General features: G+C 41.1%; 16 protein-coding genes and 1 long non-coding RNA gene across 27 annotated transcripts in view; 11 read left to right on the top strand and 6 right to left on the bottom strand.

The window, feature by feature from the left end:
• The window catches only part of LOC110948950 (phosphatidylinositol 4-phosphate 5-kinase type-1 gamma-like), a 15,862-nt gene extending 5,056 nt beyond the window's left edge, over positions 1-10,806 (bottom strand). For 2 of the 4 annotated variants that reach the window (XR_007944166.1, XM_022190730.2), the window contains exons 1-12: positions 10,431-10,805; positions 5,438-5,466; positions 5,170-5,259; positions 4,912-5,042; positions 4,698-4,815; positions 2,897-3,049; positions 2,107-2,406; positions 1,574-1,782; positions 1,407-1,490; positions 802-850; positions 525-609; positions 242-412 (exon numbers count right to left, since the gene is read on the bottom strand). Coding sequence is in view for 2 of the 4 variants with exons in the window: in XM_022190730.2 (XP_022046422.1) it covers positions 242-412; positions 525-609; positions 802-850; positions 1,407-1,490; positions 1,574-1,782; positions 2,107-2,406; positions 2,897-3,049; positions 4,698-4,815; positions 4,912-5,042; positions 5,170-5,259; positions 5,438-5,466; positions 10,431-10,518 (1,507 nt within the window). In the remaining 2 variants the exon portion in view is untranslated. Of the gene's footprint in view, positions 1-241; positions 413-524; positions 610-801; positions 851-1,406; positions 1,491-1,573; positions 1,783-2,106; positions 2,407-2,896; positions 3,050-4,697; positions 4,816-4,911; positions 5,043-5,169; positions 5,260-5,437; positions 5,467-10,430 lie in introns of all 4 variants that reach the window. The other 2 variants (XR_007944167.1, XM_022190729.2) reach the window with 2 other exon arrangements.
• Positions 10,807-25,185: 14,379 nt separating this feature from the next.
• Positions 25,186-30,298, bottom strand: LOC110948952 (phospholipid hydroperoxide glutathione peroxidase-like). Its single transcript, XM_022190733.2, has 7 exons — positions 30,162-30,298; positions 28,846-28,940; positions 28,597-28,741; positions 27,362-27,513; positions 26,056-26,080; positions 25,907-25,966; positions 25,186-25,689 (listed from the first exon to the last, which is right to left on the bottom strand). Exons 1-7 carry the CDS (start codon positions 30,225-30,227, stop codon positions 25,657-25,659), a joined length of 576 nt encoding a protein of 191 aa, XP_022046425.1. The 5' UTR covers positions 30,228-30,298; the 3' UTR covers positions 25,186-25,656.
• A 31,615-nt stretch (positions 30,299-61,913) lies between these two features.
• Positions 61,914-64,957, top strand: LOC110948939 (C2 calcium-dependent domain-containing protein 4C-like). The gene is given in 4 exon segments (XM_022190716.2): positions 61,914-62,379; positions 62,930-63,681; positions 63,809-64,013; positions 64,016-64,957. Coding segments are annotated over 3 exon segments (1,272 nt in total). The 5' UTR covers positions 61,914-62,379; positions 62,930-62,958; the 3' UTR covers positions 64,360-64,957.
• A 3,262-nt stretch (positions 64,958-68,219) lies between these two features.
• Positions 68,220-71,886, top strand: fem1a (fem-1 homolog a). Its single transcript, XM_022190743.2, has one exon. The coding sequence runs from the start codon at positions 68,413-68,415 to the stop codon at positions 70,264-70,266; it is 1,854 nt and encodes a 617-aa protein (XP_022046435.1). The 5' UTR covers positions 68,220-68,412; the 3' UTR covers positions 70,267-71,886.
• Positions 71,887-75,535: 3,649 nt separating this feature from the next.
• On the top strand, positions 75,536-145,853 carry LOC110948953 (receptor-type tyrosine-protein phosphatase S-like). The gene is made up of 36 exons (XM_051953599.1): positions 75,536-75,903; positions 89,913-90,130; positions 94,186-94,331; positions 95,544-95,685; positions 104,463-104,651; positions 111,467-111,577; positions 116,461-116,475; positions 117,888-118,157; positions 118,836-119,215; positions 120,483-120,684; positions 121,736-121,872; positions 122,137-122,281; positions 124,313-124,630; positions 124,755-124,945; positions 125,094-125,120; positions 125,376-125,493; positions 125,755-126,417; positions 127,165-127,259; positions 128,120-128,373; positions 128,667-128,754; positions 128,992-129,210; positions 130,091-130,248; positions 131,100-131,114; positions 131,343-131,458; positions 133,155-133,252; positions 133,530-133,653; positions 134,112-134,287; positions 134,445-134,564; positions 138,601-138,755; positions 139,367-139,652; positions 140,288-140,466; positions 140,862-140,988; positions 141,098-141,223; positions 141,937-142,091; positions 142,251-142,386; positions 143,144-145,853. The coding sequence occupies exons 2-36, from the start codon at positions 89,986-89,988 to the stop codon at positions 143,210-143,212; spliced, it is 5,895 nt and encodes a 1,964-aa protein (XP_051809559.1). The 5' UTR covers positions 75,536-75,903; positions 89,913-89,985; the 3' UTR covers positions 143,213-145,853.
• Positions 145,854-145,970: 117 nt separating this feature from the next.
• LOC110948955 (GRAM domain-containing protein 2B-like) lies at positions 145,971-158,250 on the top strand. 4 transcript variants are annotated; one of them, XM_051953597.1, is made up of 13 exons: positions 145,971-149,810; positions 150,560-150,694; positions 150,800-150,872; positions 151,160-151,232; positions 151,513-151,616; positions 152,043-152,132; positions 154,164-154,235; positions 154,317-154,379; positions 154,487-154,577; positions 154,760-154,816; positions 154,922-155,021; positions 156,408-156,518; positions 157,132-158,250. In XM_051953597.1, the coding sequence occupies exons 1-13, from the start codon at positions 149,641-149,643 to the stop codon at positions 157,145-157,147; spliced, it is 1,155 nt and encodes a 384-aa protein (XP_051809557.1). In that variant the 5' UTR covers positions 145,971-149,640; the 3' UTR covers positions 157,148-158,250. The 4 variants fall into 4 exon arrangements, with proteins under 4 accessions (XP_051809557.1, XP_022046436.1, XP_051809556.1 ...); XM_022190744.2 differs by having other exon boundaries at positions 150,557-150,694; positions 150,815-150,872; XM_051953596.1 differs by having other exon boundaries at positions 150,557-150,694.
• Positions 158,251-158,739: 489 nt separating this feature from the next.
• On the bottom strand, positions 158,740-169,395 carry LOC110948957 (alpha/beta hydrolase domain-containing protein 17A-like). Its single transcript, XM_022190746.2, is given in 7 exon segments — positions 158,740-162,495; positions 165,237-165,416; positions 167,104-167,298; positions 167,500-167,705; positions 167,707-167,985; positions 168,384-168,469; positions 169,203-169,395. Coding segments are annotated over 5 exon segments (1,083 nt in total). The 5' UTR covers positions 167,983-167,985; positions 168,384-168,469; positions 169,203-169,395; the 3' UTR covers positions 158,740-162,269.
• A 2,350-nt stretch (positions 169,396-171,745) lies between these two features.
• On the top strand, positions 171,746-204,602 carry LOC110948958 (semaphorin-6B-like). Its single transcript, XM_051953620.1, has 17 exons — positions 171,746-172,402; positions 186,223-186,346; positions 187,283-187,394; positions 189,501-189,561; positions 189,654-189,716; positions 192,343-192,441; positions 192,524-192,614; positions 192,860-192,979; positions 193,579-193,667; positions 193,755-193,972; positions 194,057-194,188; positions 194,462-194,611; positions 194,729-194,905; positions 196,344-196,484; positions 197,273-197,350; positions 199,156-199,217; positions 200,604-204,602. The coding sequence occupies exons 2-17, from the start codon at positions 186,226-186,228 to the stop codon at positions 201,587-201,589; spliced, it is 2,700 nt and encodes an 899-aa protein (XP_051809580.1). The 5' UTR covers positions 171,746-172,402; positions 186,223-186,225; the 3' UTR covers positions 201,590-204,602.
• Positions 204,603-205,114: 512 nt separating this feature from the next.
• gpr35b (G-protein coupled receptor 35 b) lies at positions 205,115-225,880 on the bottom strand. Of its 4 annotated transcripts, XM_022190749.2 has the most exons (3): positions 225,738-225,880; positions 225,304-225,461; positions 205,115-207,257 (listed from the first exon to the last, which is right to left on the bottom strand). In XM_022190749.2, exon 3 carries the CDS (start codon positions 207,240-207,242, stop codon positions 206,283-206,285), a length of 960 nt encoding a protein of 319 aa, XP_022046441.2. In that variant the 5' UTR covers positions 207,243-207,257; positions 225,304-225,461; positions 225,738-225,880; the 3' UTR covers positions 205,115-206,282. The 4 variants fall into 4 exon arrangements, with proteins under 4 accessions (XP_022046441.2, XP_051809584.1, XP_051809583.1 ...); XM_051953624.1 differs by lacking the exons at positions 225,304-225,461; positions 225,738-225,880 and adding an exon at positions 224,853-224,957; XM_051953623.1 differs by lacking the exons at positions 225,304-225,461; positions 225,738-225,880 and adding an exon at positions 208,798-208,964.
• LOC110948959 (nuclear receptor ROR-beta-like) lies at positions 218,072-233,222 on the top strand. Its single transcript, XM_022190748.2, has 10 exons — positions 218,072-218,513; positions 224,880-224,965; positions 225,056-225,197; positions 225,787-226,314; positions 227,324-227,445; positions 227,847-227,979; positions 228,523-228,630; positions 229,218-229,328; positions 230,474-230,586; positions 230,674-233,222. The coding sequence occupies exons 1-10, from the start codon at positions 218,507-218,509 to the stop codon at positions 230,833-230,835; spliced, it is 1,512 nt and encodes a 503-aa protein (XP_022046440.1). The 5' UTR covers positions 218,072-218,506; the 3' UTR covers positions 230,836-233,222.
• Positions 229,207-230,776, bottom strand: LOC110948961 (uncharacterized). Its single transcript, XR_002595558.2, has 3 exons — positions 230,649-230,776; positions 229,685-229,785; positions 229,207-229,343 (listed from the first exon to the last, which is right to left on the bottom strand). It is a non-coding gene; the product is annotated as an uncharacterized LOC110948961 (long non-coding RNA).
• An 878-nt stretch (positions 233,223-234,100) lies between the features above and the next one.
• On the top strand, positions 234,101-246,520 carry LOC110948962 (endophilin-A2-like). 2 transcript variants are annotated; one of them, XM_051953621.1, is made up of 8 exons: positions 234,101-234,298; positions 239,857-239,925; positions 240,068-240,284; positions 240,517-240,650; positions 240,831-240,989; positions 242,188-242,291; positions 242,722-242,855; positions 242,983-243,960. In XM_051953621.1, exons 1-8 carry the CDS (start codon positions 234,254-234,256, stop codon positions 243,090-243,092), a joined length of 972 nt encoding a protein of 323 aa, XP_051809581.1. In that variant the 5' UTR covers positions 234,101-234,253; the 3' UTR covers positions 243,093-243,960. The 2 variants fall into 2 exon arrangements, with proteins under 2 accessions (XP_051809581.1, XP_022046443.1); XM_022190751.2 differs by having other exon boundaries at positions 234,103-234,298; positions 243,825-246,520.
• A 225-nt stretch (positions 246,521-246,745) lies between these two features.
• Positions 246,746-252,033, top strand: stap2a (signal transducing adaptor family member 2a). The gene is made up of 11 exons (XM_022190752.2): positions 246,746-247,019; positions 247,849-247,920; positions 248,000-248,119; positions 248,195-248,251; positions 248,344-248,495; positions 248,579-248,710; positions 248,804-248,873; positions 250,008-250,110; positions 250,201-250,296; positions 250,373-250,501; positions 250,584-252,033. The coding sequence occupies exons 1-11, from the start codon at positions 246,912-246,914 to the stop codon at positions 250,637-250,639; spliced, it is 1,095 nt and encodes a 364-aa protein (XP_022046444.1). The 5' UTR covers positions 246,746-246,911; the 3' UTR covers positions 250,640-252,033.
• Positions 252,034-255,244: 3,211 nt separating this feature from the next.
• On the top strand, positions 255,245-262,898 carry sema4e (semaphorin 4e). Its single transcript, XM_022190754.2, has 15 exons — positions 255,245-255,666; positions 256,824-257,136; positions 257,285-257,430; positions 258,863-258,925; positions 259,018-259,116; positions 259,228-259,327; positions 259,417-259,527; positions 259,640-259,791; positions 259,950-260,128; positions 260,233-260,389; positions 260,554-260,776; positions 260,954-261,069; positions 261,202-261,359; positions 261,672-261,724; positions 261,857-262,898. Exons 2-15 carry the CDS (start codon positions 257,028-257,030, stop codon positions 262,531-262,533), a joined length of 2,343 nt encoding a protein of 780 aa, XP_022046446.2. The 5' UTR covers positions 255,245-255,666; positions 256,824-257,027; the 3' UTR covers positions 262,534-262,898.
• A 272-nt stretch (positions 262,899-263,170) lies between these two features.
• Positions 263,171-268,686, bottom strand: cactin. Its single transcript, XM_022190753.2, is given in 11 exon segments — positions 263,171-263,853; positions 264,001-264,365; positions 264,519-264,641; positions 264,787-264,979; positions 265,193-265,307; positions 266,146-266,308; positions 266,489-266,634; positions 266,822-266,917; positions 267,016-267,351; positions 267,354-267,633; positions 268,336-268,686. Coding segments are annotated over 11 exon segments (2,613 nt in total). The 5' UTR covers positions 268,641-268,686; the 3' UTR covers positions 263,171-263,362.
• A 619-nt stretch (positions 268,687-269,305) lies between these two features.
• Positions 269,306-274,413, top strand: cdc34b (cell division cycle 34 homolog (S. cerevisiae) b). The gene is made up of 5 exons (XM_022190755.2): positions 269,306-270,095; positions 270,913-270,999; positions 271,115-271,212; positions 272,279-272,413; positions 272,541-274,413. Exons 1-5 carry the CDS (start codon positions 269,910-269,912, stop codon positions 272,749-272,751), a joined length of 717 nt encoding a protein of 238 aa, XP_022046447.1. The 5' UTR covers positions 269,306-269,909; the 3' UTR covers positions 272,752-274,413.
• A 3,522-nt stretch (positions 274,414-277,935) lies between these two features.
• Positions 277,936-288,358, top strand: part of sirt6 (sirtuin 6) — a 15,217-nt gene continuing 4,794 nt past the window's right edge. Inside the window, exons 1-4 of the mRNA XM_051953551.1 lie at positions 277,936-278,128; positions 278,697-278,824; positions 286,457-286,639; positions 287,598-287,657. Coding sequence (XP_051809511.1) covers positions 278,063-278,128; positions 278,697-278,824; positions 286,457-286,639; positions 287,598-287,657 — 437 coding nt within the window. The 5' untranslated portion in view covers positions 277,936-278,062. The remainder of the gene's footprint in view (positions 278,129-278,696; positions 278,825-286,456; positions 286,640-287,597; positions 287,658-288,358) is intronic.

Raw genomic sequence — 288,358 nt, 5'->3', positions numbered from 1 at the left:
ACAGTTTCATTGAAGTAACATTAGCATGTCCGTGGACGTTTCCACACTAGCCTTGACCTGAGGGCAGCGAGCCTTGATAAACACTGATGAAAGCTGCATGGCCAAACAATCCCACACCACTGGGTTCAGGTGACATGAAATAAGAAAACGCTTTATGGACCCTGTGGGCAGCATTTTACTGTGTCTTATCACCTAATTACATGTCATGATTGTGTATCATTATGGACTACTCAAGCCATACCATTGTCCTCGAGCATGGGGAAGCTGCGAGCTCCTCTTAGGTTCTCCAAGTTGTCCAGGTCTTCTTGCCTATCTTCAGTGAGTGAAGGACGATGCCCAGTTGAGCTGGCTCCAGCACTGGACTTGGACAAGAGCACCCCTCGTCCTCTCTTAGACGGAGACGATCGCAGTGCTGTGAAACAGGGATGTGGTTTAGTTGTACTTATTCCCAATAAATGAGTTGAAAATGTTCATTTAGATTTCTTTTGCATTTCTTTGAATCTTCCAGACATATGTAAACTCACAGTTGCTCTTCCTGAAGACAATTGTGCTGCAGAACTTGTAGAACCTCTCAGCATAGAAACTCGGTCTATGAACCGACACTGTGTCCTGTGAAGGAATGAAGGCAGCAATAAAAAAAGAGACATAATCAAGATTGTTTTCGTTAGCTTTCATTTTTCTTAAATCTTGAAGGCTCTTTGCCAATTAGGCAAATTACACTGAAAAATGTGACACGGTTTGATACACTTTCTTTTGCTTGGATACAGACTATTACATAACAGTTATATGGAAGCTACTCACCCCATCATGGATGAGAGATTTCCAAGAGTGCTCCAATTTCTTAATCAGTCTGTCAGACAAGACAATTAAATTATTTATTCAGTCAGAGACTTGCTGTGGTTACCTGGCAACCCAGTGCTAAATCAGTGGCAACAATCCCCCTTGCAATGTTTTAAAAGACTGGAATTCATTTCACACGTCTGCATGTCATTATACTTTTAGTTACTGACAGACAATATGATATGTGTGGTACCAGTTTTACAGTTAGCCTCAACTTAAACACATTTTGACTTTGACGCCTCAGAGAAATGACATTTTTGCAATTTAATGTGTCAAACTGAAAATCAACCTTCATGTCGTTGCTCAGACTGGGTATGCAGAAGTGGTGTCAAGAAGAGTAGTTAAAACACCTACATATTATTATATTTGACACTTTGCATTTATTACCATAAAAATACGAGACCCAAGAAAACTGTCACCATTCAGTCTTAGAACTGCATTTCCCATAAATCCTTTTGCTTAGTAAAAGGAAGATGGTAAAACCTCTGCTCCTGCCTTAATGTTTTCTTTCTCCCTGCCTATTCCAACTGTACTTGAAAAAGTAACCACGTGGGTTGACTGCCTACCTGTAGGACTGCAGAATGTCAATGATTCCAATGAACAGCAGGAGGCGCTCTCCTTTACTTCCTACAGCTGGAATACCGCCCATACTAGAAAGAGAAGAAGAGTTACAACCCTGTGCGGATTTGATGTGGCAGTGATGAATGTCAAAGGTAAAGAAACGGCGTGTTACGTGTCGTCGTGGTCCAGCGTGTCCCTGCATGTGGAGCCTCCCTGTATGGACTCCATGGCGGTGGTGTACAAGGCTCTCTGCCCTGCAGGCTTCTTTTCATCTCCACCTCCTGCAGGTGAACCCTGTGACTGCTGCTCTCTCTCTGCTTGGGTCTTGTTGTGGATTCCAAGCAGTAAGCTGTAGTCCATGATCTTAAAACTCTCCAGAACCTGGCATGAAACACACACAATGTGTCAAAACATTTAACGCAAAGCTTAAAGGATTATTTAAGCTTTTTAAGTATGGATTTCATTTTATTGCCCCAAGCATGGTGAAAATTAGCATAAGCAGCTTCTAATTCCCTTTCTCTCCCTTCTTCTCTTTGTTTTTATTTCTCTAATTGTGCCTTAACTTGCCTCCTGCTTATTTATGAGTCTGCTGCTGAGCAGATACCGTGTGAGTAGTCGGCTTCATTAAAATAATATTAAATGCACAGTGTTATATTTCTTTTACAAATAACTGTTCATCCAGTTCCTCCTTGTTCTCTCTCTCACCAGACAGTCTCTTTGTAGGGTTTTGACCAAAGCACTGAACGTGTCCTGGTCCAGAGTGAGGCCTTCAGGGACATCATTCAGAAAGTCCAGGTCTTTAAAAGTGGGTTTGGACTTCTCCCTTTCCTTCTTGGACGCTCGTCTCTTGTATGTGGAGCCCTTCAAGTCGAACTTAAGGTGCATGCGAACAGAGCGCGGTAAGATATTGTTCATTACAACAATTCTGATGTTCTTGCCGCCACACTGGACGCAATAGAGGCCAAAGAATTTGGGCAGCAAAGTCCGGGGGTTCTGGTTCAAATTCTGGAGGCAGGAAAAGAGAACAGAATGTATTAGAGGTTAATTAGGAATGAAGTCTGTGTTCCAGCCCCAGTTGCATGCACCTGGCAGACAGCGTGACCCATCCTCAGGCCTCAGTCCACACCTGTGTGTCTCTGCTGTGTGCACACTTAACCTGTTAAGGATTACTTAGCATGGGTCTCTGCGCTTTCTCTCACAAAGCCACCTGTTACGTCACCACTGACTGGGGCCAGCCCCAGGTGGTTAGATAAAGAGGATAAAGATGACTAGAAGTTTCAGCTGCTGCTTTGCTCTTAAGCATGTGTCCCTGAAAACACCTCATGCCCACACAGCCAAAATACAAAATACTACAAAGCCTACAGCAAGGTTTCATTTTCCGAAACCTTACAGGTGCAGAATGGTATCGTTGGCCGTGTTTACAATTAATATGCATTACTGGCATAAAGTTGTATCTCAACTGATTCTAATGAGTGAAAAGTGTAGTTTTTCTTACCATGTAGTATCCAGGGAGCAATTTCTGTAGAAACTCAGCTTCCTTGTGTTGGACAGTTTTGATGATGAACTCATCATCACGGGTTACGTAGAATATGGATCCACTCGCTCCTGGATTCGTCAATTCAATCAGTGGCTCATTACATAGAGAATACTAGACAGTGACAGACAACAAACAGATTAGAATGTAGCATGGTATCCTGCCTCAGGTGTGGCAATCTAAACCACAATCTGAAAGGATTGTTTCAACGTCAAACAGAACTGAGCTCTGATTCATTTTGTTATGCTTGTGTTGCCTGTTTTGAATGAATAATCTTACAATTTCTGTAATTTCATGTTATGCTAGATGTTTGTTTCATGCTTGTTTGCAGTCATTCTCGATTTCTCACTTCTTTGGTCCATTGCTACAGACTCATACATCTACCCACTCACATGTCATGCTCATCAGCACCAAAAATGAAGCTTTGTTTTAGAAGTGCAAGCATGTAAAGACTGCTGACTTCATCACTGCAGTGAAGTTAACGCCATAACTGTGAAAATGTTGCATTTAACACTTCTTGACATTCCTTAATCCTGTGGTAAATCAAATTTAACTAAAGCTAACCATATTAAACTGCACATGTACCCAACATGAACTCCATTAGCATCAGCAGACTTCAATTTACACTAAATATCTGCTAGTGACGTGCAGCCATTAGAACCTTGTACGTAAATAGAGCTTTCAGCTGAGTGTCCATTGCTTGTAGTTTAACTGTCTGACAAAGTAATTCAATTTTCTACAGCTTAGTCAACAAAATGCAATTTACTAATACTCCAGCTCTCCCCCAGCAACACAAACACACACAGACACAAACACAAGCTACTCTGACTGTCTGCAGCCACTACATGGAATTTAAAAAAGAAAGCTTTAGTCTGCTAATCTCCCTCTGGCAAAGGTAGAACGTGAGCTTAAGTGGGTTGCTCAGTGCACTGCACATGTGGGTGTGCGTGAACCCTGGCATGCACAAAATGCAAAGGTGTGTGCAACAGTGTGCCATTGTGTGCTTGCGTGTGCACAGTTTTCCTTTTATGTGTGTGGATGCTTAATGATCATCCACAGAGCAGCAGAGATCTGAGCGTGTTTTTCTTTGATCACTCCACTGATCTGAGGCGAATGCTTGCAGAGAGAACTTCACACACGTCTGTATTTAGTGTACATCATGGTGCATCATACAGCACGATTACTATGGCATTATTACATTAAACTAAATAAAGCAAAATGTTTTTTAGATCTCTGAGCTTGTTTAATGAGGTTCATATTATCATCACGGTTTTTCTTTAATATTAATTTTTCAATCTACTATGAGAATATATAGAATACAGAATATATTAGATTAGTATTAAATGTAACTAAATTTGATTATAAGCTCTTTATTGTTATTGAATAATGACATTAAGACATTATTTTTGTCAACATAAAATATTTTTGGCATAGTTCTTTGTGTAAATACAAGAACAGGTTAATGAAATGACAAGTTATTATAACGCTGTTATTATCAAAGGAAAGAAAAATGGAAATAATATATTCTAATAGCTAATTTCTGATAACTGGTTGAGAAAATAAGCACATATTCTGCCCCCAACTGACGATAGCTATATGAATAATATTATAGTTTCTTGATTTTATGGGGCCCAGTATATTACAAGAAGATCCCCCAAAGCAAGGGACGGAAAGTTCAGCAAAAATTTTAAAAATCTTCTTTAGAGCTGATGCTAATGCACTGGGCTAACACTGACCAGATAACAAAGAGTAAGTATCTCACCAGGTAGTCATCTGGTCGGATCCCAAACAGCTCTCTGAAGTAGCGAAAGGCCACAGGGGCGTAGGTTTTAAACCTGAAGTCTGGGAAGTGGTGGGCTGGTGTGAGGTTGCTGCCTTCACTGTATGGAGTAAAGAAGCACTGAATGAGTACAAGAAGATGAAAGATTACATTGGACACTTCACACATGCGAGCACATCAACTCGTGCAAACACACCTGGGGAAGAAGATGCTTTCAACCACGTAGAAATCCTGCATGAGAACATCTCTCTCAGGCTTGGAGCTGAGATTACCGACAGTGTATCCAATACCCAACTGGATAGCCCCTTTCAAGGCAGAGGAGGTGGTCTGGAGGCGGAGAACAAAGAGAAGAATAACAGAGTAAGGTGTGGGTGGAGAATAGTGCATGAAACCATGCTGAGAAAGCCTAAAAAATGATTTTGAGACAAAAGACGAAGAAAGTAAAAAAGAAAACCTTCTTATATGTTGTTTCTCCAGAGGCATCGACCCTCCTGTGACCAATCTTCTTCTCATGAGCTTGGCCTGCTCCAAATGGGGACGGCATCTGCCACAGGGAAAGAAAAGGCACAAGCAAATGTAATGTAGGTACTGCATATTTTATTTACTTAGATAATGTCAAATTGAACCATGCAGCAAGCCAAGACAGACAAAAGAAGGGAATGGGAGGAAGAAAGTCACAGAGACAGGTGATGGATGGTGTCTACAGTGAAGTAGCCTCTCACCTCTGCTATTTGAGCCTTCCTGGCTGAATCTGTAGACAGAGACATAAGGAGACATGCAGGAGGAACAGGTTAAGAAGTGAGTACATTATTTAGCATGAGTTAGTGGTTTAGCAGGGTATGCTAGATTTAGCAATAGCAATAATGTGGTTTCTACCTCATAAGGCTACGGGTTCTAACTGAATGCTGAATGTAGCTCCAGCGCCTATGAAATGTATTCACCAACTCCTGGAAATTTCCATTTGTTATTGCTTTTCAGCACTAAATTATGGTCAATTTAATTGAAATATTATTATTATTATTTATTTATAGACATAAATTTACAGAAGAAGACTCTTTCGTGTCAATTGATTACAAATATAAAATAAGTGATGGCATAAGCATTCACTTTCTTCAATGAAACTCATCTAATTTATCACAAGTGCAGCCAACCGGTGTTGAAATGGAAATCATCTGAGTGCAGTGAATGTGTCTCAAATGATTTTAGTATAAAGACACCTGTATCTGGAAGCTCCACTGGTGAATCAGTACCTCTGGCTATAACTACAACATGCAGACACAAAAACATCCTAAGCAATTCTGTGAAAAGCTTAGTAGAAAGCACACATCAGAGGATGGATACAGGGACATTTTCAAGTCACTGAATATCCCCTATAGTGCAGTTAAATCCATCCTTAAGAAATGGAAGGAATATGACACATGCATAAATATACCTAGAACAGGCCAGCTCCAAAAGACTGAATGACCAAGCAAAAATGAGACAGAAAAGTAAGGGAAGTCACCAAGATACCTGTGACTCCTTTGCAGGAGTTAAAGATTCAGTAGCTAAGATAGGAGAGACTGTGCATATAACTGCTGTTATCTTTTCTACAACGCTCAGAACTTTATAGGAGAATGACAAACACAAAGCAACTGTTGAAAAGAGCTCATGGAAATTAAACTACAGACTTGCAAATGGTGTTGTTTTTAATAAAGTCTTGACCACGATTCCTTATTGAAAAGCAAGAAAAGTAGAAAACTTCCAACTGGGGGCGAATACTTTTTATAGGCACTGTATATAGATCATAAGTGCATGACACAGTATAATAAACAATTTAAACTTAAATCAAGGTGTACGTGTAAACTCTACAAACTTCATCCGTAGAGCTCCTTTGATCTAGTAGTAGACCTTGTGATTGTAAACATCCAGATTCTCATCCCCCTAGTTCAGTTCCCTTTCATTTTACATTTATTGCACCTTTAGCATCTAATAGATAATCTTGCAACTTTCCTTTACCTTCTTCTAAATAAATTGGTGGTTAACTCACCAGCAGAAGAGTTCAGGCACTACAGGTTACCAACCCTTTGATAATCCCAAAAGGAAAAAAAATTCTGCAAAACTGACCAAACCAAACTGACATTCAGTAGTCAGACGACCGCTGTGTGCAGCCAGTGTTTTCTATTCCTGGATCAGTGAGATTTGCTCGGAGAACGTTAAAAACTCTATTGGATTGACTTTCTCCTAATCTGAGTGCTGTCATTGGCAGAGGTCTACGGATCACAAGATCAACCAATCACACGCAAGGATTAGGAAGAATCTTTCCAACCGACATACAGCACACCACTGGACTGTGTCTGTTTAAGAGGATGAAGGAACAGGAAGGAAGTGATCGAAAAAAAAGGGACACTTCACAGAGCTTCACAGTACCGCAAACTACTCGGTTTTCAGCGTCATCATCACGCTAACTTTCAGTTGGTATGAGGATGAAGATTAGGAATGCGCTGCTGGCAGAGCTGAGATAATGAATCTTTAAGCCATGTTAAAGTACTCAGCACACACTGTGGCAGATGTTGCTGCCACTAAAGCATCACAAAGCACAATAACAGTTTATATACAACAAGATAATAACTTCTCTGACAGGTCAGTAAGTGCAAAAATTCTGAGAACAATATAAATGACAAGGTGCAGGCAAGCATACAGCATATTTGATCCTGATAACAGAAGCTTGGTATTGTCCTCTGGCTCTATGGACCATACAAGTACCCCTACTTTGACTTTTTTTTACTGCTTTACAAAGGCAACAACAGTAATAAGAGTCTGCACTGACCACAGCAGAGTTAGCAGCATGTGGAGGACAGAAATGTATGCACCAGCTCACGTGGCAATTCATAGTTTTTGACACATTTCATTCAAAACCACAAATGTGAACCTCACGATGGCAATGCAGAAAAAGGTACGAGATCATCACAAGATTCCTCCTCTCATAATGTCTTTACAAAATTTATTGACTATTCATTTAATAAAAGGTCAGATGTTTTAATTAGGACTAGGACTACATGATATTGCCAAAAACTGACAGTGTAATATTTAGTTTTTATGTAATATATATTGCGATATAACAATACAGGGATTTTCACCAGATGACTTCATTAATGCTATTTGGAAAGGAAGGAATGAATCATTTTTGAATGATTAGAATGCTTTTTAGTTGAGTACATCTCCATCAAAAATTTAACAAAACAAGTTATAAAGCTAATAAAGGCCATTTAGAACAATTGTCGTATGGTGTAAGACTGTCAAATGCATCCAAACTGTTCTTTGCTTTGGATGGCATTCAGTTCTGACTGTGCACTCATCATGCGGAGCTTTGTGGTGCTGGTATAAATCAGCAGACAAATTAATTGTTTTGCCTCATGTGGTGGCAACAATTGTAAGACACTGCTAACTGAGTACCTATTTTTTCCAACATCATCCTTTCTGTAACTGAAATATTTCCATACAACTGCCACTGCATTAATTTTTTGCACCCCACATCTTGCTTTTTAGTGTTTCTCTTCTGTCCTTTCCACATTTTGCTGTACATTTGGAACCTGCATGTCGACAAACTCAGTGTTGTATGATGAAGTTACAAAATAATCCCAGTGTATTCAAGAACCTTTAAATCAGAGGAAATTACTTTCTATCAGACAAATTTCTCTTGAAAATTAGAAAGTTGTTGCACAATGTGAGTTAAATTGCTTACTTTACATTTCCCTTACAATGATGCAACGGTTGGACATGCAAATATCGAGATGTTGATGCTGAAACTGCTCATGGGGTGGCCTGAATAACTGGCAGATATCACTGTTGTGTAGTTCCTAAAAAGCAGAAGGGATAAGATTTGTGTGCATGGAAAAAAAATCAAAGAGGAGATAAATTGTACTAAGATAAGGATGAAAAAACACCCACAAAATTCTGCATGCAACTACATAAACAAAAGTGAATATCCATCCGTCCATTATCTATACACCGTTTAATCCTCATTAGGGTCGCAGGGCTACACATAGAGGCAAACAAGCACATTCACACCTACGGACAATGTAAAAATCACAGATTAACCTCTGCACATTTTTGGAATGTGGGAGAAATCCGGTGAAAACCCACGCATGTGCAGGGAGAACATGCAAACTCCATGTAGATAGATCCTAGGCCCATGCCAGGAACTGGAGATCTTCTAGCTGCAAGGCGACAGTGCTAACCACCGAGCCGCTGTACAGCTCCAAAAGTGAACCGATGTTCCTAATTTCACAGGTTTCTTAGTTTGTCTGTGTTTGTAGATCATTTTGAGAAGTGACAGAACTAAATGGCATGTCTTTCTGTCTTTCTGCAGGCTGCCCACACCTGCAACCAGCAGATTAATACTGCAACAAAGCTGTCAGGCAGAACAATAGACAGGAGCATCCTCGGACAGGCAGACACACACAGAGTGTCTCTGTGGGATTAAGGTCAGGCCAGAATAATGTGTCATTGAGCTGCAAGCAACAAACAGGACAAACTCCTCATATCGTTTGTGATTAGTTGTGGGCTACCTGTGAGGGAATTTATTTTGTGTTAGGAGTTAAGACACGAAGGAAATGTACACTTACTGAAAGCTCACATCTTGTAAGGAATTTTCTGTCAGCGTTAAGAGAAATATGCCTTAAGGCCTGTGCATGTGTGTTATAGCAAAGAGGATTAGATCTCTCCTTTATCAGCTGAGAAAATGGCGGCCTGTTGCTGTGACATTAATGTGACACTAAACACAGGAGTAGATTTTGATGCCCAGAGGCTTTCTGCCTACAAGTATAATCTGCAGGACTTAATAATAATCATCCGTGCACAAACATCTACTGTAACCGTGTGTGTGTGTGTGTGTGAGCATGCACATGCAAAGACAACTTGCTGGAAATGCTAAACTAATGTGAATCACATCTGCTTTCTTTTCTGCAACATTTCCGCATAAATAGCATCAACATGTCATGCTTGCCACGTCGTGTTTGTAGCAACGACATCCACGGCGGTGGTTGGAATTGATACAAGGGATTAGTGTGTGATTTATGTTATAATTCCACATCAGATTACGTAAGGCACTCTTCAGATTTAGCCCTGAAGAGGACAAGAGAGATGGTAAGACTTATGGCGACACACAGAAGCAGAGGAGAGGAACAAAGTGACACCTGAGAGATCACCGGATGTTTACCAAGCGAAGATCAGTAGCCCTTATTGTCATGCAAAAGTGACTATAAATCCTGTGTATACATGTACACAAACAGCTCCACAGTCACTCAGGCTAAACAGTCATAATAATAATGATCCCAGCTCGTGTGCAGCAGGTCTAGTGGGACTGTGAGCACACATCTCTAATGTGGACCGACCTTGTATTTGTGCCAACCTGCAGTGAGCCACTGACATTTACAGCTGAGCACCACTGACTGGAATCCTGACACTGTTATCTAACCAAGCCATTTATTATTCATTCCCACAGCTTTGTTCCTCTAACCAGCTTATTTTTTCCGTGTCTTGGTGGAAAAATAAATGTCATCTAACCTTTAAAGTATGCTGCTTTAACATAGAGTGCAATTGCAGGGTAGGATGCTGCCCACTCAGGTCCAACTTCCTCTCCTCAGTGCAGCTCCTGCCACTAGCTGCTGGCTTTAAATAAGACCATAAAAATAACCACTGTTTTGTGGTTTGTTTTCTAGCGAAAGACATACGAACCGGTGTCCCCGAAGTCTAGCTGCAGACAGAGGCCGGCGGCCGCTGCCTCGCTCCCGTCATCCCCCGGTTCCGCAGTCCCTCCGTCCATGTCCAGGAAGGTTTCCTGACGACGACGCGCCGCTTCCTCACCGAGAACCAGATGCTGCGGAATGCGCTTGGAAACAACGTAGCGGTCCCGTCATTTCAGCCTCACTCGGTATTTGCTGCTACTACTGCGGACCTCATGATTCCACCGTGGACGGACGCTCAGATCCAGCGGTGCGGATCATCTCTGCCGCTGCTGTGCGTCACTTCATCTCACGCAAAGGCTGCTGTGTGCTGCTGCGCGCCGCCACAGCATCATCTGGTGAAGAAACTCAACACCGGAGAAACGCACGACAGAGACCTGTAGGGCGAGATATGCCCGAACATTTAGGTTTCTATTTAGTCACATCCCCGTTATTTATATGGAAGATATAAAATAACAGCTGCTGTTTTAATGTTCTTTCGAATAAGAAAATAGGATTGGAGTCACAGCTGGACGTAGTAAAATTTTAATATTGAGATCGAAACCCCATAGTTTTTTATGATGTGAGTTTATAATAAATAATATAAGTTATATAGTAATTAAACATAAAAAATAAAATACTAAAAATAATAAAATAGTAATATAAAATAATGTAGTAATTAAAAGCAATTAAAATCCCACAAAAATTAGATGAAAAACTAAACTTTATCTGATGTTTATAGACATATATTTTAATATTTTAACATAAATAAAAAATTGTATTTTTACATTCAAATATTTGGGATGACCCATCAAAAATATATTCTCTATATAATAGACCCATTATTTTTATTTTATTTTTCATTTCTACACATCATACTGTGTTTCATATTGTGCTAATAAAATGTATTCTCCCCCTAGCTTTCCCTTTTTATAGCCTTTCAACCTCAAACCATGTCATCCAAAATGTGAAAAATAACGTCATAGTTTAGTATGTTGCTCAAAATATGACAAAGAAGTCATAGTTTAGCATGTTCAAAATATTTTTTAAAACTCATAGCTCAGTATGCCATCAACAATATGACAAATACGTCATAATTTAGTGTGTTGTCCAAAACATTTAAAAAAAATCATAGTTTAGTATGTCGTCCAAAATAGAAAAAAAGTCATAGTTTAGTATGTCGTCCAAAATGTGAAAAAAACATCATAGTTCAGTATGTTGTCCAAAAATGTGGGAAAGAAACTTCATAATCTAGTATGTCGTCCAGCAAGTTGAATGAGGTGCCCAGGTAGCTCAACTGGATGTTAACGTGCCTTATAAACAAGACTGTGGTGGTGACACAGGTTCAAATCTGGCTCATGGCCATGTGTCCCAGGTTTTCCTTACTTGATTGTGTCCACATTGTAGCTAAAAATGTCACAGTTCAGTATTTTGCCCAAAATGTGAAAAAAATGTCATACATTAGTATGTCACCCAAAATGTGAAAAGAAGTCATAGTTTAGCATGTCGCCCAAAATGTGACAAAATGTCATAGTTTAGCATGTCGCCCAAATGTGACAAAAGTCATAGTTTAGTATGTCATCCAAAATGTGACTAAAGCGTCATAGTTTAGTATGTCGCCCAAAATGTGAAAAAAAGGTCATACATTAGTATATCGCCCAAAAAGTGAAAAAAGTCAGAGTTTAGTATGTTGTCCAAAATGTGAAAAAAAAGTCATAGTTTAGTATGTCGTCCAAAATGTCACAAAAACGTCAGAGTTTAGTATGTCGTACAAAATGTGACAAAACGTCAAACTTTAATATGTCGCCCAAAATGTGAAAAAAAGTCATTGTTTAGTATGTCGTCAAAATGTGACAAAAATGTCATAGTTTAGGATGTCGTCCAAAATGTGACAAAACGTCATAGTTTAGTATGTCGTCCAAAATGTGGGAAAGAAACTTCATAATCTAGTATGTCGTCCAGCAAGTTGAATGAGGTGCCCAGGCAGCTCAGCTGGATGTTAATGTGACTTATAAACAAGACTGTAGCGGTGACACAGGTTCAAACCCGGGTCACGGCCATGTGTCCCAGGTTTTCCTTGCTTCATTGAGTCCACATTGTAGCTCAGTATGTCATCCAAAATGTGAAAAAATGTCAGTTTAGCATGTCGCCCAAAATGTGAAAAAAAGTCATAGTTTAGTATGTCGCTCAAATGTGAAAAAAAGGTCATACATTAGTATATTGTGAAAAAGTCATAGTTTAGTATGTTGTCCAAAATGTGAAAAAAAAGTCATACTTTAGTATGTCATCCAAAATATGACAAAAACGTCATACTTTAATATGACGCCCAAAATGTGAAAAAAAAGTCATAGTTTAGTATGTCGTCCAAAATGTGACTAAAGCGTAATAGTTAACCAAGCCCAACGGGTATGTCGGCGGGGTTATTGCATTCGGTGTGGTATCTGGCTGGGTAAGTATGTATGTATGTATGTATGTATGTATGTATGTATGTGGCTATGTCCGGTCCGATATCTCTGCAACCGCTGAAGTCAGGATAATCAAACTTGGCACATAAGATCAGTCTAAGGTGCCCTGCTCAGTTGTGGAGTTACAGGTCCGCAGATCAAGTAGGGAGGGAGATACGTACAATGATAAAAATTGATACATATTGCCATCAGTTGTATAGGGAGGACAGGGTTTTCGCCAGCAGAGGGCGTGGTTCTGCCCTCTACTGAGGGCTCATCGAGTTTAGTATGTCGTCCAAAATGTGAAAAAAACGTCATACTTTAGTATGACGCCTCCCCTCCCTCTTTTAGAAGAGGGAGGGGTGGGAAGCACGGAAAAACACAACACACATTTGGATACATGTATGACAAGATATGTGACACAAACAAAGTATAAGCTAACATTGAAAACTGACTCATAGTTTACTCTTATGATGTACGGCTCTGACATTAAACATACTCCATATATAGCTAGCAGTAAAATTCAAACAGTATGTAAGTTAGCATAACAAGTATAGTGAGGGCGATGCAGAGTTGACTGGTGGAAAAGGGGAGCTGGAAGCAGAGAGCTGGAGGAAGGTCAGCAGCAGCATCCCACAGTGGACATGGTGAAGACTAGACCAGTTGGTGGAACATCGACCACAGATCTGAAGCATCCAGCTCTGGGACCAGGGACACTCGGAGAAATAGCACAGGGGGAAACACAGTGAATGTAATGCAATAACGGTATAACATATTAAATGTAAAGGTAGATAGAGAAGGGCTCAGTGTGTCAAGAAAAGTCCCCCAGCAGCCTAGGCCTATAGCAGCATGACTAGGGGCAGAACGAAGGGACGTCCAAGAGGGAGTCAGCTGTGCAAATGAAGACACAAGCCGAACCCCTGTGGGTCACCCAGTCAGCCTAACTATAAGATTTGTCAAAAAGGAACATTTTAAGCCTGGTCTTAAAATAGAGAGGGGTGTCTGCCTCCCGACCCAACTGGGAGCAGTTCCCAGGAGAGGCGCCTGATAACTGAAGGCTCTGCCCCCATTCTGACTTTTAGAAATTCTAGGACACACAAAAGTTAGTTTGTCGCCCAATATGTGAAAAAAAAAACTTCATTACTTTAGATGGTCGTCCCAGCAAGTTGCATCGGGTGCCCAGGTAGCTCAACTGGATGTGAGCGTGACTTATAAACAGAACTGTAGCGGTGACACAGGTTCGACCCGGCTTCATGGCAATGTGTTCCAGTTTCCCCTGCTCATTTGTGTCAACAGCATTGCAGCTTAGTATGCTGCCAAAATGTGAAAAAAAATTCATAGTTTCGTATGTCGTCCAAAATATGAACAAAACATTATACTTTAATATAACGCCCAAAATATGACAAAACATCATAGTTCAGTATGTCGTCCAAAATGTGACTAAAGCGCCATACTTTAGTATGTCGCCCAAAAGTGGGAAAAAAGTCATAGTTTTGTATGTCGTCCAAAATATGACAAAACGTCATGGTTTATAGTATCTCGCCCAAAATGAAAAAAAAAGGCCATAGTTTAGTATGTCGTCCAAAATGTGAAAAAAACGTCATGGTTTACTAGTCGTCCAAAATGAAAAAAAACGTCATAGTTTAGTATGTCGTACAAAATGTGGAAAAAGTCATGTTTAGTGTGTTCGCCTAAATAAAAAAACGTCATAGTTTAGTATGTTCGTCCAAAATGTGAAAAAAACGTCATTAGTTTAGTAATGTCGTCCAAAATGTGGAACGAAACTTCATAATCTAGTACGTCTCCAGGCAAGTTTGCATAGGGAGCCCAGGTAGCTACAAATGGACTCGTGGCAGTCGTGCACATTATAAACAGGACTGTAGCGGTGACCCAGGTTCGAGAACTCGGTTCCATGGCAATGGTGTTCCAGGTTTTTCCCGCTCTCTATTGTGTCCACCAACATATTGCAGCTCTCCTATGTCGCCCAAGATGCGAAAAAAAAAGGTATAGTTAAGTATGTGGATCCCAAAATGTGAAAAAGTCAACTGTCAGTATGTTGTTCGCAAATGTGACAAATAATGTCATACTTAAAAATGATGCCAAAATGTTAAAAAAAGGTCATAGTTTTAGTCTGTCAACCCAAAATAGTGACAAAAACGCTCGATACTTTCTAGTATGTCGTCCAAAATGTGAAAAAAAGTCATAGTTTAGCATGTCGCCCAAAAAGTGAAAAAAACGTCATAGTTTAGTATGTCATCCAAAATGAAAAAAAGGCCATAGTTTAGTATGTCGTCCAAAACGTGAAAAAAAGTCATAGTTTAGTATGTCGTCCAAAATGAAAAAAAACGTCATAGTTTAGTATGTCGTCCAAAATGAAAAAAAACGTCATAGTTTAGTATGTCGTCCAAAATGAAAAAAAAGTCATAGTTTAGTATGTCGTCCAAATGAAAAAAAACGTCATAGTTTAGTGTGTCGCCTAAAATGTGAAAAAAAGTCTTAGTTTAGTATGTTGTCCAAAATGTGAAAAAAAAAGTCATAGTTTAGCATGTCGCCCAAAAAGTGAAAAAAACGTCATAGTTTAATATGTCGTCCAAAATGTGAAAAAGGTCATAGTTTAGTATGTCATCCAAAATGTGAAAAAGAACGTCATAGTTTAGTATGTCATCCAAAATGAAAAAAAAAAGGCCATAGTTTAGTATGTCGTCCAAAATGAAAAAAAGTCATAGTTTAGTGTGTCGCCTAAAATGTGAAAAAAAGTCTTAGTTTAGTATGTTGTCCAAAATGTGAAAAAAAGTCATAGTTTAGTATGTTGTCCAAATTGTGGGAAAGAAACTTCATAATCTAGTATGGTCGTTCCAGCAAGTTGGCATCAGGTGCCCAGGGTTAAGCTCAACTGGATTGCTGAGCGTTGCACTTTAGTAAACAGGAACTGTGGCAGGGTGACACAGGTTCGACCCGGCCTCATAGCAATGGTGTTCCAGGGTTTTTCCCTGCTTCATTGTGTCCAACAACGATCGGTAGCTTAGTATGTCCGTCGGCAAGACTGGTGAAAAAAAATTGTCATAAGTTCAGTATGTTGCTCCAAAATGCTTGATAAAAAGCGTCATAGTTTAGTAGGTCGCGTATGAATTTAAAAAACGTCATAGTTGGTAGTATGTCGTGGCCAAGAAATGGGTTGGAAAAAACGTCATAGTTTAGTATGTCGTGGAAAAAAAAACGTCATAGTTTAGTGTGTCGCCAAAAATGTGAAAAAAAAGTCTCAGTTTAGTATGTTGTCCAAAATGTGAAAAAAGTCTCAGTTAAGTATGTTGTCCAAAATGTGGGAAAGAAACTTCATAATCTAGTATGTCGTCCAGCAAGTTGCATAGGCATAGGGTGCCCCGAGCTCAACTGGATGTGAGCGTGACTTATAAACAGGACTGTAGCGGTGACACAGGTTCGAAAACTCGGCTCACGGCAATGTGTTCCAGGTTTTCCCTGCTTCATTGTTGAACAACATCGTAGCTTAGTATGTTGCCCAAATGCGAAAAAAAAAGGTAATAGTTTAGTATGTCGTCCAAAATGTGAAAAGTCATAATTCAGTATGTTGTCCAATGTGACAAAATGTCATACTTTAAAATGATGCCCAAAATGTAAAAAAAAGTCATGTTTAGTCTGTCATCCAAATGTGACAAAAACGTCATACTTTAGTATGTCGCCCAAATGTGAAAGAAAAGAACGTCATAGTTTAGTATGTCGTCCAAAGATGTGGAAAAAAAACGTCATAGGTTTAATTATGTCGTCCCAAAATGTGGAAAAAAACGTCATTAGTTTATGTATGTCATTCCCAAAATGAAAAAAAACACATAGTTTAGTATGTGCGTCCAAAATGGTGGAAAAAAAACCCGTCATACTTTAGTATGTCGTCCAAAATGGTGGAAAAAAAGGTCAAGTTAGTATGTCGGCCTAAAATGTGAAAAAAGTCGTTAGTTTAGGTATGTTGTCCAAATGTGACAAAAATGTCATACTTTAAAATGGTGCCCAAAGATAATAAAAAAAAAGTTCATAGTTAGGTCCTGTCATGCCAAAATGTGACAAAAACCGTTCATACTTTAGGTATCGTTCGCCCAAATTGTGAAAAAAAAAGTCATACGTTTAGTTAGCTCGCCCTAAAATGTGAAAAAATCTTAGTTTAGTATGGTTGTCCAAAATGTGACAAAAATGTCCACTACTTTAAAAATGATGCCCCAAATGTATAAAAGGTCATAGTTTAGTCTGTCATCCAAAATGTGACAAAAACATCATAGTTTAGTATGTCGCCCAAAATGTGAAAAAAGTCATAGTTTAGTATGTCGCCTAAAATGTGAAAAAAATCTTAGTTTAGTATGTTGTCCAAAATGTGACAAAAATGTCATACTTTAAAATGATGCCCAAAATGTAAAAAAGGTCATAGTTTAGTCTGTCATTCCAAAATGTGACAAAAACGTCATACTTTAGTATGGTCGTCCAAAATGTGAAAAAAAGTCATAGTTTAGCATGTCGTCCAAAATGTGAAAAAAAAGGTCATAGTTTAGTATGTCGCCTAAAATGTGAAAAAAAACGTCATAGTTTAGCATGTCGCCCAAAAAGTGAAAAAAAACGTCATACTTTAGTATGTCGCCCAAAATGTGAAAAAAGTCATAGTTTAGCATGTCGCCCAAAATGTGAAAAAAACGTCATAGTTTAATATGTCGTCCAAAATGTGAAAAAAGGTCATAGTTTAGTATGTCGTCCAAAATGAAAAAAAAAGGCCATAGTTTAGTATGTCGTCCAAAAGTGAAAAAACGTCATAGTTTAGTATGTCGTCCAAATGTGAAAAAAACGTCATAGTTTAGTATGTCGTACAAAATGTGGAAAAAAAGTCATAGTTTAGTATGTCGTACAAATGTGGAAAAAAACGTCATAGTTTAGTATGTCGTCCAAAATGTTGAAAAAAACATCATAGTTTAGTATGTCGTACAAAATGTGGAAAAAAAACGTTCATAGTTTAGTATGTCGCCTAAAATGTGAAAAAAAAGTCATAGTTAGTATGTTGTCCAAATGTGACAAAATGTCATACTTTAAATGATGCCCAAAATGTAAAAATAAAGTCATAGTTTAGTCTGTCATCCAAAATGTGACAAAAACATCATAGTTTAGTATGTCGCCAAAATGGTGAAAAAAGTCATAGTTTAGTGGTGTCGCCCATAAAGTGAAAAAAACGTCATAGTTTAATATGTTGTCCAAAATGTGAAATAAAAGGTCATAGTTTAGTATGTCGCCTAAAATGTGGAAAGAAACTTCATAATCTAGTATTGTGGTCCAGAAGTTGAATAAGTGCTCCGGTAGCTTAACTGGATGTGAACGTGACTTATAAACAGGACTGTAGCGGTGACACAGGTTCGAACCTGGCTCACAGCCGTATGCTCCAGGTTTTCCCTGCTTCATTGTGTCAACAACATTGTAGCTTTAGTACGTTGTCCAAAATGTGAAAAAAAAAGTCATACTTTCAGTATGTTGTCCAAATATGACAAAAACATCATACTTTAATATAACGCCCAAAATATGACAAAACATTCATAGTTTAGTATGTCGTCCAAAATGTGACTAAAGCGCCATACTTTAGTATGTCGCCCAAAAAGTGGGAAAAACGTCATAGTTTAGTATGTCGTCTAAATGTGACAAAAACGTCATACTTTAAAATGATGCCCAAAATGTAAAAAAAGTCAGTTTAGTCTGTCATCCAAAATATGACAAACATCATTGTTTAGTATGTCCTCCAAAATGTGACTAAAGCGCCATACTTTAGTATGTCGCCCAAAAAAGTGGAAAAAGTCATAACTTTGGTTATGTCGCCAAAATATGACAAAACGTCATGGTTTATAGTATCTCGCCCAAAATGTGAAAAAAAGTCATAGTTTAGTATGTCGGCCCAAAATGTGAAAAAAAAACATCATTGTTTAGTATGCTGCCCAAAAAGTGAAAAAATGTCATAGTTTTATATGTCCCCAAAATGTGAAAAAAAAAGCGTCATAGTTTATATGTCGCCCAAAATGTGAAAAAACGTCATAGTTTAGTCTGTCATCACAAATGTGACAAAAAAAGGTCATACTTTAGTATGTCGCCCAAGAATGTGAAAAAAATCTTCGGTTAGTAGTTGTCCAAAATGTGACATAAAATGTCATAGTTTCGTTTGTCGTCCAAAATGTGGGAAAGAAACTCCATAATCTAGTATGTCGTCCAAGCAAGTTGAATAAGGTACCCAGGTAGCTCAACTGGATGTGAATGTGACTTTGTAAACAGGACTGTAGCGGTGACACAGGTTCGAACCTGGCTCACGGCCGTATGTTCCAGGTTTCCCTGCTTCATTGTTGTCAACAACAATTGCAGCTTAGTATGTTGCCCAAAATGTGAAAAAATTTCATAGTTTCGTACGTTGTCCAAAATGTGAAAAAAAGTCATACTTCAGTATGTCGTCCAAAATATGACAAAAACATCATAGTTTAGTATGTCGCCCAAAAAGTGGAAAAAAGTCGTCCAAAATTTGAAAAAAAAAGTCATACTTTGTATGTCGTCCAAAATATGACAAAACGTATGGTTATTGGTATTCTCGCCCAAAATGTGAAAAAAAAGGTCATAGTTTTAGTATGTCGCCCAAAATGTGGAAAAAAATATCTTGTTTAGTTATGTTGCCCCAAAAAGTGAAAAAAATGTCATAGTTTAATATGTCGCCCAAAATGTTGAAAAAAAACGTCATAGTTTAGTTGTCGTCCAAATGTGAAAAAACCGTCATAGTTTTAGTATGTCGTCGCAAATGAAAAAAAAAAGGCCATGTTTATCCGTCCCAAATGCTGGAAAAAAAACCATTGTTTAGTATGTTGCCCAAAAGTGAAAAAATGTCATAGGTTTAATATGTTCGCCCAAATGTGAAAAAAACGTCATAGTTTAGTATGTCGTCCCAAAATGAAAAAAAACCGTCATAGTTTATATGTCGTCCAAAAGTGTGAAAAAACATCAATAGTTTACCGTATGTCCGACAAAATGTGGAAAAAAACGTCATAGTGTGTCCCTAAATGTGAAAAAAAAGTTTAGTTTCTAGTATGTTGTCCAAAATGGTGAAAAAAGATGTCATAGTTTACGTATGTCCGTCGCCAAAATGTGGTGAAAGAAAATTTCATTAAATCTATGTTGTATGTCGTCCAGTCCGAGTTGCATAGGGTGGACCCCAGGTAGCTCAACCTGGATGTGAGCGTGGACTGTATAAACAGGACTGTAGCGGTGACACAGGTTCGAACGGGTGACATCTGGTTGTTTGTAGGCGTCACGGGCAATGTGCCTCCAGGGTATTCCCCTGCTGGTCATTGTGTCAACAACATTGTAGCTTAATATGTTGCCCAAAATGCGAAAAAAAGGGTCATAGTTTTGTATGTTGTCCAAAATGAAAAAAAAAGGCCATCGTTTAGTATGTCGTCCAAAATGTGAAAAAAACGTCATAGTTTAGTATGTCATCCAAAATGAAAAAAAACATCATAGGTTTAGTATGTCGTCCAAAATGTGAAAAAAACGTCATACTTTAGTATGTCGTCCAAAATGTGAAAAAAGGTCATAGTTTAGTATGTCGCCTAAAATGTGAAAAAAGTCTTAGTTTAGTATGTTGTCAAAATGTGACAAAATGTCATACTTTAAAATGGTGCCCAAAATGTAAAAAAAAGTCATAGTTTAGTCTGTCATCCAAAATGTGACAAAAACGTCATACTTTAGTATGTCGCCCAAAATGTGACAAAACGTCATAGTTTAGCATGTCGCCCAAAAGTGAAAAAAAACGTCATACTTTAGTATGTCGCCCAAATGTGAAAAAAGTCATAGTTTAGCATGTCGCCCAAAATGTGAAAAAAACGTCATAGTTTAATATGTCGTCCAAAATGTGAAAAAAGGTCATAGTTTAGTATGTCGTCCAAAATGTGAAAAAAAGTCATAGTTTAGTATGTTGTCCAAAATGTGACAAAAATGTCATACTTTAAAATGATGCCCAAAATGTAAATAAAGGTCATAGTTTAGTCTGTCATCCAAAATGTGACAAAAACATCATAGTTTAGTATGTCGCCCAAAATGTGAAAAAGTCATAGTTTAGTATGTCGCCTAAAATGTGAAAAAAAATCTTAGTTTAGTATGTTGTCCAAAATGTGACAAAAATGTCATACTTTAAAATGATGCCCAAAATGTAAAAAAAGGTCATAGTTTAGTCTGTCATCCAAAATGTGACAAAAACGTCATACTTTAGTATGTCGTCCAAAATGTGAAAAAAAGTCATAGTTTAGCATGTCGCCCAAAAGTGAAAAAACGTCATAGTTTAATATGTCATCCAAAATGTGAAAAAAGGTCATAGTTTAGTATGTCGCCTAAAATGTGAAAAAAACGTCATAGTTTAGCATGTCGCCCAAAAAGTGAAAAAAACGTCATACTTTAGTATGTCGCCCAAAATGTGAAAAAAAGTCATAGTTTAGCATGTCGTCCAAAATGTGAAAAAAGGTCATAGTTTAGTATGTCGTCCAAAATGAAAAAAAAAGGCCATAGTTTAGTATGTCGTCCAAAATGTGAAAAAAACGTCATAGTTTAGTATGTCGTCCAAAATGTGAAAAAAACGTCATAGTTTAGTATGTCGTACAAAATGTGGAAAAAAAGTCATAGTTTAGTATGTCGTACAAAATGTGGAAAAAAACGTCATAGTTTAGTATGTCGTCCAAAATGTGAAAAAAACATCATAGTTTAGTATGTCGTACAAAATGTGGAAAAAAAACGTCATAGTTTAGTATGTCGCCTAAAATGTGAAAAAAAAGTCATAGTTTAGTATGTTGTCCAAAATGTGACAAAAATGTCATACTTTAAAATGATGCCCAAAATGTAAAAATAAAGTCATAGTTTAGTCTGTCATCCAAAATGTGACAAAAACATCATAGTTTAGTATGTCGCCCAAAATGTGAAAAAAGTCATAGTTTAGTGTGTCGCCCATAAAGTGAAAAAAACGTCATAGTTTAATATGTTGTCCAAAATGTGAAATAAAAGGTCATAGTTTAGTATGTCGCCTAAAATGTGGGAAAGAAACTTCATAATCTAGTATGTGGTCCAGCAAGTTGAATAAGGTGCTCCGGTAGCTTAACTGGATGTGAACGTGACTTATAAACAGGACTGTAGCGGTGACACAGGTTCGAACCTGGCTCACAGCCGTATGCTCCAGGTTTTCCCTGCTTCATTGTGTCAACAACATTGTAGCTTAGTACGTTGTCCAAAATGTGAAGAAAAAAGGCATACTTCAGTATGTTGTCCAAAATATGACAAAACATCATACTTTAATATAACGCCCAAAATATGACAAAACATCATAGTTTAGTATGTCGTCCAAAATGTGACTAAAGCGCCATACTTTAGTATGTCGCCCAAAAAGTGGAAAAACGTCATAGTTTAGTATGTCGTCTAAATGTGACAAAAACGTCATACTTTAAAATGATGCCCAAAATGTAAAAAAAGTCAGTTTAGTCTGTCATCCAAAATATGACAAAACATCATTGTTTAGTATGTCCTCCAAATGTGACTAAAGCGCCATACTTTAGTATGTCGCCCAAAAAGTGGAAAAAAGTCATACTTTGGTATGTCGTCCAAAATATGACAAAACGTCATGGTTTATAGTATCTCGCCCAAAATGTGAAAAAAAGGTCATAGTTTAGTATGTCGCCCAAAATGTGGAAAAAAACATCATTGTTTAGTATGCTGCCCAAAAAGTGAAAAAAATGTCATAGTTTAATATGTCCCCCAAAATGTGAAAAAAAACGTCATAGTTTAGTATGTCGCCCAAAATGTGAAAAAAACGTCATAGTTTAGTCTGTCATCCAAAATGTGACAAAAAAAGGTCATACTTTAGTATGTCGCCCAAAATGTGAAAAAAATCTTCGTTTAGTATGTTGTCCAAAATGTGACAAAAATGTCATAGTTTCGTTTGTCGTCCAAAATGTGGGAAAGAAACTCCATAATCTAGTATGTCGTCCAGCAAGTTGAATAAGGTACCCAGGTAGCTCAACTGGATGTGAATGTGACTTGTAAACAGGACTGTAGCGGTGACACAGGTTCGAACCCGGCTCACGGCCGTATGTTCCAGGTTTTCCCTGCTTCATTGTGTCAACAACATTGCAGCTTAGTATGTTGCCCAAAATGTGAAAAAAATTTCATAGTTTCGTACGTTGTCCAAAATGTGAAAAAAAGTCATACTTCAGTATGTCGTCCAAAATATGACAAAAACATCATAGTTTAGTATGTCGCCCAAAAAGTGGAAAAAAGTCGTCCAAAATTTGAAAAAAAAAGTCATACTTTGGTATGTCGTCCAAAATATGACAAAACGTCATGGTTTATTGTATCTCGCCCAAAATGTGAAAAAAAGGTCATAGTTTAGTATGTCGCCCAAAATGTGGAAAAAAAATATCATTGTTTAGTATGTTGCCCAAAAAGTGAAAAAAATGTCATAGTTTAATATGTCGCCCAAATGTGAAAAAAAACGTCATAGTTTAGTATGTCGTCCAAAATGAAAAAAAAGGCCATAGTTTAGTATGTCGTCCAAAATGTGGAAAAAAAAATCATTGTTTAGTATGTTGCCCAAAAAGTGAAAAAAATGTCATAGTTTAATATGTCGCCCAAAATGTGAAAAAAAACGTCATAGTTTAGTATGTCGTCCAAAATGAAAAAAAACGTCATAGTTTAGTATGTCGTCCAAAATGTGAAAAAAACATCATAGTTTAGTATGTCGTACAAAATGTGGAAAAAAACGTCATAGTGTGTCGCCTAAAATGTGAAAAAAAAGTTTAGTTTAGTATGTTGTCCAAAATGTGAAAAAAAAGTCATAGTTTAGTATGTCGTCCAAAATGTGGGAAAGAAATTTCATAATCTAGTATGTCGTCCAGCAAGTTGCATAGGGTGCCCAGGTAGCTCAACTGGATGTGAGCGTGACTTATAAACAGGACTGTAGCGGTGACACAGGTTCGAACCCGGCTCACGGCAATGTGCTCCAGGTATTCCCTGCTTCATTGTGTCAACAACATTGTAGCTTAATATGTTGCCCAAAATGCGAAAAAAAGGTCATAGTTTCGTATGTTGTCCAAAATGAAAAAAAAAGGCCATCGTTTAGTATGTCGTCCAAAATGTGAAAAAAACGTCATAGTTGAGTGTGTCGCCTAAAATGTGAAACAAAAGTCTTAGTTTAGTATGTTGTCCAAAATGTGAAAAAAAAGTCATAGTTTAGTATGTCGTCCAAAATGTGGGAAAGAAACTTCATAATCTAGTACGTCGTCCAGCAAGTTGCATAGGGTGCCCAGGTAGCTCAACTGGATGTGAGCGTGACTTATAAACAGGACTGTAGCGGTGACACAGGTTCGAACCCGGCTCACGGCCACGTGTTCCAGGTTTTCCCTGCTTCATTGTGTCAACAACATTGTAGCTTCGTATGTCGCCCAAAATGTGAAAAAAAAATTTCATAGCTTCGTATGTCGTCCAAAATGTGACTAAAGCGTCATACTTTAATATAACGCCCAAAATATGACAAAACATCGTAGTTTAGTATGTCGCCCAAAATGTGACAAATAAATGGTTGTATTTATATAGTGCTTTCATCCAAAGCACTTTACATGATACATCACATTCACACACTGATGGCAGGAGCTGCCATGCAAGGCGCTAACCACTATTAGGGGGTTCGCAATTAGAGGTTAGGTGTCTTGCTCAGGGACACCTTGACGGGCCAGGGGATCGAACCACAACCCTCCGGTTGCAAGACGGCCACTCTACCTACTGAGCTATGCCGCCCCGACAAAAACGTCATTGTTTAGTATGTCACCCAAAATGTGAAAGAAAACGTCATAGCTTAGTATGTCGTCCAAAACATGAAAAAAGTCAGTTTGTCATCCAAAATGTGAAAAAAAACGTCAGTTTAGTATGTCGTCCAAATGTGACTTCTGAAATGCATTACTGATTTCACTGGAATTTTAATTTTTTAAAATTACTTCCTGTAGATGGCGTCCTCCTGTACAAATGCATTCTTGATATCTGCTGTTGAGATTCCTCATTGACCGCTGCAACATCTCAGCTGGGATACTGTGAATTTCATCCTGAATTCTCGGTTTTAACTCATCCAGAGTTCTTGGTCGAGTCGTGTACACTTTACTCTTGAGATAGCCCCAGGTAGATTTCAAGAATACGTTCGTACAGGAGGACGCCATCGACAGGAATAATAACCAATCAAATTTTACTATTGTCATATAGGTAAGTGAGAGGAAACTGACACATCTATGTCCACAACAGCATTTATTTTCCAGTTTCATCACACAAGTCGTCAGTGTCAGATACAATAATAGGCCTTTTGGCAAGTTAAGCACAAACAATGCTATCAGTAGTTTACAGAAATCAGTGAAAATTATGGCATTCTATGTTTCTGCGTAAAGCTGACTGACACGTGAGCAAGCTCAACATTCAGAAAGGATGACATGATATTTGTATAAGAAAAAGGAATGGCTGTTCAGAGTGAAGCATGACGTCAAGTGTCTCTACGTTAGATAACGAGTGAACGTCCTCTCATGTGGTCGTACAGGGTTTGGTGTGAGTGGGCTCTGGAGATAAGTTGCACGCCAAGATCATCAGGCCCTGCCCTTCCCACTGTTGGGTTTACAGACGGGCCGTCACTGGTCCAGGCACACACACACACACACCCTGAAGTCCATAAGAGAGGTCAGGATTCAAACGAAGACATGGGAGACAGTAGTATTACAGGTATGTATGCAGGTCCTTCTCCACCACCTGCAAAGACAGAAGTTCTTTAATTTCAGTAAAGTTTCAGACAACATAAATAAATAAATAAATATTTAAATGATTGACAGAATACTTGTTGCTCTACTCTTTCAATCTCGTTTTTACTATAGTGGTCTGTCACTCCATGTCAACATTACAAATTCATATCAAATAAGTGAAATGCATCGACATTACGACGTGCACAAAAATAGTGAGTGCGGCTTACACTGGGATCATCCGTTGGGCCGTATCTCTTCACCACCTGTCCCTCTCTATTGATAAGAAACTGTGGAGGAAATCAAAATATTACCTCAATATTTATTTCCCATACCATTGTAGCAAGAAAACAGCTGGAAAATGGTTCTAGCTAATTACCTTTGTGAAGTTCCATTTGATGTTGCTGTGGAAAGAGGACAGAAAATAAATGTATTACCAAACAACCCGCAGGCATTAGCAAGTACACTGCTGTTTCATTCATGGACTTGAATTTACAGGAATGGAATAGTGAGCAGTTTTCCGGGTGAGTGACTCATAAGACAACTTTCTCAACACACTCATTTGTAACGCTCACTTTTTTCAGCCGAAAAAGTGGCTAAACGCACTGCGCCTGTTTCAGACGTCAAGCAGTGGTGACCTTTTAAGCCTTTTAGGGGTAAATAATGGAAACTCAAAAGATACACAAAATCAAGATGACAAGAGGTCACCACAAATGCTGATTGTTTGGACATTTCCTGTTCAGTTCACAGGTGGATTATTAATGGTACCTACTTTACAGCACAGTAAAGTGCAGATGGCATTAATATTGCAGCATGTGAGTGCTGAAATGATTCAAATGCTGTAAAGCCGGTGAAACATTTTTCAAACTCAGCCAAAGCGAATGAAAAGCAAAGAGGAAGCAGGTAGTGGGATGAAGTAACAAAAACGCAACAGGATGTGTGTCACATGTCGTGTTCCCATTCCAGGCTAGAATGATGTCATAGCAGCCCACTGCTTCATCAGACTAGAACAGAGTGTCTCTGAACACAGTTGATCTCTCAGAAATGACTGCAAAGTGATTTGGCAATCTGTACATACTACAGTTTTAAAAGAAACTTAATTATTTGAAACCAACTGTGGAACAGCTTCTTTCCCAGAGCTGTGGCTGCCATCACACCCTCCACTCATTGCACCACCACCCAGACATTCCCCCCTTCCGGCTCATCTGTGCAATAAGAACTCTACTTCAACACTGGACCACTTTATCAGCACTGACCACTTTACTTTGATTCTTCTTTTTATTTTTTAATCTATTATTCTTTGCACTGCTGCTAATTGTCATGTTCTTCCAGACAAATTTCGTTGTACTTCTGCACAATGACAATAAAGTCTCTTTATATTTAAAGTCCTCATGAAGTGATGTGAAATCCTTTAACTACATTACTATTCTTGCAGGATGACATGAACAAATCTAAATGCACACTCAATACATACATACATATACAGCAGATTAATTCAGTTTCATCCCACACTTAATAGAATGTGAACAAATACTGTAAACAAAACTCATATATAGGATAGGGCATACTCAATTCAGGAAAAAAATTCTGTGTTCAGCTCAGTTTGGCTAAAGGCTGTGTTTTGTTTTATGTACGCATCATGAAACATTTTGTAAAGTAAACAGAAGAGTTGAACAATAACTCACTTTCCCAGGGTTCCTTTGCCTTTGGGCTGCGCCTTCATCCACTTCCACAGAGGGTGAGCATTGTCTCCATTCACCTCTATCTTACTGAAGAGATCGAACTCTGCATTGAAACCTTTGGCAAACTCTTTTATCTCTGCTTCTGTACCTGGCTCCTAGATCAAACAAAAGAAAAGTTTGAACATTTAGAATGTTAGCCTTTCATGGTATATACAACTCTGATGAATCTATAATATGTAAGACTCCAGCCAACATGCTCGTTAAAACAACAACAAATATTGATATGGCTGCCACCCTGCCAGATCAGTTCACTCAAAAAGAACAGTTAAAAAAAAAGAAAAAAGAAGTGAAAAATCTTGCATCATGGGTGAACTGATCTGAAAAAAAATCCTGAAAAAAGGGTGGACTACTGTAATGTTTAACAGCAAAATAACAGCAAATATCACATCCACTGAGTGTCACACCCAGCCAACAATATAATGTGAAATGTGAAATCCACACCACTACCTCATTCACTTTGCTATTTATATCCACACTGTTATTTATATGTATATTTGTAAATAGACTGTTCTGCACTATTTCTTCAGATTTCTTTGCACTGAAAAGGAGAAGCTTTCCAATTTCATTGTACACTGTACGATGACAATAAAGCACATTCTGTTCTATTCTAAACATCTGCAAAATAAAGCGATTTTTACCTAATCTGAATACAGCAAAACAGTGTAGTTTTCAGTTTTGGCCTGTCAAAAGTGTAATTACCTTTTTTTCTTTGATTTTAGTAGGGACTAGAATTTTACAAAACTGGGAAAGTTTGTGAATAAAATACACACAGTGGGATAGAGGTAAGGTTTGTGTGTTGTATTTAGGACAACACTGACAATAATTTTTTTTGGACAAAACACTAAGTTTGACTTCCACAGTAGAAATTATCCCAGATGTGGACTGGAAATCACTAAAGCATACCTGGTAAGAACATGCACTACTGAGGATTAAAATAAAGTTTTAGTGTCATGAACCTTCTTCTCTTTTCATTAACACTGTTAGTTAGGTTAGTGAGGATAAAGCGGTGTATAGAGAATGGATGGATGGATGTTTGTTAGGTGTGATTTCTACAGAGGAGATTGTAAATGCTTCAACTGGTGTTTTACAAAGAATGCAAATGAAGGTGTATCAACAAAATTTACTGTTAAATCTGGTACAGAGAGGCTTGAAATTGAAAAGGACTGTATCCACATTACCTGTCCTCCAAACTGGTTGCATGGGAAGCCCAGGATGCGTAAACCCTTCTCAGCATAGGTGGCGTGCATTCCCGCTAGCTGAGTGTAGTTTACTCTGGTCTTTCCTCATTTAGATGCTACATTTACAATGACACACACATAACCTCTGGCAGAGAAAAAAAAACAGAACAAAGATAAGGTGAAATGACTACTATCAATTGCTGAGTATTGATATTAACAGGTGATTAAAATGAAATGAAGATATTTTACCTGTATTTCTCAAGAGACACCTCATTCCCATCGATGTCCTTGGCAGAGAATTCATAGATGGACTTGGCACTTTGCCAGTCTCCCACCTGAGCACACTATAGAAATTGCATATTGGTGAGCGTGTGAATAAATAACAGGTGTTCATAAAGTTCATCAGGGCCAAAGTTCAAGAAAGGGCAAAAGGAAGCTTCAACTTAAGAACAGGATGAATCATGAAGGAGTGGGAAGGCGATGACGTGAACCACAGCTCTTAATGCTTTGGCCCAATTGTGTCATGACTATGTCCACACCCGTGAGTTTCCACACAGAACTGGTTTAGGCTGAAAACCTCACAACTAGGGCCAGAAAAATAAAACCAAGTCTATGAGGATTTAGGCGATTTAAAGCATGAGTTTACACAAGACAGCTTTGATAAGATAGTTGTGTAAGCTCCACTGCTTAGAAGACATTGTGCAATGTTTATGACACAAGGCAGGTTGAAAAGAGGCTGCAGGTGGTTTTGATGTAAACATGGCATGCTGCTCCTGGACATGAGGAGAGAAGTGAAGCATATGGAGAAGGATGAAGAATTTTATAGAAGTTATTGCATTCTGTGGCAATGTTAATTTGCTCTGAGATTGTTTGAACTCTCAGCATTATATAGAATAGGCCTACATGTGCACTAAAGTTCTCTCCTTTTGTTCATATTCTTGTTCTCTAGTGTGTAAAAATAATTTGGAATAATTCAGCAAACGTCTTGGTCAGATATATTCCCCACCACACTAATACCTGCATGTCTGTCTCATTCAAGAGAGAGAATAAAGCAGAAAAAAGCAAACATTTGGCAGTTAGTGTTAATGCTAAATCTAAACGGTAGCATTAATCGCATTGACTGGAAACAACGAAATAAAAGGATTACACATAAACCCAAGATCTCTGTGACGTTAATTTACTTAGCTCGTTTATTATCACCGCGGACTAGTAGCTCATTGAACCTTTACACCTGCTAACGAAACAAGTCCCATTATCTTCCAGAAAACTGAACGAATTTGATTAGCGGCAGCTGAATGCAGTTAAACCGTTAATTAAATTCTACCCTCAGACCTAACATACGCTCAAGTGCTGCTAATATACCCCGAGGAGGTTTCATACGTTGCTAGCATTAGCATCAACACCGGACCCATTTGTCTGTTGCACCGCAAATAAAAATAGACGTTCTAACTTTGACCTACATGTTGTCCAGCACGCAGACAACAGCGCCCAAATGAATATTTTTTTAACACCGTAAACATGAACCAGAAGTCTTGTATTATCCGTACTATCTTCTGTGTACTTACCATGCTTCGTATTACGCCTCTGCTGCCCACAAGACCTAACAACACTGCTGGTCTCAGCAGCCCCATGGCGGCCACGATGATCACGTGGTCTGTTCGCCCCTCCCACTGAGAGACACTTGCGCAGCCGCACCTGCATCTCAAACAAACTGATTATATCCTTTTATAGTTTTCGTAACACATAAAAAACATAGTACGTTGAGATTTTTGCATGTTTTTTTTTAAATTTACTACTTAATATCAAACATCCAGTCGTTTTTTGTGACCACTTGTGGCTGTTTTGGAGAACTTAATAGGAAACAATTGCTTTATTACAAATCTAGTTACAAATCAACGTTGTCATTCATTTGGAGTTTCTACAGTGCTTACTCATGTGAATAATTTATAGTATACAACAGAACTGAGTATGCCCTTATGCAATATTGCTTAAATGCCAAATGATTCAAAACTGAATCACCTCTTAATAAGTGTAACATGTCAAAGTTGACAGAGTATTTCCTCTTATGAACAATCAAAAACCAATACTTTAGAAAGATTAGAGTAAAAATACAATTTTCAAACCAGAAACTCAATACAACAAAAGAGAATACATCTGTGGTCACTGACACCCAAAGAAAACTTTTGATCATAGAAACGAAATTAAGTTTAACTGTGATTTCAAATCAGTCTGATGGAATGACCATGGTAATTAATACAATCAGTGAACCCCAATACCTGCAGCAGTAATCAGAAGGTACAGAGCAAGTCATAGCAATCAGAGTTGTAGACAGACATGCAAGTGCTTCAGACTTGTGACAGCATTTGTCAAAAGAAAATCACAGTTTCTGTGACAGCTCAGACAGTGTGAAGGATGCTGCATAACATCAACCTCTAAGGGGTGATTCAAAGAAGAAGAAAAACCTTGCTTGGGCTTTGGTATAAAACAGCAAAATTAAACTTTACAAAATACCATGAAAAGAGGCCTTGTGAGTATTGGGAGCACATTGTTTTGTCAGATGAGATCAAGATAAACTTGTTTGGCTCAGATGTGGTCTACTTCCAGTGAATGCATAGTCCCAGCAGTGAAGCACTGAGGTTGGAGTGTGATGAAATGGGCTTGCATGAGTGCAAAAGGTGTTTGGGAGGTGAAGGTTTATAGATGGTATCATGAATGTTTGTGGATATAACAAAACATTGGCTGACAAGATGACTCACAGACTACAGAAGTTTGGCAGAAAAAATACTGAACATAATAATGATCCAAAGCACACTGCCAAAACCACACAACTGTTTCTAAATAAAGAAAAAATGAAAACTATGACCTGGCCAAATATGTTGCCTGACTTGAATCCAGTATAAAACATTTGGGGTATTTTAAAAAGAAAGCAACACAACCCCTCCAAGAAAAAGAAAATGTCCAAGTATTTTGTGTCCTCAATGCTGAGAATTATTGTGTCGTCATCAAAAATAGTATTAAGTGTATTTCTTTTTTTTAAAAAAAGAAGAAGATTTGAATCTCTAAAATGGAAAGTGTGCTAACGTTTGTTGCATTGAGTTTCTGCAGGGGCCTGTATTTACACATAAAGATTTTTTTTAGATGTTAATTTATATATTACTGTACCATCATACAGTGTTAAACCATTTGACATTTAAGTGATCTTGTGTAAAAAAAAAAGTGATTATCTTACCTTCTCAGATATATTGTTTTCTTCAGAACTGGTAAATAATGTGTATTCTTTACAAAACTTAAAATTACATTTGTTTCTATACCTCAGCCTCACTAAACAAAAAAAGGAAAAATATTTATATGCAAATACCCATCCTTTCAACAATTTAACTGGTAGGAATGAGATGTCTGTTTTAGCTTTGATGTTCACTTCAGTAAGTGGACACTGAAGGTTTCTTTTTTTCACCAAACTCATGTAAATTGCATGACAGACCAAACACTTGCCTCCAAACTCGCATCATTATCTTCTCGTCAAATGTTCCACATGTGTCATTGTGGACAGTGGGTGCAACTCAACATCCACCTGCAGAACACATTTCTGAGTGGAGAGGAGTTTACTCTTTTCTACTGAAGAAGCAAACCTGTTACTTGTTATTTTTAATTAGCTATTTCAAATTCGGGTCAGTTCAGTATTCGGGTTTGACATTTAATTAAAGCCAATTTATTCTGATTTGTAAAATACGATAATAACAATGACAGACTTTCTGCCCTCTTATAGCAGCCTAATGAGGTGAATTTTCTGCTTACTCACCCGCTGGGGAGGGACCACGTGCTCAGGTGACTTGGGGAATGACATTTGACTTCTTGTCTAAACATGTTTGTGTAACGGAAAAGAGCCAGCTGCCTTGGAGACAGTGGAAAGCAACAGAGAGCAGGTGTATAGATACTCACATTTATTATTTATTAAAGGTATTTCTACATATATTCTGCAAATGAGCCGCAATCTTTCTTTTTGGTACTTCTGTTTTCTCCTACTGTCAGTAAAAAATTGCAAATTACAGAATTCATGTGTCAGAAAGTATAATGATAATATACTTACTGCAGGCCAAAGCCTTCTCATATCGACTTTGGCACAGATGAATCAAAATCAAATGTGACATTGACTGTTTCACCACCAGCAGAACATCAAATTACCAACTGTGTAGTTTAATTAACTGTCCAACAGATGGCACTATCTCATTGTAGAAAAGATTGATATCTCGAGTTCTTAACTTTTATGTCCATCAAAGCAAATATAAATTAATTAGAGAACAAACAAAACAAGACTGTGATTCATGAAAGAAAGAAAGATTTAGATTTTTTTTTTCAAAACAAATACATCATTATGTTTTTTTTCTGGATTAAAATTAGGCCAGTGTCTTATTCCTTTACACCCTTGTTCTGGGACATTGCTTTGAAATAGAATCTAGTGGCCTGACGTCAGACTGGTGCCACAATTAAAGTCCCCAAGAAACAGCATTCTGCTTCTTTAATTAGATTTATTCCCTGCTGAAACTGGGTACTGGAGTGGGACAAAAGACACAAAGGAATCACTCAAAAGTGTAAACCAAGAGGTAACCACTGAGAGGCCTATTCATTTATTGACTAGATTAAAAAAAAACATTCAGTACATTCAGTGTTAGGGCATGTTGAAGTGTCCAGAGGAGACAAATAAAAACAAACAAACAAACAAACAAAAAACTATATTTAATGGGAGCCTTAGAAAAGCTTTCAATGTTGCGCTCTTGTTTCCTTTTTTGACAGCTAATGGATTATCAACAGGATTGTAATGCAAAATACAACACACTGGATTTTGTCAAGGATAGAACTATAACATGCTGGATGTATTTCTATTGTTTTTCCTGATGCACACACGGTTAATGAACCTAGAAATGCTAGAAATGTGATCAAGGACAGACAAAATGGAACGTATTGTAGACACCAAAAAAAGCAATCACATAAAAGAAGAAAACATAAAAACAATTTAATGACATAAATCTGTCTCTATTACGCTGAAGGCACAGGTCAAGCAGAAGAAGTCCATCAACACTGAATGAGGTTTATAAAAGGGATTTTATGAACTGGCTGTCTTGATCATGGGATAATTACAGGGATTCTGCAGACAAACCTGCCATCAATATACTTGCATACTGGCATGCACCAAAAGTATCTTTGGGTGATGTGCAGATTTTGTCTTCTGAGGAAGAGATTTTTAATTAGAGTATGACAAAACATGGAAACGACCACATGTTTCCACCTGAAGCATCCAATTTGAAATCCATAATTAAACATCGCACATATAGCCAATTAAAACTTGGATCAAAGAGGCGCTTCTGCAAAAGACATCATTACAATCATAGTGTGTGTGTGTGTGTGGGGGGGGGGGGGTGTAGGGAGTACATGCTGTAATTAGTTGCTGCTCTGGCTGTTCTGTCAAAGTGTGTGAGCATAAAAAAATACAGTAGCACTCTGCCAGGCAGGTGATTTTTTTACACTAAATGGTGTTGAAATGAATGAATGTTTAATTACCTCACATGAACTGTGCAGTTCTTTACCCATTTGTAATAAAGTGTGAAAATGAGACACGTTATGTAAATTGCAACACGTGAAGCTGGACATAATCCTTGAATTAATGTTCTCACAGACGCACACAGAAACTCACAAATGCAGGTTTAATTAAAATTATGAGGAAAATGGCCACAAATTGGCAATTTAAAGTGCTGCATGACACACGTATGTCATCTTTGCAAATGAGCAAAACTGATTTGCTATTGCTTAAAGCCCGATGAAGAAAAGGGTTCTTTCTTTCTGTGTTTACTTTCCCACTGCTCAGGCTGTAATTTAATGAACTGCGACTATCTGAAGCAATATTCAGGAGCCATTCAGCAGCTGTTAAAGGTCAGATATTCAAACATCAGTTTATGCCTGGTGCAGGCATGTGTGTGGAAAAGCTGGATATGGCAGAATGGCATTACACTGAAGAGAAACCATTATTGTGCAAGACCACAGCACAGTTGTGTCGACTAAAGAGGCAAATAAACACAGCACACACAAAAAAATCAGGGTTGAAGTTTTTCATTCCATTCAGTTCTACATGACTTACCTCTGATCTATGTGCAGAAATAGTCATATGTCATGTTATAATGAATGAGATTTTTTCCAAACAGGCTTCATTGTGATTTGCTGTTGGTTTGTCAGCAAAGAGCTTCACTGGGTCATACAACCAACGTAGGCATTTAACCCTGGATAAGTGATGAGAAATCATATTTGTTAAAAAAAAAAAAGCAGGAGATAATGAATAGGGAAAGATAGAATGCACAGAAAAACAAACAAGTTTCATATTAAACGGGGAAAAAAAACAGTTGCCTAGAAACAACCTCTGCTAAACCTGACTCCCCACCCCCCACGACACACACACACACACACACACACACACACACACACACACTACTATGTGCACCGTGGGAGATAAGATCAGATGCTTCAAGAAAAGTTAGGGTTATTTCTTGCTGTTCCTAAGCAACAAGTTTGCTGTTTTCTTGCCTTCACCAGATCTCTGTCGGTTCCATTGGAGATTAACAGTCAAAGGCAGAAATTAAGTAGACCACAAAACTTTGGCAATTTGTCAAAAGTTTGCTTTTCTTCTGAGGGCAGGGTAAAAAACCACCATCACCTCGTTTGGCGCACTGGGAGTTTAAAAGAATACTGAGATGAGAGAGAGAAATCTTTTTCTTTCATTACAGATTAACTGTGACTTTATATTGTACCGATAATGATTACATGATTTGACATAAAATCTTTCGGTATTTACTATATTTAAAATTTGCCAGTTCACATGTTAAACATAGTAAGATACCTGCAGTAATGGCAATAAAAAACGTGTCATATGAGGAGCTCACTTTGCTGTCCAAGTGTTTTGAAAATCATATGATGGTACTAAAATTACTGTCCAGGTGGGCATATTACCTCCACAGCAAAAAATCAATTAGGATCATATTGAAAGGGTCCACTGATCCAAAGAACTATCTTCCCACATCCTCACATGCTTCAGAATGGGTAACAAAAACAACGTAGTGAAAATAAATGGCCATCTACATTTGCATTGGCAGAGAATCTTTTACATTTAACCCTCACACTCTGAGGGGTTTGGTTGGCAAGGCAACAGATTCTGCAGTCTGTTTCCCATGACTGCATCTCAATAGTCCAGATCAGCCTCCTTATCCCTCCATCTTCCTTGAGAGAACACAAGTAAGACCAGGCAGGCAAGCCATGTGTTGAAACGTTCGATGTTATTCTGACAGGCCATGGGCAGCCAGCTCGCTACATCCTACACCAATATCTCTAAAATCCCGACCTGCACTTTGCGCTGCCGCTGCCCAACCTGCCTATAACCATTTAACTTTTGAATAAATCTGAGCGTAGGTGGAAACCTCACTCTTACACATATCACGATCCTATTCACATTTCCAAATGTATTTTCTTCCTTAAAGCTTGTTTGAAGCAATCATTGGGGTGAACATCCATGTACTAACTGTAAGCTTCTCTTACAGAAGAAATGTGGTAAATGTGGCATTTTGATGATTTTGAATCTTTTCGGATTGGATGTTCTTTTATGGGTTGAGAAAACTATCCTACTTTTAAGCAAAATGTAAAATTCAGAAACCATTTAGATTATCTAGAAGATTCTTGTTGTAAAATTGTTTTTCTATCTTCTCAAAGTGATATTTTAGAGCTATATGACTGTCTATGACAACATACTTACACTATCATACTGCAATCGCCAATCAAATTTCATAAATGGTGCAAAAAAAAAAAAAAAACATTAAGACTCCTTCTATTGATTGCATGACATATAATGCCTTTTGCTTTTAATCACAAGAATGCTAAATGCCAGATACAAACACAGGGCAGTGCACTTGCTGGTGCACACTTGTGCCCACACAATGTTCTGGTGCTGTGATTCTTGTTCTCAGTTTGGGTAAATCCTGTTTCCAGCTACGATTTTAAAATTTTGGTTAGGATCACAGATTTTTGGAAGGATAAAATCAGAACAGTACTAAAGCTGTGCTACATAGCCGAATGATAATAAAAATACTCCTGCGACAGCTTGCGTGGAGTTGGAAGGTGACAGTAAAAAGCATTCGCCAACACAGTTTGTGGTACAATGACACAAGAACTGAAGTCTTCAGCTGCAACTGAAAGTGCTATGTCTGAAAGAAAGCAGGCACAGCTCATTAACCAATTAACTGGATCCCTGTTGTGAGGCAATGAGGTGGCAACAATGTGCTTGGCAGGCACTGCTGTTGAGTGGCAGAGTTTTGGACATTTGAATAAGAGGTGCAATATAAATGGAATCACATAACAGTCTGACCTGACCGATATGGCATTTTGTTGTCCTAAAGAGCTTGATCCAGAGTCTACTCTGCACATCAGTCCATTGGTCCTTGGCGTATATGTTGGTATTTGCAAAGTTAAGCCACTTTTTTTATTACTCATTCAGGCAGCATTTCCTTTTAATTTCTATATGCTGTGAAAGCCTCAAAGATGACTCATGATATCTGCTTGAGAGGTGTTGTCCATTGCAGTGAACATCAAGTCTATATTATCGTGTTTCAAAGTTCTGTTGTGGTTGTTATGCCAATTGATTTGAAAAGATTTGCTTACCCCATTATAATAAAGTAACCTTAATAAAGGTTAATGCAAACCTTCTGTTCTTTGTACTGTTAGACTAAAAATGCCATGAGCAGTACAGTCCTTTCAATGACAAAACTGTATTCCCACAGCCAGGAGGAGAGTCAGCACCTCCAAGTCTGGGACCATGGTTCTCTGCCAGATTGCTCCCTCTGGCTTTGGGGGTGAGCTGCTACAGCAAGTGAAGGAGTCTGAGTATCTCAGAATGCGAGATATTCAGAAGGACCAGTGGAGTATCAGTAATAATGTGGGTGCTGTACCAGACTTTCATGGTGAAGAGGGAGCTGAGCCAGAAGGCAAAACTTTCGATTTACCAGTTGGTCTGTGTTCCAACTCTTACCAAAAGTCATGAGATTCCAAAGGTTCCTTTTTAGGTTTATCAGGCATGCTCAACTTGGGGGAGAACCAGAACTTGCAGGAAAGATTCCATATCTCATCTGGCCTAGGAACACCTTGGATGTCCCTCAAAACTTTCCAGTTCCTGACCTGCACTTCTCACCACACTTTTAAACTATTGTTAATATTTGCACCTTCTCTCAACTCATACTGTATTTTCTCTTCACCCTTGGTTGATCTTTCTCTGTTATTCAGTTACCACAACCTCTGAAGCTTTCAAATTAACACGCTGGATCATGTGCGATGTGTACACAAATATGGAACTATTTCTTGGCTGGACGTAGTAAATTTCTAGTGTCTTGTTGTCACTGTAAGGTTGCCAGCAATCTGCAGCCAGCGACCACGGCTTGCAAGAAGTAGATACAGCATCTAAGCCCCTGTAAAATGACATGCTGTACTTTATTTGTATGAATTACACTAAAAAATGCATTGTGGTAGTTGGAGGGGCATCTGGAATAACCTGCTTAGCCTGCTGCCACTGCCTCAGAACACCAAATAAGTGGGGGAAAAAGACTGAGATGGATGGGTTCCCATTCAAATGTAAATACTGTGAGCCTTTCTAGAATGTTCCTATTTCATTTCTTGCGCAGAGTTTGATGAGGGCTACTCCATTCATCCACCGGCAAACTAACTGTACAGCCAGGAGTAGATTAACAAAGCATAATGATTGGAGGCAGGGAGAAACAGCCTGCCTGGCTTTCTCTTACGTTTTAAAAATAACCAAATGGTACTGTGTATTCTTAGCGAAATTCATACACAGTAATTATAGGAAGTAATTTTACAGGGGTTAGATGCTATATCTATTTCTTGGCAAACATTGGTCACTGGTTGCAGATTGCTGACAATCTTACAGTGACAACAAGACACTAGAAATTCACTACATCCAGCCAAGAAATAGTTCAGTATTTTATTTACATATCACACATAATCCAACGTGTTGATTAGAAAGCTTCTGAGGTGGTGGTGGGTGAAGAAAGTTGAAAAATCTCCTAAAATGTCAAACTTCTGCTGCAAATCTGTGTGAAAGTAGATGGACTTTAGAAAAAATAAAGTACCAGCTGTGAAGACATGGAGATTATAACAGATGGGTCAAAATGTAGGGAGAATCATAGTTCAAAAATAAGGAATGGGAGAAAGACATCAATTACAATATGTGATGAGCTGACCTATATTTGCAAAAGCAAAACTCAGTATTTCCCATCACACAGTATCATCAGGGACACAACTGATCCATCCAAATGGATTCTGCAACACCACGGTTACACCAAATGTACAGCCAAAGTCATAAAAACTGTCTTCAGAGACAAGAGGAACAAGAAGTCCTTCAACAGATGGGATGGTTCCCACAGACTTCCGATTTCTACATCATGGAGTCTGTCTGGGAAAACATTAGCACATAGAAGAGACTGAGACAGACACAAATTATCCAAGATGCTTGGAAAAAATACCTGCCAAGTGTCATCAAAAATTGTAAGTCTTCTGTAAAGAGTTGACCCTTTTTTTTAAAAAAAAAAGACAAAGACACAATATTTATTATCTTTTGCTCTCTGATAGGGTTGGAAAATTAGCATATAATCAGATTTGATAATTGCATATCATTAACCACTGAAGTGGTCTGATTTGAAAATGTTTCTTTGTCTGTAATGAAGAATGTTGAGCGCAATGTTGACAAAAATTGAACTTGAAAATGAAATGGAACAAACCATGCCAAACCGAAAAATCAAGCGGCTTAAGTTATTCAGGACGTGTTTTACATACAACAGGTACCGCATATCTATGAGCCAAGGTTGGATAGATTTTTACAGTGTCTATATCCATTTTTTTTTTACTGTTATGCACTGAAACCTAAAAACAGTTGACAGGGCAGGACTGTCAAATGTGTACCCATTCTTCTTTTCCTCACATGAAAGGTTCCTTTTTCTCATCTTGAGGTTTTGACAGAATTTCAAGCAGGTACCGACTGCGCTGTTATGGAACAAGTCAAATGAGCGAGCTTTCATTCTCATTACTGCAGAGACGAAGTCATTTTGGCTTGATTCTCATTATTGCTTTGAGCACAGGCAAAGACTTGGCCTGACACTAATTTTGGATCTCACCAGACTGACACATCATTGTACAAGCTCCTCTCTCACATGACACAAGTACGTCTGGAACAAGGTGTAACAGCTTGTTATGAAAAACTGACCTCAAGAAAATGATGATGCATGTGTCCCCTTAAAGTCAATGAATAGATGAATATGGCCACTCAGCTGAGGTTGAATGAGGCCGGAGAATGAGGACATGAGTCATGTCAGATAAACAATGAGTGAAGTGTCACAGTTGGAAATGCTGTTATGGATTCATGTTGTTTTAAACTATTAGGATGCGTGATGTGCTGCTGGCTATCACAGCACCACACCTCTGCTCAGGATGTGCTTTCTAAAGAAACACGAGTGTATCAGAAGCATCACACAGGGACGAGAAAGACACTTATGCTGTCCTGCCGCCCCACAGCAAGACTGACCTCTGCTGCTGTCTTTTAAAGAGATCTTTCACTTTAATGTCTATTGTATTTTGTGCACATCCCTTGTTTTTATCCTTTGTCTTCTTTGTCTTTTCCTCAGCATTCATCTTTTCTTTTGTCACTTCCTTTACCCTCCCCACTTTCTCTCTTTGTAGTCCACAACCTGCTGTGTTTCTTTCATATTAGCTGCTTTCTCACTGCAGTGGTCCTCCCTCACCTGCTCACAAGTCACACGTAAAAGTGCAAAAATACAAGAACAGAGAATAGCTTAATTAGCCTTTGTGCCAGAACTACCACCACGTTCCCAAGGTGTGCTTTCATGAGTGAATGTGCATGCTCTTCTTAAGCTGTCACATTGTTAAAATGCAATGTACCATTCTGATTCACACTTAATTTTCAATCACTTTGATGTATTTAAAAATGCATACTCTATAAACATGGTATGAGTCATGTATTTATTGCACTTCATTATTTCTATTGATATCCTTTACTAACAATGCAGATAAACATGATCTAACATTACTAAAGATATCAAATTCTTTTACTTCAAATGTGGTAAATGGATTTTATAAGTAGAACATTCTTTTTGTTCTTAATAATGTGATTCCTCAAAGACTCAGATAAGCCAGGAAAAAGTAGTACACTGGGATATTGGAGGAAAGTAATCTCAGTAAATTATGCCTCTATCCATCTTCTTTGCAATATTCTAAATCCTCTCCACATATTCAGACAGGCATTAACTTTGTAAAAATCAAATATAAAAGCCTTGGGGCCTTTTTAGCACACCTTTCAGAGGTATTCAGGATCCGTTATGCAGAGAATGTTTCTACATTATAATGGGAAGGAAAATACAGAAGAAGCTGTAAACTTGATATAAATAAACTGTTTGTTTAGATAACACATTGGGGAAAAAAACACATGTTGAGAAATGTCTTTTACAGGTGCAGAAAAAATAATCAGCTTCAATTAAAATCATGAAAACAGTGAACTGGACTGACAGTTGAATGCGACCATGCAGCATACGGGATTTAAGAAAATATACTTACAAATCATTAAATTGCACTGATCCGAAAGGTAGTGTCTACGGATACGGGTCCGTATCCGTAGCCCACAGGCTACGGGTACGGCACTTTCCATTTGCCAGACAGATACGGACCCGTACGCGAGTCTCGCGAGTCAAGAAGCTGCTAACCACTGCAAACTGTTGAAAGGTAAGCAAAGGTTAAGGTTAGGGTTAGTGTTAGGGTCAGGTTTAGGGTCCGTACCTGTCGTATCGATGCTACGGGTCCGTACAGCTAGCGTCTACCGGGAGTCACGTGACCAGATCTCGCTTATCTGATTGGCAAATGGCAAGTGCCGTATCCGTAGTCCACAGGCTACGGGTACGGGTCCGTACCTCTAGCAACAACCGATCCGAAATCATTTTGAGCTGCTACTGTAATTCACATTTGTTTTAAATATTTGAATGTAAAACAGCTGCTGTACACATTCCTTTACTTGAGAGTATCAAGAAGATATTAGATACAATATATACAGCATCGCAAAGACGCAGCAATCACACTGAGCTGATATAGCTGTATATATCTATTTATACTGTATATATATATATATATATATATATATATACACACACACTATATATACTATATATACTATATACTACATATGAAATTACAGAGATATTCCTGAGACTTGACATCAGCATTAGATTGCAATGTAAACTCGTGCTGAAGCTGTTAGAACCATACCGCCAGAGAGATGAGTAATTACACACTCCTGTGGCGATGAAGCATGACCAAGTGAGGAGGCATATATTTGCTATGCTATAAATAAAATTTGATTGAAGGGATAATTATTTGGCAGGGAGTACATGCATTAAGCAGGCATCCCACTGTACTGTAAGACTTGAAAATGCTTGAAGTGAACTGATCAAAATAAATTTGAATTTTACACCTCTCTTCTCCTTCTGTAACTGTCCAGAGCTCAGGTTATGTAAGAGTGGACAGAATAAAATCTTTGACAGGTGGACATGTGCAGTGGGTTTCAGCAGAGGTATTAGATACACCTGAAGGAAATGTTTTTCCCCCACCTTTTTTATCTCTCTTTCAGTGGAGTAGGCTGTATAAAACATGGCCTTTTTCCTGAATACATTGGCAACAGACAAAGGAAAGTGGTCCCCTCCTTTCTATGTGTGAAAAATAGCATGTACAGTATATATAAGCACATGTACAGACTAACTGCTAAGGGACCTGTGTGGGTAGTTGTCACTAATTAGGTTTCCTTCTTTATTGGTGTCTAACGTTGGTCATTTGTAAATAACACAGTAACAGGTCCTTTGAATCACACTCTTGACTTTACAAGCATTCTGAAACACTTAAATGAGTTCATTGTCATTGATACTGAACAATGGGAATGTGTAGTAAAGATTTCTGGCAGAGAATTACTTCAAACATCATCCATTAAAATGATAATACTAATGACGATGACATCCAAGTTTGCTGGCACCTCTATCCGGTACACTGGGGGGTGATTAGTCTCCAACTGTAATTGTGGGAGTGTTAACAATATAAATAGCTGCAGGCTCTGTGGTGCCTGTTATTGTCTCACCACCTTTCTGTAGGTCCTCCTCCACTTCAAACACCCTCACCATACGCTGCCAGCATGAACACCTTCACAGGGAATGACAACAGCAAGGACTCTGAACTTTTACATGTAAGATTGTTAACAGGACAGCAGGGACTATGCTTTCACATATGTAGGTCTGACAGTAGACCTAGTTTTAACTCACATATGACATTTCTGAAAAGACAATTAAATTGAGCATGAATGAGTCAGAGCAGATAACAAGCCAGAGAACCGAAAATACAATCTAACAATCTAACCTGGACAGATGGTAGGATTTATCGAGTATGCGTAGACTTTTCTTGATTTTTCTTGATTATTGCTCTATAAAGCCGCTTGCCTTTCTGTTGACACTTCAAGCTTATCATATACTATGACAGGTGTCATATTTCCGACAGTTACATCACACACACTGTAACAAGATGACTACTGTGTGTTTTGACAAGGCCTGTCAAGTTCATAGGCTTTTACCACGCTGGGTTTTTCCACATCAGCCACAACTAGAAATTCTTCTACAATGTTCCCCGGTGCTGAGATGATGACATGATGTTCAAATTTTACCAACAGACCAAACATTCATGCTTACTGTTTTTCAGGTTTTTTCTCTTCACTCTACATACAGGATCTTTAAAATAGTCCCCTCACTTGAAAGCATTCCCTTTTTATTGATTTTCAACACTAAATCATGGTCAGTATATAAATATTTTTTTGACAAGACAGTACCAGAAAAAGAGTATTTCATTGTCACCCAGACAATTTCATGCTTTCCATGAAAATTCACACTTTTATTCAAGTGCTAACGTAATTCCACAGGGGTTTTCTAATCATCAATGAGCCTTTCAACACGGTTAGCTAACACAATGGTATTTATATATCTGTATTTATCTAGCGCTTTACTATACCTGAAAGATACCCAAAGCATTACAAAACATTGTCACATTCACCCGTTCACAAACTTCTGATTCTCTTCACTGAACAGTAAAGTTTGTGGAGATCAGAAGGTAACATTAGTTTGATCGATGCCTTCAACTACTAGTAGACTTTATCTGGAAAGCAGTTTTCTGAAATGAATTCTTAGTAAATCTGTCCACAATCAAATCAAGAACATATGAAGAGGAAATTTTTGAAGAAACAACTTGATGTTTTCATTTTAGACTAGAAAAAGCTTTAAGACCTTTATCAGCTTTTGCTCTTTTTGATCGTCTCTTCTGTTTAATTTGATCTTCTAAAGTCTAACTGGTGTCTTTTTAAAGGTTTTGTCTTTAGTTTGATTCCTCTTAAATGTTTAGTTTTACTCTCTTCTCACCTTTTATTCTTTTCTAATGTCTGATTTGATAATGAAATGTTTTGTCTTTTTAATGTTTAATTGTTGTTTTTTCAAATGTTTTATCGGCTTGTTTGAAAAATGTCCTTTTCTTTCCCAATGTTTAATTTTTAGATTAAATCTTTAAGGCTTTTCATTTTAAATTTTTTATCACCTTTTAACATTTAATTTTCTTTTTAAATTCTTCATTGTATTTTCTGTTTAATTCCTGTTTAAAGTTTTATTGTCTTTAAGATTTAATTTTCTAATTAAACATTTAATTTTTTAATTAAATGTTTTGTCTTTTTAAAGGTTTAATAATCTAATGAAATGTTTTGTATTTTTAAATGTTTAATATTCTTCTTGTTTAATTGTATTTTTGAAATGTATAATTACGCAGAATATTTCATCTTTAATGTTTGATATTTTTGTTTAAAAATGTTTAATTTCATAATTACATGTTTTGTATCTTCTGTCTTTCTCATATCCCCTTCTTCAGGCCATAACAATTGCATAAGCATTCACTCCCTTCAAGTCAGTATTTAGTAGATGCACCTTTGGCTGCAAATACAGCACTGAGCCTGTGGGGATTGTTCTCAGTGAGCCTTGCATATCTAGACACTATAATTTTATCTGATTCTCTTTGCAAAACTGCTCAAGCTCTGTCACGTTAAACTGTGACTGTGAGTGAACAGCTCTTTTCAAATTCTCAGTTAGATCAAGGTCTTGGATTTCACTCAGCCTCTCCAGAAAATTCACTCTGGTATCTTAAACCATATCTGTGTAGTTTTGGCTGTATGCTTTCCCCTTTACCTCTATCATCATGACGCTACGACCACCATGCATCACAGCTGGGATGGTGTGTTTGTGATGATATACAGTGTTTGGCATCTTTACATGTTTTTATCAAACCAAATAACTTTCACTCAGTTGACTTCAGAGTCTTCCACGTGCCTTTTTGTGAACTCTAGTTGAAACATAGCTTTTTTTTTTTTTTTTTTTTTTTTTTTTTTTAGCTTTTCCAAAGAAGCTTTGGCTGGTAAAGAACAGAACCCTTGTTCTTTTTGTCACGTTCCTAAAACCGTTCCTGAATGATGCTTGTAATGTGGCAGGGTGTAATATTTAGCTGAAAGTAGCCATCAGGGTAACCCACTGCCAGAAAGAGGTGTTAGTGGGCTCCCAGGACCCAAATTTTCCCCTGCACAAGTCTAAAGCATCACAATACTACTGCTGGCTTGTCTTCTTTCCATAGTGCATCCTGTTGCCATCTCTCTCTAAAATACTTGAGCGAACTGTCTTCAACCAAGTCTCCGCTTTTGTCTCCCAAAACAACCTGTATGACCCAAATGGGGTTTTTTGTTGAGTTTAAATTGCTGTTAGATCTGTCTGCTGCAGTTAACCACCAAGTCCTCCTCCCCACACTCACTGAGCTTGGCATCTCAGGATCAGCCGTCTGCTGGTTCATGTCCTACCTCTCAGGAAAATACTTGAGAGCATCTTGGAGGGAAGAAGTGTCCAAACTGCACGGTATATTCACAGCGGTTCCTCAAGGGTCAGTGCTCGGTCCCCTCCTCTTCTCAATATACACAACTTGACTTAGTGCAAAAATCCACTCCAATGGTTTCTCATACTGCTATGCCAGGTGATACCCAGTTCTTCCTGTCGTTTCTCCTGGGCGACCACACTGTCTCTGCCCGGATCTTGTCATGCCTTGCAGATATCTCGGCATGAATGAGAACATGTCACCAGACTGAGCTTCTTATCATCCCAGGCAGTCCCCCCATACAACAAGAAATCAACATCCAGCTTGTATCAAACCAACTCAAACCCACAAAGTCTGCCAGAAACTTGGGTATCATGATCGATGACCAACTAACCTTCAAAGTTCATTAGGCCTCTGTTTCTTGGTCGTGTTGATTCGCCCTGTACAACATCCTGAAGATCAGACCCTTCCTGTCTAAACATGCAGCACAACACCTGGTACAGGCTCTTGCAAACTCACGTATCAACTATTGTAACTCCTTACTGGCAAGCCTCACCGTATGCATGGTCAAACCTCTGTAGATGATCCAGAATGCACCAGCACGTCTGGTTTTCAACCAGCCAAAAACAACACACGTCACCTCGCTGTTCAGATTGCTTCACTGGCTTCCACTTGCTAAAATTCAAAACTGTGGCACTTGCATTCAAAACTATAATGAAAACAGCTCCCTCATCCAGGTCTACACTGCCTCACACTCACTACGCTCGGCCAACAAAAGCAGCTTGATACAACCACCACAACAGGGCTGGTGGGTAGCTGGACTCCTCTTCTCTGTGGTTCCCCGGTGGTGGAACGAGTTACCAAACTCTGCTCGATCTGCAAAATCCCTGTCAGTCTTTTAGAAAAGACTGAAAACTCAGTGCTTCATGTTATAAGTCTGCACTTGACAGACTGAAAAAAATAATCCTATTAAGGTCGTTCTGCCAGTTGGCAGCGTGGTCCTATTATCACACTTGAACTTGTTTTATGGTACTTATCCAAGTTGCTTTCTCTTTACTAGATCCTTGCTTGTGTTGTATCTACAATCAGATGTCGCTTTGGATAAAAGCTTTGGAAAGTCTCTTTCCCAGGTAAGTGATGCACACACCTAGCCATTCACACGACGAGACTTCATCCATCGTTCCATGGGCCAGTCCTGATGCTCATGCTTATTATAGGTTCTTTCAGCCGTGGAGAGAGGTCGACATTGATACTCTGATCAGTCTGCAGCTATTCAGCCCTATACGCAACCTGTGATGCAGTGTTTGTTCTGACACCATTCTATGATAGCTAAAATTAAAGCTTTAGGCAATTTTTGCTACAGCTGCTCTTCAGTGGGGCCTGCCTTTGATCCAAAAGCCCATCAATAAGCCTAGAGTGGCCATAATCCTGTTGCAGGTTCACCAGTTGTTTTGTCTTGGACCAGATACACCTCACGAGATCTGCTATTTTGGAGATACTCTGACCCAGACATCTAGCCATCACAATTTGGCACTTGTCAGAGTTGGTTAGGTCCTCACACTGCCCTTTTTTCTGTCCAACATATCAACTTTTAAAAACTGACCGCTGACTTGTTGCCTAATATCTTCAACCCCCATTGTAATGGGTTGATCACTGTTATTCACTTGACTATTGTGTGGTGGCTGATGGATTTATATTCAAAAAGGAATCCTGGAAATATGAAACAGCTGGACTTCTTCACTGTGATCCCCACCTATGCATTATGAAGTGTTCTAGAAAGCAGCACTATACTTTTCCAGCTGCATTTACTTGATGAAAGAATGAGTCATCCACATGTTGCCCTTATAAAACTTTGGTGAAAGCATTGTCCACGATTCATTTCACTCTTTCTATTAATAGAGTACTTCATTCCTGCCATTTGCTTTTTCTCCCCCTGGGCTCTGAATTGATACTGAGGAGCCAATTCAGAGACAGCAGGAAGCTTTTTTTCTTCTGGAGAAAGTGTATTAAAAATAGCCTATATACATGGAAACGTATTTTCTCGTGAAAAAGAAAACAGCTAAACTGTGTAGAGCTACAGAGGGCTTTCCATCATCTCTTGATCAGTGACAGTGTGTTACTAGGGGCATTAAAGAACCCCACAACCCTAGTAACACTATTTTTATTTAACACTTTGTCAAGATTTTGTGTTATAACAGTTTGTGTTTTGTTTTGTCTGCTAAACCAGCTGAAAGAGAAGAGACTACTTAAGATAATTTGATTCCAGGAAAGAAACGAACATCATTCAGTAGCTTCTTGAAGTATTGGCATCTGTCGATTGTGGAGCTACTCTAGCTTCTCTTGAACCTGGGCCAATCAGGATATTTCATGATTCATTCATTGATTTATTTGTATTGGTGATGAACTCGGGCTGTTGTGTTCATCTTTGTATACAGTGCACCATTTGGTTGTTCCTTCTTTTCTCTCTGTCTGTTTGAGAGACACTGTTCATTGCCAGCATATTGTGTAAGGATTCATCATGCTGTCACTGTTGACAGATTTAACTTGTCACAGACTTGTCAAGATGCCAAGCAGTCACAAGCGAGGGAAAGAAAAACTCTTCCAAACACACGCACAATGTAAATGCAAGAGGAGGAGGTCCAAAGAAACCAAGTAACTGATGGAATTCAGAAATTCCTGATAAAAAAAAACCCCAAACAGCTAGACTCAAGTAAGAATCATTCTTGGTGATTTAAAAAGTGCTTTAAAATTCACATTCAATTAAAGGACACATTGTATTTTGTTTGTAAAGTAGATGTTTAGATAATTGAGTTGGCATGAGTAAAAGACTGCAGAAATTAGATTTACACTGTAATGTTTAGAAGAAATACAGCTTCAATTTCATAAACAACAGAACGGAAAACTCTTGAGCTGAAAGGAAAATGCAGATTTGAGCATCAGAGTGGAGCTATTAACTCAGCAGGTATTCCATCTCTGTATGTTTCACAAGCTGAGGTTCCCTGGTGGCCAAAGGTATAAAGAGCAAACCGTGGATCATAATGTCTCAGCTTCTTGTTGAGCTGGGGACCCACTGCATATTATTCCCTGCCTCTCAGGTATTTGGCATTGGCTTTCCAATTAAATAAAATATGCCTCCAAGGCAACTGGCATTTGGAGAATGCACTAACTGAAGAAAAAAGGAAAATGTATAATCATCTCAAACATTTTAAAATGCTTTATTCTGGTTTATTATGTAAAACATTAACAATGTGCACTGTTGTTTGCTTCATTTAAATTTGCATCAGTGCACTGATAGACTAAGAAGATGAGTTTAATGTGACAAAATGGTAGTGGAAAGAGTTGCTATTGAATGTGCTCACTGACATACATTTTTAAGTTTTATGTATTAAAATACTTTTTTTTTAAAAAAGAGAAGCTGTTGCAGAGAAGTAATCAATGCAGAGGGTGAATGTACATTTATCATTACCATGTACACTAGAGATCATTTCTCCCAAGTGCAAGAAACAGTCCACACATGTATTTTAAATACAGCAGATAACTTTGCATATTACAGTCCTCAATTTTATACCCTATACCATTTTCACATTAAGGGGAAAACGTGATCCATAGAAAACAAGTTGCAAATATGTGTCATGATCCTCAGTGAGTCCATTTGAATGTTTATGTCAGTGACCAGCAAATCTATGTAGAAAAAGAATGACACTTTAATGCATTAAATACCATAATTTGGTTAGTTGAGTTTCCATTTTGTGTGTAAAGGTGCCAGAGTGTTTCTCTTTTTTCTGTTTGTCTATTTTTTTTATATTTTCAATGGATGTTTGTCTGCTAGTTACTTTTTGCAGTTATATCCTGACATAAATCATCTACATTTCTACTTTCATTAAAGACCTACAGCCACTACAAGTAAGTGTACTGAAAGTTTTAGAAGCTTCGGTTCGTGTTCTTTTTTGCTTAAAGACTCAAATGACCTTTAAAGGTTCAGAATTTCTACTTCAGGTATGTTTAGTCTGCAATGAGCAATTCTACTACAAATGGCGTGATAAACTGTTGAAGTTGAGTGGATTTTAAATAGAGTCACTTTTGTAGCAAGACAATTGAGAATATCTCCTCTATGCATTGTCTGTCTTTATGCGATTGTACCAGTGTGATACATAATCACATCATATTGAATTGCTGTTAACCTTTTCTGTTGTTCTTGTGCCCGTCTCCTGCAGATTATTTCTCCCAACTGTTTTACAGATGGTAAAGGTCCACTCTTCAGTTTGAACATGTTCCATCTTGTACTGTCTTCACCCCCTCTCCATCTGTCTACGCTTTTTTTTTTTCCCGTTTGTCGTGTTTACTTGTTCTATGTACAGTCATGGTTTCTGGTCTGTTGGTCTGTATAAGTTATAATGCTCAAATGACTGCATCGTCACTGCTCTGAAGACCGACGCTAAGCAACACAGACTCGGCTCTCTCCTTAGCTGCCTTGTGCTTGATGTTTGTTTACCTTCGTGCCCAGAGGCCCCGAACCAGATGGGTCAGTTGTCTCTGAGCCATAAAGAGGATATTAGTGTAGCAGCGGAATGGTCCTTGTGCCAGCCACAACACTGTTATCTAGCAGTGTTTATTCTCTGCTCACTGACACAGTATCTTACAAAGTGCTAGTAGTATGGTTTCACAAATGAGATCTTCTGCATGTATGACAGAGTGAAAGTGATATTGTGATACATTTACACATACATAGCCAAACATTTACAGCCAGTTACTGTATCTTATTTAGATTATTAGTCGCAGCTCTTATAAGCAGTGCAGTTTGTACATATTTCATGTTAAGTAACAGTCATCATGATTTTCTTCATTTTGACAAACGTGCTAAATATTGTATTGCAACATTGGGATTTTGGATTCTTTCCAAGGTCAGTTTGATCCTCCTGTACACACATGACTCAACTCACTACCATCCTCTCATCTCAGCCTCAGCAGTGGCCATGACTCACACTAAAAGCTTTTGACTTTATTATAGGCTATTATCTTTTGTGCTGTTATTATATACAATTCAATATTCTATAATTATTGGCCATAATCATTGTAGTCAAAAGATAGGCACATTCAGGCGTCCCCTACTCTCAATGCGACTGAGAAAAATGAAGATGGAAACTTAAAATAGATTTTAGGCAACTTTTCTTTAAATACAGATCTATTGAAATACATTGAAAAATTGTGGATTAATGTATCAATAACAAGAAATAAAAGGGCAATAGAAATAGACAGACAAATTGAGAAAATGCCCAGGCCATAACAGAATTTACTGGCACAGCTAATAAAAAAAAATTATTGGATAAAAATAGAAAAACAAAGACTGTCCTCTTTTTTTTAGTTCATGGATTTTTTAAAAGTACTTTTCAGAAATTTCTGTCTACATTTATTTTCAATGCAACTTGTCAACATTTCAGCTATAGATGCTAATAGGCTGTATGTAGCAGATAGACGCAGGATCCTCTTCAGAGAGGTGATGCCACTGCAGAAGTGAATAAGCTCTAATCTTTATAGTGACCAGCAGGGGGCAGGTCCTCTGTCAGTATAGAAGTCTATGAAAAAATTACAGTACTTCTTAGAATTTATAATTTAATTTAGCAGAGGTATATCTGAGAGTAGATACAACAAAAGGCAGCACTAAAAACCTTTCCTAAAGGTCCTCACAGGACAACAGCACCCTGATCAGGATTTTGACCCAACAACCTCCTATCCCAATTCAGGTGTGTTAGTCACTAAGCTATCCAGCTACCCGGCTATTTGAATTAATATCTCATGAACATTTTACTAATGAATTTATGGTTTTGGTCACTAGCCACAAGACTTTTTGCTGTGATGGTAATTTTGTAAATTATGGTCCCATGTTGGGTGAAATAGACAATGAAGCAGAGCATTTGGCTTTAGGGCAGGGGTTACATTGTGATTGACATAATGCTACCATATCACAGTGTGTAATGTGCTCCAGTATTCAGTCAGGTCCACCATTTGCTTGTCAAGTCCAGTTTCAAAAGACCTTGACGGCAACAAAGTAATACTATGTCAAGACTTCAAAAAAAAGTAGCACATGCTATAGTTATACAAATAGCAGCTGATGTACCCTGGAACCTGTAGCCTTAAAATAGAGTTTTTTCATTGCCAAACTTAACCAAACTTATCTGTAGTCTACAGATCCAAACAATGTGGTTTCATGTGACTTCATGTTACTTTTCAGAATCCACACAGCTTCACAAAAAATGGCATACATTATTTTTCTCCTCAACCTATGAACTGACTAAGATGTGTACAATTACTTGCTTCATCATTGTACTTAAAATCAACCTGTATTGTTCGATGAGTGGTTGAAAGTCATAAGCTGGCTTTATGCAACATGTATCTATGTGCGCTATATTTATATAGATCACATGAATTTATACGTATTCTAAGTACGATTTGAATTTAAACCTGGAAATGAACACATAAAATGCCACTCAAGCAAAAAAACGTATTTTTTTCTAACTTCATTTCTCAGTGCAATGTGTTGTAGGACAAGTGCAGCACGGATATGGAAAATATAAATATAGTAGTATCTATAATAATATGATAATGTCCTAAAATATCTGCTGGGGCCACAGTAATGTAGAGGTAATAATCCGTATGACATTTCATTTGACATTTACTTTAAGTTTTCAGTACTGTTTCTCACAGAAGGGTTCAACCTCTGACATTGACTATACAAGTAATGAATTCCAAAATCAATAGGTTATTTTGCTCCTACTCTGACACATACTGTACAAAAAAAATGAGCTAAAAGGAAGAGATGGAGCTGCTATTTTCTCTGTGATGCGGGACCAATTTTTGCCAATCAAGCCAATGATAATGACAGCCAAATAACATCCGGTGGTGAATACACCCTAATGAAAGCAATGTTGCCAAAATCCGTAGGTGGACTTGTACATTTCAGCGATTGTACCTTGTGTCCTGTTTTTAGACTACATTTGTTCTACTATAATTGGCGAGTTCCTTTATTTTTCTTGGGGTTTTCATATGTCAGAAGAAGACAGGTAGTCTATAGAGGTCATTCCAGGTGAGCATATTGACATACGTACATCAAGACACTGCATCTTTAATATTTTAGAGCCTGGTTGTGCCATTTATTGAGGCAATTCATATTTATTAGAAGTAGAACAGATCAGAGACACTAGCAACACTGTTCATATATGCAAAGTAAGTCTGTATGTAGAATTTTTCTGCTACACTATCCTATCAAAAGTTCTTACTCAAAGGAAATTTTTAGGATTTCTCTCTATAATATTAGAAAATCTTGACCTTACTATGTTACATGTCCTGAGATGACCGACTTCATAATATGGCACCATATAAGTAAACCTGAATGTAACACTGGAAGGCTAAAATTCTGAAGAAAATGCCAACATGCTGAAATTTAGCAGGTATGTTTACCACATCCATCATCTCAGTTTTGTGTATTAGCATGTCAACATTTGCTTGCTGAGAATGATTAGTCCATCCATCCATTTTCAATTACTTTTTTGGGGGTTGGTATTCCAAACATTCCTGTGAGCATTAACATTTCCCTGGGGTATCTAAAGGCTTTCCCAGGCCGGATGAGGTATGTAATCCTTCTAGCGAGGACTTCTACTTGGACATCCCCAGAATACCTCCAAAGGAAGATACCCAGAAGTCATCCTAATCAGACTGCCCAACCTCCTCAGCTGGCTCTTTTCATTGTGAAGGAGTAGCAATTCTAAGCTAAGCTCTCTTTGAATGTCTGAGTTCCTCATCCTGTCTCTAAGGCCAACCCAAACACTTCTATGATGTTCCCAAACCTGTCCTGACCCACACTGGGCCTTGAGATCCATCAATTATCACAAATGGGATCGGAGACAAGGAGCAACTTTGGCGAATTCAAACACCTACGGGAAAAGAATATGCCGAGAATAAACACAGTTCTCGCTCTGGCTGTACAAGTGTAAAATAATGGCCCAAATGCTCTATACTCCCGTCATAACCCACACAGGGTTCCCAGTGGGACAAGGTTGTAGGTCTTCTTCAAGACCTTACAACTTGTAGGTCTGGACTGTCAAACTCCCATGACTCTCTCAATAACTCAGCAAGACAAAACCCACATTGCTCCTCCTGAATCCCAGATATTGTGGACAATGTTTTGCATGTATTTGGTACTGAACTAATTATCATACACTTTGAGACTTTCCATTTAAAACCAGAAATATGAACATCGTGTCGTAATGAATTCAGGCAATTAACATTGTCTGAATCATGATATTTTACAGCATTCATACTCTGGAATCTGTAGGTGTCGGTACCTAATTTAATGCAAATCCATCGTAAAGTTATTCTGATATTTCACATGATAAATGAAAACGTTCACCTGCTCGAGCTGCTAGATAAGAAGTCTGCCAGACTGCCTCTATGAACATATTCACAAAATTTCTTGGCATTTCAACCAAAAGGCATTAAGACATTTCAGTCCGTAGCAGTGAAAAATCCCCAATCCAAATCGGTGACACATTTTGCAAGAGTCAAAGTGATGGATGACACATTGCAGCAGGTACAACTAAAAATAAAAAAACAGCAACAGCAATTCACCAAAGAATGGTAGTGTGTAAGAACTGCTGAGAAGAATAATACACTTACAGTAGAAAATCCCATAACTGTTTCCACTGATTCTCTGGAACAGCTGATGGTCAGCTGAAGTGACGTACGTGGCTATGTGTGTCGATATAGATAGTTACTGCTCCTGAAGATAGCCCGAAGCACAGACTTAATTAGGGCAAGAAATGGTGTGTTCGATCCTGTAGGCTGTGTTGGAGAGGATAATCGGATAAGTGTGGAAGGCCTCATTATAGAGAGGAGCACACCAGCATTTGTCCAATTAAAACTGACAGAGTCACACTACACACCCTGCCTTTGTGTATGTGTGCATCTGTCTGCATGCACATGTGTTTATAGGATACAAATTGGGAGTTTTCTGTTATGTCATGTGTGAGAGAGATGTTTAAGAGAATATTACAAGAGGAAATGTGTGAAATTTTAGCATTATGTTGCGATTTTAAAAGTTTCCACAACCATAAACTGTTATTTACATCCAACAATGTGATGTGCAAAATGTGGATACACTAAATGAAAAGTTACAAATCATAAGTTGACATCACTCATCTTAGTTTACTTACTTAATTCTCATATGTTTAATGAAAACCCACTTTAAAAAACTGTCTCTGCTCTCTGTTCCTCTCAAGTAAAGTGGATGCTCAGTCCTCTCCAGTGCAAACTGCATTGAGCATGTATACCCAAACCATATTATCTACACCAGGCAATATTGCAAGTTTTGATGTTTTTGTGGCTTTAATAGGTAAAAAAGAACATACAGAAATATAAATACAGCTAAGTACATACAATACATTCATGAACGTGTGCTTACCTGGACATACCGTGAGGATGTGATGACTATTTTTGACTATTTTAATAGCTTTTAGATTAAGAGGATAGGCCCTTTTAATTTAGAAACAATTGTCTTTCCCTCTGGTGTTCCCCAAGATTGCACGGTTGCACCATTATCAGTACTGAAGTAAAATTTGCAAAGTCGTTTCTTTATTCCCATCTATGATTTTACTATCATTATTATCATCATTGCTATGTAACAAAAATGACAGGCTACCAGGGCTACTGGCTATGGTTTAGTTACAAAAAATTGCTGTAATAAGTTTAGGGTCAAAAGAAGAATTTCTTCATAGTTGACTGGTTGAGTATCTAAATGGATTGCCAGACCAGTGGTTGAATCATGCCCCTGATGTACGTACAAAATGTAATGGTTCATCACTAATCTATAATTGACCACAATCTGCTTTTTTTTAAAAAAGAAGAGCATGAATGGATCTCATATACATAATTAATTTGAGCTATCCCTCCTCACCAACCCAAGCAAAAAAAGTGGAAAAATAAATCTACTCTGAATCCTGTATGTATAATTCCTTATCATTGTTGGTATGTAACTGTTGTTGCTATTTAACTGTTTTGCTATTATCTATGGTTAATCCCACTAAGTTTCAATACTTGTCATGCATTGCCTATTATGTTTATAGATAATTAGTTTATTTTGAATTCCTTTTCTTTACTTAAAGGAAGTGAAAATTTTGAATTTAAGTAAAGGGGATGAGGGTGGGATAAAATAAGTTTTCTTCCTCCCACTCCCTTTCAGGCATCAGAACCTACTGTATGTAATACCTACTATAGCTTTTTAGGTGCTGTACGGAAATAACAATATATCTATGTATAAAATGCGGTTCTATTGTATATACTTGCCTGAAATGAAATAATAAATACAATACAATACAAAATCTTAGAAAATGTGTTTGTGATTGTTATTTATTGGATTGAATCATAAATAGAAAGAAGCTTTAAATAGTACAAATATATCCTAAAGCACCATTACAGTCTCTCATTTCACTTGCTTGTTGAGATAGAGGATTATTGTCTTTATTTGCCTTGAAAGCCTTCTTAACATTTTTGCAGCAGCAGTAGTAAAATTTAGATAGTTTCACTGAACTAAATAATCAAATGACTTGCAGAAAGTCTTTTGACAAGGGACAATCTTATTTTTCTTTTTTTAAACCCCACCCATAATGTTCATCAACCAACAGATTAGACTGTAGGTAAAACAGTTTACTTAAATCGAGCTTCTCTGGGAAGTTTTCCCCTATTGTTGCTTTTCCACAATGAATCATGTTCAATTTAATTTAGCTTTTTGACAAGAATGTACAAAAAAAGAGTATTTCATGATAAAATGAAAACAGATTTAGCAAAGGGATGTCAATTAAGTAAACAATATAAAATGGAAAATTAATGATTGCATTAGTGTTCACCCCCTTCAAGCCATATTTAGTAGATGCACCTTTGCCCACAATAACAACCTGTGTGGATAGGTCTAAATGAGCCTTGCACATCCAGACATTAACATTTCACTCTATTCTTCTTTGCAAAACTATTCAAGCTCTGTCAGGTTTCATAGGGATTGAGAATAAACAGCCCTTTTCAAGTCCAGCCACAGAATTCTCAATTGGATTGAAGTCTGGGAGCTGACCTGGCCAATCGAGAGCATTCACCTTGTTATCTTTCACCCAGTTCTGCGTAGCTCTGATTGTATAATTTGTGTGTTTCTCCCAAGTTGCGGTTCTCCTGCAGACCATATCAGTTTGTCCTCCACAACTTGTACTTTCCTGCATTCAATTTACCGTCTAGTTCTACCATCTACAATGCTTCGAGGGCCTGCTGGTGAGAAGTATTTCCACAGCATGATGTTGCCACCGCCATGCTTCAGGGTAAACATGATGGGTTAGCAGGGATGTTTAGCGTGTGGACTCAGTCAACATGTCTGATGGCAAAAGCTCAATATTAACTTCTTGCAGTTAACTTCAGAGTCTCCCACATGACTTTGGGTGAACTCTAGTCTAAATTTAGTTTGACCTTTTTCAACAGTTACTTTCTTTTTGTCATTTTCTCATGAAAATCAGACAACACTTGGTTTTTGCACAGTCTCAGTTGCTGAAACTTGTAACTCCTTCAGAGGAGTCGTATGTATCTTGGTGAACGTCCCAGTTCTTGCATGGCCAGCATACTCACCACACATGTCACCTATTGAGCATGTTTGGGATGCTCTGGATCGGCGTATACGACAGCGTGTACCAGTTCCTGCCAATATCCAGCAACTTCACACAGCCATTGAAGAGGAGTGGACCCCCCCACCCCCACCCCCACCCCCAATAAAACAGCACTGCACATTTCAGAGTGGCCTTTTATTGTGGGCGGTCAAAGGCACACCTGTGCACTAATCATGGTGTCTAATTAGCATCTTGATATGGCACACCTGTGAGGTGGGATGGATTATCTCAGCAAAGGAGAAGTGCTCACTATCACAGATTTAGACAGATTTGTGAACAATATTTGAAAGACAAAGTTTTAGATCTTTGAGTTCATCTCATAAAAAATGGGAGCAAAAACAAAAGTGTTGCATTTATATTTTTGTTGAGTGTAATTGAAACATACACAGGTGCCTTTAAAAGAACCAAGATACCGTACAGTATAAAATCTTTGCTAAGAGAAAGAAAGCTTGACCACATGTATTGTAAATGCAGCGGAGCATTTCAGGCTTGAACTGCAAGAAGAAACAGTATGAATATATTAGAATACAGAATCAAGAGTCAAATAACAAGGAGTCTACTTATAGCGTCTTTAACTGTGTATGAAAGAAAGCAGCAGCATTTTGATGATCCAGACACATAAAGCCATGTGCAGATACACAAAATGGGAATTTCTCTTTTTCTTAGCTGGCTTTGAAGATGAAATTATGTGCAGTGAACAGAAAGATATTAGAAAAAAATAACGAACGCAACAAATAGTACATGTACTGGTAACATCCAGCAAGATGTGGGGGACAGTAAATGTGATTTTTTTATAGCAGAAAGGGGCTAAGCTGATCCTGTAAGATGGCCACGCATTTATTGGCCATTTTAAAACCATGAACAACACTGACTGGTCCAAATGACACCTACGGGATGGCTGCTCATACCATGACAGATCCACCTCCATGTTTTACACCTGGCAAAAGACATTGTGAGTTGAGTACATTTTTTGGCTTTCTCCAAACAGGAACTGATCCAGTGAGAAAACAAAAGCATTAATTCAGGTAACGTTACTTTTACATTGATCACGTTTTTGTGTCTTTCCACCAGATAAACATGACTGTCGGGCTCTTTCTCACTAACTTGAGGCAACTACAACGCTTTTCTTTAAGGCTTCCAATTTGATATTTAGAAACCTGAAATTATACTATTACATCAATTGTCATTCACTATATATAATTATACCTCTGCAGCCACTTACAGCTATACACCAGAAAAGTTACAGTTTTTGACGTACATCAATGAACACATGAATCAGCTCAGAACTTCATTATTGTGAGTAGTTCCGAATAAATTTATATACATATATATATATATACATATATATATATATATATATATATGTATATATATATATATATATATATACAGTGCCTTGTGAAAGTATTCGGCCCCCTTGAACTTTTCAACCTTTCGCCACATTTCAGGCTTCAAACATAAAGATATAAAATTTTAATTTTTTGTCAAGAATCAACAACAATTGGGACACAATCGTGAAGTGGAATGAAATTTATTGGATATTTTAAACTTTTTTAACAAATAAAAAACTGAAAAGTGGGGTGTGCAATATTATTCGGCCCCTTTACTTTCAGTGCAGCAAATTCACTCCAGAAGTTCAGTGAGGATCTCTGAATGATCCAATGTTGTCCTAAATGACTGATGATGATACATAGAATCCACCTGTGTGTAATCAAGTCTCCGTATAAATGCACCTACTCTGTGATAGTCTCAGGGTTCTGTTTAAAGTGCAGAGAGCATCATGAAGACCAAGGAACACACCAGGCAGGTCCCAGATACTGTTGTGGAGAAGTTTAAAGCCGGATTTGGATACAAAAAGATTTCCCAAGCTTTAAACATCTCAAGGAGCACTGTGTAAGCAATCATATTGAAATGGAAGGAGTATCAGACCACTGTAAATCTACCAAGACCCCGCCGTCCCTCTAAACTTTCACCTCCAACAAGGAGAAGACTGATCAGAGATGCAGCCAAGAGGCCCATGATCACTCTGGATGAACTGCAGAGATCTACAGCTGAGGTGGGAGAGTCTGTCCATAGGACAACAATCAGTCGTACACTGCACAAATCTGGCCTTTATGGAAGAGTGGCAAGAAGAAAGTCATTTCTCAAAGATATCCATAAAAAGTCTCGTTTGAAGTTTGTCACAAGCCACCTGGGAGACACACCAAACATGTGGAAGAAGGTGCTCTGGTCATATGAAACCAAAATCCAACGCTCTCCATCCAACCTCACTGAGCTCCAGCTGTTTTGCAAGGAAGAATGGGCAAGAATTTCATTCTCTGGATGTGCAAAACTGATAGAGACATACCCCAAGCGACTTGCAGCTGTAATTGCAGCAAAAGGTGGCGCTACAAAGTATGAATGCAAGGGGGCCGAATAATATTGCACACCCCACTTTTCAGGTTTTTATTTGTTAAAAAAGTTTAAAATATCCAATAAATTTCATTTCACTTCACGATTGTGTCCCACTTGTTGTTGATTCTTGACAAAAAATTAAAATTTTATATCTTTATGTTTGAAGCCTGAAATGGGGCGAAAGGTTGAAAAGTTCAAGGGGGCCGAATACTTTCACAAGGCACTGTATATATATATATATATATATATATATATATATATATATATAGCTATTAAATTGCTCCATAAAGAGCTGTCAGGCTAAAAATCTGCAGCAAGTCTAAGCAGCTGTTGAAATACATACACCAATACAATCAAAGATAGGGGAAACAAAGAAAAGCTTTAAAAGTAGTAGTTGAGTAGTAGTACCACTAAGGCTACAACTAATGTAACTTTGATGAGTCTGCCTATTATTTTCCTCATTAAGTGATTAATCAATTGGTCTTCCAAATGATCAAAAAAAATTCTCAGGGAAAAAAATCTATGTAGTTTATATTTAGTTTGTGGTTATGTAAGACAAAGAAAAGCAAAAAGTCACACTCACAGTTAAGAAACTGTAAAAAGAAATGTTTTAGCTTTTATCTGAATAAAGGCTGAAGCAGCTAGCCCATCAAAATATCTATCTTTTGCTTTTCTTTATCATTTCAGCTACACGTTGTTTCATCTCTAAATATCAAATTACAGATACAATGGCATCTTTCATCTAAAGCAGCGACTTTTCAGTGGGGGCCTAAACACTTCATCTAAAGTGCCGTCTTCAGATCAGCAGGGAGACTGTTCCAGTTCGTGTCTAAACTACACAAGGCGGATTTACCACAGATCTTTGTCTGAGTTTTGGGTACAACAAGTAGGAGAGAGCCTGTAAATCTGAGGGCTCTGTGTGGGATATACACTGGCAGAATATCAAAGTAAGCAGCAAGTCCTTGCGGCAATTTATGGACAAACAGTGGGGTTTAAGAAAATATCCAAAAATTATCTGGAAGCAAGTACTTCAGATCAGACATAATGTGAGTTCTTTTCTTTGTTCCAGTACTGGAATTATAAATTATTTGAAGTCCTTTTAACTGAGAAATATTCTCCTGCTGCTTAAAAAAATGAGTGGCCATAAGTTAATTAGTTCAAAATCATTTTATGAATAGTAAAAGTATAAGATAGTTGAGTTAAACTGAAGTTGAAAAATAAGTTCAGCTAACTTAAGACATTAAGTTGAATCTACTAGCCACATAGAAAGTGATGAAAACTTGTTTTCGATTGGAAATTTCAAAGTTTAAAGAATTTCTTCCTCATGTAACTATAGTTAAACTCAGCTGATGAAGCTGTTTTTGACCATCATCAGTACAGAGAAAGCTGTGAGGCTGCTCCTGGTTACAGTGAGATAGATTAGAAGTCTACAGGTGTAGGGACTGAATTCAATACTAAACTTTTTAATGGTTAGAATAGTTTTGATTATTATGACAAGAAACAACCACAACTTAATTTAAAATGCATTTAAGATTTACAGCAAGTTTCCCTAATGTCTGTTTTGTCAGAATACAAAAAAAGAGTCTCTGTGGAGTTTTAACTCTTCAACAGAGAATCCAGGGAAATCCGTTTTTACGTTAGCTTTCTAATCAACTTAATTTAATGAGTTGAATGAACTCTCAGTGACTCATTCATTTAACTTACCATTTTAGGTTAAAAACATTTAGTAATATTTTTACACTCTAAAGTCGTTGGAAAATAAAATTTAACATTTTAAGTTGGGGGCTGCACAGTGGTCAGTGGTTAGCATTGTCACCTCACAGCTACAAGTTCGCATCCTCAGGCCTTTGTGTTGTTTTACAGTGTATAAGCTGAAGGGCTTCTTTGGTAAAGCAGAAAACAACGCATAATGATGGGCATTTAAACAGATTCATGATTTACCTGAGTTTAACACACCTCTGTTAGTTTGTGATTCAAATTAAGGTGCAGTTGATTGTTTTGTTGATGTTATTGTTATTCTTATTATGTTGTTGTTGTTGTTTTCACTTGTAGGGAAAAATCCTCTGTGCAAAGACATTAGAAAGCTGTGCTGCAGCATCAGTGGTAAATGAGTTCAGATGGTGGGTAGAAACACAGCATATTGCCGCTCCATTTAATCACCAGTTTGCCACGAGGAAGTCCAATTAAGGCGTCTGTTTGTTTGCATGTGGTAGGTCCCAGTGATATTGGCGCACAATCTGACGGTACATGAGAGAATAGCTCTCACGTGAACGGCAGATGCAATCAGTGACGTTTTCTCTGAAAAATCAATGAGGCAGTGAGACACGGAGAACCACATAATTTGCAACACTTTGTAAGTGATGAAGGAACGGCTTTTAAATGAGACTCCCCCCTCGTGCCTGCACAGTAGTGGGGGACTAGTTCCATGGTAAATATCACTGGGAGGTTTCACAACCTCCTCATTGGCTCAGAAGTCACAGACCCCATTATATAAAGCGAGAGTGCCTGATCCAGCAGCCCTCTCCCGCTGGTGAGCGTTGTGGATCACACTTGGACTTCTAACTGTGGGGAAAATACCTTTGGCGCACGGAGAGAGCGCTTGGAGAGGCTGCAGGGAAGCGCACGGTCAGCGCGGAGCAATTTATTGGAAGGAAAAGAGTTACACAGCCAACAGGTGGGTTTATTTAAATGCATTAATTGGGGCTTTGTTTGAGTGGAAAAGTTATTTAGACTCATCTTTGCTCATTTGTTTTTCAAATATTTCCTCGAGTAATTAAAATTCCAATTACTTCAACGATTTTTTAAATTAAAGAACAAAACGTGATTTGATAAAAACTCTGGATTTTTTTCTTCTAAACGGTTTAGAGGATATGTATAGGGTTGTTTTTTTATCTCATTATGTTTGCGCAATAATGTCACGTTTCATTAAACCTCTCTTCAGAGGTGCGTAGGCTACCTTTTACTGCCTGAATTGAAATGAACTGAAAAGAAAAGTGCATTATTCTGGTTTAAATATTTAATCTTCATCCCTCACTGAATTTGTGAAACATGGTTCAAGATGCTGCTTTTCTTTAAAAGACAACAGAGATTTAACTTGAGGTTTATGCCTTAGGAAATAACATTTAAACCTGAATAATAAGATGTAATTCTGCTGATTTTGTGTGTTTGTTGTCTTTAAATGTGTGCCTCCTCTTCACACATCACTTTTCTGTCTCTGCTAATAGAGAAGCTGAGCCGAGGCATCTGAGTGGGCATGTGGTTGCTGGAGAAGCTCCGCAGCTCCGTGGAGAGCAGTGGGACACAATCTCAGCCCCCGCAGACAACAGAGGCCATTGTTTATGCCAATGTACTCACTCCGGACAAGATCCCTGATTTCTTCATTCCACCCAAACTTATCTGCTGCCCACCAGAAGATACTCTAACCCCAGAACCCCAGCACTGCCCCACCCTGAGACCCTCCTCCTCTGACCATGCCATCTGCAGCCAGAGCCCCAGAGCTCGGAGCAGCAAGAACCCCTGCAGCCCTCGCCTCTTTTCACGTAATCTCCAGAAGCTGGCAAACCGTCACATCATTCAAATAGAGAGTGCTGATGAGCCAGGTGCTGGATCTGGTGACAAGGTCAGTGTAAATGTCAACACCAATGCTGACCCCCAGTCGCAGACTGCAATGTCTCTGCCCTATGTCCCCAAGGCTCAGACTTCGTATGGTTTTTCCACCCTGGTGGAGTCGCCTCACACCAGACGCAAAGAGAGCCTGTTCCACAGCGACCCCAACAGCCCTCTCACCTCCCCAAACTCCCAGAGGCGCTCCCAGGGGGGAACTCTGCTGGCTCCAGCTGACCCCAACCCTTATCGCTATTTCAGCGGTGGAGAGAGTGACACCTGCTCCTCAGCAGAGTCATCCCCTTTTAACTCCCCCCTCCTGTCCCGATCTGCCTCCCTTCTTCGCTCTATCACCCAAGAGACACAAGCAAAGGTAAGGACTTCTGTTTCTATCAGTATGCAGATCATAATACAACGTTATCAGTGAATTTGTGTACAAGGGTTTTCCTTGTTTGGTTCAGATCTGTCATGTTAACCTGTTGCTTTTCTCTTCTCTCCAGGTGTCTCGTGCCAAACGCTCTCTGGCTCGCCACAGTTCTCTCTCCACTGATGAATGCAGCTCAGCAGACAACAGCCCCAATATGCAGCGCCGCCGCATGCGCTGCCCTCCCTCTCCCGCCTTCCGCGGATGTAAAAGCAGTGGCCTGAAAGGTGCAGCATCAGACCTCCTGCAGCGCGAGCACACTGTCAACCTCCACAAGGGGGGACACTGAGGCTGAGCACCCACTACGACCCAGAGGCAGCCCGGCTGAGGGTCCGCGTGCTCGCAGCTGAGGCCCTTTATGATAGGCAGACAGACATTAAGAGCATCAACTGTTGCGTCGCACTCTACCTGAACCCTGGTAAGCAGCAGAAACAAAGGAGCACCATCATCAAGAACAGCCGTAATCCAGTATTCAACGAAGACTTTTTCTTTGACGCACTGCCCCAGGCGCAAGTAAAGAATCTGGCCATGAAGATAAAGGTAGTGAACAAGGGAACCAGCCTGAAGAGGGATGTGCTGCTCGGAGAAAGGGAGGTGCTGCTCAGTGAGCTGCTCGCGGGCCTCTAGGGAGCCCCTGTCAAGACTTTGGTGAAAGCAAGCATCTCCACATCTTGAGGCCTCTTTCTCCTCTGGCTACCTTTTCATCTCACTTCAAAGATCTGATGTAGACTGGACAGGAGGAAGCATACTGATGACAAGCAAAATGTATCGCACACACTGTCTTATGCACGTCAGTGGACAGACAAACAAAACAAAAAGCATCTGCGAGTTGCCATCACTAGTTTGTTAGTTCAGCTTAAACAAATGGAACCCACAATTATTTATGCGCTTACCAGTAAATGCACAGTGTGAACAGTGGAGTTGTGGGCCTTGTTTGTGCATTTCTCTGTTCAGTGTTAAAGTACAAACGGTGTAACCCTCTCTGATGAGCGTTGTGATGTGGCTCGGTATTATACTGTATCAGCAGTTTTTTCAATGGCAAGCTGTATTTTTGTAATGTTACATGTGAGTTTACGCACGTTACCGTGGAAATTAATAATGCCTCCGTATACTTGAAAGAATTTAAATTTGAGATTTGGATTTTAAGTGCAAGTGGATGTAATGTTATTATGACTGCTGTTACGTGATATGCTTTTGAACTTATAAATAAAAACACTAAGCTCGTCGTAGTGCTTTTTTTCCCCCATTAACCTGCACCCTTTTGTCTTCTAATAATGCCTCGTGATCAAGAGAAAGTCCTAGAAAGGATTATAAATCCTCCATTGCTCCCGCAAGCTTTCCATTTCTACAAACGGCTCTGAGGCTGGGTCCTTTGAGACAGGCGCAGGCTGGGTGTCATTTGTGAGGCTTTTAATCCAGTTTCTCTGCACGCAATATTGTCTCCGTGTGCATTCAAATTCCCTGTTTAATTTCAGAAGCATGTTTCCTATTCAAGCTGTCCTCTGGTGAGTTTCAAATAGTTATTAAAGATGGCATTTGGTAGGATAGTGCATCAATTGCTCTCCTGACACAAATGTTGGCACACATTGTCCTGCTCTGGAAATAATAACAGCTGTACAAGGTTATATCTTGATTTATGTGTTCAATATTTGGGTTAATAAATGGATGTGTATTTGTGCTGATGGAATAGGCTGCAAGGAAATGCAGAATTTACACTATAGTCTACATTAGCACATTTATCAGCCAAGAATACTGTCCAATAATGGATCTTAGGCCTCCTCTGCTGGTGAAACAGCACAATGGCATCCCAGTGAGCCCTAAAATATAATTAAAACTTCAAAACCATTTTTTGGGCATCTTTTCATGAAATGGCAGCCTGCCCTCTGTCCATACACATCGGGACCATTGCTCCTATGACCCTGAGAAGGAAAGAAAAATAGATTTCAGTATAAAATATAAACAGCCTTGAGATCACTGCGAGGCTGATGCCCAAGGGTTAGAAAGTACTGGAATAAGTCTCAACAAGCACCAGCATGAGAAGCATCCATCTGTGGCCCTAAAGAAGATTAATTTCCTACTGACTTGAGAGCAAAGAGATAAAACTGCTGAAGAAAATGTCAGTAATTATTTTTCCTCAGTAGATGTGGTAAAACTTTGGAATGAAAATTACTGCCGAGTAGAAATTTCACTTTAAAACTCTAAGAACCTCTGAGCTGAATAAAGTGCCAAGTAAAACATCAAGGATTAGTCTTAATCGACGTAATCAAATGCAGATGATGTGTTTTAGTTTGTAAAGTTAGTTTGGAAGCAAATTGTCTCAAACAGCGTAGTAATGGAGCCGGGGTTTTTTCACATGAGGGAGTTCTGTCTGTGCTGTGCTCTTATTGACTTAAAGTGGGCACAGCTCACTGGAAAATGTTTCCTCGCCTGTTGTCACGCATTTCTATTTACCAATTAGGATCTAGCAAAACTCTGAATCCAAATCTGATTCATCACGACTGACGAATCTGGTGGTGGGTTGTGTTTGCTTACATGATCAGAGCTCTCAATCAAATATGACAAAAGCACCGCCACTCAGTCCTAATTTAAAAAAAAATGAGTTGGGATTTGAGTGACATACCCTTAACGAATAAATATATACGAACACGAACTTGGATTGTTGCAGATTTAGTCATAAATTACTGATCTTATTAACTGGAAACCAAATTTTAAGGGCTTCAAAATCCTAACAGTAGTCTGTTGTCTCTAGTATTTCTATACCTCATCTAAATAGAAGTTTTTCATTTGTGTTAAATCTTATACATAAAAACAACAGTGCACAAAGAGTAAATTTTTTCGGAGGTGTTTTTGTCATTCCTTCTTCTACAGTAAGAAAAAACTGAAAATAGCTGCCATCCTGATCTCTGTGATCCTGAGGTGTCATGTCATTACAGCCGTATTCCAATCCCCTGAAGTGAAGTTCTCAGAATTTATAACATACTCATCCTTCACCCTCATTCTCACTTTCATCTGCAGCGATGCTCTGTGCAACGCTAAATTTATGCATATAAAAGAAAGAATGAAACAGATTTTTCATCTCGTGGAGCGGTACAGTAATGCCATGTACAGGTTCATGAACGTCAATATTTAACTCAATATTCTAGCTGTGGCCTTTATGTAGGAGGATGAAGTATTGTGACCTCTTCAACGCTGTTCATGTTAGTTATGTGGGTTTCCCGCTTAAATCCATATAATGCTTTAACATGTATTTATTCTGTGGCAGGACCTTAAAGATGTAATAGCCCACTGGGTGGTACTTGTAACATGGTAGCATAATGAAAAAATATTTCTTTGCATCAAACACAGGACAAAGCATAGAATGCAATCACCGAAACATTGTGTTATCCTCTCTGCATTTACAGAACAGTGTAGCAGAGAAAATGCTGCCAAACAGTATGAGTAACACTGTTACTGATGGAGAATGGCTTAGCCGCCTTGTTACTAACGTGACATGGCTGCAGCAGCCTCAACCAATTACTGATGCTGTTAGCAGTAGATGATGGCAAATGCTTGTTCACAGTGCAAGAGGCATGTGCAATTCAGGTTGCTGTCATTTCAATGTGTTATTTATAGCTTTATTCAGCCTGCATGATTTAGATTCACTGACACTCATAATTTGATTTCAGGGCTGATTTGTTGTTAGTTTTCATTTAATCTAATTCAATTTAATTATTCTGTGAATAAAAGTTATACAATGAGGATAGTACACATAGTCCCAGTTACACATTACAGACTCCAACATCTCATTTGTCTTTAGCTCTGTCTGCCAGTTTTCTAGTGAGTCCAGCGAAAGAATAAATGTGTTCACCAGCATTTGTCATGTGAATTTCTACATGAAGTTCATATATCTGCTACTACTATTATTATTATTATTATTATTATTATTATAAATGCTTTTAAAAACAGAGTTTAACTTGCGCTTTGACAGACAAGTCAAAAAGGAGAATATTCAGAAAGGGAATACTACAACAGGAAGTCAGTCAGGTCAAACAGAATGAAAAGGAAATGACCAAAGAAAGGCAAAATGTGGAGCAGTATATATAAACAAAGTAAATTAAATAAAAAAAGATAAATATAAAATTGTAGTTAAAAATGCAACAAAAACCAAGTAAGAAAAATAAAATAATCAAAGAACTAAAAAATGCATAGCACGATGAAGGGAAAAATGTTATATAGCAATATTATGAATGTCACTTACATTTTTTGTATCCATGGTGACAGGACTCAATTTACCTTTTAATTATTCCTCTTCCTGAAGGTGTATTTGGTTTGTGAACCGGGCATCAGCTGGTGCTCTCTGTCTGCTATAACAAACGAACCCATCAGCTGGTAGGCCTTTAAACACGCATGCATCATGGGACATGCCGTTCGTTATCGTTTAAACGCCTCCTGTTGTTGAGACGAGAAATTACAACAAAACTACATCACCCACAATGCCTCAGTGAAATCGTAAACATAGACCTGTCAAACAACACAAACGCCATCTTGACAGCACCCTCAAAATGGCAGAAAGATGTGCGCTGGAAACCGAGTCCAAACTAAGATTCCCGTACTCTGCTATTTAAAACCAGACTCTCCAGTTTTTCCGTAAACGAGTGGTAATGGGGTTGGAGCCCAGCGAGGCAGCACAGAGCCTGTAAAATGGATATAACCACGGCGGTTTTCAACGCAGCCAGAGATGGTAAGCTGAAACTTATCCAGAAGTTGCTGAGCAACAAAACTCCTGAGGAACTGGAGGCTTTAGCCGAAGAAAAGACCCAGGGAGGAACCCCTCTGCTCATAGCCTCCCGATACGGACACCTGGAGGTCGTAGATTACCTCCTTCAACACTGTAAAGCAAATGTTGAACTCGGGGGTTCGGTTAACTTTGACGGAGAGACCATCGAGGGGGCTCCGCCGTTGTGGGCGGCTTCGGCGGCCGGTCACCTCCCGGTGGTCAAGACGCTACTGAAACACGGTGCCTCAGTGAACAATGCAACACTAACTAACTCAACGCCGCTCCGAGCTGCCTGCTTCGACGGTCACCTGGAGATCGTCCGCTACCTGGTGGAGCACAGAGCCGACATGGAGGTCGCCAACCGCCACGGCCACACCTGCCTCATGATCTCCTGCTACAAGGGCCACAAGGAGATAGCCAAGTTTCTCCTGGACCGTGGTGCTGATGTTAACCGGAAAAGCGTGAAGGGAAACACCGCCCTTCACGACTGTGCTGAGTCGGGGAGTCTGGACATCATGAAGATGCTGCTGAAGTGCAACGCCCGCATGGAGAGAGATGGCTATGGGATGACCCCGCTGCTGGCTGCAAGTGTAACAGGTCACACCAACATAGTGGAGTATCTGGCCCACCAGCCTCGCACCTCCAGGGAGGAACGCATAGATGCACTTGAGCTCCTTGGGGCTACTTTTGTGGACAAAAAACGCGATCTGTTGGGCGCGATGAGGTACTGGAGAAGGGCCATGGAGCTGAGGCAGCCAGGGGACAAAGCTGGATCCCTGGCCAAACCTCCACCCGGTCCTCCAATCCCCGCCTACGGCTGTGCACAGGAGGTGAGCACTGCAGAGGAACTTGAAGCTTTGATCACAGACCCTGATGAGATGAGGATGCAAGCCTTGTTGGTTCGTGAGCGCATCCTTGGTCCGTCTCATCCAGACACCTCTTACTACATCCGCTATAGGGGAGCTGTGTATGCTGACTCAGGCAACTTTGAACGCTGCATCAGTCTGTGGAAATATGCTTTGGACATGCAGCAAAGCAACTTGGACCCTCTCAGTCCCATGACGGCTTCCAGTTTCCTGTCCTTTGCAGAGCTCTTCTCTTTTGTTCTTCAAGACCGGGCCAAAGGCACCCTGTCAACACGCGTCACCTTCCACGATCTGATGACTGTTCTGGGGAAAAGTGTGAGGGAGGTAGAGAGAGCAGTGGCACAAAGGGACAATCCTCCAGAAGCTCCTCAGTTCACCAAAGCTCTCTCCATCATCCTCCACCTCATCTTTCTATTGGAGAAGCTTGAGTGCAGCCCAGAACAAGAGCACCAAAAGAAGCACACAGTGTACCGTTTGCTCAAGCTGAACCCCCGAGGTCGGACTGGCTTCACTCCCCTCCACATGGCTGTAGACAAAGAAACCACATCTGTAGGCCGCTACCCCGTGGGCCGCTTCCCCTCCCAGGCGGTGGCAGCGCTGCTCCTGGAGTGTGGCGCGGATGTCGATTCACGTGACAGTGAGAACAACACGCCGCTGCACATCGCTGCTAGCAACGGCTGTCCAGAGATTATGGCACTTCTTATGAAGGCGGGGGCTCATTTTGATGCTACGAATGCACAGAGGAAGACGGCCTATGAGCTGTTGGATGAGCACAGCAGCGGACACCCGGCCCTCTACCCGCTGAACTACGTCACCCTTCAGTGCCTGGCAGCACGTGCAATTGAAAGGCACAGACTGCCCTACAGAGGACTGATCTCTGAGGAGATGGAGGCTTTCATTGAACTGCACTGACTTCCACTGCTGTTCCCCTGAAGAGGCACCACTGCACTACTCTTCCACATCTTCCCCAAACTTTACTATGACCTGCCACGAACATTTTGTCTTCGCCATTCTCCTCATCTTTGTCTCCTCTTGACTTCTGCGCCACTCCTGGCTGTACCAGCCTTGTGTCAGACCAAACCATAGCAATAAACGTCCAGCCTCTGGGCTTAAGTCTCTGGCTGAGATCTGGTCAGTTATCGCTTTACTCAAACAATAAGTCACATGGATTTTTAAAGTGGTTGTTGGTTTCTGTTGCTATTTAATGCTGGGTGAAACTTCAGATTCATAGAGGCTTTAACGCATTTCCTCCCACTAAGAAGGAGTTACACTATGATGGTGGCTGTGTGGGTTTTCTGGTGGCCGAAGTGTCTGAAAGATGGGTTTTAGTATTATTACTGCAAAGCATCTGATCAAAGTAGTCAGATAACATGCATGAAAATGAAGTGTGAATATGGTAGCTCATATGTTGTTTTGCATATTCATTCAGAGAGGAAGCATTTGAGCAAACTCAACCCCCGCGGGCATTTTTTGCCTGGTTCGATTTGTTCACGTATACCATCTGCTATGTTCCTTTGATGCTGGGAAGGTGTTGAAAATACTGTGCCAAATGTTCTGTTACAGGCTGTAAACTGGTGGCAAAATGAAAAGCAATTAACTTCTTAATTATAAGCTGAAGTAATAACACAAAGATGGGATACAAAAATCCCAGCTCCAGAAGATCAGTGAGTCAGGTTTCAGACTGGGACACTATTCATCAGCCTGCAGAGCCAATACTTGAAAGACTTACATGAGACCTGGGAGGAGTGGTGTCTCTTTGACTAAGTAAAACAAACAGCTAACATTGTTTGTCTTAACACTCCTCCACACAGATGTTGAATAACCTATGCAGATTATAATACTCCAATCAGAGGCAAACTGTTTAAAGTGAAAATTTACTGCATAAACAGATTTTACATGGTGTTATTCTGCAGTTTCTTACCTTAGCATGATAAAAGGACTGGGGCTGCTTCATTGACAATAAATGGGTATCTTCTGGATTTATGAACTAAGAATGTCTTCTTAAATTTCTTCCTATGTATGAATGAACAATTTCAATCTTTAGTCCAAAGTGAGCCTGCATCTCTCTTCCCTGTTTAATGACATTAACAACTTAGATATTTATTTCGGTGTCAAAGAAGCAGCTTCAGAGGTTTGGAGGGTAACGGCAGAGCCACGGTGCTGCTGTTTGTGTCCACGAGTCACAAATGAACTCTCCAGGATCATGTGTCAGTTCTGTTTTGGAGTGAATTTTCCTTTTCTCCTCAGATGCAGCTCACAGAGATGGAACAGATGGCTCTGTGGCCATCCCTGCATCTTAGGCTTACATTAAATAGTCTCTCTTTTGTTTGTGTTGTTTTATCATGAATGTTTTATTTGCCTGTGCTAAGCACCACCAAGTTGAATGCACACTGAGAGGCTCTACAAATCGTAGACACCTTACATTCAGGCTCTGAACAGTCGCTGCCTTTCTCTCTCTCAACTGATTCATTTAACTGATGATAACAAAAGTGTGTTGAAGATACTTGAATAAAATTCAGTATCGCAACAGAATGTGCGTGCTTGTGTGTGGGTCATCTCAGCTTTCATGTGTGTTTTCTGCAGCTGCATAATTTTTCTTGACATGGTCGGAAACTAGGCTCCAAAACGGAACAGTAATATTTCTTTCCATGCTCTGATTTATTACAGTTCTTCAGCTTGAGTGCTGTTGTTTACGATGGACAGCATTAAGAGCATCATTACACATATTTAGATTGAATTGAAATGGTTGCAATTGCAGGACATAAAACTCGTACTATTTCATTACGACTGCCAGGTGCATGAACTTATCTTATTTAGATGGTGGAACACGTATTATTCTGGAGTACACATTATTAAAAAATGATCAGTGACCACTTATTGCAGCTCTTATAGCAAACACAGGCTTTCAACTACTCATATAAACTTCAGGACACTAAAATAAAGCATAACAGAAACTTGATCTTTCTGAGTCCTGCACTCTTAAAGTATAAATAGAGTGCAATTAACGTCACTGCTGCAGGGCAGTGGTAGAGACAGGGCACTTACCCTGCTAATTTTAGGGATCTTTTGCCCTAGCTTCAACTCTGAAAATGGGAATACTGTAACGCTATACAGTCAGGCAGGTTGCAGGGTGACTGGCAGAGACAGCACACAGACAACAGAGACTGCTTTATTCTGACAGGAAACACATGCAATGTTATATCACTGGAATCTTAACTTAAAATCTTTATTATCTACTAACCTGCGCTTGTTACTGAGAATGTGACAGGTGTCATGCTGGCAGAGTTAACTCCAGCTGGTAAATGGTGGTTCCAGTTCATGTGACAACATGCATCCACCGTGCTTACGTGTCATTAAACCAGAAACTGAATACTGACTGTATATAAAGAGATGATGACCTAATCCAGGGGGTCTCCTATGGCAGATCTGACCTTTCACCTCTCTGTAGAGGTTAGTAATGGTTATTAATCACGGTGTGTGTGTCATTGCAAGTTGGGTGCATTTATATAAGGATATAAAAGAAGACTACAACTGTTAATATTGGGACACATTTAAGAGAACATCTCTTATGTGTTACTTAGGTGGAAATTAAGACATCCCACTACTTCCTACTTTTCCACAGAAATTGTCTTTATTTTCATGAAGTTCCACTTATTTTTAGGAGTTTGTCTTTTTTCTCACAAAGGCTACTATAGAAAAATGTCACACCTTTGCCAGGATTCATACTTTGTGTGTTCACACTTCAAACCTCCAGTAAATGCGACATCACATAATTATAACTTCCCACTAGATGTCACTAGCAACAAAGAAAATCAATCAGACGGGAAACCTTTGTCACTTTAAGACCAGGTGAAATGCTCAAAAATTGTAGCTTTCAGTTGTTGTCAGAAATGGTGGCAGTTGGTTAGTTTTCTTGTCTTTTTCCTACAGTAACAAGCAGTCTTTGTGTCAGTGAAGAAAGAGAGGATGAGTTATTGAAAATGGCTTTTAGCAAGAGGCCAAATATACATTTGTAATGTATCTGGATGAAAGGAAATCTTGTGAAGTCAGAGTTGTCGATGCTGAGTGTCTTTGCAGGGTGTTGGATGAGGGTCAGCAGAACAGCCAGAATAAAGCTTCCTTCATGTTGTCCTGAGGTGCCATGCCAACCTCCAACACCACACTCCGACACTTCCGAATTTGCCCTTGTGGCGGTTGTTTTGTCATGTTATGTGACCTAAATAAGACCAAATCTTAAAAAAAACAAAGAGCTGTGTTAGTTTGTGTGGGCTCATTTAGGTTTAAAGGCACAGGGCTTTGTTTTCATTTTCACTTTTAACTCATATTTTCAGGCAAAATACTGCATCGATGTGGGAAACAGTCCCGGAATAAGATTTTAAATGGTTCAAAATGCCCACATATGTGGCTACATTTTACCAGTATTCTACACACTCTCCATACTGCTGTAATTTAAAATGCATTATCTACAAGCATGAATGCTTACTAATTATATGAAAGCATTACATATTTTGTGCAACAATACTACTTAGTATATGCGATCATAACCTTATGATACTTATAACCTTTTATACTTGTAGCCTTTGATAACCTTGTTAAGCTGTTTGTGTCTGATGACCTCTCCAGACATCCCATATGGTAGAGAATGTACCAAAGGAAAGTACCATTTGTGGAAAATAGACATGTTACCTTTGATGGAACCTGCCTGGACAATATGTCTGAAATAATTCCATCTGAAGGTGCTAAAACCAATATAGCATTTCTAAGAAACAACACGATATGACATTTTGCATCTGTGTCTGCATCCCTTGTTCTGTGTCTTTGCTGAAGATGCTTTCACTTCCCTGGGTTTTTCCCCACATGTGTTACTACGGATGCACATAGACAATAATGCTAAAGAATGGTATAAAATAGCTGCTACTCTCCGTCTCTTCGTACTCTCCCATAGACTGCTCTGCACTCTGTGTGATTTGTACCTTTTGAAGCTTCAAATAAATCACAGACAACTTGTGATTCTCAATAGACTTATTTCTTCGACTTGAACAACTGATAAAGAATTTTCCACAAGACTGTAAGGTAAAGTTTTGATTTTATTTCTTTTAGCTGGAAATCTCCATCCAGACGTCCTTTGTTGTAGACTGCAGACAGTCATTGTGATGCTTTCTTTCTTATTGCTGAAAATATACAGCTTTATTCATTTTGTGCAACCTTTTCATTGGGTTGGTTTCCTCAATCTATTCCATATGCCACTTAGATTTTTTTTGCTAATATGATCTTCATTAAAAGACAAACTGAGAAAATATACTTCGATCAAATTACATGGAGGAGAAATAAAATGGCATTTAAAGGGACATTTTATTTACCTCATTGATGTGAATTCACTGATATAGAGGGTATAAAATATTACACCTCTGATGATATATAACATAACTCTACTACCAACTACATTAAAAAATAATCTTAACATTGAATAAACAACCTCTACAGAATGAACATTTCTAACCTTCATGTGGGTAGATTCACTACAGGAGCTGTTTGACTGCATTAGTTTCAACTAGATGTGCCTAATAAACTGAACGCTACCTCCAGCAGCATGAACAGCAAAGTTATTATCATCCATTGTCCTCAGATGTGATTGCATTATTTACCTCCTGTGGCATTATTAATATATCCTCATGATGTCCCTCCACCAGTTGTATTTTGAGAGTGTCCAGCTATAATTTAGTGTGGGAGTTCTGCTCTGTGGGAGCTGATATGGGACTCTGACTCTGTGTTCCTGCCAACAGCTATAATTAGACACTATATTATGGGAATCTACGGGGTTTCAAGGTGCTTATCTTCATTTTAGCCCCTCGGGGAACACACTGGGAGAAAAAAAAAAAGAAAAGAAAAAAGGAAAGTCAGTCACCAATGCACAAGAGCGACCTGCCTCAGCAGTCACCTCTTTTGCACCAGTCAGCGATCCAGGAAGAGGCTTGGATGAGGAGGTGCTGTGGGGTTGGATGTTGAGCGGAGAGAGGAGGGGGAGGTAATGGGGGTAATAGGGGTGATGGGGGATACGGTTGCTATTGGAGATCTTGCCTGCATCACGTCATGTGTACGAGGGGGGGAGGGGGAGAGCTCCGGTGTGTGTGTGTATGTGTGCGGGAGAGAGAGAGAGAGAGAGAGAGAGAGGAAGGGGGAGGAGAGGAGAGGCAGTGAAAGGAGGAGGGCATTAAGGAAAGAAGGCAGGGGAGTATCAATGACATCAACCAGCAGTATCTGAGGCCGCCCGACTAGCAATGCTCTCCCGACAAAAGGGCTGAGCAGCAGCCTGCGTTATCCGCTGCACTCCCGAGAGGTCGGTCGGCGGCGTTGGACGGCGGCCGGAGGTTGGGAACTGCCGGCGATGTGCGTGCATGCGTCCTCCTGCACAAAGGCAGACCTTTCTCCGAGTGCTGCTGCTGCCACTGGATTACATCCATCCTTGCTGTTTCCAAGGAAGCTTCCAGCTGCAAATCCACCCACATGAATCTCCCAGACAGTAAAGAAGACGGAGCACTTCCTACCAAGGTAACCAGCAGCAGCATCCCGCATCCTCTCACACTTCGCACCCCACCCACACCGCTTCATTTTGGGCACTTTTGTCGAATAGCTTCGGAAACTGAACCAGTGCCCAGACGGGGGTTTGGAATTTCATCGTTGTGTGTGTCCCAGGGGCGACGGTTTCCTTCTTTGCGTTGTGTCTCTTTCATCGCAGCATCACTTGAGACTTTGTTAGGTTAAAAAAAAAAATGACATAAGATAAAGAAGCAGCTCACCGCGGGGTTGTGCAGATCAGGCTGGTTGGCAACAGCGCTGTGAGTGCGCGTCTCCCTTCACCCCCCTCCTTATTGTTGGCTGGGCAGCGTGAGGGACCCGGGCAGACTGGCAAAGCCTTTGTTCCTCATCCACCTCGCATTTAAAGTGCTTTTTAAATGGCCTCTTCAGTGCACTTTGTAGGTATAACGAGCCTGATGTCCAGTTAGATTTTTTCAAGTATCAAAAACACACAACAAAATGCACACTGCTGAGTAAAATGATGGGGAAAAATAAATAAATGCATCCTATAGAATTTCAAAAGAGGACTCATGAAACTCTAAATCCTGCTGCCACTGTACTGTATGCCTCACTGATGCCACAGCTAGCTGAAATTTATGATAATGTCATTTCCAGCACTTTGTAAGAGGCTATCACACACACATCAGGAATCCATATGGGCTATTTTACTAATACCAGAAAGATTTTTTGCTATTGAAAGCACCAGGTGGCAAAGCGGATGGACTAATTTAGCAACACTGTTTTCTAGACAATAGAGTGGCTGCTGCATCTGCTGCTCTCGAACATTACTTAAAACAAGCCCATCTGCACATATAGGCAGAGCTTTTTCAGTCTGTAGACCTGTCATACGTCTATAATTATACGCAGAAGGATTTGCAGTTAACAAAGCCACTCACGCGCACGGGCACAGTGTAATTTAATGATACATCGATTCATCCTGACACATTTTCCGAGGGCTGTAGCTTGTTTGGAATTTAATCATGTAAACTGCAAATGCCTGTTTAAGTTTTTTATTTCTCTATTTTCCCCCTGTGTGGCCCTCTGTAAACTGGAAAATCGCACTGTCGTGGTGAATCCGAGGGAGGTCTTCCTCCTCAAACACAGATGGGAAATTTTCCCTGGGGCACTGTGCGTTTGCTGGTTATTGTTCCAGACCATTTCCACATCCCTAATTATTTTAATCAGTCATTTTTACGCATGGATTCCTCTCTTTAGTAGATCCTCTGATTTTTTTCCTGTCTTTCCAGCTTCACTCTCTGTCTAACAGAGCACACAAGGTACTCCACCTTCATGAGGGGGCCTGGGATCTAGATATTTGCGTTTTTATGACAGGGAAAAGTCATTATGTGGAAGCAGAATAATTTAACTGGCAAATTTCCTCTGTCTGTCAGTTGGAAACAGATCAAATATTCCCTTCTAAGAGTCAAGAGATGCGTGGCCCCACAGGTATTCATGCAGGCACTGTTAGGAGCCGTAGTTTATGAAATCAGTGATGGCATGTTCTCTTTAAATAGCTTTTCACAGGGTTCAACTATAGGCCTCAATGGTTTTCCGCTCCCTCCAAGCAGGCACCACTGTAAGATCCATCTAGACTTGAATATGCCAGATGACGTGTGCTCCCACTAGAGCAGCTTTGGTTTCACGTCAAAGGCCTCATTGAAGTCTTATTCCCAGATTCTCGCGGCAGCACAGCCCTAACTGCTCCGCTATCTTCTCTTTCTTCCCTGGTGGTACATGTTATGCCCATGCCTGGATTTTGTCAGGATCTCCGTGCACACTCTCCATTAGCTTCGCTTTGCACCAGTCAGCTGGAAGGCAGGAGCACATCAAGGCGTGCAACTTTGATGCTGCGAGCGTAGCCACCTGTATTACAAGCAGACAGAAACTTTGTTGTTGTCTAGACATTGATATTAATTGACCTTTTCAAAGGCTTCCAAACAGTAAGCTTTTGTCTGCTCTGCTTCCCTTCTTTTATATTCAGAGGCTGCTGAAAACAATGTATATGCTGCATGCAGAATGAAGCCTTCAAGGCCAGGCAGTGGGAATGAGATTATCAGTGCAAATGCTTTTCGATTATTAAAATATGTCTTGTTTGATATACCAGTTTTCATAAAAATCACATTTGCCTCTTCAAGCTAATTTACAGTCATTTGTATTGATTTTATAAAATATCTGGGCATTAAACCTAAAGCTTAGGATACCCCTTGTCCTGAAAGCCCCAAGGAGAAGTAGACCTTTTAATGGGTGAAAAAGGAGGAAAGCTAAGGAAGCCCAACAAGACTTGAAAAACATGTATTTTTAGATCTTATTGCCATAATAGAGATACATTATCTCTATTATGGCTGGGCATTAAATCAGCATTATGATCATACCACATGAGTGCTTTACAACATTATAGTCAAATGAGGAATTCTGAGCTAATTTTATACATAAATGTTGAAACGAGGTAGTTAAGTTTTGTAACGGGGAACACATTTAATGGCCCTTAGCATCCAGTTGAATGTATTCTGTGGGACTATACAAGCATTAGTTGCCTAATGATGTATACAGGCTTTAAAGCGGCACTCTTATGGTATTGTCATATTGATTTAAACCTTATTGACCAGCCATCACATTGCTGATATGAGAACACACGGCGAGCAGTCACATGGGAACACACACACAGTCTATTAAATGCAATCACATACTGTGTGACACAGTGTTACTCTGCGTGGAATTAATCACCACATATCACGATGCAGCGAGTAACATATGTGAACATCAAGGAGTGTTTCTTGCGTTAGACAAACATTTGCATGTGAACTTGCAGTTTGTTTGAATGTGATAATGTAGAGTTTTGTTTTTTTTGGGGGGGAAACACCATATGATCATATTATCTTGATGCAAATTTGAATTATTCAACTCAATTATTATTCAATTCATTTAAATATATTAGTGTCATTAAAGTTGCAGTCAGCTGAACGGTCTTTTTATTCCGAAAAAATGCAACTTGCTCATAATAAATAAATAAATAAACTGTAAGCAGTATGTATACAATTCTGAATCATTTTTAGGGAGTGTAATTCTACCTACCTTTTATACTAGTTTTGTCCAGTATTGCAGGATCTTATTACTGATGCCCTCCTGGGCTGAACATTATTTATAATAACTGCATAGATGATATGTAGACCTGCATAGATGAAATGTAGATAAGTCAATTACATGACCACAAAGAAGTTTAATGAATCTATTATACCTGGTGGAATCTGTGCTACAGCCTTGTAGCACAAAGACGTTTCTTTGTGTTGTTTTTGTTTTGTGGGGGATCTCTCTCGAGAGCCAGCCCCATAATTATCCCTTTTCAACCACGAGGTCATTTGCAATTATGTGTGTGTGTGTGTGTGCGTGTTGGTGCTGTGTTTGTGTGCGCTTATGAGTGAAGGCTAAGAGATAGGTTGTGACTTGACTGATGCCCTTCTCCAGATGAATCAGAGATTCTGATGTGTCAGCAGGGATGAATAATGCACACTGCTCCACTACCTCTCTCCTCTTCCTCTCTTCTCCACCTCTTGTCTTCAGTCGTTCGCCTCTCTTTTCATCACAACTGCCACATCTGAAGACATCTTCACCTTCCTCTGCTCCCCTCCCCCTTCTGCTCTCTTCCTTTATGCAAAAGAAGACTGCCGCTGCTGTAGCTGCTGCTGCTGCTGTCTCGCTGTCCTCTGGTCAACCCTGCTTCTCTGCTTCAACATCTCATTCGTCTCATCAACTTTTACAGAAGTCTAGCTTATGGACAACTTCTGCGCGTTGCAACGACGAGACACGCATTGTCTGAGCCCCTCTCTCTGCCCACGATTGTGCTGAAAATGGCCAAATGTGTTGATGTGCACAGCTCATTATCCAATCATGGGAGGAGGAAGCGCAGCCATTGACGCGAGTTGACAGTTACATCCCTGACTGACAGGAGTCATTAGGAGGGTTGGGCTGACTGACAAGATGGCTGATAAAGCAGAAGGCAAACTGACTAATCAGAACTTGGAGAAAGGGGGAGCACCGTCCACTTTGAAGTGTACATTTACCCTACAATATAATGTTCAAACAGCAGAATATTCTATTTACCTTGCCTCAAGCATTTGACAAGTCATCAGGAGAATTTTCTCGTCCTGGTGTGTGCATGGACAATGCAGGAGAGGTTGGGATGAATTAATCGGGCCTGGAATGATGCCAAAATAATACTGAGATCATAAAATAATACGACTATACTTGGGTTTGCTTTATTTGGGGAAGCCATTTAAATGCTAATGCCGGCAGCAAAACTGTAGAACTATCGTGTACAGTAATACCTTCACTAGCCAAGTCTTATCAGGGCCATTAAATCATTATGACAAGATATTATTGGGTTAGCTGGGGCTTCATAACCATGTTAGTGTATGTTAAATTTGTAGCATAGCAATGTCAGTCAACGACTATTGGATGGAAACCCAGAAAATTTAATGCAGACTTTCATGGTACCCAAAGGATGAGCCCTTGAGCCACCATAAGGTTCACATTTGTGGTCCTGGTGAAATGTTTCATAAACTGTTAGACTGCCATTTTATCCATGTTACCCTTAGGATGACATTTGAATGACTTTGGTGATCCTCATTGATTAAACCCAAAAAAAATCAATCTCTGTATGGTAACGTTACACATTTTTTTCCCATTAAAATAGTCCCATCATACCTTAATATTGACTTAGACGTAACTCAACACTGTTGCTTCCTGTTAAATGTGCAGATGTATTTAGTTTTTGCTTCTCTTCCCATCTACCCCTCCCAAACTTGCTACAGCTCAAGCACACCAGCTCACCTGAAAGACTGCTTAAACACTGTAAATGTAGTCTGCTCTACATAATGCCAAGCTGTAAAATTGGATTAGTTCAGCCATACATCAGAATTTAATTTTGAAAAAGAATAATGTTCTGTGCCTTTACAAGTTGATGGTATTAGCTGCTTAGATTTATTTCATATTGAAGTCTAAGTGATTTTGAGATGGTCACTGCAGATTCAAGGTGGAAATGCTCAACTTGCTAATTCTCTCTCAAAATGTGTATTCTAGCCTATAAACCAGCAGATAGACATGTCAACGAGGTAAAAAGAGCTTGATTTGGCTGTTTATGGAGCAATATTATTAGGTACGAATGTTAACTTGACTAACACTTTGGTTTTAACCAAATACCTGGTAAACTCTACTTGATCTCAACAAGATTCAGCTGTACTATTTTTATGACTAATTAGCAGAATAAGATGGTACACTCAACAAAGACTACATCAGAATCAGCAGGGTGTTACTTGTTAGAAAGTTCATGCTTACATTCAGCTCAAAGCACTGCTGGTAAATACAACCTCATTAGCAGTTAGCATGGCTGTGAACTTCAGAAGGTATTCATGTGAACAATTCTACATGACAATGCAGGCAATGTTTGGAAAATTTCCCAACAAATAAACCTGGTGTCTGCATGTGTAACGTATCCCAAAAAAAGTGTGTCCAATTGTAGTCAGCTCTACAAATCCAAGAAAAGAAAAAGTTCTGGCATGTTTCCACATGCCAGTGAAATAACATCTTGCATCAGTGAAACAGTTTTGCTACTTTAAAGGCCTTTACTGTGCAGGATGGAAAAGGAACGATGTCCAGGAAGCTTATGGCTCCATTCCATCATCACAACTCACAGAAAGAAAACTTAAAAGCCAGAAGATTAGACTCTCTCTGGGGTCAGTCGGAGCATTCTGCAGTCTGTGATATGTTTCTGTGTGTGCGTGCGTGCATGTGTGTGTGAATGCAGGCGGTGGGACTGGTTGACATGGCTCTTGAATGCAACCCCGCATTTGTTTGTGGCATTTCGTGATTACTCTGTCTCCACAGCACTGAGGGATGCCAGTTTGGATGAGGTATTAGCTTGACGGAGGTGAGAGTAATGGCCAGTCATTGGTGGAAAGCATCCGTGCACAAGTCTGTTACCCTTGACAAGCATTTCATCCCTTCACTTATGGAGACACACTCTCTGTCTGATTTTAGCATTGAGACAGAGAACAAATGCAGCTTTTCTACCCCATTACTCCGGTTTTCAATTCTATTCACAACTTTATCGTCCCTCAAGGAGAAATTCATTTGGCGTCACAAATCTCATCTCCATCAGGAAGTCATGCAATGGCTGGTTAGTGACAGAACTGCTAAGGCTGGTCGCCTGAGTGCCACGTAAATAGGATTTGTTCAGCAGCATACATAGCCTTAAAGATCAGTCTTGCCATTGAAATGTTGAGTTCTTGAGTTGTGAATAGTTGTGCCAGTTGTTGGTAATGAGCTTTTTCAGCTGTGTTTTTGTGCTGTGCATTGACCTTAGTTACCTTATGTAGAGTAAAATATATGATAGTGTTCTACAGACAATCCCAGTGTTTTTGTAGAACAGTCGTGAGTTAATGAGCTCTCAGTGGACGACATATCGTGTGACCGCACCAGACAGGTGATACCATGGCAGCACAAACACACAGGGGAGTGGGATCATGGGCAAACACAACAATGTGTCTCCAGGAAATTAATAAGGACCCCCCAAGGGAAGTGAACATGTTTTACATGAGCAAAGAATGAATAAAGGTTGCACCAAGATTACAGAGCACAAGGTAACAATGAAGGAGAAATGCAGACCGGTGCTTGTAAAGTCATGCAGTGTAGTGTCAGGTGTGTGTCGGTATCTGAATCATCAGCTGTGGGTTTGCAAAGAAGGACATTCATTCTATGAATCAATACAGGGAAGAATCCATTTGAAGATCGTCTATGAAGCTTACAAAATAATCTCCCCGTTGGATAATTCTGTATGAATAATCAATCAGTGTGGCATTATTAGAGAAGAGCACTGCATTATCAACAGGCTCTTTAATCTGCTTTACAGAGTTGGTTTTGCTAAACAACTGAAACATGGAGGTAAAAATGGCTGGCATGTCTCATTATTGAAGCACAATTGAAATATGATGATGGCCAGGACGATGACGTCCAGGAAGATGAAGGTGTTCTCTGTTGTCAGGGAGCCTCCGTCCTCTTCCAGGAGAAGCTCGCTAATTGGCTGCAGTGCGTCTTGGCTGGTTGTGCGTGTTTCCTGCATATGTGTGTGCTACTTGATGGACTTACTTGAACTGTATTTGGAATTTAAAGAAGACATGGTGTTGCTTATATTTGAGCTAGATGTCGGCCCTGTAATCTTAACAATTTACACAATGCCGCATCTCTCATATGTCAGAGCTGTTTAACAATTAGGGATGTACATGCAAGTGCATAAGTATGTGGACATCAGTATGTATATACAGTTCTCTCTCCCGCTAGGATAAGAGTCTGTGCCAACCTTGGATATGCTAATTGGACAGTGAGTTGACAAGGACTCAACCATCAGCCTGCGTAATGAGCCGCTACACAGAAGATCGGCTGCCTCTGAAGAAGAGGCAACGGAGAAAGGGAGCGAGGTTGCAGGAAGAAATTAGGAAATATGTTTGGGTGTTTGCGAGCTTTATGTTGTCGTTTCACTTGAGTGAACGTTGCGTAGGCGTCTATATGTGGACACGCACGCATCCGCTTCTTCTGCTGTTGTCAGATAAAAACCTTCACCTGTCAGGTGAAGCCGCAAATATGCGCAATGTTCTGGGGTTTTTTGGAAGGGAAAAGAAACAGCCGTGTTTTAGCCGGATGACAATGCAGTTTTGGCATTACCCTAAGGGATTTGAAAGAGGTTTATGAGCCTAAGGGGTTGGAAATTGACTGAGCTCATGGAGGAGCAAGTAATCCTTCAACTTATTTGAAAGCATGAAAATTGTCAAATTGAAGCTGCAAGGTTATTCGTGCAGCTGTGTGGTGAGCAGATCCTTTTTTTTAAACAAAATTTGGGACATATCAAATATACATATTTTTCGCAAATTTGTACTTCCTCTTAAATATCTTGCCTCTCTTACTTATGGTAAACATATAAAGACGTAAAGAAACAGAGAATCCGATCTGTTGGGTCCTTTGTTTTCAAAGCAATATCTCAAGGATTAAAGAAAGTATCTTAGCTTTAACATTGTTATTCTTTCATAATGTATTTCATGAAATTTTTTCTTTACACTTGAGCCAGTAACTTCCTCACTTAAAGTCATCACAAGTAGTGGATAAAAGTAGCACCTCACAAAGCAGGTGGGACTATGGCAGAGAGTAATGAATTGACCATTAGTTGTTAAAATACAGGTTGGAGAATAATGGGATTTAATTTAATGAAATGCAATCTAATACTAAATATCAAAGCAATATTTAATGGATATGTGATATTTTGTCATTTAAATGTGATGTTAGATTTACTGCCTCTTTGCTCTGGTAGCTCTGACTCTAACATCCTGTGACCAGACCAGCTTTGCTTAGGTAATAGACACTTTTTACTGCTCTGAACCCCTCCAATAATATGCCCTATATGGACTTTTATAGCATTTGGTTATACATTTGCCGCTCAGCAGGATCCAGCACATCTGTTGATTGGCCCATCCGAGGCTGCTTCATCCATTATGGGATGTTTCTTTCTGGTTTCGTTTGTCTGTGCGACCTTGGAGCCCCTTAAAGATGCGTGGGTGTACATTTGCCGCACCGTTGTTGGACTACAGCAGCCTCACTCTGTCCTAGACATGCAGAGATTGAGGTCAAAGGGAAAGTTAGTTTGGTTAGTCACGCTTCTCTCTGCACCCCTCCCTTTGTTCCTCATCACGAATCCGTGTGTTGTCTTGGCTCTGAAATGTAGTTGTGATGAACAAATCCTGCAGAACATCCAGATTTTTTTTTTCTTTTATAAATAGGGAGCAGTGATTCAACACGGAAACTGTCATAAGTCATGATCATGCTGGTATGTAATGTAATTGATGTGCAGAGGCTATTTTAGCACCGTCACTTCTAGCTGGGATTGGACAAAAGGGTCAGACACAGAGAATGTTACAGCTAATATGAAGGAAATCAAAGTGCAGATTTCAGAAAACCCATTCAGTTAGCTGTAGGTGATCAGTTAATTAAACTGTGACCTCAAGCAAAAACTCCCGCTCCCTGCTAGAGAAAGCCAGAGAGAGGGTGTCGGCAGATACAGCTTTTAAAAATTCTGTTTTCTCATAATCCAAGAGAGTTATTTTTTGATTTAGATGTCATTACTTCATTATAATGAGAAAATCACGCTGCTTTTCAAAGGAGATCACTTAATAAAGTATAAAGGGAAACTTCCCACTGGAGACACAGAGGTTTGAAAGCAGTCACACAGTGAAACCAGACTTCACAATGGATACCTGCATACGTTTGCATCAAAGAGAAAACAAAAAAATACGTGCAGTGATAGATCTTTACAATATGGAAATTAAAACCCGTCAATTGCTGCAAAGCTGTCAAGATAAATGCAGAAACAATGTCAACACTCACCTACCACACCCTAGAAAACAGATATTAAATGAAGGAATAACTGACAAATAAAAATAAATGTATCTACACTGTATTTACTATATACAGTTGTAGCCATTATTTTATTCTACCTTTACTAGTCCAAAATGAAAATAGAAACTTATTTTTAGATATGTACAAGATACTGATAGTTTCCTCGTGATTTTTCCATATTTATTTCATCTGAATTTCCACTGAGGTTTAAAACCTTTGTCGTTATACAGGAAGCAATTCATGATTTCACAACAAATACCCCATATGTAATTAAATTCAGCTATTTTCATTATCCATAAAGCTGTTGTTTTTAGGTTGATTCATCATTTGGTTTGCAATTAGTAATTTTACTCAAAGTTTAGCTTAGTGATTAATAATAAAGAAAAATGCAAATCACAATCCACCAGACTTTAGAGTGATGTCTTTTGATTCTGACCAGTAATTAAACTAAAGAAATTACTCATGGTAATGTGATTTGAATTTAAAGAAAAGTTAAAGTCAAGCTAAAGAATTACAGTAATCAGGATTAAAATGAATGAATGATGAAATAATCAGAATTCACATCAGTGGCCAAATTCTTTGACTAATTGATGATTCACTTTTGCTTTCATTTGCATACGGTTTGATTATGAAAAAATACACACAAGCATAACAGAAGATTACATATATGGGCTTTCCTTCTGTGCCTACATGTTTGGTAGGCTGTCTCCATGACTCATTTTCGCTCTCAGAAATGTGATTTAAAACTCCAGCAGCGACCTTTTTTTATACCCTCAGACCAGTGATGGAAATGGTAGCTCCTGGTTGTGAAGTGTTATTGCTACTTGTCAATATTTCCCATGATAACACTGGATGCGTGCTGCATGAGGCGTTCTTCCACAGTCCTAATTTCAGCATCCTGCAGCATTAAGCGAGACTGATAGTAGAGGTTTCCGGATCTCCGGATTCATTTATATTCAGCATCGCAGCATTTGAGTGACAGGTGTTTTTCCTTGTTCGAGAGGAACCTCAGATATTTTATTTCCACTGCTAAAAATGTAAGCAGGGCGGTGTAGCTCATGCCTGCAGTAAGCCGTGCTTCATCCTGTGCCTCTGATCCTCAGTGTGTGTGTATGTGTGTGTGTGTTCATGCATGCGAGTGTGTCTGTGGGCTGTGTGTTTAAGAGAGAGCGAAGGGAAGTGTGAGAGAGTGAGTGCCAATCTCCCCCATGATGCTTTGCCATCTGCCATGTTCGTGTGTGTGTGTGTGTGTGTGTGTGTGTGTGTGTGTGTGTGTGTGTATTTATTTGCATGTATGTGTGTATGTGGCCCTGTGGGTGCGCATGCATTTGTGAGTGTCGTTTGCCCACAGGGTCCAGGGTCATAGAGACGTGAAGTATTATCTGTCCAAGCCCCTCCTTGTATCTTGCATGGGTCCTACTCCAAATGTCTCCTCTCTAAGCCGGCCCACAAAGCCATGCATAATTCAGCGCAAGGTTATTTCTGTGCTGAAAAAGTATAAGTGTACCCTGTAATTTCAGAATCACTGGTAAAAAATGAGAACTAAGCGGACTAATTACAGTGGATGTGTTCTTTTTAATCCCCGAAAAGTTTCCAGGTGAACAGCCGCAGACTTTCCTTCCCCCTCCCTTCTATAATGTTACCAATGAATGTACATTTTAAAAGGTAATAATAACAAAGTTACTGCTGCACCACATCCTCTAAGCATCACAATACACCTGTAATTCCCCCCCCCCCCCCCCAGCATTGAGTCCAAATTAAAGGCAAAAGAAACCAAAAGAACACGGGGTTCTTATCAGGTATACTATCTCACAGCTCTAGCATGGTGCCGCAGGAAACAGATCCGGTCTTTCTATGAGTGCTCGTGGCTTGTTGTCATGGAGACAGGCCTTGTGAGACCATCTCAACCCACTTGTGGTGAAAGGCATCATGGGTAAGGTGGAAGGGGGTGGGGGTAGGGAGGGTTGGAGGGAGGGTGGGGACGAGGTGAGAAAAACAAAACATGTCATCTTCGGAGGGCCCCGGCGGAGCAGGGGCAGGTTGGATGCCACCTAAACAATGTTATTTCATCAGCCTGATGGAGCACAATAACCGGTATACATTTCACCACCTGAGCTACGGTGTCATTATCTGCCTCCCCGCAATAAATAGCACATGTATCCCCATCAATCTATCTGTCTGGCTGACCATCTGTGTTGTCACACTGAAAAGGTAATAAGACCAACCCCTGCAGTCCTCTCTCTGGATGCTGAGCCAGATGATCAGGAAGAGCAGGTTGTGATATCTCTGAGGGGGCTGTAGAAACTGTAGGTAGGCCTGAGTCATGAGAATATTCATGCTGGCACCTTTTAATTCTGCTTCCACAACAAGCAAAGCACATGGCTATTACAGGTCCGGGGAGGAGAAGCGTGTTAGATACCATTAGCGTTAAATGCCATTACCGCGAGCACAGACTTGCCCAGGCTGGCCTGGTCTTTCGCTGCCTCTGTGTATCTGTTTTGGCTTCTTCCCTCAACATTCACAGCTGTAGGATGCTCTAAGCCCTTTTGTTTGAACTGTGTCAATGGACCAGCAACAGCTGGAGCAGCCGGTGCAGGGCAGCTGGGGAGAGGAAGAGGATTTGTATACAAGTAGGGGTTAGAGTGTGTATAAAAAGAGAGGGAGATGAATGATGGGGTGTCAGGGAGGAGATGGCGTCGAGAGAGGAGAGGTTGACAAGGAAGGCGAAGAGGAAAGTGGAAAGTAGAGGGAAGGAAGGAGATGAAAGGAGAGGAGATTTCAGGAATATAGAAACTAATGCAGGAGTGAGACGAGGGTAAGATTAAGGATTAGTTAGAGGCTGTGCGACTGTAGTGGAGGTAGAGCAGACAGGGTTTTGTCAGCAGGTAAAAGACAACTGGGAGGGGCGGATAAACTGAGAACGATAGATAGGGTTAGACTGAGGTCGCAGAAAGATATTAAGGCCCCGGCAAATCCAGCACACGGGACAGAGGATGCAGACACTGCAACATACGAAGAGCACCTAATGTTTCAGTGGCTACGTGGCTCCACGCAGAACAGTAGCCCTGGTTAGATTAACGCCAGCAAATTGAGTTTCCGTAAGAGGAGAATTTACTTAACATGCTGCCAATGGTGCTTGAATGAGCTCTGATCTGATTTTTCTTATCACATTGTTCAATTGAAAAGGGGACGCTGAAAGCTTTTCTATTCAGCGGCTATTACGCAGCGTTAGATAAGGCGAGGGCAGAGCGCCGAGGAAAAGAGCCTGTATCAGATAGACAGCCATGTTTTCAGTTGAGCTATTTTTAGTGGAGGAACTGGCAGACAGTAATATGTTTGAGCAGGTCATTAGCTCAATAAGTGGTTGGAGGAGTCTTTGAATATGTAACTCACCAGAAATGCCTCTTTCATTTAGTAAAGGCGAGTAAGGGTCGGCCCAATCTCTGCTACTCCATTTCTTTGCAGTGTATCGCGGATGTCAGGGTGAAAGTGTGCTTATGGGCTGTTTGCGCATATTTATGTGCCGATCACAGGTTGGCCTGTCACCTGTGAATAGATACGATGTCTCCCTGAGGCATATACGTTATCCTGTACTGCTACCTGACATGAGACATGTATGTGTGTGTGATATATGGCAAGTTAACAAAGGCTCCTTTCTCATTTGGCCTCTCCACCTGTGTTCTGACACATCGAGCAGGGACGTGGGGGTCGGAAGAGCTCGATAGGACTGAGGAGTTATTGACTCCCAGACGGGGAGCTTCTGCACAGCTTGTCTAAATCTCCGTAAGCAGACAGAGCTGAATTATGTTCCGACGTCCAGATGTGTGTGACTCTGTGTGCATGTGTTTATGCGAGGAAAAAGAGAGCAAAATACTGATGGAGATCCCCCCAAGGCGAGGGATTAGCAAGAGGGGGGGCGTCTATTAAAGCAGCAGTCTCAGAGACATTTGCTGTTATTGAATTTTTCCTGCATTTCTACTGACCCCTCAATCCTCTTTGTTTAAGTGTTTTCCATTACTGTGGCACACTCTGGATGTATTATTGCATTAACACTTTTATGTGCCACCAGAACACTGAAATACCCAATGCTAAGGAATTAGGCCAGAGCTGAAATGAAATTATTAGGATGTCTGAGGGGGAAAAAAAGCACTCTTAAAATGTATCATTTCAGCTCATTTCATGGCTCAGTAGAAAAGGAGACTTATTAATACAGAGGCAGTACACTGAAAACTATTTTGGTCCGTTTCTTGTCATAGTTATTGAGCAGTGGCTCTATTGTTCTGGTATTAGTTCAGTCAGAGCTGGCCTGCTTGAGCTGTTAATCCCAAGTCAGAAGTGCTCTGGCTAAATCAAAGGACCTAATCCTGCATTAGCATGAATTTCTCTGTAATTTTCTTCATGAGGATGTTTCCTCTGCATCAGCATGAAATATTGTATGTTTTTCCCTCTTCCCTTACGGTGCGTTGACATTTCAGATGTCGCTCTAAAATGATGAATCAGAGGTGGAGGAAATGTGCTTGACCTTCTCTTTTTGTCATTGTTTGCAGAGTGCCTACTCCCGTTGAGTGAAGCCCTACCCACCCGTATCTCCGTCATCTCCAACCAAACCAGGGTGGTGCCATGACCCTGCCCAAGACAGGTGGAGTTCTGCCCCAATCTAGGAGGCCAGTCCTGGGGCTCTGCCTTAGCCCATCTTCCCTGTGTCTGCTGCTGCCTTTGATTATCCTGCTAACCAGACCTTTAAGCAGCGTGTGTGGAGCACTAGGTATGACGATCATCCATCTGTCTGTCTGTCTAAGTCTGTGTGTGTGTGTCTGTCTGTCCTATACAGTTATGAAAAGGTATGAAAATCTGTGTATCTGTCTAGCTATCTAGCCAGCGACACATATTCTTTCTCTTCCTTTGTCTCCGTCTCAGTTGAATGACAGCTGGTATATTGTTAGCAATAAATGTGATGCACAAAGGTGTGGATATGTAGGTGAATGTGTCGGTATCTGCACACATCTTTGACTACGTGTGTGTGTGCGAGCGCGTGTGTGTGCGTGTGTGTGTGTGTGTGTGTGTGTGTGTGTGTGTGTGTGTGTGTGTGTGTGTGTGTGTGTGTGTGTGTGTGTGTGTGTGTGTGTGTCAGAAGAGTGAATCTCTACATCAGTCTCTACATCAGTCCTGGACTATGGCATTAATGTGTTTTGATAAGCCGGGTGGTCCCATTAGCATGTTCCTCATCTTCTCCTTGATTACAACATTTCCACAGATTTCCACCCTCAGTGATCCACACACACCTACACACACACACACACACACACACACACACACACACACACACACACACACACACACACACACACACACACACACACGTTTGTACTTCTATCTTAGTGAGGACATCCATAGGCGTAATGCATTTCCTAGAGCCTTACCCTAACCTTAACCATCACAACTGATTGCCTAAACTTAATCCTTACCCTAACCCTAACCAAATCTCAATTCATACCTGTTCTCTAAAAACAAGTCTTCACCCTCAAACATGGCTGTTTCAAAGTGAGGACCGGCCAAAATGTCCTCACTTTGTAAAAATGTCCTCACTTTGATAGTTAAATGCAGAAAATGGTTCTCACAATGTAGCAAGTACAAGAACACACACACACACACACACACACACACACACACAGGTGATCAGACAGACTCAGCTGTTTTGAAAATGTCACCAAGATGATTTTTTGGAAAGAAGATAAGATGGGCCAAAGATGGAAATATCACTTCTCCCCATTAGAAATTGGAATTGTCTAATGCATTTTTCATTTTCCATTTGTGTAACCAATGGGAGGCCGTGATCCTCTGAGAAGACTGATGTCATAGATAAAATATTTTTATATTCACTGGAGAGGTAGAATTACACAACAGCCAGATTTCACTGAAAATGTTGTGGGACTGAAGATCTCTGCTTTTAGACCACCCACAGTGTATCTCGGCAGAACAGGTAGTGTTATGAAAAAAATAAGAATTCCTTTCTTTGTCTCTATGTATCTCTTTAGCTTTCTAAATAAAGGAAGAGACAAAAACACTGAAAAACATAAATTCATACTGCATTGCTCATTGTTTTCTTTCAATAACAGCAATAACCACTAAAAAGTAACACTGGGAATCCAAATGCTCACTGAATCCTTTGGTGAAATTTGCTCTCCAATAGTTTTTGTGCCATTTGGTTTATTTTTGGTGGTATATATATTGATAATACTCTTTGACTAGAAGTAAAGTTGAATGCAAAGTCACTGAGACAGAATTCCTAAAAACCTGGTAAGCAATTTATGCTTAAATTTTTTAGTGAGGAATGATATTATTATGTACCTGAACAAGTACGCCTAAAAGTTGACATTTGGTTCTAGGCTGTCTGTGGATTCACATGCTCAACTCACATCCACCTTTCTGGAAAAATACTAAATTTATTTCAGACAGGACGCTTCTCTATGACAACTTTGTTTTTTATGGAAAGTACAAATATTTCCTTCACAAAAGTGACAAATGTGAAACATTTCCAAATGTACTCCAAGGACTGCCATTGCCGTAGCCATGTCCTTTCTTCTCCTCTAACTACTCTCATCATCTTTGGATCACAGAATTTTATTTATTTATTTTTTGTTTTTTGCATGCATTCGGCTGTGAGATGCAACCAGATTTGACAGCAAAGATTCACAAACAAGGGACACACAAACAGGAAGAGATGCATTATTAAAAGTGGCTTAAAGGCCTGTCAGACCACAGCTGGTTGCACTTAATACCTTAAGTAATGTCTTTAAAGGCGGTTTATAAATCAGCATTTCACCAGAAATTGCATTAATTTTACCCAAAGAAGTTTTTCAAAAACTAAGCTTGCAGTTCTTGGAAGTCATATCCTGAATGTAGTCTGACTTAAAGCAAACTCGGCTTCTTTTCTGCCACATGACATGATGAGTACACCATGGCACTGTACCTGTGAGGCCATTTATCTGAGCACAGCAGTAGTCAGTCAAAGGACTGCAGGTTACAAAGGTGTTCCATTAAAAGCAGACCAATGGTAGGTCAGTGGTACCTGCTTAGTCCCTGGAAACAGGGTGAATGCTACTATTAAAGACAAAGAGTTCCTCATTAGTATTTCATTTTTCTGGCAGCTTTCTAGAACCTTCCAATCATAACACTTTTCTGCTCAGTGCAAATCCATCCAGAGTTAGTGCCTTGCAGGGCTTTTCTCTGGCTTTCAGAAGAGGCTTAAGTGGTAACATTGCCAGTGGGGTCGGTTTTGCACGAGGATTGGTGTTGAAGTGCATTTAAGAGAACATAGAAAATATTTTGGACTCAACATAAGGCCACCAAAAACCATGTTCAAGCCCTAAGAAGAACATGAAATTCATTCATAATCCGATAGCCTGGAGAAAGCAGTTCCAGCCATGACATTTTTTTGGACTCTTGATAGTTCACGTTCTTTGTTGGCAAAGAATATTGTTGGCAGAAAAAAGGGCAGTTTGCTCAATACTCTTTGTGCACTTCTTAGAGGCAAACAGGCAGGAAAGTATCCTGCTCTTGAGTCATAAAATGGTGGGTATAAATTTGTTCTGATTGACCATACTGTACCAGCTTTTTGCTGTTGAGGATTATAGCGAGCATCAAATGAAACCACTTTATTTCTCATATTAACAGTGGGTCTTTTAGAGACACCATGGTGCAGTGGGCACAGGAGCAGTCTTTTGGTGTTATTCCACTTATTGTCGAAGCATTGCAGTGAAACTGGAAAGTGGTCTTTTTTGAGCCAGTGAAGTGAGTTTGAGTGGGAAGACATGCAAACAGGCTGCAGATAGGCAGATTCTTTTCACTCCTGTTCTGTCTTCAGAGCAGAAGTGAATCAACACAGCAAGACCTCACCCACCCAGACGTAGGGGAGGAGGGATCCAGGTTGCTATGGTAAGGGTCATCCTGACTTCACCCTGATGGATAGCAGTGATTCTGTAGCTGAGGAGGAGTTAAGCTGGGCACCATGGCAACAGGCTACAGACAGATAGCAAGGCGTGGATGCATGAGGTAGTTTGACTGATCTGACTCAGTCACTGTGAAAAGTGTAGGTTCAGTACGGTTTGCTCAATATCGCACTTGAAAATTGCTATTTTCTAGCAGAGGGCAACTGCGGTGCTTAGGCACCACACATCAGATGCATTGTAGTCGCTGAAATTCTTCTTCTGAAGTTCTCCAGTGAAGCAAAGCAGGGAATTAGCACAACTAATTTTGGTATGTTCATTGCAGTCAGTATGTTCATCAGAATTTGCAATGGTAAATCTCCTGTAAGTGTTTTGCATTTACAGGCACAAATTGACACCTCTGGTATTAATACATTAAAGCCAATTATATGCTGTGAATTTGCAGCCAACACTTCTTCTACCTGTGAAACACTCGTGTCATGACAGCTGCATGCAACACAATGGTCGTCTGTTCTGGAGGAAGCAGAGAGAGAGAGAGAGACAGAGACAGAGAGGGAGACAGAGAGAGAGATGCTCTTCTGAAGCCCAACCCCATCTTTTATTTATGACCCACAGGAAGTCCTTCAGCTTGTCCTCTAGATGATACCCAGGAAGTAAGCACAACACGCAGCCATCAGAACACAAGTCTGTCTGACCAGTCACTGGCAGTGAAATGGGGCGTGGTCAGCAGGGGGTTGTTACTTATTGTACAGTTGGTTTGATGTCCTCTGGGTGGAAAGGTGTCAGTTTTCATGTTTGTATTCTGATTTTTTTTTTTTTTGCTTTTTTTCCTTTCCAATCCCTCCTCCTCCTCCCTCTTTTTCCTCTCTCTCAGCTCCCCCAAAGTTCACCAAGATTCCCACAGACCAGATCGGAGTGTCAGGGGGTGTGGCATCATTTGTGTGCCAGGCCACTGGCAATCCCAAGCCTGTCGTCTACTGGAACAAGAAGGGCAAGAAGGTCAACTCCCAGCGTATCGAGGTGGTTGTCACAGTGCACAACGGTTGACTCCTACTGTAGCAGCATGACAGATACAAATATATAGCCACTGATAAAGATGTGTTGTAGATAGGTTTGGGTAGTGCAACATATGGATAGATCAGATGTAGCTTTATACATACATACATACATACATACATACATACATACATATATATATATATATATACACAAACGTATATGTATATGTATATGTACACACACAGCCAAATAGAATGGTCATTTACCAGATTAATAATATCTAGACTGTATTTCTGATTAATTTAATGTTATCTTCATAAAAATCTGCTTTTCTTTCAAAAATAAGGACATTTTTAGATGACGTCAAACTTTTCAGTGATAGTGTATATATAAAAAGCTGCATCTACTCTATTTAGATATTACTATACACTTATAGATGCCATTAGCAAGAGAGAACTAGTCATTAAATGTTTACGTAGCATTTGAAATTTTATTTAATGTTAATTTTTTGTTTGTTTGCTGTTTTGTTTTACACTTTGTACAGAGTCAAGTGAGCTGTTTTCTCTAGTTACCAGCCAATATACTAAGCTAAGCTAAGCTGAGCTAAGCTAATTGACTTTGTAGCCCAGTCAGACCACAGATATGAGAGTGGTATCAATCTTCTCAACTAACTCTTGGCAAATGTTTTGCATTTCAAGCAAAAGTAGCAAGGTTAAAATACAATTCTGAGCATTTTTTTCAAAAGAAAAACATGAAAATATAAGGTAATCAATAGATGGCATTAGACTTTGCTTTGTATTGGATGCACATATTACTGTCTAAATGCTAAATGCTGTAAAGATGGACGGATGTTAATTGCAATAGCTCAGTAGAAGCCTGACTGTATATTGATGCAGTAATGTGACCTAATGCTTAACAGATTCAACTCCCGAGGTTGGTAAGTATCTCCCCAGCTGAAGTGTCTTTGTGCAGGACACTGATTCCAGCTTCAGCAACGTATCTGCAGGTACATGTTTTGTATCTGTGCCTGACTGGTGACGTTTCTGTGGTAAAGAGAAACAAATGAAGGTCTATGAGGAGTTTCAGTATAATTATTGTCATTTTAATACTTTCAATGAAAACTATACTAAGGTGCTGATTTGCAGCTTTATAGTTTGTTGTTCTAATAGCAGGGTTTATCTGCTTACTTTGCTGTGACTAATTTGTTTTTTCTCTGGTTCTGTGGCTGTCCAGACTGTCGAGTTTGATGAGGGTGCAGGTGCTGTGCTGAGGATCCAACCGCTCAGAGCACCCCGAGATGAGAACATCTACGAGTGTGTTGCACGCAACAGTGAAGGAGAGGTGTCTGTCACTGCAAAGCTGGCCATTATCAGAGGTAAGATGCAGAAACACACACACAGTCCTTTTCCACTTGAGAGATGCTTACTTTTCACGTGCGCACACCTGGCTTCCACCATCATCCTCGCTTCGCTGGGCTGTCAGTTGTAGATGTGACAATAGAGCAGTGCCACACCCTGACGGCACAGCAGGCTGCAGTGGACTGTTCTTTTTATAGTGCCTTTGAGTGCGACCGAGTGTGATCTGGCCACAGAGAGGGCCAGCTAGCGTGCTCGCTAAGGGGTATTTCAGCAACCCAGCTTGCTGTAATCATTGTGCTTCCTGGCCAGGGTGATGGTGTTAATCTAATGTACGCTGTCTCCATGGAGTAAAAGTTATCTAATGTGATGCTCCAACATGTTATGCACTGAAGCTGCAGCATGTGGCTGCTAGCATGGGATCTGAGCGCTGGGCATCCACCCAGCACAGCAGGAACGGACGAAGAAATAGAGGGATGGCTGCTCAGGCTGTTACTACATGAGCAAAAATCAAGGGATTAGGCCTCGGGTTGGCAGACAGGGCTTTTTTTGCCAGGAGTAATTGAGGAGGAAGAGGAAAGAGGGAGGAAGAGGTCGAGCAGAGGTGAGAGGGAGTATGATGGAGCTTGAGTAGGTGGGAGCAAGTTGAATAACACAACTGGGTGGTGAAGAAATAGAGATGAAATGGGATGTCAGAGGAGTTGTGGAGGGGGATAGGGGGGCTGTTGGAGTGCAGGAGATGGATGAGGATTGTGGAGTTGGCAGGACTGTGTGGTAAGCAGAAGGCTGGTAGCCCAGGGAATAGACTCCTGTCCATCTGTTACCCGGCCCATCATCTCTCCACACACAGCCTCAATCCAAAGCACATTACCACATAAACTACACCTTGAGGGCGAGCCTCCCACTGTGTGCAGTCCTGTGTGTCTCTGCTCCTGTTTGTGCTAACTTTACTCTCGCTGAGATCAGTGGGCTGTGATGTTCCCATCCCCTCTGTGACAGCAGAATCATCAGTGTTTGAGAACAGAGTACAGAACAGCAATGAATGAAACAAGATTTACCCCAAAGAACCAGTCAGATTATAATCTGTTAGTAGTCATATTAATTTTAAAAAAACGCATTACATGCAAATGGCAGCAGAGGTAATGATTCTTTAAGTGCTTTTCTAGGTGTAGAATGAGCAATATAATCAATGCTGGTTCAGTTCGATTTTAGCACATTTTATTAGCTGTCCCTTTATTATTTAAAGTGTATGATGTCATGGAGAGAAATGTTGCAAGTCAGCAAGCAGGACTGCTTAATGATGAGGCAGAAGTTGTATTGGATTTTCAAATGGATTTAATGAAGTTTTATTTTTTAGGTTATTTTCTGAATTTTCCAGAAAACTGAAATTACTATGCGATTGTTTTATCCATGAAAAAATATTCAACATAAAAGAAATTAATAATGTAATTTAAAAATCATCGTATATGATTTTATGTATCATGATACAGTAGTTAATAAGTTTTGTCCAGCCCCTCAACTGTATATTCCTCTTAGAAAGCTCACTTGCTGCTGCTGAGACACAGGAGACTCTTTGATAACTTAACTACACTATGGATTTGACGTTTAAATCTTTCAGCTGCTGTTTGGTCTTTTTTTTTTTTTTTTGCTGTCAACCAGGTATGACAAGTGGTTCTAAATATTTCAATACTAATAAGCCTCAGCAGCCATTCCTTTGGAGAAGAAGCTTGGCAGAGGTTTGGATCAGAGCTGTAACACATTTAAAAGGCTCCATTATTGTGTTTGGGTACATAAAACAGCGTGCAGTTGTCAATAAATACTTCCAGATCCAGAATTGATACAGAATCCAAAAGGGAAACTGCTTTTAAGTTCTGAATGTATTTTTATGCAAACTATAGAAATGACAGAAAGAACAATTATAAAGCAAATGTAATGCAATTTATCATTATTCCTGTGAATAAGAATATGAATAATAAAAATAAGAATAGAGACGAAACGTAGGTATTGCTGCCTGCCTTGTGCGCTTTGATGGTGATGGAAAGAAAAGAATGCATGTAGCTGTCTTTACTGCAATGAATTAGTGATGAATCAGCCTCATGCATGAATCACACATCAATAATAACCTAATTTTACATGTGATCTATGACAGTGAAAAAACAGGAAGATAGAAATCTGTGTCAAAAATAGCATACTGTCAGCATTTTACAAAACAGCCAAAATGTCTTGTTTCCCCTGCAGTCTGCACCCTGGAATTAGTGGATTTCTCCGGAGTGTTAACTTTAGCCTGCTATTAACCTTCTGTTGGTGACTCAGACACAATTTTGTTCACTGAAATAAAGTGTCTATTTCCAAGAAGCTTTTTGGAAGACAGAGTTGACTTCTCTGCTCAAGTTTTTTTTTTTTTATGTAAAAAGACATGTGCCTTTGACTTTATTTTTATTTATTTATTTTTAAGCACAAGAACAAGATATTTTTAACACAGCGGCTCATGTTTTGTACTGATGATTGAATTCTTTCTAAGCTTTGGAAGTGATCCACGAGCACCACGTTTCACAAAGATGCAGAAAATAAAGGGACTTTAAGGTACCTCCTCTGACTTCATGAGCGCGAGCCTAAAATATAGAACTTAATGCCTCTGATTATTTGACAGTTTAAGGGTTTTTCCTGGCTCGGAATGAACTTTTGCGGCTGACTACACAGATAATAAGCAGTGGCCCACATGCACCAAAGGAAATCAGTTTGTTTCCTTGTTTGATAGAAATCTATGCATTTTCTTCAATTTTCTAATTGTTTATTGAACTTTTTTTTAATGCATGAATGAATGAAGCCTCAGTTATCAAAACTGGTCCAAAATGTGTTATTTAAATTGTAATTTCTTCCTTTACATTCCTTCTGGCACTGGCTAAAACCTTTTTGGGATCGGGCAAAAAAATTCCTCTGCACAGAAAAAAAAATCCTTAAACATGTTGCAATTGTCAGACACTCATTCAGGCTACTAAAGGCTGAGTGATGGGCTGCAGAATACATGATGTTATCCACAAACACCGTTCAGCACACAAAAGTCTGCAGAAATTGTGCTCGGATTGGTCTTTTCAAAAAAAAAAGGTTCAATGGAGAGAACCTTCATCAACCACTGAAGTAGAAAGGAGGCTTCCCGTTAGTGGTCAGAACCCTTCCTCTTCCTCTTTTCATCCCCTGATGTGCTTCTTCTCATCATTTTGTTATAATGGTTGACCGAGACTAAAAGCAGCGTCGCACAGTGTGAGGGGCTTGTGGTTGGCCACAAGGTATTTGTTGCTGCTCTAAAGGCTGCCTAATGGATGCAGATGTGGTAGTTTATGGTCTGAGAGATCTTTCTTATTGTGACTTCACCATCATCATCATCATCACCCATCTCCTCTTCATCCTCCTTTCTCTACTCATCACTGTGTCTTCCTCCCTTTGACTCTGGCAGCCCTTTCTTTGGCTCACAGCGATATCCGTTTCTAATTTCTCCTCTTTTGTTTTATTCATTCTTTCATTTTCTCAGCCATCCATTCTGCCTGACCCTCACTGTCTATCCGGACTCTCTTTTCACTCCTCCCGTTGAATTTTTACAGGCTCTGGTGCTGCTCCACCCCATCCCCTTTATATCCAAACTGCTCTTTTCTATGGACACTGCAGTTGTGTTGTTCTGCCTTCAGGAGACATGAATATCTGCAGTTCTGCATGTTTGAAAAACCTCTGGTGGGCGAGAGATTCTCATCACCGCAGCGCTGTATGTGTGTGCTTGTGCGTGCACGACCTTCACAAGTATGTGTGTGTGTGTGTGTGTGAATGCTTGCATATGGACTTCTTTCTTTATGGATGTGTACATGTGTGCATACATCTGTGTGTGTATGCCTGGTTTGTGCAGAGTAATCCTGATTATACTCACCTCCCAGTGTCCCATTTTAGGAGAAAGGGAGGCGAGGGATGGGGGAGGAAGAGGGTGAGAGAGAAAAGAGGGAGGAGAGATGTTCTGCCACCACGGCAAACACCCTTCATATGAACAACAGAGTCAGATCAGTGATTCCCCCGGGCGTCTGCTGCATTGGCAGGCCGGCGGCTCAAGCAGCATTTTGGTCTGGAAACAACTGAGAGTATCAACTCAGCCTGCAAGAGGATTACACTCCTTGAGTGAAGAACTGGCGCTTTCATCATATATACCCCCTCATCTTCACTGTTTTATTCCATCCTTTTCCTTTTTTCTTCCCGTCAGCTCTTCATGCATGTTTGTGCGGGACACACACATGCGTGTCAGATGTGGGATCATCTTGTTTGGTGTGTTTAGTCTCTGGCTGCTAAAATGGGGCTCAAGATCATGAGGACACACGTGGGTTTTGGGTGTGACTGATCTACGATGCTTAGTCTGATTCTTCATTGTATTGTGATCTATTATTATAAAGGTCTATTAGCATTTAAAGTGCTTCCCTTCAGCCCTCCTGCAGTCTATAGGAGTCAAAGCATTACAGCCTCTGAAGACTGCTGAGTGCCGGCAGATTAATCCTGAATCAGGCTCCTCGAGATCGGCTTTTATTCGGGCTTCTTTCATGCACATGGCCATTTCCCTCTGAAATGAACTGAGAGATGAATAGGCAACCTGTTTCTTAACCAGAAGAAATGGTGATTTTTTTTTATTTTTTGTTTGGCCAAGCGAGTGTTTGTGAGTGCATGAGAGAGGGTGTCTGTGTTTGGGTGACTGTGTTTGTGTGAAAGGAAAATACAAAGAGACACGGAGAGAAAACCTGGATTCATGTTTGTTTGTTTCCATCATATGCATTATGTGTTTGACTCTTTGGGTGTGTACGTCTCTCAGTGCTACAACTGCACGTGTGTGTGTGTGTGTGTGTGTGTGTGTGTGTGTGTGTGTGTGTGTGTGTGTGTGTGTGTGTGTGTGTGTGTGTGTGTGTGTGTGTGCGCACGCACACGGATACACAAATTGCATATTTGCCCAGATCTGGTTGGCTCCACTGACTGGTTTTGGGCACTAGGCCTGATTGCCCTTCTGCAAACATAACCAGGCCAAAATGTACGCTCTCAACCTCTTGATACACACAAATACACACAAACACAAAGCTCCAGGGAACAATGCTGCTCTTCTCTTGCCAATGTTCCCCCAAACGCTGTTGACACACACAGTGTTTATATACACATGGCGCATTTTTCCATAGGCTGTCTTATCAATTTAACCAGGAGATGAAAAATAAGCGGTACTTTTGCAGCACTGTTTGCGTTTGATAAATGATTCATTTGGTAAAAAGTGTGATCAAGGCCATGCCCGCAGTATCTATTTCAAGCAGTCGCTGACTCATCCAGGAGCCTGGCTGAATACCTGTAACTCCCTATTCTCCTCTCCACTGAACTCTACTTCAGTGTCCAGTATAACTGTCTGCCTGATGGTTTATCTGCATCTACAGAGCAGGGAATCAATCTGCTGCTTTGTATTAGTAAGTTCTATTTGTCTATTAATGAGTCTGTCTTTCTATAGCACCAGGGCCACTTGCTGTAAAGACTTTCACTAATTGCACATCCGCAGTTTTGTTTTGTTGTTTTGTGCATCTTCATACATTATATTATATTATTTAATGTTTGTATTGTATATCTATCTATCTATCTATCTATCTATCTATCTATCTATCTATCTATCTATCTATCTATCTATCTATCTATCTATCTATCTATCTATCTATCTATCTATCCTCCCTCTAATTATTCAGTTTATGATCCACCCACACTATGCATTTGTAGCATTAATAAAGACCTATCTGGAATACAGAGTCAGACCCCCGACAGATGCACACACACACACACGCATGCACGTATACACACACGCACACACATACACACATACACATGCCCCAAGCCCAGTGCAGTGGCGTGCTCTAATTAACAGCCAGGGAGTCCATGTAGTGGTAGCCGGCAGAGTGATAAAAAGACCATCTGAACCCTCTCAGGAGAGGGGTGGGATTCGGGAGGGGGGAGGGCAGAGGGAAGCAGATGTAGCCCTAGCATATTCTCCACCTCGGGGGAGCTCGCCTCCTGACCTGCCCATCGATCTCCCTCCTCTCCTTCCTTTCTCTTCCTCCCTGTTTCATCAATGGCCATACCACTGACCTCCATTCAGGTGGATCATTAGCATTGATCTGTGGGGAATGGTGGCGGCGGTTGGATTCATAGGGCAGGAGGGGGGGGGGTCAGCGCGGTCCACTCCCTCCTCCACTTGGATCTCCACTGTCTGCTGTCAGACGGTCGGTACGGTCAACGTCATCATCGGGCTCTCCTCCAAGCTTGGAGACCTCTCTTACCTTTGGTGGCATTTCCACTCTCCTTCACCCTCTCAGCCACAGCATCAGCAGCAGCTTGACACTCCTATCTGATGGGGGTCTCTCCGACGCTGATGACTGTGGAAAGAGAGGAAGAGAGCGATAGATCCTATCTCCATTCAGCCTCTCATCCCCATCACAGAGAGTGCGGGAACAGATGGTATATGTCTGTCATGTGGTTAGGTAGCAGGGGGCCCGGAGGAGAGGAGGAGCAGAGGAAAAACACACAGACAGTTGACGTGGCCGCGATCTGCAGCTCGGACTGGGTTTGGCTCCAGATTTGTCTGTGATGCTGGGCGTGATGCGAGCAAACTCTGAGCCGATTTTGTTGTGCCTGACAATCAAAGATGTTCTGATGGGTTTGATTTACCTGCCAAGCAAATTGCCATGTCGGTAATTGTCTCACTGCTGTAGGAATGTGGAATATATAATTATAGCTCCAGGTATGGAGGAGGTGTCTGTGTGCATGTGTGAGAGAGATAGAGCGGTTAAAACGGGAAGGAGAGGAGGAAGCAGGAAGGCTGATGGATGCTTGATTACGTGTCTGGCCATCTGGACTGTTGTCACCAAGATTCTTAATCCCATTCACCAGAGAAAGTCCATGTGAATGTGTTTGCGTGCGTGAAATAGAAAGCAACCACACACCTTCATTTTCCTGGATATGCGCGGACGTGCTGCACAACATTATTCCACATTATTGCAGAAATCTGTGAAGATGCTAATGAGAGCATAGCTATAGAAGCAAATATGTACACACACAGACAACACACACACACTTATCCACTGCCCCCCCCAAACGTAATCAGACATATTCAGACGCATGCAGACACATCCCAGATCGGCCTCTCTAATCGTTGGTACATTTTAACAATTACTGCTAACAAGTCCTTATTACCCCCGGTGCCCTGCCCCTCCTCTTGATCCCAGCTTCTAATTGCTGCTGCTGTTTCTGAGCAACTCTCTGCATAGTTATTAGACAGGAATCATTACCACCACATAACACAGAACCACACCTTTGAAAGCTCACAGTTCACAGCCACTGCCACCAAACACCTGTGTTTCTCTGGTAGGAATATGCTGTACGTGTGTGTCTGTGTGTGTGTGTGTGTGCGCATGTGTCGACACTTAAGTGACTCCTGCTGACTGGGCGGTATGTTTATACTCCTCTAGAAATGGCATGTCGACACACAAAAACCTAGCTGTGTTTCTGCCTGCCTGCTTTATCACCTAATGACTAGCCTGCTGTAGGAATGAACATGAGGCTTTGATCACGGAGGCTATAGTGGCTCCGCTGTCTTCGCTACTATCTCCACTTTCATGGGTCTGCAGATGTTTAAGAGGGGAAACAGTAGCTCTCACATCGCTGCGTGTGTGAGCAGCGCTTATGTTTCAGCACAGATGAAGGAAAGTAAGGATTGAATGCATGGCAGGACTAACTGTGCTTTTGTGCACGGAGATAAAGCAGCCATTTGATTTGAGAAAAACTGCAGCTCCACTGTACCAAAAAATAAGCACTAAACACATTTGCTCTTTATTGTTCCCATGGATTTGCTTCAACATAGCGCACATATTTCTCAAACGCTCCAACTTTAATTTGCCTAGTACTTTGGTTAATGCCTAAATATCTGCAATAACAATAACATTTACAATTTTCCTGGCTTGTACTTTGTGTTTAGCACTAATGAGAAAATGTCAACATGCTTGCATGCTAAACTAATGGCCACTGATTGTAAATAAAGATGAATGAACCCTTTTGTCTAGCTTTGTGTTGTGGCTGTGGCCATCGCTATTTTTGCAGAGCCTGACTCCAACTCCTGGCTCAAAACCGATGAAAGAGGTGAAGCATGGGTGGAACTGAGGTGGGCTGTGCAAACGTCTCCGGGCAAAGGACTCAAGGACTGTCCTGTGCCGGCTCCTACCTGTGACTTAGACCAGCAACAGCCTTTATTATGCAAAACTTTAAACCTTAATATAATTAAAGTTAGTGAATTATAGCAAAATTCACACTCGTACAGTTGTAAATGAACAGGCAAACTAGCTATAGAGACCAAGTGTTTTTTTTTTATACCAGCCTGTAAACATTTTAATTTTTGCTGTAAATTCAACGTTTTAACATGGGGGTCTATGAATAGTGACTCACTTAGGGAACGAGCCTCAAGTGGCCATTTGAGGAATTGCAGTGTTTGGGACTTTTCAGCCCTGGAGGTCGCTGCTTAGTGGTGGTGAATATGCTAGACATTGTACATGCTATACCTTAACATGGTCACAGAAACAATGCTAATATGGTAAAGTTTATATTAATATGCTAATGGCTTATATTAGCATTGTCTCTGATTATGTTAACATGCTGATATTAGCATTTAACTCAAAGCATTTCACTTCCATGTCTTAAGTACAACTTTTGACTGCTTGCACTGGATTTTTAATGTTGCTATTTTTCTTCATCCTTGCAGAGGACCTGTTGCCATTTGGCTTCCCCAGTATAGACATGGGGCCCCAGCTGAAGGTGGTGGAGCGGACCAAGACGGCCACCATGCTGTGCGCTGCCAGCGGCATCCCTGATCCAGACATCTCCTGGTTCAAAGACTACCTTCCTGTGGATCCCAACAGCAGCCAGGGTCGCATCAAAAAGCTTCGATCAGGTGAGACAGATAAGTTTTAGTCAGATTATGCCATTTGCCGGTAACCAAACAAACAGTGCATCTAAAGCTTAGCATTGCTGTCAGGTAAATCCCTGTTGCTCGAAATTTGGTGATTATCATGTTTTAATTATGATTGAGGGATTACATGCTGCTGTGAGTTTATCTACATCCTTTGGGGGCGTAAAACCTTTTTAAAGCCAATTTCAGAAAAAGGATAATTGTGCCATCCTTAAGCCAAGAGAAAAATGCCATTTTGCTAACATTTGGGAAATAAGATTAAAAGATGTTTACTTTAAAGGCAAAAGTCGCTTTCCATTGTGTATCATAAATATCAAAAAACACCAGGGATCTCATGTGGGTTGAAAAAACTTCACTATAAAGTAAATGCACTTGGAAATAAATAGCTAATATAATAATAATCAATCTACCCCAAGGCAACAATAATTCTCTGTCCTTGACTCTCAGAATCAATAGGCGCATAACTTAGGCATTTAACTGATGCTCTCCTTATCTTGACCCGCCCAGTCGGAAATTGTGTGAAATGAGCTCAGTGATGAAGAGGAGAGGGAAGTTTTTGTTTTCTCTTTCTGCTGCGAGAGAGAGGGGAAACAGCGTGCCTGCGCAGACACAGCGAGGGATGAGTACAAAGGAATCACATCTTGTGCTTAAGACAGTTTGTTCAGCTTTGTTTATGCTCATCTGTATAGATGATACAGTGTCTCCTGGAGAAGGCAGACGCGTTTTTCCTCAGCCATTCTCGCTCAGCCATCCTCAGGGGGAATGAAAGTGATGGTGAAGCGAAACCATTTTGTTGTTGTTTCATCCATATTCTCTGTGCTCCTTCGTCCTGCCAGCTCTGATATCTCCCTGCTGTCAGCCAACATCCTTCACTGATCACTGGTGCCCTCTGTCAACCATGTGCCTGCGTCTCCATTTGCAGAATTTGCCGCTGTAATGTTTTAATAAATTGATGATGCTCTCGCTTATCATGTTTAAAGGCCGAGACTAAAGCTGCATGTTCCAGGCAAATCCTTAGCATCTTTAAAAGCCGATGATTCATGTAGAAGAAATGAAAATGGATCTGTATTGTTTTCTGTTGCTCAGTAGGGCTAGTTAGTTATCATGCAGTGAAAGTAAGCTCAAGCTCCTTTGTAGTCTAACACAATGCCTATTGGGATGCTTCCCTTGCTGTACAGAACATACTACAGCTTAAAATTGTGTTTATTGTCAGTAATTTAACTTTTGACAAATGCAAAGTTTTTAGTAGCAAGTCTGGCTCAGACTGCTGGAGCGTTGTACTGAATGCAGTAGAAAACAGAACAAAGTCATTAACATTTACTTAGACCATGATCAGCTCTGAACACAATTCAGTGGCTAGAATCTTAAGTAGTGCACCATTAACTAATGATGATATGCTGTTTAGCATTGAAAATAACAGTATTCTGAAGCAGCTGCAGGATGTAAACTAGCTGCTGGGCATGCAGTATTTGCAACTCTATTCCTTGCAGTTTTGCTCATGTCTTTTTTCTCATTTGTATTCGTCAAACGCAGCATATGGCTTTTACTACAGCTCCGTGCACACTGCTTCAACATGTGGAGAGTTACAGTGGTAGACAGGACTGCTGTTTGCAGGTACCATCGCTGCAGCTTTGTTGTTTAGAGAGACCTCTTTTAGCTCCTACACTCAGTCATAGGTTTAATTCCCCAACAACCTGCTGATGTGTATAAAAATGGTCACTTACTGCTGTGGTAGATACTGTAGAATACCTGTAGTGTAATTGCCTCTGTGGAAAACAGTCTGCAGTGTAGGTGTGGGTGGAGTGTGATGTAGGAACAGCTTTGCTGCTGCATGGATGCAGGTGAAACAATAGATATTCTCCTGCGAAAAAACAAACATCCCAAAATGAGAGGCCCTTATGTTCTAAAGACATATGTGGCTTTTCAAGCTGTAGTATGTCCATCAGAGTCATTAGAAACATGAAAGAGAGCACAATGTAGTGCTTTTTAATGTTTTATTATAAGCACTGTGCAATTGTTGTCTCGTTCTGTATTTATTATTAATCTTGGTGGCCCTGAAGCTACAGAGTAACAGAGTCTTTTCTTTAACTGTTTTCTTTTTAACTGTTTTTTGGTATGCAGTGCAACAAATACTAATTTTCTTAGGTCTAAAATTGTACACTTTCTAATCATTTATCATGGTGAGTTTTGCTTGGTCGGCTCTGAGACGCGCTCGGTGCTTTGCAGAGTGTCACACAGACATGACAGTGATTCACCGGTACAGTATGTTAGGCCACATATCACATCAGTGAAACAGTAGCAAGACAGATGGCTCGGTGAGATTCACCGCAGGCTTTAATAGGATTCAAAATCACCAAAACCATCACAAAACCTGAACAACAAAAACGCGCTGTATAATGAACCGAACACTGCAGTGAAATGAGTTGGAGGAAATCAATTACACCTGAGCTGGGCACAAAATAGCACCGGAATGTGTTATGGATGAAACACTCCTTTAAGATCTGTTTAATGGAGGCACCTTCCCCAGCAATGCCTGTGATTTAGTGGACGGCTGCCAGCTCTCATTGGAGCGCAGCCAGGAATCTGTTTTTGGGCCACGATCGGTGTTTTCTCTCCGTCTCTTCTTTTCTTTCTCTGCCGGGTGTTGGAATCACTTTTATGCCCCATATGGGTCAGGATGAAAAATGATGTAGAGGATGACTGCACTCAAATTTCACCAAAGATGACTCTGAGCTGTTTCATTGCCCTGTAAGTATCCATCATCAGCGGGGGCTTCCCGCCGCAGGTAACCGTCCACGGCGAACACGCTGTTTACACATCTCAAATCCGCACACGAGCACTTCATCCGTTCCCGGGGACAGAAACATATGGTGCAGTATAGAGATGAACTTCTCCTGACATCTTTATTCCTCAACCAAGGCATCCACCTATTTTTCCATGCCATCTGCTGCACCGGTTTAGATGTGCGTGAGGAGAGCCATGACAAGCTATCTGTCTATTTTTGACATTTGGGACTGAGATCTGGAGAGTTAGCCGAGGCACTTAACAGCCTTCATAAACCCATACTAACAGATGGCCTTCAATATGGACTCTGAGGTTGACTGCTGTGTAATGGATGGACCTGTCTTTGCTAAGAACCCTGATCTGATCAAAGGTTATGGTCACGGCTTAGGTCAGTTTTATCTGTTAACATGCAAGCACAGAAAAACGGTTTTGTTAGAATGGAAGACAACAAATATCATTATTTACTTTTCACAGGCAGCATCCAAACTGAATTATAAATATTTCTTTTGGAAGGTGAGTTTTCTCATCAGGACTGACCCAAATGCCGCTTCTTGCATCATTAAATACTGTTTTCACAGAGATTATGCTGGGTGTATTTGTTAGCTTTTCTGGCTGTTAGTCAGCAGGAAATCTCAAAAACAGATTTCAAGGGAATTTGGTAGGAAATTAGGACATTGGCCAAGAAAAACAAATGAGTAGTTTTTGGTAAAGATCCATTTAAATAAAAAAAAATAGCAAGAGAGAGAAATCCTTTCATAGATCATATTGTCAGACTGACAGAAAATATGGAAATCTGTAAGGAAATAGTACAAGATGACAGTTTAAGATCATTTTTGTTCTAATCAAATCATGCAAATATATATAAAAAAAGGAGAAACAATCATGAAAAGCAGCAAATAAATCAGGATCAGCATGTTTTGGACATTTTTGCTTTGAAGAGTGATCAGTTAATTGCAACCTTTTTGTTGATTAACCATCTACAAAGCGACCAATCAATTTGTCGTCTACAGTTAAAAATCAATATGCACCCATCCTGGCTTTAAAAAAAAGCTTTCAGTTTAATGTTGTGGTGTACAATTGGAAATATATAGTTGAAATACAACTAGTGTGAAACAGTTTAATCCTTGGAACTTGTGAGTTCTCCAGTTATGGTAAAAATGTTAAGTTAATTTGGTTCAAAATAGCAACAATCAGCCATGATTGCTGGTAATGTCCAGTCTCAAGTTAAATGAATGTCTCAGCTCGTGGGCGATGGAGTCCAGGTGATCTGTTTGACCCAGATGTTCCAGCAGAGCTATCAGGTTAGCAGTATCTGTTGTCATCTGATCAGCTGAGTCTCAGTCCAGCAGACATTATACACCATCCGCGATTTCGCAGCAGCTCAATTTACTTAAGTCACATCTCATTCTGAGTCTGTCAGCAGCTTCCACGCCGACTAACAAACTGCTCTCCCTCTGTTCTTTTACTTTCCCCCTTTTTTTTTTTGCAGCGTTTCACCCTGCTTTTCCGCTCTGACTTTCATTATGTTGGTTTGTTGCCAGTTTTCTGTCTACACTGTGTGTTTATTTATGCGACTGCTGACCTTTCCGCGTGCATGTATACTGAACACCTGTCTTTCTCCATGTTTGGTAATGACGTGTTTTGCATAAAAGATTTCAACTCCCGATTTCAAATTTGTGCTGATGGTTAGCCATATGAGCTGCTTCCAGTTGTCAGATGAGTTCTTCTTTGCAGAGCTCCACCTGTCCGGCCCCACGTCTCCTCCACGCTGTCTTTTCTCGCTTTCTCCTTCAGTGTCTTACCACATTCTGGAGAGGAGACTTGGCTTGTCGAGCAGATAATTTATTCCTGTTTATTTCCCAACTCTGCCCTGCACCACGGGGAAATGAGGGATGGAAAGCAGGGAGAAAGAGGAGGACAGGGGCTGTTTTCCTTTCATGTAACTACAGAAAACAGAAGCAAGTGGATGACAGCTTCGGCTGGCAGCGCCTCCACTCACTAAACACATACTCGTGCCCCCAGCAGAGAGTAACAAGTTAAACTTTCCCTCTTTTGAGCCTCGAACAACACAGAGTTTAAATTTCTTCAAACTGATCAGCTATTGTGTGTGTAAAGATGCACCTACACTCTGAGACAGAAGAACAGTCTGTCTGCGTGTGTAGTGATGGAGAATAATTTCAATGTGCATAGACTCAAATATTAATATATTAACATAATATTCTTGGGCTCCTGCTCTTCTGAATACTGCTGCACTATTTTTCAGTCGGGAAACAATATATTTTCTCTTCCACTGCTTTTGTTGACAGTTATACTTATTTTGTTAATGAAAAATTTGATAATCAGAATTATTGGAACATCTTTAAAAGATTATTCATTTATATAAATCCTGCCGTCTGACAGTGTAATAGCTGCTAGATGTCTTTAAAACTCGCCTTCTTTTGCCTCATATAGTGTCACCATTGCTACTTCTGCCCACGTTTCTGTCTTTCTGTGAGGAAAGATGTATCCTTCCTCTGTTGCTCATCCTGAGGTTTCTGCCTTTTTCCCCACTGGAGAGCTTTTACATGGATCTCCCCAGCAGCTTACCTGGTAGAGTGTGTGCATCATTCATCAAGGCTGAATCCTTACTGCAGCGGTCTGGGTCCAATGAAAACTCTGTGCTACATGTCATTCCTCCTCTCTTCAGCTTTTCTGTTGCTGTATGAGAGAAAAAGGCCCTGAAATTATAAATAAGGATTTTTTCTTCGAGGGTCCAAGGTTGGAGGGTGTTAAATATTGCTGAAATTGTTTAATGAGATCTGAGGCTATACATATGTATCTGTGTGTGTATGTAGGTTTACGATGAATATAGACGAAACAGCCCTTTAAATTTGCACACAGGACTTGTATTGAGTATGCTTTTACTCATGAATCCTAACATTTCTTCTTCAGAAATGTGTCTGCATATGTGAAAAATCTGTGTACGAGCCCAGCATACTATATCTTGCTCCTCCATATATCTCTCTACATCACGTACAAGCCAGATGCCTTTTATCAGCCTCACAGAAGATCTGATACAAAACACAGCACTTTGTCTGAGACTTTAACTTGCTTTGTGTGTGTGTCTGTGTGTGTGCGCGCGCACGCCTGTTTGTCACCGCACTCGTGTCGCTCCTTTAGAAAGTGTGTATGTCGTGTGCGTCTTGAATTGTGCCTTTTTTTTCCCCACCCTTTTTTCCACCCTGTGCAATGCAGCAGAGGGTAATGCATGGTATTGTGCTTCCTCCTCAGGCTTCATGTCAAAGTCAGTTTCAGATGAGATGAATGTGACAGAACAGACTGAAAGAGCAAAAAAAAAAAAAAAGGGAAAAAAAATCCATCTCTGCTGGTAATTCAAAAGGCCGTTAGCAAAAAACATAGCTGTAAGAATAGCACCCCGTGAAACAAAGAACACCTGACGAGTGCTGTGTGTAATTATAGCACGTTTAGGGAGACACTGTTTATCACGGCGGGAGCAGGGTAGGAGGATAAAAATTGAGGAAGTAAAAGAGCTAAAGAGCATCATTGGGTCGGTGCCGGAGGGTAAAGCTGTGTAGCTGCTGCCAGTTAACTGCCAAGATAGAAACAGGCTTTCTTCATGGCAGAAGTATGCCGGCTGCAGGAGAGGAATCACTATCTGCTACAGACGTATACGACTAAAGGCCCTTTAAGTGTCAGCTAAGTTTATAAAAAGTCATTTTGAGACTTGTTTTTGCCTTCCAAACTTTTTTGTAAGGAATATCTGAATTTTGAACATGTTGCTGTTTCTTTTCGCATTTTAGAAGAAATGACTGGAGAAAAAAAAGTACGACTTATTGTAAAGGAGAGTGGGGCCCATTGGATGTTGAAGCAATAGACGAGGACGAGTCAAGCCATTACAGAAATAGAACAACAGATGGATATCTCGGGATGAAAGGGACAAGATGTAAAGGAAGGCGTACAGCAGCGGACACGTTCTCTTCAACCAAACACCTCTCTCTTTTTTTGTCTCGCAGGAGCGTTACAGATCGAGAACAGCGAGGAAACAGACCAAGGGAAGTACGAGTGTGTGGCCACCAACTCACAAGGCGTGCGCTACTCCTCTCCCGCAAACCTATACGTGCGAGGTAGGACCTGAACGCACAACACACGTGCATACGCGCACACATGCACAGGGAAACAGACACACAGAAAATCACTACTATAAAGGTGCTGTTGGTATTATTAATAAAGCTACCTCTTTTCCATTACTGTGCTCTTATACAAGTATTACTAACCCATCCATTGTCTACAATATATGTTGACCCTGTTGTTTGGTATTTCTCACAACCACCTTTAACAAGTCCACCTTAAACCGTGGTGTGAGCTCCTGCAGTGGAATCAAATAAAAAAAGTGAGCACAAAGTCGGGAGCACACCTCGGTTTAACTGCATGGAAACATCACTGATCTTTCTACTAAAGTGGTTTCTGTACTAGAGGCAGATTGAAAAAAGACAATGTTTTGATCCGATTGAAGATTTGAATGAAATTGGATGCATTAATCAAGGAAATTATTTTGGCTTTAGTACAATTTTTACATGAATGGCATCACCGTGCACCCACATGATCCGTTTTTAATTGAATCTTTATCTGTGGGTGCCGGTGAATCTCTGGCTTATGGCTGAAAGACCACAACCAATGTTCATATTTACAAGTTCCAGTTTCTGTGTTACGTGGGATATCAGAGACGTGTGTGTGTGTGTTTGAGGTGTGCGATGGTGTGGGTGTGTGCGTGCAAGGTGTGTACGTGTGTGTGTGTGTGTGTGTGTGTGTGTGTGTGTGTGTGTGTGTGTGTGTGTGTGTGTGTGTGTGTGTGTGTGTGTGTGTGTGGTGCGGTGAAGCGAGTGGCTTTGCGCTGGCCGTTTTTATTCTCTCTGTGTTTCCCCGTTCTCTCTCTCCCCCCTCACGTCATTGTGTTCTGCATCAACCCCCTTCCATCCCTCAGAGCTTCGAGAAGGTTGGTGCGCTCTTTCTTTTCTTTTGTTACTCCTTTGTTTCAGAAAGATTCACTGAATTTTGAAACAGAGGGAAACAAAACAGAAAAAAATAAAAACATTCTAAAGGACGCCGCAGTAGATTTGAAGTGAAATGATTAAAATCTGTATCCAAAATGAAGAAAGTAAAGCTGCTACGATGATGAAGTGGTCTGCCTACGCAGCAGAGTGCATTGACTGCATTGTGAGGCCTTGTGTGCAGAACCCTTGGTATTGCCTTCACTCCCCGATCAATGTTTTCTGCATGGTATGATCTTGTTGTCATGGAGACCCAAGAATTGGAAGATTAAAAAGAGGCAATGTTTGCATGGAAGGAGTGAGAGAGAAAGAGAAAGGAGCACCGCTTGCATGTCTGTTGACTGACGGACTGACACGAGAGCACGGCACAGTGTGTGTTCACGCCTATTGATATGCTGGGATTGTGATATTATTGAACTTGCTGTCTTGTCATGTCATGCTGCTGCTTCTTTTTTTGCCCGTTTTGAATCATTGTGTGCATCACCACGTCCCTGCTCCCATGTCACCACATCTGCTCCAATTCTGCACCTGTTGCACGGAGTGGAAACCTTGCACTCACCCCGTCATGCTTGTACATGCCCCCTTTGTTCTGAACTTATGTTTGGATTGTGGGAGAAGCATCACTTACTGAACTAAATTCATGACATAAACTCAAGATGGGAAGAGAATAATCGCCTCACCAGTGATGGATATTTGCCCAAGTGTTGTACTCGTGTAAAAAAATCTGACCAGGTTGTAATACTGCCATACCACTACTGTTTAGAGGGCAATATAATACTTGCACATGTATGATTTTAAATACAAGCTACAGCATACATAAGATGATCTTATTATGATTCAACCACACAGCATTAGGAACTCAAAATTAGCTACACCTAAAGCAACTACTAATCCCACACACACATGAATGTATCTGCAATAATTGCCCAATAATATAGTCTGCATTTACAATTTAGATTCACAGTTTCACACTTTAAAAATAGGACTATGCAGCTGCTCCTGTTCCATCCTCTTGCAAAGTTTTGTTAAAAAGCAGAAAATTCACTAGAGTTTCTTTTCACGACACTCGTGGCGAATTCATCAAAAGTCCTTTTTACACTTTTTTGTTTAATAATATAATTGCACACTTTTGCTTTTAATAATGAAAACTTTAACTTGTGATGGAATATTTTTAGACTTTAACTTAACCCTCTGAATGGCAGGTCTTAAAAGCATGGTAACTTTAAAAAAAAGGTCACCATGTATCAGTCAGAATGTGTAAAAACACGACGAATCATCTGTCATCTGTAACGTATATCAAGAAATTTAACCACTTCAAAGCTTAAAATATTGATATTTCATCAAAATCTCTTTATTCTGCACGTGTTATTTAGGAATTCACCATGAATAAACCATTTGCACTAGCTCTTTAAAGGGCAAAAAAGAACTGAGAAGCCAGAACTGACTCAGCTGCAACTAGGAGTCGTGTAATAAGAATTTTGAGACTTTTTGCTTAAACTGCAGGCAGTGTTTACATGAAGCAGAGAGGAGACAGATGTAATTAGAGAGACTGAGAGGAAAATAAAGAATACTTGATCAATTATCTAAATGCAGCATGACTCAAAAACAGTATAAAATGAAGCAACAGGAAGACACATACAATTTAATGAAATGTGTAATGTGCATAGCAGCGTGAACAGTGTCAAGTTTGTAGCAGTAGTAAAACCTCAATAAAGTGTAGAGTCACCATTTCCCCCCAGAATTAGTAACACCTGTGGGCACATGTAAAATTTTACATGTTGATTCTATTGTAATGTCTATAATGAACAATGCTGAACTTTTAACCAATTAATGCCATTATAACCTTGTTAAACAGCACCAAAGTCATTTTTGAGTGCTCTCTACTTCTAGTCATAGCTGTGCTGTTTCCCTACTGGCTTTATACTGCAGTAAAAAAAATTAACCCAGGGCGATTTAAAAATACGACAGGGGAAATAAACAGCTAAAAATACCTGGTCTTCAGAGGGTTAAGTAAAGGATCTGCACACTTTTCCCATCGCTGCACATCATCAAGATTCATACCAATCCTCTGCCGTCCGTATATTGCCTGCTGTAACACACCAACTTTAGTGTAATACAGTCTGCGGCGTGTCACATTTTCCTCGACTGTTGCTATCTCTGCCAAACACTCTGACACGCCTCTGTTGACTGACATTTGAAATTAATCATATCTCATTTTTAGATATTGAGGGGATATTAATGATTGCCGCTTATTGCAGTGGTTAATGAAAGCCGTGTCCTTGAGACAGACGGGGATGGCGCTGAGTAAATGTCAGCTGTATAGCGGCGCTGAGATACAGCCGTAATCCTTAAGGCTGTGCCAAGGTCTCCCCAGCCTGTAGCCTCCAGACTCCCCGCAGAGGACAGGACTAATGATAGCTCCACTTATAAAGATTGAAGCTCCCGGCTCTTGCAAACTGTATAGAAAATGGAAGGGAATCATGCGGCCCGGCACGATTAACTTTAAGCTAGAGGCTCTGTGAGCATGTGAAGGATTATCCTTTGTTATGAGCTCGCTTTATTTTAAAGTGCTCACCTATGTCTCTGCGGCAGATCCTTGCGTCATTTGTCTCTGATACTTTTACCGCTGAATTCAGATTACTCAACGGTCATCTTGAGTCTTCACCTCCATCCTGTTGTTGCTCATGGTACCAAATTAATCCACATGCTTAATTAACTGTCCTTTCTTTCTTTCTTTTTTTTTTTTTTGGCTTTGTTGATAGGTAAATAACGGCTTCAATGATACTTTTGTCATGCTGCATTGCACCTGCTTTGTCTGTCCTATGCATGGAGCTGTCATGGATGCAGTCTCTCTGTCTTTCTGTCTGTCTGTCTGTCTGTCTCCAGCATGCTCAGATGAGGAGATGCCTGCCTAATCATGTCTGTTTTCTAACAGATCTACCTGTTTTTGTCTCTTTGTCTCTTTCTTGTCTTCAACTTCTGTATCCAATTCTGGGTTTTTTGTTTTTTTTTTTTAATTCTGATCATTTTGTTTTGCTTTTTTATTTCCCACAAGTATTCCAAATGCTTTGAACTTTTATCTGTTATCCATGCAATGACAGTGACGTCACGGCAACTATTTCTTCCTTTTGATTTGTTGAAGTCATGCTAAAATGTTAACTTCTATCCAACTGTGATTCTTTGAGTAGGGGGATGTGGCCCGCGAAGATTCCAAGTAATGATGTTACTCATTAAGGAGTGGAGGTTATGCAGCATATTGAACGATATTTATGTATTCCTTTTATTTGATTTCATTTTGCATTCCTACATTTTCTTTTATGATATGTTTGAGTTTATATATATATATTAGATTTTTTACTGGGTTTGCAAGCCATCCCAAAAACGCTTGGACTCTCCATGTTTTGCTGCTGTAGGATTTCACAGTAACTTTATTTTTATGCTTTTATTTTGTATCCTTTTTTTTAAAATTTTCTGTTTTTAGAGCATTTGTTGTTTAGTAGAGTTTTTCTTGCACATTCCTAGTGTTGAGTTGAGCTGAGTTTTTTGGCAATGTTTCTGCTCTTTGTCTGCCTTCCCTTTCATTCTCTCCTTTCATCCGGAGATGTTTGTCCGTCACTCTCTCTGTCTCTCTCTGTTTCCTGTGTTGTGACCCTCGGGTATCCTCTTCTTCTCTGTGCCTTCAACATCCGATCTCTGCTAGTCCTTTTTTTTCTTCTTCTTCTCTTACTTTTGAAGCACCTACTTTCTGAATGGGCCTGACTCTGGTATATAGCCGTGTTTTTAAATAGATCCATGTGTTTTCTTCTTCCTCGCTCCTCTTTTCTTCCCCCTTTTCCCTCCTTCCCCGCGAAACCCTCTTCTAATCCTCTCTTTATCTCCACTCCCCTGTCTTTTCCCCTCCTTTCCCTTCCCCCTTTTTCTCTTCTTCTTCTGCATTCTGTCTGCACCCTGATGTGTAGGAGCGACAGACACATGTACATAAGTTTATTAACTTATAAACATGCACATACTACCTCACATATCTCTCTTTTTGCTCGCACTCGTTCTTTCCCGTTCTGCCTCTTTCATGCTGTCTTGGTGTTCTTTACTTACTGTGTCCAATGATCACTCTGTAATTGCCACAACACCTTTTTAGAACCCTTGATCCACTCCTGTCCACATTTCCAATTCATTTGATTACACACTGTATCAGTTATGAATCCTATGTATTGTACAGTATCTTGTTGTACAATGTGGCTGTCCTTTGCTACATTGCCTTTCATTGTCTGGAAGAGAAGCAGAGCTGCCTCACTCTCTCTCTCTCTCTCTCTCTCTCTCTCTTTCTTTCTCTCTTACTGTCTCTGTCTTGATCTCTCTCTCTCTCTCTCTCTCTCTCTCTCTCTCTCGCTCTGATTCTTCTTCTATGCCTCTACCTGTCTCTCCGGTGTCTCGCTTCTCTCTGTCTCCCTCTAAGTCTTCAGTTCTTCGTTCTCTTCTTTGTGTTTCTCCACCATTTTTATCCCTCTTGAGTCGCCCAGGCATGCAAGTGACCTATGAGTTCAGTCTCTCGATGCATCTCTCAATAATAAGTAGTCAAACAAGCTCTGACAGATGCAGTATTGGATGTAACTTGCCACTTTGCTTGTTCTTCTCATGGGGACACAAATAGCAGGCAGGGCCTATTGATCGGCCCCCATGATGCATACACTGTCTCTAAAAAAGAGCGCATCTCCTGCACAAGCCCCTCAAGGCACAGGAATCTCAATGAAGTAAAGTTTTGCTCTGAAGTTTCTGGTAAAGTTTAACATTCTTAGTCACAGTCATTAGGTGGTAATGTAAAAACAGCACAGCCTATTTTTCTGTTTAAATTGATAAAAAAATTAGTAAAAAAAAAAAGTGTTTTTTAACAAGAGAAACTGACTATAGGTGTCATGTCCTGGTTGAAGTGTTACTCAAGAGTTTGTCACTATATTATTTTGAGTAGGCAGCTCACTCTGAATGGTTGAGCTCAACACAAGATTTGTGTCTTTCTGTTGGAATCATCAGTACCATAAAGTAATTGGGACTAAACTTGAAATATCCCTTTGTAATTTTCTGTAAAAACCCTGAAGTTCATTCTCCCCCTTCCTGTTACCTCTCCTCTCCTTCTCTCTCTTTTTCTTCCTTTTTATCTTTCTCGCCCTCGCTTTCTCTCTCTCTAAACCTCGACCTTGCTCTCTGCCTCGTTCTTTCTCTCTCATTCTCTCCCCCCTCACTTCCCTCCCCTCTCCTCCTCCTACTTTCTCTCCACCTTTTTCTTCTCCTCGCTCCCTTTCCCCACTTTTCTCTCCGCCCCCCTTCCTCACCCCCTTTAAACCCCACATCCTCCCCCCTTCCTTTCTACCCCCCGGCTCTCCTCCTTTCCCAGTGCGCCGTGTGCCCCCTCGTTTCTCCATCCTCCCCTCCAACCACGAGATCATGCCGGGAGGGAGCGTCAACATCACCTGCGTGGCCGTGGGTTCGCCCATGCCTTACGTCAAGTGGATGCTCGGCAACGAGGACCTGACCCCCGAGGATGACATGCCGATTGGACGGAATGTGCTCGAGCTAAATGGTGTCCGGGAGTCTGCAAACTACACCTGCGTGGCCATGAGCAGCCTGGGCATCATCGAGGCCACCGCTCAGGTGTTAGTCAAGAGTAAGAGCCTCAGATGTCTTTATGATTATCATCATGGTTTTTCATTTTAGCCTCTCGGAGATGGTGTAAAAGTGCCACTGAATGGAGAGACACACAAGGCTTTCTCTGGTTTTTCAAGTACATGTGTAGACTTTGAATTTCCAGGATGGTAATTTTCTACATTTGATTTCAGTCAAGCAAATTTTCTTTGTTCCTTCCCACATATAAAGTATGATTAAGGCAACTCTCTTCACTGTCAGTTTATCAATGATGCATTACAGCTACCTAATATACCATATTACTTATTGTACGTTGCCCTCATAGGAAAATGTCTGCCAAATTAATGTGATGCAATTCAGTGTATACTCCAATTAGTAAATAAATAGTTTTGAATTAAACGTTGTCATTGCGCACAGCAAGTAGCAGTAAATCAAAATGCAGTTTAGCCAGATGGTACAAACAGTAGTGAAAGTGCATTTAGATTTCCATGGGGATAAGCAAATGTACAATAATCCAACAGTATAGTGATTAGGAAAGGATTTAACTGTAATATGTCATAAACAAACAAAGCAATATCCAAAACGGAGAGTAGAAATACTGCAACATGATATGTCACAGGAATTATGGAACGGACAGAAAATAAAATATTCCATAGTAAATAATGTACATCTGTCTGTCTTCTGCCTGTCTAACCACCAGCTTTACCAAAGCCTCCTGGCACACCCATCGTCACGGAGACCACAGCCACCAGTGTGACCATCACCTGGGATTCTGGCAATCCCGACCCCGTCTCCTACTACATCATCCAGTACCGAGCCAAAGGGCCGGACAGCAAGTACGAGACAGTGGACAGCATCACCACCACCCGCTACAGCATCGGTGGTCTGTACCCCAACACCGAGTACGAAATCAGAGTGTCAGCCTTCAACAGCATCGGCCAGGGGCCCCCGTCGACTCGTGTGGAGGCTCGCACAGGAGAGCAAGCCCCCGCCAGCCCTCCACGAAACGTCCAGGCTCACATCATCTCTGAGAACACGGTGATGGTCCGCTGGGAGGAACCAGAGGAGCCCAATGGACAGGTGGGATCAGGATTGAAACAGCAATTTCTGATCTTTAGTCAGCAGAAGAAAGCATTTTCAATTTCTTTATCTGTTTGCACCCTTGTCCTGCTGTCTGTTGGAAAATTGTTCTAAATAGTGGGGGAAATGCCTGCAACAAAGCCACAAATACCAAATGGGAAAGCTATTCTGCTTTGTATATAACACAAACTTGTTAAATAAAGCAGAGTTTATTCAGTGTGACAGCTACATCCAGAGTTCCAGAGTCCCAGTAGCCAAAACTAGCAGACAAAAACTCTTTCATATCCTCTGCCATCGCTCAAGTGAAGTCTGCGAGGAAACAGGTTACATTCATTCATTCTTCATTGCTGATTTTTTTTCGCTTCTCTATTCATGTAATGTTTATTGTGACACTGTGCTGTAAAGGTAATATAGGATGATTTACTATGACTATGAAGCGACAGAATTTCAAAATTGCACAGCATTTGAGGTTAAAACGATAAAGACTTCATAAAATTTACCATTGGGAGCTTTCTTCCAGAGTGCGGGTTCATGTCCTTTGCAGGGATTGTGTCTTGCCAGAGATTTCTGTCTTGTAACTCCCTCGCTGCTTTCCCGACTCTCTAAAGAAGGAAAGGGTAATTGGACTGTCCGCTCTAAGTTGAGAGCATTCCCTCTTGAGGCCTACTTTCTTTTTTCAAACCTACCTAACTGCACTGTAGGTTCATAACAGTGCAAGGGTGAATTGGGTACATATGGGGATTATAGATATTAAAGAGTAATAACAAGAGAAGTGGGAGCGCAAAGGGGGGCTAAAGGCGATGGCATGGCAGAAGGATTACATAGAACTCCAACATACCCTTAAGCGAAACCCCATAGGGAGAGGTGTTGTGATTACATCTTAAATGCTGCAGTCTGACGGCATCCGCAGCTTGTACTCAAACTGATTTAGTCAACTTTAAAGTGAGGTTTGTTTATCAGAGTCAGACGAATAACATCACATGACAAGTGACCTCTAACAAACATTAAACCAACAAATCTACCGGACCATCTGGACTGAAGTAAAATAATAATTCATAGTTGATGACCTTGGCTGTGGTAAACTCTCATTGTGTTGAAAGATGGTATTATGGATTATTGTTAGGGTTGCGGGACAGTGGGATTAGGTGCACGACCACATAATGCAGCCCATGCAGTCCCTGGCGACCTTAAAATCCAGTCTCAATCCAGAAAAGTCAAATGTATTTGCTATCAAGTTGCCGTCCTCTCACCCTCTCCATCTTTGTAGGTGAAAGGCTATCGGGTGTACTACACCATGGACCCGTCCCGGCCTATGAATGAGTGGCAGATCCATAATGTCCAGGACAGCGTCATCACCACCATCCAGAACCTGGTCACCTCAGAGACCTACACCATCCAGGTCCTCGCCTTCACCTCTGTGGGGGACGGACCCTTCTCCGACCCAGTCCACGTTAAAGTCATTCGTGGAGGTGGGCTGTGTGTGCATGCATAAACATAATCACTGGTAGATGTTTGTGCAGGAGAGTAATTTCACCCTGCATGCTAGTGCATAGATAACAGCCAACTAGACATCTTCTTTAATTCATGTGCCGGTGAGTAATGCTTGTTTTTCTCATGCACATGTGCGGCAGAGCACAAATGAGTAATTATTTGTGTTTGTGCATAGATACAGACTGCTCGCTGGCTTCGTCAAGTGGCTTATGCAAAGTTTGAGTAAGCTTGACCTGTCAGAAATTATGACTTCTTCAAAATGAATAAATTCTACCAGCTGGGACAGGACTGTGGAGATTTAGGAAAAGGAAACAGGGATTAGCAGCCAAAAATGTCCCTCGTACCTCGCCGCTGATCGTGTCACCGTGACAGCTGCCGCCAAGCTGCTGGTTCTATATGATGAGAGGTACAAAGAGATGACAACTGAAAATCTGTGATGGCATTACTGGTTTAAATTTTCTCTGCAGCTTGAGCTACGGCTACTACTATTAGTCTCTAAAAAAAAAACAAAAAAACATTTTCCAGCACATAGAGGAAGGAGAATATGTACAAAAATACAAGTTATTACAAGGGGTTTGGGGATTTATGGGTCAGGAGGTGTCTGCAATGAGAGTTTGCTCGAATACGATAATGAAAAGTCATTCTGATTGCAAAGCACCTCAAAAATGAGAAATCCTTCTCTAAGATGAAACATTTCTGGCTTAATCAATCGATAGAAATGTTATCCACCATATGTAGTTGTCTTTTTATCAGATTTGATTGAGTGTGGCATTTCTTTGGCAACATTATTCCCATTCTTCTGTCGTGTATTTAATGGTAATTTACCCAATTTATGTAGCAATTAGTACACAAAGTAAAAATAAATGATCAATTTAAAAGCCGTTCTGTAAGCCAGTATTATAATATTCAAAGTTTTCATATTGTGTGTTCATGTAAAGTCTCATTTATAGCCCAAGCCCCTTGAGTGAGAAGTAAATATATATATAAGACAGAGTGGTGACTGACTGTGTTTATTCCGGCTTCCTTCAGTCCCTGGCCAACCTGGCAAGTTTAAAGTCGGCAGAGTGACAGACACCAGCATTGAACTGACCTGGGAACCCGCTTACACCAAGGAGAAAATTGTCAACTATGAGCTGCTCTACAAACCTGTCAAGTTTGGCAGTTTGGTAAGACCTCTAACACTCTTTTTTTTTAGAAATCTGTCCCCTGAGTGGATTTCTTAACAAGACAGGGGTATAAGAGGGGAGAGATAAAAGAAGAAGTTGAAAAGATTAACCCCAGCGTCCAGCTCCGGTGGTGACAGTCTCATCTCCCTCTCTCGCTCCAACTCATCTTTCTGTGCTCTCTTTTTTTTTTTGGACTCCTCTCATCCTCCCTCTTGTCACCTCACCTCCCTGTCCTTCGATCCTCTCTGTTCTTCTCTCTCGTAGGAGAAGCTGACCTTCGGGCCGAGGAATTCGTACACGGTGGAGGGCCTGAAAGCGAACACTGAGTACTCCTTCTCCCTGGCCGCCATCTCAAACAAAGGCATCGGAGCTTTCACTAATGAGCTGGTGCAGAGGACGTCACAAGCCAGTAGGTCACAGTTCAGTTGGGCTCACATACTGTACCCGCACATGTACAGATGCCACAGATTTTAATAGCATATTTCACTGTTGTGCTGAAAATGTCATGCCAATATTTTGACCTCACACACACGCACATACAAGCACACACACATGGCTCGTAGCGGTACATTGTCCGCAGCTCCTGACCTGGTAAACGCTGGGAACCATCCCTCCGTGTGTCTCGTTTATCAACCCATCTGTCCAACCCCCCCTCCCATCCATCCATCTACATTTGACTGTGCCTTTCTTCCCCCGCTCAGCCTCTCTCTTTCTTGCACAGCCAAAACATCATGACAGATGGAGATGGAGCACCGATTAATGTTTCACTCTTCCTTTTCTTCACCCTCCTTTCACTTTTTCCACTCTATCAGTGTCTAATGTCTTTGAAAGGGTGAAACTGTCTGCCACTTATTGGCTAGCAGCCAGTGGTGAGGAGCATTAGAGGATGGTGGTTTGCCTGCTCTGTTGACAGGTAAGTGCTGGCCAGTCTGTTTTTTTTATTTTTTTTTTATCCACACTGAACATGGATTCTTTTCCTTGCCTCTTTTTCTCTTTTTTTCTTTCCTCTGCACAATCATTGATAGCCGATAAGAGCCAAATAAGTTCCAATATTTTGCTCTGGCATATCAAGTCATTTCATATCTGCTTCCTAGAAGAAGAAAAAAAGTGAGAACAGAGAAAATGACACAAGGAAAAGAATTAATAAAGTAGTTGTGGTCGTGAAAAAGTCCTGCAGTTCACGGTGCGGTCATTTTCTGGTAAGTTTTTGTCAAGTACTCAGCAGAGTAGAACTGAGTTACACATTTGCTAAGTGCTTTAAGTTTGGTGTCCTTTCAGTCTTTACCTCCAAAAAGAAAGAGGGACAAAGGTGGTACACTGGAGGAGTGGGGCATTGAGGAAGGGGAAGGTGCTAGATAAGCAGACTATTTCATGCAGCAGAATTCATTTCCCAGGGAGGTTATGTGCGCTTTGTTATCGCCAAGCTTTGGTGCACATCTAGATTGTCCCCCGAGGCCAGCAGAACACTGGCTGTACGGCTGAGTGGATAGATACTTGAACCTGTCAGCTATGACTATTACACTCCCACACATACACACATGCTATACACTACCGAACTCAAACACAAGCCCAGACGACTCGGCCACACTGGCCTTTGTGTGTGTGCGCTACTTAGATGACATTATATAGGGTGAGTAATATCTGTGCTGGTGAAGCTGTGTGTCTTTTTTCTATATTCACGTTTGCCACAGTAAATTTTGCAACTGATTCAATGCATGTCTGCTATTCATCATTCTAGGCCGACTTTCAATATCCGTTGGAGTGCCTTTCATTCCCGAGATCCCTGTTTTTGTTTTTCTGTTTTTTTCTACCTGCTCCCTAAATCCTTTCAGCACTATGTGAGATCTGTTTTAGTTTGTTTTATCTTCCTGCTATGAAGCCCAAGACCTTGCCCTAGTCAGCGGTGGAAAGTCTCACAGCGCTCTATTATCCCATGGTCTCGAGGATTATGTCACCACGAGGCCTGCTGTTGTGAAATGTATATATTTGTCTATGCTCCTGTGCGGTGAGCTGTGCATCCCTGCTTTACAAAGAAACACGGACTCTATCCGTTTTTCATTCATAAATCTGGATTCTTTTATGCCACCAGCGCAGCCAGAGGATAAAATAATCATTGGCTATCGGATGCACATTCTCCTTGGGTATAATTAAGTTGTCCACTCAGGGTCGATACTCTTGTCTCTGGTTTATTTCATTAGCCTCAAAGCCTAACATTATGCTTTTACATTCTATAGTTGCTCCCCTTTTTTGCCTGAGTCATATTTGTCCCAGTGTCATCTCTTTCAGTTCATTTTACCTTAATTTCTTATTGTTTCCTTTTTTATCCTTATCTCCTATCCTTTTGCTTATATTTCCCCCCTCTCTTGCTTTTTCAATCCTGTTTTCTTTGGTCTCTCCTAAACTCTTTGCCAATTGCCCTCCTTGCCCCTTGTCCAATCAGAGCCCTCAGCTCCACCAGAGGGCGTGTCCTGCGAGAGTACCAGCTCCACCTCGCTGAGAGTAAGTTGGAGGCCACCTCCAAGGGAGGGCCAGAATGGCGATTTGGCAGGTTATGAACTGAGATACCAGAGAGTTTCTGGGGCAGGAGGCGGAGGTCAGGGCCTGGAGGTGAAAGGGCTTCCTATCCCGGCCCAGCAGGGGCAGACAGTGGTAGAGGGGCTGGAGAAGTGGAGCTGGTACAACATCTCCATGGCTGCCTCCACTGCAGAGGGGACGGGACCCAGCAGCCCAGCTGTGCTCTGCAGAACGGATGAGGACGGTAAGAGTGAAGCCGTGGATCAGACCTAAACGATATTGATTGTTAGGTTGATTATTTACTGGCTAGACATTTGGTCACTTCATTAATTCTGCATTTGTACTCGTGTCTTTGTGTGTGTGTTCAGTTCCTGGTGCCCCTCGTCAGGTGGACGTCCAGCAGCTCAACTCTTCAGCACTTCGAGTTACGTGGCGGTCGGTGTTGCCACGGTTACGGCAAGGCCAGATCCGCGGCTACCAGGTGCATTTCAGCCGTGCAGAGAGTGGTGAATCACGCAACCTTCCCCGCATCAAAGACCTGTTATTGGATGAGTCTCAGGTGACATTATAACTGAATATTGAAATGATTAAATGATGTTCATTCATTATATTCTTAAACATCCTCCCTTTCCCCTTTGGTCCTTTGACTCACTTCTGCTTTCATTTGTCTCGGCTGCCTGCGGGGCGTGTCTTGTGTGTGGGATAAGATGGAGGAGGATGACTCGACTCAATATGTGAGTGCAGACTAACCATCCCCTTCTCATTATAAATGAACTCAATATTAACACATGCAGCACGAAGCAGCCAATACATTATAATCTTTATTGAATTTAACCACCACAGATTTCATTAGCTCTGATATAACTATTTGAGAATTTCTTACTGATGCAAATTTGTGGGAAGGAGAATTAACAGATCTGGGTATTTCTAGAATTGAAAGGAATGAGTTTGCAGTATTTGACATTGCTATTATGCGTTTCCTCCCACAGGAGCTGATTTTGGGAGGTTTGAAAGCAGAGACTTTATACTCTGTCTCTGTGGCAGCGTACACCACCAAAGGGGATGGAGCTCACAGCAAAGCCAAACTGGTTCAGACCCCTGGGATTGGTAAGAATATGTCAAGTATACAGTTCAGTGCACTGGATTTAGTAACATACTCAAGAATTGATCATACAGTAAGCTGCACCAAGAGACAGCAGTAAATAAACAACCAAATCAATTCTAATTCTTCTGTAAGAGTCATGTGATATATGGCTTTATACACACACACACACACATTTATATATATATATATATATATATATATATATATGTATGTATGTATTTATATTATGACTGATTTTCTGCTGCCTATACTGTCGTTTGCAGTGCCAGGCCCCCCCTCTCTTTGGGTGCGTCCAGGATCGGGTCCATCAGTAGTGGTGCGGTGGGCTCCTCCGCTGGAGTGCTCTGAGTCAGGTTCTGATAGCCGGGGGGCCCCGCTGGAAATCCAGGGCTACCGCCTACAGTTTGGCCTCAAGAATACCTCTTTAGACACCACAGTGGATTTCACAAATCGTGAGAAAAACTTCACTGTCGGAGACCTTTCCCCAGGCTCCTCCTACGTGTTTGTTCTCTCCGCGAAAAACCGAGCCGGCTACGGAGATGTAGTGCAGCAGGAAATAACAGTTCCCATGTTTCCACCCTTGGGATACCCCAAAATATCTGACTTTGTTAATGCCACTTGCTGCTCCCTGCAGTTCTCCTGGCTGCCCCCTGCACCAGAAGAGTGCAACGGTGTCATTACAGAGTACACTATAGCTTACAAGGAGACTGCAAGCCCCAAACCCTCTGCTAACCCGGGCCCCTCCGCCTTACCAGCCCCTTCTGCTCCCCCATGGCTGATCACACTACCAGCGAGTGAGTCCAGCTACACCATCCTGGGCCTCAATCACAGCACAACCTACGAGGTGCAGCTCAGAGTCCACAACAAAGCAGGGCCGGGCCCCTTCAGCCCACCTCTGGTGTGCCTCACCCTGGCCTTGGAAACAGGTAGGGCTGGCCACAGGCCTGAGAGAAACCTTTCAGGTTCTAAGCACTGGTTCAACTTCACATCTCCCCTTTGTGCGGATTCCACTTGAAAACACTAAACTAAATGAAGTCTGGGCCAGTTCTTACAGGTCTGCTTTTCACCAGTGCACCTCAGAGAGGATGAGAAAAGCCAAGTCCAGAGGAACACGACTACTCCCCCCAATCTCCTCCACTCACTCACTTATACCTTCATCACCTACCCTTCACCACCAGTGGAAGCAAGCTGAATGTTAATGGATGTTTGCTTCAAGAGCACTGCTTATCACAAACCCTCAGGTAAAAGTCAATACAGGCCTTGGATATACAGCATCTAAGAGAAGGTAAGTGTTCAGTCTGAACTGAAGTGAAAACTGGCGTCTGGTGCTGTATCTGCAGGTAAGCACTTTTATCTGATAGACCTTCACTGCCACCTTTTCCAAAGCCTCTGCTGACATGCTGAATTCTGAGTTGAACAAACACAACCGTACACTCTGACAATGTGGCATGTCACATTTCTGCAGCCGATCTGTCTGTTACTTCTACTTATGACTCTTGCCATCCACTCTCCTCGTCACCTGCCCATCCTCCTAATCATCATGTGTCCTTCCCCCAGTAACAGACCGTTCTACATTTTTACAGGTTTTCTCTGGGAAAGAACAGGATCCGGTAACGTGAATAAAACACTGCATCATGAGTGACTCGGGGATTTTTTGTTTGTTTTCTTCCCAGATGTGCCGAGGAATTTTTCAGTCAACCTGGCAACTAAGACCAGTGTTCTCCTGACCTGGGAGTTTCCAGAGACCAGCAACTCCTATCGCTTCACTGTATGTCATCACTTGGTTCACGTTCACGTGCGGTGGCATGTGCCTCATCCATTATTAGCCGGCATAGCACGAAACATGATGCAAAACAATATGCTGTACCATTTGAAGGGTGCTTATGATTATAATGCCTGATTTTATAGGAGGATTCTGTATTTTTAGAAGGCTTGACCCCAACCTGAATGATACACCTCCAATTCCACCCACGGGATGTTGGCTTTATGTCAAATTTTATGGACTCACGAATGCACATTTACGACATTTAACTAAATCTGCCTACCTTCACCTCTACAGCTCACTAATGAACACGTTTTGTATCGCTTTTATTTAATCTAGAAAACAAGGTTTACGGGGGATTTTCTTCCCTGCTATTTCTTGGCTGGGCCCAGTAACATCCTGGAGTTTCCACTAGTTGCCTGGCAACTGGTTCTGGCCAACAAATAGTTTGGCACATAATCTCCAAGTAGAATAATGATTTGTCATTTTTACACTTTGTTTTTTTTGTACGCTTTTAACAAAGGAGATGCATCTTGTTAATTAGTGGGCTTTAGAAGGAAAGAGCTGTTTCTCCCTGTTTTCAGTCTTTATGCTAAGCCAAGTATGCAGTCTTTTGTAGTAGAGCTATGACATTAGTGTCAATTTTCTCATGTAACTCTTGAAAAAATGTAAATGAGTGGATGTGCTGAAGTTGAGAACTGACCAATTAACCCTTCAAAACTTTATCCGGGGTTCCAATGTTCATTAGTGAAAAACAAAGGAGCCTCAAAGTTCAATCAGATATCAGCAGTACACTGCGTTTAAATAAGCATTCACGCCTTTTGATTTTATTATTCTAACCGAATTAACCCTCTCCCTCCGTCCAGGTGGAGTATAACCGGCAAAAGATGGAGGTGGACGCTCGCCTGAGAAAGGCAGTCATCCCAAACCTTCAGCCCGACACCAGCTATGACTTTAAAATCACAGCTCCTGAAGGTAACATGGGAGGCCTTCGCCACCGGATCACCGCCAAGACGTCCCCGCCCATCACCATCCGCCGCCCTGAGATTGACCACACCCGTGAAACTGAAACAACCGTCACTATAATCTTGCCGTCGCTGGAAACTCGCACCCCTGTCAAGTAAGATCGAAAAAAGTTTAAGGTGCTCTTACAGTCTTTGCAATAGTCCTTGTGTCTTATGGCGACAATTTCACTCATTTTCCTTGAACTGTAATCATCTGACTCGTTGTACTCGAGTCAGATGATTACAATCTGTAACATGCATGATGATAACAGTGCATGACTGACTCGATGTTGGAGATACAGTGTTTCGTGCAACAAGCTGGCATGGAAACGTGAAATTAGTTAGAGACACTTTGCTATTGTAGGAGTGCAGCTGGCGTCAGGTTATTTGTTCTCTTGTGCTCCCACAGGAATGTTTATGTTGTTGTGGTTCCACTGCGGAGAGCCCGCGGCGTCATCAGACACCTCAAGAGCCCAGATGAAATGGACCTAGAGGAGGTGAGAGCCGCAACAATGACAGCACCCACTGATGTCTGAGCCTGGAAGGAGGAAAAGACCTATAAACACACACACACAATTCCATCTCCAAGAACTCCTGGCAGTGCTTACCCTTTTTAATTCAATACCAGCGTTTAAAACATTAGTCATAGATACTGCAACGTCTCATTTTTCTTGTCAGTGTCCTCTCTCTCTCTTTCTCACTCTCTCTGTTTTTCTTCTCTCTCTGTCTCTCAGCTGTTAAAAGACATCAGTCAAAGACAGAAGGATTCTCGACAGCAAAAGCAGGTGGACCTACGTCGGGCTTACATCACAGCCCGTTTCACACCTGCCACCCTACCAGCCTTCTTCACCCTCGGCGACCAGCTGGACTATGGAGGCTTCGAGAACCGAGCTCTGGAGGCGGGTCAGGAGTACGTCTTCTTCATCCTGGCTGAGCTCAACTCTACAACCGGGGTACCAGAGCCGCTATTTTACATCTCAGCTCTTCCTGTGTATATTACCCACTCCCTCATTCCCGTCCACCTGTGTTTCCCTCCTGCAGGCTGTCACTATACATTGTAATCAATATGGCCTCTCTGCTAAAACAATAAAATTCCCGTCAGTCAAAGTGTTGTAAGCAAAAGGCAATAACCTTCGTGCACTTCCAACAACATCGCTAATAAAGAGTGAGTGTACCTACTGTGGCAGTAGAAAAGATATTGCTTAGTGCACTGCCGCTATGTATGTGCATTTGAATTGGAATAGACATAAATATATAACTTAAATTAGACTAGATTTATTTTTTTTATTCCATGTTTTTTATTAGGGGCATTTTTACCCCCAGGGATGCTCTGCAAAAGTCCCCCTAAACTAATAAAAAGGCAACAGTTTGAACATCAATACAGTTTAAGAGGATCCTTTATAAGTTGTCCTAAATGACAGATCAAAGATAATCTTATCCACATATTGTTCGCTCATAAAATCAGTCATGGTCGCAATGACAGAAATGTCTGTTTAGTGTATTGCAATCCAGTGCAACAGCTCTGCAATAATACAAACACTACCTTTGTGCTTGGTTGTTTGCTTTTTGAAAAGAAAAAAAACTGCAAGCAAGCAGTGGATTCTACTCTACGCTTATTTTTCTGGCTCGTAGTTTGTCCAATTATTGCACTGAATTGGAATTGACTGTCAGGCGCTCATACTGTTTTCTCCGCTGAGGTAGAATAATACTGACACAAAAGTAAAATTCGAAGAAACACCTTTTTTAAGATCACCTTGCCCCGTCAAGCAAAAACAACCTCCAGTTTCTCGCACAATTTTCCTGACTGTTCCGTTCCTGTATGTGTGTTTACAGAAGATGTATGTGGCCAGCCCTTACACAGACCCAGTGATTGCCCCAGACTCGGACCCTCAGCCTTTTGATGCAGGTGACGGGCTGATCTGGGTGGTCGGACCCGTGTTGGCCGTGGTCTTCATCATCTGCATCGTTATCGCTATTCTCCTTTACAAAAAGTGAGTGGGACAAACTTCATAAAATACAAAATGCCAAGTTTACAACCCGGACTCTGACTCAGACTGCTGGTCACACCAGGTAAATGCCAAAGCAGCTTTTGATTGGGACTCTTACAGGATAAGAGTGGCTTTATTGTATATTTTTCATAATGTCAACAAATCCCATGAAAAGCACCAATGCCTTTCAGTGAGTTTCGGCCTCCTTCTGTTTATTTCTCAAAGCCCCAAGCTCATTCCTTCTTTCTGAATATGCAAATTTGTAAAAATGTCTCACACATACATTATATATTTTTCTTAAACAGCCGGGCACTGTAATTTTCAGCCACCATTACTCAAATAATAATAAATAATGTCTTTGTTTGGGGATATTTTCAGCCCTGCATTAATATACATTTCTTGTTCCAGTGAGTATTTACAGCAGCAGGACTGAGTATGTGGGATTGACTCAAAATAAACTACAGTGCCGAGGCTCATTATAATTACGAAGCATGTCATCCAGAGCAACAGCGTGGCTCACTGATGTATTTCCAGCAACACAACAACATTAACAATACAATGTGTTGTGCTGTGCTTTCGTCCTGCTGATATTTCTTGAACTAGAACTGTTCGGACCTCAACTCTTCACCCACAAATGCTTGAATATCATCAAATTTGTTCCAGTTTGGAAGTTTGTTCCGCCTTAAGACAGCCGTCAAACAGTCTGACCCTGCTGTAGGACCGTGATATCTGCAACAGGCCATCAAGCTTTTGAATACTAATGCAAAATATTGATTTTCCACTCTAACAATCTGTCTGTTTCCTTCCTTTTCTTCCTCTAATTATGCCTTCCCTTGCTCTTGCTTCACTGGAAGCAGCAAACCTGACAGGTAAGATTAAACCAGTGTCAAGTTCTTTGTTCGCTTTAACCCACAGCAATCGCATGACACTAGATGCTGCGCAGCAAATGTGTACTAAGCCGTAAAGCACCATATCTGTTAATGCAATATTAATTCGAATCAAGTAGCCACGCTAATGATGTGTCAGTGCTGAATCTGGTTTTTGGTTGCTGGTTGTTTGCATGTGCTAATTGCTGTTTCGACTCACTGGTGTCTCAGCAGCAAGCGCAAAGACTCTGAACCCGGAACCAAGAGTCTTCTGAGCAACGCAGAGATGATGGCCCATCACCCAACAGACCCCGTGGAGATGAGGCGCATCAACTTCCAGACTCCCGGTACGAAACGTGCCCACTCAGGGACCCAAACACACACTTAATATTTGCATATTAAAGTGTACTTCCAATTGCTCATCATTTGAAAATGAAATATTCATGCAGACTAATTTTATCCGTGGTGAGATTATGCAGACAAGATTGTGAAAGTTCTCCTCCACATCGCAGCCAACATGTACCTGGCAGCTTCCAGTCGTTTCTGAGATCAAAATGGCCACTGCCCAGGTAGTACAGTCAGTGCTTAGTCACGGCTGAGTCATGACGGTGTGACAAAATCTGATCATCTCCACTCGCCCACATTCCACATGCCAAGCTGCAGATAGCAGCATCAGAGCAGACCGAAATCTGTGGCATGGCGTCCTGAATGTATGGAGCTGAGGATTGCATATCAGAAGGTGCGCTGTGGGTTAACAGTGATCGTGTGTGAGGGAATTGATTCTGTTCTCTGCAGCACAACCAGCTAAAGCTGCACTTTGAAATGACTACATGGATTCTGCTGCTCCACACCCCCTGCAGAGTGAGATCTAACAACACAGCTGCTTCGGTCGTGGCACGGGGCCGATGATGATTCCGTTTCGCTCCTTCCATTCCGTTAACAACATCCAAATCACACACAAACTGCAAGAATTTAATCAGCGCTCTCACAATATTTTCATGGCTGCAGTTTATTAAAGGCCCACGAGGTCCTCTTGGCAAATGTGGCGAGATGTGTCACCATGGAGAAGCGCTACCTGCCAGCATATACAAGGTCAAAAGAGACGGATTTTTATTTAATCAGTAAATTATGGTCTGATGTCTTTTTTTTTTTTTACATGTTCCTAGGAAGCAAAGAAAAACCTGCAGAATACAGCACTTCAGCTCTCCTCTTTCATCATAAGATTTTTTTTTTTTTTTACTCTCGTGTGGCAGCAACCTTGAATCTCCCTCCTCGCCCACTTCTTCTCCCCTGAGATTTGTGCTTTTGAGATGCTCTGCAGAGATGAAATTTGTTTCCAACAAAACCGCCTGATGCTATCGGAGGTCATTTTGGTCGTGACAGGAGCGTTTTGTCGTGGTTACCTGAGGGATGCTGCACTCCCAGCCTGTAGAAGGAAATAACCGTCGATCCGAGGCTGCGTTTGATAGGTGTAGCAGAGGAATGACTTAAATGCTTCTCGTAGTGCATCGATGTGCATTATGATTCAGGGAACATCGAGAATGTATTTCGACTTTGGCTTTATGGATTGTGTTTATTGTACATATAGCAGTGTTACTTTGATTTATTATTGCAACCATTTGCCTTCTGAATGGGGAATGGATCGCTTTGGCTTCCGTTTTTTCACTCCAGCTGTGAAAAGCAACGACTGTCGGAGGCATAGGTTGCTTCCTTTGTGCTGGTGTGTGCGTCTGTGTGTGCAGCCCTCCTAATTAGTGTTCTGTCTGTGTTTGTTTTCTCTGAGTCGCTGCTCCTCTGATCACAGAGAAAGCAATTTATCAAAGAAAAACAATTTACAAACAAACAAGACTCGCCTCACTTTGTCCTCGCACATGGATCAAAATTGATTTTCTGCCTCAGCGTGTCCCTTAATGATATGTGATGTTGTCTGATTGTATAATTATCTTCACATCTTTGCATATGAGTGATGTCGACCTGCAGTAATGTAAGTCATTCAGCTGAAGTCGGCGTCACCCCTGACCCGCGCTGCTCTGCCTCCTGTAGGAATGATGAGCCATCCTCCCATCCCCATCAGCGAGCTGGCTGAGCACATAGAGCTGCTGAAAGCCAACGACAACCTGAGACTCTCCCAGGAGTACGAGGTGGGAAATACATTCTCCTTCTCCATAAATAAATAGATAGATAGATAATCCTTATTGTGTGGAGATGTTAAGCCTGTTAAGCCCTGGCATCATAAAGCAAATGTTATTTAACACTTGTTTGTCTGTGTGCAGGCTATATGTTCATGATTTATTCAGCGGTGCAATTTATTGCTGTAACTTGTCTATAATACAGAGCACTCTCTTTCCATTATCCTTGAATGCCCCACTAAATATGCCACTGCTCACGATTAAAGTGCATTTGCTGATTTCTTTCCAGTCAATTGACCCAAGTCAGCAGTTCACCTGGGAACACTCCAACCTGGAAGTTAACAAGCCCAAAAACCGCTACGCCAACGTCATTGCATATGACCACACCAGAGTCATCCTGGCACCCATAGAAGGTGAGGATTAGCAGGAATGTTAAAGAAGATGTTTAGAGTTTCCTAATGAGGCAGTCTGAGCGTATTTATGCTCGCGGGGTGAACACAAAGAGGTGGGGTGCTGCAGCGGGGGAGCTGCATGATGGATGAAATCTGAAATTGCAAACAGTGCTGAAGACCAACTGTGTGCAGTGGCACGAGACTGACAAACAGCGCGAGGGCATTCAAGTGCAGCCAGCACTCCTTCAGAACAAGAAGGAGGGGAATGGATTTGATCTGGAGCTCATGAATTTACACCGACAGAGCCTTGTTTGTTTGTTGTTGTCCGGTACTCATCCAGGAGCCTGTCTTTTGAAAGCCGTCGCTGCCAGAAACAAGCAGTTCGTTAGTCTGTTTGATGTCCGACATGGAGATTCATTTATTATGTCACTTATGCAGATTGCAGTTTAGCAGGTGCCTCACTAGTATCTCATTTGCAGGTATCCTGGGGAGTGACTACATCAACGCCAACTACATTGATGGCTACAGGAAGCAGAATGCCTACATTGCTACCCAGGGACCACTGGCAGAGACGTTTGGGGATTTCTGGAGGATGGTTTGGGAGCAACGGACCGCCTCTGTCGTCATGATGACACGTTTGGAGGAGAAATCACGGGTAGGAAACCAAACCCTCACCCACTGCCCCAAATCCACTATTTTACAGTTGCACATCAATGCATTGTCTGTCCAACCTGCGATTTAGAGTTTAATGGACTTCTTTGTTAGTACATTTGACCAACTTACAGAAGGAGTAACAGTCATTATCCTCGTAGATAAAGTGTGATCAGTACTGGCCAAGCCGCGGCACAGAGACTTATGGGATGATCCAGGTCACTCTGCTGGACACAATGGAGCTGGCCACCTTCTGCGTTCGCACCTTCTCCCTGCATAAGGTAAATTATTTCGCACCCCCACTCTCTTCAAGCCTTCTGTTTCATCCACACTCGACTTGCCGCTCTGCCTTTACCTTTATTAGGTTTAATGCCATATCCACTGAAACCTGCTTTGATCTCTGGAGCTTACAGTTTGGAACCAGGAGCAACAGGAGTAATCACGAATTTCCGCCGTCACTGAGCAAGTGGCGCGTGTGGACACATAGAGGATAATAGATTAGTCTGGGCTTCATGGAGTGTTCAAACCAGGCCAGCCTCCCTGTGTCAGGAGCTGAGATGTGATCACTGTTTGAAGCAGAGCAGTTTCTTATAGGATGGGGGCTAATCTAGGGCCGTCAGACTGCCGTGTCTCTGTGGCCTACATACAAACACAGAAACTAGGCCAGCTGTAGCTTCCAAGTGTAGCTTCTCTAAATTTTTGTTGATGTGTTGTGAGACATCAAGTTAGTAGAAATCTCATACAGTAAATAGTAACATGCATAGTATATTCACAAATGCTGCAGTTTTTCTTGGTTTTTTTTGCACATTAGTTGCAATTTTGGAATATTTACAAGAATTTTCTTGCCAAATTTGGGGTATTTTTTTAAAATAAAACTTTTAAGGGACACTTTCAAGGAATTAGTGGAATTTTCTTCCTGAAGGTTTTGCAAATTTTCAGAAGTTTAGGGAGTTTTTTGCAGAATTTTTGGATTTTTTTCAGGCAGGAAATAGTATTTTTTGGTGCCCGTAAATGAAGAAGTCCATAGTGTAGCAGGTCATCCAAAAAACATCATAGTATAGCAGGTTGCTCTAAAAGCGTCAGAGTATGGCCTTTGGTCCACAAAACGTTGTTTTGTCCCGCCTGTCTGAAGTAGGTGAGGAGCAACACAAAGACACTCCAAACGCTGGTTTCCAGAGGGTTAGACAAGCATTTATTTGAAGGAGTAAGTTTACAACAACACAACATGTGAGGGGGTTAAAAGCAAATGGGTGTTAGTAAAATAAAAATAAATAAACAGAACTAAAAGTGAACTTCACGTTTACATTGATGGACATTCCAACCAGGAAGAAAGTTAAAGATCATCAATACGAAAAAAACCCTCTTCCTGTTCCCCTCTTAAAACCCAAGAACACACCGCAGTAGCACCCTAAAATAAAACTACCAATGGGTTCCCCGTTTTCCTTTCTGAACCATTTAAAGGTCCCTCTCTATCTCCCCACACATCCACCAACGACTGGAACACATCTCCAGAGTTCTGCTGAAGCTCAGCTTCCCCTGAGAAGAAGTGCTGCCAGATGAAGGAGCCTTTTGAGAGGCAGCTGGCATCATGATTGGACTGTACTTTGGTCTGTTCCAATCCAGCTTCAGCTCCAGAGACGGCAGGCGGGACGAGTCAACGGAGGCCGGATGGACGAAGGCATCCAGCTGAGAACAATCCAGAAAACAACAGAGGAGTGCAGCGGCCCAGGGCCAGAACAGAGTAGCATAGACTGTCTCTGAGAAAACATCATAGTATAGCCTTTGGGATGAAAAAACGCCATCAACTCCAAGATTTTAAATACTGTCATTTACTACAAATAAATATTTCTTCCAAATGTCTCACTAATAATCATTATCAGCCTTAAAACCCACAAAACATCCGGTTCCCCCTTCATTAAATCTGCTTGGAATCTTCCACTTCCTGTTTGCCAAAGTGGCCTTCTACCTGGACAGGTTTTGTTGGAGCTCATGCAACAAATATTTTGAGTAACTGCATTTTAATATGGATGGATGACACTGAATTAGAGTGTTTTAATGAGACTGAGTTCAGATGTGTAGCTCTGTCATGAAATAGGAAATTATTTCTCAGAATTCACAGAGAAAAGTCTGAAATGTTTGCTAGGTTAGCATCCCACATGTTCTTTGGCTCAGTTAAAGCTAACTCTCTCCAACTTCTGGATCTCTTGAGTTGCTTGTTGTTAAAATATCTTGCTAGAGGTGCTGAAGCTTAAAGTTTGAGATGTTTGTTCAAAATAAGCTCATTCTCAACTGTACTCTTTAGTTTGAACTTTCCCTAAACTTAATGACAGAGCAAAAATATCCAGACTCTGTCTCATTTATGTAGAGATTAAACTTCAGTGTCATTCATTGATGTTAAAGTGCAGTTTTCACATGTTTGTTGCACATGCTCTCAACCAAACCAGTCCAGGTGGAAGACAATGAAGAGAAGCTCCAGAGGATGAATATCACACATTTACCCTGGAAATAAATGTCCTTTAATTAGACATCGTCATGCAAAAGTTGGATTTACCTTTAATGATGTTCAAAACCTTGTTGAGTGTTCAGTTGATGTTGGTTTCTAAATGTTTTCTGACACTCAGCCCCAAAGACTAAAATCTTCTACAGCTCACAAGTTGCAACAATTAGCACCATGTGCTAACTGTGGCTAAAGAACCACATTTACCAAGACAACTATCCAGTACAAAGCCCTAAAACACACCAAGAAACACATTAAAGATGATTTTACTCCTGGAAGCTGCAAGCCAACGCCTAAAGAACAAACTAAAGCAATGGAGCCAAACCCAGTTCAGTGAAGAGAAGCAGAGGAAATGTTTGACTGCAGACATAAAGCAGGAAGACACTGAGCTGCTCAGGTGTTCCTGATTACACCAAGCAGCCACCTGGACAGCCAATAGGAACACAGCTTAGTGAAGTAAATTTAGTTGAAAGTTACAGCAGAAAGTTAACAAAGAAAGTTGAAAATCACCTTCTGATACCTCAAATCTCTGAGTTTTCACACAAAGAATGCCTGAACATATCAAACTGGTTCCATAGTAGAACCTTCACTGTAAAAACGTCATAGTATAGTGTGTTGCTCAAAAAAAACCATTACCTCCCGCTGTCTAGGGTCACCGAGACGTGACACAAAAACAGGACAAACACTGGTTTCCAGGGGGTTGAAAGAATAAGTTTACAACAACACAGCATGTGAGCAGAAAAATCACAAAGTCTGTGTCTTTAGTTCAGCTGAAATTATTAATTTTTGTCTTTTTATTGACCAAACTTTTCAGGAAGTAGATGAAGAATAATTCAAGCTCTAATGCAGAAGTCTAACTTATTTTGGATCCTTGTGGAGAGTTTAATGTTAGAGTTTGTAAAGCTGTTGAGTTTGTAGAGTCACGTGGATTGTTTTGACCTTTAGTAGAGAGTTCAGTGTCTGATTGTAATTCTGTTCAGTGAATGGATAATTTAAGTTATGAAGTTATGTTTTGCTTTTGCTTAAGCACTTTTTATTGTTTAGTTGGCTGATGTGGTCAACTTGAAGCTGCTGAGTGTGTGCATTAGAATCCTCCAAGACAAATGTTACAAAGTGGTTGCTGGAGTTATTTCAATTATGCAGATATTTATGGAAAATACTGAATTGTGTTGTGCACATCCTACCACAGAACTTTCATCCATATTTTACAAGAAGAACCATTTTCAATACTGCCTGCCCTTGCTCAGTTTTTTTTTCTGTTTTTTTGTTAAGCTCAATGTTTTTATTATCCCTTAATGTTGTCTCTATAATAAGATTTAATTAGGGCAAAATGCTCTTAAAATTTGCCAGAACGCAGGAAATAGGATCAATAATTTTCAAAATTTTCTGGGAGAGGGCCCCCAGACCCCCGCCAGCATCGGTCACAGACCAAATCTCACTCTAAGGTCTGGTCACAAGTTGGCAGCCCTGAATTATTGTGTTGTGAGCAAAAGTCATGGCCCCTGTGGCCTAAAATATTTACACAGTAAAGTATTTCTGAATAAATCTGAATCTGTCCGAAAAGTGAAAATGCAATTTCTCAGTTTTTGTTAGCTGTTTGTAAAATTAAACGTTTACTCACATCCTGTGCATCTCCTGGGGGCTAAGCCCCCCCGTCCTTGAAACCTAGTAATATCCCTGGAGACAGTTCAGAGGATCTGTGACAAAGCACATTGTTTCATTGTAATCCAATGCTGATGGAGCTTACACATGTACATCTGCAGACAGTTATGACTTCAGTGATAGTAAAGTCAATGTTTCCTGCCCATTTCTCACTTCAGAGTGGAAACAGCGAGAGGAGAGAGGTGCGCCAGTTCCAGTTTACAGCTTGGCCTGATCACGGCGTGCCAGAGTATCCCACCCCCTTCCTCAACTTCCTCCGCAGGGTCAAAGCCTGCAACCCTCCCGATGCTGGACCAATCATTGCTCACTGCAGGTATGCAAACGTTTATCTCGAATGCAGACAGCTGAATGCAAAGATTGGTTCTCATGACTGTGAAGCCTCAGTGAGCTAATGGTTAGCTTTGCAAAAAGACTAGAAACCAGGAAAATTTGCCAGTTTGGCTCCATCCAGAAGTAACACATCTAAAGGTCACTGAATTACACTTCGGTTGTTTGATCTGTACAAAAGTGTACTGAAGTGTATAAATACAAAAATGTGGTTTTATGGGAGGCTGGATACGATTTCTTGGCCGAGTACAGTCCTCAACTTCCTGCCAGCGAACCTCACTGTGACACCATGCTGTCACTGCCCCCGGCCAAGAAGAAGTCCAGCATATATCCCATATATATCCACAATTTGTTGTATTTGTGCTTCAGTATTTTCACAGCTTAAACAAACAGCATAAAATGTGTTTATTAGAGAGCATTAGAGGAACTGCTGGGCTGAATTTTTGCATTTTTCAGATCTAGTTTGGAGGCTCAGCTTAGATAACCGGCTTTAGTTTCTTCTGATCAAACTCTTTGCATAAAATGTATTATTTTGTTTCACAAAACTACTGATATAAAGTAAAACATCAAGAACTCTTATTTCTCCTCCTCTGTCAGTGCTGGTGTTGGTCGTACCGGATGCTTTATCGTCATCGATGCCATGCTGGAGCGCATTCGACATGAGCGCACTGTGGATATCTACGGTCACGTGACTCTGATGCGCTCGCAGAGGAACTACATGGTGCAAACAGAGGATCAATACAGTTTCATCCACGAGGCCCTGCTGGAGGCCGTGGCCTGTGGGAACACTGAGGTGGCTGCCAGGAGTCTGTACTCTTACATGCAGAAGCTGTCCAAGGTGGAGAGCGGGGAGCATGTCACCGGCATGGAGCTGGAGTTTAAGGTAGAGAAGAGACTTCATACGGCAGAGGACTGAATGCAGTGGCATAAAAATTCTATTCTGATGTTTTGTTGGACAAGTTGGATTGAAAAGAAGCATCAGCTTAAGTGACTATTCTTGAAAACAAAATAATTAGAGCTGAAACTAGTAGTCAGTTAATCATGTATAGATAAAATCTATCTAATTTGTTTCACTTTCTTAAATATGAAATTATACTTTTCTTTCGTAGCAAACTGTGTATTTTTGGGTTTTGGACCATTTATTTAACAGAGAAATCTGGCTTAAAATGATACCATGGTTTGTGGTAAACTATGAAAGAGATTGATTAGATAATCAAGAAAATAATTCACATATTCATCTGTATTGACAAAAAAAATAGTAGTTGCAGCCCTAAATATTATGGAAAGTGTGAATAAAAATATCATTGCACTATTTCTCCATTTTCAATGCCCCATTCTTCTCATCTCACAACCCACTCAGTGGATCTCAAACACCCGCATAGCATTTTAGAGGCAAAGCGCTTTAAATTATCCTGCGCTCTGCCATGTGAAATTGGTTTTGATCTGCTACATAATACAGTTTGAAGCTCAGAAAAAAAATAAAATAAAATCCTACATGCTCATTTTGTCTCCATCCAGCGGCTGGCTAACACCAAAGCCCACACTTCCCGGTTTGTCACAGCCAACCTGCCTTGCAACAAATTCAAGAACCGACTGGTCAACATCATGCCCTATGAAACCACTCGCGTCTGCCTCCAGCCAATCAGAGGCCTGGAGGGCTCTGACTACATCAACGCCAGCTACATAGATGGATACAGGTATGTTTTCCTCCTACAAACACTAATATGACCTGACCCCCCCCCCCCCCCCCCCCCCCCCCCCCCGTCCTCCTGTGATGGCTTGATGAGTGAACGGATTGGATAGGTTTTCACCACAGTGTTCTCATCTGTCACGTCCTGTCAGATCTGTCATTACTTTATACATGTTCCCATTATTTGTCTCGCTGCATGTAACCCGCTTTGGTCCCTGTGAAGGGGACAGACGCTGAGGACTTTCTGATGATTCAGACGTTCAGAGCGGCTGTACACATGTTTTGACTGTTCCTCTTCTTGCCTGAAGCCTGACCCCCTTTTCAGATGCTTGACAGATGAAGACACAGGGAGATGAAGGGAGGAGGTGGCTGCATAACTTGTGTATGTATGTGTGTGTTTAGGCAGCAGAGAGGCTACATTGCCACCCAGGGTCCACTGGCTGAGACTACAGAGGACTTCTGGAGGATGCTGTGGGAACACAACTCCACCATAGTGGTCATGCTGACTAAGCTGAGAGAAATGGGACGGGTATGGGAAAAAAAACGCACGCATACAGTCAGTAACACAAATATGTTGTTTTGTAGCATTTCAGCCCTTTGTGCAAGTATCATCAATACTTTGTGTTCTGCTCCATCAGGAGAAGTGTCACCAGTACTGGCCCGCAGAGCGCTCAGCCAGGTACCAGTACTTCGTGGTGGACCCCATGGCGGAGTACAACATGCCTCAGTACATCCTCCGGGAGTTCAAAGTTACAGATGCCAGGGTGGGTTCACGCCTTCAGTGTGTTTAAGACTTGCTCTCCTTCTGAATGTTACATTCACTTACTGTGCAACATCACGCTCCTTGACTTTTCGGCTTTACTCCATCGGTGTTGTTTGAAGGCGGTGGCACAAAGCATGTCCCATCGACCTGTAGTGTGTTCTGGTCAGTGTGTGTTTTTATGGGAATACGTGTAACACAACAGGTTAACACTATCGACAAGACGCTGTGAATTACTCATTCAGCCATGCGGTCTCCGGATTACCTTGACAGCATGGTGGTGTATGACTGTGTGCGCTCTTTCACTCGTGCACATATGTGCCAGTCATAGATAACTCCAGTTAAGCCTGTCCTGCAGTGACGCCATATCGACAGATGCACTATTGATCTCCATTAAAGGGGAGTCAGAAAGGCTGAGCAGAAGAGAAAAGATGTAATTGCCTACTGAGTGGCTGACAATAGCAGACGCACTGACGTTACAGCTTTAAGTTAACCACAGCCACTGTTTCAGGGTCAGATAACAGTAATCATTAGAAGGTAAAAAGGATCTTGCCTGGCAGACTCTCAAAACTCTGTCATTAAAGCAAATAAACTCTGTAAATACCCATTTTGAAATAATGACTTCATATTATCACATATTTCAGTATAAACATCATGATTTGTGTTGGTTTTCTGTGAATACTCATGTGCATTGTTTTGACTTCCTCTTGCCTTCAGGATGGCCAATCGCGAACAGTGCGTCAGTTCCAGTTCACTGATTGGCCAGAGCAAGGCGTGCCCAAATCTGGGGAGGGCTTCATTGATTTTATTGGCCAAGTGCACAAAACCAAGGAGCAGTTTGGCCAGGATGGACCAATCAGCGTTCACTGCAGGTGAACACAAAACCCTTCATTCTTCATTAAATTCTAATTCAGTTTAACTCTTGTGAGCATATTGATTGCTGTAGGTTTTGCAGAATGTAGCGCAGAGTTGGCTGAGGTCTGACAAACTGTAAACTGTGGGGAAAAAAATGCATTTCTTTACTGCTGCAGTGCTGGCGTGGGGCGGACAGGTGTCTTCATCACTCTGAGTATTGTCCTGGAGAGGATGCGTTACGAAGGGGCGGTGGACATCTTCCAAACTGTCAAAATGCTGCGCACACAGAGACCAGCCATGGTGCAGACCGAGGTAAGCATATAATAAGCAGGGAATTTTACTGGTGTTGTCTAAAGCAATACATCTGTTTGTGTAATGTTTTTAATTTGACCTTTGGCCAAATGTGGAGCTGTTTTTAACCACTGGATGAATATTAAGGCTTTATTTGCATCTTTTCAGTAACAATAATGAAATTAAAGTATGTATACCTGCTTTAAAAACATCCCTAATGTTATCAGATGTTATTTGTGACAAAGTGTAAGATATTGGCAGCATTTGGCCTCTGTGCACCATACAGTCTTACATGCTCACTGACAAGCAGCGGTAAAAGCAGGAAAACTATATGAAGTGTAGCTTCTAAAAGCTCATATGCATTAGTTTAAGCCAATGCAAACAAATGTATCATTCTATCGCAGTGTCATTTTTATATATTTGCCTATACAAATGCTATTTATTCATTTCTAGACTGTGTGTACATATATACACATATATATTTGACGATTTGTGCTAGCACGTGTTTACAAATGTTAATCTTAATCGGCAAGTCAAAAAATGCATTTTGCAAAAGTATACATTCGTAAACATGATAGCATACACTCTGTCTTTTTCAAATATGACTCAGCATTCCCAACATTAAGTCATGATTTGAGTACAGTCTGTATTTCAACAGCTTTTCCATAATTTGTGCTGTAAGATGAAACTGGATGAGCGGTGTGAGACATCTGCTTGACACTCAGTCGTGACAAATGCACACTTCTGTTCCCGTTTTGTCCTTCTGCCTCTCCCCCAGGACGAGTATCAGTTCTGCTACCAGGCTGCTCTCGAGTACTTGGGTAGCTTTGACCACTATGCAACGTAAGAGACGAGACCAACATCCACCCATCTTTCTGCTTCGAGGTCCACAAACAAACCAACACGTGACACAAGAGAAAGACGGCCTGAAACAATAACATTGGACCTTTTTTTTTCCCCCCGGGAGCAAGACGAATTCTACACCAACTACGACAAAAACGACAAAAAAACAGCAACAAGAAATCTCTCTTAGCACCCACGTTCACCAGGAGCTGCTGGGTGTGGAGACTGTCCATGTGTAATCCATATACTTACCTCAGTGTTCCAGTGTGAAGGACGTATAATACATGTGTGTTGTGGTCAGCTATCTCCAATATGAACCAGTGAAATACAAATGGATTCTGAACAGGAATTATGATTCTCTATGTGTATAAAATACAGAAAGATTAAAAAAAAAAAAAAAAGAAACACACACAAAGAGCCTGGATATTTGCTGCACCCTAAATGGGCTTTTTATCCTCAACTTTGTATCTATTGGTTTGGTGTACTAAAGGGGTTACAAAGTTCTACGGTGAACATTTCTATGTGTCTGTGAGTCTATTTCAAAGGTGTCTGTAGTTTGAAGCAAAAGACGAGGTCATGCCTCGGCAGAAGCCTACAGTTTGGACTCACCACCCTGAGGACTGTTGGAGAAGCATGTGGATGCTCATTTACCCAATGCACAGTGCCAAGAGAAACCCTGCAGCGTGAACTGTGGCCTATAAGGAGAGATGGCTCCTTCTGTCATCCAGCATAACATGAAGTCAGACTAGAGACCGCTCTTAAACAAAAAGGTCAAGGATCAGTTCACACCCTGAGTCTCGTCCTCACTGAGTAACAGCTGGCCTCAGAGCAGCGATTAGATCCCACCGCACCCTGAACTGGGCTGAGACTCGCGACCCAGTGCAGTCTTCATTTAACAAAGCTTGCTTGCTATTTGCTGTAGTCCTCATTCATCCTCCAGCTCAGCTCCTCTTGATGTCAGTCCCATTGTGTCAGCTCAGCAGTGGCGTATTGAAAGAGATGCTAACGAGAGAACTGAGCTCCGGTCAGTTTCTTTCTCTCACCGCCCATTTCTGTAGATCTTTGTGTGTTTTTACTGTACGTCTTTGCCTTATGCTGACTCTTTTCTTTTTCGTCTTTTTGTGTTTCAACATGCTGCTTACTGCTCATGCATCGTGTGCTGAACTTTTAATTGTCATGCATCGTCTCCTCCTGAGGATGGAAACTTGTTTCCTGATCATCTTCCTCCTCTGAAGCTTCCCTACTTGAATTGCACCACTTTGCAGTTAAATCCTTCTTATATTTTTACTAGGTAAGGCTACTGGCAATGAAAGATAATGAGAGAAATCCAGAAAATATTCAGAGCTAGCGGGGAATCGCTCATTTTCAACAGTCCTCTTTCTCTCTCTCCCTTCCCCTCCCCTCCATATAAACCCCATTAAAATCTTCTCTGTTCCCTAAATCCCACTGTACAGAACATCCCAACTTTACCAGTTGATGTTTCCCCTCCGTCTAACTCCAGTACAACTGCACAAGTCCTTGATATCGGTGTAAATCTTTTCTTAATTTGACATATAATCATAATTGGTCCCATGTGGTGATTAAAGAGCACAGCGATGTTGCAATGTATCAGACATCTCGGGCGAATTCACCAATTTTGTACATACAGTCTATCATTGGAGTCCTATACAGTACAGTTACATACGTCTGAGCACAAGATATAATGTGGGATTGGATGTGATGTAGTTCTTATTGTCGCAAAAAAGCCTTATTGTTATTGTTCACTTTGTCATATTTATTTCATATGATTTTTTAAAAAGATATTTATTATTCTATTTTGTTATTTTTATGTTTGTTTTTATTTATTTGGGATTTCTAGCGATTATAACCAATAAGATGTTGTTTACTTGTTTCTTTGGCGAGCCAATGTTAAAGTACGATATTGTCACTGTTTGTTTTTATTTTTACTGGTCAGTTTTGGTGCTTTTTTTTATTTGCTTTATGATCATAAAGTATGCCCTCTGTGTAGGGTGCTATTTGATACTGATTACTGATGTCCGACTAGCTAGCTAGAGATGTAAATTAGAGGCAGAACTAGTTTAAGTTTACAGCGATGCCCTTTTGAAGCCCTCCCCGACCCCAGCCTACACAGCAACAGCAGCGGTGGGATCATAGCAGCGGAGGTGTGTTTTCCACCCCTGTGATCGGTGTAAGGGCATCAGAGGAGTTAGATGTATAAAGCAGAGCTATCAGCGGAAAACCTCCTGACAAGCTGTCGATGTTTAGTTTGCTTGAAAGCACATGGTAGCAAGTGTATTTTTGACAGAGAAAGAGGTTAAGAATGGCCTAGCTACACACTTTACACGCCCGCAAAGGTTATCGTTTGAATCTGAAATTATTCTCATATGAACTCTATGTGTGGTCCTGAAGTCTTGACAATGTTTGACATATATGAAATATGTTATTCCTTCGATTTCTAATGATTATTGTGTCAAGAGAAATATAAAAGGCACACGCGAAACATAATATGAAATGTGTTGAGGGCCAGCTCTGATGATGCCATCCCCCTCACTTATGTACCTGTTCTTTCCTTTCAAACCATAGATGTAGATATTGTATCTTGACTTTGTATTAAAAGCAGGATGATTGGATATACAGCACAATGAGCTGCTTGATTCCTGTGGGGTTATTATTCATTTCTTTGTCCTTTATGTGTTATTCATTCCTCGTCCACTAGATGGGACCAAAGTAAATCGATAATAAAGTGCACTGCTGTCACTGCGCCCAGCTGTTGCTAAATGAATTACACACAAAATGTCTCCTAGAAAATGTTAGAATACGTTTTTTTTGCAGTTAAAGTGCACTCAAAATGCTAGTTTTGAAATATGCTGCATTCATTTCGGCTACGAATAAAATGATGGCAGTTTTTGGGTGATAAGGCTGATTTTTGACAGGTAAATCTGGCAACACAACTGCATGGAGAAACATTTTCGTGACCAGAACCAGTTGGTTGCATGAAATTCTGTTTGTCTAAAAAACGACAAAGAAATAGTTTGACATGTGACAGTCGTATGAAAACTTTGATACCACTCTCTAAAGCAGAAGTACAAGAAAAAAAGGGGAGAAATTCTCAGCATGGTTCTTTATAAGGGTACCAAAATAGGCCACATACCCTCCTGTAAAACCTTCATTGCACCTCGTTTATAGATTTTGTTACATTTCACCCCCCTCTTGTCTCAGACAAAACTAAACGAACCAAAGTTGTTATGGATGAAACCTACAAAAACTGCACAAACAAACAGAAAATGGGGTTCTGTGGTCTAAAAGAGGATAGTGTGTGGTTCAATACCACTATCGCCAACTAAATCTACCGAGGTGGTAGACCAAACAACAACTAAAACCCCTTTAAAGATAAACATTCCCCAAAACAAAAGCAAGGAAGTGCTGGGTTCTGTGCACCGACATGACAACGAGGCTTCCAGAAAAAGGCCGACTGATGGCGTCAAGCCTTCCAGGTCACCTACCCACAATCAACTGAGCAGTTGGGAGATCCCTCCTTATATCCCCGCCCAGCTGATTGGCAACGGCCGAGCTCAATCTCACAGGTGCAGCAGATTGAGCCTGATCTGAAAGCCAGGCTGTGAACTTTCCAAGTCCGTAACAATTTACAAAACTGATATGATGTACTAGCTTACGAGTTGCAGGTGTCTCACAAAAAACTAAAGAAACCAACAGCAGAACAAAAACTTCCCTTGAAGCAAAGGAATGATAGATGTGTGTTATATTTTCCATTTCACCACCCATTCTCTGTATTAATGTACTTTAGATGACTACAGCTTAGGATTGTGCACCAGGAATGTTGACAGTGTGCATCCTCTGTACCCTACGTCGCACACCCATGCTCGAGGAGATGAAATCAGCTGAAATACTGAAACTAAAGTGGCCTCAGCAGAACTCTGTTCCGGTTTGACTTTACGGGACCACGTGCTAGTTGCAGAAAAGTTCTTGGCCTGTATAAAGTTCACATGCAGCACCATCATCCTCATGGTTTCTGTGATCTGTCTGATATGGATCATGCATTTGAGGAAGAGGAGGATACTAGGCGTTCCTCGACCTCTATGCACTGAATGTGAACTTTTTAAGCCACTGCTCCTTTGTATAAGAGTAACAACAGGAAAAGAGAGAAAAAAATTCGTGCTCCATGTAGGTTTATTTGAGCGCTTTCAGGACTTTAACTTGCTGTATTTCCGTCTTCGCATGTGTTGAGACAGGCTTGGTAACCTGACACAACAGTTAGTTAGACTATTCATGCTGAAATCCCCCTCATTCATCTGTATAAGGAAGCTTGGGTTTATGTCAAGGTATCTGCTCTATTTTCACACGGTGACAATTCATACATCGCACAGACATGAGTCACGACTGTTAGCGTGACCTTCCTCAAAACAAACACTCACTGAGCGCTATAGATTCACAGTTTATCTGACAACAGTGGCCTCAGGCTGGATTAGGCTGCAAAGTATGTGAATTATTTAAAGCCAAACTGATACGTAATCATGATTTTAATCACATTTTGACTGTACATTGCACTCTTTTTGTCCACTTTAAAACAGCATAGGTGCCTTTAAATTCCCAGACAAGCTGAACTGAATAAAAAAAAAGCTTACGTAAAAGATTATGAAAAAAATTCCTCTACTTATATTTTTAATTTATTTGTCAGGGTCTGTGCAACAAAACACTAATTTCATAGGAGATTCACTGTATCAGATTTAGCTGCTAATTTCCCCCCGCAGTCCCTGCAGGCAGAGTAGTAAATATAGAATGCAAATAAATACCCAAGGCACCAAAAACAATCAAGATGATACCATCAAATATACATACACAACCACACAACATGAAGCACACACATACAGTCCCCTATTCAATCTCCAGACTATATTAAAGTGTGCTGCTCACACACTAGCAGAGTGAGATGCATTTCTGCTTTTCATTTTGATTGGAAATACAAACAATTCCCGCCACATAATCCCACATAGTAAATACTTGCACTGTATTTGACCTGAAATGATCATGATCGAGGGAAATCGGATGAATAAAAACGCTAAACTGAAATGACACCGACTTCTCAGTGGAGGACGGAGAGAGAGGAGAGCCACCATCTGATATGACACCCAGTCAGATATCATATGAGACATGAGCACATACAGCTTGACAGTGCGGACAGCTGGAAAAGGAAAGCTGCCCAACCTGAGTAGCTCCTGTGCTTCTGAGTAAAAATCTCGGTCTGAATAACCGCTGACACTAGCAAACAGAAAGTGTGTTGTGTATGATAGAAAATGTGACTTTGTGCACTTTTTCAGTAAAAGCAATGGCCAAAATGATGTGTTATTATAGTCTTTCTACTGTGATTTTTCAGAGCAGGCATTTTCTGTGCCAGAGCAGAAAAACTACAGGTGTAAATCATCATTTATTTTACAATTTACACACATGCTCTTCCTTCTGCGTGTCTGTCCCCTTAGTTCTGGCTGTTTTTGATAACTGAATATATTATAAAACTACAGCTGTACACAGTTGCGGAGACACAATATTAAATGTGTGATCTATTGTTGAACAGCCAGCTTTAACTGTATTCGTCACTTCCTCAGATTATATGTACAGTGAAGTTCATTAGACTGTACTACAGGACTAGTGCGCAGTAAATAATAGATCACATACAATTAATAAATAGGGCAACAGAAAAGATTAATTTGAAAACATAAAAAATAAATAAAACTAATTCATAAAACAACAACCACAATGTTGTGCAATTTTAGGTAATAAAAGAGCAACAACATTTTCAAAGTGTAATCTAGCGCAACATTCAAAGATCAAAAATTGTGTTACATAATAAGAAATGAATAGCCCCGCAGTCTAGCCTTCTTTAGAAATCAAACAGCCAATCTTTTATTTATTAATCTAAACACAAAAGTGTCGTTTCATTTGGAATGAAAGGGCGTTGCATTTAATATCCTCAGAGATGATGATGAGATGATGAAACTGTTGTGCAAATGATTTATTTAAAGTAATGTGGTGTCTTGTCCCGTCTCTTATCAATGCTATCTGATGTCCTTGCTGTCTGTCTGATGTCTATCTGTGCAGGCTGAACAGGTTGCGTAGAAGAAAACATTGTGTGACTGTCATGTTTTCAACACGTGACCGCTGCATACCTGTTTGGCACTGAGTGTGTGGGTACAGGTGTGTGTGTGTGTGTGTGTGTGTGTGTCAAAAGGTCATGGTAGGTAGTGGCATGACAACAGTTGCCAGCGAGGAGCAGAAGCTACGCAGGACATGTGGCCTTTTACACCTGAGTTCACTGATTGGTTTAGTTGGGGTGAAAATTCCCACCTCTCGCAGCTGATTGGCTGATAACACAAAGCCAGTTGTCAAAGTGGGTTGACTTTTACCTGCTGCTTGTCCATGCAGAGTTACATCAGGAAAGGAGACCAAAAGAATCGCAACTTAAGAGATCAAGATATAGTCTTGTACTGTAATTATGTGTACAAGTGTGTGAGTGCGTCTCAGAGGAGGAAGTGTTTCTTTTTCATCATGGGTCTGAAAAACAGGAGATTCTCCCTGGACAGCGCTGTGTGAGTAATAACCTTTTTTTCTTTTGGCACTTTTTTCCCCGTCTGTACCTTTCAGGTGCTCTATAAAGTTTGTTGAAGACAGATAATGATTCCTCTAAGCACCTGCTGTACAGTGGGGCTGCGTTATGTCACCAGGCTTTGTGGTGGCTGCTTTACAAAAGTGAAATCATCCTCCAGAGATCCATGCTGTTGCCCAGAGACAGCAGACTAACCATAGGTCTAACAGGCTGACAGTGCATGCGGAGTCTGTACAGCTGCTATTTTGAGAGGTTTTTCAAGGACTGCGGTTGCTGGTTTCCTTTGCTTTCACACAAAAGCCCTATTCCAGCTGACAGTGATATGAGATTAGATTCGCAAACATCAACAGAAGTATTCTTGTACCTATTTGCTGTTCAGTCAGCAGTGCTGCGACAGAGTACAGATATTTATGTTGATGCTTTACAAAGCAAATTGTGTCTGTGAATGAGCCGCATTCATCTCTCTGTGGGGAATCATTCTTCACCTTCTGCAAACAAATAAAAGTGAATGTAATGAAATGTTTTCCGTCTGCGCGCAGGAGTGGGTTTGATCCGTGCTGTTAACTCTGAAAGTCAACACATTAAGAGCTGCTCCCATTAGGGGGAAAATGCGTTCATTTATTAGCATGTTTTCATTACTTTATGTGCTTCTATATCGCTCTCACCTGTGTGCGTCACATGAAAGCTGGATTATCAGACTGACATTTATCTGCTCGTCTCTTGGGATAGAAGTCTGGATGGAGGACTCGGTGTAAGACGAGGCAGCAGGTTTCCTAGTAAGAAATCCAAGCAGAGTCAGTCTCTGGATGACGCCCAGCAGGAGATCCAGGAGCTCCATCAGAACCTCAACTCCAGCATGTCCCTCAGGTAGACTCTGCCTTCAACATTACACAGAGTTTAGCCAAAACACTGGGGAGGGTTTGGACTAAAATTTCAAACACATTACTCCGAAATCATCTTTATCTCTTGAAGTCTTTGTGTCCTCAGGGAGCAGACCATAACGGAGGAGAATCCTGAGCGATCAGATGGGTCCATCACCAGACATGTATGTCCGCTTCACATTGTTTTTGAGGATTATAACTATAAAGTACGCTTTTAAAACTACATACTAGTCAACAGCACTGCATGGTGAACAGAAGAGAATTTAGACTCAGATAATTTCCTCATACTAACCAACCACAGAGCTAGAGAAGAAACACTAAAAGCGAACATTAAAGTTCCCGAACGCTTAAATAAGGAGCTGCTTCTGTATCTGTAATAACCACATCAATAAAAATCCACATTCGTCACTCAATGCACACTTAATTAACACTTCACTGTTTTTCCTTCCAGAGCTTCTCAAAGCGCAACATAAGCTTCCACAAACTGTTTCCGGAGATTCCCGAGGAGGAGAACCTGACACACAGTGAGCCGAGTCTGTTACTTATTTGCTGATATTGATTATGGAAATGGCATCACATTGTGTCCTTTTTGAACACTTTGTCCCGGATGCCTTTGCTGTCCGATTAAGTCCTGCTTAATACTTTTAGTTTGCCAAGTGGCTTGCAGTGATTGCAGAGATGAAACACTTTAGTAAATGATTCGGCAGCCATGCCTCTGTTGTCTAGGTGACACTGCAGTTTTTTTTTTTTTCAAGAAACACCCACCTAATACCTTCACAATGTGCCTGTGTGTGCCTATTGTAGCGTTCACCTGTGCCTTGCAGAAAGAGGTGCTTTATCATGGAAAACTCTTTGTTTCCGAGAACCACGTGTGCTTTCACTCCTCCGTGCTGCTCAAAGACACCAAGGTAACGCACTCAGACGCACTAAAGTGAAGCTTAATCCTCACACAGATAAATTTAATGAACACTGGATAGCAGCAGTAACACTACATTTGTTTTCAAAGGCCAATTAAAATGTTTTGTTTTTCTGGTATAAGTTAACCGGTAGAACAGCCTTTAGAGCCCACACGTCCCAAAAGGTATAAAGCAACAGTCAACATTAACATTACCCAGCATGGGAATTAACTTTCATCTTCTGTATTCAGGCCCTATTATCAAGGACGGGCTGCGTAAAGGGAGATTATTATAGGACCCTGCACAGAGAATAAACTATCAAGCTGGTTGCTTAATTTGTTTGTGTATGTTTCAGGTCACTGTGGGAGGCGACTGTAATGTCCTGTGTGAGGCAGTAAAGGGAACAAGAATCAAACTAATTCTCTCAACATATTGCAGGTGGTGATTCCTCTTTCCAGCGTGAGGGAGGTGAAGAAACATAACTCGGCGCTGTCGGTGCTGTCTATTCACTCCGCTGATGGAGAGAAGGTCAGACACTTTCAGAAATACATGTTATATTCTCAGGAGCTTCGGGGAAAAGCAACTAGACTTCTCTTTCAGGGTTTCAGGGTTTCAAAAACATGAAAGTAAAGACCAGTTGCTTTTTTAACTAAAGCTCAAAGGATTACCAGGACCTGGAAGACTGAGAATCTACACAGACACACATTGAAGTGTCTTAAAATGTGCTTTTTTCTGTATTTGTATGTAGAGCAAAAAGAAAACCTTATTGGATAAATATAAATACATAGCTGTAATGCAAAGATGTATATAGTTTGTATAACTGTGCAGCTAAAATTTTGGATTAAAAGCCAATCCAAATTAAAATTGCAATCATTGCACTGTAAAGCTGGGGTAGGCAGTATTTCTTGTAGCATGATTGGGTAAAAATTCCGTATTGACGTTTCAGCATAATGTAATTCAGGTGATCTGAGAGTAAACTAGACTTCTGCACCTCCTCTTGACTCCAGAGAATCTGACCCATGATGGGAGATTTTATCCAATCACCCAGAGCAGGTAAGGCAGTATAAATAGCAACGAAAGCCACAGCGCCAGAAGTATGTGGTGTCACAAGAGGTTAGATGGAGGAGTGGAGTCTGGATCCTGGGTGAAGCCAGATAAGAACGTTCACTTAAATTAGACCAGAGAGGAGAGAGCTGCAAGAAGACTGTATGTTATTAAACAATAGTGGGGTTTTTTTGTTTGTTTATTTGCCTTTTCCATATTTCTGCCTGCTGCAGCTTTAATACCGACGCACACTAATCAGGTCCCCAGGGCGCTCAGTGGAGTGATGAAACCTCTCAGGGTTTCTGACTCAGTAACACGACATACATCTACAGGGAATTCTACTGTCGTTGTGAAACCATCCATAAATAGATGTCCTTCTCTGATATTGAACCTCTAACACACAGGACGCGAAACTGATTTCTAATAATTGATCATTAACGTCATCATTTTGAACCCAGTTTGAAACAGACCAGTCATCCATGTAGGCATTTTCATTGATCCTATATCATAGTCTTATTGTACTACTCTATGTATTATAGTTGTTGCTGCATTTTGTGTATTTACACAATGATTTATTTAGGGACAAGTCATGCAAGCTAGCTCAGACTATAGATGCTCTGTTAAGTGGCATTTACCAAAGCTACAGAAGTGTGCAATATTTGTTCATAAATGATTCCAAACTCTATCACTTGACAGAGTATTTCCTCTTGTGAACAATCAAAAACAGATGCGATTCACAGACAAGTGTAGAAAATAAAGGCACTACAGTAGAAACTCAAAGCAACAAAAGTGATGATTGCCACACGAGCTAGATAACTTGTAATTAGTGAAACAAATTAAAAACACTTGTGTTTCATTTACAAAATGACCAGAACTTTCTCCGCTTTCAAGCTGCGGGATGAGTCTATCTGCGTGTCTGCACTGTGGCTTTACATGGGAGAGAATTGCCAGAGGAACTGGAAAAAAAATTGTTATGGACCATCACAAAGATGGAAAATGATCCAGGAAGATCAATAACCAACAATAAAATTTGCAGAAATTCAACTGCAGCAGTAATCAGGAGGTTTAAAAGGTACAGAAGGTGCTTTCAGTTTCTGCTGTGGGGCCTGTTATTTTTCTCTAATGCAGTAAATCTAAACTGCTTTTAAATTTTAAAGAAGAACAAACTGTTCCCTTGAGAAGTAATGCAATTACTGTAAGGCGATGCAGGTTTAAATCCTTTGACATTTAGGGGATATTGCACAGTGGTGAACTCCCTTCTGTTGCGTACTGTGTACTCGTTCATACACTCATCAAATAAGTAGCAGTCATTTTATCACAGTTTCAGTGTGAATGGCCAATCAGTAATAATAAGAAAAGGTGAATGCTGGACTGAAAAGAAGGAAAATTGCCACTCAGATTCCTTAGGTTAAACTGGCAGCTTGTCGAGCCGAGATTTCAAATCACCTCTCTCAGTACAAATCAAACATGTAGTTTCCAGGTTTAATTCTTCCTCCTGCTTATTTTCTCTCTCAGTATTCGTTTGTGTCTCTGAGGAACCGTGAGATGTGTTGCAAACTCCTCCACAGCATCTGTTTACTCGCGCAGGTACAGTAGCAGCTCGTCTGATGCACATAAATTCTGAAACAAAGGCCTTTTTTTTTCCAAGCCTGTTTGTGTTTGAAACAGGAGGAGAGCGCAAACAGCAGCCCTCACCTCTCCTCTGCAGACAACGAAGCTGATCAAGAAGTGGTAGGTTTGCTGCCCAGGAGCTGCACGGATCTTGTTACAGCTGAGTGAATGTGAGTGCATAATGCATGATGACAAACGACTGTTAACATCCCTGTCCTCGGCTGCAGGCGTCCAGTTTTTCCAGCCTGGAGGACTGCGGAGATCACGATTTCAGCAGCATCGATAATGACAGCAGCTTTCCTCAAATGTCCAGTGAAGGTAGAGAGAAGCATGAGAAAGAGAGGGAGAAGTGCTCGCCGCTGCAGCTGCGAAATAGTGCTTTCACTTCAGTTTTTCAAGTTCACTTCTCCATTTGAGATGATTATATCGAGGATGCTGTTGCTAAGCTGAAGTGTCCTAACAATACCGCCGAACATAACAACACAGTTTTGCCTTTTCAGGTCCGTCGAGAAGCAATTCCACTCGCCACAGCAGCTTAATAGATGAAGATTACAAAGGTGTGTGTGAACAAACGCACACACACAAGTACAAATCAGCCATAAGACACAAAGAATGGTGTCGCTATGGGATAGTGAGTTGATGTTTCTCTGTTTCTTTGTCAGATGTATCGTGGATTTGGGGGGTAACTGACAGAGTCACGCCGTTTTTCTTCCTCAAACAAAGCAGGGATCTCAGCTTTTACTTCTGCGTCTTCATCCTGCTGTAAGTGTTGCATTTCTTAGAGCATCTGACTCATTTTATGCAACTTCATTGTGATTCAGAGATAATGTATTTTCACTCCCCTCTTTCCATTTGATTTACTTAGCAGTTATGTTGTGGTTTCAGATGAATATAAAGTAGGTAAAATTAACTCCATTTCGATCAGCTATAAGTATAGTATTGCAACAATATGATATTTTGTAATATAACACCTGTGTGGTGCATTTTAATGCATTTTTGTTGTGGTGGTTTTGTTAGATTTCTTCCCCCACCATGTCTATTAATGGAAAATTTTCAGAAGAAGATCCTTTAGCAATTAAAACATGGATGTTATAATAAGCACAAAGGGCTTTTATTTCTTGAGTTGGGACTTTCAGCCAAACTTCCTCCGGCTCATCCTTCTAGTCATGACTGTGAACCTGACCTCAGCCCTCCTGATGTCCTCATTTACAGGCACCAAAAATCTAGTTTCTTTGTCTGAAAAAAAATCCAAACATTCTGCAAAAAAATTGCTCAAATTTCTGAAAATTTGCAAAACCTTCAAGAAGAAAATTGTAATAATTCCTTAAAAGTTTCCCTTAAAAGTTTTATTGTTTAAATAAATTTGGCAAGAAAATTTGTGTAAATATTTTCAAAAAATTAGTAAAAATCTTCAAAAAAACCCTAAAAATAACGAAAGTGATTACATTTATAGAAGTAAAACTTCCAATATTTTCTTTAAGAACATTCACATAAAAAATCAACCAAAATCCAGCGAAATTCGCTGGATTTTGGTTGATTTTTATGTGAATGTTCTTAAAGAAACATTTTTAACATTTCTTTTTTTTCCACCAAAAAATGTTCAAAGATTTCCCAAAATGTTGAAAATCTGGACATCAGAAGTTTCACTGTGAACTTCATTTTTTCCCGCACATTTTCAAACTTTAAAACGAGTCAATTTTGACCCGCAGCACGACAAAAGGGTTAACATTTGTAAGCTCAGTGTTTATTGGCACAGTGCAGGATGCAGCCACAAATGCAGCACATCTGAAAAATGCTGCAAATAACACAACACAGTGTTTTTGCTTTATGTCAAATTGTTTTCAGACTCGACATTTCTGAAGTGCAACAATGTGCAAACACACCTATTATGTGGGCTGACTGGATTGGCTGAATGTTCTCAAGGGATGGGGTTTGGGAAACGTTATCACACAATGTTCACTCGCACTCTGCACAGATACAATTTACTGATAACTTATTGTTTCCACTGTACACTATGTTCTCGTGTACTGGCTGTGAGCTCAGCCTTCGATTACTTCTGCACAATGCACTTTCACTCGAGTGCATCGCAGTGGAAGAGCGTAAAGTCGGAAGGGTGCGCTGAGGACATTGTTGTGGGCGTTTTTGCAGACTTGTGTTGCTCCTGTTGGCGTCTGGGTACATCGGGCTAAGGATCATAGCCCTGGAGGAGCAGCTGAACTCTTTGGGAGCCCTGAACGATTTGTCTTCTTACCACAGAGAGTAAGCACACACGCGAAGACGAAAAAAAATGAAAGCTGTCAAGAGGGATATACAGCAGGGAGCCTGTTGTGGTAAAACCAGTTCTGGAGACAGTTGAAACGAGTAGGTGCAGATTAGATTAGACATGAAGAGGGTAGTTCTACTGGTTTCTAACTGCAATGTGAAGAAAAGATGATATTCCAGGAAAGTCTCGCCCACTAGAAAGTATGCAGCTTAAAAATGTGCTCAACAATGGAGTTACATCACATTTGATGTTGTTAAAACAAGTGCATTCATGTGTTAAAAATGACATAATATGGAAAGTACATTGATTTGACATTTCAGATACTTGAATGTTTCCATTTAATTCTATTTTTAACTTCTCAATTTAGATTTTACACACAAAACATAATGGAATGATGCGATACAGAGTTAGAGAATAAATTATTTAGCATATTAAGTACTTAAAGTTGGCTCCACTTTGACCAGCTCCACTAAAAATCTATAATTAGAGTCAAACTGCAGTGGCTAATGAATGCTTTTAGGTTTTATATTCATAGAACATTTTAGTGGTAACATTATTTCTACTTTAGATTCAGGCTCTCATGCTGCTTCCTTTTTCTTTTTTAACCAGGTACCAAGAGAATTAACCAGAGACTCTACACCTCTGTTAAGATCCTTCTGTGCGCTGATCCATAGCTAGACACTCTCCATCCAAACACCAAGTCTCTGTCTGTCCCACATACATGTTCCAGAGAAAGGTTTTGACCAAACAAATTTCCAATATTGCACACAGCAAGTCCCCTCACAGTACAAAATGAAACCTCTGTGTCAGCACGATGTTCTACAGAGAATGCAGGTCAGCATGAAGATGCTTTTGGGATGTCAGAACCAGGCCACACGTGGTGAACTACATGGATGAGCGATTGTGTTGGCAGAGACTCATCAGGACAGTGTTTTCTGTTCGGAGCACGTTGATTCTCTGCTGACTGATCAAAAAGTGAAGGGAGGCTCTCCTGCACAGAGCCATATGGAGGCAGCCTGCTGAAGCCATGTTTTATTTCCTGGCCGGTGAACAGCTGAGCTCAGCTAGCAGAAGTTGCTGGCGTCTTGGCTGTCATTTTCTTGGACCAACACGGTCTGCAACAGTGAGGACATGCTGGAGTCGATCTTAATGGGATTATAAAAGAAGCACTTTGTCTTTGATTTTAAACTATTTTTATATACTTAATTTAAGGGTTTACATTGTGTAAGGTGACTGCTGGAATGTGGGTGCATCGCTTCAGAAAAAGACTGTTAATGACAATAATCAGCCAGCAGAGGGCAGTCACTCCCATTAAACTCAAGGCAGGGTTTGGTTCAACTGCTCTAAACTGTACATGCACAACGAATTCAGGGGCTGAGATTGCTTTAGCATAAAAATGTTATGTAAATGTTACTGCTACTGACCTTTTGCCCTAAAAATAAATATTTGGGAATGCATTACATTCAGGGTTTGAGCATATTTTTGGCCAACATTTTGCATTAAACCAATTTTTATGATCAAACTTGGAACATTTTGTTTAAATGAATGTTGTGATGTGCCAGTATTGATGGTAAATGTGATATCATTGTAAATAATCCAGCACCGGTAACGCTGCCACTGCATCACAGGAACGTATAATACAGTTAGACTCTCTTCACCTCCTAACGCTGGTATTTTCAGTACAATTCAGTTAACATAAAAAACACAATAAACAAAGTTAACAATAAATTTGGCTAATGTTTTATTTCTTCTTTTAAAGTTTATATAGATATTAAAATAATTGTTATTGTGATTTCTGTGTAGTGGAACTCTGATTTTTTTGACATCCTCATGCATAACAACCTTAATATTTTGTAAAAAGTACCTGTGAAAACACACAAACTCTCGTATGTCCTGTCATACATTCATGTATGAATTCAGCTACATGGATCATTTCTAAAATTTGAATTTATAGGAAAACACTGAACTATTTTAGAAACTGCTTTCTGTTATTTCTACTGGCACAAAGATGTTTCCAAATTCTCAACTTATTTCAGGTTTTTAAGGTTGAACAAATCCAAAAATTTATCAGCATTCATCTCCTCCCTTTTATGAAGATCTGAAGTTAGTTTATTTTCCAATGTTTTTGGTGCATTGTTTTTTCCATCAATGTCTCTTCGATTTTTTTAGTCGCATGAAGTTGCACCTTGCACAAAAAATGCAGTTTGAAAACAACTGTCTTTTTCATGTTTTTGTACATAAGTGATCTTTTATTATTTTGTTGTCCATAAAAAGGTCAAGATTCAGTCCCATGAATTAATTTCATTACATCATATTCTCAGTTCAAAACAACATAAAATTACAAATCATAATACAAAGAATAGAATAGGTAAGTACAGTAACCATATAAACAGTCCACTAATATTGTCTAGTCCCCCCCACCCTCCCACCACTGTCCCACTCAAACTCTAGCACAAAACTCAACAATACATCAGTTAGTATCAGCAATAAAAAAGTCAAATAAATGTCCCGTTTTTTTTGTTTTAAAAAGCGCTTCAATGTTCCAATGCCATGAGTTCAGCTTTACCCTCACATAGACTACACAATAGATAATGTCCCGTCCCGTCATTTGCTCTGCAAAACACAACAGACATGCATACAGTTTTCACTGTTCAGCCCCCCGCCCCACCCCCCATCAATAAACATTCAAGGCCAGAGGATACAATATACGTCAACCATAGTGGTGCATCAATAAAACGGTGAGTTTCCGCCCTGTTCCTTTGACCCCATGACTGAAATATGGATCCAGAGTTTTTCCCTGATAACCCAACCCGTCCAGGAAAGAGGGTTACTTCCAGAGAGAGGCAGGAGCTCTCTCCTATTCTTCTGACAGCTCAGATCCCTGGTTCAAGAAGGTAACAGATTTCCATTATTGAAATATCAGAGACACGAAGCACAGGATGAGAATGGGAATCTTCCCTGTTCAAAATGACGACAGGAAGTGAGTGGTGTTCTGCAACCTTCCGCCGCTTACTGAGACCCACGTGGACTCCCAAAATGGAGTAATCAGATCAGCGCTACTTCAGTAAATGTTCCCTTTAACAAAACTCAGCTACTACCACTGAAACTGACGGGTCTTCTGAGCAGCAGCAGGCTCCTTCTCGTACTTTTTCACGTCTACACACAGGGTTTATTCTCCAAACAGGACACTTGTATCCTTGATGCTGGCCTCTATAACACAGTCGATAATAATGAAGAAGACACACAGACTTACATTTTATACCCTTATTACACTTTGGATGCTTTGTACAATAGTGCTGAACTTAAGACCTGCTTTTGTCATGCTTGATCTGATATATATAAATGTGTAAATATACTGTATACTACAGTATGTGTGTGTTTATGTTGTGTCTGAATGTGCGTTTGTGTGTGTGTTGGAGTATGCGTGTGTTGATGTGCAAAGGTGTGTGTGGTGGAACCTGCACCACACCAACAGTGAGAGGCTCAAATATGGCTTGTGTCAGACATGAAGCGTGCTGCCACCCATAAGAGAGCTCCTGTACATTTAGGGCCACAGAGGTTAAAACAGAGCTAGTAGGCATGATGTCCCACCCTGGCACCTGATCTCAATCACATTGTTAGTCGTAACATCGACACGCATGGTTCTGAGACAAACAATCCATGGCCCCACACTACGACGAACACATTTGGATTAACTACATCAAGACAGAAACGCTAGAAAAAATGTGCTGAGGGTGAATATGAACAGGAGGCTGACGAGCTGTGGTGATGAGTGCTACTGGAACAAGACTCTGAAAACTAGTGCTGTAAGACTAGAGGTTAACCATCATGATTCTCATGGTTAATCTGAGTAAAATGGACGTAATTCTCATTAGTTTGGTGAACTGAGCAGCTATTTTGTCTCCGTATTCTTTTAGAGCCTCCAAATCCGACCACAGCATCAAAGCTCCAAAAAGTTCTGCTCACCAGAAGAGACAACTATTTAGTTACAACCTCCTCAGCAGCTGCAATTCAGACTTCAATGTATAGTTTGACATCTGGGAAATGCTCTTATTTGCTGAGGCTAGATGAGGAGATTGACGCCGCTCTCATAATATGAAGCAACGACCAGCAATTTCCAGCTCAGCACAAAAACTGGAAATGGGGTGGAAAAAGCAAGTCTGGCACTCTCCAAAGGTGACAAAACCCACCTTTTACCTCTGTAAAAGCTTGAATGCTTTGTATGAGACATGTTGCAGTTTTATGGTGTGTTATGTGCTGGACTAGCTCTTGTCTGGTTGCAGTCACTTCCTGAGTGTGCATGAGAGCGGTCTAAATCTCCTCATTAAACACTCAGCAGCAGAGCACATTCGCATATCTCTAAAAAAAAAAAAAAAGTCAAACTTTTCTTTAAATCTGAATTATTGCTGCTGCAACCGAGCCAGTGCAATCTGTCTAAACCTTTAAAGTCACCCATTAGCATACTGAAGGGCTACGGCTTTCTGTTTCAAGCCAGCCAGTCGAATGAAATGTGAAAGTTACTGAATAGACCTGCACTTCGGTAGCTGTTTGACAAATGTCCAGATATTCTCAGCGTGCCTCTGAAAGAGCAGTTTCCATTTGGACCACACCATCATTCAAAAAAAAAAAAAAAGAAATGTGGGTGGGAAAGAGAAATACAGGGAAATCACAATGATTCCCTGTAAGCTGTTGCTGTAATTCTGTGGAGAGTGAAAGGCTACAGCCAGGAAACAACATGGAAGCTGGCCATTCTGTGATCTCTTCAGAGTCAAAAATGAGGGAAAGTATGAGACACCCAACAGCCATAACAAGCCATGACAGTATTCCAGACCAGTCCTCGCATTTCCACCTTAACTGACACCAAAGGACAGGAGATGGACCCCCAAACCACACATAGAGAGTAGGTTAGTGTTAGCTGGACAACTTGGGAAATGCCCTGGCAGTCAGACGGATGTCCATTCACAAGTAAACAAGGAGCGGAGGAGGAGAGGGGGGCACATGCTCGACCAGCGTTTGTCCACTGGAGAGAGAACTGGTCAAGCTGTGGAGGTATTCTTCATACATACGCGCGCAAAAATAAAAGAAAAAAATTTAAAAAAAAACACCAATATTGATAAGTCTCCATAAGCCTCCTCCACTCGCAGCTGTCCAAGTCATCAGGATGTCCTTCATTTCGATCAGCGCTCACACAAACATGTGCACGTGTTATTCAGCTGTCACAGGTCCATGGAGATATGAATACACACGCAAAACACTCACATCACACACACATTCACCAACATGTCACACTTTAAACTTACATCTGTGTGCCTTTTTGGACAAAGCACATTGTTGTTACTTCTTAACTTCAACGAGTGAGCATAATTTAAAGCGGCGATTCAGAACTCTCCCCCCCCCCCCTCCCCCCCGTTTAAAACTGCATTCCTGAAGTTGTTTCCTCTCAGGTGATTTTAGTGTTTCACCGGCCTCATATAGATGGGCACAGCTAATGACGTATTAAAAAATGTTCTCACCTTTAAAACAGGAAACAGAACATAAGTTGTGTTTGTGTTTAACCTGAAGGTGTGCTGCTTCAAAGACACACAGATGTGACCAAAAAAAAACAAAAAACTCACACATCCTTTTTAGGTCTATTTCTCATTCATACATTGCAAACATGCCAACATCCCCCCCCCCACACACACACACATGCATACGCACGCATACAGTCGCATTCATACTAACACGGAGAGGCTGTTGTTTGTTTCTCAGGCATGCTGTGCAGCCAGGTCCTGGTTGATAAAGCGCCGTAGCCTCTCCAGGTACTGACTGTAAAGCTCAATGTCGTTGTGACCGGCGCCCTCCACCCAGAGGGGCTCCACGGCCTTGGGGCAGCGCTCAAACAGGGCGAGGCCATGAGAGAAGTCGATCACCTCGTCCTCTGTACCGTGAATGATGAGCACTGGAGACGGGATCTTTGACACCTTCTCGATGCTGGAAGAAAATATTTGTCTGTTTATAATGATCAGCAATAGCAAAAAAAGAAGCATTTCAGTCAATATGTGTTGAGGTACATCGAGTGATTTTACTCCAGAAATCGGTATTGTGAGCTCGGTGCACACCTCGCTTTAACATGCATTTTGGGTGAGCGTAGTATCAGAAATGTAATTAGAATGCGTCTCCACATGCCTCCAGTGGCCACCTATGATGAGACCACACTTTCCAGTTTTATGCAAATACAGTGCACATATTAAGTATTCATCTCTCTTGGAAGTTTTCTCCATTAATAATCTCCTCAACGTTACATCGTGGTCAATTTAACTTGGCTTTTTTGGATAAGAACTTACAAAATGATGAAGTAATGCCAGTTAAATAAGTGACTATACAAGTACTAGCCCCCTTCAAGTCAATATTTAGTAGATGTCTTTTGGCTGCAATTTCAGCATTGGGCCTGAGTGGATGAGCTCAATCAGCCTTGCACATCTCTAGACACCGCAGTTTTATCCCATTCTTCCTCACAAAGCTGCTCAAGCTCTGTCAGGTTGCACAGGGATCATGAGCAAACAGCGCTTTTCAAGTCCAGGAACAAATTCCCAATTGGATTGAGGTCTGGATTTGGACTCCTCCACAACATTCCTTTTTTCTTTTCATCTTTAAACCATTTCTGTACAGCTTTATCTGTATGCTTTGTGTCATTGTTTGCTGGAAAACAAATCTTCTCCCAAGTCACACTTCTCTTGCAGTCTACATCAGGCTGCCTCCAGCTTTTCCGCATACTTTGCTGTATTTATTCTTCTACAGGCCTACCAGAGGATGCCACCAAGAGACATGACCATATCATGATGATGCCACCACCATGCATAATGGTGGGACGGTGTGTTTGTAATTGTGTGCAGTGTTTGGAGTCTGCCAAACAGTGTTTTGTCTGATGGAAAAAACGCTCAATTTCAGTCCCGTCAGACTGAAGAACCTCCACATTCTGAAATTCTAAATGAGCTTATTTCAACAGTGGCTTTCTAATAGTCACTCTCTCATAAAGACTGGTGAAGAACAGGCAACAGTTGGGATATACACCGTCTCTCCCATCTCAGTTGCTGAAGCTTGTAACTCCTTCAGAGGAGTTATAGGTGTCTTGTGGCCTCCCTCACTTGTCTCTTTCTTGCACAGTCACTCAGTTTTTGAGGTTGCCCTGCTCTAGGCAGATTTTTGCATGTGCCATATTTCTTCAATTCGTAATGAATGGTGGATTTAACTGTACTCCGAGGGACATTCTGCCTTAGAAATGTTCTCATATCCATCCCCTGACTTATGGTTTTCAATAACCTTTTGACAAACTTGCTTGGAGTGCTCTTTTGTCTTCATGCTGCAGTTATAGCCCTGAGTACCACCACCATCAGTACCTATCTGCTACAGGTGTCTTTATACACCTGAGACACATTCACTGCACTCAGATGATTTCCATTTCACTAACTGTGTGACTCCTAGCAGCCACTTTAAAAGGGGTTTAAAACATATGCAGTCGCTCATGCATTTTACATTTTTAATTTGTTGAGATAATTTGGAAGAATAATGCTTTCACACTGAAATAAAGGAGTTTTCTTTTGCAAATTCTCGCAAAAAAAAACAACTTGTGGGGTAAATAATTTCTATACGCGCTGTAAATATATACATAATTCATGTGTCCAAAGATCAAATGTATTGTTGTTTTCAACCGGAGGGAGGCAGCAATGTACCTTGTGTGCCAATGCTTACCAGAAATTAAAAGAACAACAACAAATCACCATCTTGGCATTGCCTGTAGTCTCACATTAATAAAATACTGTTTGCACATGGATGAGTTTTCACTTCTGGTGATTATACATCAGGTGAGTAGGTGGTCCTTCACTCTAGTCCAGAACACACATGCTGCCAACATCAACGCCAAGCATGATCTGACTGTTTAGATCCCAATGCATCTTAGGTGCATTCACACCAGTACTTAGAGCTGTGATCAGATTACCCAAGTGATGCGTTCTGCCACATGTGAAAAGGGTCTCTGTCTCTTGAGCATTCTTTGAGTTAAGTGCCTAGAAAAGCTTGTGGTTTCTTCTCTGAAAAAGACAGATGCAATCACTCTTGCTCAATGAAAATATTGTCAAAATTATCAATTGTTGTCTATCGCGATGCTAATTATTTTACAATTATTGTTAAATGAGAGTATGGCTAAATTCACCATATTACATAGGAAGTGTGGTAATATAGTACAGCTTTTAGAGAAAAAACAACATTTATAGGAAGATAAAAATATTCTTTGCATCTGCTTTTGCCATGAAGTAGTGCCACTGTCACGTGTATGGACAAAACCCTAACAAGACACAGTAATATTGCCATATTAACCAGCCCTATTACAATACACGTGCATTCAACCTCAACAGCAACAAACTGCTTCCATGTCGCACAATAATGCCGACAAGAATTCTGATGGAAATTGTGACAGCATCCAAATTGTAATAGAAGCTGTGTATTTACCAATATACTGGCTAAAAGCTGTGTATTTGGAACATGCAGGTGGACAAAAGACAAGTTAAGTAAACCGCAGGAAAGTCTAAGACGTTTCAACAGATATTGTCATATTTGTCTTCTCCACCATCATAAACTATATTATGATGGTGGAGAATAATACAGTTTAGTGTTGGTGTTTAATTTCTTTGTAAATGATTAGATTTACGTTTTCTGTCTCAGGGGGGCGAACTTACTTTGGAAAGGCATCAAAGCAGTACGTTTTCTTGGTGTCAGGGAAGGCCACCCTCATGCCTGAGGTGAGAGGAGAGTGGAGGACGACAGCAGCACACTCAAACCGTGATGCCAAGTCTACTGTGGGCACCGTGCCGATGCTCTGACCGTACAGGATAATATTCTCGGGGCTGATGCCATACCTGAAAGACAACCAATTAGATTTCAGTATAAAATACCAGACAAAGCATGCAAATATATCTAGAAGAGTCAACAAGCGTGCACATTTTTATACGCAGCTCCACATAGTTCAGTAAACCAGTCATTCAGACGTGACAACAACTAGCCCAGTGTTTTCTGTCAATAACTGACAAAGTTTGAAGGAGAAGTTCTTAAAGGATAATTCCTGTTTATATTAACCCGGTGTATTTCCCATTAATGTGGCTATTGTGGCTCAAAGGACCATGCGTGAGTAAATATTGGGACAACTACTACAATATCTCCGCTGCTTTCTAAACCATGTGAATTTTACATAAATAATATTAAATGTTTTGTTAAAAAATGTGCTACCTGGTGTGGCGTTAGCATTCTTTATGGTAAATGCATCAGAATCTCCATCTGGGTAACGTATCACTGACCTAGTCACCTTGCACATCCATCTGCACACACCACTTTGTTTATCTGTTTAACACATGCTGATGCTGGAGAAGTAGTAGCAAACAAGATAAAACTGCTTGAGTCTACAAGTTCCCGGACTGAAAAAGATAACAAGTCACACACTGTTCAGATTTCGTTGACGACTACTACACAATAAAGAGAAACTCTACGTGGAGCAAGTTGCTTTGCAAACTGACACTGGCACAAGCATCAAGTAACTCTGTCTGGCAGACTGTGGCGTATGCAGCAAACATTTCCAAAGGGAGAACGACATGAATCCTATTGGATCAAAACACATGAAACACTTCTTCCTCAAACATGTGGCTATTCCCCAAATTACAAGGCGGAACACCGGAGCACAAGTAACATGTTGGTACGTTGTTTGGCTTCAGTTACATTAGTTACTGTGTTAATTATTTGCTGAAATAAAACTTTTAAAACAAAAAGTAACTGAGATACTTTGTACTGTAATATGCAGTGTGATTAGGTTGACCAGTAAGTGACCTCAGATGGAGCTACCTAATGCAATTAGAAAAATGGTTGCTCCAGGGACCTTATTTCTGGGTTTACTTTTGTTTGGTTTTGAAACAAAACACTAGGTGACAATAAAATGATTCACTGAGAAAAAAAATCATGTTCTCTGAAAGCTGCAGGAGGTTTGTACTTCTTGCTGTGATATATGGTGTATCGTGCGAATCCTCGTTACCTTGAATACCCACAATGCAGGTAATAGACGTGAAAACGTAGAATGCTCCACAGAGCCGGAATAGCCTCATTAATGAGAAACAAACCACGTTGAAAGAAACCAGAATGGTTTGAATTGTTCAGTGTCCTCTGTGTTGCCACCTGGAAATGTTAATTTTCTACAAACACTAAGCTCATTAACCATGCTGGCAGCAGATACGCGAAAGAAAAAGTAAAATAGTAGAATTTTAGATGCACCACTTCACATAGAGCCCAGTATGTAGCAGCCAGTCGTCAGCCTGTTTGATAATGAGCCACTGTTTAGTTGTGATTGGACTGGCTGATGGTCAGAGAGGGTCTTATGTCAGCAGGGAATAAAACTTTGTATAAAACCAAGCCAACCAAATGTTATTTTCACAAAAAGTTACTGGCCAGTGATGACTGTGACTGTTAACAACTTTAGTCACAACATTTTAATGGGCATTTGGTCCGAGCTGGCTGTTCATTTTAGACCTACATGGAGCAAAGTGACAGTTTCTGCCTGCTTACCGAGAGCGCAGGGCATGCCAGGCGGCATCAATGTCAGCATAAAGGTTCTTCTCAGAAGGCTTTCCAGTGCTAACACCGTAGCCTGAGTAATCATAGGAGAAGATGTTGCAGTTGATGCGTGTGCCTAAGCCGATGTAGAAGCTGCTCATCTGCCCCAGGTCTACTGCATTACCGTGGGAAAACAACACTGTAAACCTGAGAGACAAAAGTGGGAAAAGGGAAGGAAGAACAAGGAAGTTAGGCAGCTGGTTGGGAAGTCCAGAGTTGATGGAAAAACAAGATATAAGTGTGTGACTGAGAACAATGTATTCCTAAATACAGACAAAACAATGTTGTGATCTGTGTATCCAAGCATGTTCTTTCTCAAGGTTATTGAGGGGGTGGTCTGTATCTTACCTGGCATTGGGGGCACAGCGAATGTACATACATCCAACCCTGTTCCCTCGGCTAGACCTGGTCAGGAATACATCCGTCACATCCAGCTCTCTCTGCGAATACTGGAACTCTGCTCTCTCTGTGAGATGCAGCTTCCATCTTCCTTCACTCCCACTGCTGCCGCCACCACTACTGCCACCACCACCGCCACCCCCACCCCCACCCCCCACCTCCTCCTCCACCAGCACCAGCACCACCTCCACCTGACCTGTCACCTCCAGTGCCAGTGCCCAGCCGGGAACGCAGTCCTGGGGCTCCAAGAGAGGGCAGGGCAGCCCCGGAGTTGGACCCTGACGCAGTGCCAGCTCCAGAACCCGGATCTGGGTCAGGGAGAAGAGCATAGGTGGGCTCTGGAGGGAGGAAAGCCAGTTTGGCTGCAATGCGGCTGGGGCAAGGGGGGCAGCAGAACAGGCAGCATAGCTCTCGTATGGACAGACCGTTCATCTTCTGGCAAAAACATAAACATGTGAGACAGAGTCATTAGTGGGGCAAAAAAACAGAATGAGAACAGCGTGCAAGAAGGAAACCCTTTCATCTCTGATTAACAACGGGGTTTCCCATAGTCTTTTTAGATTTTTGCATCAATATTATAGTTAAATAAAATACAGTTTAAAGCAAATATCTCATCAGTAAGTAAACTGTTAAAACTGTCATCAAGTAGCTACACTGACAACAAGATGTGATGCGACAGATTTGCATATGATTTGCCTATGTTTATCTCACAGATAATAATCACAGGAATGTATTACATAGTGAGGAAAAACAACTGAGTTCACAGTGAGGATCAGTACAGACAAACAGTGACCCAGGGAACATCCTGCATTGATATTCTGTGATAAACATACCTGGATTCAGAAATCCTTAGGTCTTGAAATCAACTGGCACACAACGGTGCCAAAGTCTTCTGGTCTAGTCACTGAGCCAGCTGGATCTAGATAAACAGAAATGAAATCACATCAATGCAATTTGCTGTCATGCAACAAGATACTGTCCATGATTGTATGTACTCACAAAGGCATTGTAACCCAACAGTTAAGGAAGCTATTTCTAAAGCTTTTTTGCTGCTTCGCAAAATATAACCTTCAAAACTAATTAAAATAACAAAGACACCAAGCAAAGAACTACAGTATCCTGGTGTTACAGCTACGAGGAAAAGATAAGCTCAGTGCAAAGTGCTGTGATAACGCGGATTCATCATATGGGCTGAAACGTCTGCTGTTATTGTCATCATTATACAGGTCCTGTAAAGTGTATTAACGCCTAAATTATAGACATTTTACGACATGTATGGACTACATCTGCTAAAATCTCACTACGGAATTTAGATTATTTAAATGCCGGGTGCAAGGATGACAAAATGCAACACCCCCTCAACAGACAGACGGAGCGATGATATGCTAATGGTAGCTACATGGTTAACAACGATATTAACCTCTGGCGTTAGCTAGTGATGTTGAGCATATAACTGGAGCGGTGTGCTGTCATAGCATACCTGCAACCGGAGGGCGAGATAAACGACGTGTTACTGCTGTAAATGGACACCTACCGTTGTACAGGTTAATACCGACAGGCAGTCAAATTATCATCACTTATCGTTAGCAAGGCGAGCAGCTAGCGGCGGCGGCTAGCTCGCTAGCACGGTAGCCTCCAAACGAGCTACTTACCGATTCACAGTAGGATGGTAGGCAGGCTGGCGTGCCCCTATATATACACAGAAGCAGCACAAGACTTTGAAAATCCTCCCTGTGTCTTGACATGGATGGTTTTACTCGAAAGTGCTGACAGTTGTAGGTGGCTAGCTAGCTGGAATTCATGGCTACCAGATTTTTTTTTTTTTTTACTACTGTCCGACTACAGCCGGCAGTGACGTAAGAGCGTAGTCCCTTTTCAAAACTTTTACAATGTAGTGAAATCTATTATTATTTTCACATTTACGTCGCTGTTGTTAATAATAAAACAAAACTTAACATAATTATGTGTGATTTTTTAAAATTTAAAAATCTAAAAATATATTTGTTTTTTCTACTTCTACTGGGTAACGCCATATAGTTAAAGAGGCTTGTCTGATGGCTGCTCTTCTTTATAAATTCACTTGAAAGATTCTGTCATAAAACATCATTTATTTGTCATAACTTACTTTTAAAATGTCATTTAAAAAGAAAAAGAAGCCAAATCCAACATGGGACAAGAAAGCCAAATTCAAAATAAAATCAACTATGCATTTTTTTTTAATCCATCCTGTGGCACTGATTGGACAAGAATCCACATCTTTTTTAAGGTAAAACCAGCCAAACTTCAGTGTATTATTATAATTATAAACAAGTGTTTTGACTTTAATATTTTACTTACGTAACTGTTCTCATACAGCAGAATGACTTTTATTCATTGTATTGTAGTCTGGTAAAATAATTTCCTCTGGGATGAATAAAGCAGATCTTATCGTATCTTATCTTATTCAGCTTAAAAAAAATCCTCAAAGTCATCTTATGAGTTGTGTGTATAAAACTAGCTGAGTTAAATTAGCTGAACTTGAAAATCAGACAATAAATTAAAGATATTAAGCTTACGAGTCAACTAGTCACAGAACAGTGGTTACAGAGGGACTTGCTTTCATTTAACATTATCTCAGTTTGAGCAGTTTCTGCTTCATTCAGCACTGAAAACTTACAGCATCAGCTGCCTGAGTCATTTTCAACCAGAGTCACTACCAAAACAATCTGTGAGACTGCTCCTAGTTACAGTGAGATCCATTATAAGTCTACAAGTGTATTGACTGATTCAATACTAACTTCTGGCATTGTTAGAATTGTTTTGATTATGATGAAAAGAAACAGCCAGAACTTATTTTAACAAAGACACACTGCAACTTACTAACATGTCTGTTTCCTCAAACTACAAAAAAAGCCTCAAAGGAGTTTTAACTGCTGCTTTTGTTTCTTGCAGACTTAATTTAATGAGTTGGGTGACAGCCCAGCTGTTCATACCTTTAAATCATTTTCAGTCAAAAGTTCTTAGGTTATTAGAACTTAAAATTCTAAAGTGGTCTGAAAAGAGAAGTTGCACATTTTAAGATAGATTGACCTGAAATTAGCAAAACTTGTGTATTTACATTAAATAAACCAGATAAGATGATTTGATTGAACTAAATTCCAGTTTTACAGTGTGGGTCAGTGTTTTATGACAGTGAATAAAATTTTAGACACTGCCTGTAATTTGAATGCAAAATCTCATCTTTGTTTTTGCAACCTCCAAACTCGCCTGCCTCCCTGACCCTGAGCCCTCAGGCATGAAAGATAGATCCGCTGCCTGCTTTGTAGTCGTACTGATCCTCATATTACTGCGGTCTGGTAGATGCAGGACTTACAAAATGGATGAGTCTGGAAGAGTTTTGTCTTTTTCTGCAACAGCTGCCCTCAACAAACTGTTGTATCAACTCTGTTTGCACTGATCTAGACACATCTGTGTGAGTGCATACATTTCTACATATGGATTGGGAGCATGTGGTAATTTCACACACTGTGTACATCTGTATGGAATTATGCACAGGCTCTGGCAAAACGCTATCCATCTATTTGACTATAATTGCTAAACAAAGGTAGAAAACTGCAATATTTCACTGTGAAAGATAGTAGGTAAAAAAAATGAAATAATAAAAACATTAATACAAATCAGTAGTATTTGACAGATGCATGTTACTCAACACATCTCCACAGGTCAGAAATAGGTGGCGTTTAAATGAAATATATGTCAGATGAGCACCTGTTTTTGAATATTTAACAGAATGTAAATGAAGATCAATATTTGAAATGCTCTTGTGTTGCTTTTTTTGAGGAACAATTCAATTTCAAATCTTTTCTTTTCATTATTTTTCTGTTTTCCTCAGTGAGTGCTGGGGTGCTTCTCTAGCTTTAAAACCTTTTTTTTTTTTTGCATTCTATTTCAAGATAATGAAGTAATCTGTCAGCTATAGAATGCCAAAGCCTGTTATTTATTTTACAGAATGTTGCATATAAACGTATTATTTTCTATTGCAGCCTCATGTTTAGGATCTGATGTAGGGCTTATTCTATAATGGCTTGACACAGTGTGTGTGTGTGTGTGTGTGTGTGTGTGTGTGTGTGTGTGTGTGTGTGTGTGTGTGTGTGTGTGTGTGTGTGTGAGAGAGAGAGAGAGAGAGAGAGAGAGAGAGAGAGAGAGAGAGAGAGAGAGAGAGAGAGAGGTCCTCCATTCATCATTGATCCACTGCAGGACTGTGTTTCAGGGGGTGTGAATTATGGGCCCCTGTTGTCACTGTGCCTGCTCTGCGTTGGACATTTCACCTCGCCACTGTAAATCTAAAACAGGGGGATTACATTTTGCTGACTCCTGATTTCAAAGCCGTAGCCCGAGCAAGTGCAGACAACTGCCCGGTGTCCCTGACAGAAGAAGACTTAATACTGCGCGCAATTGCACGATTTGGGATTTTCATTTTTTTTCTTGCAAAGGGTTTGAACAATCAAAGGCTGCCGGGGAAAGAAAACGCATTCTGGATCACAGAAGAATCTCACATTGAGACTCTCTCCCTCTCTCTCTCTCTCTCTCTCTCTCCAGAGGGGAAAAATAAAGCGTTTGGTAGTTGACTGGGCGTTTAGGACGCGCTCGATAAACGGTGATGCTACGGCGACGCGCAGGAACCGTAGAGGGAAGAGACAGGTGAGGTGCGGCTGAGGAGGAGCGTTGATTTCCAACACAAGCTTTGGATACCGAGAGCGGTGGTATCCGTCACCCCGCTTTTTTTCTCCACAGAGAGGAAGAAGAGCGACCGCAGAGGGCGAGTTGGCGACTGGCACCTGCCTCAGCCTCCCATACCTGGCCATCTGGTGCGGTGAGTGTGCCAAAAATGATGGAACCGAGCGATAGATATGTGTCAAAGGGAGAGACCGAGGAGTGGGAATGGATGGATGCATGGATGGATGGATGAGGTGAACAGGTATACGGTGCGCAATTTTATTAGTGCCACCGATGCTGCATTATTAGTCCTCCGGGTTGAGTCAGTGGATGTGTGTGTTTGGCACCGTCTGGACCTCTGTGGGCTGCTCTTTGTGTCTGCTGCAAGTTTGATGTGTTACGTGCATGTGTTTTGTTGCGTATCATTGTTCTTTCACGTGTTGCATAGGGTGTTGCAATGCTATTCCAGTGATGCCTCAGCAAAAAACTGTAAAGAGAGCCTCACAATACCCTGCTGGAGCACTGCGTTGCAAGGACGAGTACAAAGGCTGATTAAAATGCTTATTTGGATCGTGATCCAAATGAGGCGCATTCCCAAGCAATGGTAGATTTTTATAGCTCCCCTGTGTGTTTTTATGAAATGTTTGCTGAAGGGTCTTTTGGTTTAGAAGAGCAAAGGTCACGTGTGATGGTTTGGAAGCCATAAAGTCAAGTGATTATGTCATTCATCACTCACAGGACAGGAGCCATAAATGAATGAGATTTTAAAGAAAAGTTAAAGTACTGATAAAGAAATAGCTCTTGACATCCATCTCTTCGTGTTTTGCTGCATATAACTGATGTCAGTGCAGATCCAAACAGTGAAGGATACTCCAGTGAATAGTGCCCTTTGTCCAAAACGTGTACAGTTACAATAACTTGCCACAGGATTTGCCCATAATCTCACAGCACACTCACTCCAACCTTCATGGCCTAAGTTAAAGGCTCGCTCACTGATGCCCCAGCTTCCTTTATAAGTGATTTAGTAGTTATATGTAATTTATTGTTTACAACTTCATCCTTCATACTAAATGCTATCAAGTTCCACAGAAGGACTGTAACGGCTCCCAGCTGCTGTGCTTTATGTTTGTGTTTCTATGTGAGTTGAAAGGCAAAAAGGGCTGGCTGGAGACAAAAAAATAAATAAATAAAAAGGCGCAAGGGGTTGGAAGAGGAGGAGGAGATGGAGAGACAGAAACACAGACAGACAGATTGGGGATACAAAGGATAAGGTCTGGCAGATAGCAAGCTGGCATATAGGCTATAGGGTGGAGCGGCAGCGAATGTAAAAGACAGAGAAAGAAATGATGGAGCAGAGAGCAGCGAGTGCAGAGGGAGAGGGGCTGCAGACAGCGGTCTGAGCGGGTGTGAATGGTTTCCCTGTTATCCCTGCTGCCCACATAGACAGCCACACAGCAGCCGTGTGAGCAGGTGCTAACCCCACCACACAGCCACCGCAGGGAACAACAGGTGCAGCCACTATTTCCTTCAGCCTGCCTTTGGAAGTCCATCTAACACCCGCCCATCCCACACACACACAGCTACGCCAGACACCAAAACACCCACAGCCCCCCTGTCGAAGGGAGCCAAACGGACACTCCAATCCACATTTAGGAATAAAGGCCAGGCTTGAGCGATTTAATTATAAAATGAATTATGCCATAAACAACGTTGGAAACACTTGGAGTGATAAAGCAGAGCAGAGCTGCAGGTAGAGGCAATTTAAGAGAACCTCGGGGTGAGACAATTGCCCACGGGGACATTTAATGAGCTCTATTGATCACATAGGACCCTATTCAATCACATATGCTAAGCTGCAAATGTGGCATCTCAAGCACGGAGGAGAAAAAATTAGATTGGACTGCAGTATAATACAGCTTTACCACAAAGAGAGTAAATCAAAGGCAGATTAGTGTGTTGGGGTTGCTAAGGAGCACATTTCTATAAATGTGTAGAATGACACTCTGAGATCTTGTGTGTGTGTTAGATAGAGTGCGATGAAACAGACAGAAGATGTTGGAAGAAAAGAGATGTTACCTAACAGCTTCTCTGTTCCTATTGCCAAGAGAATACATCAAGCCATTGGTGACAAATAGCCTCCCTTTTACCTCTGGTGCACAGAAAGGAACAGTCGAACCCTCCTGGTTTTCACACTGTGGGGCTACTGCAGGAGCTGCCGATAAACTAGTAGTTCTCTAACCAGATTAACAGTTAGAGAACTCGCCAGTCTTGACCACATTTTATACTCCACACACTTGAGTGAGCAAATTTTTGGAAGCAACGTTTTGTAACTTTGTCACTCGCATACTTGCTGAAGCCTTCTGTATTTTCATAAAGTCTGGACGTCCCTCCCTCCCACCCTCTGCTCTGCCTATGAAGGAATGTCAACATACACTCCTACAGTGTTTAGATGAACTTTAGGTTACTTTCAAAAGTTGCTGTATGAACTCCCACCTGCCCTTACAATCCCCACCCCTTTCTGTGTCCCAGAGCATTATTAGGATTATTCACTAATCTGATCACAGCACAAAGCAAAGTTATTCCCAGCATCCAGAAATGTGAAGAAATGCTTATTCTCTTCAAAAGCAGCCAGATACAGCATATTAGGAGGCTCTAGTTTCACACAGGGTGCCATGTTTATCTGGCGGAAGGGTTTGGTGGTATTCTTTAGAACAAAATCAACACTTCAAAAGGGTGTTGAAGTCCACAGACCTCAGGGCAATGAAATCAGAGGGATCTAAGTGGGCAGGCATCTGCTAGCTGACCTATTCCTGCAGGGCCCTCAGAGCATGGACCTCAGGGAGTCATTGTGCAGGATTACGGAGGCCAGAGAGTCAGGAACCATGCAGGCACACTTTCTTTTACTTGTCAGAAACCAGCTCTTATCGTGAGATTGGTATTTAAAGAAAACTCCTTCATGCAAACCTTGCCTGTGTTGGTGTGGGAGGCCTTCAGGAGCCTAACTGGGCCTTTCCAGAAAGTCCTTCCAGATGTTTGAAAAAGGAAAGAGGCACGATAATAGATACCACACAAGCCGAGGAGCTTCACCCACGGTGAAGTCGGCTGTAAATTGTCCATGGTGCCATAAAGTGTACACGAAGATAAACGATGTTCAGGTGGCCAAAGTGGCTGCACCATGTGGATTTGGTTGCTGCATCAGCTACATGTACCGTGTAATAATATCTTGCAGTTACTTTCAATGTAAAAACCCCTCATATACTTTACAATGGCCATGCATCTTCCTTTTTATGACTCTCTTTCTTCAGCAATTCGTCCCCTGAGGTGCAGCTTCTTTTCATGCATCCCTGTGCACATTGTGTGGTCTCTGCACATGATAATACCTGTGTTCATACTGTTCTGTCCAACGTATCACCTTAACAACACCTCTGATCCTCCCTCATCCAGTGGTCACGCAGATAATTGCACATGCATGATCTCCGGAGATGGGAATGTTAAGGGCACACGTGTATATTTTATGTGTATGAATGTTGTATTGTATGTAAGGGTCATAAAAAGTTTGTCTCTCAAATGAACCCCTCTCTTTACATGGAACTGGTTCTTCTATTTAACTGTCTTGGAATTGGGCTGTGATTGATATCACAGCTGTTCCGACTCAGAAAGATAGCGGCGGTCTAATCTCTCGCGGTCTGTGATCTCATTTACATCGCAAAATTGCGAAGTGAGAAAATGACCATCCACTTCATGCTTTCACCGAGGCACTCACACACATCTACACACAAACAAGATAAGCAAATAACCAAGTAACCTTTTCTTAAATGCCACTGCTAAAGCACTTGACTTTATACTTCCTTGCAAAAAATGAATGGGGTACATATATATATATATATATATATATATATATATATATATATATATATATATATTTCTCTGGAGTTTGGTCTATCTTCTCATATTTTGCTGCTTTTGTTGTCCAACAAATTCAGTCAGCACCTATGCCAAAAGCAGGCTTTAGTTATGGCAGCTTAGCTGGAGGGATTTGGAAGACTTTTTTATTGGGAGATAAAGGCATTCGAGTCCTTTGTCTCCCCACTGCTCGAGATGGTTTAGTAGCCTGATGAAGCTTTGTTATGGCTAATGTTTCCTGTGCCTTTTTGGTCCTCTCCTCCACCCATTTCTGCTTCACAACAAACACAACTTTTCTCTTTTAATTATGGCTTTTCATCTGGGGCCCAGTCACCACTGAAAGGAGGAGAGCAAAGCATAGCAGAAACACAATTATACCTGCGAGGAGGAGAGAAGGCTGTCAGGGGAGGTGTCGCCTCTGTATATGTTGTAGGATTGTGTGCGTCTGCGTGCATGCATCATGTGCATGTGTGCGCATGTCAATCTGCCAGCAAGTTCTTTGGCATTTTGATATCTGTTGTGCGTAGACCACCTATTGTGAGCTATGATCCTCTTAGCGGGCTTCTGCCAAAAGAGCTATATTTACCGTTACTGGTGATCACAGCACACAAAGAACAACATGTCGGGAATGTGAGCTACCTTTCAGCCTCTTTCTGCAACAGCATAAGAGAAGCCACTAACAGGATATGAGATATATGGTAATGGCTGCCACGTTGGAGACATAAGCACAGTCTGTTTTGCATAGTCTTTGTTGGAGAGAAAAAGAATGAAAGGCAGGTGTTGGGCTGTGGTCAGTGAAATGTAGAAGGCAAACTAACCAAAAATACAACTAAAAGGATGTTTTTGTGAGAAGGGTACAAATTCTCAAGCAGTAAGATGATTTGTTGTTGCAGTGAATGTTAAAAAACCCCAGCTATGATTGGCTTAAGACGTGGTTAAGGCAAGGAAAAGATGCTCTCTGTGGGTATATGTCATGGACCTCCCTGTACAGTAAAGTGCACCATCAACACTATGTGACAAAACGGGGGAAAAAATGACAGTATGAAAACAGGTCAGATTCATAGAGGAGAAACCCCTGTTACTGTTGTGTAATTAGACTGCATCTTCATTGCCATCTTACGCACTGGGGTGTGCATGTGTTTGACTCTGTGCTCATAGTGTGTGTCTGAGTGTGTGCACTGCATACTCATGTGCTCGCCTCTAGCTCGGAGCTGTGCAGTGAATGTATATGTGCTTACTGCAGTCAAACTCTGGTTAGTAACGTTTGCCCTTGCTGCAGCTTTGTACAGCACCGTAAACGTTTGTGTGTGCGCGTGCGTGTGTGTGTGTGTGTGTGTGTGTGTGTGTGTGTGTGTGTGTGTGTGTGTGAGTAGTTTTCATGTGCATTTCTGTCTCGGTGCACCACCAGGAGTAGATGCATTACCTGTTTCGCTGCCCGAATGTCGTCATTTGCAAGCGTTTTGTTCGTTTGTTCCTATATTTCTGAGCTGTTTACCCTCACATATATACACGTCCATTATCCGTAAGCTGATAACTCACTGCATTCGTGGACTACTGTGTGTCTGTCACAAGAAGCAATTCGGCTTTAGGCAGAAGGCCTGATTGGGGAAGAAGTCTGAGGGGAGATGGAGCTCTCTTTGGCTAGACTCCAGCTCTGTCCATCCTATTTTAATTACCTATGGCACTCACCCAGGGGAATATCTCTCTTCCTCTCTGTCTCTGTAGCTCCTCTCCTCTCTTTCCCTTCATCTCCCTTCTCTCCTTTTGCTACCATCTTCTCTTTTCATCTCTCTCTCATTACTCCTTCAGTCTCACTATCTCCCTCTTCCTTCCATCTCCTTCCCTTCTCACACATAACCTAACAGCACACGGCTGCGTCAAAGGCGTATGCAGAGGTAACCTTTGCATTAGCATATAAATGACCCATAGATTGAATAGTATTTTAGGACATTTAACAGCAAAAGACAGCTTCCCTTAACTCTGATTAGACCTGTTCTGAGGAGACAGGCAGCCACTTGAGGGAATATCGCCTCCACCTCGATAAGATAAAGACTTGACACAGTGATTCCACTGCTGAAGAGTGCGTGACTCTGTGTGCATGTGTGCACAATTGCTCTTTCCTGTGTTTGCATGCCAACAAGCCCCTGTATCTGAATAAATATCCATGTATTAATTTTCTTTTCACTCCAGCCTGTTTCCTTTGACACCGTGTGGTTCTACCTGTATTGCCGCCTGTTGAAGGAGATTTCTAATACCACAAATAATAATCGCCACAGTACCCATTCTGAGCTCCCTTCAAACTCTCAGAGTCCCAGCTGACAATAGTGGCATATGTCATTCGTACAATTGTAGCTCTCTATGCAGCGATGTGTGTACATTTAACAAATGAGTGCTACAGCTTTGTGAATGGGTTCGCATTGTAACTGAAATGTGCTCATTTGGTTTTTTGCTGAGTGTTAGATAAGAAGACTGATAACATTCTAAGGTTTCATGTAGGTTAACATGAAGGTGAACTGGAAAGAGGGGAAGCATTCAGCTCAGCTCTGTCAAAAGGTAAAAATATCCCACTATCAGCACCCCTAAAGCATTAGCACATTATAATCGAAGTGTAGGTTCAAGGCTGGTCACTGGGGACTCGCTGCTCCCAGTCAAGATACAATCCAGCACATAACCCCATATAAAACTGTAAAGTGCTGTTGCTGGCAGAAGCTTTATATTAAACAGATATCTAGGAGATTTATCTCACGTTATCAATCTCTTCATTTGAATGTGCCCCTCCAATTGCTAATTAAACACCTAAAAACTCATCTCTGTAGATCAAAGTCGCATAGTTTTTTCAATAACAATAATCTCTTACTACCTTAAAATGACTTACATGTAAGTACACTAGTGCTTTCTCCAGAAAGGTGCAAATGTCTCCTGCACTGCCTCACTCTGCAACCACATCTCTGCCACTTGATGCAGCTCAAGCACATCAGCTCAACAACAACTTTGCTCAAACACTAAAACTATTCAGTGCAACACAATTCAGCCATATATGTTCAAACCAGAAGCCGATTCTGAGATGCTAATGCTCAACAATGGCATTAAGTGGTTATTTTTGCTTATGATATGTTTTCTAGCACATAAAAAACACCGTATAGACAAGCATACAAAATTTCCAAATTTTCCAAAATGGTAATCTGCTCAAATAACAAGGAAGTTATCCTCAACACGTGCATTAAAACTTGGCCTTTTACTCACTCCAGATTCTCTTTATTTATCCATTCATTTGTTTGAATGAGAGGATTCCCACCTTCTGACATGAAATAAAAACTCAGCACATTTACAACATGTTTTTCCTTGATTGATAATGTCACTTTTAGAGCTATGTTCTTGTGCTATATTATAAACATAAAGCTTGTTTTAAAAAGTTAGGAATTACAACAAGCAGCAATAGTAAATCCAAGCTTTAACGCATCCCTACAGACACTTTCAAAATGGCCTGCGGTGGAGATGCTCCCATCATGTTAATTCTGCATTTTTAGTGCAGGTTCTATAAATTGTCTCGCAATATATGCGTGATTGTCACTGTTTTTGCGCGAGCTGAATTCCTGGTGCATAAATCCTACAGCTACATTGCTTTCCAAAGCATTTTCAGCTCAAGGCAGACTTTCCCAGTTAGCCAAATGTGATGTTGATTTGTGTGTCGAGTCCATCCTTGAAACAGCACTCAGGAACACTTTACAACATTGTCTTAAAGCTCGAGGCTAGACACCTGAAAGTAACATCTGCTAAGGACTCACAATGCGCATCCAGGTGTTGTTGACAGACAAGCTATGATAGATTTATTTTGTAGAGTCATAAAATGTTGGTCTTAACCTTCTCCAGTGAGCTAGCAGGAATTAGAAACACACCATTAGCAAATGAGGCATGCCGAATTCCTCAACGCTTTTTTGTCTGTGCAGCCTTTTCACTTTCTTTGAATATCTTTTTTAAGTCTATTAATGAAACGATAGCATGGAGTGCTGGAATGTGAAGGTGACCCACTTCTCCCAGTTTAGCCCGTGTCTGTGTTTCCACCCTCAGGCCATCTTGCTTTATTCCGGGCTTTAACCTGCATACTGTCCTCAAGGAGCAAGTGTGTTACAAATGAGAACAGGGTGTAAAGGATTTCTATTTCAGCCGTGTCTTCAATGCGGATATATCCAGTGTGAACTCTCGGCTTTACGGTTGACAATTTTTTGAATCCGACTTTTTTGATTCGTCTTTTTTTGGAGGGGGGAATTGTAGATGAACCTGTCATAATAATCTAGCTGAGGAAATCTTGGAGCTGGAATTGGAAAATTCATTTTTCAGGGGGTAAAAAAAAAGTTCCTGTCATGTATCCTTGTTTTTGTCAACAATCAAGTTTTAAAGTTGTTTTCTGTAATGAGCACGAGAATGTTTTTGTAAATGAAAGAAAGTGACTATGCTGCTCGCTCTCCCGGATGGATAGATTCAGTAGAAATATTGCATCTTTGACACCAAAATCCCATTAAAATAGAAGCATAATGACATGATGCATTGTTGTGTTTTCTATTACCGACCTCCTCGTTTCATATCTGTGACATTACACATCTGTGTGTGGATAATGTGGAGACAAAATGCTTGCAGCTCCCCCATCCCCCTCCATGCAGAGAGAGCAGGGACCCCCACCTCCTTATATCTATGTCCACGTATGTGTTCATGCACACGAATATGAAAGGACATGCATCGGGGTTCAAACTGAAGTGCATACATGAGTGTGTGTCTGTGTGCTGGTAATCTCGCACATTTGTAGGCATGTATGTGAGGAAGGCGGACCCGCCCTCCTCACGTTTACATCCACTGCAATAGAACATCTCTGCGTAGCTTTGCTATTGGTTGCTACGGTAACAAAGGCACAGAGTGGAGTGGCTGCAGCAGCCAAACAGAGAGTGAGAGACAGAGGAAGGAATCAGAGAGAGAGAGAGAGAGAGAAATAGATTTTGCCTGTAGACCTAATCAAAACAACATATTCAACACAATGAATCACAAACAAAACACCAAAAAAACCCACAGCTCAAATGCAACGATGAGCAAAATGTCAGTGCCACGAAAAAGATGGATCTGGATTTTACTCATTTGATTTCTGTCACACATCACAGCATTAAATAAAGACCGTGCTGTAGTTGGGTGCAGCACAGGTCAAGGCTCTTAACAATTCACTGGGTTGGGTTTGGTTCAGCGTGAGTCTGTAGGGCTGCTCGGACATTTAGGATTTACGTGTCAGCGTTTCCTCGTGGTCAGTGTGGACAGAGATGATGCTCTATATTCTGTCTCTGTTTAGCAGAATGAGAGAGTATTGATCTTGCTCAGCAGCTTTAATACTTGAGCTGCCTTGTGCAAATATGAGCATGTCCAATATACACTAAGGGCCACTGAGGTATTTTAGGCTGGGATCGTGAGCAAATATGAAAAAGATAATCATTAAATAGATAACTTTCACATGGCTTGTTGACATACTGGGGGGGATGTATAGAAATTCCCAGCATGCTGCTCGTCCCCCGTTGTTCCTGCAGCTGTAGCAGGTGAACGGGGAGAACAAGACTCTATGAAATGAAGCCCAATCCCAGCTGATGAGCACAAAACATATGGACAAACAGATAAGAGGTGAAAGCAGGTGTGTATACTCCTTTAGATGACCTGCTGATTGGCTAATTATGTGGGTGTTAGCAGGTGATTTGCTAATGGGTTGCCTGATGAGGCTAGATTACACCGTGTGCCTGTCGCCATCATTACGTGGATCCCATGATAACAGTGTCGGTGTCACACCATTTAATCCTATCACACCAACATGATCTGACACAAATAGCATAACACGCTTTCTGCTTTGCACTCGCTCGCCTCTCCGTCCCTTGATTTCCTGATACTCATTCTGTCACCGGGCTGTTTTTTTATAGCTTGATGAGCTGGAAGTCTATAACAGACGGTATCCCTCTTCCTCTTTTGCTATGTTTTATTAAAATCACTTCCATCTTTTATCTTTTGTCTCTCTCTCTCTCTTTTCTGTCTTGTGGCCCCACATGGACAACTCAGAACCCTTGATAAGCGAACGTCAAAGCTGTGCCCGAAAATCTTTTTAGAGCCTCAAGCGTTAAAAGTACTGCCTTTGTCACGGAACTGGCTGGCGACAGAGCTTAAATATATTGGCCTTGGAGCAGATTCAATGGTTTATCTTATGGATCAATAACCTTAATCGATATGCACACTAATGAGGAAGCTTCATCAGTGATTGGTTGTGGGGTATGTCGCATGTGCAGTTTGTGTGAGAGAGAGAAGAACAAACGTCATGGGGTTGTGGCAGAATTATTATGTAGAACAGCTTTATGCAGCGAGATATGCTAATTAACATTGCTTCAGTTTTTGTCTGCATGTCACAAGTTTTGACCACAAACATCTGGGGATTAATCCGACAGACGAAAGTGTCAGCATTTCAGAAGAATATGTTGATGAGACTTTCTGTATTACTGTCAAAAAGATATATATCTGTAATCACCACTGAGGTTTGATATAAACAGAAGATGTAATGAAATGAGAAACACTCTTAGGTAGAGAAGAGTCCTATTATTTTAACCTAAATTTGTTTGGCTAGTACCATTAAACATATGATGAATCAGGACTGTGTAGATTCTTTGTCATCCAGGTCATTGTAGAGCTTCAGTAAAAGGAAACTGGACCTCTTTTTTGGTTCTCTGATAAACTGAAGAAGCCTCTAGGATGAGAGTTTAAACGTCTTAAAGAACAAAAAAGAGAATGTCATCTACTGAAGCTCTTAGGATATGATTACATACATATTATAGATTATAGCCTGTACATTATATCTACTATCAGCTCCAGTTTGCAGTACACCCAATAATGTACAGATCAATATATAATTGAGGGACTTTTGAAGTCCATGGGGTATATCTTGTATACATTTTTATTAAAAGTAAAAAAGCTAATGTTCTTTATGTTCATTATCATCATGTCTTGACAAATTCCATAATAATTAATTGTGGAAACAATCACTTATTAATAATAAAAAATGAGTGGATATCACTAAAATGTCAACTAAATAACCATCTGAATTTAATAACAACCTGCTTCTAATTAGCTAAACAATAATACAATGAGCTTATTCAAAAATTATTTTGATTGTGTTCTTTTTATTAAATTCAGGTAATCTTGACAGATATTTCTTTTTTTGGCAAAATATCAAATTTTATATGGAAAAAAACAAATTGCATCTGTGTCCGAGAAATCACTTTCAACTAAGTTATCCATTACAAAAACGTCTCTCAAGGAAGTGTGTTAATTCCAGATCACATGACCTGCTCCACATGATGTCATTTCCTCCTGAAGAAAAGACTGGAAGACTCCAAGGTTTTCTAAGTTATTTAATATGAAGTAGTGTGTGAGTTTATCGCATGTCAACAGGTTTACTACAATATCTTTATAAATAACTTTCAATTTCAATTTTACACAATTTTATATAGAATATTTTAGAAGAATCTTTGTCGAAAAATTCCATGCTGTGTTTGCTTGATTTTAGGCCTGAAAACAGCAAAAATGTCAGCTATGTTACAAAAAGTCCCGCAATTATACACTGATCTGTACAATTACTTTACACTGAAGGAAACTTTAAAACTTGGGGATTCTCAGGCAAGTTTAGCAGTTACGAGGAGCATCTTTGTGTGTGTGTGTGTCTGTATATCATTATTGTGTGCTCAGATTTGGCAGAATTATGACAAGAAAATGGAGTACAATTTTTTCGAAACAAACTGCATCACGGTGGCAGTGGCTTAATGTGCCAAAGCTTGTCCTTACGCTAGCTAATCTCACTGGAACACATGCTTCATTTAATTCCTTCCATCCATCCCCACGGACGACACACCACAGACAGCAAAAATTTCATTTTAGGTTTAAGCATCAAATTTGGATCTCCGCTCATGAAATGGCCATAATGAAATGAGGCTGACCCTAAACCCGACTCCATCAGTTCTAGTCCAGGGACTCCCAATGGAGAGTCAGATGAAACAAACCTCCCACCCCTCCCCTCAGGGCTCCTCCAATGCCGCTGATGAGGAGAAGGCTTAGAGATGTCAAACCTGCAATCTCTGAGCTGGAATTTCATTTGAAGTGGCCCAAGAGAATAGTCTGCAGCCCGCATCGTCTCACTGATGTCTTCAAACAGCTTGTCACTCAATCTCGGGCCCAGTCTGAAGTGTTGGCAAAGCAGGTGACTCTGCTTATGTATACGAGTGTATGTGTGTGTTACATCTAGGCGCATGTGTGTGCTTCAAATAGCAGTTGTCATCACCTTAGCAACAAACACATCTACCTCTCTACCTGGTGCTTCACCACTGGCAACATTTTTTCTCCTTTTTTTTTTAATCTCGAAACAGAAAAGATGAGGGACAAGAAGAGAAAAATGAAGGGAGGAGGTGGTGGAGAGATGGAAGATGAAAGGAAGTAAGCGGGGGTTGGGGGAAACATGGGGTATGGCATTCAGCCGAAGTTGATGGGAGCAGTGTTGCCATTACCCGCATCTTTTCTTCTGTTTCTAACCTTTTCTTTACATTTGTGTTCCATCAAACTTTCGCCTTATTTCCAAGATTTCGCCAGCTCTCTCTGCAGCTCAAGACAAAACCCCCGAAGTACTCCGCCCTTTACGCTCTCCTCATTTTGTCTTTTCTTTCCTTCTCCTCACATCTTCTCTCCCCTTTCAAAGAATTCTCACATCAAAGACGCTTCGTAGCGCCACACAAGCTGTGTAGCTGAGCCACGGAGATAGAAAAGCTTCCACATTCAAACATGTGTTTGATGGTGTGGCTGCCGCGATTTATGTCTCGCAGTGCCTTATGTGCAGCAGTGTTATTCCACTGTCTTGGTTTAATAGGTGCATAAGATTCTGATATACACCACCAGGATGCTTTCTTTTGACAGTTTGACCCCTTTTGTGTGTTCTTGGGCATGTTGTGGCTGCATGTCAGTGAGTCTGTCCACTGAAACATCTCAATAATTAGTGGATTGACTGTTGTGAAATTTTTCCAGACAAGCATGGTCTCCAGAGGGTGAATGATTTTAGCTGACTTTCTCTCGAGTGCCACCATGAGGTTAACATGTAAATTTGAGTGAAGTGTCTCAAAAACCAATAAATAGGTCACAACGACACCCTCATGCTTTGGTGATCCAATACTGTAGTTTATGATTAAATCCCTGCAGGACTATTGACGTTTTTAGTCCTGATCAGCAAGCACGCCGACATGCTAAGCTAAGATGGTAAACACTGAAAACTTTACACCTTAGTATCAAGTTGTTGGCCCGCTGACATTGAGCTCACTGACTTTAAACTTGTGTCTTATTTTGTAGATGTGCCTCCGTCTTGCACAGTGTGACCCTTTTGTGGCCTCTTAACTTTTTAAAGACTGTTTCCTCCTTGTTCTTCCTCATGATTTAAGTGCTTTCTTGACTTTTATCGGCTAAAGAGACATTGTGCAGCTTACCCAAGTCCCTCCACTCATCTCTCACACCGTCTCTTTCTTTTATTGTGTCTAATTACCTGTTATAAACCTTCATATGTCTTTACAGACACACAATTAGTGAGAGGAGCATTACCACCCAAAGTGACTGTGTAACTCAGTGAGTGTTTTGTCTCTTGGTGTGCTTTATGGCTGTGAGAATTCCCTTCGATTCAAAATGTTTGACAATGGAGTGACATTTCTGACAATAGATCCCCCATTTTACCTCCAGAGCAGACAATAGGAGCACATTAGCTCCCTGCTGGATCCAGGTTTGTGGCAGCAGTCACCCTGCTGCACTTCTGACCTCTCACACACACACACACACACACACACACACACACACACACACACACACACACACACACACACACACACACAGACATACCTGTTGGTCACTCTGCACTGAGAAACTCTGTCAAAATGTCAATGCACGCACACTCACATGTACTCTCATCACCCATTGCCCACACAAAGACATATACAGTGCGCAATGAATTTTTTTTTCTCTTCCTTCTCTCTTTGTTAACAGTGCATGTGTGCTGCTGCCATGGCAACCATGGCTCCTCCCCTCACATTTCTTCTCCTGCTGCTTCAACTGGCTGATGGCTCATTCCCAGAGGAACCCAGTCCACTCAGCTACGTCCCCATAGAGGGTATGTGTCCTTCCCCCTTCCTGTGTGTGTGTGTGTGTGCAGTGGGGGGTTTGTGAGCGTGTACGTGCACAAGCATACGTGCAGCATTGATGAATGGCCCGGCGGTAGATGTGGAAATCAGGGAGTCAAGGGTGAGAGCTTTGGTGTGGAGCTACTGTGGAGCTACCCAGGCGTGCAGATAAATAAAGAAACTTCACTCTGTCTTTCTGCAGCTGCAAATTAATGAACATGAGACGGAAAGGAACATGTAAGGGAGAAAAGAAACAAACTGAGAGGGAGCAAAGATGATAGCTCTTGAGGACTGGATGGGGGATACAGATGACAAGGGAGAAGGCTGAGTGGTGGAAGGGAGAAGGGGAGGGGAGACAGGTGGAGATGAATTGCTACGTCCTCTCTCCCTCGCCTGCAGTCAAGGACAGTGAGACATTTTCCCAATCTGTCTCCTGATGATGAGGGCTCCCTGCGGAGGCCTCCTCTTCGAAACTTTCTCATAGTCTGATCCTGCCACCTTCTCTCTTTTCACCTCGTCCGTATCATCGTTTATCTGAGATGTAGGGGGGAGAAGGAGGAAATTACTTTTTTTTTATGCATAATAAAATAATAACAATAGTGATTGCACACAGTTTTTCTCATCAACACCTGCAAAAAGCACTAAGTGTTTCAGTAACTGCTTTACCATTCGTCTCTGCCCATTATCTTTGTTTTCCTAAACAAAAGCATCAAGAATGAGCAAAGACACTATTAAAGTGAAGGTTAGAGGAGCTGTTTTACGGGCTGCCGGAGCACTTTGAGTAAATATAGATGGAAAAAGTGCTCACTCTGTCCTCAGATATCACAGAAGCCTTGAGCAAGGCACTTTGTTTTTTGTTGTTCTTTTTTTTTCTTTTTAACAAAGAATCCTCCCTGTCTGTTTGTCTGTCTGTGTGTTTGTGTCAGTGGTGAGGAGGTACCCAGTGTTCCTGGGCAGAGCTCATCGTTCGGCTCAAAGACAGGAACTGCACATCCAGACGGTCCTCCAAGTCAACCGCACACTCTACATAGGAGCCAGGTAACCAACAGCAACCGCCACCAACTGTGTGTTACTGACGTGTTCGCATTAATATGTTTTTGCTTTCGTTTGCTTCCATCTGCTGTCACTCTGCAGAGGACATTTCAGCGCGTTCCAGTGATGATGTATTCAGTCTTGTTGTTAAATGTCAAGTGAAAGCTGTTTGTTCACATTTCTCTTGTGCATGGAAAATAAGAATTGCATTATGCCAGTGGAAGGAAAATAGCTGCCAAAACGGGTCCTTTTGTTAAAATGACCCACAAATAAATAATAATCCACCCCGTTTGACTGAATCATTTCACAATTCAAACACAGTTTAACTATGCATGGTTTTAGATTGGCATTTCAATAGAGTAGATGTGTGTCACGCAACACGTACAAAAACCCCACACAAAAAACAGGTGGCAGTCCAACAAAAATGACATTTTGGTAACATTTTTGAAATCAACATTAGAAGAATAAAAATGGTGTTTTAATGCACTGGTCAATATTTGCATACTTTGTTTTGTCTGCTTGGTTTATTTGTCTTTCATAGCCTGACTTATGGAACATTTAATTCCATAAAACATGGAGAAATGAGATTTTCTGGCTCTTGACAGTCATTTCTGATTTATGGTGTGTTGACAAGAGATATCCAAAACCCTCTGAGGAAAAACCTTTGACTCTAATATGTTAACAGAGTGAAACAAAAATTTTGACTCTGACCTTTTCACATTTTCAGAATTCTGATCAGTGTTTGTAGGCAGATAAGCACATTAAGATATAGACACTACAATTACAAAACAGTGTTTCTCTATGCACTAATAAATATTGAAAAATACTGAAATTTTACAGTATTTTGCTTCCATAGTATGTCTTCTTTTAGACCAGCAAGACAAGATCCAAAATACACATCTACATGTTCATTTTACCACACTTTGACAACTGGACCTTGACGGAGTAGCACCTATTTAATGACAGAATACCTGTCTTGCACATTCAACATTTCAGAAAATTTGTAATACAAAAAATAATTGGCATGTATCTTTAAAGTCCATTTTCCCAGAATCAGTTTTTCTCATACTCTGAGCCAGAAATCACGATTTCAGTACCTTACACCAAACATTCCATTTTCTGAAGGTTTCTGCTGAACACTTTGTTCATATATCATTCATGGCTGGATTTATAGAACACTTTATCCCTAAAAACATGGTGAAAACGGATTTTTCTGGCCGTTGACAGTAACTGAAAAGAAAGATGTCCACAATCCCCTCAGTAAAAGCCTTTAATGCTAATGTGTCAACAAAATAAAACGAAAAAATGTATCTAATGTTCAGATTTATTATCAATTTGCACATATTTTGATAGATAATACCTAATTTGCATATTTAAACATGGCATTTCAGGAACTTTGTAATGTTGAAAATTCCTTGCCATACTATAAATAATAAACTGGGGGAGTTTCAGATTGATATGGTTTAAAACATGACCGTAATAACTTATAGTGTCTCCCATTAAGCCAACAACAACAGCAGCAACAGCACTTTGATTAGACATAAATGAAGCAGGTCACTGTTTTGTGCAACACAGATGATGCATCCACATGTACACTACCATTTAAAGTTTAGGGTAACTTAAAAATGTCCCTATTTTTGAAAGAAAAGCATTTTTTCAATGATGATGACATTAAATGAATCATAAATACAGTCCAGACCTTGTTAATGTGGTAAATGACTATTCTAGCTGGAAATTTTTAATGGAATATCTACATAGGGGTACAGAGGAACATTTCCAGCAACCATCAGTAATGTTCTAATGTGTTCTAATGCTACATTGTGTTAGCTAATGGTGTTGAAAGGATAACCAATTAATGATTAGAAAACCCTTGTGCAATTATGTTAGCACATGAATAAAAGTGTGAGTTTTTATTGAAAACATGAAATTGTCTGGGTGACCCCCAAATTTTATACGTATATTTAATTTTTAAAAAAAGAAAGAGTAGTAACATAAGCTGCTACAATGCCCCTTTTCTTTTACATTTTTCATATCATGTATGAGAAATTACCATTACATCTTGATATCTCGGTATTATTTTGGGAGTAAGCTGTCGTGTTATGTATTTTGCAGAGATGACTTGTACAGAGTGGAGCTGGATAACATGGCAGGTGATGAGATGTTCTACAGTAAGGTGAGACTCTGTTAGTCACTCACACAACCAAACAAATGCCACTGTTCACATACATGCATCATAAAGCTCTGACTGTGGTTCGTCTATTTCAGAAAAGGACATGGGAATCCAATAAGAATGACATTCGAGTGTGTCGGATGAAGGGCAAACACGAGGTAAAGTACTCGTTATGACTCGCGCAGACTTTGAGATCCACTCATACACGCACCATCGCTATCTACACTATCACATGCATGGACGGACACAACAGCTGTTACAGAAACCTTATTTCCTGTGGGTGCACCTGCATACAGTATTTACACAAATTTGATCTTGTTGATACAGAATCAGCACATCACTTAATCACGCCGGCTCAGAGAAATGCTACCTGGTGCCCGTGAAGCTTGAAAGTCAGCTTTATGAGAACCTGCCTCGTGCCAGGTTCCTTCACATACATCATTCGTAGCCGGCGGCGAAAACGAGGAAGTGGGAAGATCATGAGCGCATATAAAGTGATAGTTGACGATGTTGTGTAACATGGGATCAAATCTACAAAAAGAATACAGATTTGATGGAATGGTAGTCCAGATAAAATACAAGCTGTACTGTGAAAAACGCAGCAGTGCCACGGGCAAAATGAAATGTGGTCGGAACTCGTGGAAAAAGAAAGAGAGGCAACGGGAAACATTATAGAACAAACGGAGCAGGGAGGGTGACACAGCCGCTGGGAGGAAACAGTAATTGAAATCAGTTGAGAAAGGGAGGCACTAGTAGGGATGCGATGTGTGTAGGTGGAGGAAAACGAAGAAAGAAACACATAAGGAGGACAGGGCAGCCACCAGGTACCGAGAATGAGGTGGGGGGATAACATAAAGGAGAAGACGTGCTGTTTCAAACAACACAGATGAAAGGGGAGATGATGTAAGAGTGGGGAAAAAAAACAAGACTTAAAACTGCGAGGAAAACAGGCCCTTTGAGGAAAGGTGGAGAGACGGACAAGACAGACAAGTGAAATACAGCGTGTTAGTCGAAACCTTCTAACTCAGATAAGGACATCCAATTATAATGCTTAGGCTATTAATTCAACAACTATGACTATGAATAATCAGCTGGCATATAGTAGTAGCAGTCTGGATACTATAGAGACCTATAAGAGCTATAGGTGAGTGCTCAGCATCACCATTACTTGTTGTTACTGTTCTAATAGCAGACATTTTACCCCCCCCTTTTTTTTAGAGAAATGGAAACAAGTGGAACTAATAGCATTAGCAAATGCTCTATTTCATTTAGTAGTGCTAGTGAGAAATACCTGTGAGCCAAAATATACAATACGTGCATTACACTCACCTGGATGGAATACAGATGTTACTAAAGTACACATTTGGGGATTAAATTCATTTATACTGAACAAAAATATAAACACAGAAGGTAGTATTTTATCCATCCTGTCTAACTTAGAGGAGTAAGTATGTATTGTTCCAACACATGGCATCTCTACAACAGAATAGAAGTCATGAAACAGCCAGGTGTGCCATGTATTTTAAATGATACGGGCAGATGGAGAGTGGGCTCATGGAGCAAAAATCACACCATTTGTAAGATCAATGAGGTTATCAATGCTGGCTTGTGGAATGTCCCACTCTTCCTGAAGGACTCGGTGAAGTTGGTGGATATTTTTCTCATTATCTGACATCCAGAGCTGTCTTAGGGGATTTCTTAGACAACAAATGGTGGAGTTGTGGACATTCTAGTGTCTGACTACAGCCCTAAATTACATCCCAACATCCAGCACAACAACAGCTAGGTCTCATCTTTCTTTTATCATGGGTGCCATCGTGTCATTTCAATAAAGCTGCATTTTAAGACGATCTTATATAGTCACCGCTCAAAGGAGTGTCTGTGTGTTGGTCACACTATCTGATTACTGTCCTTTAAAGCCACGCCTGACTAGAGGTCGGGTTAACTCAGTGGTTAACCGGTTGAACATCTCAAAAACCTATCGCCTAAATTTAACCCTTTGCTGTCCAAAACAAACAAAAAGATCATTTTTGAAACTTTTTCTCTAAGCTAGAAAAGCAGACTATTTGCGTTCTGCCTTTATGTATTTGTTCAGTGTACTTTCTTAGCAACAGTTAGATGACAAGACCCATCCCTCTTTCATGTGTTTACGGGAAGTATAGGAGTGTTGACTTTCTGGAGTCTCCATGTGTTGCCTGGCAACTGCTGTACAGATGAAATAAGGTATAGCGTGTTAAACAGTGATCTTAAAGGTGTTGTTGGTAGATTTTCATTACCTTTGGACAGAGATTTCAGTGTTAAACTAGTGGACTGCTGTTTGCAGCTGTATGTCTCTTACGTAGACACTAGAGTGGTAAGACATTTCCAAGCTGTTCCTCTAATTACTTCTATTTGTTCATTTCTGATGAACAAATGTGTAGCTATTTTTTTAAAAAAGGTATTACTCATCTACTCACACGGTTACACTGTATTGATTTTTAACTTCATGTCTTCAGACAACGTTGTGAAATGCCGTCACAAAGGGATCAAGTTTAAACTTCAGTCAGCAGCATCACTTTTAGGACTCGTCTATAGTTCCATCCTGTTGTTCCTCCAGATGGAGTGTGGTTGAGGGTGTTAGTTCTTCTTATGGGCTGTTTTAAGCTGCATTCTTCATACTTCACACTACAGTCTGCTTGCTCTCATTGGCAGCGTAGCTGTAGCTTCAGAACTGTCTTTTCCACATCGCCCTCTACCTTTTTTTTCCCTCTTCTGTAATCACTGCCTTTGTTTTTTTTCCTACAGGGAGAGTGTCGTAATTTCATCAAGGTTTTGCTCAGCCAGCACGGCGGCCTGTTTGTATGTGGAACAAACGCCTTCAACCCACTGTGTGCCAACTACACTGTTAGTATCCATCTATCTGTCAGATGGTCATCCTGTGTTTATCTTCCAGTCGGTTCATCTATATTATTTGTTCCTGTTACAGAGAGACACTTTGGAAATGGTGGGAGAGCCTGTCAGTGGGATGGCTCGCTGCCCGTATGATCCACGACATGCCAACGTGGCTTTATTTGCAGGTAGCAACTTCACTTTGCACTCTGAAGATGAAGTCTGGCGTCTTTGTAGCAGACATCAGACTCAGTTTTCAGTTCCAGACATTAAACGTCTGTGCCCTTGTGTTTACCTTTACAAATGATTTATAGTCAGACCTCTCGCTGCATTGCTTGTTTGGTTTTAATCTTCCTGACCTTGTGCTATCTCTCCATCTGTGTCTTCTCCTTCTTCTTCTTCTTCTTCTTAATCTCCTCTCTCTCTCTTTCAGATGGAAGTCTTTTTACCGGCACCGTGACAGACTTCCTGGCCATCGATGCGGTGATCTATCGTAGCCTCGGCGACAGCCCGGCCCTACGCACAGTCAAGCACGACTCCAAATGGTTCAGAGGTACTTTTAAAGGCAGGCGCATTAAAAATGACCCTCCAGAGCCAGACACCTTCAGTAGACTATCAGGAAGCAAATAACAGAAACCATCACTATTATCTTTGGTACTTTACTAAAAGAAAATTAAACTGCTACGACTGTCTTTTCTTAAGTGGCTCACAGGTGAATATGACAATTTGGGGTGGCTAAATAATAAGCTGCATTCAGCAAAAGAATGCATGATTAGGCCTCCATCTAATAGATTTATTGTAAGTGGAACACGCTGGGACAGAGTGATGTATTGAGGTTAGTCAGACTCTACAGATTCAGGATTTTAACAAGGCTTCCTCCAGCCTGTTTTCCACAGAGAGGAAAACAAGCCAGGGCAGGTCAGCACCAGAACAGTGCTGGATGAATAAATGATAAATAATGTGTATCATCTTGTCCATGATGATAAATTAAACAGGACATGAATATTTAATGAGCCGGGCTGGTGGACGGCAGCGGTCCATGTTGATGTGGTTGTTATTACAGCACCGAGTCAGGGACTGTGGAGCGTCACTTTGACCCCAGGATGCTGCAGTTCGGTACCGAAGCAGTGTTTTTCTCATTTTGTTTTCCAGAGCCCTACTTTGTGAGCGCCATGGAGTGGGGGCCTCATATTTATTTCTTCTTCAGAGAGATGGCCATGGAGTTTCATCATCTGGAAAAGGTGCTCTTCTTCTTTCTCTTCTTGCCTGCCTCTATTCCTTACATTCTCCCTTAGTTTTGCTACACCTTTCCCTTTCTCTTGTTCTAGGTAATGGTGTCCCGTGTGGCTCGGGTGTGTAAAGCAGACCTGGGTGGCTCGCAGCGTGTCCTCGAGAAGCAGTGGACCACATTTCTAAAGGCTCGGCTCAACTGCTCTGTCCCCGGAGACTCGCATTTTTACTTCAACCTCCTGCACGCCACCAGCAACATCATCCACATGCAGGGAAGAGACGTGATCCTCGGTCTCTTTTCCACGCCGCCTAACAGGTACCAAAACATACAAAGCATGTACACAAATACAGGCAAGCGTTACTTTTGCTCACCGCTGTTTTCCCCTCTTATCTCCGGCAGCATCCCTGGCTCTGCCGTGTGTGTGTTTGACATGCAGCAGCTTGCTCATGTCTTTGAAGGCCGCTTTAAAGAGCAAAAATCCCCAGAGTCTATTTGGACACCTGTCCCAGACGAAGCAGTGCCCAAACCGAGGTATTGTTGTGAATACGAGCAAAACTTGAGCAGAATGCTGCAGTGCTGATGTCCTGAGCATCTATCTCACATATTGCTCCCCTCATATCAGCTCCAGCTGTCAATCACACTCCTCCTTCACCGCTATTCAGCAAATCTTCTAATACAGCCTCCAGTGGGTGAAGAAAATGAATGCCTCTGGCTTCTCCTTTCTTCTTTGTCTCTCTGGACTTCTATCTCCCTCTGTATCTCTTCTTCTGCACTTTCTGTCTCTGCTTCTTTCTCTGCCTGCAGGCCAGGAGGCTGTGCAGTGCAGGGATCCAGATTTAGCTCCTCTACCACGCTGCCAGACGAGGTGCTGAACTTCGTGAAGACCCACCCGCTAATGGATGAGACGGTTCCACTGCTGGGACACAGGCCCTGGGTGGTCAAGACTATGGGACGGTACACAGAAAAAGCCATGGAGAAGTTTTCAACACCATGCAACAGGGACGCATACATCAAAAAATGATAGGGAATGTGCTTAATTGAACTAATTTATCGACCTCTACATGCATCTAGGTACCAGTTGACAGCTATGGTGGTGGACACGGAGGCCGGACCGCATAAGAACCGTACAGTTCTGTTCCTGGGCTCCACCCGAGGGACCATCCTCAAGTTCCTCATGATTCCCAACGGGGATTCAGCCTCACACAGCAGTGTGTTTCTGGAGGAGGTGGAGGGATTCAATCCGGAGAAGTGAGTCGAGATCTTTGTCCCTAATCTCCACTACATTATAATTCGTGCCATATTGCTCCAACTATATCAAGTCCCATTGTACCTGCTTCCAGTTGATAACTCCACTTGAGAACTGTCTTCACTTATTTAAATATCAGATTTTTACATTTTTGAAGTGCGGCTCGCACTGAAAGCCTTTTCAGGGATTTCTTTGGCTGTATCTATTACTGGTATATTCACGTATATATTTGGAGAGGGACTATCCAATGTTTGCTGAACAGTGGCAGCGGCAGCCTCTGCGGTGGCAATTAAAGGACACCAGCACATTAAATTCTGTTGGGCTTCCGTCTAAGCGTTGAAGCGTAGTGGATCAATCACTCATGCAATAAACTAATAATCTCACTGTCCACCAACCTGACTAATCTGATTATTCTGATTGAAAACAGCTCAACGCACAGCAGTTGTTTGTGAAAGCGTAATGCTACAGGCAGGTAGTGAGCATTTAAATATATTTCAATCACATTATAATAAATATAAGTAAGATTTAGTTGCTAAAACAAAAGTTAAAAAAAGGTATAGGTGCATTATTTTTGTTGCTTGGAACTTTTGTTTTAAGTTTTGTAAGAAAATATTTGCTTGTTGTATTTTAATTAACCTGCAAATTATTTCCTTGCTTAACCAATTATTGGTTTAGTCTAAAAACTGTCAGAAAAACATGAAAAATACCTTCACAGATCGAAGACAGCATCTTTAAATAGCTTGTTTTATTTGAACAACAATGCAAAGAGCCCAAATATATATACTTTGTCAGATATGACAAGGAAAATAAGCAAATCTGTTGTCTGATATCTTATAGAAATGCCAACTTGTTACATTCTATTTAGGCAACTTGGCGGAGGGGATCAAAGGTGTGCACCCTTACTGTTAAAGCTGCACTTTTGAGAAGCTGGAACCAGAGGATGTTTTGTATTTTAGCTTGAAAAAATCATTGAAATGGCAGCAATCAACAACAACTAAATTAACTATAAATTATCTGTCAGCCTGCTTATTGATTAATCAGCTAAACATTTCAGCCCTGTTGGACATATTTTCTTGCTGGACTGATCAAAATTTAGATATTCACTGCTCTTGACTTGACCTTTTGTAGCACCAGAAAACCTTAATTTAGATGTAAAAATTGTCTTGCGCTGCTCTGAGTATTACATTAACAGACTTGACCACAGCAATAAGTATTATTTTACTGGCAGCAAACTGAAGAGACACTTTATTTCCTCCCACCACACAGTTCTGATCCCCTGATATTGTGACCATTTGTATCGAGGGGCTTTGTGTTTGAAGTACCGACAGACTGGGCCTTTGACCCTGCCGCTTGAGTAATGTGAGGCCAAACAGACTACAGTGACCTCCCTCTCGTGGCTCCTCACCTCCTGCCTCCTGTCCTCACTCTCTCTGTCTGCAGGTGTGGTGAAGACTCTCCTCAGGCTCGTCAGCTCTTGTCTCTGTCACTGGATCGCAGCAGCCACACTCTGCTGCTGGCCTTCCCCTCCTGCCTGGTGCGAGTCCCCACATCTCGATGCCACCTTCACTCGCGCTGCATGAAGTGAGTGACAAACAATCACAGTTGTTTTTTGTCTCTGACAGTATTTTCCATTCCGTCATTATTTGCTTGGCTGATAATTGGGTCCATTTTAAATAGTAGCAGTGGCCGTTAGCCAAGGTTGTACTTAGCGGCCAACTTTTGTTTTGGTGTCTGCTTTCTCGCTCCCTGTTGCTGCAGTTGTCCCAATAATAAAAATTGCTATTCTGTTTTTGTTTCAGTCAGCGGGAGATAGATGGCATGTGTGTTTGTCAAATCACAGCAAACTTGTTTGGTCTAATATTTATTTTGAGAGAATTTGTTTCCCTGCGAAATAATGTTTAACTTGTTGATGCAAGAGGCTTCAGGATGGTGATTCATTGTGAATACCAAGAAGGCATTTGTTTATTATCGTCCACATGAGGAAGATGTTTTCGAGTGGAACACAGTGCTGTGAGCCTGATCACCACAGCGGATATCCATCACACTTACAGGCTGTGAACAAGTCAACATATAATATGTGTGCCTACGTATATTTTAAAATATATCTCCAATAAAGGTCAGTGGGGACACATTTCATATTTTGGTTTTTTAATAATCCATTATACCTGCCTTGCTTCCTTGTGAGCTAGTAAGGCAGTAAAGTAGCTGGGATCTGCTAATTTTAGAGCTGTAGTTGTTCTTTCCTCTATTGCCTAACTTGTTTCTCATTGAAGATTTCCCACAGAAATGGCCAAAATGGTAATTCGGGAGGGGAAAAAACAGTATATTGCGTTTCTTAATGTATTGTTTCCTTTTTTGTGTGTGTGCAGGAGCTGTCTGGCCTCCAGGGATCCGTACTGTGGCTGGACGAGAGGCAGCACCTGCTCCTTCCTGAGGCCAGGCACACGGTGAGGACAACAAACATACGCACCTCACTGTGAGCTGTTCACCACCTCCCAGACGTGTTAACTGCAAAGTCAGAACAAGTTATTTTCAGAGATTTCTTTCTTTTCAGGCCTGAATGCTGTTTGAACAATGCAACACATAGGCGATAAAAAATACAATAAAAGAAGGCGTGAAAAATGAATAAACAGGCACACTGAACGCATAAATGTTCCATCGTCACTAACTCAGTATAATTGTTTAACTTAACTAATTTAACACAGACTATCCACCTATCTGAAGTGTCCCTGAGCAGAATACAGAACATACTGCTCATATGGTATGCATAACTATCAAAGAAGATAAATTAGTGAAGTAGAAAATGTTGATTTTTTAATAATCTCTTTCAGGCTCCTAAAGTTTTATAATGAAAATTTGAAACTCAAATGTTGCACTGAACAGATCATGTGGTGCAGGAAACCAGTGAGCCCACAGTAATTTCCTGTCTAAGTGTTTATTGGTTGAACTCTCAGTTTATGAGTGTTTAATTTTCACTGGAAGGCCTGCACTTCTATGGAAACAGGGACTAGTCAAAAAGTCTTCTGGCCACAACAATAAATTTAAGCCTCAAATCATAAAAAAAAAAGGAAAAATAAGTGTAATTCCTGGGATTGCTTCTACATTTACAATATCACAATGATGATCCAAATATTGCAGATGTTTTACTGTCTACATTTTAAATGTGTTTCCATATCCGTGTCCTTTCTGCTGTATGTGAACACAGCCTACAGTTCAACCGAAAAGGCCCTGAATTTTTGTCTCACATGAGTATCTAATGGCTTCATTGTTGTGGTATTTTAGTATGTACAGGATCTGGTTGTGCAAAGTTTATTTTTTGGGCAATTTTAAGCGACAAATGTAGAAAGAAGGGCTGTTTAGGAAATACCACACTTTTAAGCTGAGGTTTGATTAATTCTCCAAACAGAATCACACATCACAGATGAGAGTTCATGGACAGCTGGAAGATAAAAGTCCCCAATTTTTTTTCTATTTTCACAGGTTCTAGCTTTGCAAAATTATGTACTGTAGGCATTTTAAAAAAATGCTCTTAATACCTGCTGAGGTTTTAGGGGTCTAAATGCTTTATTTTAATTTTACAGTTGTTTATTTCATACTATTTTTAAACCCATTAAGCTGTTTCATGTTCACCATTCGCGATATGATTTATGCACTGAATGTAGACCTTTACCTATTAATTTTTAAACAAATTGCTACCATTATTATTGACAAATGTTCTTTCCCATTACTAGTACTCAGTATTGATATGGATAATTGCTCCATAAAGTACTAATACATGTGTGAAAAGCAAATCTTAAACCAGTATCACAGCTCCTACTACCGGCTCTTATTGCTACCTGTATGGCTAACCCTCACCTTTGACCTCCCTGAGGGTTTTTAAAACAGCAAGAGAAACTCAATAATGGGATCGATAGTGTATCCCATTACAATGGATGACACGTCAATAAATGCCAATAAATGCCATGCCAGTTATGGCGATTAATACATCATCATTCATGTGCTTTCCACACAAAAGGGAGCATGGTCATATGAAAGGTCAGTTTTTGCATTGATTAGTTATTTACAGTCAGCTAAGACTTTATTTCTTCTGTTACTGCAGGCTGTAGTCGTTCATTATTGATTACACACCCCCATCAGTGTAACTGTATATCGTGATTTAGGGGGGTTATATGTTTCCTAATGTGTGACGTTTGCAAACAAAGAAAAATGTCAGTTTGTGATGTGCTGATGTGTGGTCTCTCTGTGGCTGCAGGCTCCCTTTTCAACAAGACGTGGAATATGGAAACACCACCTCCCATCTAGGAGACTGTGATGGTAGGTTGCAGCACTATGACATGGATGCTTCTGGCTGTGTACAGTGGACTGAAGGCAGGCGCCGCCTAGTGGCCGAATCGTTCATTACACCTGTCTGCATGTCACTGAATATTTTGTCCTGGAAAAAAGTCTTACACTCCCAAATGACACACTATTCACTACAATTTCTGTAATTTGGCACATTTTAATTACCCGGGGTGTAACATGATAACTCAGCAGCTTCCATTCAACCTTCATATCAGCACCTGAGTGTTTTGGTGCCTTTGTCAGAGCTGAGTCAGGTGGGAGCAGTGCTGGGATTTTGGTTTCACTTCCTACAGGTCGAAATGCTCCCAGTGTGAGACATTTTAATTAGGGAGGATGTGAAAGAGGTGCATCTGCATGTAGACAATACCACACTGCAGGATAGGAAAATGCTCCACCCTCCTGGATGTGAGGTTTTTGTTTCTTCAAAGCTGAACATCTGAAGCAGAGTAACGGAGTAGCTGGTAAGCAAGCTGGAAATAGTGGAGTATAATGTCACTTGATGTCACTTCTGTGGAGAGGCTCAGATGTCACTGCAGCAGCAGCACAGAGGCCCTCTTTGAATATCGCTCTGAAGTCAGTGGAAACCCAAAAAAAAAAAAAGTAATTTTCTTTCCAGTGGATTCTTTCTGACCTGTTCCGCTTGTCGAAGCCCAGTTTCAAAGTCATAAAATCCATTTAGTTGGATCTGAATTTCCAAAAGACAACAGAAAGAGGATACGAGGCACTTTCTAAGCGATCATCATACCTGGGCTTCTAGCGTTTATCCCACTCCTAGAAACTGATAGCGGCAGAAGTCAGCGATGCCAGGCTGCAGACCTGACACGCTATAAACCGAGCGGTGAAAGCGCCGGAGAGGCCGAGCCAGAGGCAGGCATGTGCTGCTGTGTCTGCAGATGGGAGCGATTAGAGCTGGGTGGAAACACTGAGGTAATGGTATGCTGCAAGGAGAGACTCTCTGACCAGGCTGCAGGATGGAAAGTGTGAGGAGAGGAAGGGAGAAAAAGAGACTCAGCTGCTGTGGTCTGAGCTCTGCTGATGACAAGTGGAGGCCTCTCCGAAACCTGGAGCTTGTAGAGCCTCAAGGCCAAACTGGAGAGAAGTTCCTCCGAAACATAATTATCAAAGAAAAAAAATCCTTTTAATGCTGAAGATGGTGATCAGCACTTATAAGTGTTATTTTAGTTATTGATTTATGGTGATACATTAAGTCTAGAGAAGGGAAAAGTAGTAGAACAGCACTATATGTAATGATAATAATAATCATTTCAAACTGCACCCTGTGGACAGACATTGAGGGAGTATGTCCACTCTGCTGTTCTACTAAATGTCATCTTCATAATTGTGTCTCTTAATCTTCAGGAATTCTGCAGCAGAGTTTGCTGATTGAACCTGAGAGCTTGGTCTCCCTCAACCTGCTCGTGGCGTCTGCAGTCTCGGCGTTCACCATCGGGGCAGCACTCTCTGGACTCGCCGTGTGCTGGATCATGGCCCATAAGCCCGCCAACCGTCGCCACGGCAACAGCTCCCAGTCCTCCATCCAGCGACGCGAAAGAGGCCTGCTGAGTAACGGTGGCGGGATGGGAGGCTCTGTGCTGAGCGTGACGCGGCAGGGAGGTGGGGAGCGCCCCTGCTCCCAGGGCGGGGAGACCCTCTTCGTCATGCCCAACGGATGGGTGAAGTCAGGGGAGCTCGACCCCGGTTTCCTGCCCACTCCGGAGCACACGCCGCAGCAGAAACGAAGAGGCCTGCGATTGTCCGACTCCAACTCTGGTGGATGGGACACCAGCCAGACCTACCTGGGAGGAGGTTCTGTGGGGTTGGGATCCCCCTGCCGTATGCCCCCCTCCGTCTACCTGACCACCAGACTCTTCCAACAAGGCGGGGGCGGGAGACACAGCGGTGAGAGCCGAGGGAACGACACGCCACGCCAGCACTACGTCTGCCTGAGCAAGCAAGAAAAAGCAGCAAAGGGGACACCCAAAGCCCCCCTCAGGAAGTCTGCGGGCGAATATGTCTACCCCATGACACCCCAGGACTCGCCTGAGCGTCGGAGGGTGGTCTCAGCACCCAGCGCCCCCATGGAGTACAGCGAGCCGCTGCCTCTGCGATGGCCGGCTCAGGAGGGGTACATCCTGAGCAGCCACGGCATGGTCCCCGTCCCCCTGCCGCCACCCTCCATGCCCGCCCCCAGCAGCCAGGCGTATGTGTCCCAGCAACATACCCCCGGGCTGAGCAGGGCTCTGCTGAGAGGGGCCCTGGAGCGAGGGGAGCTGGGGGAGCTGGTGGATCTCAGCCAGCTGATGAGTAAGAAGAACTGCAATGACAGGACTCAGACTGGCCAGTGACTGTGCAGCAAATGAGGGGGACAGAATTCTGTCCACATGCAGAGCTCTTGGTTTTATTTACATAGATCTCTCCTTTCTCTTCATTCTGTCTCTCCTTCTCTCTTTTCCCTTTTCTTTTTTCCACACATCTATATTTCATTGCCATTTAGCCCCTCTGATCTGCTGTCAGTCTCTCAGGCAACCCCTCGTTCACCCTGTGATGAGTCTCTCCTTATGAGTGGCTGCTGGGTCTGCCACTCATATCCCGGCTCTCACTAATTGGTCAGATGGACTGAGGTTGTTGCTGTGTCTGCATTGCAGAGTTGCCTCTCTCTCCTGCTCTCAGCGGCAGCAGGAAGAGAGAGGAGAGAGGATGGAGGTGAGAGTCAGACAGAGAGAAAGCAGAATGGGAAGCACAGAGGATGGAGAGACAAAGACGGACATGGCACTTAAAGGCTGCCTTCTCTGTGCAAGTGGACAGAGGCTGCAGAACCAGTCAAATCCGACTGCAGCAGTGGGGTGCTTTTTCCCCTCTTGGATCCCATTAACAAGACTGCCAGCCATCTGTTCCCCACTATATTACCTGTTGGTCTGATTGCCAACTGGGTGCTTGAAGTGAAATTGCAAATTCTGAGTATCATAAAAGTATCTGAAGCTCTGTGTGAGTCATCAAACGAACAACTGACTAAACAGAAATCTAGCGGATGTGGTGAAGCAAAATCCTCCTCTCTGTTTCCTTTTCTCTCTCCTTCTCCTTGCTGCACACATACAGCACTTGCATACATGTATTTGTACAGGTGGGTATTTAGTATTCTGTGTATACGAGAAGCATGACTTGTGTGCCAAATGCCTCTAACCTGTCTCATAGGGATATGGGACCATAACTCACTTCTTTGGAGAGCAGAGTGCAGGACTGAAATGTCAGCACTATTCCTGCCAACTGCATGCTCCCCATAATGACGGCATCTCAGCTGTCCGTCGCAAGATTCGTTCCCTCCCTCCACTTCATGTACTCTTTAATGACCAATAATTCCACAAGGACGTCGGGTGGGATCGCACCACAACACTGGACTGACAGAAAAATCAGAGCTGGATAGCAAAGAATAGGGAGGTGCTTTAGAGGATCTAAAGTAAATGCACTGCAATATATGAACATCTTGTCCTTTGCTGTCACCTGAAGGGTTTTGTTTTCACACATTCATTAGTCCTGCATTCCAGAACATGGCCAGCTTTTATTGAGAAAAAGTTCCCCTTAAGCCCACAGTGGGTCAAGGTCCCATAGATGTGATACAGAGCAAAGTGACAGTTACAGTGGTCATGATTGAAACCTCTGGCTGAACTCGGAGCCAACAGGGGTAATCGAAATGTTCTCAGCAGGCAAATGGAACTATATATTCAGCCCATCAAAATGTCCGGTGCCATGAAATGGTCGGCATTTAGATCAACACAACATGGTTTGAGTGTGTAACAGAGGAGATGGAAGCCATAAAAATGAGAGACGAGATAAAGACGACAGAAACAAAAGGCAAAGTAAGATGTGATGACGTGAAGTTGCATCAACAACAGCTGAGAATTTGCTGCAGATGACTTGATTTCCACTCCTCAGTCGACAAATGAATGCTGGTTTGTGCTGTAATAAGCAGCAATATATGGTTTATATGTACATAGTAAACTTTAATTTAGATAAAAATGACAATGTAAGACAAATAGTGACTCCAAAAAAATATAGGCGGGCGTTCGCTTGCAAATAAAATAAACATTTATCATGTGATTATAACTATTAATGTATGAAAACCTGTTTTCATGATAGTTTCATATCAGCCTGCTCCAAGAATGAAACCACCAAGACACGAAGTAGTGTCTTTGTGCGACGGTGTGCCAAAACCCAAGTGATGAACGATTTATCGATGCCTGATTCCTGAAGCAAAAAACGGAGAGAAACTTGTTTTAAAGTGCCATGAAGAAGACCATTTCAGTCAGCAGTGAGCCTTTCTCATGTACTGTGGTGTTGAAGAACTCACTTATTGCAGTATACGTGTAATTTGTATGCCTTTGACCTTACATGCTGAATGTTTAATTTGTTCATTTACATGTTGGCTTGTACTGTTGAAATGATTTGATTTTGTTCATCTGTCCGGATGCTTCTGACGCTGAATGCCAACAGTGTTTGAGGGTCTGTTTATAAACTACTTGGACACATCACGCCATCTACTGTAAATATGTAAGAATGAATATAGACGCGCTGTCATGTCCTTTACACTGTTAATGTATCCACCAACGCCATGACTTGAACTGTGTTTATTCCAGAATAGCTGATATGTAAAAATAATGACTCGTAAGTAGTTCATAAGCAAACCTTCAAATGGACTGAAGTGCAGTGAGGGAACACTGTGGAACTCATTTTGTGTCATATCTGCCCTGATTATGGACCTTTTGTCTTGTTCTGTAGTCAAAGTGATTGTCTGTCTGTCATTGCCGACCAACTGCCATACTGGAGGATCTTGAAAATACTTTGTCAGCATCCGGAGTGAATGAATGTACTCATTCTTTTTTGTTTGTTTGTTTGTTCGCGGTCATTATAATGTGCAGTAATAAGGAAAAGCACAATAATGTGTTGGTTTTTTTTGTTGTTTCTTTTTAAAGGAGCTGTTCTGTATCATTTGTGAATAGTGTAAATAATCATCCTGAATGTACTGTGTATCAGTTTGGTTATAGGGGTGGGGTGGGGGTGGGGGTGGGGGTGGGGGTCATCGATGCTCTTCTAAGACAAGACTGTGTTTGAAGTGTGAGGCTATTTTTCATTGACAATGCTGTGAATAAGATGTATGTACAGTATTTACGTGACTTTGGCTGAACGCGGAGTTCAGCTGTTTCCTTCCTGTTATTAGAGTAGAGTCGCAGGCCTGATCTCAGCCAGAGCTGAGCCCTTCTCATTTGACTGATGCCTGCCGAGTTTTTGCAGTTGCTAAGCTACTGCTGATATAATAACCATCAATCTTTGGAGTACTGCTATTAAATGGCATTATATAATTGACTGCTAATGTTGTCGCGTGTGGCTCTGAATGCACTCATTGAAATAAATGTATATCATCACACACACACACATGCCCACTCATGTGTGCACAACACACACTTACAAATGCAACTCGATTGCTTCCTCGCCGTCTCGACTAATGTGTATATCATTATTGCAGTTTATTTTCTGTAAATGAGACGTATTTGTCATCGCACTGGCAGACTGAAGCTTCAAAAACAGGCAGAGTCAGAGCAGAGAGGAAGTGGAAAATCGTTCAAGCTTAAATGTGCTTTTCTTGCCACGAGAGGGAGCTGGACACTGGCCTGCATTCATCAGAGTCTCCACTCTCAGGGAATGAAAGGCATATCTCCCATGGCTGCCTTTGCATTAAATGGACAACGGCTGTGTGTGCCGCAAAGCTCAAGCTGTTGTTGTATTGAAAGGTGTGAACGGGACTTGAGAACAGCTCTGATTGATTTTGATGATGTTGTAGGCTTTGAACAGAGAGTAATAAGGTTAAACAGCTTGAGTGAGTTAGATAGTAGGTATTTATATCTCAAAACACACACATATTCATAGACATTCCTGAGGCAGATGAGGAGTTAATACAAGCAAAGGTGATGATATTATCCACGTAGACGTAAAGAATGCCTAAAAGTATCCATATATACAAAATAAGTGTGCAGTCAGCCTTTAGTATAAACATTATACAGTAAAACTAGCCACAACATTAAAGCCACTTGTCTAATTTTGTGCAGGTCTCCCTGGTGTCACCAAAACGGATCTTTATATACATGTATCCTGGGAAGAGATGTTCTGGATTGAGATCTGGAGAGTTTGGAGACCTGGTCAATGCTTGATCTCTGTGTTTTGCCCCTCAAGCTGTTCCTGTACAGTTTATGCAGCGTGAAGAAGCACATTGTCCCACTGGAAGAAGCTGCTGTCATCTGAGAGTGCTGTTTGGTCTGCAACAATGTTGTGGTGGAAGATACATGTCAAAATAACAGCCACAGGCATATCCAGGCCTATGGTTTCCCAGCAGAACCTTGCATTGTAGCTAGATGATCCGGTTTATTCACTTCACCTGCCAGTGGTTTTAATGTTGTGGCTGATCAGTGCACATTGTTACACATTCAACAGAATCAAGTAAAAAAAAAAAAGTTCATAGTATACTCTTAGCTTAAAGGAGAACCCCACCGTTTTTGTATTGCTGTGCCAAGAAGTTGAAGAACTTACAGCAGACTGAATAAAAATCGTCAAAAACATGCAGCAGAGGTAACCTACAATGTATCAATCTGCTTCCTACAATTCCCATAATGCAACTCAGTAGCATTTTCATTATGTGGAAATCATTTCATGTGGGAAGGAAAGTGATATTGGAGCTGTCTCAATCGATCAACCAACAATTTCTTCAATGAATGTCATACATCTACCGCAGGCACAGTGTAGCCCACATTAAAACACTATTAATGCCCAAGTGTAATTACACTGAGTAGAGTGGTTTATTACTCCATACTTTCATAGGAGCTCGTCAGATGTATCATAGCATTTCGAAAAATTTATCTTTCTTGGTTATAATTATGACTCGGATGTCTACATGAACTATTCACAGGTGGAAACTGGCAATTACAGTAAATCTGATATGATGTGAATGAGATGTGGCATGAGACCTATCCTGCCAGTGTAATTCAAATGTTTTTAGATACAGGAATTTTGGGGTTTTCGCTGACTTACTGAATAAACTCGCTCCAATAAGAAATAATAGCTGACGGAATCAAAACAGCAGTTTGTGGAAGCGATCCATTCAGACACAAGTAAAAATGTGTGTTGAGGTATACGTAACTTCGTCCAGTTTTCTGGTACAACATTGAAGTAGTTGACAATAAAGGCAACATGAATCGGTGTGTAGCAGACTATAAACACAATCATGTTTGCTGTTACTAGGCTGACACTGCGTTTCTTTTCCTCCGACTTGTCTTTGTCCCTTGACAAAATACAGATGATCCGACTGGAACAGAACATCACAATCAGTAGTGGGAGGAGGAAGCCCAGAACCTCCAGAAGCACCAAAAACTGTGCATGAAGTGGTATATTTTTGCATCTTTCGTAGCACATCCAGAGATTTTCTGGGTGGTTGTCCCTCCAGAAGACGGCTCCCACTGTTATTAGCAGTACCCAAATGACCAAACACGCAACAAAAGCCATCTCTTTCTTCTTCCGCCATGATCTGGCCTTCAGCGGGAACCTTACAGCCAGATAGCGGTGGACGCTGATGGCTGCCGTGGTCCAGATGCTGGCATACATGTTGATGAAATGAGTGTAAATGAGGAAGGTACAAAATACACACACGGGCATGCAGATGAAGGCATCATAGATCCTAAAGGGCAGGAAGAGGACGAGAGCGGAGTCAGCGAGAACCAGATTCAACATGTAGATGTGGGTTTCTGTCCAGGCTTTCCGTTTGGCAATGAAGGCCCACAGAGCAGCTGCATTGACAACGAAACCCAGAAGAAACACTGAGCTATAACCCACACCCTGAAGGATATCCTCCTCACATCTGTAATTATTGGTGGTGTTGCATATGTTGGTCAGGATAATAGAAGAGTCAACACTCGGGCAGCTTGCATTAGTGGTGCCGATGGACATGTTGCTCTTCATCCTGAAGAAGTTGCCCTGTGTCAAAATATAATACAATCAGTGTGATAATATAGAGAAAGGTGTACTTAATGAGCTGCAGCTCTAAACACATCAGCACATAAAGGGGTAATTGTGATCATAAAATAATATGGTCACTGCTTAGTCAATACATCTTAGAGAACCTTACTTATAAATGGATATGTTCACATTTTTCAAGTCTTATAAGAATATTTGAATGCTAATGGATACATCAAACATACAGATGGGTGATAAATTCAAGGAAAAACCAACAAATAAAGTGCCTAAGGGCCATCATGCTGCACCAGAACAGCTTCAGTGCATGTTGGCGTTGATTCCACAAGTCTCTCACTCATTTGGTGATTTGACGTTGGTGGTGAACGCTGTCTCACACGTCGCTCTAACATCTCCCAGAGTGCTCAACTGGGTTGAGATCTGGTGACAGCAAAGGCTGTGGCATATGATTCATCTCATTTCCATACTTATGAAACAATTCATTAAGGTTTCGTAACCGAAGGACAAGGAAATCATCCTCCTGGAAGTTGCCACTCCCATCAAGATAGAAATCTATCATCAGAGGATAAAGGTGATCACCCACAAAAACTTGGTATTGTTATTGCAGTGACAAGAGAACAGAAACCATGCTAGCAATCTATCAAACCCAGTGGTGCCTCCGGAAATTTCTCACTGAGGAGGACAGATGGGGCCACTGAAAATCTTGGGGTAGCACAGCAAACCAAAACCCAGAACTCAATTTCAGTATCTTCCGGAAGATACCTAATGGACTGTGCTTAGTTAGACTTTGGCTAGACTGTAAAGATGTGAATATTGTTTTAAGAACTTATCTGTTTACAAATCATGCAACCCCTTTATTTAAGACTTTTCCTAAAAACCGAAGAGCTAGTGGCTTTGTTACTTGATTGCCTTACGTTGTAGCCAGGGACACAGGAAAAAAAATGTAAAGTCTGCAACATGCAACACAACCATCTCAGTCTCTCTTTCCTTATATTACCCAAGGGGGAGATTAGACTTGTAGCCAGGTGACATCAGCCAGTAACATATCGTTTAAAAACAACAGTGATAAACAGAAACGGTAACAAAGAAACACGTCTCATTTCCTGAAAAAGGCAGAGAAACTCAACGCAGCTTTGTGCTGCTGATAAAAGTTAACCAACAAAACCAAAACTTACCAATTGAGCTGAACTCGTGTTCGTAAATCTTGCTTAACTGATTTTACAGGGGGGCTGCACAAGTACTCTGTCTTCTACATATATGTGCAAAGTTCTGCTACATTTGCATAATTTCCTCTCCTACTGAACATGTGTCTGTCTCTGTGGCTAAATGTGCATCATGAGGGAAACAGACGTGCATACAGCGAGATAGTGGTTGGGTTCATCTGCTGATCACAAAACCAGTTCCCTTCCGATAAGTGACGATGAGAGCAGACTTTCGCGTGACGGAAACTGACATGTAGATGTACAAATGTCATAAAACAAACTCATTAAAATATTTCTGACTATAAGTTAAATACTTGGTATTTTTGCATTTCTGCACTCACCTTATGTAGCTTCCTGCATGCCTTTTTTAGCCAGAGCTTAGTTTTTTTGTTTTTGTTTTTTTTTTACAGTTTTTTGTCAAAAATATGCCTTCCAAGCGATAATTTAACAAGGAGGAGAAAAATGAAAGACAAAAAGAAACAAGGGCGCATTATGGTGGAGATTACAGCAGGAGGTCAAAAGCTGCACTGACAAAGCCGGACTAGACAAGGAAATTGCAAAATGTATTGCTCAAGAGACGCAATTTACAACCACAACACTCACAGGAGAGTAAAGAGAAACGGGTCAGTGTTTTCTTTTGTCGGCTGCAAGACTGGGCTGCAAATGTCAAAATATGTGTCAGTTTTGATCTGGAAAGTGTTTCCTCTCAACATTATTTTCGATTGTCATACATCAATTGATGAGTGAAAGTGGCCTGTGATTTCTCGTAAGATTGTCAGCAGCTGACAGCAAAACAGCTACAGACCTGTGGATTAAACATCTGTTTATGAAAGAACATTCTAAATAGGTTTTTGGATCAAGTGAGACACTGTTAATTGAAACAGGCTGAGAAATCATCAAGACATCTGCAGGTCTTTCTCTATCTTCATGCAGATCTGGTGAACCTGTTTCATGGGTTACTGTCAGAGAGCATCTTCTATCAAACCAGACAGATGGGCTGAAGCCTGGACATAGGCCAGCCTGGCTGCCACTCATGCAAACCAGGCGCTGCACAATGATGGCCCGGGTAATGAGCGTTTAATTAGAAATGGAGGAATTCAGTTCCTCTCAGAATGTGTGTTCGTGTTTGTTTTTTCATCCCAGTAACTATGTCTCACAGAAACTATGCGCTTGTTTGTCTTCAGAGGTCTGATTCAGTTTTGTGAGGGAGGGTGTGTTTTCAGCAATGACTAAGCAGCAGTATTTCATATCACATACCCTGGACAATGATTAAGCATAATCCCAATGTCAGAATAAGTCTACTTAATGGTTACTGAGTCTCTATGATAATGACAAACAACATTTAAATGATCCAGGATCTGAGGATATTGCTATCAGAGTAAAGGGCAATAATGATAATGAAACGTTCACTGGGACAGTTCGTCCACAATAATCATGAACCTTGATCAGATGTAAATAAGACTGAGATGAATCATTGTCAACGTTGTAATATTTCATAAGGCCTTGGTCTAATTCTGTACTCATATTTTAGAACTCAAGTACAGACAATGACGGGCAAAGAAATTCTAGTTTGTGGTACGCAGGCCTTCAGCTTGGGTGAATGAGGTCATGGATAGAAGAAGAAGAAAAAAAGAAAAAAAGAAGTTGTTGAGAAGATGAAAATGTGTTCCTCATTCTGGCTCCTAGCAACACGACATACAGTGATTGTGTCTGTGTCACAGTCATGAGTGTTTAAATGTTCGTGATTTATTTTTGCTACTTCAGAGCTTAACCTGTGTTGTGTCTGGTTTTACAGTGATGACGGCTAAACTGGAATAAAAGTGTCTGTAATGACAATGCATCAGATATTGCAGAAACAGTCTGAAACAAACAGAAAACTTCCAGTCAATTATCAAAGGCAAGGACTTCAGCAATAAAAACAGGGCTGAAAGTTCACTCAGCAAGGGAAGGGAACGACTGACGAAAGAAACCAAGAACAACTGAGAGCTTTTAAAAAGAAAGGAGGGGGTGTCTGAAAATGTAATCTGGAAAAGTTTTTGGACGAGCCAAACGGAACTAATGAGAATACATGACACAAAAACAGATGACAGAGCAGAAAGGTTTGGAAGTATGGAGTTGCCCTTTAACTTGTAATGTCTATTTTAGGTAAAACAGTTTGGTTTCAGGAAACTTTTGCGGTGGGCTTTCAAGAAAGGAGTAATCTGCTCCGTTTGTCTGCGGCCTCTGAACTGTAATGTGGATTATTTGAAGCCAGAGAGACAAAACCCTCATCCAAGAGAAAACACTGAAGGCTGGGTTTAGAAAGCTGCCTGGTCCTGCAGATGAAATGACTTAATTACGTGAAACACATGCTATCAATACAGTGTGTTCACGTGCTCATCCTTGCAGCACATTGTACTTTACAGTGCCCTTGAAAATCAAGATTTCTAGAAAAGGAACCCTGAAAAGCACAGGAAATGTTGGATTAGATCCTGTTTATTAGTAATCACAGCTTGTATTTTGCAGTTATTGCATTTCTTAGCAATTTTAAGATTTTATTAAAAGCTTCTTTCTGCCTCAAAGATATTATTCTCTGAAAAACAAAGGCAGAAATCTAATATTGCACAGGATATGAAGGGGTTCAGCATTTCCAATGCAGCCTGTTGTTATCATTAATTTGTTTTAAATCCCTTCAGGCTTATCCTGTTTTCACAGAGATATTTCCCAGATCTACCCGGATCTGATATATCACGGTGCGATATATTTGTCTGCTAGTCTCAGTCCGTCTCATCTTTCTTGACTCAGATCAGCCAGTCTGTTGATTTGTACGTCTCTCTCTAACCGCCTGGCTATCTTCTTCTTCTCCCTGCCTCCCTGTGTTCATTTCTATCTGTCTGGTAGTGTTTGAAAGTGCCCTTTACACGTCAGTAGTGAGGCGGGAGGGGGGGTGGGGGGAGAGCGGGTGGGTGAGGGAGGCGGGGGTTTCCATAGCTCTAACTAGGTCAGTGAGAACACTCCCCTCTCTCCCCCGGCTGTGTCCCTGCTCACCCTCCCTCCCGTCTCCTTTCTCTCCCTTTTCCTCTGCTCCCTGCTGTGACGCAATGCAGACTTTCTGCACACCTCCTGACTGTGAAGAAACACTGCACAATCTTCCATTTCATTGACTGAGTGATAACATCCTCCGAGTCGGCGTCCAAGCACACAGGCAACAGAAACAGTTTGCACTTTCACAGCTGCCAATCAGCTCAGACGAATCACCAATAGCTCCGTGTGGATGTGTTAATCAGACAGTTTCAGTGCTTTGGCCCCGGCTTTTTGTTGTGATTACAGATTACATAATGATCCGTCATTGCATAATGTTTGTGGGGGCTGTCAATCTGTTATCTGCAACTTGTACATTTGGGGGGGGCAGCAAGCAGTCACCAGAAAGTGTGTTACTGTATTTGCTTCAAGAACCCACTCCCACAGACCCTCCTCTACTGTACGCATGTGTATAAATGGGAGATATGACAAACAACAATCACTGCATTCATCTGCAATTTCTGAACCTCAAATCATACTTTACTTGTGACTTGTGATGTGTCTGAGAAGCGCTCTCACAATCTGGACTGAAAAATCATTAAAAACGCATGCTAAAGTGCAAACTCCAAGTATTACATAAGCTCGGCATGCTATAGCACGATCCCAACACTGGATGTCTCTGTTTCCGCTGGCTGTGTGGCGATGAGTCATCTGGGCGGTTATATATGAACTGAATTACCACATCTCACCCATGCCTGATTCTCAAATGCAGTGTTTGTCTTGATAAACAAAAATGTGGGGTGAGAATTTGTTTGTTGTATGTGTGCAACTGGCATACAAGCAAGATGCCACAAATCTGGGTGGTGAATACGAGAAACCCACTTCAGAAACAAGTTAGGAGCGGCACAAGAAAAACTGATTTTTCAGTGTTTCAGTGATTTGGTCATGCCTGAATATGAAGCCATCTTTAGAAAAGCATCATTCTTCCCTGATTAGGTCATTTGAGGAAGTTAGAGGTCTTTCAGTGTGATAAAACCCCAAAAGGGAGTAGATGATCTGAGGGAATATGGGAGGAAAAAGAAAATGAGAGGATGAAAGACTAGTGAGATAAGGATGGTGTCCAGCAGTGGACTGCGGATGGCACACAACAGATTTAGGTCATCAGGCCGAAGATGGAGGAAGCAACGAGACGTGAGAAAGAAGCGAGAATTGCCACAGTTGAGGAAAAAGTGCAGGATGCTGGAATAACTTCTTTCCACTCACTGCACTCGCTGGCCTTATTTATTCTAGATAGAAATATCCCAATGCGTCCAAGTGCTATTACACGTGTGGTCTCATGTGCATGCCGAGTGTGTACTCCCGGTCCTTGTGTGTGTGCATTTGCACTCACTTGGGTGTAACTGGGTCAGCTTCACATGGCGAAGCACGTTGATTCACACTGAAGATAAACACTACCTAGTTGCCATGGAGACCCCTTTTTACGCCCGCCACATCTTTGCATGGCATGCATTTGTATTTGCATCAGATTTCTGTGTTAATGTTGACACAGACACGAGCTGCACAGTTTTTTTCCACACCGAGGCAAACATGTATTTTAAAAAGCCCACTGCTATCAGTTCTGATTATGGACAGGTTCAAACTTCAGTCAATCACGGCCGTCTTTTGTTTTGATAACGCATTACTTAAATTAGATGTTCGGTACTGTGACTGTGTCAACACCACACAGTCCTCCCTCTATTCAGGCGCTCGTGGGTGTGGACATTGAACTTGCTTTGTGAGGAACAAAGAAGAGAAATGTGGAAGGGTGGGGGAAAGGCAAAAGGAGACAGTGAGCTATACAGCGACACAATCGCTGCTGATCATGTTTGTCAAGACAAGTCCAGGCATACTGAAGAAATTTAAACATAGGCGTAACTCGGTGTGTGTTTGTGTGTCAGCATGACGTTTACATATTCAAACAGCCACAGAAGAAAACTTTTCCACAAAGACTTGTCCAAATTTAGCAACACGTACGAAAGACATGTCCTCTTTGGCAGCCATATTGGTATGCTGTGGAGGTAGAAAGAGGTGAATTGCTTGTTTGATTTGTGTAACTATTTGTAGAAGGGGAATAGAGAACAACCAATATTTCCCTGTTCAGAGCTTACAGCAGAGAGGCATTGACCTGCTTTGAATGTTTAGGGGCGTTAGTGGTAAAATTCAGTGTCAGTAAATGTGCTTGTAGGACGGAGGAGGTGTTTGCTGGAACAGATACTAGACATATAATGTGTCTGATAAATATGTTTTCCTCTGTCAGAGTCAACCCGATTTGTTTGGATTTATTTTAGAGGTATTTTTATATGTAACATTAAATATCTTGGCTAGGCGTAATTTAAAAAATCTTAAGTTAATATCTATGAAGACTGTAACATTCATTTAGTGTGATTGATTAGAACAAGAGATATACAAAAATAAAAAAATAAAATCGTAATAATCGTAAAAATAAGTGTTAAATTTGGCATAAAACCATTCATGTAAAACCCACAGAACATAGTCTATCAGACTCAAGTAAATCCTCCTTTAACTGCTGTGCAATGGTCAAGGCTTAAGGTTAAACCATACAAATGATATTCAAAGTTTTCCTTTCATTAACATACCATGGCATAGTGGTGCTGTGATTTGCACTGTCGCCTCACAGCAACAAGGCTCTCGGTTCGAACCAGCTGTTCAAATGGGGGTTTTCTCTATGGAGTTGTGGTCCAGCTTCTTCCACATGTTCACAAACACATATTGTAGTTTAACTGGTGAGTGTGAGGATGCATGCAGATTGTTTCTTTATGTTGGCCCTAAAACAAGTGCCTAAAATGTATCCCATCTCTCACCCAATGTCAGCTGGAAGAGGCTCCATTTGCCTGTGAAAATATGCATACCTAATAGATGGATTTGTATATATTTTAATGTATCAAATGGACTGGCCAGGTATTGATTCCTAAATACTTGTTTGTCTGTCAGCTACATTCAGGGTTCCCTTTTCTGCACGTCGTTCTAAAGCTTCAAAACAGATGCTGATATTATCTACTTCTTTAAATGGCGCAAGAAGTATTTTTAGAGACTCAACAATAGGTCATTTCCGCAATGTATGCAGGCCAAGGATGCTGCAAGAATATAGGTTCTTCCTGTGATGCATGCAACTTTGAGGCGACACGAGTGCTCAGTGAGATAATCTGTGTGTTGTTATGACCGGTGATTGAACTCGCACTATTCATTCTGCAGCCTTTATCAAACTCTGCCGTAGAGAAGTGTATAAAAAATGGAACTGATAAGGAGAAACTTCGAGAGAAAAAGAAGCAGATGTGCGGGAGTGTAGATTGGTAACAGGAGCTGGGGAGATTAAAAAAAAGAGTGGCGAATGAAATATAGAAAAGATGGAGATAGGACGGAGATGTAAAGTGGAGCTGGGCGGAGGAGGAGGATGGGTAGATTGTGAGAGTGCTGCATCTGACACACTGACCTAGTGACGCAGCACAGCTCACAGCTCCAGATTACAGAGCCATGGCTTTAGGGAGGGGGGGTGGATTAACGGAGGGAAGAAAACAGGAGATTAACATGATGGAAGCAGGAGTGAGGGATTACAGCTCTGTGGATGGCAGGAGCCTGAAATAAACCCAGCAAACTGACTGGCACAGCGCAGCACGTATATATTTTGGGGGTGTAAGCACTTGTGCACAAATTAGTACAAATTAGAAAATGAAAGGGTATCAAGTGGTGAACACGGTCCATGAAAATGTATGTTAAATTACCCCGGTTCACATATGCATGCAAACAATTTACAATATGGTATGTGAGAAGCCAGACTGGAATGTAAAGAGCCGGTGCTGCTAAGGCAGAAGGCTTGGCCCCGGGGCCCCAGTGTAACCATGTGCAGCCAATCAGTTACAGTTGGTCCCTCATCCCTACAAAGACTCTTTGATGTGAGCGAGGCCTTTAAATTCAACCCCGGGGAGTCACAAGGCTACACTGGCTTTGATCTGAGCCAGGAGAAACTGTGTGCCATTCCTGACAACGAGACCTTCTGCATAACAACAAAATGCCAGCTCGCCCGGGATTCAAAGAGTCGGCACCGTGCGCAGATTCACGGGTGGGTGGGAAAAATCTGAAAATCAGCTTTCCACTGTACAAAACACAGAAACAGAATGAGTGGGACTGGTTCTCTGCATTCAGATGACATCCATGTGTCTTCACATTGTCATCAAAGAACAGAGACTAAACCTGCAGCCCTTTAATCAGAGAGAGTCGCCAACGTTGCATTTTATCCATCAAGACTGCTCTTATAAAATATTCTTTTGCAGTCTGTTTTATCTCAGAGAACCAACGCAGGCTCTTCATATCTCCCACTTTAAATGGCGGTTTTACACAGTGTTTTTCTGTGACTTCAGAAGACTCGAGGAAAAGCGGACGTGGATTCTTCTAGCGCTTTGTGTGTGCTGCAGTTCTGCTTGTTGTCACACAGTCTGTGATATAAACATCCATCCGTTTCTGTATAATTTTATTTTATTTTTTTGCCGGCCTCCCCCATCTGCTCCCTCATCCTGTTATGCTGCCGCTGGCAACCTTCCAGAAACTCTAAGCTCTTCTTCTTCTTCCTTCTCCCTCACCTTTTACTTTATCATCGGGCAACAAAATGTCTGCCACATACGAAGCCATGCCTAAGCCCTCCTCCTCCCACTCCCTCTCCCTCTCTGCTTCCTCTGCTGTCGAACTGAGCCGCGCAGCGGTTATGTAAGAGCTAAGGTCAAAGTGTCACTGCCGTTGTCAAGGGAGACATAGAACAGAGGGGCTTTGCAGGAGATGTGCACAGGGCGAAAGAGAGGGAAAAACAGCCAGCACAGGCGGCTGAGAGGGGAGAAAAACTGTCGAAAAGGCTGGAGACATAAGGATTTGAACATGTGTGCATGAATGAAAACATCAAGCTGCTTCAATATGCTTCATTTTGGCTGACACAATCGAGGCCAGGAAGTGTATAAATAACAAAAAAAAGATAAGTAGAAACAAGGAAGCTGCAGAGGAAAATGGTTTTGCAGAGGAAAAAACAAAAGAATGTGCACACCTATGTTTGTCTGTTACTGTGGGAGAGAGAAGGGAGAGAGAGGGAGAAAAAAGAATCAGGGACTGTAGGTGTTCTGTGCTCAGCTGCTCCACTAACCTAGTTTGAGTAATCTCTGCCTTCATGCTGTTTCATAACACTGCTGCCAGAACATTGCATCATAAGGCCACCCGCTACGGCAACACCCCCCCACACATCTCCAGCACCCGCCCAGCTCCTCATCAGCACCCACAGTCACCTACTGTCCCGAGCACACATTTGCATGAGAGTCTGAGTCACTTTCATTTAGTAATTATCATTAAACCAGGAGAGAGGAGCTGTCGGTTTATTCCCACAAAATGTCCTTCGTAAGAGTGCAAAACAACCGAAGCATTCGCTGCAAAAGCAACGACAAAAACAGCGCAAATAAGTTGTTGATACTCAGATATAAATGGGTTAAATGAATGCAAGAGTACGGCTGTGATATGTTCCTGCATGTCCAGTACAGAAATATGGACATGAAACAGGAACCAGACTTCCGTAAATCAAACTTCACGAGGTCAGTGGGTCTAAGCTGCAAAGAGTTCTCCAGAGAAAAAACTGAAAGATGGTGAGCAATGACCAGGAAAACAGCCAGGAATATTTTCAAGCCGGCTAATCCAGATAAACACCACTGAGGAACAAAGCTCATCTGAGTGCACAGGCTCAAATATATATCGTACAAGTGATCAAAATCTACTTTTCTGTGTTGTTATTTTTTGAAGTCTAAATTCAATGTGCTGTTTTTTTCCCTGTATCTTCAGGAAAAATGTATTCATGATCATAAATAGCACAAGGACTATTAAAGGGAGCATAAATATATTCAGGAAACACAGTGTCAGCAGAGATATGATACTCATCTTTGCACTTTGTATTTTGGAGAAATGATTATAGATTAATCTAGTGTTTTGCTTTAGAAAATAGTGTAAAATGTTAATCACAAGTTCTTCAAACTGTGGCTGACAGTCCACAGAATATAAAAAATGAATAGAAAAATACTAAAACCAACACTGGGGAAGGTAGAGAGTACATTTTTGCTTTAAAAATGCTTAAATAATTGATAGTTTATTGTTTCTGTGGGAGTTTTGAAGATACTTCACTTTGAGGATTTCCTGTTTGCAGGCTCACTGAGGTCAAATGTTTGCATACAATAACTCAGGTCAACACCATTAATGCAAATGTGACACATTGAGCAATGTGTCAGCTCTCTGATACACACAAAAAAAAAGAAGTTCAAAAGGTTCCTGCTGCTTGTATTTAACTTCAGGTAGTTAATAACAGATTTACAGGCTGCCCTCTGTGCTGGGACACAATATGATTCCAGGGAAGTGGGTGAAACGGCACTTTAAAGCAGAACTAATGGCAGGTTTTAATGACCTTCGTATCATTTTTATTTCTCACAACACAACGCTGCTCTGTAGAGAACAACTGAGCTTCTAGTCAATCATTTGCACGGCCACCTTAAAACTCGCTCCCGATTGCGCGCCCCCGCGAGCGCAGCGAGAGGAGCTGTCGGCAGTGAGATCATGTGAGAGTCCACGCTTGGAGAAAGTAGGTTAGCAGGGTAGACTGAGAGGAAAGCAGGCGGAGAGTCACGGAGCAGAGGGGGGGGTCTGAACACCGCTCCTGCATCGTGGGACTATTCTGTCAAAAAAAAAAGTTGATCCAAATCTATCCACCAGCGCGCCGAGACGGTTACGATGCGAACTAAACCTTTCTCCACTTTTTTATTTTGCTCGGACTTGACCGAGCGATAGAAAAGAAGAGTTTCGGGGAGTTTTTCTTTTCCTGCTTGTACTTTACGCACTCTGACTGCAGCCGGGACAAATATTTACAGAGCCAGGTCACTCTGGCTGCAGCGCTTTATTCGCCAGTATCCTGTTATTTACAGTAACCACATGTAGTCGAGTCTTCGTCGTCCTGCTCACAAGAAACAAGAAAACACCAAAATGAGAGGTGAGTTGATTTTCATGCCATTGTCAATCTGTGTTTAAGTGAACTTGGTCGTGATCGCAGTAGTGGTTTGGTACGAGCTGGAACAGCCACATGTGTGCGCACAGGGACTTGGAGTTGCGCCTGTTTTCCTCCCAGTGCGCACTAATCCCTCATGACTGGATTATAGCAGCACAGAAGCCCGCATGCTGAAGTTCAACATGCAATGAGAAAGAGCTGAAGGCATGGCTGTACACTCAGTAGACTGAGCTGCATAATTCTGTTTATATTTGATCATCTTTCCAGTCTGTTTATGATGAAACCGAACCAGATCTCCACTTGGATATGTGCGTAATAGTGATTTATTTATGTTTTTTTTTTTGTTCGTGGTGGTGCCAAGTGTGTCAGTTTTTGTAGAAATGTGAGCCTTATCTCACCTGAGAGTCCTGCAAATTTTACAAAGGGGGTTCTTGTTAGAGTTATGAAATGAGGAGAGGGAGGGGCATGAGAGGAGGCTGTTGTTAACCAAAACTAGAATTATGTAATCGAAATGTTTGGTTTGTCAAGCGTATCAGGTTTCTAATTACGTGGAGTAAACATACGAATACTGAATGTTTTGCAATTTTAAGCAAACATCATAACATTGCATTTAAGAACTATTATATTTATGGCAACATAATCATCTAATTAGGTGACATTTTGTACTTTTTTGGAAATAGTAACAATCCTGGTGATTCGCTGTCAGCATTCATTTCCATAGTTGGCTTTATTAGTAAGAAAATGAGCGGTGTTGCTGGAGTTGTGATGTTGTTGTGATGTAATGGCTGTGCCAGCATGACCGACTGTGTGAGTGTACAGAGGGAGAGGGACCTGGCTGTTCCACTGACCTAGTTATGTCACCCAACATTATACAGCATTCATAGCGGAGGGAGGAGGAACAACAATGGGAAGCGTCATGCCGCCGGACGCGCAGCACCATGTGCGGTTACAGGCGCACTGACGGCCGGCCTTCAAACGTGTCTCTCCCTGACACTGACTGATCTTGAACTTGTCCAGGGGGGGGAGGAAATTGTTATGGAGGAGCTCTGCCTGTGTGCATCCGGTGAAAATGCCAGAGATGGTTAAATATGATACCAGATGCATAAAAATAGGCTTAAAATTTTCAGAAATCAAATCAAAGTGTATTTTATGCACTTAAGAGCCATTTATCCTTGTGCATCCACATTATAGCTTTTGTGGCATCTCAAAATAGTAATTAAAATTCATCCACCTGCAGCGTTTTGGTTTCACATGCTTACATAACCTCTTCAACAGGCTCTACCTGCTTAGTAATGCTTGGTTCTGCTCATGTGTTGCATTTTGGGTGTTTTGCCCTAACAAAGACCAAAATTACAGCTTTGTGTTATGCAACACAGATTCCCTTAAATAAAATATGGCAAGAGAGGAAAAAAGATGGACTTTTGCACATGAAAGGGGGAGTGAAGGGGAGGGAGGAAGAAGCATGGGGGCCTCTGGTGGAGGGAGGATCCCTCTCTGGCAGGATATCAAAATGTAAACAAACCAGGGCCCTTTCTTAACTGGCTGGGCTGAAAATGTAGGTTAGTCACACAGCCTACCGTTGCCTCACTGGAAAAGCATGTCAGCATTTTTCATCCCAGTCTGAGCATGCTTACACACATTTGCAGTCATTTTAGCCAAAATTGTTGAGTCATCCTGACAGTTTTGGCTTGCTGACAGACTTTTATACAGGCCTGTTATGATATCTGGACCTTTGAAACTTGTTCTGGTGTTTTGCACTAGATAGCAGATTGAATTTAGTCATTACATAAATTAAAAGATGATAAGACTCCATGTCACACACTGACACAAGCTACAAGAGCCCTCTGAAGGTCTTAGCTCTGTTCTGATCTCCCCTCTGTGGGCCTCCACTCGTATTTGCATCTTTTAAAATAGAAACCACTGAATACACCAGCAGTCAGCCTCTACGTGTGCATTTATGTCGAGACTCAACTTCATTGTTCTGCTTCAAGTCGGGTCAGAGAAAGACAAAAATATTTCTGCGTGGATGCTAGAGATTGGGCTGCTACAAGGTGTAACCAGAAAGACAGTTTCCTTCCTGGTTACAACCAGGCGGTGTGAAAATAAACTGCGTGTTGTTTTGGTATCTGACTATATCTTCCTTCCTGAGACTTAGCAAACTTTTCGTCTAAATAATCTGGAAAACACGCTGCGCTGTGCATACCTCTAACATGACTTCAAAGTGGGAAAGGCGACAAGGACAACCACAGCGGATTGTTGTGATCTAGCTCTGTGTTACACTGCGGGCCTACACCCTACTGTGAGGCATGACACAACAAGTGCCTCGCTGTTGCTAATATACATAAAGTTCGAGCACAAGGCCCTCACCTCATTTTCAGTGAGTCTTTTGTTTCTGTCAGTCAAATTTGTGAGCAGGTAAAGAAAAAAAAGTACCTAAAAGAACCTACAGACCTGCGGTAACCTTTGTAATAAGGAAATAGAATGTACTTGTGTCAAATAGGTTTTAGGATCATATAACACAGGAGCGCCATCTGTGTGTGTGCGTGTTTGCACAGATATGAACATGTGGAGGGTCAAAATTCATCTTCTTCTCCGCTGTGCTGCTGACACACTGACACACTGACTGTTTGACACTGTAGCCAAGGGGCAAGTCTTGCCAAATGATTGGCTGTTTGTTCCTCATTAGATGCAGAGAAGTGAACTGTTGGAAGCATAAAGTCGGGGATTTTTTCCTCACCTCTCCTAGCCACACCCTGACTGAATTAGCCTTTGTAGAGATAACAAGGTTACACATTTAGTCAACTGATAAACGCTCTCGGGGCCAATGTGTTTGTCTAAACCGTTAAAGTCTCAGTTCCCAGTCTATTTGGCTAAAAGGTCTGGGTGTGCTGCGCAACGTAGCTTCCAGTTCAAGCACCTGCTGCACTCAAACATCGCTCTTTGTCATTTATGTAATTTCTGTGACTTTGCTAATGTGTCGTTGAGTGATAAATGTGAAGTGCTGCATGCCTCCTCCTGGCACCGTGTTTGTAAAAAAAGAAACAGCTGTACTAGCACTGGTGTTCCTGGAAGGCTGGTTCTCTTGAGAGAGAGGGAGCAAAAGGTCAAATAGCTCAGTCTGGTTTTCTAGCACAGTCAGGGTTAAAGATAAATGCTGTTTACCTTTAACCCTGGTCAATGTTAGTGTGGCTCCTGCTGGTGTCTGTGTCAATATTTTTAGGAGTTGGATCTTCACTGGGTTTTGACTCAGAAAAGTGATATTTTGTGAGCTAATTGATAAAGCAGCAAGTATTCTGATGATCAGTTAGTCCTTAAAGTGACTTTGGAAGCAAAACTGCAGAAAATAGACTGGTCCCACCTTCTTAAATGTGCATATATGTTGGTTTATGATAATAAACACAATAGTGTTATTAGTAGAGGAAACAGTTAATTAATCGAGCAACTAATGGATACGAGTAATCAGTAATTAAAATAAGTGCCAGTTGCAAGCCTATTTTTTTGCTTCTATCTTCAAAGCAACCCTGCTAACTCCCTGGACTTATCAATTCTGTCCACACACTGCATGTAATTAGTTTAACTGCCATGGTTGTTTTTCATTTCCCAACTTATGGACAACACAGTCACTTTAAATAAGGGAACATTAAGGAGATCCATTGGTTTCTGTCTCTGGGTATCTGCAGAGAGTCAGTGAAGAGCAGTGAGAAAGTATTTATGTGTGGTTGTAGCAACAGGGGTGGGTGGCTGGGCATCTGTGTAATTCTGGCTCTCAGCACAGGACAAGAATAGAACGGGTTGAAACAGAAGTTCAATGTCAAAGACCTGAGAGAGGGGTGGCGGCTGAATAGCTGACATTCGACTTTCGAGTTTGTGTGATCCGCGTGGACTAGTGCCAAGTACAGTATGCGGCCTTTACAGTCACACCAAATGTGGTTTCTTGTTGATAAAAGCTGCACCGCATGGCTCGAATTACTCCATACAGAAATAGTCTCCTGGGAAATCAGTGGAAATGTGTGTTGCGTAGTAGCCGAGCTCTTAAGTGTAGTTTTTCTCTGCTTATGATCATGGCCTCTCCTGTTTAATGTTGCTCTTATGTAACAGAGCCAATTTTCTAATGCGAGCTACAAGCCTACGGGGAGACGTGTTATGGGGAAGTCTGAAGTATTGTTCAGCTCCACCTTAAAACTGGTCTGTAGAGTGCCGGGATCGCGCTCGCCTCCCTCCTCCCTCTCCCCCTGCAGTGGGAAAGTGTGTCAGTAGGACAGAACGTCCACATGGGCTGACAGGCTACAGCCGCGGAGTGACGGATGACTCAGCCAATACCAAGGAGGCTGGGAACGCTGCTCAGCCAGTGAGAAGGAGAGAGTCTGCGGAGGGCGGGGCGTCAGTGTTGCTAGAGTGAGCCTGCTGAATGAGTGTTGTGAGGAATGCTCACAGACAAGAGTTATATAATCAAGAGATGCGGGAGGGGTGGAGGGGAACCTGAGAGAAAGAGAGGAAGGGAGGGAGAGGGAGGAGGAGGGAGATATTTTTTCCATTGCATGTCTGCAGCTGCCCTGATCAGTTGGAGTATTTTAGTCAACAGTTTTAGAGAAGAGACAGCCGACTGTGTCATTAAGCAGAATAAGAAGTGGAAAGTTGTCTTTTCCAGTAGCTAAGAGTGCAACAATTCCTCCTCAATCCCTAAGCGGTTTTCCATACAGCAAACTTAGTTGTAGTGCACATAGTGATTTGGTCAATAAGTCTGGGAGTGTACGCATAATCTTATGATATAGTTGTTGTTGTTTTTAAGCCGCCATCATGAGAGGAGTGTTTGTGTTTGTGTCATAAGTGCCAGTGTCATGTGATTGTCTGTTTGTGTTGCCTCATGGGGGACACGCAGAGAGTGCAGACAGTTATCTTCTCTTGTACAGCGTGTGCTAACAGAAGGACAGTTTGTTTTCTGAGCTTTTGCCATGATTAGAAAAACAGAAAACTACATATGCCGCTAATTGATTCCACATTGTGACATCTTGTGTATGACTGGGTGGACTCGCAACCCCCCCCCAACCTCCTTCAGTTAATCCTGTATGTGCAGTACAGCAAAGTTTGAAGATCATAGAATAGACACCATGGACAAAAATAAACCAACAAACTGTAAAAGATGAGAGAAAAAGCTTGAGTTACATGCCTCCACAATAAAGCAAGGGCTAGTTTTTACCAGCCAAGGGTTTACAGAGAAGAAGTTTTTAATACACACAGACCCGCAGGCTCCCAGACTGCTGTCAGACTCAAAGGGGACTACGTAAAATGTAATTACATGTCTAAACCTTGTAACGTTGTAAGTACAATCTTGAATTCAAATGTGAAACTCAAGGGCTCCCGGAGAAAAGAAGCAAGAGAGAGTGTAGTATAACAACTCAATGAAACGGAAATAGCTAAAAGCCTTGGAGCTGCATTTTTGTATCAGCTGGAGGCAGTTGATGGCCTTCTAAGTGAGCTCAGATACACAGAGCTGCAGAAAGCTTTGTGTGACAAGATAAAAGCATGGGTGACCTTTTCACAGCATACAGAAGACACAAAAGACCTTATTTTGGCCATGGTTGATAGGTTGAGAAAACATAATAGCACAGCAAAAATGAACAGCTGTCAAAAGAGAGAAAAAATTGTACCTAAAGTATGGTTGGCTCATATTACAATAATGGAGAAGCTGACGGGAATCAACCGTTATAAACTGATTTGTAAAAGTCAAAACAAAGGCATGTCAGGTTTGTGTCATGAGGCAGGAAGGAGGTTTGGCACATGTTGCATCTTAAATCAGAGACACAAAAAAAGGGAAATGTTGTCATGTTTACATGTGTAGTTGTGTATCACAAGCAAACCCTTGGAAAAGGGTCACATGTTTGTTGACAACATGCTCACAGACGTTCAGATAGAATAATAATGGGTAACGCCAGAAGGAGCTGCATAGGCCAGTGTTTAAATAACTTCAAATTAGAAGTAATCTACCACCAGAATCAGCAGCGATCAGTGAATCATTAATTCATTTAAGAACACTGGTTCTGCATGAACAGATGCCTGAGGGAAGCTTCTCAAAATTATTACTCATGAAGAAAATAATTTTATAAACGTTTTTAACTGACTGGCACTGAAGTGCGCCAAATATGGGCTTCTCTGGGAGTCTGTGTTATGGGATTTTTTGGCAGCAGTTCATAATATGGCTGAATACTGTCAAGCAAGTCAAATATGTAACAGCTGCGCTTCACAAACAGATGTGGACTGGCTGTCTGAGCTGAAGTGCAGCTTTCCATTGGCAGTTTGAAACGCATTATGGAATAGTTTTCTGACCTCTCTTGTTGTTTTTTGGTCCTGCAGCTCAGATTGAGGTCATCCCCTGTAAGATCTGTGGGGACAAGTCCTCAGGAATCCACTATGGAGTCATCACCTGCGAAGGCTGCAAGGTGAGGAGGAAACCGCACTTAAACCGGCTTGTTTTATCTAAAGTTTGCCCGTCATTTACAGTGTTTATATGTGTCTGTTTATGTTTTTAGGGTTTCTTCCGTCGCAGTCAGCAGAACAACGCCATGTACTCCTGTTCTCGCCAGCGGAACTGTCTGATCGACCGAACTAACCGCAACCGCTGCCAGCACTGCCGCCTACAGAAGTGTCTGGCTTTGGGCATGAGTCGAGATGGTAAACGCAGACTAAACATTGCACTTTATTCTCTTTATAAACTTCCTTAAATCATAACATTCATGTCTAAACTTAACATTTACCACAACTGATTTGGTTCACTTACATAAGGGAAGTTAAGTAGAGTAGTAGGATTTCAGGGAAGCCAAGGGAGTGAGTGCCTTTAAATTAAAGCTGATGCCAGGAGAATTTGAAGCCCTCAGCAGCAGTGGCACACATCAGCTGTCGCATGACGGCTCGAAACTTGTTTCCATCTTCGGTAGACTGCAGAGAGAAAACAAATACAGCATGCAGATGGAAGAGGTGATAAACTGTCATCATGCAAACTGGGTATAGAGCCCAGAACATACAGTACTCATGCATGAGGCACAGCAATGCAATACCTGAAATGAATTTGGAGGAACATTTTTAGAAAACAGATTAGTTTGTATGCAAGTGTTCTGCACTAAGGTAAAAAACAGAGCAAAATGTTTCATTTTTTTTTATCAAGATAAATGCACAACATATAAGAATTTACTCTGCAATGAATTAAGTATTTACCTGCAAGATGAGAATGATGTCATGAATATAATGTCTTGTCTCTCTGCAGCTGTGAAGTTTGGCCGGATGTCAAAGAAGCAGCGTGACAGCCTCTATGCCGAGGTTCAAAAGCATCAGAAGTCCCAAGAGTGTGTGGGCTCTGGAGGCGGCGGCTCCACCACTCTGTCTTTACCCAGGGAGGACGGAGTCTGTGGCGGTGGTGCAGAGGATGCCGAGGAGGGTCTGAGCCGGTCCTACAGCAGCGGCGGCTCCAGCTCCACTCTCAGCGACCTGGACGACATCGCAGCGCTGCCTGACCTGTTCGACCTGCCGCTGACCCCCGAGGAGGCCAGCGAGTACTGCAGCCTGGAGCTGCTCGGAGGCGGAGGTGCCAGCACCGGGAATACCTCCAACTCATCATCCTCTTCTTCCTCTTCCTCATCCTTGTCCAATCAGAATTCCCCGCAGCAGACTATGCTGGACGGGGCAGACACCAATGGGCTCCAGCTCCTGCATTCACACTCTCACACACATCCGCTGCTGGGACACACACATGCACTGCTGGACCTGCCTGATGACTGCTCATTAACAGACCTTGGTGAGTACTGACAATAGGAAACAGGACATCATTTCTTGTCATTTGCCAATTGCTTAAACAAAGAGAGCAGCATAAGATTCATTTAAAGCCTCAAACAGTGGTTGCTGTATGATAAATTAAGAGAAACAAGCTTGTCAATAACACTAGTTTAAAAACAAAAACATTTCTGGTCAGAAGATAAAATCAGAGTACTGCTGCGGTGATTATTGTATGCTTTATTCTTAAATATAATGACAAAAAAAATGTTGCACACCTTCTTATTTGAGAATGTCTAGTTTAGTCTTAGCTGTGCTTTCCGAGGAAAATAGCTGAACCATGAATTCAATAAACTAAATTAAATAAAAGCAAATATAATTTAAAAAGCCCAAGTGACTCAATAAAATTTAAGATGAAAGACAAGGACATCTCACAAATAGGTTAGCAAAAAATATGCAGAATGATAGCAGCAAAACAGGACATGAAAAATACTAAATGGGGAAAACAAACAGTAAATAAGCAGTATGAAGACACCGCCTCTCCAGAACACAGTGGCAGATAAAGGGACGATGTGTGGTGGTCTTTAAACAGGTAAGGCAGCAACAACATTTTACAGAGGTGTCTCCAGAGACCTTGAGGAAGAATAAATTTCTATTTTATTTTATGACTGCTGGCAAAAACAAACTGTGAGCAGGCCTTGAATGGGGCTCTGGGGACTTTTAAAGGAAGCAATGAGTAAATATTGTGACTGGTGGGTAATAAGCGCGCGAGGTGGAAAAAATCCCATCAGTTGTGGAAATAAGGTGAGAAAATGAGCCATTAGCACTCAGTCTTGTCAGGGGCATTGGCAGTAAATAGCAGGGCGGTGGAAAGCATCTAGTAATTCAAGGTCACACTATTATGATCTGTGGAGACGGAAACAATATCAGTGTTACTCTGTAACTCTGCTACACTCTCACTGTCAGACCTGCTACCACCGCAAATAACCACAGTGACACAGCACTAATGCTAGCATGTATATTTTGCTTTACAGAGCGTATCACTCAGAGTATTGTTAAGTCTCACCTGGACACTTGTCAGTACAGCGCCGAAGACATGAAGAGATTCACTTGGGTACAATACACACCTGAGGAAACGCGCGTTTTTCAGAACAAGGTATGTAACACATGCATCAGCCTGCAGATTTTCAAAAATGTCAACAAATGCTCACGAAATGTTTGTGCGGTTTGTGATAGAGTTTATTCTTCTCACAGACTTCCATCATTCTCCAGAAACTCACAGCTAGCTATAGTTTTGCACTGTGTTCATTAAAATAAATGTGGGCACTGTGGGTTGTTTTGAATCAGTCTCACACACGCAGCAGATTCGCAGTGCATTTTTCACGATATTTCGTTTTAGTGACAAGGAAGAGGTCAAATTCAATGATGCTAAAAAAAACTCTACCTCCTCATCTAGTTGTAACACAACACAATTGGTGTAACCTTAATTAAAGCATTAATACAGGACAAAGTGGAGTAGATGTAATACTCATATCTGTTTTTGTTCCACTTTTTCAGTCAGCAGAGTGGATGTGGCAGCAGTGTGCACACCACATCACCAACGCCATCCAATACGTGGTGGAGTTTGCCAAACGTATTGCGGGCTTTATGGACCTGTGCCAGAACGATCAGATTATACTCCTGAAAGCAGGTCAGTGCACAGTCGTAACACGCTCCAAACTTAATTCACAGAGTTAATTCTTACTAAGTAAACAAAGTCTTAAACTTGCTAACTTTAGTTCCTTCCTGTTTTTTGTCTCCAACCTTCTACCCTTGCCTCTTTTTTTTTATCATCTTTTTATTTGTTTGAATGAATTACACACACCTGGTCCAAACACTGGGGAGAATTACACAATTCTGGAAACAAAATTCTGAATTTATTTGTCATCCACTCAACACACACACATATATAAATGTGACATAAAATGCATATATCGGGCAATGCATTTACTAAATGTAAATGTTTTGAACTCTTTTGAAAAATCTTGGTGGATATCAATGTTATCCTGTTGATTTTTAAATGGTTCAACAATGTCTTATATATGCTATGCTGCACCAATCTGGGTCAAAATTATTTACATATTGTTGTTTGTTTTGTGCTTGTTGGAGTATCTTTGGCCTTCTCTGTCTCCCCCTCCCCCTTGCTCCTCTTTCTCCATCTCTCCACGTCTTTTCTTCTGTGACCACCCATTAGGCTGCCTGGAGGTCCTGCTTATACGTATGTGCCGAGCTTTCAACATCAACAACAGCACCATCTTCTTCAACGGCAAATTCGCCCCGGCTCAGTTCTTTAAAGCTCTTGGTAAGGATCAGAGTTGTGTGAGCTTTTAAACATTCAGACAGTCGACAGCCTCAAGCTCTTGAGCGTCTGATTGTTTTTAATCTTTAAGACAGTCACTTCAATCTTGTCAACATCAGTTCTTTAAAGAAAGATCAGGCTTTAAAGAGAAGTGATTGAAACCCACCAGCTGGATTTTGCTTTCTAGTTTCTGCCTGTTTGCCTCTTTAGTGTCAGCAGAAGTATGTAACAATGCACTCTAGCGGGACAGCTAAAAACAAACACTATTAAACACAGCAGTAAGCAGCTTGATAAGTTCTAACTTGCATTATAACAGTCAATACAGCAGTAATTTTCAACATGTTTTTATAAATATTGGGATCCTGTGACTTCTGATAGGTCAGACAGTAAAATAATTTGACAATTTCATTTAAATGATAATGGAATTTTTCACAGTAGGCTAAGATAAAGATCTCAGTCAGTCCTTTCACATCGTGAGTCCTCCCAGGTGTCACTTGGTTCAGCAATGTAACAGAGCAAGACTCTTAAAGACTTTAAGTTATTATTTTTGCCAAGTAATTCATCAAATATGTTGTGTTATGTTTGTGCAGGGTGCGATGACCTGGTCAGCGCCGTGTTTGATCTTGGAAAAGGACTCTGCCGTCTGCAGCTGTCCGATGAGGAGATGGCTCTGTTTAGTGCTGCCGTCCTTCTATCCCCTGGTGATTATTTTTCTTCTGTTTCTCACACACACAAACACATTCATAGGCACAAGCATGTTGAAGAAGTAGTGAAAATAGCACTCAGGGTTGCTCTGTCCTTTGTAAAAGTAAAAAGGCCACATTAACATTCAAGAGTAGCTGTAACTGTTACTGTAGAGGACAATTTTCAGCATTTGGCACAATATTTTTTTCTGTAGATGCCTTCCATGTGGGTTATTCAGCTAACTTCAGATTTTGCATTATATAACTGAACATTTTCCTCATGATTTAAATTTTTAGATTGCTTCATTTTAGATTGACAAAACACTTTAAATACTATATCACCATTAAAACAATGTCTAAAAGTAGCCGCTTACCAATCATTCCATGTAGTGAAGAATCTAATGTCACTGAGCTTCTGAGATCTGGGAGTTTTCAGACCTGTCAGATTATTCCTATTTCCATTTGAACAGCACATCTGTAAAAGAAACATGGAAACTTTAATATTTACTGAGTGTAGACACTGTATTGCTCCGGCAAGGAGCTCAGACAGAATATTCACCGATCAGCCACAACATTGAAACCACCCGCCTGATATTGGGTTGGTCCTCCTCATGCTGCCCAAAAAGGCTCTGAGATGTTGAGGCATAGGCACGACACCTCTGGGAGTGTCCTGTAGAGTTTCTATGGAGTGTGGCCCCAGAATGTTAGCAACAGGTCCTGTGGATTCAGTGTTTTATGGGGTGGAGTCTCTGTGGATCAGGCTTGTCCCAGAGCATGTTGCGGATGCTCAGTCAAATTGGGATCTTGGAGGCTGGTACAAGGTTTAGGGCTCTTTGTTGTGTCCCTCGAACTGTTCCTGAGCAGCTTTTGTGGTGTGGCAGAGCTTGTTGTTCTTCTGGGGTAGCATACTGCTGTTGGAAAGTTCCTTTGCCATGGCAGGTGGGCTGTACTTTGTCGACAACATTGTTTAGATGGGCAGTATAGGTCAATGTAACATCCACATGCATGCCAGCACCCAAGTGGATGTTATTCGCTTCATCTGTTGGTTTAACTGTTCAGGCTGATCAGTGGTATGAAATTAGATCTTAAAAACCTTAAAGCTACTTAAATAGAAACAACTGTGAAAACTCTACGTTAAGAGGTTTATACCTTTGTTCTTACAGATCGACCTTGGCTCACAGAAGGCCAGAAGGTTCAGAAACTCCAGGAGAAAGTCTACCTGGCTCTGCAGCACAGTCTACATAAGAGTGGTGCCTCTGACGAAAAACTGGACAAGGTAAACACAAGTCACCACTACTCTTCCTAAACCCGGTCACAGTTCCACATTCACACGTTTACCTTTGTGTTTAATTTGTCCCATCAGATGGTGTCCAAGCTGCCCATAATGAAGTCTATCTGTAACCTCCACATCGACAAACTGGAGTTTTTCCGTTTGGTCCACCCAGAGACCGCCTACAGTTTCCCACCACTGTATCGGGAAGTGTTTGGCAGCGACATGTCCCTGCCGGACTCCACTGATAGCTAGACAGAGGGATAGACAAACAGGCGATGGATAGTGTATTAAGAGGTAGGGAAGCAAAAGGAGAGACAGAGAAGGGTAGAGATGTTGAAGCTCAACAACCAGCAGTTAAGAGACAATCCAGGACTTTAAATACTCCGTCTCCCACGATCCCAAAGTAGTCCTCCACTTTCCCAGCAAGCAAAGCACCTTACACTACAGACCACACATGCTCATGGTCCTCTGCATATTGTAGCATTAACAACAAGCACAGGGGGCACTGTAGTAATATCACCGCAGCCCACTTAGCATGTAACAGCTACAAGCTCTAAACACTTGTTCAACATCTGATCCGCTGTGGATCAACCCAACCAGTTATGAATGTACCTCATCAATAAGCACCAGTGCACAAACGAGAACCCAAACAACAGTGAATGTACAACCCTACCACTCTGAGGCAGAGTTTTACTCATAGTATTAGAATGAAGTTGATCAGTAAGTCACAATTAATACATCTCTTAGTCAATATTCTTCTCTATATTCATGCATCTCAGTATGGTACGCCTGCGTATTCATACCGACAATATTCTTGTACTGACCATCACTTAGGGACCAAGATCATGAGTCAGAGATTTTTCTGATATACAAAATCACACGTATATGACTCACAGCTTAGGCTGAACTCATTCATCAGCTCAGAACCAGTCTCACACACATTTAGACAGTGTTCGGTGCTGCCTTTTTGTAGGCTCTTGTAATGCAATGAGAAACCTCAGTCCCACACACCCCTTTCCTTGTAAATGCCACTTAGAGACAGGACAAGATGAAATTATGTTTAATTTATATACACATTTATAGACAAATATTTTAAATAAGAATGTAAATAGATGACTATATAAGTATATGGAGAGAGCTAGAATGTGTGAGTTCAGTTCAGAAAGAAAGGGAGAGAAAAGTGGATGACGAGACGTAAGAAGAGGGACAAAAGATGGACAATGGAGAAAAGCTGATATTTTGGACTCTTTTTTTTCTGGACGATTTTTTTTCCTCTCCTGACAGTACTCTCAGGTTTCCACGGCAACAACCCCTTCTTGCCCCACCGGCAAAGGCCATCAGGCAAGCGATGGGGTGGACACTTGTTGCAGATGCGACACAGCAGGCGAGGCAGTGTACTCAAACAAGGGCAAAAACAAAGAAACATAGCCTTGCATTTAAACTGTCAGCTTTCAGTGTGCGCTGTCGCTGCCTCGCCCCCTGCCTAAAGAGACAAGAGGACAAACGGGACACTAAGGAAAAGAGAAAGCAAGGCAAAAGATGACTTCAAGAACTGTACAATAACAGGGGACATGCTGGGTCTCCCCACCTATTTGTAACCAGCAGCCAGTACAATAGGTGTAGTATAACTGTCTTTCACTCATAATGTTTCTGTATGTTAAAAGCCGGGATGACGATGGTCCATATTATGTATCATAAACCTCCTTGCTGGTTGGTGCAACTGTATTATTTTGTACATTTGCTGTCCCTCTCTCCTTCAGTCCCAAACCCAACACCAGAATACCAAGCACTTACACTTTCCTCTTCCTCACTGGACACTCATCTAAAGCCAGACAGAGCTATCAGCTGCCCCCCTGAGTTGGTTTTCAAAGCCAGTAAGACTTCAGTCAGTCCGTTCAGTCATTTTTTTATTCCGTATCTGTCACACCGTGTCACCAGGAACTGTTTATAATCTTCATGTACATAACCAACACAATTTCTGAAGGCTGTTATAGCATTGAGATGATGGTAATGTCTTACTTGGGGTGCTGTGAAGTTCTTGAGCAGAGTTCTTGAGGACCTGCTGCCGCCTGTTGCTCAGGGAGCTAGCTGTGATCTCTCGTCCCTTTACTACCAGTGTCGTCTTTTAGCCTTGTACTCCTCACACCTTTGCACCTAAGATGAGACCCATAACCATAATCACTGTGGCCGTAAGTTCTATTTTTGTGAATGTTACTCACAAAGTGTCAAAGCCCTTCCTGTTTGTCCTAATATTGTAACATTAAATTTAAGATGCATAGGATTTTGACTTTACAAAAAAAATCAGTTATAGTTAAATTTCATTACTGGGGTTTAAATGTTTCTTTTGCTGTGATTTTCCTTTATTTGTCAGTCTTTTATCCACATTTTTCTTTAACTGTCTCCACTTTTGTCTTGTAAAGTCAGTGATCTATTTTTTTTAATTGAAGAAAGATTAGGAAAAGTACAAACAAAACAAATAGTTTGTCTCCCTTCTCTTTCCCTGTATGACAAAATGTACAAGAGGTATATTACTAGTCCAAGAGTAACTGAGTCACACAGCTCGATATATATTGTTGTCCAATGGGATACATTATATGTGGTTTTAAGAATGTAATAAATGGTTTCTTTTTCTTTTGAAATGTTTGTGTCTTATTCAAGCTTTTGGGTTCATATATGTGAACAAGTATTTAGGCAGCTTAGGTGTTTAGGCCCTTATCCAGAGTGCAGTATCATCAGGAAGGTATCTGACTGCTCCAAAATCCATTCTGCAGCATGATAATGACCCCAAACATACAGCCAGACTCATAAAAAGTGATTCTCAAGCCACAAAAGTAATGCAGCAGATGTCCAGGCCCCCGCAGAATATCATGGAGACAGTCTGGGCTTACATGAAGACAGAGAAGCAACTGAAGTAGCTTGTAGCTACAGAGAAACTATAGCAAGTAATTTAATTTGTTTAAAACGACACACCTGGGAGAATTGGTACTGTTATGAAGATAATATCTGGTGTTTTTGTGTTTACTGTGTATAAAACTTTTGTACAGTACAATATAATAGGTCTTTGCATGTGTGATTAAATAATCAGATGGTCTCAAAAATCATTGATCTGACATTATAATTACTCAAATTTTAAACATCACAACTATTTGATAACAAATGCACTGTATATAATACTTTTTTTCTTTGATACCATTAGTATGGACTACAAGAATAAGTCTTTTGATTGCCAAAAACAGACTCTACTCAAATAACTTTTTTTTATATAAACAGAGAAGTTGGCAGCAGCAGTATACAGTACAGTAATGGTTTATGGAGGTCTGTCAAAGTCAGTTCATTAACTGAGTCAGTGTGTCGAGAAGAAGGATGTTTGGTTTCATGTTTTGTGTCTCTATGATATACAGTCTAGGACTGTTTTTTTCAGTACAGTCTATGGTTTCTGTACAGTCCAAAGTTTCATACAGTCTGGTTTTGACCCACTTTATCCAGCAGGAAGGAGCCTCCCACATTCAGCTCAGGCCAGGAAATTGTGGTTGCCTAGCAAGTTTCTCATCCATAGTGCAAAGTTTGGAGACGTGTTGCTCGACTCCTGTTTGTGCTGTGAACTCAAAGCAGCTATTTTCCTCACATTTTCCCCCTAAAGAGGTCCAGGTGGCAGCTCTGACGGTGCAAGATGTCCATCACAGGATTTAAGAAGCAATTTTACAAAGCTAGTCAGGTAAACGAGCGACTTTTTTTCTCAACACGAGCCATAGCGCTTAGCTAACCAGCTAGCACTGTCGTTACTTTTACTGCGTTAGCTTCAAGCTAGCTGGTTAATCACAGTGGAGAATGTCACGGTTGATGATAAACAATTATTGACTAAAAGGCAGCTTTATAAAACGCCTTAACTTGCTGTATACAACCATTTACGCTGCGACTAAACACTTCAACAACTGTCAAAGTGTTGTCGCTCGTAGTTAACGTCAAAGTTAACCCTTGACGATAAGTTGGCCAATGCTAATCTAACTTAGTTAGCAACGCAGCGTTTTAGCTAATTAGTTCCTCAAATTAACGTTAAAGTTGATGTTTACATAGTATTTCTTTTTTTGTATTCAAGCACTTTACAGTACTTTTGAGTCGGTCGTCAGTTGGTTAATTGTTCTGAGTTTGCAGTCAACATTCGACCAAACACTTATCTAGTATTAGTGTATGTATGTGCCAAAGTACACGATCAACATTACCTGTCCGAAGTTCCTGTTGCCTCTGACGGACACAGAAGTCAGAATGAGTGTCTGGTGTAATGAATATATTGAGTGAGATGGTTGGTGTTCAGTTTTTTCTATGTTGTTGTGTTTCTGGAGCAGTATTGTTGCTGACTCGATGTGTGGTTAACAACGAATGTTCATGTGTATTATCTTAAGCTTGCTGGATTGCACAGTGTTCTTAAAACATTACATCAGAAAAACAAATTACCTAACGTGTTGTGTTGATACCAAACTCAGTGTCCACTGTGTTTCCAATTATAGCCTTGAAATGAAATGTGAACATCTTGATTTCACTAGATAATGTCACGACATGTTTATTTTTGTAAAGCTGTTTGCATGTAATTTAATTAGTGTATTTCCACTCCTGTGTATTCTAACTTCTTAAGGAAAAGTCATGATTCAATGCCAGTTATTTGTCTTTAACAAGGATCCAGAATAACAAGCAGGCATTTAGATGATTTGCTATTATATACACAGTGTCTTGTTTTCAGCTTTGGCAGAACTGTTTCCATTGTTTAACTTGTCATTTTGAAATTTAATTTGTTTCCATTTTGCGCTGTCACTGTAGTATGCATGAAAAACTTAATGTTCAATTTAGAATAGGCGCCAGATTGACTTGGAAGTTCATAGAAGCAAGTCAGATATTTAAACAAATGGAAGGGACTTTGTGCCAGGTTGTTAAAATGTCTGATTGGTGTTTTTGATTGATTGTGCGCAGATTTTCCCAGTTGCTTATGCATCAGTGTCACAGCCCTATGTTTTCTGCTTTAAAAAAAAATCTTTGACTTATTGAGCCAGGTATATGTGATGCTTTCAATGTAAAACTAGCGCTCATCCCTGTCAGGAAAGAAATTAGACTACTGATTTTTAAGGCTGTTGAAGCCGACACCACAAACATGACACTCAAGTTGCAAAACTGGTGGCCAATGTTCTGAGGATGTCATCCTTGCAACAGGTCCTTGCTTTGCCTTGGCATTCTGCGACATTCAAGTGGTGGCTTCTTTCTCAGTGGGTGTGTAATGGAATCCTAATTATGTGAATACTCTGCCCAAACAAGCTTCCAGCTCTTAGACGACACAGGTTTAGTCAGTGAGGTGGCAATGCAGCAATCGTAACAGACCAAGGCTGAGTGCACAGAAGCCATGTATTCCAAATAAGCTCTTGCAAAAGCTGAGCAGTGCAGGGGGGTTGCCATTGCCACAAACTGTCATTGCCAGAAGATTTACTGTTGGGACATACAGTGTAACCGTAAACCTGTAGCACATATATTGAATAGCTTCCCCTTTATTAGCGCTCGTCATGCCTGGCATCTTGTGATTCAGGCTCGGAATGAAATAAACGGGGCGGAGAAGGAGTGTAATCAGTTGTGTTATTTGCCTAACAATGTGTGTCATACTGCAGTAAACATATACTTGGTTGAATTAATGATTAAACAGAATAACTAGTCAGGAAGCTGCTAAATATACATGTAGTGTTTCCGTTGAGCACCTGGTGTTTATCATAATGCCTCTTTGATCTCTTCTTATTTAAATTTAGCTTTCAGCATTTTAAGTAAAATAGTTCTAAATTGCTAAGAGCTTAATTATATGTAACTAAAACGTTTTTACACATAGAATACATAAACATATAGAATACATACATAGACATGTTTATTAGTCACAGTGGACTTAATTATGAAGCCAGATTACCTCAAGCTTGTTTGGATTTCACACAGTTTCACTGGCAACAAAGTCAATGAACCAAACCCTTTACAATTGCAATTTGTCTTCTTTTGTGGTCATGTCTTCACCTAGCTTGCAATCATGTATAGACACAGTTTATTTTAAATAACACACTGATCATTGTACTGTTCTTGTCTATATGAATCAAAGTATAGATTAGAAAAACAATATGTAAAGCACTAGGCTAGTGACATGAGTCAGCAAAACCTGCCATCCAGTCAATGAATCAAATTTGGAAATGTGTGTCAGGAATGCTTTGATTTGTAAAAATATTAACCGATTTTCACACGTCAAAGTTTGCTGTTCACAAGAATCGTTTGCTGGTAATAATAATAACAATGCATTTTATTTGTACGCGCCTTTCTTGACACCCAAGGTTGCCTTACAAGAAAAACAAATACAACAGAGCAGATAAGAACCATACACAAAGAAAGAGACAATTAGAGAGAATCAATAGTTTTGAAAAGGGGAGTTTTGAGTCTGGATTTGAAGAGAGGCAGAGAGTCAATATTTCGGATGTCCGATGGGAGTGAGTTTCAGAGTTTGGGAGTAGAGCAGCTCAAAGTCCTGCTCGCCATGATGCTGAGGCAGGCGGAGGGTACTGTGAGGTGGATGGAGGAAGAAGATCTGAAAGAACAGGTGGAGGAGGCGATGTGGAGGAGATCAGACAGATAGGGAAGGGTGAGGTTATGGATGGCCTTATATGTGATGAGATTCATGCCTCGCAAACAAGAAATCTCAGAAGAATTACAATCAAGCATTACTGTTTTGCTTGGTTGTTTTGCAGCAAATGGTTACAGAATAATCTCAAAGAAGTACAGTATTAATTAACAAAGTCAAATTGTCTATAAATGGAAATGATTTAGTACTAGTCAAGTCTGTGTTATTTATATTGTACATTTGAAACCACAGAAGTTCTGCCAAAGTGCTTTCCAATAGAAAAATTAAGTCGTTACAAATTTACCAACAAGTCTAAATGGAAAAGTTAGGTCCCAACAATAGTATTTATTTTTATAAATGTACCTGCCTGATTTGAATATTGAGGTTAGGACTCTGTAGTGTTATATATAATACAAATTAACCCAATGAACTTAAATATTAAGGTTAAGAATCTACAATATTATATACTATACCAAATTACCTGACTAATTTATAGAAATAGGTTAAGACATTACTACATTATGTATGGAAATCAGAACAAATCCAAAGCTTCTCCCTGAGCAGGCACTTGGCAATCATGCTATGGCCACTGTTCTTAGAAGTGGGCACTGAGGTAAGAACTTGGCCAGATTTTAAAAAAATAAATAAAATCTGGAGTAATAGCTAATTTGTCAAAGGCATCACTAGAGCTGATTAACATCTCTGCTCATGAATTTACCTCACACTGTGCATAGTTGCTCAGGGGACGGCGCTGCTCTCTAATAAAACATCACTGCAGGTTGAATTGTTTTGGGATAAACAGGAGTATGTATGTTATAGAAAGGGCATCGCTTTGCTGAATCTGAGCCTAAAATTATTTACCAAATGCATCAAAGTGTCTTACAGGATAATGTCAGGGTGGCTGTCTGGTCAGGATAGATTCAAACTGAGAAACTGGTCTAGTCAGAGTCTAGACCCTGAACCAGTACAGATATGTGGAATGCCATTCATGCCAGATGTTTTCGAGGAAAATGGCTTAGCAGTGAAGAAAAGAGGAATGGTTCAAAATACCTTCTGAACACAGTGCAGGTCTGATCTGCACCTTCCAAAAACATATATTTGAGGCTATTTCAGTGAAAGAATTTCTGACTTTTAAACCAAACTGGCACGTTTTCCATCAGCACTGGAAATGTTCGACTCGGTTTGTTCAATAAAGGTATAAAAGATAGTTTTGTCTTTTTAGCATCAAACTTACTGTGTTTGCCTATACATGTGATTTGGCTCAAGTCGAGGTCACATTTTCATTACAAATTAATGCAGTGAAATAGGCGAAGAGTCCAAAGAATTTTCCTGTTTTTTCTTGCCAGTGTGCTTGCCATAGCTACACATCTGGTACCAAGAGATTCAATGATTGCAACTTCTTAATTAGGGAGCACGCAGAGCAGAGTTAAATGCCGTGAACCAGTTGGAAAAGATTCCTCGGGGCAGTTCCAGAGCCACTGAGTGCTCCATACAAAGGAATGTTGCCAGGCCTGTCCGTTACATAAACTGGAGAGATTGATTGATCCATCTGGTCATACAGTTTTATGTGCCGTGTGGTGCTGACAGCTGCACCGAGTTGAAACAAATGAGAATGCACACACAATGAGTCTCTGTTTGGTCAGCCTGCCAGCCAACTGAGTGAGAGAAAGATGAAGCTAGCATCTGTGTTTAGTGAAATTATCCATGGATGTGGTTGTAGTGTAGGAAACTGCAGTGTGTGTGCTGACCTGATGGAAAAAGGAAAATCTTTTGGTATAATTCCGAATGGAATCGAGGCTTTCAGTCCAGAGGAAAGTCTAGTTTGCAGAACTCCGTCCCTCAAACAGAGTTGAGGTTTCCCCCCTGATGGAAAAGATGGGCATGTCTTGGAATCTCAGAATTGTGTCAAACCAAAAACAAAATGGCTGGACATAAATATCCATTAAAGTTTGGAAACAGAGAACAGGAAATTGTTTTACAGGTCTAACACAGGCCATTTGACAACATGTTCCCTCCATTCAGCCTTTAGCAAGCCTCTAATCCCATGTCAGCTCTATAACTTGTACATGAAGTTAAAATCACATGCAAAAAAGAAAAAGTAATAATGGCATGTGCAAAGGTTTAGGCATCCTTCTAAGTCAGTACTTAATACCCCACCTTTGGCAGCTAGGACAGCTTACAAATGCAACTGTTTTCTTTCACGTAGTGCTTCCCACTGTGAAAATAGTGTGATTCAAAGCCCCCACATTTAGAACAGTGAAAAACTATTTTGTGTCTTGCCGTGCTCGCCACAAATTGTCTTAATTTTCAGCTCCCCTGCCAGTTGTTTAGAGAAGCCTGTTTGTTGACTGTTTACCACACGTCTTGATGAGACAAAATTTGTCATGCTCTAAAAGCATGTATTTTGCCCAGTGCCTTTCATGCAACTGCAAATGAAAAACGGGAGACAGTTTTCAGAAATATTTACAATGATATCAATATGAATTTACGCATTGAATTTCTGTGTTTTTCCACAAAAACGACGCACATAGAATGTCAAGTCTGTCAGTGTGCCGCACAAATTTCAGTCGTATAAGTAATCCTTCATGAATATCAGTAAACATACTGACTGAGTCTGCGTCATTGCTCTGTTTGCTCTGTGTTCACAGATGGTGAGTGAGAAAGTCGGAGGTGCAGAGGGAACCAAACTGGATGAAGATTTTAAGGACCTAGAAAGGGTACACCATATATTTTAACATAGTTCATGTGTGGAGTAGCAATATTTTGTGCTGTGAAATAATGTCCCCTCTCACCCATGTAAAACATACAACTCTGCATATGTGCACAGTTATCAGTTATTGTCTCCTATCCTGTCACCAGAGAGCAGATGTTACCAGCAAAGCAGTTGTGGAAGTCCTCAGTAAGACATCGGAGTACCTCCAGCCCAACCCAGCAACAAGAGCTAAGCTTTCCATGCTAAACACCGTGTCCAAAATCCGTGGGCAGGTGAAGAGTCCAGGTTACCCCCAGCCTGAGGGTCTTCTGGGGGAGTGTATGACTAAATATGGAAGAGAGATGGGCGAAGACAACAACTTTGGTAAGAACAACAGAGTTGGTTGGATGAGATACACAGTGGAAGAGATATGCACCTGATCTTGTATACTCAGAAACTATTAACAGAGAAGCATTTGGACAGAGGGGTACTGTGTAGCTCTACTTGTATTTTCATGCGTTCTAATTTTCCTTAGTAAAAAATATAATTATTTGTAATAGTATTACAATTTCCTACACCCTCTAATGCTAGTATTTGGCGTGTATGTGATCTGCAGGTGGGGCTCTAGTAGACATAGGAGAGACAATGAAGAGGATGGCCGAGGTCAAGGACTCTTTGGATATTGATGTGAAGCAGAACTTTATTGACCCACTACAGGCAGTCGCTGACAAGGACATCAAAGACATTCAGGTAGAATCAAAGAGATGAAATATAGTATGATCTCTGCAGTCTGTGTGTCAGCTACAGGAGTATGAAAAATGTCCAGATGTCAAACAATTGCATGCATACGTTTGAATCATACTAGTGGCTCAGAAAATTTCTCCAAACAGTCACGATCTGAACTTAAAATGCTCTGATATTCACACTCAGCACCACCTGAAGAAGTTGGAGGGCCGTCGTCTGGACTATGACTATAAAAAGAAACGTCAGGGTAAAATCCAAGATGAAGAAATCAGACAGGCCCTGGAGAAGTTCCACGAGTCCAAAGAGCTGGCTGAGAGCTCCATGCATAACCTGCTGGAAACAGATGTGAGTTACTGGTAGTCTAAACTTGGTTTACTTTGCAGACTGGACTTGTTTTTGTAATGTGCCGAGTTAAACATATGTATCAGTTTTACCTGCTAGATCGACACCTGTTGGTACACCTGTGATTAATACCAAGGAGACCGATATAACTGAAATATTCTGTGATGCGTGGTTTTCACATAATTGGAATGAGTACTTTGTGGCAGAATTGTACATGCCTAAATTGTGCGTTTGCAGTAGTGCTAGTGAGACTGTTCTTATTATTCCACAAGGAGAATATACACAACAAGCAGCATGCAAAATGAATGCGTGTATTAGTACTTGGGATTTGCTCCTTTTAGAGATGCAGTAACTTGTCATTTTAACCACTGGTTAATCTGAGTGGCATCAATATGTTCCATGTCAGCATAATTATGAACAATAAAGTCAACTAAAATAGGCTCTAAAAAGATTTTAAACCTTTAAGATAGTATTTTAAAAAAAGAGTCACCCAGTTTAATCAGCACCAAATAAAACCGTGCTTTACTATAACATAATTTAAGATTTAGCTGTGAAAATCTTATGGTCACCATGACATCTGTGAGACAAGAGTTAGACATATAGGTCCTGTATCATCAGTTTATAAAGAGAATCAGTGTATTTAATGCAATCTGATGCATATTTTGATTGAATAAAACAACTAATCACTGCAGGAGATGGATAAATTGACATTATGTAGTGCTGCATGCTAAGCTAAAGGGACAAATTAGACAACTCCAGATAACTTCAGAACTATACAGAATGTAGTTGCCAAACTAACTTTATTGCCTTTATTATTTGATCATCTGTATCTGACTGCATCCTTTGGAAATCCATGTAGCTTTCAGCCCACAGCTCCTCAGTAAGCATGACATGTGTCTTTAAGGACACTATGCGTCAGCTGACATTGTAGCTGCTGTGTATTTTTCCACGGTGACTTTCAGTAGAGTGAGCTTGTCAAACCCGTTCAGTCTGTATTTATTGTTTTCATGTGCAAATGAGGGGCCTCAAAGCTTTCTGAAAAGAAAGTCATCGTGATTTCTGACATAATAATACACAAAGGGGCTGATGAGAGAGGGGAATGCCAACAGTTAAAGAGGAACGGGTTTGTTTATCGTAGGCTCAGAGCTGTTTCTGTGTTTGGTCTAATTCTGAAATAGTTCTTCTGTTCGTGCTCGTGTAGGTGGAGCAGGTGAGTCAGCTGTCTTCCTTTGTGGAGTCTCTGCTGCAGTACCACAGACAGGCCTCACAGATCCTGGAGGAGCTTTCTGACAAACTGAGAGAAAGGTCAGCAGTGTGGCTATTTGTGGAAGATGGCGTGCCTTTTGTATGTTGAGGCGGCGTCCTCTGGCTTGTGACGAAGGATGATTCAGTCATACCCATCTGATTACAAGTCGTACTTGTCAAGCATCGGCTGATAGGGAGCACAAATCACTTATTTACTCACACTATACATTGATATTGTCTATCTTTGGTTTTGTGGGTGCAGATTAAGTTTGATTTCCCTCCATTTTGGAATCAAAATAGCGATTTTACTTATGGAATGACAAATTAATGTAGATGTGTTTTGCTTTTGGAAATCTAATTCTGGTTCTAGTGATTGGATTATATCCTCCAAGAAAATTAACTGACTCTTTGTTGATCCTGCCTGTGTTTGTACTGGTAGATCTCTTCTTGAGCTCAGAGCGGTAATGTTTTTGATTTTGATTGTGCGCAGGGTGAATGAAGCTCAGTCGCGTCCAAGGCGTGAATACACACCCAAACCCCGACCAGCCTTTGACTTTGCAGAGGTGGAGCACTCAAACGGAGGATACACCCCAGCTGTTTCAAACCCTCCAGCTTACTCTCCTGGTAAACTTATTTTCTATATGTGAGCTGTGTGTATGTGCGTGTGCAAGGCCTTGTCCCAACAAGGCGTGTGTGCAAGTTTGTCTCATTTTTATGACTGATGTGTCTTTCCTTCTGCAACATTAACCAGCCGCAGCACAATATCCAAGTCCATCCTTTCAAAGAACCTCCGTCAAGAGCAGATCGCGTGAGTGGACAGATGAGGATGGCGTGTCGCCTACATGGAACAAATTTGACTAATTTTAATCAGTCTGTTGCACATCTGTGGGACAGAGAGGTGTACGCATGGCTGTGCGGTTGTAAAGTATTTAACTAACATTCCTGAATGGTGTTTGTTGGGTCCACTGTGTCCGGTCTGTCAGGACAGAAAACAACGGTGCTTGTCAATAGAAATATAACTCTGTCTGACCAAGGCTGCAGATATAAAGTGTCATCAGTTTCCACCTGCATTGTCATGGTTCGGCTGATTTGTATGCATCTGACAGCCTGTTCACTGACTCCTCAAACTTCTGAACCTCAAGATTGATGATGGAATATTCAAGGTTTTAATCGTAGGTCATTCATTGCAATGGTCAAACACAAGATACAAATGTAAAAGATGATGGTCCTAAATAACAAAAGTTAATATTTAAAACCAAAACATTTCACATTTATTTCCTCTACATGATGGTTGGAATTCAGTGATTTTGCAATGTAACATCAGTCCAAAGATTTCAATCTTGAGCTCCAGAAGGATTCTCCATCAGCTTACTGATGACTAACTTATAAATTATACCTTTCAATATTTTCTGTTTTATTGGCTTAGGTCAGTCAATTCCAGAGTCCTACTGGAAAACATCCTGAAAGGAAACTTTTTAAAGGAGAATATACTAATCTTGCTTGATGGAAATTACAAAAAAAAAACAGTTCTGTTCATGATATGACTATTTTTTTCTTTCTCTCTTGCATGTCTACTTCTGTGTGTGTCTGCAGGCGAGCCATGCTGTAAAGCTCTGTATGACTTTGAGCCAGAGAATGATGGAGAGCTGGGCTTCCGCGAGGGTGACATCATCACCTTGGTCAGTTACATTGATGAGAACTGGTTTGAAGGAAGCCTTCGTGGAAAATCGGGATACTTCCCCAACAACTATGTTGAAGTGGTAGTGCCTCTGCCACACTGAAAACAGCAAGGCAAGAGGGGACATAAAGGGGAGTACAGAGGATAACTTATCAATTCAACTACCAAAAGATATTTTTTCTTTATTGTAATTAAAGGATAAACATCTCAAGAAAGTGACCAAATTCTTTGTATGTAAGGATTATTTGAGTAAAGGGGACATACTTTTATATTTCTGTCACAATTTAATAACTTGTAAAAACATTAAGAGCAGAGGGGTTGTTCCATCAGTGAAATAATGACATGATGTTTGGGTGCATTTATCATATTGTGAGTCTTTATAATCATTGTCTATTGCACCTATGCACTTTGTACACTACACCTCTATCACCAGGACAGAAGGAAACAGACCCACAAATGCTAAGAAGTGCTACTACTTTATTTTTTCATATTTTATATTTACAAAACAACATCTTTTGTTCTGTGTATTGTTCATATAGGTACTACACTCATGCATGTATATGCACGTATACCTCTAAGCACTCTTTTCTACACTCCTATCTTTAAACTCTACCTTCCGGCTTTCATGGACTTGTAAGAGTCAACATGGACGACTGGCTGCCTTTTGTCAATCTTTGACACTATCCTCCACTGCCACCTGGTGGTGCTCAGGATTATTCTTAGCTGTTTATTTGAGTGACACTGTCCTATGATTTCTTTTGGTTATCTCTCACCAAATCCACGCTGGGTGGCTTGTCCTGGTGTCAGTGAGGATAGGTTTTCAAATATAGAAACATTAAAAAAAAATCAATATCTGGAGTGAATCACTAGATAACAACTCACTGCTGTTTGTAGCTGTTCTGTAATTGCAGTTTTTGCAGACATTCGCTATTTTAGCATTACCAGAAAGTTTTAGATGTCCGTTTTTAAAAACATGATGGATCCATAAATGCACTCCTTATATTCTTACATTCATCTCACTAATTGTTAAGAAGCCATCAGTGAGCTTATTCCGCTACACCTCAGTTGTTTTTTTAAAGCACTCCACCATAATGTTTCTCAGCAGTGATGCCAAAGAAAAGTTGCCCTTATTCTGAAATTGCATAAAGCTGTTTATTGTCATCACAGTATATGTGTTTCATACATCCTGATGTGTGAAACTCAGTAAAATAGTTGAGATGGTTCTATGCAATCATTATCTCCTCCCACCTCTAATATTGTGCAGCGTTACACCAAAGCAAAACCCATATGTCCTTTAGTTTCTCCGTTTTCTCAGGCTCTATTGATACTGCTGGCGGTGTCACTCACAATATTTCGAGGTCTTTTATTGAACTGTTTGTCCATGAATTTTCTGTCTGTGATTTGTTTTCACCCTTGGCGCTGGGGTGAAGCTTTGCTTTAGTACTCCAGCCTGTAATTTGAAGCATGGAAATTAATCTGAAGTGTGTTTGGTGTTTTTGTACCTGCCTCTGTTTTCAGCCTGAAACTGTGTATCAGACGTGATGGAAAACACAATTTCCCACTTATTGTGTACTCAATTTACAAATAATGAGGAAGGTCTGTACACAAAGGCTGGTTTCAGTTCCAATTAAGCCTTTTACAAGCAAACTATGACCTGTCAGGGTTTGTGCTGTTCACTAAAATGCCAACTTTCTCCTCTCGTCATGATCCCCTTGTTAGACCGCCCCCAGCTCCACTCATCTCTCCCATCTCCATTTAGACTGGGAGTGGAACAGACAGGTCTTTTCAGAATGGAAGGGCACACAGCAGTGGATTATGCCCTCCCCCACTAGTCTTTATTCACCACCTGCCCCTGTACTCCTACCCCCTTTCTCATTATCTGCCCCTATCCCAAGCCCATGGTGCCTCTGGACCTCAGCCTCCTGGTCTATACTTGGAATAATACCCTCATTGCTATCATAGTATGTGGCTCTTAATGTTATGTTCTGATGTCTCCTCTGTTATTCATGGTATGTTTAGGGCTGGGGGGGTTCGACTGTGCTGAGTAATATATGTGGTTCAGGTGCAGGTTTACACACCTCATTACACTAAATCAAAGGCCCTCAGTTTATGAGCGACGGAGGGTCAGATGCTCAGGATGAGCTGTTTTTAGCTTGCATATTATTGATGATGAATAATGTGGAACAAAGGGCTAAGATCAATTTTTGTGGGCTGCTGCTGTCACAGCTGAAATAGTTGTCTGAGTGCTGCAGCTGACATCTTAAACACTAAACCAAGTGCCTGAACTTTGCAATATTGATGAAGTATTAACAGCCGCAAAGCTTTATTTTTATTATGCACAATCTTAATGGAGTTTTCTGTGTATAAAGAAAAAGGAACTTCTTTGCATGTGTCTTCATTACAGCTTTAGTCTGTCTTTCAGTCTTATGCAATGCCTTGTTTTTGTAACTGTGACGTTATGGGGACACTAGAAGTGGGATTATCCTGGATTATATTTAGGATGTATGGATTACCTCTGTACTAAATGTAATCTTGTGCATTGTATGTTTATTATTGTGTATGAATGTATGCCATTCATTTGTTTATTCAAATAAATGCTAAGTAATTTGTCCCCTTGTGTGTCTTTGAAAATAATTGTTTCTTATAAAATAATGTTCATTTTTTTCTTATTGAAACAGTTTAATCATATATCTGTAGGTATTAAAAAAACTGGCACAAAAGATTCAGATAATCTCCTTTTACTTACATTCTACCTGATTTTTTTTTAATGCAAATCCATTTATTGACATTTGCACATTTATGCTCAATGAACATCATCTCCCCCCAAACCATCAAATGTTTTAATCTGCACCACCAGCCGTCTGCATGACCCACAGACACAGCAGCTTCATCAGCCAGCTGTTGGATTACTGCCACAGCACTATCTCATCGGGGAAGGCGTGTCAGTCCCCGAATTACTCAGCGCCCCTTTGTCCTCGATCGGTGCCCAGCCAGCGACACTCATGGCGGCTGCACCCGTCAGGCAGCGCTCCGGACCGGGGGGACACCGGGCGCAGCTCCCGCCCTGCTACTATGAGGGATACCTGGAGAAGCGAGGACCGAAAGAAAAGGTAGGCTCGGCCGCCGCTCACCGACAGTGCCATGTTGTTCCTGTGCGTGCTGTAGGTAGTGGTGGTCAGTGTGAGTGTATGGATGTGTGTGTTTGTACCCCACACCGGCTGATCCTCCATTCCCGGGGAGCTGTCAACTTCCTTATTGTGCTAGAATGGGCGAGGCGAAACTACACTGGAGCTGCTGCTGGGATTGTTTGTCACACATAGCGGTAAACTCCGGGTTGGCAAGAAAGCCAAAACATGCAACAATTTCTGAACTAATCGCAACGTGTTAATCGAGGGATCTCAAATGCTGTCAAAACGCTGCGTGTCATTACATCTCATCAGCGATATGTGGTTGTGTCCCTTGTCTTCATGGCAAATCCATGCCAAGTCCTGACTCTTATTTTGACACGCTGTTGTGACAATCTCATCCCTGAAGTGTATTAAGATCCAAGATGTGGATACAAAAGTTGCACACAGTGGAATTGGCAACACTGCTCAAGGATGCTTTTTATGTTGGTACTATTTCTCAGTGAGCTGATGAATAAAGGATGGGACACCCTCTCTTGCCCCTTCAGGCCCACCCGCCTCTCATTAGGCTCATTTTAATGCAACACGGACATGTAATGTGAGCCTGGCTCAGGTGCAGGGTATAGCAGTGATCCGTGGTCACAGATTGACAGCAGCTGGGCCTCACTCACCGTCCATCTCTTGGGACAGGAAATGTGGGGGTGATAAAAGAGAAAAATCATTAGCACAGATGTGAAAAGCAGCTCTGTTATTGTCACAGCAGCTCATCCCTTTTTTTCCCCCACATTTGCTTATTTCCGTCTTTATGTGACAGGCATCCAAGCGGCTGTGGACCTGTCTGTGTGGGAACTCGTTGTATTTCTTCAACAATGCAAAGGACACTCATGTAAGTTCCAGACTGTGCACCTTCCTCATTGTGATGTTTGTGCTTCGGGGTGTGCTGATAGATTATTGTGTGTGTGCAGTATGTGGAGAAGCTGGACCTCAGTGGGTTTGTGTCCCTGAAAGATGACTGCAGCCGAGACAGAAACCTGGAGGCGGCCAGACTCATCCTCCGCATGAAGGATGGGGAGACCAAGCTCACAGTACGCAACTCAATTCACACACACAAACACAAAGAAACACACTTCAAAGTACTAAAAGTGTTGTCTTCTTTCCAGGCACCCAACTTAGAATCGCGGGAGCTGTGGAAGGGTTTCCTCTACTCTGTTATAGATGTAAATATTAATCTTTTGCACACCTGCATCCCTGTACCAGCCTCTCTCTGCTGCTCTGTCTCATAAATGCTCTTTTTCTCATTGGATCACAGCTGAATGTACCATCATGTCTCACGCTGCTGCCGGGGCAGCTACAGATGCTGAAGGAGGTGGTGGACAAAGAAAGATCAAGACGGAGGTCTCGCAATCCTGCTCGAGCTCCTCCTTCACCTCTCTCTGTTCCTTTAGTAGGAGAGATCCCAGCGTGAGTTCTCCTGCACTGGTAAGATGCACAGTAGATGCAGTACCTTTAGTGCTTTGTTGTAATATGGAGTGTTTGACCTGCAGGTGTTTTCGTCCGGTGTCCCGAACGGAGGCTGAAGTCCTCTTGGAGAGACACCCAGACTGTGGCAACATGTTGCTCCGTCCAGGCAGAGACGGATGCTCGCTGGCTGTCACTACCAGACAGGACCTCAATGGGTAAACACCTGCTGAACATCTGGAACCCACGATTACAAAAAAACATGCACACCACATTGTGTTAACATGTTGTAAGCTGTCTGTTTTCTCCAGGTCAGTGTTCAGACATTACAGAGTCACTCAGAGGGACCAGGGTGGTTATGTCATTGACGTGGAAAATCCTGTAAGTGCCTAATATTAATTACACATACAGTACGATGTTACAACAATTCATTGGATGAATTTAGAGAATATGTCATAATATACTTGACTTGTTCATGACTGTTTTTATAGGAGAAACCTTGTTCTAAAGATCTTACATGATACTGATGCTCCGTATTTTCCTACTTTTAAATGGCCATTTGTCCAATACGTTTCAGGTCCCTCCCTAATCATTGATTAAACCCTAAAAACTCTTTGCTTTTTAACAAAATTACATATTTGCAAGTGTTTATTCTATTGAAACGATCCCCGTCTGCTTTACAATGGCTTAGATGTAACATTACAGTTACTTCCTCTCGAGTGTATTGACTTGTAAAGTCCCTGACTCTCTATCAATCTCTTCACTGCTTCCTGTCACTCAAGCACACCAGCTCACCTGAAATTCCACTTAAACACTGTAAAACTACCCTACGCTACACAATGTCCCGTCTTTGGAGTAATAGAGCCATACGTGTTTGAAAGGAAAACCAATTCTGAAGAATAATGATGTGGAAAGTCCCTCCCTTCAAATTGACAGAATTGGTTCCTCATATTTGTGACTTACAAAACCACAAAAGTCTGGATCCGTGTTTTGTCATCAGTACAATGCAGCTTCATATTAGAAATGCTTAACCATGAAGTTGACTGCTTATTTTGTTTGTGATATGTCTTTGAGGATATAAAAACAACATATTAACAAGTTTAAAAAAAACAACAACTTTTCACTGGAGGGTCTTTGATAATGCTGGCCTCAACAGTGATCCTGTATGTTGAACCAGTGCGCCCCAATTATGAGGTTAACAAGTGAAGGGAAAGAAAGCAGATATGTTTTATGAGAAGTCAAATGTATGATGCTGTGAAAAGCTGTCTGTGTTGTTTGCTGTCAGATAAAAACCCCATTTCTGAAGTGACAACTTGTCAAAACAAATATAGATCCATGTTCATGTATCTTGTAAAGGTAATTTTGAAGTTTCAGGGATAAGACAACAACTCTGCACACAGGAGATCTTATAAACATCATTTGAAAAAGAAATGCACAACATAAAAATGACAAAAATGAGTAGCGAGATGTGTCAAACAAGTAGGAGGCACATAAAACAGAGGTTTTGTCTTACAGATTCCCTGTGCGACGCTGCATGAGGTCATTGATGCCCTGGTAGAAAAGACAGCAGGAACTTTACAGCCTTTCTTACTGGAGGAGCCTTACGAGGAGAATATCAGTGAGACAACAGACACAACTGCCAAACTTTTGCCTGTGTTTTGCAAGTAATCTATGGGGCTGAACAGTTTGCATTTATTTGTGCCATCAGCATATGTTTCTGCCAATGATGAAAACGGAGAGAGGATCCTTCACACTGCCCCCTCCAGCCCCCTGCCCAAAGCTCCAGCCCTGCCTCCAAAACAAGGTTTGTCTCGGTCGCATAAACCACATGCAGCCTGACACAGACAGCATCAATCATCACTGCTTTCATTCTGGTGCAGATCGCTGGTCCACGAGCCCCCTGTCCAGGTCCCCTGCCCCAGACCGACGTATCCTGACCTCACCGGTGCCAGCGTCGCCCACCAACCCGATGAGACGCCTCATCCTCTCCCCTTCCCCTCTCGCACAGAGTGAGTACATGATGTTTCTGCATATTCACCATCTGCAGCAGACACAGTTTAATCTCAAAGTCTGTCTACTGTCTCTCCACAGCACTCAATGAGGAGCTCAAAGTGAAGCTCGAGAAAAGACGAGCCAGTCAGGAGTGACTCATTCATGTGGAAGGACTTCCTGTCACAGCATTCTCAATCTTCAGTGCCAAACCTCTTTTCACTGCAGCTATGTACTCATCCTGTGCCTTCTAAGTGGAAGACAAGGGACTACAAAACCACCGGTTTCTCTTAAGGAACTACAAAGTCTCCTGGGTTCATCCTTTTCTGTCTCAGTATGTGATTGTTGGACTTTATGTGCGTAAACTGACTCTGGTTAGTTCCTTAAGAGCAACACTGGTTGGTTAACACTGGATTAGATTCATGCAATCTCATAAAATGCTGCCTGCCTTGGTTAGGAAATGACCCACTTGTGCTTTGTCCACTTGCATAAAGCTGTTTACAAACCGCCTTCAAGCAAAAACAGAGACTCAACAAAACACAGCCTACAAGAACTATGAATCAATATGCTGTGACTGCTCAAAACCTTATTGGAGAAGCGCTGACACATACCGGACCACCAGCTGAGCCTCATGTTTTTCTGTCTGAGCCCACGTCTGGGCGCTGAGCTGCTGATGTTACTGCTACAACACTGGAGAACAAACAAACCACAGACTGCCAGGATCAACACCAGAGCCACAAACTCTGACCTGAGTCACATTATCTGCCCTGAAAGTCAAATAATCCAGGCATGTTCAAGCTTCAGCTCAGCAATTCTCCTCTTTCACCTCATTACATGTAGCATGACTGGAAAAAAAATGAATACAACTGAGCTGGCCGGAAACTGACAACTGCACAATCCTCTGCCCGCTGCTCTGAGTGCAATTTGTGATTGACAACCAACCACTGCTGTATTGTTGATTCAATGACTCTGTAGCTCTTTTACCCCTCTGACTGTACTATTGGTGCATATTTTGAAGTGTTTCCCGATTCTATGCTACGTGTGTATGTGTGTGCTATTGTAATGGTGCTATGACTCATCAGCACTCAGACCTGCCTAGAAACTCCAGGTGATTTCTGTTCCTCCTCAAGAAAATCGGTCAATGTGAGGCTGCCCTCTAGTGGAACGGCTGTCAACTAACGGAACAGAAACCTCAGCACAAGTACCAAACACTTTGCATAGATTGACCCCTTTGTATTACAAAGTGACCCTGACTTTTGACTTTATTGCAGTATTATTTCACATCCTGTATTTCTACCTTAATCGACCGACTACAGATCTGAAGGTGCTTAAACGACAATAAGTATTTCTACATGTGAAACTCATTTGTAACATTTCTGTGAACTGGCCAGTCCTTACTGATTAATGTCAAACTGTGATAAACTGACTTTTAAGTGTCTTCTTACAATGACCAGTTTCTCGTATGTTTGTACATGATGTGTTGTGTCTACTTGACCACTATTGAAGGACTGTGTTTGTTAGATATTAAGGGCATTAAATTGTTTTGCATGGATCTTTTGTCCTTTGTTGTGAATTGATCATTTTCAGTGGGAGAACGAGGGAATTAAATGATGTCAGAATAAATCACTACTGTCAGATGAAGGCAAGAGAGAATGATGAACAATCAGTCCAGTCAGGTTTTAAGATGATCCGTCATGAAGACAATATTAATGATAGAAACACAAAAGAAAAGATTCTATATTGTTTTAGTTAACTGCTTATTCCATTCACAATGATCGTTGTGTGTTATTTCATATCAAATCATCAGGGGCCTTTTACTCAGTCATCTCTGATTTACTTGTAACTTTTTTAAATTCAGAAACTATGGATAATTTAAAATGGTATCTGTGAATTATTAGATTTATATTATCATGTCCTCCACCTCTACTTGGCTGGGAACTTCCCCTCCTGTTCCCACTTCCCTAATCAGTGGGATGAGTTGGTGTGCTTATGCCTTACTCTGGGTAATCAGCACATCGTGGACACCTGCAGTGGGGAGTGATTCACCTACTCGTTGTCTTCTTCTACCATAACAGAAAGGCTTGGATCTACATTTGATGCTGAACCCTTGTCCCTAACTCAGTGAGTGTACTCACACCAGTCTCACTTTCTGATTATATGTTGTTACTCTGCCTTGATCTAACCAGTGTTTATGTCTAGTTCTCTGTCACTACTCCCCACTTGGACTCCTGCCTTGAGCTGATCATTTCATCCATCATCCACTTGGATTCTGATGCAGCCGTACCATTCACCGTGTCACACGTAGCATCAAGACCCACCAGTTCACTGAGTCTCTTCCATCCACCTCCTCTGTTCCCATGCCTCCCTGCTGCTCACCCAGTTGTCAGTTAAGTCTCTTTTTTTTCATAGCATACCATAGTGTGTTTTTAGTGTTGCTTCTGGTCCTGTCCTGTATGGAGTTATGGTTGCTGTTAGACACAACGTAGTACTGTGCAGTGTTTTCCACCATCATGTTTTGGTGGCGAGTGTTAAGCCTGATATTCATTGATTACAGTTGATTCCTTACTTCTGTGAGCAACCCAGTGACATTTTCTGTACACCCCTGTAAAAGTTGTCATATAGCTTATTACAATAGTTTAATTGTATTTATTCTTTCTGTGCCTGGGTCTTTGTAATTCCTGTGACCCTATAGTCCAGCCACAGTGAGATCTGTTCTATTCCAGGTCCCACGGTTCAAAATGGATCTTGCCAGTCAGAGTATTTTATTAAGTCAACATGAACAACTCCTTCATAATCTGAATAATAATCACTCTATTAAACAAAGTTTCTGAGTTAACAGTAGCTGATTTGCCCACTCAAGTAACCTTGCTGTCCACCCTTGTCTGTTTCCAGTGTTCACTCCTTCAGGTCAGTCAACTCATTCCTGTTGCTGAATTTGTCATGGTTCCCTGGTGTAGCGAACCTTTGTCCCAGAAAGATGTGATGTAGACTTAGGCTTGTGTCAGGCTTTCCTAACTCATGTCTCTGGTCTTCAATATGCAGCCCCTCACTCACACTACTGATGGTGCTCGCATAGCATATCTGATTAGTTTACTTAAAGGGGAATTTCGTTTTTTTTTTTTTCTTCAACCTGGGGTCTGTTTTCATATGTACTTTGATACAAAACAGACCCCAGGTTGAAAAAAAACCAAAACGAAATTCCCCTTTAAAGGCACAACTAGAGAATGGGAAGCTGTGGTTTGGGAAAGTGGGGCAGAGATCTGCAACTCCTACACTGCCTTCACCTCCGATGTGAAGGTTTTTGGGTTGTTTTTTTGTTTTTTTTTTACCATCCAGTGGTGGGCCAAGATGCCAGCACCTGCCTCCTCCATTTGCCAGAGAAGCTGCTGCGTGGCTGAGTTTCTCATCAAGTTCCACACACCCTTGCTGCAGAGTCCCGATGAAATGCCGAGGCCTTCCAAGAGGTGTTTTATGAATCACTGCGCAAGACCTTCAAGGATGAAGTGACAGCTTGTGGTGTCCAGACTAGATCAACTCGGCCGCAGTTATCTGCCTGGATAACTGCCTATGAGAGCACTGGTGAGAGGGAGGGTTCTGACTATGACCCCAGCTCCAACAGTATCTTTCTCCTCCTCATACCATTCCCTCAACTTCACACGTCCTCTATTCTGAGACCGTCCATGCAGTTAAGTCAAACCCAGCTCACCCCTCAAGAAGAGACCCACCAGAGGTCCATAAATGCTCGTCTATACTATGGCAAACTGGTATGGAGCCATTACATCTCCAACTGTTCATCTCGACTGGCAAAAGGACTGTCTCACCAGCAACTGGCTCACCAGTCTGTGGAGGCCTCCAATGACTGCACCTCTCTGCTTCCCTCTGCTTTCTTGACCTGTCCCTCCCTGTGAAAGCTCTTTGATTCCAGAGCAGAGGCAAGTTTCATTGATGGTAACCTGATGAGATGGCTTCAAATCTCCACTGGGCCACTGTCGTCTCTACTGGAAGTGAAGTCCTTAAATGAATTCAGTCTCACCCAAGTCAGCCAGCAGACTGTTCCTGTCGCTCTTGTCCTGGCCAGTAACCACAGAAGAGGGTACCTGAGACTTGAAAGAAGTGCAGTGAAATATTTCATCGTTCATTTAGAGCTACTTTGTACTGATTTGCAGCAACCTTTCCTTCTAAGGGGGAAATTGGGCACAAACCTGCCAGCAAAATGCCCCTCAGGCCATAGCAATTTGTCTCTTTAATTTCTTTCTGATTTGCAATTTTAAAAGCTATTTTCTCCTGATTTGTGAAATTTGAAAATACTATTGCATCTTTTCCAGAAGGATATGTTATATCAGTCTAACTGAAAATGGTGACTTTTACTCCTGGGAGTAAGGCAATTAATATGCTGCAATCTGGTAAATTTTTAATGCAATGTACATTTTGTGCACCTGCTTGCCTTTTTCTTTGCAGACATTAATGGTGGAAATGTTTTTAACTGGCAAATTATGTTTTCCACAGTAAATTAAGAGGTTGTATGAGTTCATAATTCATATTTATGTAGTAAAATAAAGAGCCATGGCTGAAGAAAGAAGACCCGACCCTGTCATGATTGCATCTATTAAATCTGTTATATCAGCTTTATGTATTTTGCATATTTCAGTGCAGGTGCAACATTAATAAACATTCCTCCTGTTCATGCAGGACTGAAAACTCCCAGAACACGCCCCTAGGTAACGTTGGTTCATCGCTCCTGTTTGGACATGTTGGCCTGATTTTCTCTCTTCCAGGTGCTTTTGTCTGTCTTTCCTCGCCCATCTTGAGCCAGCTGTGCCCTCTACCGACAGATAAGAGTCTGAGCGAACAATGAAAACTTAATCAGATCAGGGGTCAGAGCTCTTTACCGCCTCTACGGAGGTTTGAAGGGGGGCAGAAAAAAAAAAAAAAAAAAGAAAGAAGGGGGGGGAAAGCTGTGCGCGGCCAAGCGGAGCAGCAGCAGCCAGCCTTTCAAAGCCTTTTCACGGCGGGATTTGAGCTGAGAGGCTCCCTGTAGTACCGGAGGACCTGCTCTGTTTCTCCTGGAGGACCAACCGGAGACGGAGCCGTTAGAGAAGTGCTGGTTTTCTTTTCTTTTTTTCTTCTAAGGAGTGAACCTGCGGACCGCGGAGGAAGCTCGAACCAACGTCTCTCACATCTCAGGGTACGTTGGACGTTAGCCGCTTTTATAGAGGTTTATTTCACTTAAAGGGCTTTTTAAAAAAAAACAACAAAAAAAAACTAATGTACTTTTACTGTCAGCCTGTTTGTTAATAAATAGGAAACTGTTATAGAATAGTGTTTAGGCAGGTGTTTTTAATGGAAGTCAGTGTTGTTTTGGGCGTGTCAGTGCGCAGGTAAGTGATTAACTTTTGATAGGAGTGTTTGCTAGCTAACCTGTACCAGTTACTGCACCCTGCTAGCAGCTTCTAGTGAAGGTTAGCTTTAAGTAGCTGTAAATAACTAATTCTGCTCAAAATAAACAAAAACAAGTGGCGTGCACCTGACTATTCAAGCTGCATTATTTTACCACTTTATTTTTTACCAACTTCCAACACACTTGCCCACTGGCTTATTTTTGACATTTGGTGCATGCATTGACTTTACACCGTGTGTGTGCAGATGGGTGTTGAGTAAACCTGCTTTAGCCTCGGGGACAAATATATGAAACATGTTGTCAGGGCTGCATTCTCTAACATGCCGTGGCTCATCAGTAAAACCTCGCACACCTCAGTTGGGAAACCAGCAGCACACACCCACTCTCCAGGTTGTAGTAACACCGCTGGACCAAATCCCTGAAAACAACTGCACCTTGTTGTTACAGCAAGGTAATGAAAGGGGAAGCAGTGTTAGGGGTGTTTGTTACATTGTGTGTAGACTTATCTGGGTTATGGCAATGATCACATGCTTCCTGTGTCTCTGTGTGTGTGTGAGACAGTTTTCGAAACAAACTTTGTGCAAGAGAGCTCTTCTCTAATCTACACCAGACTTTGGCACTTTGTGATTCTCTCATTGTGTTGGTGTTTGGGTCAGCAGGAGGGCTGAGGTTGACATCCCTGCACCCCGCTGAATGCCTTTCATGGCCCTGCATTAACATCACTATGGCACTGACAGAATTACTGCCGCGCTGACTTTAGCTCACTCTGCCCTTTCTGCTGATTCTTTTTTTCTTTGTTTTAACACTTTTTAAATGTTTCTCCTTGCATCGCATTCTGTTCTGTTTGGTGTTTTTGCTGTACATATTTTAAGCTTTTTTTACCTCCGAGCTCTCTCATATGCGAAGAATCGATTGTGATATCCATACAACCTTGTGTCTTTCAGCCCTCCTCGGCTTTGTTTCTCTGGTCTGTGCCATCTATCTCGCCATGGACAGCCTGCTGAGCGGGGCCAGTAAAGGGGCCAGTGCCCTTCAGACAGCACAGACCTCATCACGTCATAGATGCCACTCGCTGTCTTTACCCCTGTATGACTGACTGTTAGGGAAACAATAAAGCCTAAATTCCTCTTAGCTTGAACAAAGGAGCCATGCATCCGCTGCTGTCCCTCGGTGTCTTTTGGCTGCTGCCCCTGGCCTTGATGCTGGAAGAGGACTCACCGCTCGACTGTGTCCCCCGCAGATCTGTGCCCTATCACAGTGAGTGTTGCTCTTTGTCTTGTGTAACCCTGACTTCCAGTGTGCCAGCTCGTGTTGGCTCATATCGTTTAAGTTTGGAGTGACTCATCAGGGAACAGGTTTTCATTGCTGGCGGTTGCTGAGTTAATCACTCGTATGCTATCTGCAGGGGACAACGCTCGTCTGTTTCGTGAGGAGGGCGTGTTCAATTACTCCACCATGCTGTTGAGAGAAGACTTGGACTTGCTCGTGCTGGGTGCCAGGGAGGCAGTGTATGCGCTTGACCTCAATGACATCTCCAAGAAACATGCTTCAGTAAGAACACCTGTATCAGTGCGGTCAAGGACAATTTTATCTTGGAGCAGCGCCCATTTGTTGCCGACATTAGCCTTCTTTTCAAAGTTCTTATCAAAACTCTCTTGGCCCACAGCTACAAAATTTTTATTTACAAACTTGTGCTTGATGATACTGTGTGCCCCGACTCTTGCCTCTCAGGCTACATTTGCACTGAGGTTTTAATTAGATCCAGACAAAGGGTGCGCACCAATACGTATACTGTCATACTATTTTTTAAGTCAAGAAAGGATTTAAATGTCAAGAGCAGTATACAAAAAAAGGAAGGATGCTTCACTACATCGCCTCACGTTTTGCAGTATACAAGCCAACTTGCTTTTATGACCATTTTGACTCACAATCCTCTATACAGCGGAAGATACATATGTGTATCACACTTGCTACGACAGATGACGGCTCATTTTGTACTAGAGATTGCAATGGATATATGAGCAAGATGGCCAAAAGTTAAGGTGCAATATTGCAACCAAGTAGTATTTTGTCAAAGTAAGCCTGATGCATGAAACTCTATGTACTTTGGATGGTGCAGTAAGTTCTGCAATGAAAAAGAAAAAGTATGTGATTTGTAATGTAGGGGTGCTTTGAGTTGTGGGAAAAGTGCTGCCTGAAAGACTCACGTGAGGGAAACAAAGCCACTCTTAAATATATTCATTACCTTTAATTAAACTAAGCAACAATAGTCTAAACTTTTACATAAACGTTTCCTGAGCATCTACTGTTCAGTGACCTTCTAACATAATTTTACTGTCATTGATGCACAACCAGAGAAACAGCTGCATCCAGCTAGAAACATGAAGCCTTGTAATAATAAATGTAGAATGTCTGTGTGGAACTTTGGCCATAATTTTACATGTATGACTAGTGATAAATGTATATTTATTGTATTAGATCCCCTGTTTACACATGACCTCTTAGGAAATTAGAAAAAACATGGTCAAATATAAGAAGTTTCATATTAATTGTGTAAATAAAAACACTTCAACTGACTTTTAAAGCTTTTGTTAGTAAAACTAATACTGTTAGCATTATTAACAAAGCTGGCAAACAAACAGCTTTGCAAGAAGACACTACGTGTAAAGTACTAAATCACCTAACACAAAACAAAAACCAACCAGCTGTTTACAGCTGTTAGATCTGCACTTCAGATACATTTGCAAGGCATTGCACCTGCTCATCTCCACTCCTATCATCTGAATAACTGATTTGTTTGCCTGATAAAAAGTGGAAATGGTTTAGAAGTGCTGCTTGCAGTGCTCTCTCACGCTCTCTCTACATTGTTAGTTTTCAAAAAAGGCATGAAAAATGCCAAAAGAATGTACATTTATTCATTTCTTCAGTAGAAAAAGACTTGACCAGAAACAATGTGACTAAAATTGTTGTTTTACTATTTCAGGTTAAATGGGAAGTGACACAGCAGCAAAAAGATGATTGTAAAAATAAAGGAAAAGACCCAGAGGTTGGTAGTGTAGCTATTAATTGCACTTTTTGCAATCTCAGATATATTGCATGATGAGCAGATGCAGTCATTGTTCTTAAATGCATTGACAGACGGAGTGCTTGAACTACATCAGGATCCTGCATAAGACGGAGGATGACAGGATGTATGTGTGTGGAACCAACGCTTTTGATCCAGAGTGCGACTACATGGTGAGAAAAACTCAGGGCGAGAGAGATTTGCCATGCTCATGTCTTTTCATCAATATCAATATGATAAATCAAGGATAACTGCAGGAATAAACGATGTGTTTGGTGGTACAGTCCTATTCAGATGGAGAGCTGACTTTTGAGAAGACGGCAGAGGATGGTAAAGGGAAGTGTCCGTTCGATCCTTTCCAGAGATATGCTTCCATCATGGTTGGTGAGTAGCAATTATTCCAACAGGAAAGAAACTGAGAAAGAAGTTCAAAACAGCAAAAATGTGCTCATGTAAATCTCTTCTCAAACCAGATAACGACTTGTACTCAGCAACTTCTATGAACTTTCTCGGTTCTGAGCCCATCATGATGCGCAGCTCTCCTATCTCCGTACGCACCGAGTTCAAAAGCTCCTGGCTTAACGGTACGATATGATGGTATTCAGGGAGTTTTTTTTAGGAAGTTGCTGCATTAATTCAATGTCTTCACTGTCTTGAGTGAGTCAAAGCTAATGTCTTTTGTTTTCTCTACACCAGAGCCGAACTTTGTCTCCATGGCTCAGATGCCAGAGAGCGACAAGAGCGAGGAGGGAGATGACGACAAAGTCTACCTGTTCTTCAGTGAGACAGCCGTGGAGTGTGACTGCTATAACAAGCTGGTTGTTTCCCGTGTGGCCCGCGTCTGCAAGGTGATAAAGAGTTCACAGTGCATGCATTTGCAATGACAATAACGTATAAACAGCACTTCCTCAGTTGCCCCCTTTCCGCCGCTTGATTATGCGTCCCGTTTGTTTTTATGTTTTTGCCTTTGTCTTTGTGGCGTTATGGCGTCCCTCAATGCTCACAGGGAGATGTTGGAGGTCTGAGGACTTTGCAGAAGAAGTGGACATCCTTCCTGAAGGCTAGAATGGACTGTCCGGTGCTAGAGTCCCAGCTGCCGTATATTATCCAGGACACATACCGCTGGTGTGACCCAGAGCAGCACTGGAAGCACTGTCTTTTTTATGCCGTCTTCACACCTCAGTCGTGAGTTGACTCATAAACGCGTTCATGTTGGAGGGAGGAGGGTTTCTTTGTGCTTCGTGTTTTTTGGCACTCCGGTTGGCTAAGTTTTCTTGTGTGTGTTTCAGGGACACATCAGACCTGTCTGCAGTGTGTGCGTACCGCGTGTCAGACATCAGCAGAGTGTTTGAGGAGGGAAAATACAAGAGCCCAGTCCTCGTAGAAACCTCTTTTGTTAAGTGGGTGATGTATAGCGGAGACGTCCCCATCCCTCGGCCCGGAGCTGTGAGTCTGCCCAATATTCAAGTTGTGTTTGGAGCAAAACAAAGCCTCAAAAGGCAACTCTCCTTTTTTTTTTTTACGAGTGACCCAGCAGGAAGCTGATTTCTTTTGTTCTCTTTACTCTGTTGTTCTCTCTTTTCTCTTTCCTCCCCTTCTTCTCTCTCCAGTGTATAAACAATGAGGCCCGTAAAGAGGGCATAACTCAGACCCTGGACCTCCCAGACCGGACCCTTCAGTTTATCAGAGATAAGCCCCTAATGGACCAGACTATCCAGCCAATAGGGGAAAAGCCTCTACTGGTGCGAAGGGGAGCTACATTCACACGCGTCATCGTTAACCAAGTGCAAGCCGCAGATGGCGAGAAGTACCATGTGATGTTTATAGGCACCGGTCAGTGTGGGAGCGTTTTGTTGTTGTTGTTTTGTTTTTTTGCATAAATACCACTCAATGCCCCTGCCTGTATATATTTCCTTTAGCTGTTTTTAATGACTTGACAGCACCTGTGGTAGATGCTAGACTGCATGTCACTCTGTAAATATGACATTTTGCTTTTTTTTTTATGAAAAGATAACGGTACATTACTCAAAGCTGTGAACTACGATGGAGAGATGTTCATCATAGAGGAAGTGCAACTCTTCCAGTCAGCAGAGTCTATCAAGATTCTTCAGTTTTCTAATGTCACGGTAATTTAAAATCACTCTCAGCAATTTAATGCCTCCTTCCTGTTTAAGTCTATATTCCTTGTGGGTTATAGTAAAATCCGTACATAAACGTCTTTGTTTTGTGCATGTGTGTGCTGGATCCATCGTGCACAGGGTCAGCTCTATGCAGGTTCAGACTATGGAGCAACACAGGTACCACTGGCCACCTGTGAGAGGTCCTTATCCTGTATGGACTGTGTACTGGCCAGAGACCCATACTGTGGCTGGGACAAGACTGATAAGAAATGTGTTTCTGTTTCTAATTCAGAAAGGTGAGCAGCAACAACTGACTGGTCAGTTGTAAGCAAACAAAATTACTCGCCAGCCGGATTGATACCTATTGCATTTGAGGAATTTCTTAAAAGTCTACTCCACTGTACTAAAATCTTTAGATTGTGGACAAAAGTAATGCATTTGAGAACATCACATTTTTGATCAACATCTTTCACCATTTTCTGATAATTTAAAGAACTAATAATCATTAAGTGCAGCCCAAATAAGCAGCAGTCAAAAGATGTGTAGCAAACAGTGTTAATATCTGTTTTATTCAAACTAAATTATAATTATTGCATCTTCTGCTTCAGAGAGTTAATACAGAGTGTGAAAGGAGGAAATGCCTCTCTTTGCCCAGTAGCTGGTGAGTTATTGTGCGATGATCAGTGCATATTTACTTTTGGGATATAAACTGAACCTGCAAGATTCTGCATGTGGTTCTTTGTGGGCTGTCAAAATGAAAATGCTCATGTAGATCTCTGTTAATTGATTTCAGACCCTGTCAAGCCTGAGGATAAGTTCATCTGGCCGGGTGGTAACCTGAAGCTCAGTTGCCCTTCGCCTTCCAACCTGGCAGAAAAAAGCTGGGAGCGTGATAACCGCCGCCTGACATCCTCAGCTCGTTTTCAGCTTCTACAAGACGGACTGCTTATTCTCAACTCTTCAGCTAGCGACACCGGTTGGTACCGCTGCTTGTCTGTGGAGCGCTCCAAAGCTGGCGACTACACCAGCACTGTGGCTGAGTACCAGGTCACAATAGATCCAAAAGGCTTTGGTAGGGACGGTTCGCCGCTGTCTCCCCAAGCACAGACTGATGGCCCCTCTGTGGCTGGTCTGCAGGCTGTAGTTGCGCTCCTTGTGATTGGACTTGTCGCCCTTTTCGCCTGGAACTTTTACAACGGCCACCTACCTCTGCCCTGGAACTGTGGAAAGAATAGAGCACAACCCCAGGGGACCCAAGACCAGGAGGCTGTAAACTCCACTGTGACTTACCGAGATGCTCTGCGGCCTGCACTGGCTGAAAACAAGCCTCTGGTGTTGGGAACGGACAACAACGGCAGGAACAATAACCACACTGGTAGAGAGGCTGCACTCAATGGTGCAGGGGAGAATGATGCCCCGGAAGTCAACCTGCCATCTCTGCAGTACATTGATGACGAGTCAGAAATTTGAGAATGTCAAGCAAAGATGCAGTTTTCTACTGAGTGTCAAGTGTTCCAGTTACCCCAAACCATGTCTTACCAGACACACTGGATATAGCCGTTCAGCTGTAATATTTGAAAGAGGCACCGACAGCAAACAATGACAGTCCAGGTGTTTGAAACCTTGTTCTGAGAGACTGTTAACTGTTGAGACTGAACACAACAAAAGATTTTATAAATCTTTCGTCCAAACATGAGATACTAGAAATTTCTTTTTAAATACGAGTCTATTTTCTAACTTTCCACTAATTGTTTTAAGTCCAATTATAGATTGAGACAACGTGTAAAGACTTGTACGATTTTCACAGGGAATGTACAATAAATGAAATTGAGCCACTTCGTTTCTAACCACTAGCTACAAAGATTTTTTTTTTTTTTTTTTAATCTCCTCCTTGTGTTGTTGCAGTGTGTCCAAATACAGAGGAGTTATATTTTAGCTTTCACCAAGACTGGATTTGCCAAGAATGTGAATACCAGATGTTTAAGTAACCTGCAGTTATAATTCATCTTGTGCTTGTGTATGACAGTGTAGTTTTATAAGAGTGAAGTCTTCTTATGAGGTCAGACACTCAGTTTTTTCCTCTAAGAAAATTACTTGAGATTAAGAATAAAAAGGAACAAAAATCTTTAATATGGAATTTTCAGACTACATTAATTACAGTTGAATTTTTCAGACAATAGTACAAAGTGATTTGCAACTTAAGCACTGTTTTTCTGTGACAGCAGCTCTATCAATACAAAACACATTAAATGTACAGTCTAAATAATACACAAAGTGTGTGTCCACACTCATATGGCCTTTATCTCCTGTAGCGGTATCTCTTGAAGTGGAACCACAGCTGGAAGATCCCATTGGCAAACTGACAGCGGAAGCCGTGTCGATGTGAGTACTCCCACTCCCTGTTTACAATCTTGAAAGCAATGTCCTCGTACGGAGGGCCCGCGTGGAACCGTAAAATCCCAAAGTCCTTGTTGTCAGGACTGGGCTCGAGGAAGTACTGAGGGGTGGAGCGTTTGTCGATCAGATCCGGGTAGAAGATGTTGAACTTGTAACCTTGGACGATCTTGGGCGGAGGGTTGTCGAAGTCGTAATGCGTCTGGTTGTACTTGTTCCACTCGAAACCAGTGTGGACCCTGTTGAAGAAGCGGGGTTTCCTGGGGCGGTATTTGTCTGCCCACAGGTACATTTTCCCCGTGACTGGAAACTCGACGCTGAACTGGGCCTCGTCGTTGCCCATTCCTTCTTTGGCTCGACGTACGAAGGCGTCCTCTGCGCTTTCCTTAGCATCACCTGACAGAGAAAAATAACAGTGAGATCGTTTGTACAGTAGGTATTGGATTAATCACCATTTCTACTACGAGGGAGCTTAATTTTACCAACAATATATAATTATGATTTAAAATAATAAATCATAATAATGAAATTATGATTACATACCGGTGACTTGGAGCTGTCTGCGAGCTAACTGCAGCCTGTGTGTGTCTTCTTCTGGAGTGATGGTGTGTGTGTCCAGCGGCAGCTCAGAGGGCGTGAGCAGCGCTGGACTGTAGCGACCTGAGTCGTACTCCGCCTGGCTCTGCTGGATGAGGTCCTCCTCCGTCAGCACGGCCTCCACCACCTCACCCTTCTCCTCGTCATCCTTCCCCTCATCCTTTTCTCCTCCATCCTCATCCCGGCTTCCTGCTCCAGATGTGCCTGGTTCCTCCTCATCCTCCTCTGCGTCTCTGTTCCTATTCCTTGAGGATGAAGACACACTGGGTTCTTCTGTTGTGAGCTCCCTTGATGGCCCTCCTGTTCTCTCTCTGTTATAGACAAACCATGGAAGCTTTTAATGTATTCTCGAGGCTATACACATTTTCAAAAGAGGCACAAAAGTGAGAAAAGGAAATCCAAGTCATGTACATTGAATACAGTTTCAATGAGGTTGTGTCGATTGCGCTTTCAAGGTAACTTACTCATCCTCCTCTGTCCTCGGTTCCTCTTTAATGATGGGGAACAAAGGTTCACTTTCCACTCCCTGTTCCTGTTTCAGCTTGAACAGTTTCTGACGTAGCACATCCTGGTGTCGCTCTCGCAACCTGGAACAGAAAATAGTAGTTCTCGTTATTTTTCATTGCCTACATTACAAAAGCCTCCCATATAAGTTTTATTACTTTAATCTGTCCGGTTGGGTATTTTAATTATTAGAACAGCAGATAACAGCGGGCGTTGCCACGTTCATACCTGGCTCTGGCCATGTAGACTCTGACTTGTTGCAACAGACTCTCCCAGTAACCAATATCAAGATTGGATCCTCCAGCCCGAATCTTTGACTCAATGTTCAGATGCAGGGCTTGCAGCTGGCTGTATGTCTTTCCTTTGAACACAGTCTGAACGTCAGTGCTCACAGCCGTGTTGATGCCCTCACGACGATCACCTGAAGATGAAAAAGACCGCATGAAAGGTGGAGTATGTGACTCTGGAGAAAGATTTTAGCTATTGAGCTAGTTAGCATACTGAGAGTTATGATATGCATTTACTTCCAGCGTGTACACCAAAAGGACAGCTAGCAGACTTGAACAAAACAGGACCCAACAGTTGCACAGTGGACAAACTACTGTATGATAATATAGTGGGAAAATGACTGTACCTGGTCCTTTCCCAGAGGCCTCCAGTTTTCTCAGCTTGCTGATCTCGTCCTCAGTGATGGTCGTCATGTCTCTCCAGAAGTCCACGTTCTTCCCCTGCTCCAACTCCATGTAAACCTACCAGAACAACATTCAGACAGTAGGCCACATACAGAAAGAGTTCCTCTTGAGAACAGTAGAAGTAAAACAACTGTTAAGACAACTTTTATTTTCCCCTATTTTGGGTCAATCTGCATCTAAACAGTTTACATATAAAGCCGAGTGCTCCAACCAGATTAGACACATTGTTGCTCACTATGACTCAAATGTGGGTTAAAGTCACATGATATCAAATTTACTGGACATTATATAAGAATTTTACAATCGCAATCTTTACAATACACTTATTCTTACTTATTACTACAAGGTGACATAAGATATGCCTTTGTTATTCCCACGGTGAAGAAATTTGCAGTGTTACAGCAGCAGAGGGGATGTGCAGAAATGTAGGCACATCAGTAAATAAACAAGATAAAACATGGAAATATTGGCTATACTGAACAGATTCTTCCATATGTAGAATTTCAGATATTGTACAGATTTCAGTGAATTTTGAAAAGTAATGTTGCACACGATTATTCTATAAGCCTCAAAAAATTCTATTGTACAGATGCCTTTCTGCATGTACAACATAAGACACAAGTGTGAATGCACTGATGTTGCACTACAGTGAAATATGTCTGCTTTCTACTAAGAGCAGTGGTGGTTGTAAAGTTTGACAGTTGTTGCAGCGTCACACAGTCTGAGTGTCCTGCAGGGGGTGGGACATGTCGTCCCTGTCTCTTTGTAAATGCATTGGTATTTTCAGACTAGTCCAGTTTACAATAACTCCCCTGTAAAAAGTAATCCTGTCCTACTGGAACCATTCTATGCTCCAGTCATACAAATGTTACAGTTTAATGTAAGAGCCACAAACCTTTATGTCCTCCAGCAGGTCGTCCATGTCAGTGACTGTTAACCCATTGAGAAATGTGTAGGGTTCATGCATCTCCACAGCAAGATCATCATCTTCTGCACTGATGTACTTTGCCAAAAGGTCAATGGGCTTGGCACGACCGTCGCGAATTCTGATCTTAGACCTAAACACACAATTCACAAGAGTGTGAGAGCATGCAGATTTGATTTAAGGAAATCATGCAGGAGTGTGGAAGTGGAATTGCGTAAAACTGAATTAATTGTACCACAACAACAGAAAGCATCTGTGGGGAAAAAATAGTGTAATTCATCGACAGAAAAGGTTAATATTGATGCGCACTAACCTTAGTTTGGCCTGGTGCAGATGAAAATTGTCCTCCTGCTCAGCCCAAGTCTTGAAATGCTCTGCTTCTTTCTCTCTCTGCAGCATTTCCAGCTCTGTCTCTCTCATGGCTTTCTCTCGCTCCCGTTCCAGACGCAGCTGTTTCACCTAAACATAAAGCAACAGTGATTAAGTATGTCACTTCCAGTGTTTCTCAGTCATAAAAATAATTCCTAGAACATTTTGTTTCTTTCATTGGCTGTGAATTGATCTTCAGTACTGTTTGATTAAAGCCAGGTACTGTATCAGCATTAACGTTTAAACTTTTCCCCAAGAACTCTCCCACAGTTCAAACCTTCTGCAGCTCTCGGCGGTTTTCCTCCTGAATGCATTTGTTCCTTTCTTTAAGCTCCTTTTCTCCAAGATGACCAATGCCTTTCTTGTCCAGTGCCTGAGAACATGCACAAAAGTGAAGAGTCAAGCATGAGAAACAATATTTTAAAACCAGGTTGTAACACAAATATCCAAACTTCTTGGCCAGGAACTCACCTTCTGCCACTTAAATGTGCCCAGTAAGTTGTTGTCACCGAAGGGATTGTCTGCATTAGTGTATCCCATGTACTCCTCACTCCAGCCCATCTTCTCTCTCCTTTTCTTCTCCTTTGCCTCTTTCTTTGCTAGTCTCCTGGCTCTCTTCTCTTCTGGTGTCTCCAGAGCTTTCATCATCTCCTTCTGTTTTTTCCTCTCCTCCTTTTCTTTGACAACACGGCCCTCGTTATCAGACCCTGAGCTGTCAGATGAGTCGGGTGAACTGGAGCGTTGCCTTCCTCTGTAGCTGTTGTTCTCTCTACTTCTATCACTCCTCCCTCGCTCCCTCTCTTCACTCCTCTTCCTTTGCTCTCGGCTTTTGTCTCCGTCTCTTTTTTTTCCCGATCTCTGCTGTTGCTCTTCCATTTTTCTCTCTCTCTGTCCCGCTCTTTCCTCCGCCAGTCTCTGACTGGACTCCCTCTGTCAGGACTTCTTCTTCTCCTCCTATCTCTGTCGCTGCCTCCATCTCGGGAGCCAGAGCTTGACTGAGATCTTCCCCTTGTCCTCTCCCGAGATGTTCCTCTACGATTTTCCACTTCCTCTCTCCTCCCTCTCATTTTGGGATCATCTAAATCAGAGCTGAAACAAAAAAGGCCAGGTGAATATATGCCAGTTTGCAAGAATGAGAGAAGAATGTCAGAAGACTCTGTTGGGGAACTTTTAAAACTCAGGTTGCAAAAGACTGGTAGCTTGTCTGGGTTTTGAGCAAACAGTGTTGACACCAGTGTGATCCACATCTCCCAGAAATCTTTGGACATTTAAGAAAAACCTCAACTGCAATGTTATTATTATTTTGAATAAGTTGGTAGAGCTTTAAGGGAGCAAACAGGTCTATAAAACTATAAAATATAAACAAAAATCTGGGCACTTGAGCAATAGGCTGTTTGATACTGTTGTTCCATATGTGGTATTGATCAATTAGATTAAAAGATACCCAGGCAGTCATGAATGTATAGTGTACCTCTGCCTTTCTGACACTGATTGGGTTGTCCTGGTAAAGTAAAATAAAAATGAATTTAGTGGGATTATATGAAGCTGTGGTCTAGGTAAACATAGTGGAGTGTTTTGAGAGGTGGTGAGGTGAAAGAAACAACAGCATTAAACATAGCTCTGTTTTGTTTTAATTAACATGTGACTAGCAAGTCCAGCAGGTTCATAGCGTACCACGAGCTCCTACTTGTTTTATTGTACTTAAATCCAGAGACGGATCTCACTTTACGATTATGTAATTCCTTTATACAGCCATACTAACCAGTTAATACTAGATAGTTAAGGAGTTACCTTGATGATCGACCTCTTGATATGCTCCTTTGACGGCGTGGTTCTCGCCTCCTGTCGTTCTCCGACCCGCTGCTGGAGCCTGATCGACCCCTGTGTTGAGGCCGCCGCCGTGCTGGAGCGCCATCACTCGAGCCCCTGCTGCCGGATCTTCCACGACCACGGGCGGCTTTTTTCGTGTCCGCAGATCGACTGCGGCCTCTCCTCTCCTCTGGAGATTGAGACCTGTTCCCTCTGGACTTGACCCGCCGGTCTCGGCTCCGACTCCTGGACTTAGACCGGGACCGACGTCGCGACTTCGAACCCATCACGAACTTTCTGTCAGAGCGGGTCCTGAATGGCAGCCTGTCGCGTAAATAAGAGGTAACAAAGACAACCGTTGGCGTTCCCACTGTGAAATGTTCAGCGGTGTGATTGTAAAACATTCAATATCATTATATTTTCATTCACCTTAGCCTCCAACAGCTACTGCTATGAAAAACAGCCATTAAATTGTGTAGTTTAAAGTTATTTATTCACGCACCAGAAAGCCGCCTAAAGGGGGCTTTTTTATGAAAATGGCGCAGATTGTAGACGTCACCAGTTCCGCTGAGAAAATAAACGTCAAATAAATACCCGCTGTTAAAATGCACCGTTTACATGTTGCCAAACATCCTAAATCAAATTAAAATAACACAGATTAGCCACTGTGTTGAAACAATTTGAAATTAAAAATGGGTCAGAGCGGCTTTCAGAAACACAAACAACATTAGTGTTTTCATCACGCGAAGCACTGGCAAATGTAGTTCTCTGAAATTGCACTCAGATAAATAATTCAAGAAATAACAGTCATCACTCAACCAATTCCTCTCATTTAAACGCATTTTAGTAGTACTTTCTATAATCAAATAACTGCAAGCGTTATTGCGTCGCTTTTTGATAGCTTTCTATGGGAAAAGTAATGTTTACAGATGAAAATTGGACTACAAATCCCACACAACACAAGGCGCCATTGCCTGTTTTTAGAGGAGAGGGGACTCCTTTCAGCAACATTCTTCTTTATCCAGTCCTCTCCGAGGGTGGTATAAAATAGGTTTCTGAATTTTATTGTTAGAGCTTTTATTTGGTAGATTTTTATAGGAGTTGCTGCATTTTCTTTTCTAGTTTGGCTCTCGTATGCGGTTAGAAAGTGTTCGCGGTCAGGTCGGCTGCAGCTGGTTGGTAAGATAGAGCTTGTTAGCTAGCTTCCATTAGCCACCAGCTCCCAGTAGATTTACGGCTTATATCCGCGGCTGTCCTGCCAGGTAGATCAACTAAAGCTGGAGGCGCTGGTCAGCCACAATGGTTTGGTCAGTTACACAGTTCCTCAGTGGTGACATTGATAAATAATTCAGCTGTTTTGGGGACAAATCAACGCAACCTTTGTTCGGCTTCCGCGCAGCCTGACAGGTTTGGCCTGTTTCATTGTCTGCGAACAGAGAAAACGCAGAAGTTGTTTTATTCGGTGGAGGTTGTTTGGCTAGTTGGGCTAACTTAGCCGTGTAAACAAACCCGTCAGCTGTCGACTCCAGATAATCTCGAAAGCTACCTGGACCAGTATGGCGCAACACGACCCCTCTCATGTAGCCAGTTCACAGAAAGCACTCATGTTGGAGATGAAGAGCCTTCAGGAGGAGCCAGTTGAGGGATTCAAAATAACACTGGTGGACGAGGCTGATCTGTACAACTGGGAAGTGGCCATTTTCGGACCCCCAAACACTCATTATGAAGGGGGGTATTTTAAGGTAAGAGCAAAACTTTAAGGGCAAATTATCGTCACGTCTCTGTATTATTTCACATACTCCGAGGCCTATAGTTTTTTTTACCTGTTAAAGTGCATTTTAAGGACCAGTCAAACTCATACAAGGCAATTTTCCACTTCAAAACGTGATTGCAGCTGCTACACTGTGACTGAAATGGTATTAATGCCTCAAAATGACTGGATTTCATTCACGGGATTTTTATTTAGCAGATTATAACCCGCAAAAATATTGCAAAAGGCTTTTTTTTTTTTAACATATAAGCCATTTAAATCATGTTAATTCCAGTCTACACAATCATATTAGATGCACCAAACACATACAGGCTCAACATTGGCAAGAATACTGCATAGAATTGCCCATAATCATCTTAAATGCAGGCCTGATTGTGCCAAAAACTGCACGCATTTTTGTGGTTACAAGAAAGTTTCACAAAGACACATTTTTGGCCATACCACCGACATAAAGCGTTGTGTGTTGTGCATGTATAAACTCTGGGTGATACAGACCGGCCATGAAATGCGCAGCCAATGATTTTTAAGATACTGCATTTCTTATGTTATCTCATTTTGTTTTCCTGAGCAATATCTGGCACAAGAAATTCTCTCAGGATTAATAAAATTTTATCTTATTGTATCTTCAAGTTTTGGCACAACACCAGAAAAGGGGGACAGTTTGAGTTTTTGAACACGCGGTACACACAGTCAGATTTAGAAAGGAAAGAATGTTTTCATACTATTCGGTGATACTGTATGACAGATTACATGTACAGCTACATGTAAAGGTCTGCTTTGTCTTCTAGGCTCGGATCAAGTTTCCTATAGACTACCCATACTCCCCTCCTGCTTTCCGCTTCCTCACCAAGATGTGGCACCCCAACATTTATGAGGTAAAGCAGCACAGCCTCGCTAACGCCAACATTACTGTCTACAATTTAAGTAGCTGTTCTGCAGTGCTGCTTTGATGCATCCGAGAGTGAAAGGGATTGATTTTGTGCGTTTCAGAATGGAGATGTGTGTATTTCTATACTGCACCCTCCAGTGGATGACCCTCAGAGCGGCGAGCTGCCTTCAGAGAGATGGAACCCCACCCAGAACGTCCGGTTAGAGCTCCCCTCATTATCTCTCTTCATATGTCTCTCCTTTCTGGTCGCCTCCCTTCTTTGTCCTCTCTCAGCCACTTCAATAATTTACCCGGCTCAGACTCTCATCGCGTGACATTTGTTCTCAGTGGCGTCTTTTCACAAGTTTCCAGAAACGAACACTCGGTCTGTACGTTAGCAATCGGCGCCATATGTGAATATGTTTCCCAAAGCATTCGGTACAGCATAAAAGTAAGATAGGTCAACAGTTGTCTTGGATAGAAGTGTGTTATTGTCTAAATACTCAGTCACAAATACATTGGTCCTTGTAAATAATCTTACAAGGTATTTAAAGTAAAATTATTTTGCATGCAACACTTTATTTAGTTTATTTTTTTAGATTCAAATTATGTTTATTTTATGAGTGAGTGCACAGTTTGATGGGCATGTGTAAATTTAACATTTCTATAAAAATGAGCCATTTAAAAATTATTGTCTGACTTATTCTGTGGGTGTGGACTTGAACTGCAGCAAAACTGAACCTTGCCTGGAAAGCAGAATTGAGCCGGCGGCGGTAAATAAAAATAAATCACACCGTTCTCAGCAGCCCTTAGTCTGTGCAGGAAGATGCAAACACACTAACATCCTGTTTAATATGACTCTAATTTAATAAAATGTGAACATATCTATAAATCAGTTTGTACACAAGCTCCACAGTTGCCTATTAAGAAAAAAAAAATCTAATAATAATAATGATTCCAGCCTCTCAGGTTTTGTTATTGTGTGATTTCTTTGCTCCTGTGTTACATGTGCTGGATATTTCTGAGTTGTTGACAAACCTGGACATTTGTGGATGTCGCCTTGGATCTTGGACTTTCTGACATTTTATGAACCAAATTAGTAATCAATTAATAAAGTAAATGATCAACAAATTAACTGAAAATTCCAATTAACCGTCACTTGCAGCTCATTCACACAGCTCCACTGAACAGGACGATGGATATGAGGGAGAATGTAGATTAAATATCCCCATAAAAATTGTGTTTAAAATAACGCCACACTGACTTGGCTTTGTGTTTGCCTCCAGGACCATCCTGCTGAGTGTGATCTCGCTGCTGAATGAACCCAACACCTTTTCTCCTGCCAACGTGGACGCCTCCGTCATGTACCGCAAATGGAGGGACAGCAAAGGCAAAGACCGAGAATATGTAGAGATCATCAGGTAGACAGTCACACAGTATCCTGTTTCCATACCATTGTTGACTGAATCTAAGGATAGAAATTGCTTTCAACTTTTTTGGCTGTTTGTTAGTTGTCCCCGTTTGGTCACCACACTGTCTCCACCACAGGAAACAGGTGTTGGCCACCAAGGCGGAGGCTGAGCGTGACGGCGTGAAGGTTCCCACCACGCTGGCTGAATACTGCGTCCGCACGCGCGCCCCGGCCCCCGACGAAGGCTCCGACCTCTTCTACGACTATTACTACGACGACGACGACGTGGAGGGCGAGGACGGCGACTGCTGCTACGACGAAGACGACTCGGGCAACGAGGAGTCGTGACGTGCTTTTCCCCGTAGAACGCCCAGTCTTAGCTGACGTACGCTACCCCTTTTTTCTGCCCGGGTTGCCAGATATTCTAGGTTCACAACCGAGAAAGATTCGAAGCTTCCCTCCTCTCAACCAATAAAAGAGCTTTTTTTTCCTGAAGCCTCTGAACTCGTCTCAGAGATTGAAACTGGCGCCTCGTTGTTGGAAGGGTCAGACCTGGTAAGATTTGCACCAGCACAAAAGTCACCAGTTTCTTCAGTTTTTGCAAACGGTTTTCATCGTCGCCTCAAACCTTACTTTGAGAGAACAACTTCCATAATCATGCAGAGTTCTTCAGTCCTGTGTATAGTATAAGGTGTAGTGGGGTAAACGCCACTGTCAACAACAGCAACATTTGCACTGGTGCAAACACTTCCAATTGTTTCTCAGCCTCGCTCTTGCGTATCTTTAGTTCCCTAACTATAACTGGGTGTTTGCTCTCCAGTATTTGCTCTCAGCAACAAACAGGACTTCAAGCAGCCTGTTTGCGTTGAACGGCGCACTGCGAATATCCGATATTTCCGAGTTTCACGGTCTGTCTTCGCTTCGGTAGGACAGGACATGAATTGTCACGTGACGGTGTTTTCAAAGTTCTTGTGCATGCCAGAACATCTTTGGAAGCTTTTTGTCTCTTTTACCGTTGGACTGTTTACCTGCATCATGACCTGTTTTCGGCTCTGTGACGACGGAGGACTCTCTGTGTGGAGGACCGGCCGGCTGAGTCAGCAGGTCAACTCCTCATGTGGACATATTTTTTGCTAACGTGAAAATCGATCTTTGCCGTGTTTCTTCTGGTTGATGTTAGACGTGTTTCTCTGTCATTTTGAGTGTGGGTGGGGTTATGATATTTGAAGTAGCTCAGATTAAGAGTTGTGTAGGATGACTGAGTTTTCCAGGGGGGGATGGAGCGGGGCAGAACTAATTATTGATCCGAGTTGTATTTCTCCTCAGGGTCGCTCTCGGAGAGGCCCGATGGACCCAAAGACCCGAAGCAGTGTGTAAAAGACAGCCCAAAACTTTTTCGATGACTGTTTGTTGTACTCTTGTCTTTGTTTGCTCTTTGCTGTCTTGCGAGCTTCATTATTTTAGCCTCTTCGTTTGGTTTGACGTTATGCCTGCACCCTTTGCTAGAGAATGATTTACGCCATGAGATTATGAGGTTTGACTGGGAATATAGCGTGTAGTCTGTCAGAAGGTGTAGTGTCAGGTTTTTCAGGCCCAGAAGTGAAAAACAAAGAGGCTGCCGCATTTTATTTTTCATCACTATCCTTTGTGTTAGCTGAGACTAGAATGGGTTTTTGATATTACTTTCAGAGCGTATGGGTTTCTGCTGAGTGTATATTTTCTTTCATCAGCAATATTGATTGTTGTATTTACTTATAATTGGGACGTCAGATACTGATATTCTCAGGATAATGAATTACATGTGACAGCAGTTAAGACAAGCAACTATTTTCTTCTTTAGGTGGTCTTCAAGCGTTGGTTTACAGCTTCAACAGGAACCACAACCGATATGCACATGTAGCTGTATGGATGATCACCGTATTGTTTTATTCACCTGTGTCTATTTTTTATTTTCGGCTATTTAAAACTGAAAAATAAAGATTTATTTGGAAAAAAAAAGCAGTCTTAAAATGCTTGGAGTAATGGTAATTTTTTTGAAGATGAATCTGTCAAATCATTTGACGGTACACACTTTGCAAAATTGAATGCCTGTTTTTGTCTTTAAACACATTTTCTTTGTCTCTAAATGTCGATTCTGTCATTTTCTGTGTTTTACGGTGGGAAATTCTTACTTATCTGGTAATTTGCTCATCTCTTTGACAGTTGTGAAGGCTTTGCAGGCTGGTTTTATCAAGTAATCAATATTCTTTCACAGCAGTAAAGAGACTGCAGATTGTGGTTTTTTGGGTAATCCTGTAACAGACTTTTTAAAAAAATACTCATTAAGAGGGTATACACACATGGACAAAATTGTTGGTACCCCTCAGTTAAAGAAGGAAAAACCCACAATTCTCACTGAAATCACTTGAAACTCACAAAAGTAACAATAAATAAAAATTTATTGAAAATTAAATAATCAAAAACTTTTGAATTGTTGATTAACATACTTATTTAAAAAAACAAACTAATGAAATAGGGCTGGACAAAAATGATGGTACCCATAACTTAATATTTTGTTGCACAACCTTATGAGGCAATCACTGCAATTAAACGATTTCTGTATTTGTCAATGAGCGTTCTGCAGCTGTCAACAGGTATTTTGGCCCACTCCTCATGAGCAAACAGCTCCAGTTGTCTCAGGTTTGATGGGTGTCTTCTCCAAATGGCATGTTTCAGCTCCTTCCACATATGTTCAATGGGATTCAGATCTGGGCTCATAGAAGGCCACTTTAGAATAGTCCAACGCTTTTCTCTCAGCCATTCTTGGGTGTTTTTGGCTGTGTGTTTTGGATCGTTGTCCTGTTGGAAGACCCATGACCTGCGACTGAGACCAAGCTTTCTGACACTAGGCAGCACATTTCTCTCCAGAATGCCTTGATAGTCTTCACATTTCATCGTACCTTGCACACTTTCAAGACACCCTGTGCCAGATGCAGCAAAGCAGCCCCAAAACATTACTGAGCCTCCTCCATGTTTCACCGTAGGGACAGTGTTCTTTTCTTCGTATGCTTGGTTTTTGAGTCTATGAACATAGAGTTGATGTGCCTTACCAAAAAGCTCCAGTTTGGTCTCATCTGTCCAAAGGACATTCTCCCAGAAGCTTTGTGGCTTGTCAACATGCATTTTTGCAAATTCCAGTCTCGCTTTTTTATGAGTTTTTTTCAGCAGTGGTGTCCTCCTTGGTCGTCTCCCATGAAGTCCACTTTGGCTCAAACAACGACGAATGGTGCGATCTGACACTGATGTACCTTGGCCTTGGAGTTCACCTTTAATTTCTTTGGAGGTTGCTCTGGGCTCTTTGGATACAATTCCAACGATCCGTCTCTTCAATTTGTCATCAATTTTCCTCTTGCGGCCACGTCCAGGGAGGTTGGCTACTGTCCCGTGGGTCTTGAACTTCTGAATAATATGAGCCACTGTTGTCACAGGAACTTCAAGCTGTTTAGATATGGTCTTATAGCCTTTACCTTTAAGATGTTTGTCTATAATTTTTTTTTCGGATGTCCTGGGACAATTCTCTCCTTCGCTTTCTGTTGTCCATGTTCAGTGGGGTACACACCTTTTCACCAAACAGCAGGGTGACTACTTGTCTCCCTTTAAATAGGCAGACTGACTGATTATGAGTTTGGAAACACCTGTGATGTCAATTAAATGACACACCTGAGTTAATCATGTCACTCTGGTCAAATAGTTTTCAATCTTTTATAGAGGTACCATCATTTTTGTCCAGGCCTGTTTCATTAGTTTGTTTTTTAAAATAATTATGTTAATCAACAATTCAAAAGTAATGGCTGTTTTTGATTATTTAATTTTCAATAAATTTTTATTTATTGTTACTTTTGTGAGTTTCAAGTGATTTCAGTGAGAATTGTGGGTTTTTCCTTCTTTAACTGAGGGGTACCAACAATTTTGTCCACGTGTGTAAAAGGTCAAAACGGTGAGTGGGACAGCACTAGAGGGTAACACCTTTGTTGCTCCACTATATGAAATTTTGTAGTGCTAACATGATCAGTTAATCTCAGCGAAAAAATCTATTTTGTGATACTTTTTCACAAACCAAAACGTATTTCTTCAAAAGAAGTAGTTTTCTGAAATGCCTCGCCTTTCAGTGGTAAGTACAGTCAACAGGAGAAGTAACAATAATGTGAAACGGGTCGACATTTGCCACCTTAAAGTAATTGCTTTACTTCATATGTGAAATTAAAACTGACATTTAGATTTACTGTATTAATATATACACTCCAAAGTAGAAACTTAGTGAAACAATAATCAGTAAACTTTATATTAGTGAGATTATTTCTTCAACCTTTATTTTTGATTCCAGGATCAATCCTCTTCATGGAGGGCACCAGATTACTGGAGAGATATTCTGACATTATTTAGATTTTTTTTTTTCAATTGATCTTTCCTCGAGAGTTTGTGTTGCTCTCTCTTTCCTTTAAAAAAATACCACAAAGGTGTTCTAATAAATTCAAGTCAGGCAATATACTTGCCCTTTTTTCTTCCATGCATAGTCTTGTGCGCTTTGAATTGTTATCATGCTGGAATATAATTCTTGTGTCAAGCTACTGTAGATTGGGAGTCATCTTGCATGCCAGCATTTTGGAATATCCATCGGCATTTATGGTGTCATCTATAAATGCCATTTCCCAGCATTCTTCCTCTCGTGCAGCCGCATATCTTCACACTCCCACCTCCATGCTTCATTGTTGGCACCATAGACGTATATCTATGGTTGGCACCCTACATTCACTGTGGTAGCCCAAACATGGTGGGTTCCATTTGAACCAAATAAATTTTACTTGGCATTATCTTACTAAAGAATTTATTCATTTGTTCATCTGGCTTCTTTTGTTGTTTCTTAGTGAAGCTTAATACTCAAATTTTATGCCAAAGCACAAGCAAAGTCTTTTTCCTCCTTAAATGCTGGCCATAGAGGTTGATATTATGTGCTGCACTCTGTCTGAGCTGTGACAGAAACGCAGATAACCCTTGTGCCAAATCTGAAGCAGTCGGTTCAGAGCACATTTAAGGTAGAAGACCAGTCTGGCTCTAATTAGTGTCACTGTGACTCATTCTAAACCTAATGATTACTACTACAGGGTTTTTTTAAAAATTACTCAGACAGTTTTGGTGCAGACATGTGAATAGCCACAGCTCAGAAGTCCAAAACTAAGAAAGTCCTTTCATTCAATGGTAATTTTATAGCAATGTTGATTTTTTTTTAACCATGATCAATTAGGCTACAAGTCAAGAGTGTACTCAGTTTTTTGTGTCAGTGATTACAAGTATTTTATAGAGTATATTATAGAGGTTCTACTTTAGGGCCTGTAGTTTCGAGACAGATAAAAGATATGAGATAGCATTTCTACAACTGTCGTTTTTGATCCTTTATCTGAGGAAATACTCATATTTATATGAAAAAGGGCGTTTATCCAGCTGAACACGATGATAACGAGAGTTCTTTTTCCCACAGTTTGTGAATGTAGCAAACGTTGTCGCTTGACGATGACGTCATCCAAACAATGCCGTTTTAAACTCGCCTGGGAGAATTAGCGCCGCCAGACAATAAACGAACATTTTCAACAGAAACGCTAAAGAAACGATACTAACAACAGTCATGTCTGTGAATTATGCTGCTGGACTCTCCCCGTACGCGGACAAAGGTGTTTGCGGACTCCCGGAGGTAAATATTAGGTGCTATAAGCTCGCTGCTAAGCTTTCTGGATAGCTAGTTAGCAGGTTAGCCGACGATATGAGCTTCATGCTCCGTCTGTGTAGAAGAGGAACTGTTTATATCAGACACTTCGTTGCAGGAGGAGGTTCTGCTTCAGTCAAGTTCAATTAGATATTTGAAAAATTCCTTTTTAAAGAAAGAGTTATCTTGTATTATATATGCCTGTGTACAAGCAAAACCTTTTATTCCAGAAGCTTTATTCATCAAAAGCTGTTTTGTGTTTTGCAGTACTAATACATTAAAAACACTAGCCTAAATTGTGACACCAAATCGTCTTGTGTCATATATTTCCTTCCTTCCTAAGATCAGATTTCCTCATGTCTATAGATGGAGTTAAAAATGTTTCCTTTTCCTCAATGCATATTTCAGAACTATCAATAATATGCTAATACAATATTTAGTTGTGTGTGAAATAATTACTCATACATCTGTAACTCAGGTCTTACTGAATCAGAACAAATTGTAATTGTTTATCATTTGTCAGTTCTTAACACCAATGTTTTCTGTTTTGTGGCAGACGTTTGACAGTCCTGAGGAGATCAAAGCCAAAGTGGAGACCCTCGCTCAGTTGATCAAAGAATCTCAGTACTTGGTTGTCCACTCTGGAGCTGGAATCAGCACCTCCACAGGCATCCCTGACTTCAGGTAAGACTCCAACAAAAGCACTACAGATAGTTTCTTTGTTTCATACTTCTTCTGAAAATATGCAAAAATCTGTCCACCCCGGGGCAAATCACATATTTTGTTGATTTTGTCAGTAAAAATTTTGGGAAAATTTGAAGCAGATGGACATTAAATAAGGCCTTTCTTCAAACACTGATAATTTTAAGAGTTATTAAGTCTTGTGTTAGCATTCAGTAACTATGGGCTCCTCTAAGAAACTCACTGAGAATCTGAACATTCACTTAACTGATGCCCACTGTCTGAACTGTGATTGTGAAGTTTGAGAATCACCAGAAGACCGTCACCTGTCACCTCATAGTGGATGTCAGACGTGTGCCACACCACATCTGAAAATGTCAAAATTGTCTGGTAAACAAGTGTTGTGAAGCTGAAATTGAGGTCTTGGATTTTCATCAGATAGTTAGATTTTCAAACCACCTCACCAGCTGTTCGTCATAGATGTAGAAGCTGGTGTGGCAGCCAGCAGCAAATTATAAATATAACTTTCATGCAGTCAGTCATCAAGATGGAACTGAAAATTGTGTAACCAAAGTATGCGATATGTGGAAGACAGATTGACAGTATCTCATCACATGAAGTGATCTAGAGAAGTATTGGGTGGAAATTCCTAAATATGGAATCCAAAGACACTTAACTTGCTATGAAAAGTGTTTGCAACCTGCGCCAAATAGAGGTGAATCCCTAATGATTTAATAGGGGGCTCAAATCTTTTTACATGCCACAATTATCTATTTATGATAAAAATATCTTTTCGCAACTTTATCTCAGAGAGATATTGTGATTTGATATCTGCTATTTTTTTAAAGTCAGCCTTACTTCAATATTCACTAGTCTATGGAAAAGTTTTTACAAAGTATTGACATGACACTTTAAATCCTCATTGTAAACAACAGCCTTTGCAATTTGCCAATTGCGTTGTCTCAAATTGCAGTTTTGATTTGAAAGTGAATCATTGTCCAGCCCTAGCCGAAGAAAGGCTGTTTTCCATTGTCTCTGGTGTAATTTGTCAAGGGTGCCCATCCTATTCAATACAACTGAATATCCCATACATCAAGACAATATATACCGGTAAAAATTAAAAAAATGTCTGCGCTTATGAAGAAACAGTCCTCATGATCGGATTGAAACCTTAGCCGTTGTTTGGAGAAAAATAATTAAGAAATTAAGGACAACAAATTTCTTGCAGTGACTTGTTTTGAAATTAGAGGCTATTTAAAGATGACCTGCACTGTGAAAACCTTAACACCTGTATTGATTTTAAAATAACCTAACAGTCTTTTATGTAAGGCTTCCTTCTATAACTGAGATATTGTTTTAAAAAGCTCCTAATTATTGTGCGTGTGGTGGCATAAAGAGTGTATAACCATTTGTTTTGTGCCTGTTTCAAAGAGTGTTTGGGTTTTTTAATCTATTTTTTTACTTTTGAAGCCTGCCAATTTGAAGTCTGAGTACAGCGTGTTCACCTTTCCAAACATGCAGCTGTTTTTGTGTTATTTGTGTGAATTTTTCATATCACATTGTCTGATTATGATGGTGAAGGCTAGTTAGGGAAATTGTTTGAAATTGACATTTTCCAAAAGTGGAGAGGAATTTAGATTATCGCTGCCAGTCTGGATCTGCTCCCGTTGCTTTAGATGTTGAGATCTGAGGATGATCAGAAATTGGACAGAGAAGAGAAGAAAGAGACTTTACGTAACTACATGGTGCTGTTCCAGAGTTTTGGCAACGATAGAAAGATGGATGTGGATAAAACAAATCAAGCAATGAGATTTTTATCTACCGTTGTGAGTGTTAAAACTTAGGGTCTACTTGTTTTTATTACTTCTAATCTGCTTTTCTAGCACTTCTTACTTCTTCATCTTTACCGGTCACATTAGTCTTTTCTTTCATCTGTCACTTCAAGTGATTTTGCCTGCATGACTGTAGAATTAAAGAACCTTTTATATGAAAGATCAAATTCCAAATGTTCTACTTTTTGCCTTTTTCTGGTTGCAAATCTCATACCTTTAAAGGTCCCAAAGCATTGAATCAAGATCAAGCATGATGTATTGATCAGAAATGAGCACATTATAGTGATGCAAAGACGCAGCATTATGAAGTCTGTCAAGTGGAGTCTGAGATTGTCGAGACCTTGAATTGGTTAATCATGAGAGTCATCAGGCAGCTGATATAAATTATTCTTTTCTTCCAACTACACAAATCGGAAATTTTAATTATTCATGTTGCAGCAGACGTAGATACATGAATTGATAATATGACATTGTGACTCCAGCGACCTAAGAGTGCTGTCAGATCAGATTATGGTCGTTGTCTGTCATTGTTTCAGACATAGGATATATAAAATTGCCAGCTTAGTCAGTCTGTTAAAATGACAATAGTCTGTTGTTGAGATCTAGGTTCATTTCGAAATACCACAGTGATGGAGAGAGACACGGTAGCATAGCTGTCATTCATGCGAGAATCAACAGAACATCAAGTGAAGATAAAACATAATAACTGTGTAATGATCCTCAAAATGTAGGACAAACAGGCTGAGAAACAGCTTTTTCCCATCATCCATCACACTCCTGAACTCAAAACACCTGAAAACCTGAATGTACAGTGTCACTTTTAATGGTTCTAATGCTGCTTACGTGCAGTTTCCTGACCATATTTATTCAATTTTATTGGTTTTTGTTTCATTTACCTCCCATATTGTGTATATCATGCCTCCTTTGCATTTGTTTTCATTTTTGATATTGTCTTGTTTTATATGTGCATTTGATTTTGTTATTTAATGTTGATATTTTATTTTTTATTGCTTGTCATCAATGCACCATCCAGCGGGAGCTATTTATATTTTTTCTTCTTCTTCTTTTCCTTTTGGCTTTTCCCTTCAGGGGTCGCCACAGCAAATCAATTGCCTCCATCTAATCCTGTCTTCTGCATCCTCTTCTCTCACACCAACTACCTTCATGCCCTCTTTTACCACATCCATAAACCTCCTCTTTGGTCTTCCTCTAGGCCTCCTGCCTGGCAGCGGGAAACTCAGCATCCTTCTACCAATATATTCACTCTCTCTCCTCTGGACATGGCTGAACCATGTCAGTCTGGCCTCTCTGACTTTATCTCCAAAGCCTCTAACATGTGCTGTCCCTCTGATGTACTCATTCCTGATCCTATCCATCCTGGTCACTCCCAAAGAGAACCTCAGCATCTTCAGTTCTCTATTCTATTCTATTCTATTCTATTCTATTCTATTCTATTCTGTTCTATTCTATTCTATTCTACTATGCACTAACAAGCAAAGGAGTAAATCTAAACTGATTGCAAGCTTATCAGACTGTCCAAAACACCAGCAGTGTTTATTTAGGATTTCCACGAACAGTGAAAATTTGGTCCTTGTTTGTTGATAATCTATCCTCTGTTTTCTGCACAGTAAAGCATCTTGACAGCCGTGATGCAGCTCAGGACTTAACAAATGATTTAACTGCAGCTGACAAACTGTGACTCTGTGTGACAGCTCACCTGTCTGATGAAAACTACACAGTGAGATGTTGTTATATCCTGGCCCAGACAGATTTTTTATCGACGTCCGTAATATAAGTATTTACTCAAAACCAACGTTGCTGTTAAAAATGTGTGAGTACGTGTAACTGTCTTCCTTTAGAGACACTCATATGGATCCTGCTGCAGGTATTTCATAAACTTAGAGGAAAGACTCCTGCAAACTGGTGGAAGCAACAAACTGAACTTTAGCTGCTAATTGCATTGATTACTAGTGTGCATCATTAATCTAAGCTGTTTGTGTCTGCATGTATGGCAGTAAAGTATTGGCATTTCAGTCTGTTGGTTAATATATTTGGAATTGTAGAGCAAAGTGAATGAGAAAGGTGAGTTTGGTTTTTGGCACACAAACTGGATTTTTTTCACTCTGTGTGATGTAGTTGGACAAATATTGGTGCTGAAATGTGGACAAAATGTTTCCTAAAGTACTTCACATAAAGTTACCGTTGTGTCTTTTTTGTTATTGTGGAAAGTGATGACAGAAATGTCACAAGGTCCTACTTAGTATCATCACCGTCAGAACTTAGTGAAGAAGTGCATGTCAGAACGCTGAGGACTTCTTGACTCAGCTTCCTGTTTCTCTTGCAGTACCAGTGTTTGAGCAGAGGAGGGTGCTGCTCACTTATTACATGCCAGATCCAGCTCTCTAAGACAATAACACATACTAACATAACATAAAATACAGCTCATTTTTTCCATTATAATGCAATATTCTGCTACATGAGCTATAGATGTTTATAAGCTCTTAATATTAATTATTTCAGAAAAGATGAATGGAGTGTGTGCACTCATATGCACACACACATGCTTGGAGATCTGGAGACCAATTAATATTTGATTAGTCTGCCTGCCAGGTAGAGTTGACCTTGGAGGGAACCTCATTGAAGGCGTTTTTCCTATATACACATCAGGCCCACTGCTGCTAATTACACACACACACACACACACACACACACACACACACACACACACACACACACACACACACACACACACACACACACACACACACACACACGTATGCATGCCTCACATCACATAAGAAGAAAGAGAACCCCTTACATTAATGTTTTTGGCGACACCAAAACACGCAAATATAGCAGCTTTGCAGATCCTTTGTGGCTTTAATGTCTCGCAGCATCTTTCTCATGGTGATAAGCGTGTAAAATGCGACATACACTCCACTCCCTTACTGCTGATGAGTCTTTGAACTGGTCTTTGCTGAACAGGCACTAAATCATGCTGCCGATGACAGATGGAGCTGTTTAAGTCCAAGCTGAAAGCGAGAGATAGATGAGACTGTTGTGGCTGCATTTAGGGACACATGGCGTTCATTCCTTCATCCGATGCATGAAGATAACTCGTGTGTCCTCGAGGTAACTTCACAGCTGCCAAGGTGTTTGACTGTTCCATAGCTGATGGTGCTGCCATGTTCATCCTTCAATTCAAACACCAAAAAGCATCTTAATCAAAGGAACATGAATATAATCATTTCAGATTTTATGCATTGTTGTCTGAAAGCTTGTAACTGTATGCAGTTAGAGATGTTTCTGTCAAATTAGGCTGGTGGCGTGTTTTTGTGATGAAATTTCTCGCATTTTCTTTGTGTATTTTACCAGTGGGAGAATCTTTTTATTATTTATGCAGTGTTTTCATTGATCTTGCATATTATCAGGAGTCGTCAGCGAGCAGCATTGACAGCAAGTTGTCAATCAGACACACAGAGATCCTCTACAGAGCTCAACCCATTGGATTGTTGATCCTTGACTCATGTAGCCTAGTCGCGCTAGACAACCCACGGCAACGAATTTAATTCTCTGCCAGGGTGGGTCTAGTTACCCTCCATAAGGCTCGAGGTTGGATGCTCCTAAAACTGGCCGAACGAATCACCAAGAAGTGTAGAGTCAGAAGGCGGGCGTAACTAAGTGACGACAGAGGCGCGACGATTCTGACAGAAACAACCGGAAACAACTAGCCTAGCCGCGCTACACAACCCACGGCAATGAATTTAATTCTCTGCCAGGGTCGACAACAAAAACGACAACAGTCGTTAGCTCCATTAGCACCGACTCTGAATAATCTTTCTGTTAACATGTCTGTAATATACTTGAGCTTCACACATTGACTGTATAAATAAGGCTTCACCGAACTACCGCATCCTCTGATTTCTGGCGCTCTAGGAGCCTATTCGTTGCGCTGATTGGTTGTATACCTACCCAATTGCTGCAGAGTGATTTGATAGACAACCTTTTAGTCCACCTCCCTCCCTGTCGAGCGGTCCTAGACCCTTGTGTCTTAAGAGCATGGGTCTAGCGCGGCTAGGCTATGACTCATGCAAATTGCACACAAATTCACACCCCTTCTTCTTGAAATGCTCCAAGTGTTTATTTCAGGGCTGTGGAGCACAACTTGACTTTTCCAGCGGTGCCTGTTGCTTGTCTGTGTGATGAAGCGTTGCCAAGAAAAATCATTCAGAATTTACATTTAAATGTAATCGTAGTTACAATCTGTTTACAGCTCTGCGTCAATCTCCGCAGCCATGATAGCTGTTAGAAATGCTCATGAACTCATCACTGCATAGAAATGGAACGCATATCATGAGACAGAGCAGAACTGAGTTTGTCAGGATGCTCGTCACTTACGTACTGGAGCCTGACCAGCACTGGGTTTTTTGGGTTAATTCTAAAAAAAAAAAAAAAAAAAAAAAAAAAGTAATTTTATATATATATATATGCTGATACTGATGTATCTGAAGTAATTAGACTGCTCAAAATCCTGCAAAAGTAAAATCTTTACTGATTTCTCCACCCAATCTTCACACTAGTTAATGTCAAGTAATCTGTTGTTGAAATTGCCGATTTCTAGATTCTCTCCAACAAAGAGCTGACACTACATTTCACTCTGTATAGAAATAAACACACAATTTGCCTTTCATTGCAATGATTGAGAAGTCAAAAGATGGATGTAGGTCACTTAGACTACCAAGCAGAAGTTTGGACACATCTTCTCATTCAGTGGTTTTTATTTAATTACTTTATATATTGTAGATTAATACTGTAAGCACCATTTTAAAAGGTTTACATATTTCATAAACAATCGGTTCATATATTTTTTATGTATTCATGTATTTGGATTTTTTGGTTAAAAAGAAATGTTACATTTCATATGTGTATTAGATTATGAGTGTATGCAGTTTTGCTGTAGAGGGCGCACTCCTGTTATATTGTCATTGCCCACAAAGAAGACATTGTTCTTCTTTTGACTGGACTTGGGAAAATAAATAATGGCTGACGGAGCAGCACAGTCTTTTTACCGTGCTGCGACGGCTTAAGTTGTCACACGTAAAAAAGAATCTGTCAGTCATTCCAATGAAGAAACCAACGAATCAAAGACGAGCCTCTACAAATAATGAAAACATCAAAACTATCAAAGTAAAATTCTGGAATTATGTTGTAAACAAAAAAGTGTTAATTTTCAGTATTTATCTACAATGTATAATTACATAAAAAGCCTTGAATGAGAACGTGCGTCCAAACTTTTGACTGACAGTGTAGATGCAGGTAGACCACTATACGTGAACATTTTAGCGAATAAAACAGACATTTTTTTGCACTAAACACATATTCCTTCAAATTGCCAAATCATCAGTGTTCTAGTATTGCACAATTCTGAAAATAAATCTCTTCTGCCGGCATTAATGGTGAGATACATGTAAAAACTATTTCATAATTGTTTTCCCTTTACATAAAGGCCGGTGTACAAAATGTAAATTCATTATTATATCAAACAATGTTTGATCTGGAGAGCCTCTGATGAAAACAAGGTAGTCCTCATAATGACCGAGATAAAAGTTTAGCTTGAAAGAACAGGTGTATAATTTATCTGGAGAACATCATAGTGCTCTTAGGGTTAATACACAGCCATGGATACAAACCCACATAAAATAAGTAGGCATGTATGTATCATCTCCAGTCCATCCATGACATTACAACCTGTCATATTCTGCTAATGCCTGCTCCATCTATTCATCACCACGTTCTCTCTCAGGGGTCCTAAGGGTGTTTGGACGTTAGAAGAAAAGGGTGAGTCACCTCACTTTGATACCACTTTTGAAGATGCCCGCCCCAGCTTAACTCACATGGCCCTCCTGGGACTGCAGAGGGCCGGCTACCTCAAGTATCTCATCAGCCAAAATGTGGACGGCCTGCATGTTCGATCAGGCTTCCCCAGGTAACCTTCCAGCTTGTGATAATTTAAGCGCGAATCATAGCCGTATGCAGTTGCATTTCATCTCATATAAAATATGGATTAGTGTAGCTTTAACGATGTGTGCAGCATGACTACAGCAACTTTTGTCACTTTCAGAAAGCTGTCTAAACAACAATGTTCTTCATATGCAAATACACACACTGCAGTTTAGTGATATCACCAGCAAAGTTGTGCGAAACGCTTTGGAGTTTAAGTAGAGTGAGTGAAGAAGAGGGTAAATAAATAAGTAGACGGGAGGTGCTTTTTCAGCACATGGACTGAAAGTATCATTAATCAGGAAGCAACCACATTGTAGTCGTTTTATTATTATTCATTTCCCGTATTTTACTTAATTTTAAAATGCATTCTAAGTTGTCAGAGATAAAGATAGCTTTTTCCCCTTGCTTGTTACATGTTGGGTTGTGACTGTTATGAATTTAAAGCTGCTGCTTTATGATAACAGCTGCAACACTGTTCATAACTTGAAGTATACTCAGTTTAATAGAAAATGCTTGCCTTGACACTGAATGATCAAGCACTGTTGGACTAACCGAAGGCCAAGAGCACCAATTATTAATTCATTTTAGACATCAAGCCCGTACTCATGTCGGAAGATTTGCTTTCCCCGGAAGACATTTCTTAGCTCTTCCTCCACCCTTCATGAAGCCAGACAGCACAGCATTAGTTCTCCAAGGAAATTATTGAGACAGCAGACAAACTTGTGAGGTACGCTGGTTGGCACTAATCTCCACAGGTGCCAAATGAACCCCAGAAAATGAATATGAGTGTTTGGAATATTAATTACAGAACAAGTCACATGAAGGACAGAGGAAAAAGTTGTGCTGAAGAGTCCTGACATTTACTTTTAACTTTGGAGACAATGATTAAAATGAAAATCCCCTCTGTGATCTCTCTACCTTTCTGCCTCTTCCTCTATTAGAGACACGTTATCAGAGCTTCATGGGAACATGTTTGTGGAGGAGTGTGAAAAATGTGGCAGGTATGTACACACAAACACCACACAGTCACATTTTGATCTTGAAACTCCGATCATTGTTGCACTAATGCGGCTGCTACATAATCCATAAAGACGAGATGAGAGGATCAGCCGCTCTTCACCTCACACTAGAATGTTCAGGATCCAGGTTTTCCAACTTCTCCTGTTTGCTTGTGTCATCGTGGTCTTTCCAGCATCTCCCTGCTGGGATTTGCACAGGCTGTACGGGTCGCAGACACTGCAGCAAAGTGGCAGTTCTGTGATCAAAGACACCCTATCGATTAGAAAGGTCAGCCGCTCGAGAAAAGCCGCTCTTGTTTATATTCATATGAAAGTACGCAGATAGAAGCTCAGCTGGCTTGCAGGTGGCCTGAACACACCACTTTAGAACAATGGAGTAAATACCCTGCACCAGCAAAAAAAAAAAAAAAAGCAATCATAGGGCCTTCCGCTTCTGACGGATAAAAACAAAAGCTAAAATACACATCAAGCGCAATTATATGAGGAGTGTTTTCTCTGCACACAAGTGACAGCACACTGCTAAATGTTGCCAGTTATCTGGAGCCAAATCCTCCCAGTCCAATCTGCTCTCTTCCAGAGAAAAACAAACAGGTTAATGTACACTCATTATCTCAACATGTTTCCAGGAACAAGACGGTGACCTCGCTTTACCTCAGTGAGCTGCACCGTCTCAGTCGATAGAT

Source organism: Acanthochromis polyacanthus, chromosome 9, assembly GCF_021347895.1.
Source record: "Acanthochromis polyacanthus isolate Apoly-LR-REF ecotype Palm Island chromosome 9, KAUST_Apoly_ChrSc, whole genome shotgun sequence".
NCBI classification, from domain to species: Eukaryota; Metazoa; Chordata; class Actinopteri; family Pomacentridae; genus Acanthochromis; species Acanthochromis polyacanthus.
This window is presented reverse-complemented; position numbering and strand designations above follow the sequence as displayed.

Excerpts from the sequence above, each read along its gene's own strand:
- fem1a (XM_022190743.2), top strand. The coding sequence starts at position 68,413 with ATGGATATAACCACGGCGGTTTTCAACGCAGCCAGAGATGGTAAGCTG.
- LOC110948953 (XM_051953599.1), top strand. The coding sequence starts at position 89,986 with ATGACCCTGCCCAAGACAGGTGGAGTTCTGCCCCAATCTAGGAGGCCA. Across the intron at positions 133,253-133,529 it reads GACTCTCCCAGGAGTACGAG|TCAATTGACCCAAGTCAGCA; the intron begins GTGGGAAATACA and ends ATTTCTTTCCAG. Across the intron at positions 142,387-143,143 it reads CAGCCATGGTGCAGACCGAG|GACGAGTATCAGTTCTGCTA; the intron begins GTAAGCATATAA and ends CCTCTCCCCCAG.
- LOC110948955 (XM_051953596.1), top strand. The coding sequence starts at position 149,641 with ATGCAGAGTTACATCAGGAAAGGAGACCAAAAGAATCGCAACTTAAGA. Across the intron at positions 150,695-150,799 it reads AACTCCAGCATGTCCCTCAG|TCTTTGTGTCCTCAGGGAGC; the intron begins GTAGACTCTGCC and ends TATCTCTTGAAG. Across the intron at positions 154,236-154,316 it reads GCATCTGTTTACTCGCGCAG|GAGGAGAGCGCAAACAGCAG; the intron begins GTACAGTAGCAG and ends TGTTTGAAACAG.
- LOC110948958 (XM_051953620.1), top strand. The coding sequence starts at position 186,226 with ATGTGTGCTGCTGCCATGGCAACCATGGCTCCTCCCCTCACATTTCTT. Across the intron at positions 187,395-189,500 it reads ACACTCTACATAGGAGCCAG|AGATGACTTGTACAGAGTGG; the intron begins GTAACCAACAGC and ends TGTATTTTGCAG. Across the intron at positions 193,973-194,056 it reads TTTTCCACGCCGCCTAACAG|CATCCCTGGCTCTGCCGTGT; the intron begins GTACCAAAACAT and ends TATCTCCGGCAG.
- gpr35b (XM_022190749.2), bottom strand. The coding sequence starts at position 207,242 with ATGAAGAGCAACATGTCCATCGGCACCACTAATGCAAGCTGCCCGAGT.
- LOC110948959 (XM_022190748.2), top strand. Across the intron at positions 227,446-227,846 it reads CGCGCGTTTTTCAGAACAAG|TCAGCAGAGTGGATGTGGCA; the intron begins GTATGTAACACA and ends CCACTTTTTCAG. Across the intron at positions 229,329-230,473 it reads TGCCGTCCTTCTATCCCCTG|ATCGACCTTGGCTCACAGAA; the intron begins GTGATTATTTTT and ends TTGTTCTTACAG.
- LOC110948962 (XM_022190751.2), top strand. The coding sequence starts at position 234,254 with ATGTCCATCACAGGATTTAAGAAGCAATTTTACAAAGCTAGTCAG. Across the intron at positions 239,926-240,067 it reads ATTTTAAGGACCTAGAAAGG|AGAGCAGATGTTACCAGCAA; the intron begins GTACACCATATA and ends TCCTGTCACCAG. Across the intron at positions 242,856-243,824 it reads CCCTCCAGCTTACTCTCCTG|GCGAGCCATGCTGTAAAGCT; the intron begins GTAAACTTATTT and ends GTGTGTCTGCAG.
- stap2a (XM_022190752.2), top strand. The coding sequence starts at position 246,912 with ATGGCGGCTGCACCCGTCAGGCAGCGCTCCGGACCGGGGGGACACCGG. Across the intron at positions 248,120-248,194 it reads ATGGGGAGACCAAGCTCACA|GCACCCAACTTAGAATCGCG; the intron begins GTACGCAACTCA and ends TCTTCTTTCCAG. Across the intron at positions 250,111-250,200 it reads GCCTTACGAGGAGAATATCA|CATATGTTTCTGCCAATGAT; the intron begins GTGAGACAACAG and ends TTGTGCCATCAG.
- sema4e (XM_022190754.2), top strand. The coding sequence starts at position 257,028 with ATGCATCCGCTGCTGTCCCTCGGTGTCTTTTGGCTGCTGCCCCTGGCC. Across the intron at positions 260,129-260,232 it reads GCCGTCTTCACACCTCAGTC|GGACACATCAGACCTGTCTG; the intron begins GTGAGTTGACTC and ends TGTGTGTTTCAG. Across the intron at positions 260,777-260,953 it reads TGTGATGTTTATAGGCACCG|ATAACGGTACATTACTCAAA; the intron begins GTCAGTGTGGGA and ends TTTTATGAAAAG.
- cdc34b (XM_022190755.2), top strand. The coding sequence starts at position 269,910 with ATGGCGCAACACGACCCCTCTCATGTAGCCAGTTCACAGAAAGCACTC. Across the intron at positions 270,096-270,912 it reads ATGAAGGGGGGTATTTTAAG|GCTCGGATCAAGTTTCCTAT; the intron begins GTAAGAGCAAAA and ends TTTGTCTTCTAG. Across the intron at positions 271,213-272,278 it reads AACCCCACCCAGAACGTCCG|GACCATCCTGCTGAGTGTGA; the intron begins GTTAGAGCTCCC and ends GTTTGCCTCCAG.